Below are 261693 nucleotides of genomic sequence, written 5' to 3'. Positions count from 1 at the left end.
TGAAGAATATGGTATCTGAAGAAGCGAGCTGTGACTCACTAAAGCCTATGCACCACCACAACTTTTCTTAGTCTTATAGGTGCTGTTGGGCTCTTGCATAGATAGATGGATGGATGGATGGATGGATGGATGATAGATGGATGGATGGATGGATGGATGGATGGATGAATAGATAGATGATAGATAGGTAGGTAGGTAGGTAGGTAGATGGATGGATGGATGGATGGATGGATGGATGGATGGATGGATGGATGGATGGATGGATGGATGGATGGATAGATAGATAGATAGATAGATAGATAGATAGATAGATAGATAGATAGATAGATAGATAGATAGATAGATAGATAGATAGATAGATAGATAGATAGGGCTGTGTCATGAGAAACAGAGAAATGAGCACCTACAGGAGTAGCACAATTTGTGGTAGGTATGAGCTTTCATAAGTGACAGCTGGCTTCTTCAGATACCATATGCTTCAGCTGTGACTCACAAAGTCTCATACCCTACCACCAAGCTTGTTAGTCTTATAGGTGCTACTGCACTCTTGCTCTTTTCTGCTGCTACAGCAGACTAACACAGCTACCCATCTTGATCTAGCTCAGGGAGATGCCTTGCATACGGCTTGCTAGTGATCAGTGGATCAGCGCCACTGATCCCCCACTGGCTTCAGAAGAGGGACAGGCACCTCTCTGACCGTGTGCTAGACGAGAGGCATCCATGCTCAGAGGAACATGAGAATGAAGCAACTGTTCCCCATACGGGTTGAGCTGACGGGGCAGCGGGAGAGCATCTGTCCCACAAACTCCTGGTGAAACAGGGAAGGTCTTCTTCCAGGGGACATTCAACATACTTGTCACTGCTGGGTGCTGACAATCTCTTTTGTATGGTAGATTCTTGGTCAGTATTTCAAGACAGCTGGTTAATGTTTCATCGGTGGAATAGTTAGGTGGGTAGCTGTGTTGGTCTGCAGTAGGAACAGCAGGATTTGAGCCCAGTGGCACCTTAGAGACCAGCAAGATTTTCAGAGTATAAACTTTCAAGAGTTGGAGCTCCCTTCTCCAGACGTGAGTAGGAATGGCGATCCCTGAGCCTTTATATCCCAGACAAAGATGGATGGGGTGTTTCAAGGCATCAGGACATAAAGATACAATGTAGTTTGATTAGAACAGAAATTAGCATCTATAGTGAGATAAGAATGTTATGTTTTTATTTAGCTCTGGGGGTTCCATTGTTGTGAACTTATGGGTGAACTCTTGATTCAGCAATCTCATGTTGTAATCTGTCCTTGAAGCTTCTTTGTTTGAGGACAGCCACTTTTAGGTCAGCAATGGAATGTCCTGGAACATTAAAATGTTCTCCCACTGGTTTTTGAGTGTTGTGATTCTTATGTCTGTTTATTCTTTTGCGTAGGGCCTGTTTGTCCAATGGTGAGAGTGGAAGGGCGTTGCTGACACTTGATAGCATATATAACATTGGAAGATGGACAAGAGAATGAACCTGAGACGGTATAATTGGTGTTGTTAGGTCCAGTGATTGTGTTGTCAGAGTAAATAGGGGGCAGAGTTGGCATCTTGGTTTATTGCAGGCTCTCTAGTCCTGAAGTCCGTGTCTGTGCTGGGAAGTACATTATTTTGAGTGAGAAGGTGTTTAAGGTTGGGGTTCTGTATGTCGGCAAGAAAAAGGTTTGCCTCCCAATGCTTCTGAGAGAAGATTGGGAGTTAATGGATAAGAGAGAGGCTCCTTCTGCCTGGGGCAATCTGTTTTTGAATAAGCTTGAAGACTCCCACAACTGAAGAAAGGAGGCAGAGATGCAACAGAAAAACCTTTTTGGAGTTTTGACTTTGGAGATGAGTGAGTGACTTGTGAGTTGGCTGGAAAAAGGGTTGCCAGGTTCAGGCTGGGAAATTCCTGGAGATTTGGGGGGACAGAGCCTGAAGAGGATGGGGTTTGGGAGGGGAAGGGCCTCAGTGGGGGTATAATTCCATAGAGTTCACCCTTCAAAGCAGCCATTTTTTCCAGGGGGACAGATCTCAGTTGCCTGGAGATCAGTTGTAATTGTGATCTCCAGCTATCACCTGGAGGCTGGCAAGCTTAGGAAGTGAAAACCCTGAAGTGCAAAATCAGCTCCTCCAAGGATTGGATTAGGCGTAGCAGATGCGCTGCCTTGCAGGATTTGCCTCCCAGTAAGCTCTGCTTCAATACAAATAAATAAAGCAAATATTATAAACAAAAAGGTCTCTCATGCAAAGGAAAGTAAAACTTACCACCACTTGGGGAAATGGAGAGCAGCTAACAAATGAATATCTTGGCATGCAAGGCTGTGTGTGCCTCAGAATGTTCCCCCTTTCTGAAACTCCCCCTGCCCAGTTACTACATGTTCCACTCAAGTCTACCCTCAGCCCAGTTCAAGAATATTTGCTTTAAAACAACTTGCCCAATCTTATCATCCTCACTCAAGGAATTCTGTTGTAGCTTTAGCACCGCACTCTCAAGTAAGTGTGCCCCGGACTGCAGCCTTTGGCATGGGAGCACAAGGCCCACAGAAACCAAAGTTTTCTTCCACCTAAACATATAGACAGGGATTCCTTCTGGAATGCAGCATTTGTGGATGTTGTTAATGCTGGAGCCAAAAAGGAAGGAAGCTGTTGTTGAATAGAGTGGCTGTTCTAGTCAACGTAGCCTTTTGGGATGTGGGAAAATGCAAAGTGAATCGAGCATCCCTTGCAAAAACAGACTCTGTGTGTCACAAGCTAATCCATTTTCGTAACCTAAATGAACCACCTTCCCCTGTATACAGGCAAGACCCAATCTAAAAATCATTGAATTGCACGGTTGAGCAAATAACACAAATAGGTCAATGTGTTTCCTTTTGATACCATCTATCTCTTTTAAGATTAAAAAAAATAATCTCTGGAGTCTACCCAGCTGATTTGTGCAGTTTTATTCACTTAACTTTTCACAGGTGGATTCCTTTGCACATCTCAGTTGCACATGAAAGCCAGTTTGGTGTAGTGGTTAAGAGTGTGGGACTCTCATCTGGAGAACCAGGTTTGATTCCCCACTCCTCCACTTGAAGCCAGCAGGGTGACTTTAGGTCAGTTACAGCTCTTCCAGAGCTCTCTCAGCCCCACCCATTGCACAGGTTGATTATTGTGGGGATAACAATAGCGTACTTTGTAAACTGCTCTGAGTGGGAGTTAAGTCATCCTGAAGGGTGGCATATAAATCAAATATTATTATTATTATACATTTATGTATTTGCTAGCCTTGTACACTGCTAGCAATGAACCCAAAAAACAAGCAATATAAAAAAGCCATTGTGTATCATTTAAAGCAGAGCAGTAAAATCGCTGCAGCTCAAAAACGCCAGCATTTTAGAAATGAAATAACATGGGGGTTGGGGGGGATCATTGTATTTGTAGCCCAGGTTCTTTCAGATACTTTATTTCATTTATTTCATTATCTTTTCAAAACATACTGCCTTTAAGAATCTTTGCAATAACAGATGGAGAGGGAGAACTTTGAATTCAAACCCCCTTCATGTGTCTGCTTTGGAGTTGAGCATTCTAACTACTAGACCAAAAGGAGACACAATTCCTCTATTATTGGCTGTTATCTGTGGAACTCTGAATGTACAAAGTGCCTTAGAGTCTTGAACTTTTTTACAACTCCACGGGTTTATATGCAGTCTGAGATTCGAATACCTCATATGGCACTTGTGCAAGCATAGCTGGACCTGACACTCTGCATGAACATCAAACCTTCCCACCTATTTTATTTCTTTATTTATGCCCTCCTTTTCTCTCCAGTGGGGAACCCAAATTAGCTCACATTGTTCTCCTCTCCCCCATTTTATCCTCTTGACAATCTTGTGAGGTAAGTAAAGCTGAAAGTGTGTGACTGGCCCAAAGCCACCCAGCAAGTTTCCATGGCAGAGTGGGATTCAAACCAGGCTCTTCCAAATCTTAGTCCAATGCTCTAACCACTACACAACACTGCCTGACGGCTGGTTGTCAATGTGGCTTGAAGGACTGCAGTTCTAGGAACACAAGCTCAAAGCCTTGCTGAGCAAACTTAAGCAGATGTGCTGCTTTTTGCATCCAAATCTGAATCTCTCCAACAATCACATTTTTATCTTGCCCCTGCTCCAAGGAAACCCCAGGGCTGCATGATTCTCCCTGTCTCCATTTTATCTTGCAACAATCCTACGAGGTAGGTTGGGCTGATCCAGTATGCTTGCCAGCTGATCAAGGATTTGAACCTGGACCTTGGACTGGGCAACACTTGTGCACTAGACCATGTGGAGACTGAACCTGCATAGAGTACAAGCAGCAACATGGTGTTCAAGTGTCCCCAAAGTGGCTTGCATCCATCAAGAGATACAGGCTTCTATGCTCTGGTTTTTAAAAAGGTAAAGGTAGTCCCCTGTGCAAGCACCGAGTCATTACTGACCCATGGGGGAATGTCACATCACGATGTTTTCTTGGCAGACTTTTTACGGGGTGGTTTGCCATTGCCTCCCCCATTTTAAAAAGAGAGTAGAAGGAAAACGCAGAAGATAGTCTGACAAGGACAGCCAGTTTGGTGTAGTGGTTAAGAGTGCAGGACTCTCATCTGGAGAATCAGGTCTGATTCCCCACTCCTCCACATGAAGGCAGCTGGGTGACCTTGGGTCCCTCACGGCTTCTAGGAGCTCTCTCAGCCCCATCCACCTCACAGGGTGTTTGTTTGTTGTGGGGATAATAATAACATACTTTGTAAACCTTTCTGAGTGGGTGTTTAGTTGTCCCGAAGGGCAGTATATACATTGAATGTTACTATATTATTATTATCAATGTCAACATTTATAACCAGTTGGGTGTAAGCTGATTGTCCCCTCCTGGTGTTCTTCCTGGGAGCGAGGGAGGGAGAGAAGTCTCCTTATGGCCCTTGTTCCAGAATGTCTTTCCATTAATTCCAGAGAGCTTTCTCATTAAATGGACTTGCATCCACGCAAACTTGAACAGGCTGTTAGTGTTCCATGTTTAGTAACAAGGAGAAAAATAGGAAACCAACTTATGACCACCATCTTCCTCTGCTGTGACCTGCTGCAAATCTTCCCTCCCCCACAGCAGCTTTTCCACCTGTTATCCGGAGGGATCTATAATTGTACTATGAACACATAAAGCTGTTTTAAACACAGGCAGAGCACTGAGTCATTGTCTGTCTTGACTGGTTGTGAGCCTCTAAGCTCTAAGCAGAGAGGGAGGATTTTCCTAACACTTAACTAGAGATGCCTGAGATTGAACTTCTGCATGCAAAGCAGAAGATCTACTACTAAGATACAGCCCTTCCTTTACATTCAGTACCAGGGATGTAATATCACCACCATCGCCACAACTTGGAGCAATGGTGGTAAATTGTTCTGGAATCTATATGTTGTTAAATATATACATGCTACAAGGCTCCTGTTTATTTTGTGCTGCAAACTCCTCTGAGATTATTTTCTCACTACTGATGATGTATACAAAGCTTTAGTGGTGTATTAAACTGGTACCATGTCCAAGAATACTATATATAACAATTGTGTTAAAAATTATGCTGCGTTACTTATCACATCAGGTTAGGGTTCCCAGCTCCAAGTTGGGAAATTCCTGGAGATCGGGGAGGTGAAACCTGGAGAAAGTGGGGTTTGGGGAGAGAAAGGACCTTGGCATGGCATAATTCCATAGAGTCCACCCCCAAAAGTAGCCATTTTCTCCAGGTGAACTGATCTCTGTGGCCTGGAGACCAGTTGTAATGCCAGGAGATCTCCAGCCACTACCTGGAGGCTGACAACCCTACATCAGGTTATGAGGATTTGTTAACTTTTGCATACAACACCTTGTTTATTTTCTGTACTGCTATCGGAAATAGTGTATGTTACTTCCCCCCCCACACACACTAGTTTTTTAAAGCTTGTACATTAATAAAATTTTATAATTGAAAAGTTATTGAAAACAAGTGGTGGTTCTCTCTCCGTTCTTTTATCCTCACAGTGGCCCTGAGAGATAGATGATGCTGAGCGAGAATAACTTGCCCAAGATCACCAAGTGAACAGTGCAGTCCTAAACAGATTTACACTCTTCTAAATTCCATTGAAATCAATGGCCTTAGAAGACGGCAACTCTGCTGGCTGGGGATACTTTAGCCTCGCAACAAACCTGCAAAGTAGGGTATGCCAAGAGAGGATAATTAGTGGAAATCAAACTGTGAGCTTAATAACTATGTGGGGATTTGAACCGAAGCCTCCAATTCCCTACCCAGTGCTTAGGGTTGCCAAGAGGACTGGAGAAAAATGTCTGGTCCCTTTAATAGAGGCTTAATGGAAATAGGTGTTGAGTATTGCTAGAGCTTGTCTGAACAAGGCTCCTGTCCTGAGGCCTGCATGGCTATTTGGTGTTTTTGCACTGGTAACAGCCAATCATAACTCTTGCCTTATAATCCAATCACCGTGCTGTAAATAGTTACTTTGTATATAGTTCATGCAAACAAAGTATTCTAACTACTTGCTTTGTATCGGTTGTTACTAAAAAGGGTTGTGGTTTTCTTAAGTATAAATTGGTTCCTGTTCAGCCTGGTTTTGTCTGTTTCCAGTCTTCAATAAAGTTGTTTTTATGAGCTGTTAATCACAATACTTAATAATATGTATTCAATGTTTTCCATCACGGCATGGACGTAAATAACATCATCTAGTAGGGTTGCCAACTCCAGGCTGGGACATAGCTGGAGATTTTGGGGGTGAAGCATAGGACGACAGGGTTTGGAGCAGCCGGAGATCAGCACGTCACAACACCACAGGGTCTACCCTCCAAAGCAGCTGCCTTCTCCAAGGGAACTGATCTGTGTTATATTTCTTATAACCTGAGTTGATCATGGTGCCAGTTTTATACTTTTTATGTTTTTTAGATATGTATATAATTTTAATTGTATAATGTATGAGATTAGCCGCCCTGAGCACGTTGGTGGGGAGGGCGAGGTATAAACGTGATTAAATGATTAAATAAAATAAACTGCCATCCCAGGAGATATGCAGGCGCCACCTGGAGGCTAGCAAACCTATCACCTAATAAATAACAGCACATTAAACCTCTGACAAATGCGCAGGGCATTTTTTTCTCTCTCCAGGCAGTTGGCACCTATAATCATGACACCATGCCAGTACATAAAGGCAGCAGCTCTCATGGTACCAGGCAGAGAAAGCCTTTTCCTGCTCATAGAGCCAGAGGAGTTAGCAGCGGTAGTCTGTACTTGCAAAATAGCAAAAAGTCCAGCAGCACCTTTAAGACTAACCAACTTTATTGTAGCATAAGCTTTCGAGAGCCACAGCTCTCTTCGTTAGATGCTTTTCCTACTTATTCACATTTTTTACCTCACTGGAGTCCATGGAGACTATCCAGCGCATGCGCACTGAAGACGCTCCAAAAGACTTGCCCAGCTGCCAAAAGCCCAACTGTCGCCCGCGCGCTTAACCGATGCGCGGATTGATCTTCTAGGCCACCGTCCTCCTCGATATTTCCCCCCCCGCCTCCTTTTATCTCGCGCCCAATGGGCGCGCGCCTCGCAGCTCGACCGCTCCTCTCCCTTCACCAGCAGTTTTCCCTCGTCGGCCGCCATTGCGCTGAGTTTGGTCTGTACGTGGCAACGAGCCTGGTCCTGGCCAATGAGAGCGAGCCCCGTGCCCCGGAAGGGGCGTGGCGTGGGCCGGAAGCCGCCCGTCCGCTGAAGTCTATTCGCCCGCCTGTCCCCCGCTCGCGCGGCTCGCTCGCCCTCCTGCGCCGCGCTCTCCCTCCCCTCCCTCCGCCTCCCCGCGCGGCTCTTCTCGCTCCTCCCGCCCTTCCCTCCTGGCCGCCATGTCGCCGCTGCGGGCAGTGCTGGCGCTGCTGGCCGCGCTCTGGGCCCCGGCGGCCGGCTACTTCGTCAGCATCGACGCGCACGCGGAGGAGTGCTTCCTCGAGCGCGTCCCCTCGGGCACCAAGATGGGCCTCATCTTCGAGGTGGCCGAGGGGGGCTTCCTCGACATCGACGTGGAGGCGAGTCTAGGGGGAGAGGGAAGCGGGGACGGGGGTTTGAGGGGGCATGTGTGGAAGAGAGAGGGCTTCGGAGCGGCTCTGCGGCCTGCGCTCCGTTTCCGCCGGGGCTCAGCCTCGCTGGCATCCCTTCTCGACTTGTGTCGAGAGTGCTCCTGGCGCAGGGCAGAGGGCTTTTTTCTTGTTGTTAAGGACCGGCAGGGAATTCTCCCCACACAAAGGGATGGTTCAAGCTTGTGGGGGCGAGTGAGGTTGCCAGCCTCCAGGGGTGCCTGGAGATCTACTGGAATTACAACTGATCACCAGGGTACAGAGAGCAGTTCCCCTGGAGGAGCTGGCTGCCTGGGAGGGTGGTATCTAAGGCATTATACCCTGCTGAGGTCCCCAGGCTCCATCCCCAAAATCCTCAGGAATTTTCCCACCTGGAGCTGGCAACCCTAGATGGAGGGTGTGGTGCTGATCTATGAGAGGAAAGGAAGGGACTGTTATTCTGTAGGAATAGAAAAAAGCAAGAGACCTGTAGCACCTATAAGACTAACAAAATTTGTGATAGGGTATGAGTCACAGCTCACTTCTTCAGATATGGAAAAGAACAAGAATCCAGCACCTATAAGATTAACAACATTTGTGGTAGGGTATGAGCTTTTGCAAGTCACCACTCACTTTTTCTCATACCAATAGGAATAGAGGGAGAGAAAGTGCAGGAGAAGGGGCTGTGACTGAGAAGGTCTCCGTGTCTCCTCTTTATCTTGCAGGATTGGAGTCCAGTGGCATCTCGGAGAACAAGAAGATTTCCCAGGTGTAAGCTTTTGAGAGTCAGAACTTCTTTCTTGTAATGCAACTTCAGATACATTTTCACAGTGTACACCCTGAAAATCTTGTTGTTCTCTTAAGGTGTCACTGGACTCCAATCCTGTTGTTCTGTTGCAGACTACCCACCTAAAACTATTGTTTTGGATCTGGATTCTGTGGGTCACCTTGAACAAGCTATATTCTCAGTGCACTGCTAGTCTCTATATACAATACAATGTCTATGATTTAAGTGTCGTTGGGGTTTGGCCTTCAACACCTGTTTTCAACATGGGAAAAGCCGGTTGATTTGTTTAAGTATATTTTATCACATACATTTTCCAAGGTGTTCAGGATGGTGTAAACTTTAACAGCAGCTGTGTGAATTAGGTTAGGCTTAGGGAAGGTGATAGGCTCAAAGTCACCCAGTCACCTTTGTGGCAGAGTGAGCACTTGAGCTTGGGGCTCCCAGGGACTAACCTCTGCATCACGCTAGATCTCAGTGGAAAGTCTTGAGCCAAGTGTAAAGTGAATTTTTCTCTGTTAACCATAGAGGGTTCCTTACATACATGCAATAGAGACATCTAGATCAGATGCTTCCCATTTTGGGGTCTGGTGCCCCCCTTGGAAATCACGTAGTGGCTGGAGGAGAGGGGGGAACCACAGTAGGAGATGGAGAAAGAGCATCTTGACCTTTAGACTTCTAAATTTCTTTCCAGCAAAAAAGCTCAAGGCAATGGCTGGAGAAGAGATAAGACAGTGGGAAAGATAGTGGTGAATTCAATTGTGCCAATGATAATAACTTCATGGCAACCAACAAGATGTTATGGATGGGGGGAGAAGGAAGATTTTCACTTGAAAGCAGCTGGCAAGGAGGGAGAATGGACAGCAGAGGGCAAAAAAGGTTGGGCTGCCACTTGGAAGGCAGGGCCCTGATATCTGCATGAATAGTGTGGAAGAAAGAGATGTGGCTTGGCCGAGTAGAAGAGGGTTCGTTTGGGAAGGTCTTTGGTAATCTGATGTGCTTTTCCTGTTGTTAGAAAAGGCTCTTGAAACTTTATGAATACCAGTTTGCCTTTTTTGTTTTAGGAGCAGCTTAGCCTTATATGACATTAACACTGAAAAGAATGTAGAATAAAAGGTCAGGCATGTTTTGTGATGATTGGCTTAGGTGCCCAGAGGATCCACAAGTATTCTTGGAGTCTCTTCTCCCCCCACCCGCAAGCTGTTTTTGGCTTGGGCCGTTGGGCAGGCTCGAAGAAGACAGGAGGGGCTGAGTTGTGAAAGCAGGGAAGTAAGGTTATGAAACAGCTGCGAGTGAAAAGAGATTACCTTCCGCCAGGTGGCAATTTACCATGCTGCCATGTTGTGATAACCTGGCTAGTGTTTACCTGCACATGTTATGGTAGATTTGCCTCTTAATAAAAGAGTCTCTGTTCACTCTTGTGTGTAATCATAGGAAGACAAGAGGTGCAGGTTGTTCAGGGTAGGTGTTGGTGGTAGGGCTTGGGATAGAACGTTAATTTTTGTTAGAAGAGGCCAGGTGTTTGGCTTTAGGTGGCTGTAGTTTCCTAACATATTAATATCTTTCTTGTTGGGAACACTTGAATTCTTTTTACCATTGGGTTTATTTGTCAGCATTTGTTTCAAAAATGTCTTCTGCAGTAGATCCAGAGGAGTTAGCCGTGTTAGTCTGTAGTAGCAAAATCAAAAAGAGTCCAGTAGCACCTTTAAGACTAACCAATTTTATTGTAGCATAAGCTTTCGAGAATCACAGTTCTCTTCGTCAGATGCATGGAGGGCAAAAAGAAACTGGTCAGATATAGAGGAGGAGCGGGGAGGGCGGAGTAGATGCAAACAGCTCCTTCTGAAACCTTCTGCAATAGGTTTCTGCTGTTAATAACACTGAAACAGCTGCATTTTTCTGAACAAGGCTCGAGATAGTCCCCTCAGATCAAGTTTCACAACGCAATCTGTGCTCATATTGTAGAAAGAGTCATGGGGAGGCTCTCCGACCGTTGGTTGCGTTGCTTTGGAAGCCTTCTCAAGATGGTCATGCTTTAACTCAGGCATGTAGATAATTGTTCATGTGTGTGGAGGGGATGGCAGCTGCCTTCACATTGTATTAATTTTTTAAAAAATTGTACCAGATTTATAGCAAGTTGGCTGTCCTAAATACTTTTTCACATTCTGTAAAACATTTGATTCCAAGCTTGCAGAAATGTGTGTACGTGGTCCTGGTGTGAAGCAAAATAAGGCGGTAGGATCCTGAAGTGGCACAATGGAGTAGGTTGTTGGGGGTATAGGAATTGCCAGTCCCGGTGCTTGCTTATACTTAAAAGCAAACACCGATGAAAGTAGAAAATCATCTCAGCAGGAAATGGGTTAATTTGATTTTTTGCTCTCTGATGTGCTACTTTTTTACTTACAGAAAATGTTTTTACTTAGAAGTACATTCCTGAATGGTACTTTCCACCTTCCAGTCCGAAGTGGTTTATTCCTTTCTACCGTTTGTGTAGATCAGTTCTGTTGTTTCTGCATCAAAGACTATTAAGGCATGGAGTGTGTTGCAATGTTCGGGTCACAGGGGGCCCAAGGCAATACTTTCCCCCCTTCTGCTGCAGGACTCTGGAGGCAGCATGTGGTGACTGAATGTGCTTAAGGCCCTTCACTTCAATGCTACTGGTTCTGAGACAGCTGCAGGCAGGATTTAGAGCAACTGCAATTAGACAACAGATTGGTTGGAAATAGAATTCTGAAGATTGCTTGCTGAGGCCGTTCCAAATGCTTGTTTTGATCTCTGAGATGGCTTGGTTGGTATTCATTTTTGGTGCAGTTGTGTGCTGCCAATTAATCTGTTGAACTCAACATGATAGGATTTCTTTGTACCCAGATATGTTTCCTGCACATTTTTCTGCCTTCCTGTATACAACTTGTTCTTTTGGCTCCCTTTTGCAAATAAGGGCCTAACAAGCAGAGCTGTATACCTGGCACCTCGGTGTTAAACATGCTTATTTGAGAGTATTAGCCTCTAGGATTAAGCACACAAGAGCGGCCGTACTGGAGCAGGCTAGCGGCCCATTTAGTCTGACATCCTGCTTCACGTAACGGTCAACCAGATATCCCTGAAAGGCTTACAAGGAGGACATGGAAGCCAAAGCTTCTCCTGCTTTTCCCTTCATGGCTGATCCTCAAAAAAATACTGCACCTGAATAAGGAGGTTCTGTTTAGTCCGCATGTCTAACAGGCATTGATGGATGTGTCCTTCATGACTTTGTCTGGTCCCTTTTTAAAGTCAACTAAACTAGTGACCATATCCCAAGAGAGTGAATTCCACAAGTCACTTGCTCTTTGCAGAGAAATACTTCTTGTGGTCTGTCCTGAATTGGTTATGCAGGAGTTCTGGTATTATGGAGAGAGAAAGAGAAGTTTCCCCTATCCATTTTCTTTACCTTCTGTATAATCTTATGAACCTTTATTAAGTTCCACTTTGATTGCCTTTTCTCTTAAAAGAGGAGGGGGGAAACACATGACAGAGGTTCATTTTTAAAAATCCAGTTTCACCCCAAATCTTACAGCATCAGTTGTACACTCCTGGGAGGGGGGGAAGCAGTCAGTGAGGAGTTGCTACAACTTTGGAAGAGAAGGTTCAAGAATTTCTGTTAATTAGTTTTCTTGGAAGGTCACTGTGTCAGCAGAGTAAGACTGGAAAGCCAAGGCTACAAACCACCCCCCCTTTGAAAAAAAAGTGCCCTGGCAACTTTACTTACCACAATAACTGTTCCTTTTGAGTCTCACTCTTGTCTTTGCATTGGCAAGTCTGGGGCAAGGTGGGTGCTCCTCAGTGCCTGAACTTCCCTGGGTTTCCAATGCCAATTCCTTTCCTACATAATCAAATTCTAGGGGTGAAAAGCTAGTGCAAGTTGGACAGGGATCTGAGCAACTGAAGTCCCGCCTCTTCCCTTGGCTCATTGCATTGCTTCGGGTGAGTCATGTCGCAGGCACTGGGGCTGTGAAAAGAGAATAATAGAGATTTCTTTCACTGAAGTTGTGTGGGAAGCTTTGGAGACTGTCGAGCGCTGTGGGAAAGGGGCAGCCCCGTGATGTAGAAGGTGAGAGTGACAGCTCCCTTTTTCTTTCAGATAACAGGTCCTGATAACAAGGGAATCTACAAAGGAGACCGAGAGTCCAGTGGGAAATACACCTTTGCTGCTCACATGGACGGGACGTACAAGTTTTGCTTCAGCAACAGGATGTCCACCATGACTCCAAAGATAGTAATGTTCACTATCGACATTGGTGAAGCTCCAAAAGGACAAGATATGGAGACAGAAGGTGAGGCCGTGCATCTTAATTGGCTCTTTTTTGTGTATCTGACACAGAGCAAGGCAGTACAAATTGATGGAGAAGTTATGTTTCCTTTCAGATATGGCTCTGGCCTTCAGTTATCCTTTCTGCATCTGCAGTATGTGAAATACTAGACTAACAAAACCCTAAATTCCAGAGAAAGGTATTCCTTTCAGTGGCTATAATTTTGTGCAAGCTTCTCGGAGTTGGCTGTAGAATTTTTCAAATCCCTGTAAGTTGGCTTCTGAACGTTGATGGATCTGTCTTTTAAACCAGGTAGCTGGATGCTTTCTTCTGAAAGTGTGGGTTTCCCCCATACCTGTTTCTATAGCTGTGCCTGGCATTCCCCACATGCCTCCCATCTGTCTTTGCATGTTTTCCAGCAAGCCCTGAACTTGGGAAGGTTCACCTGCTTGCAACTTATTGAATTTGCCAGCCCCTTTTGTCAGCCTGTTTCATGGCTTCTTCTTGCATCTTGGAGCATAGGTCCCCTTTGCTGCTCTGCTGTTAATGATGATGCACTTGATAATAACTGCACTTCTATACCGCTCTTCTAGACAGATTAGTGACCCACCCAGAGCAGTGAACAAGTTAGTGTTATTATTATCCCCACAATATAGCTGGAGAGCTGGGGCTGAGAGGAGTGTCTTACCCAAGACCACCTACTGAGCTCAGAGCAGTAGTGGGATTCAAACCAGTAGCGTGCTGATTTGCAGCCGAACCACTTAACTACTGTGCTACAGTAGCGCTCTTTTGTTGCAAGCTCCTGATCTGGAAAAAGCACCTTTCATTGTAACAGTTGTGGGTCGTAGAGATGATATTGGGGGACAGGACATCCCAGTCTTCACTGCAGCAATCCATTTGCCCACCCGCCATCTTCTGTAGCCGAGGGCTCCTGTTTTGCTCCACAGCAGATCGCAGTGTGGGAGACGCCTCTCTCAGTCAACGTCTTGGTTCCTAGGCACCTTTTCCTGCAATTTACAGCTAAGCTTGTTTTCTGCCTGCCGCTCTGGCAAAGGAAATGCCCCTGGCAGCTCCCAAGTGGAAAGATTGCCCCTGCTTGAGAGACGCCTTTTGCTTGTTGCCCTGTATTCCTTGTTGATCTCTTGTGCTTTTCTCTAGGTGGTGGAGATACCTGGGATGGTATGTGCAATGCTCTACAGGAGCTTGTTGGTCATGATTTTGCTTGTGTGTGTGTGTGTGTGTGTTTTACTAACTTAATTTAATTAGCATGGCAGTATCCTACCAGACGCAAATACCTGAGCGAGAACAGCTCCTTTCAGCTTCAAGTTCCTAAAATGTCAGCAACCAGAACTGCTTGGGTGGAATTTTAAGGGTTTTGAATTTTTCCTGGCTCACATTGTGTATCACACTGATCTGAAAATATCTCTTGTCTTTTTCATAAATGGTTTTCCATTTAGCATTGGGGAGTCTATGTGAAAAGTGCAGGTCCAAAGGCCTCTTAATGGGGAGGGAACAAGTTGCATGTCCCTAATCCATCTAGTCAGTACATTTTTAGCTTTCCCTTCTTCCCTGGAGGCTAGGCCAGCTTGTAGGGTCCCCCCTTCCTCTGTTATCCTCACAGCAACCCTGTGAGGTAGGTTATGCTGAGAGTGAGTGACTGGACAAAGTCATCCAGTAAACTTCTGTGGCAGAGTGGAGACTCAAACTTGGGTCTCCCAGATCCTACTCTCAGCTCTACACCCCACTGGCTCTCCTGGGTCCTGCTTGTGGTTGCTCCGGTTGGAAGCTAGCTGCTGGCTGCCTTAAGGAGGTGTGGCTTTTTGTCAGGAGAAATGCAAGAACCTCCCATACCCTCAACCTTTTCTGGAGTCTTCATCAACAGAAGAAAAAATTCTAGGCACATGCCCTTGGAGATACACATGGCCTGATACTGGCTGGCAATTGAAATTCAGATTCCTAAGCTGCTCTTTTCCCCTCTGCCTTCCTTGCTATCCCTTTGTGATTTAGCTATAGGCTGAATATCCATCAACCAAACTCTGGCGTTCTGAAATCACTGTTTGGAAATCACGCTTTTAAGATGGGCATTTGACTGTGCGCGCGCATATTTGAAGTGTATGTAAGGCTTTTCTTACTAATGTGCACTTGTATTCGGTTACTCAAACCATTATGCTGATGGCCTTGATGCAAGGATGAAGGCTTTCTTATTTAGCGTTGGTTCTTAACTTACATTTGATACAAGTTTCTTCCTCTAAAAAGAACTTTGCTTTGGTGTGCTAACTGAACATGTGGATGGTGAAGCAATTTGTGCCTGTGTTTTCCTGAGGGTGGGTACCTCAGGTGGTGGGTGTGCATTTTCATTCCCTAACATGATTCAGCTTGAATAGGATATTACACAAAGGAATCGAAGCGGATATTTCTAATCTCCATTGTCGGCTTGCTTATTGAAACCTCAGCAGCTCTCTCGTTTTGAATCTTGGCATTAAGTTTGCATTTTTTTTTTGAAAGACTGTTTTGGTAGCCTTGGATAAAAAGTCTGCGCTTGTGTTCCTTTGTCAGAGCTTCATGTGGATTTTCTTGTTTGTGTTGGTCAAGGAATTGATTACCTTAATATTCAGATGATTGGTTTGCTTCTTAAAATCAACACACCAAACGAGGAAGAACAAAATTAGATCAGAGGACTCCAGGGTCAGGGAAAGAGAGCATGTTACACATGTTTAAATTAATATGTTGCCTGCTGCTTTAGAAATGTTGGTTACATACATTTTAAAATGCATAACTGCTGCATAAATCAGTTAATCCAGCCAACTTCTTAGGGAAAAGGGTATCATGGACATTTTTATTTGAGACCCCGAACATTAGGGCAGGGGTCCCCAATGTAGTTGAGCCTGGGAGCACTTTTAGAACTTGGAGAACAATTAGTGGGCATTTATAGCATATTGGCTGCCACAGGGGGTGAGAACGGTCACAGAGTGATTGACATGGGAGCTCATTCCAATAACAAAAAACTAGGAGGTTCCCCCCGCCCAAAGTAGGGAGGATACAGGCAGATGTTTCTAAATGGGTGCTTCCTGTAGACACAAAGATGGTGCCACCTGGGCCCTCTTCCAAAGCACCTCCTGCAGGGTATGCAAATGGGTACAGATACCCAAGCAAGGAAGTTCTTGTCTACATGAAAACCTTTTTCACTCACTCACTCGCTCACTCACTCACTCACTCCACTCTCTCTCTCTCTCTCTCTCTCTCTCTCTCTCTCTCTCTCTCAGACAGACAGACAGACAGACAGACAGACAGTGAGTTGTATCTCTTTGTAGAACACATGCTTTGCAAGCATAACATATTAGATTCAATCCCTGGAATCTCCAGGGGAAAGAATCTCTTGTGGCAACTCTTGGGTCAGACCCAGGGAAGCTGCCACCAGTCACAGTGGAAGGAGCATAGTTCAGTGGCAGGGCACGTACTTGCATGCCAAGCATCTTCAGGCTCAATCCTTGGTGTTTTAAGAAAGGATACTGAGTGATCTGTACTAGGAAAGATTTCACCAGAGAGCTGCTGTCAAAGTTATACTTGACAAGATGGATTGACTTGGTCTATAGAGCTTGATGTTTTCGTGTACGTTCAGATTTGCGCAGAGCTGTAGTTGACTTTTTTGTTTGCCCTACGTAATAATAATAATAATAATAACAATAACCTTGTGCTTATATACCGCTCTTCTGGACAGATTAGTGCTACACTGATGATGTCTTCTGATCAAATCTGCAGCTCATCAGAATAAACTAGAAGAGATGATTAACGAATTAGCCGTGGCCATGACAGCCGTCAAGCATGAACAGGAGTACATGGAAGTTCGTGAAAGGATACACAGAGCAAGTAGGTGGCTTGGTTTAGTGCCTTCTGTTCAGATGCTGCTTGCAAATGCTCAGCAGATTTTAGCAAAGAAGAGAGGGAAAGCCCCTTCAGTTTGAGGGTTTAATGTACTCCCTCCTTCCCCAGAACTGACAGTTACCCACTTAATGTTGGGATATACATAGCTTAGAATAGCTCCCTTCCCATGCAGTGCCTGCTCTCTCTTGTCTTGCCCCATGTTATTGGCAAGGAAAGAACTTATTGCCGCTCAAACAGTAGCATTTACCAGCTTGGGACAGTAGTCCTCTGACTGTGTTTACTTGCACTAAAAAAAAACCCTTTGGAATTCTGCACCACTGATAGCTCTATTCTGCAACCTGCAGAAATTATCTAAATCTACATAGTCTTATTCATAATTGTCTGAATCTACATAGTCTGTTTTTCCTCATCATTGGGAGAAGTGGTGCAGGACCCCAGAGTCCTGTTCACCCCCAAGTGTAAGCCATCCTTCTGGTATCTTAAGACATCAGCATATTTTGGAGCATAGCTTCATGGTTTTATAGCCTAGAAACTTGATGTTTGCAAAATAATAATAAAAAAATGGGAAGCTGAACTCTGTGGCTAGTGACCTGTACTGAACTTCTGTGGCACCGTAGATGGTGCACGGCCCCAGCAGTGCACCGCTGCACTGCCTCTGTTCCTTGTCCCCTCTGGCAGCAGCTTTTCTCCCCTAAGCAGTGCAGTGGAGGCATCTCTGCCCATTCGTGCATCCCAGGGTTGAGGGGGGCCCAGGCTTTTCTCTTTCCTCTGACTGGGAAGGGTTGGGTGCTGTTGATTGGTCCTTCCCTCTGTTGCAAGTACTGGGGAGAGGGCAGGCAGAATAGTCAAGATGAGTTCTTGCTCTCGAGTTAAGCAGGCTGTCAGAGTGTGTTTAGAACTTGGGCTTCACAGCTGATAGTTGCCTGCCTTGTTCCTTAGGGCTCATCTTGGTATCTTTTGATGGGAGGGTAATTTCAGTCCAGAAGACAGCATTTATTGGAGACTCCTTGCCTGCCCCCATAACTGATTGGTTCCCAATGCAAACAATCCGTCTTAAAATCTAAAACAACAACAACAGTAAAACATGATGTATGCAACGGGCTGGATCTGTGGGGCCTTCCTCCTGTGTGAGGTGTACTCATCCACTGGAAGAAGGAAGGTCTACCCTGAGACTTAACAGAGCTGGGCCAGTGAAAACAACGCTTCAACTGAAATCCATAAAAACAGCCTCAACCCTCCCATGAAACTTTTATTAAAGGGCAACATTGAAACAGCAATATAATTGCAGTGAAACAGTTTAAAACAGGTGTTTAGAAGATCAGAAATAAATAGCTATCGTGCACATTAAAACAGTGACAAGCATAGACTTAAAAAAGAAAAGCTTGCTAGCATATTATTACTGCGTGTACTAAGTGATTTCTTCCCCCTCCCTATTTTCCTCCAACAGTTAACGACAACACAAACAGCCGAGTGGTGCTTTGGTCATTCTTCGAAGCCCTCGTATTAGTTGCCATGACACTGGGACAGATCTACTACCTGAAGAGGTTTTTTGAAGTCCGGAGAGTTGTTTAATCAAACATTTGATTTTTTTTTTCCTCCTCTCCCTCTCCAGTGATCCCAGATTCTCCATTCACTGTCTACCAAACAACTTGGTCGCAAAACTCGCTTAGTTTTATCCCTGCTTTCTGAACTATAAAAGTTTCTTCTTAGTTTAAATTTTTTTATATAGATAGATAGATATTCTCCTGGGCGATATGCGCTGAGAGCCTTTCACTGGAATTGGCAGTCGTGTTTCTCACTGAGCCAGAGTGAGTGCCGCCAAATTGCATTAGTTTTTAAAAGCCGCACTGTGGGTTGTCTTTAAGCTCTTCCTTGATTCTTTTTATTTTTGTAATGAAATGCCGTTTTTGTCTAGGGGCAATGGTAGGTCCCGGAAGAGTTGCTTTCTAAACCTGTGGTAGACTCTTGACTCCATTTAAGGATTTCCTCTGTACGTGACGTGGGGCTGCCAAGAAAGCAAAGCAAAGAAAACCACGCTTCAGTGTACAGGATCCAGCCGATGGCTTTTTGTTTGGGACATACGGAGTAGGTTTTTGTAAAACCTCCAGCCCTCTTACTGTAACTACACTGTTTTGTTCACCACACTTCTTTTTCATTAGAGATGAAGATGCAGCACTGCTCCCATCAGTTCACTGGTACGGTCTTGAGTGGGCAAATTGGTGAAGAGGCAGCCTTTTGTGGGAAGTTGATGGAAGCATAATCTTCCCCCCATCCTTGTCATTCACAGCTCCAAAGTTCCTCCTGTTTTTAGCGCTACTGTAGAGCATAGGGTTCAGGAGCCCAATTCCTGATGCCAAAGGGTTAACAATTTGGGTAGGGAGGAGGGAAAAGGAGTTATGATTATGCTACGCAGCCCATAAGTTAAAGGGTAACATCCTGTTGCTGCCTGGTTATAGGATTGCAAACCTCTTTCCTGGTAGAGGCCCCTGTGCCTTTTATGTGGCTGGGAAAAACACAATGGGGCTGCAGTTCTTCCCTGATGAGTCATCTTCCCAAGAGCCTTTTGTGTGTTGAATAGCCGCACAACAGAGAGATGATCAGCAGGTGCAGTTTTTCCCTTGAAGGTAACTTCAAGATCTTATTTTCCCACCAGTTGAATTTCTCCCTGTTGTGGGACTATCAAAAAGTACAGGAGCCTCCTTCAAGAGAAGGGTTGGCAAACCCGATTAGGCTATCTTGAAATACCGGTATATTTTGTGCTTTCTCTCTTTTCAGACACATGCTGGCTTTAGGTTTTGTACAAACTATTTTTCTTGCTTCTTTTGATGATGGGTTTAAAAATCACAGCATCTGTTGACAGGAGCGGGTGCTGATCCCAAGATTATATTGTGGCTAATGTATATTGGACTGATGTATATTGGTTGTAATTTGGGGTGGGGTGGGATTCTTTTCAAGATTTCGGCGAAGGGACATTCTATTGGTTACGCCTAAAGAGTTTTGTACCAAATTTAATTTAATTAAAATTTGTTACAAGTTTTCACGGTTCAAGTAATCTTTTTCAGCCTTAAGACAATTTTAACAGCAGTTCTTCAAATTGGAAGGGAGGGGGAGTTCTCCCCACCCTTACCATGACTGTTGTATGCCAACTCTGTGTGTTGAGACACTTTGAAATTAAGCCAGAAGATGTACATTTAAAAGTGTTTGCAAGTTGAAATATGGCCAGATTCGATAAATAAATACCTTCTTTAAAAAGAATGAAATCCATCAGAGCCTGGTGCTTGTCTTGAATTTTTAAACAGGAGTCTCTACATTCTTGCACTTCCTTCTCTCAACCATTTTATTAAAGGAACTGAGTTTCAGGAGTCAGACTCTCTAGATTTTGTTGAATAATTTTTAAAAAGCTTTATGTACTTCATCCGTTTCCTAATCAGTTGATATTTCATCCTTGAAAAGTATACGAAGTTGGATCCAAATTGCACAGGATGTTGGGAGTTCTGTGACTTGCACTCCGGAGGTCGTGTGGACCTAAAAGCTCCTGTGATGGGCCCAATACTGACTGGAGCTCTAATGCACGTGTTAACTCTTAGCCCCTGTTCATTTCCCTGATTGGTGACGCATCTCCCCCCTCCCTTTAAACTCAGTGTCTTTTCCGCTTACTGTTGCTTAAGGGGGAAGAAAGTATTCTGGTTGGGAAATCCCTTCTCCCTAACAGTAAAGAGTCCAGTAGCACCTTTAAGACCAACCAACTTTATTGTAGCATAAGCTTTCGAGAACCACAACTCTTTTCGTCAAATGCATCATCAACTTTCGAGAACCGCAGCTCTCTTCGTCAGATGCGTCGTCAGATTGGTTGCCTTGGACAGTTAAGCATTCTCTTCCCCTGAATGTCCTCTTCTGTGATACTTGGACCAGGGAGACTGTATGTAGTTTTAATGTCTACTGCATATTCCCCCTCCCATATGAACATCCATTCTTAAAGGGAATCAAGATGCACAGACCTTCCCTTGTGCAGCAGACTCCATGGAGAGGGAGTGACCAAGCAGAGTATATTCCCATCCCCAGGTGTGCAAAGGGGGGAGGTGGCGTCATTAACTGGGCCATGCTTTTGCTGCAAGGTGGATGTCCATGGATTTGGGGGATCAAGGAAATCCTTGAGTGTCTCCAATTTTAATCCAGGAATGAACTTTGCTCTAGCTGGGTGCCAAATCTGAGGAAAACTAGCTACCTGCTGAATTAAAGGAGCTTGTAAATCACACTTTAGGGGATCGTGGAGGACTCCGTGTGGCAAAATGGGCCCTGCCTGTGTGTTGTTGCATCAAATCCCAAGACCCTGCTGAGGAAATGTCTGCAGTTTTATTCCATCCTCCCCCAACACAGGATTTCTTAACACAGGATTTCTTTTCACTGTCACCACCAGGTACTAATTCTAGAGATGTTTGCCTCGTTCCATTTAACAAATAGTTATTAATAGACCTATAATTTCTACATTTTTTGTAACTAAGAGTTTTTAGGAAATGAATCAGTTAATAGGTTTTTAATCTGGTGGGCTGAGTAAGAAGCATGCCTTTCTAACCAGATACCCCGCACAGTTGCTGTAAATAATAATGCCCACAGCACGTTGATAAATCCTGAGAGCAACACGTTTGCGGGAATGCAGCAGTGAGAGCCAGCATGGTGTAGTGGTTAGAGTCAGACCAGGATGAGGGAGATTCTGGCCCAAATTCCCACTCTGCCATGGAAGTGTGCTTGGTTACCTTGGCCCAGTAACTCACAGCCTAACCTAAGTGGTGGTGTGAGGAGAAAATGGAGGTGGGGGGGGAGAACAAAAGAATTGAAAGTTGCCTCTGTGAGAGGAATTCAGATTTCTCTAATAGTATAACAGCAAGATATGAGTCCATTTGCACCATACAGACCAATATTTTTAGAGTAAGATTTCAAGAGTTGGAACTCCTTCAGACATGGCCAGTACGATGATGGAGTAAGAATTTTGTATTGGGACCTGGGAGAAATGCCTGCTCAGTCATGAAGTTGACTCCAGGATTTTGAGCCAGGCATCCGGGAAGAAAATTGACTCACCTGAAATGTGCTGCCGGAGGAGAGTTTTGCAGATACCATGGAAAGCCAAAAAGACAAAAAATGGGTTCTAAATCAAATCAAGCCTGCTGAATTCTTCCTAGAAGCTAAAATGACAAAACTGAGGCTATTGTACTTTGGTCACATCATCGCATCATGAAAAGACAAGACTCTCTGGAAAAGTCAATAATGCTAGGAAAAGTGGAAGGCACTAGAAAAGAGGAAACCTTAAAGTGAGATGGCTGGACTCAATAAAGAAAGCCACGTCCTCCAGTTTGCAAGATGTGAGCAAGGCTGTTCATGAGAGGAGGTTCTGGAGATCTTTCATTCATAGGGGTTGCCATAGGTCAGAGGCCGTACACATATATCTAGCTTAGGGTTGTCATGAGGATGTGTGGTAGACACTTGTGTGCTCCACTGAGCTTTTGGAGGAAGGGTGGAATAAAAATGAATAGAAATTAGCGCAGAGAAGGATGCGGGTTGGGGAGGGCTGTCTTGTGCCATCAGAGCCCTAAACAGGCGTTCTGGTACGGAACCAATGTTTCATAGCTTTCGTTTCCTGGCCGGTCGCTTGAAGGGACGGACTAATACCATGTGGGGGACTTGGGAGTGGGTGGACCCAATCCCTCTCCGCATGCGAGGCGCCTGGGCAAGATGGAGCCGGTGGCCGAGGACTCGTGGGAGTCCCTGCCGGTCCAGTTGAGCCCGGGCGTCCTGCGAGCCTTGCAGGAGCTGCGCTTTTCCCAGATGACGCCGGTACAGGTAGGACTCGTAGCGTTGCCACCTCCATGTGGGGAAATTCCTGGGGATTTGGGGTGGTGGGGAGACTTGGAGAGGGAAGGAACCTCAATAGTTCATGATGCCATGGAGTGGAGTCCACCCTCCAAAGCAGCCATTTTCTCCAGGGGAACTCATCTCTATGGCCTGGCATTCCGGGAGGTCTCCACCTACCACCTGGAGGCTGGCAATCATGGGTGGAAGGTGAGAGGGAAGCAAATCTGGGGCACTTTCAGAGAGGAAACTTCTCCAGCCTTTCCCGTAGATGCCTTCCCCTTTTAAGAGAAATTCCAGCCCGTATTCCAAGTACTGGCCTTAAAAGTTCAGAGGATACGATAACAGGATTGGAGTCCAGTGGCACCTTAGAGACCAACAAGATTTTCAGGGTATGAGGTCTGGAGAGTCAAAGTTCCTTTCTTCATATACAGGGAGGAGTGGAGATCCCTGAGCCTTTATATCCCAGTCTATACGCCTCCTTGTATCTGATGGAGTGTTGACTCTGGAAAGCTTATACCCTTGGGGGGAAAATTCTTGTTGGTCTTGAAGGTGCCACTGGACTCAAATCCCAGCAAAGCATCAAGAGTGCTGTAGTACTGAGAGTTCCTGACAATTCAATGCTTTTAGAGAAGATCTATAGCAGCATCCCTTGGACATTTTCTGCCTTTCTTGAAGTGTTCTCCCTATATTGCCTTCTTTAGAATGGTGCAGTGCACCAATGTGGTGTAGTGGTTAAAGTGCTGGTCTAAAATCTTAAGACACCCAGGATCGAATCTCTTCTTTGGCATGGAAGTGCACTGGGTGACCTTGGGCCAGTCACACACACTCATCCTAACCTACCTCACAGGGTTGCTATTGGGATAAAAAAGGGAGGAGAAAATTATGTAAGGCACCTTGGGTCCCCAGTGGGGAGAAGAGCGGGGTATAAATAAAGTAAATAAAATAAATAAATGTATCTCTCTTTTAGTCTGCAACGATTCCTTTGTTTATGACAAATAAGGATGTTGCTGCTGAAGCAGTGAGTATTTTGTTATTCATTGTATTCATTCATTTACTCTCTTCATATAGAACTAAAGAAACTTTTTTCTAGTGCCTCCTTTTCCTTTCCCCCCCAGGTAACCGGCAGTGGGAAAACGTTAGCTTTTGTTATTCCTATTATAGAAATTCTTCTCCGACGGGAAGAAAAGCTCAAGAAAATGCAGGTAAAAAGTTGTTTTTCTTTATTACTGTTTTTTCTTTACTGTTTGCAGGAGCTAGAATGTGGCTTGAAGTAATTGGTTAGACAAATACTAATGGTTTTACTTACAATATTCATATGCAATTTTTTTTGGTTGACTTTTCTGGAGTACCACCATCTTCAGCAGTCTGCATTGTTGCTACTGAATGGACTTAATGTAACATTTTGGCATTTAGCTAGTATCTTTCAAATATGGAGAGTCATTTTGGTGTAATGGTTAAGAGCGCAGGACTCTAATCTGGAGAGCTGGGTTTGATTCCCCACTCCTGCGCTTGAAGCCAGATGGGTGACCTTGGGTCAGTCACAGCTTCTTTGAGCTCTCTCAGCCCCATCCACTTACAGGGTGTTTGTTGTTTTGAGGATAATAATAACATACTTTGTAAACTGCTCTGAGTGGGTGCTAAGTCATCCCGAAGGGCGGTATATGAATCGAATGTTGTTGTTGTTGTTGTTATAATATTCAGGGTTTCTTTACTTGCAGCTGAGGCGACGGTGGCCTTCTATGAGTTCTTGGGCAAGCTCAGAGTTTTGCCCTCTTTTCCATTCTCTACTATGCCAGTTTTTGTGTGTTCTACTAAAATATACAGGAAAATGCATTTGTTGAGTATGCATGTATCAGTGGCCTCAAATGAAAGCCCCCTTGAAAAGTTTCTCTCTTCTTCTGTATGCTTTGTCAGGTGGGTGCAATTATCATCACTCCCACGAGAGAACTCGCGATGCAGATAAATGAGGTGATCTCCCACTTCACAAAGTATTTTCCACAGTTTAGGTAGGTGCAGCCTGTTTGGTAAGACATTGAGTGTGACTATTTGTTGGGCTTCAAGGTCATGTGTGTCTTTTTCGTTTCAGCCAGTGCCTTTTAATTGGTGGGAAGAATCCCATGGAAGATATCGAAAAATTCAAAGAATGTGGGTAAGTTACTAATGATGAATTTGCTTTGAGGTCCGACAACTTCCAGCATGCTTTGGAATGCTGTGTACATCTTTTCCTCACTATTGTCAGTTTTTGCTAACCTTGCATGTTTATAGACTTTGGAAGGGTTGAGAAGACACGAGGTTTGGAATTGCCACTAAGAAGAGGCAGCAGAATTTGGGATTTGAGAGCAGGGAGGGAGGAGGGTGGTAGGGAAGTTTGCAGGAAGGAGTTGATAGAATGTTTCTGAGTTGATAGAGTGTTCTGTACTTTTAAAAAACAGCCCATCTTTTCCTCTTGTCATTGACCTCCCTTTCAAATTTGAGAAGATGAAAGTATTTGGGTTTTTTTTTTCTTAGCTTGGTCTGAAGTCAGGCTCTCCCACGAAACCGTCCTGAGATGTTTCTTTTTCTATACCCAAAAGCGGAAACATCGTTGTAGCCACGCCTGGGCGTTTGGTGGACATGTTCCGAAGGCAATCAGATGGACTGGATTTGGCCAGATCCGTGAAATCCCTTGATGTGCTGGTCTTAGATGAAGCAGATCGGCTTCTGGATATGGGCTTTGAAGCCAGGTATTTGTTTGGTGAGCAGGGCACACCTTCCATTGTTCAGACCTTGACTTGTCTGCAGTCTTTCCCATCTCTCTGTCCACAAAGGAACACAGACCGGCAGTGTCCTGTTTGGAACAAACAAACAAACAAGCACATCTCCAGAAGCTCCCTGGGAACAGAGACGAAATGCCATCTCATTCTGAAACTGTGTTTACTTGCAGTTTAAATACCATTCTGGACTTTTTGCCCAAGCAGAGACGGACTGGCCTCTTCTCAGCAACACAAACCCAAGAAGTGGAGAACCTGGTGAGGGCGGGCCTCCGGAACCCGGTCCGTATCTCGGTGAAGGAGAAGGGAGTGTTGGCAAGCAATGCCCAGAAGACCCCAACGAGGCTTCAGAACTATTACATGGTGAGGAGGGCTATGCTTCCCACACCTGTGTGTCGTGTCTTCCACAGTGATGCCTGGAACCATGAACACATGGCCTTACACTGTGGGTCAAACCGTTTGTCTTTCTAGCCTAGCCTAATCTCCTCTTAGCTGCAGCAGCTGTCCATAGTCTTAAGCAAAGGATGGTCTTTCCCATCACCTGCTGCTCTTAAAATTTTTCCATTGGAGATGCTAGAAACTGCAGAAGGTCCCAGGTTCATCTCATCCCTCCCCCCACTCTGTTTTACACAGGATCTTGATCTTGTTGGAGGATGAGAGATATGGGAGATTCAAGAGCCGTTTGATCTCTTACTCCTTTGGGTGTGTACATGGTGGTTTTTCTAGAACCATCCACGCAGTTGAGGTTCTACAGTGTGACAGCAGTCGAAGATAGTTCTCTGCTCTGAGGAGGTTTCATGGGTGAGGGGAGGGAGAGGCAAGGGGAGATCAAGAGAGAAACGCTAACAAGGCCTGAGGCTGCAGGTGTAGGGCTGAAGCCAGAAGCAGGTGGAGAGGCATTCTGAATGACAGCAATGTCCCTGGGGTGACAGCTGGAGCTTCAGGCTTCAGAGAAAAAGGGGTCCGGTTCAGTACCTCCCATGTCCTTTCTCCCCAAAGCTCCCACACCTTCAGCATCTCTGCTTGTCTATCCTTAAGTACCATCTCTGTCAAAGTAAGAGCACCATGCACACTTCTAGAAATGGCTGCCATGTGCAGAATCTCACAGGTAGCAGCATAGTGTTGAGCAATGGCAGTTTTAAAAACCTGTTTCATGTTCATTGTATCCCTGAAAAAGTTCCATAGCAGTTAGTCCTCTTATGTCAAGTGGGACTTTATTTGTTAACTGTTTCCGTCTTCAGCCCCCCAGCATGCTGCCAAAATGTTGCATGGGCAGCTTCCGTTGTTCACAAAGCCTGGCTCAATATGACCTGCAATGTTTCGTGCTCCTGTTTATGCCTCTGCTGTCTTTTCTTTTTCTCTTTTTGAAGATCTGCAAAGCAGATGAGAAATTTAACCAGCTCGTCCATTTCCTTCGTCTCCACAAGGCAGAAAAACACCTTGTCTTTTTCAGGTATTGCCTTTTACTGGTACAGGGGTTGGGTGTTGTGTGCAATCGACTAAGGCCCAGTTAATGCATTCCCTCTATAGCATAGTTAAATGCATGCGTAAGCCCTACTGAGCATGTTGGGTGGAGGCTAGATACAGTCCCTGGGCCAGATCTCTCCTAAAGTACAGAAGAGGTTAACCAACAGGATTAAGGAATTGGAGCATCTTTCCTATGAAGGAAAGCTGAAGAGCCTGGGACATCTCAGTTGAAAAAAAAGATGCTAGAGTCTTATCAAATATGTGTGGCGTGGAAAAAGTAGATTGGTGGATGGAAGTGTCTTTCAGCAGTCCTGGCCGCTGTTTCTTTAGACCTGCATATTAATGCACATATGTGTGTTTATGCTGTTGCTGCTGGTGGTCCTGTGGAATAGGTGAGGGGTGGGGGACAAATTCTGTCCCACCTCCAATATTTTATATCCCACATTGCATCTGTTGAGAATTAAGCCTCTCTCTATTATGTGCGCCCTGACTTGGATAGCTCAGGTGAGCCTGATCTCGTCAGATCCCAGAACCTAAGCAGGGTCGGCCTTGGTTAGTAATTGGATGGGAGACCTCCAAGGAAGACCAGGGTTGCAGAGGCAGGCAATGGCAAAAGCACCTCTGTTAGTCTCTTGCTATGAAAACCCCACCAGGGGTCACCATAAATCAGCTATGATTTGAGGGCTCTCTTCGCCACCTGTTATATGCAGGATCCTGACCCAATGACATTTTTATCTCTGAGCTTCAGACTGTCCCCCCCCCCCAAATAGCAGCCCCTGTGACTCTGATTCAGATCAGGGTTAGAGTGCAGGAGGGGAGGGTTCCCCCTAACTGCACAAATAACAGTAAAATCCTAAGCAGAGTTACTCCAGTCTAAGCCTATTGAAATAAGTGGGCTTAGACTGGGATATCTTTGCTTAGGATTTCACTGTAAGAGTTCCAGAAGGCTGCTTTAGCTGAGAAAGTTGTGTGTGTGTGTGGGGGGGGGGATTTTAAAAGTCACTCCCCCCAGAACTGTATCCTGGGGTCTTCCAGCAGCTGGTGACTTCATCCATCGAATACTGGCCTGTTGATTACATAACAACTGAGAATTGCTACGGGTAATATTTTGCAGTGTATCTTATGCTTACAGTACTTGTGCTTGCGTGGAGTATTATGGGAAGGCTTTGGAATCTTTGATTAAAAATGCGAAAATAATGTGCATCCATGGGAAAATGAAACACAAGCGGAACAGGATATTCACAGAATTCCGGATGCTCCCAAGGTGAGGAGGGGTTTTGTAAGGGCGAAATCAGCCAATAGTGGGAAATCATTGTGCCGTACTGGACTGTCTGTCTCCACCCCGCCCCCTAGTAATGCGAGACCCTGAAGGGCTGTGGTCTGTGGAGCGCTTTCTTTTTGTGTGGGAGCAATGAAGAGATGACTGTATGAACCCTTACTGCTTTTTGACCATCTGCACAACCAATCAGATGCCATGCTGGGGAAAAGCCCCACTTTTCCCCACCCACTTTCTAGAAACACTTGGTGGGCACCAGGAAAGGTGTTGGCAGGTACCATAGTGCCCACACATGCCATGTTGGGGATTCTTGTCTTGGTGAACTCCTTCAAATCCTCAGTAATTTGGTGGAGGAGATAGAAGGCAGCTGTGGTGTGATGGTGGGAGAAGATTTATGGCTGACCATTGATGTGGGAGGGATTCCCTTGGAGGTCATGAAGTTTGAAAAGCCATGTGTGTTATGTAACTGCCTCTATCCTTGCTTAAAATATGCAAATCCTGTTCTTTGATCAAAATTTTGTGAAATATTTAAACTTATGACAGTTCATGAAACATAGTGTAAAGAGTTACATTGCATCTGTCGGTCATCTTTAGAAAACTCCCTATGGTATGCAACTTGTTCCTCTTCTTCTGTACTACTATTTGTTTTTGTACCTGATATTTTGTACAAGGATTATTGCCGAAAATTTATTTGTAGATTAGCTTATGTATTTCATGTAAATAGTTGTTTTGATACCAATAATTTTTTTTAAAAAAAAATATGCAAATCCCACCTTTCCCCGTGGCTTAAGGCGGTTCCTTAATGTTACAATCTTTTCTGACTTTCCTAGTGGCATTCTGGTGTGTACCGATGTGATGGCCCGTGGCATAGACATTCCAGAAGTGAACTGGGTTTTGCAGTACGATCCTCCAAGCAATGCAAGGTACACTTAATTTCTTTTTAAGATTGGATTTAATAGTTCATTTCCTGAGAACTGTAAGAATTAAAATTGCAGAGAGATGAAGGCTTTCTAAATTGCCATGTTTTGGGCACGCTCAGTGCTCCAGAAAGTGGTTTTGCAGGTGGGAAGTCCAAGTCCCAGCATCTCCAGTATTAGGAAAAAGACTTTTCTCTCCTTGTTTACCTTGGAGAGCTGCTGCCATCACACAGCGTAGAGCTGGGTGCTGTATGCTCTGCATACAGCAGCTTAGTATACTCATCATCAGTAGCAGGCTCTGTTGCACGAAAACTTTTGCTCTTGCTAAGTTGTATTTTCCCCATATTTCAGCGCTTTTGTGCATCGCTGCGGCCGCACCGCACGCATTGGCCACATGGGCAGTGCACTTGTATTTTTGCTTCCCATGGAAGAAGCATACGTCAGTTTCCTGTCAATTAACCAAAAGGTGAGTCGAACATTTGCTATCAAAAGGTACATGGTTGAGTTACCATGTTCTGTCTGGAACACAACTCTTGTGCCGTGCAAAATATTTTTGCACATTAAAATGAATTCATGTGTAACATTTCAGGTTAGCTGCACAAAGATGAATGTTTTCCAGGGTTTCTTTTAAAAAAGTTGCACTTTTATCTCGTTTGATAGTGTCCCATGCAGGAAATGCAACTGCAGAGTAACGTGGGAGATGTTCTGCCTAAACTGAAATCTCTCAGTTTGGCTGACAGAGCTATGTACGAGAAAGGGATGAGGGCGTTTGTATCATGCGTGCAGGCCTATGCCAAACATGAATGCAGTCTCATCTTCCGGATCAAAGGTAATTTACACCTGCAGCCTGTATATTTGCGTGTGTGTTTTAAATGTATCCCCAAATAAGTGCCGAAGTTCAAGAGCAGCTGGAAGGTTGCGCTGCCTCCCTTCTGGCATGGGAAAGACTAGCCTAGCTTGTCTCCCTAGGCCAGAAGATTGACAGCTGCTGGCAGCGCCCTCCTTCCTTCACTGAAGCACCTCCACTGTATGTTAAGTGTCTGTTTAAAAACTCTGCTCTTTCCTGGAAGTGTTAAATTCGTTTCCCTCTCCTCCCCTTTTGTTGCATCTGTTCTAAGATTCTAAGGAAAGCCCTCTTACTTCAGTAGGCATCACTGCATCTTATTTACTTATACCCTGCTTTTGTCTCTAGTGGGGAACCCAAAGTGATGTACAATATCATTCTCTCCTCCTTTGCATTATCCTCAAAACAACCACCTTGTGAGGTAGGTTAGGCTTAGAGAGAATGACTGGCTGAAGATCTCCTGGCAAACATCCATGGTGGGCAGGAATTCAAACCTTTGTTTCAAGTCCAACACTCTAACCTCTGCCCCATGCTTATGGCAGCGAGCTCCGTACATCAGTTTCACATTTGGCGGAGATGTTCTTTTGTCCCTTATGAATGCTTATTATCAGGTGATCCTGAGTTTTGGTGTTACAGGAGGAATAATCTTCTTCCCTCTATACCATTCGTATTTTATAAGTGTTCCAACCCCTGCAGAATCGCATTTTCTGAATAAAATACGCTTTAGCCGTTTAATTTATTGAATATTTATATTCCATTTTCCTATTTAAAATAAATGCTCAAATGAAAGGGCTTTCCTGGAGCGCCCCCCCCCCCCCGCCAGTTCTTGGAGGCTGTCTCAAAATACAGGAATTCAGGAGATATCTTTACTGGAAGTGCTATTTGACAAGTTGAGAAACTTTCTGCAGTTTGCAACTGGCTTTTCTTAAGTTAATAAACTCTCCAACACTAAATGTTGAAAGTCTCACATTATTACTACAATGAGATTTATTTTCTGACTAATGATGCCACACAGCTCATCAGCACACACTTCCATATATGGTTGTTACTTAAGAGCTTTACAAGAAATCTGATTATATATCATTTGACTCCAGAGATGTCATGCACACTTTTTTGTGAGGAACTTTAAAATAACATTTTATTAGAAACCGATCTCTGACTGTGAATCAGATCTAGTAGACTGACGCTAGATATTTGATGTATGATTTATGCTATTTTTTTCTCTTTTTGAAGATCTGCAAAGCAGATGAGAAATTTACACTACCTTGTAAGATATGTTGTAATTCTGGGAGACCTTCTGGCCCCACCTGGACATCAGTAGTCCTGCTTTAGCCTTTTCCAGGGCTTTTTTTCAGGGGGAACGCGGTGGAACGGAGTTCCGGCACTTCTTGAAAATGGTCACATGGCTGGTGGCCCCGCCCCCTGATCTCCAGACAGAGGGGAGTTTAGATGGCCCTCCACGCTGCTGAGCGGTGTGGAGGTCAATCTGTACTCGCCTCTTTCTGGAGATCAGGGGGCGGGGCCACCAGCCATGTGACCATTTTCTCCGAGGGCAACCCACTGAGTTCCACCACATCTTTTCCTGGCAAAAAAGCCCTGGTCTTTTCCAACTCACTAAAGAGTCTAGATAGGGCAAAAAACTGGATCTAACAGTGTACAGTATGGTTGCCCTATCACGGTGGGGCCTGGATTTTGATGTCCATAGAACATTTCATAGACACTACCGAATCGCATCGATGCTTTTGCCCTGTTCCACTCTCTCATATTCCATTTGGACAGATCTAGACTTCGCCAGCCTGGCCCGAGGTTTTGCCTTGCTGAAGATGCCAAGGATGCCGGAGTTGAAAGGCAAGACTTTCCCGGACTTTGAGCCCGTTGATATCGACACGGACTCGATTGTGTTCAAAGACAAGAACCGAGAGAAGCAAAGGCAGAAGCTGCTCGCTGAGCCGAGGAAGGGGAGGCAGGAGCAGGAAGGGAGGAGGAAAGGACCCAGGAACCAGGCCTGGTCCAAGCAGAAAGCGAAAAAGGAAAAGAGGAGGAAACTGAGAGCCAAGCGGCAAAGAGAAGAGGTGAGCAGCCCGCCTCTTGGCTGGGCTTTGCATGGATCCCAGCAGGGTGTTGGGTCAGCTCTTTGGAGGCTGGTAGGGAGCACAGGCTGGGATTGGCTTTACTACTTTTGGGATTCTGCTCTTCTTTGAAAGAGCTCAGGGTGGCAAGTGCAGTCAGTACACACACAAACACCCGTCCTTCCAACAACCCTGTGATTTTAGCCTCCTTTATGATTGACTCAGACTTACTTTCATGGCTGAATGGAAGAAACATACACCCAGCCTTCACTCTTTAAAGTCTAGCATTTGAGTCCCAATACCAAAGCTGGCTTTTGAGGTGGATGTAGTCTGGGATTTTCACAGGTAGAAAAGCAGAGTGTCGCCCTCTTGTGTGCTCTGGAAATGCTTCTGTTTCAAAAGCCAGGTAGTGTTAAAAATTCCAATATGAGAAGAAATGATTTTATGCAGGTGGCACAAGCAAGCAGAAATCTTTTTAAAAAAAAGTTTTTATTTAATTATGCACATTAATAGGTACAATATTGAGAGAAAGTCATTAAACATTGATAACTAAGAAATCATAGAATCATGGAGTTGGAAGGGGCCATACAGACCATCTAGTCCAACCTCCTGCCCAGTGCAGGATCAGCCTATAGCATCTCTGACAAGTATTCAGCCTCTTCTTGAAAACTGTCAGAGAAGGGGAGCGTACCACCTCCCTAGGCAGCTGATTCCACTTTTGAACTACTTTGACAGTGAAAAATCTTCTGTTGAAAGCAGAAATCTTTGATGCTGGGCGGCTGCCTTCAGAACTGATTCAAGTCCTGTAGCGCCTTAAAGACTGAAGATTTCCAAGCTTCGAAGCTTTCAAGAGTCAACATTCCTGTCAGAGCTTTGACTCTCAAAAGTTGATACCCTGCAAATCTTGTTGGTCTTTAAGGTGCTACTGGACTCAGACCAACACAGCTACTCACCTGAAACTATCTTCAGAACTGAGGTTTGGAGTGGAAACCTTCCAAAAGGGGAAAGGACTAGGGCCCTTCGAGAAGCAAGCTCCATGTATGCAGTCTTCCTAAATTGTGTCACTTGCCCCGTACCTAAAATGGGGTTTTCTTTTTGGAGACGTGTGTACAGCCCACCTGGACACAGTGCAGTTGTCTGTCCTAGGTCCAGCAAAAGGCTAATGGAGTGGTGTGTGCGTGCAAAAGGGGTAGGCTGGACTGAAACCATGGGATTAAATGGGTGGCTGTATTGAAGTCTCCCCCCCCCCCTTTCCTGCAGGGCTCTGATGTGGAAGACAAGGACATGGAGGAGCTCTTGAACGACACCCGCCTCCTGAAGAGGCTCAAGAAGGGCAAAATTAGTGAGGAAGAGTTCGAGAAGAAACTGCTGCAGAGTGAGAAGGCGGCTCAGGCTGACTCAGAGTCTGAAGGATGATGAAAGTCTGTGATAGAGCCCCTAAGACACCCTGAAGCCCCTCACTTTGACGGGAGGTCCTTATGGCCCACCCTGGATTTCTGGTTCCCCCCCCCCCCCGTTGCCCAGCTCATGCACAATGAAGACGACATTCCCCTGTTGAGAGGTTTTGTTAAACCACTCTAGTTGTAGCATTGAAAGGATTTCCTCGCTTTTCCATTTGCCTAGGTTGGGATGGCCACCTGTTTTTGTCTTACTGGCCTTTTGAATCCATGCCTCTATGCTTCACCATCATCAGCTCCCCCCCCCCCCCATTTATTCCTGCTGCTGACCCTCTTTGGAAAGCCAGCACCAAAATTCAGCTGCAGCCACTCACCACAGGAGACAAGAGTTTACAGATAGAGTTTAATGAGTTCATCGCTCACACCAGACGGGGTCAAGACCCCAAGATCTGTGAACAAAAGGGTGATCAGAGATGGGGAGGTATAATCAACGCAGGGATGCTCCGTTGTTAGATCCTTGCTCTTCTTTAGCGTGTCTGCTTTGTACTGGGGAAAGGGAAAAAAATCTTTTTTAAAGAAGGGCTGGCATTTTAATCAGTTGTGCAACTTACATAGGACAATGGCAGCTGCTAAACAGGACAAAGGAAAGACACTTGCTGTCAACTTAAGGCTTACAATATTTACATGTTGCAGCACGCCAATTATTTTTGTACTTTTAGAGGTGATCACATAATTTAAATTTCTGGCAGCAATTTATGTATGTGCATTTTTAATGGTTTTGGATAAATGTACAAGAAATAACTCAGTTTGGGGATATTAGATCTTCCTCACTGAAAATATGCTAAAACACAATGAAGAAGCACTCTCATTTTCATCCTCTTCTGCCTTCATGGAGCTCGGGGTATCATAAATGGTTCTCCCCTTCCCCGTTTTATCCTCACACCAACCCCTGTGGGTGCCTCATAGATCAGTGGGGATTTGAACTCGGGGATCCCCGGTCCCCCATTAACACTTTGGTCTGCTCCACCACTTTAGCTCTCTCCATTCCACTCTTTCCCCTGTGATACAGCAATGAATAGTTACTGCTTCAAAATGCAGAGGGCTACAGGACACCATGGCTTGGCAAGATAAGGGGGGGGGCAGTCTGTACTCTGCCACCTCCCCCTGGCGCGGGCAGCTCATCTAGTGACACAAATGGTGTCTGCAACACTGGAGTGCATATGGAACTGGGAAATCCCTTTTTGTCTCGCTGGCAAGAACGCACCACCAAGGAGCAAAAAAGAAGAAAAATTACCAGCCAGCCCCAGGGCTTCCTAGCGGACAGGAAACCTGCCTCCTTCCCACACCTGCTCTCTGCAGTAAGCTTGTGGTCAAAAGCAAGGATTGGCCACTAAACTGCTTTAGGTTGTCTACTTGAGTTCAAATAACTAAGAACTATCCCGGTTTTCTTCCTCACTTACTTTAAACTTATTGGGGACATCCTGTTGGTTCAGAGGGAAAAGTCTTACGAACTTAAAACTTTCAGCAACCACGTAGAAGGGTTTGTTCTGGGCCTTGGCGCATACAGCCATTTGATTTGTACCAATCTGCAGAGGGAAAGAAATCAACATTTAAGGTGCTATTTTCTGTGATTTTTAAAAGGGCCAACAAGAAAGGTCAAGCTAAGCTTCCCATATGTTAATCCGGTGAATTTCAGTTGCGGAGATGGAAGCTTGTGCACTTTCCCCTTGCCCCCAGATAACTTTTTCAGAGGTCACTCAAGTCTAATCACTTCATCATTTTGTTTTGAATCGGGAGTATTTCCATTTTATTTTTTTAAAAAGGCTGCAGTCTTAAATTTTGCAAATAGAAATGTGTGCTTGTTTTAAAGGAGAAGGAAGTAAACATGGCTTACACTGTGTGCATGCTACATGGCTTACACTGTGTGCATGCTAGAGAATGTGGTACTGGGCACACACAGTCCAGCTTCTTGAGAATCTTTGTTTTCATTAGAAAGAATCAAGTGACTGACTCTGGCTATAAAGGTATGCTCAAAAGGGCTCGTTATATTTAAGAAGCCAGTGGCAGCCAAACAGGATTTTGGGTGATGGGTCCAGAGCATTCCTTCTTCCCATGCCAAGCAAAACCTAAATGAATTATGCAAAATAGTAAGAATAGCTAGATGTACTTAATTTGCATAATTATGCAGGTTGCTTTTTCAAAGCACCCACCTGACCCCGTAAAGTTTCTAGAAATGCAAGTTGATCGGGCATTTTGTTGTTGCAGAAGCTAGAAAAATATTGTGTTAGTGTTCTGTTCCATCATGGCTGTTTCTCGATTGGGAGCTTCATGAAGGCATCTGTGTAGTGGCTGGTGGCTCTTACAAATGGCATTTTCTAAGACCAGGAAAATTCAATGTGCAGAGAGCTGCTACAATAAATACTGTACCACACTTTACCTTGTTAATGATCCCTCCATTTTCTACAACTCCTTCTGCTCCAACTATTACCACGTTGACCTTTTCCATGATGTAGCTATTGAGGGAAGATAAAGGGGGAAAAAATAAGTCTTACGTAACCAGGGGTCATTTCATAGAAAGAGCTGGAGGAACTCATTAGCATATGCCACACCCCCTGACCGCCTATCGTGGCTGCTTTGGGCCCAATCCTGGCCATTCAGGGCCCAAAATGGCAAAAAGGGCTGAAAATGGCCGAAAAGGGGCCCAAAATGGTCAGGATTGGGCTGCTGCTGAGTGGGAGAGTGATTCACCACCTGTCAGAGACCCAATCCAGGCTGTTTCGGCCCCAATCCAGGCCAAAACAGGCCCAAAATGGCAGAGTCAGGTGGGTGGGGTCACCTGACATGACCTCTTTGGGGAACTGCCGGAACGGCATTCCTGCACGTCCCCCCTTGAAATGAGCCCTGTATGTAACATGAGGAGGGGGAAGTCACAGATCCTTTTCCTCAGTGGAAGTGCTTTCCCCTTCGGCTAAAGGAGCCCCTTCCTTGACGTGCCACTCAGAGGGCTCATTTGGCTGGAGGAAAGTGCCTGCCTCCACCGAGTGGAACAGATCTGTAACAGCCAACCAATTAAGTAGTTTTTGTGGGGTCTTGTAATCCCCAATACTGTGCTACACACACACAGACCACCTCTTGTTTGACAACTGCAAGGGAATCCAGAGCTAGTCGTCGGTAACCAAACAGGAGGGATAACGGAATCTTTTCAGACAGCATTGGGGTCTCGCTGGTTCTCCAGGAGGTTTTGGGCTTTGCGTTGAACTACAGAACACCCCCCCCCCCATTCTCTCTCTGTTTTGGGTCTCTTGCAAGTTTTGCAGTAATGAATGCGCACACATACCCGACAGCAGCATCCAGAATGACAATCACAGGAATACCAAGTTTAGTGAGGGCTTTGGCCATCTTTTGCCTGTGTTTAAGAAAGGGGGGAGAAATCAGATGTTTTATACAATTTGCTACCTTGATGCTATAAATGTTCCGGAGTAAGTGTGGTGTAGTGGCTACTAGACTGTTGGACTAGGATCTGGGAGAATCCGGTTCAATTCCCTACTCTGTTTTGGAAGTTTGCTGGGCAAGTCACACCCGCCCAACCTACCTCATCGGATTTTGGGGGGAGTGAAATGGAGGAAAGGAAAATGATGTGAAGCACTTTGAGTACCCTGCACTGGGGAGAAAAGGTACAAATGAAGCAAAGAAATAAAAACAAAGGTAAAAATTATATATTTTGTGGCATGGTGGAGCTGTTGGCATCGGGTTGGAGGAGAAGCTAAGATACTGCTTGTTTGAATTTAAGATACTTATATTTTCCTTTTTTCTAAAGCTAATGCTCATTCATAAAAACATATCGTATTATACTGTTTATTGAAATTCCCTTGAAACTGACACACTATGTAATCCACCTTGAGTCTCAATGAGAAAAGTGGAGTACAGATAACATAAATAAATGGCATACTTATTTACTCTTGGATTAATGGAAACTTATCATTGATTTTTTTAAAAAACTGCAAATCTCATTCCATTCCCAGGCTCACTTGGCCTTAGGCAAGCCAATCTCTTCACTTCAGCCAAATGCAATAAGGGGCTAATACTGACCAACTTTACAGGGTTGTTATAAAAACTGTAGCAAGATAAAGTATGTGAAGTGATGTGAACACTAAATACACTGCACAAATATTAAATATTAAACAATAAATTTATTTGATGAGGTGGAGAATCAAAAACAACCATAAATCTACATACCAGGCTGGCGATGTTAAAATCCCCCCAGCAGCCAGCCCTCACTAAATTCTCTCTGAACTGTAACGAAAGTGTGGGGAGGGGAGGGCCAGTCTCTGATTTTGCTGAAGCCAACAAACAAGCCATGCTTTTATCAAAAGCCCCCCTGTAGAGTGAATCAAGACTTAGCACCAGCTGCCGCCAGTACAAGGACTTCAGAGAAGGCCCAAGTTCTCTCCCATTTCAGGTTCTTGTTGCACCTTTCCATGGAAGGAGACAGAAGGCTCTGGTTTCCCTTTGAGTCTCTTGCTGAACAATAAGGAATCAGGCTTGCAAAGAGTTTGGAGATTAAATTTATGGACTCTGATTTAATTTTTTTACTATAAATTTATTAAAATACTGATTTCAAATGCAAAAGGTAACAGATGAATATTAAAAAGTTACAATCCAAAAACCCAGAAAATAACTCATAGCTACCCTAGCACAAATGGTATAGCCCTATACATCTTGTTTTAACTCCTAAAGGGAAAGCCAGATTAAACAATGACAAAGGTACAATAACTAACTGACCTAATATAACTTGCCCTCTTAACTCCTAACTCTGCTTAGTACTATTATTCTTCAAACCCCTATAAATATGATTTTCTTCATTTAAAATAAAAACATATCTCTATACCATGGCTCAGACGGTAAAACATATTTTTGTGACAAAAGTTGAAGTATAGGAGCCCAGATGTTAACAATTTTATGATACTTTGATTTAAAAAATAAATCAGCAAAAACAAAACCAATCCAGTGGTTTACTAGTGAAAAAAAAGCAAACTTTATACTTGCCCTGCTTGATCTGGCTGTGATTCGGTGATGTAGACGTTGAAACGTTTCTTTGCTTTGGCAGCATCTTCTAACACTTTCAGGACCACTTTTGAGTAAGCATGTGTTAATATTCTCTGTGGAGGGAAGTCATATCATTCCTCAGTTTACAGTCTGTTGTGTTTTCATTCAACTTGAATTTTTAAAAAATGAACCAAATACACTACTAGCCTCAATTTTTTTAAGTGCTATTTTTTTTAACTTGAAGCTTTGCCAGAATGCATAGGTTCTCTTTTCTAGACCAGCCTCCTATTAAAGCTTTCTTTCCCCCACCTTTTCAAACCTCTAATGGTTTTGGAATCTTCTTTGCATATTGACTTAGAATGTTAAATATGGCATCCAGTACCAATTTCTGTATTACGCAGTATGTCTGGGGGACTCACAAAAGCACTATATTTCTTGACCCTATAAAATGCAGGTATACTTACTCCACCATCTTTGATAAAGGTATGACAAAGTTGTGCAATTTTGTTTCTGGAAAGAGAGATTCTCCGGAGAAAAAGTTCTCCTCGTTCAATCATGATCTCTTTACATTTGGAATAGTCCTGGAAAAAATGGTAAAAACAAGATTTGAAAAATGAAGATGGTTTTTTAAATGACAGAAATGAGACACGATGTGCACTGCACATGCTTAGTGTCTAAAAAGGTACTGGGATCAAGGTGGTGAAGAGTGCCCTCAAGTCATAGCTGACTTACGGCGACCCCTGGTGGGGTTTTCATGGCAAGAGACCAACAAGTGGTTTGCCATTGCCTCTGCAACCCTGGTCCTCTTTGGAGGTCTCCCATACAAATATTAACCAAGGCCGATCCTGCTTAGCTTCTGAGATCTGACGAGATTAGGCTCACATGGGCACTGCCATGAAGCTCCCTGGGTTACCCCGCACTGGTCACTGTCCCTATGAGCCCTCCCTACTGTACCACATGGGGTAAAGGAGAACTATGTGTGCTGCCCTGAACTTGGAGGAAGGGTTGGATAAAAAAGATTTGTGGAAATAAAAATTATGCCAAAGCTAAGTATATAGAGCAAAAGAGATTAGCAACATTAAGTTTTAGAATTTTCCTCAGCCTCTTCAACATTTCTAAACCAGCAGCCCTACTCTGCTTTACAAATAGCTGATTAAACTCACTGGGTTCTCCAAGGAGGTGAGGCTGATGAATCTTAAAAAGAGTTCCCCTCCAGAAGAGACAGCCACTGAAGAATCCACACCAGAGAGAGTTTCTATTGCATTTCTGAGATTTGCCCTCAGCCCCTGAATTGTCTCACCTGACAGAGGCAGTAAGAGAAAGAGCCAGTTAGAAAAGATGAGAAGACCATCCACTTTCCCACTGAATTTACCCTCATCTGCCCATCCCTCCCTCCACAATTAGATCCACATAATCCAGAATTTCCGACTTGCCTTTGTCTCTCTTTAAGAACTCTAGCAAGACACGGATGGCAGCCACTGCAGAGGCAACCTCAGGATCAGTCCTCATCTGGGTTTTAAATGCTTCAACCAGCTCTGGAAAGGGGGAGTTGGAGGAGAAAGGACATAGAGGGTCCATGAGGATTCTCATAATTGTTTTCTTGCTATTCTTCCAAGGATTTTGCTTTTGATCCCTGACATCTAAAGCTTGGTATAATTCATTCTATATTATTAACTCATATACGCTATAATTAAAGTCTTATAAACTGGCTATTTTACAAGATCTAGGGACGAACACTAATTCTGAAAACATTCAAGAACGCAACATAGAAACATTTAAAAAGCTCTCTTTCTTCCTCCTCCAGTTCTCAAAATAAATCTGGGAAACTATCCTAACCTTCCAGAGCAAAGCAACCTTCCTCCACTATGTGGAATGAAGCATCTCATCGAGGTTATCTGCAGCCTCGCCCATTTTGTTTGTTAAAATGAAACTGCAGCAAGATCATACACTAGTGGGATCATTTATTTCTCTTATTTAAAAATATTAAAAAATACAACTCCCCCAAGTTCCATTGGAATTGAAATCTATGAGCTAACGTTTGCAATCTATTCAAAGAGTTGCAAGAAATACACCAGCACTTATCGATTATGTAAACAATATGTATGTACAGACTCTGTACTACAGAGATAGAGAGAATAAAATAAGAGCTGGCCTCAGCCGCCCTCCCAACAGCTGACATGACAGGCATTCGGGCCAAAAAGGTGGAACTTGGGAGGTGGAACCTGAGCAGAAATTCAGTCCTATATGAGAAGCAAGCTGGGGCCGCTAGACCCAGAACAGAGGTTTAAACCGCCTTCCCAGGCAGGGAGCCCCGCTGGTCGCCTCACCGTTTTCGTTCATGGTGGAAAGATGGAGCCGGAACCCTCGCGCGGCCAGCCTGCCTCCCTCGGAACCTTTGGCACACCACCGCGCGACCGGGGGAGAGCACTTTCTGGAACGCCAGGGGTAGAAAGACAGAGATGGATGTGATCTGAACTTCCGGTAAGGATCGAAAATGGTCCGTCTAGGCATTGTCATCTCTATGGTGAAAACCTCTGAGAGGAGAGGCTTGCAGTCTTTTTCTAGCTCTATGGGGGAGCTTAGTGGTGACGTCAATTGGACGTGCCGGTGTTGTCGGTGACCTCAGTGGCGGGCGACCGCGCTCTCGGCTCCTGGGAGCAGCTGGGCACCATGAGCGGGGGTGAGTGCGGGGCGCGAGGGGCGAGCTTCGGCCGAGCGTTTCTCCTCCATGGCGGGGCTTCGCAGAACGGAGGAGACGGTGCGGCTCTCGTGCGTGTTTGCACGGGGCGTCCTCCTCCTTCCTCAGGGGGCAGCCCCTCAGTCTCTGGCAGCCAGAATAGGAGAAGCCCAGAGGGGGACGTTTATTGTGGCAGGAGCTTCTGAGAGGGAGAATTCACTTTGTGGGATGCATGAAGTGTTTTTCCTCAGTTGGCGTGTTGTGTGTGTAAATACACAGCTGAGATATATACTGAGGAGGGTATATATGGTATATGAAAGATACACACACACTCTCACATATATGTAACGAGATATATTTATGTTATTATTAGTCTACTTTTGAGTGAGACTCAAGACAGATTACACATTGTGGGTCAGTACAGTTAATTTCAAAGACATTTCATACATTTTATATATGCTACAAAGTGTTTATCCTCAGTTGACGTGTTTTGTGTGTGTATACATCCATGTTGTACATGGGTATGTGTACATACACAGCTGAGATATATGCTATGAAAGGTATGTATGATATAAGGAAGATACACACACGCACACAAATCTGACCTTTCTTGATAAACTGTAAACGTTGATCTACCCGTATGTTGACCCATGTTTTCTCATGCGCAAGTTCTTGTTTTTGTAGATGATGACCTGAATCTCTTAGTCATCATAATTGACACAAACCCTATCTGGTGGGGAAAGCAGGCAATAGGGGGATCCGAGGTAAGACCGCACAATATGTGACATCTTGTACAGTTGTTTGTTTGCCATGCTGTGTTTCTTCATAACTGAATTTAAATGTTACCATCTTCGTTGAACTTGAAATTTACTTTAAAATAGCCACTGCTGCTTTCAGAGGAACTTCCAAGTAAGAACACGATCCTAAGCATACTTACTTGGAAATATGTCTTGTTTTGCTGGTGGAACTGACTTCTGAGTAAGCCTGGTTACAGTTGAACTGTTAATGTGGTTAGGAATGGAGGGAGGTATGTTTGCTACTATTAATCAATTTTTTTTTCTTTCCTTGGAGTTTACGTTGTCAAAATGCCTTGATGCAGCCATGGTGTTGGGAAACTCTCACTTATTTATGAACCGTAACAACAAGCTTGCTGTGATAGCCAGTCATGTGCAAGAAAGGTATTGTAGCATTTTGCATTCCAGTAGAGTGGCATCTGAGACATAGCATGGTGGGGGAGAGCAGATGCAGTTAAGAGGGAGGGATACCTCTGAATGCCAGATTCCAGGGAATGTAGTGTCCATTGTACCCTTCTTAAGGAGGAGCCCTTTTTGGAAACAGAATGTGGAGCTGGGTGGCTCTTTGTCCATTCCAGAATGCCAGTTCCTGTAGTTTGACAGCTTACCTATGGACTTGTTGGTGTTCTCCCCAAATGAGCCTGCAAAATGCACAGGTGGCCTATCCCATCTCACAGGGATATCAAGGTTATTTATTTCCTGTATATATAGTCTGCCTTTCTCACTGAGACTTGGAGCAGATTCCATAGTGTAAGTCTGTGCAGTCGATAGGATGAGACATCTAATAAGAAATGTAAGTTGGTGCAGTTGATAGGATGAGACATCTAATAAGAAATGTAAGTTGGTGCAGTCGATAGGATGAGACATCTAATAAGAAATGTAAGTTGGTGCAGTTGATAGGATGAGACATCTAATAAGAAATGTACTGGTACTAGGATAACAGATATCTGAACAAGCATAGAAAGTTAGACATATTTAGAATGCAAAAAAATCATACTACGTCATTAGATGCAATATAGAAAATTGGTATTACAACAGTAGAAAACAGTGCAATGACAGCGGGATAATACATACAGCAAACAGATGAGTATACAGTAGAAGTGAATGGGAATGAAGGGTGCACTTTCTGCCTTTCTCCTTGAAACACTGTCCAAAATCTGGTTTTTAGATTAATGTATATGGTAAAGTTCTTTATTACGCAACATAACACGCTTTTGTTCTTCTGTTTCTTGCAGTCGCTTCCTGTTCCCTGGAAAGCACTGGGCAGCTGCTGATCTCTTTGGGGAGGGTGGGGGGAACCCTCTCGAATCCAATATTTCTGGCAGCAAAGATGGGAAGTACGAGTTATTGACTACCATAAATGAAACCATTGCAGAGGAGATAAAGGACCTCATGACCACAAGTGAGATGATTTTCCGATTCAGTTCAGTTTGTTCTGTTCTTCTGCATCTCTTTCTTGCTTTTTCCTAAACTTTTTAGGGTTTTCTAGATGGCTCTTTGAGTATGCTCCCCTAAGTGTCCAGTCAACTTCCCTATGGACATACACTGAAGATAGATCCAGAGGAGTTAGCCTTGTTAGTCTGTAGTAGGAAAAAAGTAGAGTCCAGTAACACCTTTAAGACTAACCAACTTTATTGTAGCATAAGCTTTTGAGAGCCACAGCTCTCTTTTTCAGATGCATAGCTGATCTTCTCATTCTGGAAACACTGAAGATACTTTGGTTTTCTTCCCTTGTCCCCAAACAGGGCAGGCTGAAAAATGAAAATGGCCCCTGAGCAAGGCACACGGTGGCCCCTGTGATGCTACAAATTAACACTGCAGGGGCTGCTCCACTCTGATCTGATTTCAAGTTTTCTGCGAACAGCGGCACGTTCCCCCCAAGTCCTCCCGTTATGAGCAATAGGAGAAGGCTCAGTAGCCTGGGAGGAAGCACTGCTATTAGCAAGTGCGGTGTGTTCAAACCAAGAAATTAATTTACAATCTCTCTCTTTTTTTTTCTTTCATTGCAGCTGAAATAAAAGGCCAGCAGACTGAGACGTTACTGGCAGGATCCCTTGCCAAAGCACTCTGCTGTATCCTTTTGATTTTCCCGATGTTTTCATTTTCAGACCAAAGCACAGAGCGATTCTCTGCAATTTGTCCCAGCTGTAGGGTGTGTATCTGATATTTATTTGTGAATTATACAGGACCACCCACCAATTGTCTGGAATTTCATAAGCAAAAATAATAGTATGAGAGAAACCGGCTCCTACCCGCAAGGAGCTTACAGTCTAAATTTCCATTGTGGAGGAGAAAACCTTACCAAGTTGTCTTACAACGGGATTAACAAGGCCCAGGTTCAGTTTTTAGCATCTTCACGTTTAAAAAATCAAGGCTGTCTAAAGTTCTGGAGAACTGCAGCCAGTCAAGGTAGACAATCCCGAGCTAGGAAGACCAACTGGGTATAAGGCAACTCTTTGCATTCATATGAGGATGGTAAGAGTTGCAGAGGCAGAGGGGCTATGAAAGGGACTCAAGAGAAGAAAGGCAAGGTGAGTTGATGCCCTGAGGAATGGAGGACAAAGAGTTTGCCTGTTGTATTGTCGAAGGCTTTCACGGCCGGAGAACGATGGTTGTTGTGGGTTTTCCGGGCTGTATTGCCGTGGTCTTGGCATTGTAGTTCCTGACGTTTCATTCCACACCCTGGGAAACTCTTACAGGATGACTCAGCTCAACCCCACCCCTCCTGAGTAGATACAAATGACCTACATCTTTTCCACACTGTGACACTGAGAGATCTCTGTCTTTTGGTGCTACACCTCTGAAGATGCCAGCCACAGCTGCTGGCGAAACGTCAGGAACTACAATGCCCAGACCACGGCAATACAGCCCGGAAAACCCACAACAACCATAGTTTGCCTGTTTATTGTTTAAAAATTATATTCATTCATATCAGTAACATTGACCACAGGGATAGTTTCAGGTAGTTAACCATATTGGTCTGCAATAGACCAGCAGCGTTTGATTCCAGTGGCACTTAGAAAGCAGCAAGATTTTCAGATCTAAGCTTTCAAGAGTCACAGCTCCCTTCTTCAGGTATCTGAAGAAGGGAGTTTTGATTGTTGAAAGCTTACACCCTGAAAATCTTGTTGCTCACTAAGGAGTACTGGACTCAAATCCTATTGATCCCTGGGGAAGAAAAGAAAAACAATTGCATCATTTTTATTACACGTTATCTGTTTGGAAATACAACTGATTTCTTTCTGCAATAATATTACAAGTTTAGGAGGTTGTGCAATTGTGTTTTCTGATCTTTTTAAAAGTATCACAGAAAATTGATTCCTGAATATTGTATACGTTAGATATTCACAGGATGACCAAGGAGGGGAAAGGTACTGTGACTCTTGAATTGTTCTGCTCTCAAAAGTATTGTTTGGTCTTTGGGTGGATTTTGTGTGAGTGATTCTGGGTGCCTGGGCGAAGCTCAGAGATGAGGCCTCTGAATCATTGACTGCAGGGGGTAGGGGGGAATGGACTCAACTGCATTATCCTCCCACTGCAGGTCGATGCAGGTGGATGGGCCCTATGCCCTCCTTTGAGCCAGTTTTCTTCCATTTTACCTCCTGATTAGGCGAAGCGGGGCCACTTCAGAAGTGACACTGGTGGCAGCTGGAAATTCTATTGATTTTCATTTTCACCTGTCATGGAGTCAGTGTGCCCCACTTGAAGCTGAAGGACCCACACAAAGCTTTCGGCCCACCCACTCTCCCTCTGTTCATCGGGGGTGGGGGGGATGGGGCTGTTGTGTATCCAGAGCTGGTTATGGATGGAAGTTCCATTCCTTGCCATCTTTGCTGTGGAGTTATGGAGCTGGTGCACCCTGCTTGGAGCTAGTGGGTTACTGCAAAGCTTTCTGCTTGCTTTCCCCTCTCCCCATTGGGTAGGGGTGGAAGAACTGCCACCCAGCAGTTTAGGTAATTGTCCAAGGAGTCTCCCTCATTCTACTGAGAGAAGTAGGGCAGGGTGGGGAGGGATCATGAGGCAGCCTGGGAGGGCAATTGACTTGGCGGTAGCCACTAGGCCTTCCCTCCGCTCCACAGTACAGGGCTTGGGGGAGCTGCCCCATGGTTAAGACCACCTCTATTTTCTATTTAACTATTAAATACCCATACCTAAATTAACCATGGTTCGTTCCAAGCATGGCTTGCTTAAGGTCCTAAGCCATAGTTTAGTGTGCCAAGCTGAGCCTTGGAGGGCATGTGAGGGTGTCATCTTTGCAAGCAGAGCAGCCAGGGAGAGTCTGAAGTTGATGTAACCATCATTGGTTGGATGCAACTGTTGACAATCTGGTTAATGCTAACCATGGTTCCTAAATGCGCTTATTTCACATCTTGGCTTGCTGCCTCTTCTGATCTTGGTGTTTAGTTGTAACCATTAACTAGGGAAACAAGCCATGGTCACATCTGTGTAAGGCTTTCATGGACAGAATGATTCCAGAGGATACTTTGTGAAATGGCTTAAGATCCCTTACATTTCTCTTTTTTCCCTTCTCAACTCTTTAGCAAGCCAAGAAATTAAGTCAAGGATTTTGGTAAGATTTTTTTTCTGGTTTCCATAGCAAATATTGGCAACTTGTGGGTTTGACTGAGTAGAGTGTGTGGACTAACAGCTACTGCATCTCTTTGCCAGGTCATAAAAGCTGCTGAGGACAGCGCCTTGCAATACATGAACTTCATGAACGTCATCTTTGCAGCCCAGAAACAGGTGATCCCTGGAGTTTATTATGACCACTGCTTGTAAAGACAATCTCTCATCCCGAATCATAGAATCAAAGGGCTGGAAGGTACCTCTGCGGTCATCTAGTCTAACCCCCTGCACAATGCAGGAAATTCACAACTACCCCCAGGGCTTTTTTTCAGCCGGAACGTGGTGGAACGGAGTTCCGGCACCTCTTGAAAATGGTCACATGGCCGGTGTCCCCACCCCCTGATCTCCAGACAGGGGGGAGTTTAGAGTGTGGCGCGGAGGGCAATCTAAACTCCCCTCTGGAGATCAGGGGGTGGGGCCACCGGCCATGTGACCATTTTCACCGAGGTTCGATTTAAACTTTTAAAAACTCCCCCCTTGTTCCAATTGACCCAAAGTGACGTCATTGTGCGGTCCTGAGTTCCACCACCTCTTTTCCCAGAAAAAAAGCCCTGACTGCCCCAGTGACTCCTACTCCATGCCGAGAAGATGGCAAAAACACCATTGAACCTCATCCTAGTGTACTGGGTTGAGTTCTTTAAAAATTATGTTGGTATCAGAGAGTCCGGAGAGGCAGGGGGTCTTGGAAACAAGCCTGACAAGGAAAGGTTGAAGAAACTGGGTGAGCCTCAAGATGGCTGAGGGGGCCACGGCTGTATTCATCAAATCCCCAAAGGGCTGCCACGTAGATGAGGGGCAGGGCTTGTTCTCTGCTGCCGCACAGGGGACAAGTCCTTAGTGGGCTTATTACAGGGGCGTAGATTTCGATTGGCCATTAGGGAAAACCCCTTAATGCAGCTTGAGAATGGAGTTTGAGAACAGGCAGTTATCTAGGTGGATTATCCCTTCCTAGAAGTCTTCGAGTGGAGGCCGGGCAGCCATCTGTCAGGGATGCTGTAGCTCTGTGTTTCCTACAGTGATGGATTAGCTGGCACAGAAGGCCTCTTCCTGCTCTAGGGCTCTGTGAGGTACTTTATTTCTTAAGAATAATTACAAATGTTTTTTCCACACAGAGAACTTTCTCTCTTTGAACTCAGAGCTCCCCAGAGACAGCGGCCTGTATCCTACGCTCAGGAAAATGTGAATCCTTCCTCCCAGCCTAAGAACCTTCCTCCAATCTAAAGTGGCTTTTCTGCTGGAGAAAGAGCCACTGAAGCTGGAGGAATGCTCTTTAGGCTGGAGGAAGGCTTCAAACATTGCTGAGCGGAGTGGTAAAATACCGGCTGTTGTAACCAGCACTGTTAAGAGCCCGGGCCTAGTGAGGCTTAGTGGCTCTGGGGAAGCCTGCACTAAAGTGACTGCAGGGCCTATATTTTACAGGTTCCCTTTGTGATTGGGTATGAGGGGATTCTGAGGGGAAATTGCACCAATAGGAAAGTGGGGGGTGGTGCCTGAGAGAAGGTATAAAAGGCCTTGCCTGCAGTGTGAGAGTGTTCACTCCTCAGGAGCAGGGCTGAGAAGAGGTTGCTGCAGACAGAGGGATCCCTCATTGAGAAGGGGTGAAGACAGTTGGAAGCCCATCTCCAGGAGACAGTAAAGAACAGTCTAGTTAGACATGTTAAGAGTGTGTTTGTTTATTCACCAGCCGTTACTATTCTCTTTAATCTACACCAGTTATTAATAAACTTCTAAAATAAAGTTCTTTATTATTCTGCTTGGGTCCTCATGCCTCATTCAGTCACATAATAAATCAAACCTACTGGGAAAGAGTAAACAGGAGCGGTCGGTTGGGTGCTCTGGGCCCTTCCGAGAAAACCAGTACCAGAGTGGTGGCAGCCTACAGACAGCTTCCCTGGCTCCAGCCAGCTGTGACAAGCACTGAACCAGACGTTTGGTCTATCTAGTGTTGCGATGTTAGCTCTGAGAGTGGCTATCCAACTGTTTTTCTAAGTGGAGATGTCTGGGACGGGACCTAATGGGCACATGCACGGGAAGAAATCTACCCTTGAGTTATGGAAATCCTGAGTATATAAGTGAGGAGGAATCTCTTACCACTGTGTTCCAATTGTCCCATCTCCTGTCTGCATTTTCCTCTGGGTGCAAGCAAGGGAAGGAATTTTCTTCTTCCAGAGAAACAGGTCACAAATCAAGGTGTATCCCAGGTTGTACCAAACAGAGAGGGGATCTGTTGTATTAATGTAATTGTATGACCCCCCCTCCCCCGCCCTTCATTTACATGGACTTCATTTTGTTTTTGTTTTTTTTGTTTGGCTTTTTAGAATATTTTGATTGATGCCTGCGTTTTGGACTCCGATTCAGGGCTTTTGCAGCAGGTATGATCTATGTTTTATTGCTTGAACATCTTATTTCCAAGCCTCGCAGAAAGTGTTTTGAGGAAATGTGGTGAGATGACATATGAAGCTAACAACAACAACAACAAAAGCACAGCAGTTAGTAAAAGCAGCATCAAACAATGAAACCCAAACACTAAGCAGCAGGCACAGATGACACAAGCGGTGATAAAAATCCAAGCCAATAAAAGCAAGCCATCCAGAGTGTGGAAGCAGTAGATTTAAAAATCAGGGGAACAGGCAGCAGTCAAAGAGCAGCAGGGAACTGAATCAGCCTCCATTGAAGGCTCTGTTTCACCCACCCCTGAAAACCCAGGAGCAAAGAGAACCAGGTGGCTTTCCTGAGGCAGGGAGTTTGCAAGTGCATGCGGAGCAGCACAGATGGTGTCTTATTTTGCAAGCATCAAAGGCGACATCAGGAACTGGGGAGAGGCTCCTAATGTGAATACAATTTGAGCCTGGGAGAGGCTAATTCTTATTCAGGAATCTTTAGCTTTGCATAATTTTAGTGAGCCCTGCGAAAAGCTTAAAATAAGCTTCTAGACGTGAAAACATTTCCTGAGAGCTGAACCTTTTGTACTTGCCGGCCTTGCATTTTCAATTCTTGTTCACAGTCATGAAGTTTAGAAGTTTGGAGCCTTGCATATTGTGCGCTCCTTGCCTTACTGGTGCGGTGCCGCTGTGTTTTTTAAAGGCTGGCAACATGTTTTCCAGGCTTGTGATATTACTGGCGGTATCTACTTGAGAGTGCCCCACGTGCCGTCTCTTCTGCAGTATTTGCTGGTGAGTGTGTCTTTTTAAACCCATTGCTATGCAAAAGCTTGAAGAAATGTTACTGAGTCAACAGGTACCACTTTGCTGGAAACCATCAAAATATGTTGAAAACTCTGAGTGGGTGGGGTGGGTGGGGGTTGCTTCTTGATAGATGGGGCACAAAAATAATTTTCATCCGTGGAGGGATTTTTGACTTTCTGATGATTATTAAAGTAATTTCTGTCCCACCTTTCTAGCCAAATGTTCAAGATGATTTACATTTTATCACAATGCCATTATGAAAAAATGCAATCAGTGATACACACACACCCCAAAGTAAAAAAGAACTGACTGGCTTTGCATGCAGAAGATGCTGGCTTTGCTCTCCAGCTTGACACAGTCTCAAGAGGCAGATGCTGGGAAGTGCATTTCTCCGCCTGAGACCCCAGAGAGTTGTTGCCAGTCAGAACTGAAGGTGCTGAATGAGATGGGCCAAGGATCTGGCTTTGTATACAATAGTTTTGTACGTTCAGATCCAAGCAAATACAGCCACGACTTAATAGTTTTCAGGCGAGGTGCATGGACAACTTTTATTTCGTTCTGATATTTTGGGTCACTGAGCTTCATTTGAGCACCCATCTGTCCATGGCTGTTACCGTGGTAACTAAGTGGAACCTTCATGTTCAGCAGCAGCATATCAACTGCCAGGGGCAAGCAACAGATGAGACGGCAGACTTCCAACAGCATCTCGTTGGCCTCTGTTGAAGACAGAGTGCTAGACTTGGCTGGATCCTTTGACCCATTCCAGTAAGGCAGCCCTAACATGTCCTCTAATCCAGCAGTGTTCTTCCAAATCCTAAAAGAGAGCCATTTTCCAATTGCAGTGGGTATACCTGCCAGACCACGAGCAAAGGTCCCAGCTGATTCTTCCGCCTCCTGTCCATGTGGACTACCGGGCTGCTTGCTTCTGTCACAGAAACCTCATAGAAATCGGCTATGTCTGCTCCGTGTGCCTGTCAAGTGAGTTACTGCAGTTGCCTTTACCAGGCTTTGCCTGACCCACGATCTTAAAAGTGACCAACCTGAACAAAATCTCCTTTGTTCTTTTTCCCAGTATTCTGCAGCTTCAGCCCCATTTGCACCACATGCGAGTAAGTGTCCTGAAGAGATTTGTTTTAAAACGTCACAACCTGGGCAGTGTCTCTTGTGTGCCGGGCTTCACTGACCATCTCCATTTTATAAAAGCAAAGCAGGTTTTTGGTCCTCAGTGTTACGGAAAGAGGTATAGGAGTGCATAGATACTGCCTAGGTCCACAGACTTTTTCCATGTCTGTTTGCTCCGTCAAGCAGTCTTAACTGCTCTCTCCATACCCTCTTTGCCATTCCCTTTGCAGACCTTATCAAAAATTCTAACCACCTAGAGATGACTGGGGAAGGCAATGGCAAACCACCCTGTACAAAGTCTGCCAAAAAAAGTCGTGATGCGACATCTCCCTATGGGTCAATAATGACTTGGTGCTTGCACGGGGGACTACCTTTACCTTAAGAGCCCAGCAAAATGAGATTTGGGAAATCTGGTTAGCTCATCCAATATTAAAAAAAACAACATTAGCCACAGGTTTATTATCAAAGCCTTTTGCTTGCTCCCCCACACGTCCCTTACAGGCCCCATTGAAATTCCCTCCCCCAAACTACATTTTAACCTTTACAAACATCAGGAAATTCAGTCTCATGGTCTCTTGTGTCTTCTTCATGTGCATCTTTAGAAGCAGAATTATAAATCGCACAAAACACGCAGAGTTTTCTTAGGTGGAGAATTTTGGTGGATGTGGAATACCTGCATGTCCAAGCAAATCAGTAGCCTATCTGTCATTCTGCTTTCTTATTCCAGGACTGCCTTCAAGATTTCGCTGCCAGCTGTCATGAAGTCGAAGAAAAAGAAACCGAAATTAGCCCTTTGACAGCCTTATTGTTCCTGTCTATTGCTTCCTGCTACAGTGCAGGTTGTGGTGGCAAAGCTATGAGTGCCGTTTGCAAGATGCTGGGAAAGAGTAAGCCCTGAATTAAAATGGACTGACAGAGAGCTATAGCTTTCAGAAGAGTTTTGTAAGTTGGGTGTAACTGCTCAATGCCCAGTGGGTCGGAATCTGCACATCTAAGCCGTTAATGGTGGTGCATTCCCCCAGCACAAGGAGCCTTTCCCAATACGAAGAGGATTGGATCCTTCCAGATCTCTTCCATGAATGGTGATGTCCTCCCCACCGCCTGCATAAGGAGCCTGCAGCTGTTGCAAGAGCCTCTTGTGACATGGAAAGGTTCCTTGTGCTGAGAAAATCACTCCTAAGGCATCAGATTGATGGGATCCAGCCTATGTGCTCGTTTTATAACTTGAATTTAAAGTCTTACGGTTGAATCCTACAGAAGTTCTGATACAAGGAGAGACGATCTCTTCTGACTCTTCCTGCTGAGCCCCTTGACCTGTGTGATCTATTGCCTGTGAAGGGGACTCTTAACAATCCGCTGTGTTTTTTCAGGGGGCTGCTGGGGGAAGGGAAGGTGGGGAAAGGTCCGCTTCTGCCAGCAGAACACCCGCCGGATCCAACCCGTAATGCTGACTGTGCAACGAGCTGAAGTTCTGCTTCAGCTCGTTGAGATGGAAAGGCAGTGTGTATAAAGCCAAGGATTTGGGCTGGAGCTCCTCTAATGTAACATCCTTGGGCCAATTCTGTTTAAACAATTCAAGCCTTGACACCCTTGTTCCTTCCAACCCTCCATATATTTAAGGAGAACTCTTAATATTTTTAGGGACTAGGATTCAGGCTCTTGGCTGGTCCTGCTGAGCTCCTGTTTGAATTTACTGCCCGCTTCCAAAACTGCAGAAGATTTGGCTTCTGGGCCACTCTGAGCTGAGCTCACCGAGTGTTAGCAATCTGATAGTTCCATCCAGGTCTTTTGCTGGCCCAAGTCAGTGAGCCAAACTTATTCTAGCTTAATAGCCTGAGATTTTCCTAAGTGAACCACCTGAATCTATTATCATATAAAGCACCCTAATAATAATAGCTTGAGAGTTTGGGTAGCCAAGAGGCTTCTATGCATCTCCCTTCATGGGTACAGTGAAAGACTTTTGTTTTCTGCTCGGCCAGGAAAAGGCAGCTGGTCTGGGGCTCATCAGTTTTTAAGGCTGTATTTTGAAAATTAGGGAGATTTCAGTCTTACTTGATTTACATGCAAGCAAAGTTTTTTGATATCATGTGACTAGCCTTGTCTCCTGTCTGGCTGATCATCACAAGGTGTTGGCTTCGTGTGTAAAACTTTTTTTGGTATGTTGTGCGTACCTCCAAAAACCAACTGTGACTTTAGTCCTTCCGACATTGGCTTGGCTTCAACAGAGCCAAAGTGCTTGTCCTTTCTTCCTTCTAGAGATTGTCGCCGTGTGGTTTGCTCCCTGAATCTGAAACCAGCAAGGTGTGTTCTGTTTGGCGGTCCCATGGAACTGTTGCTCCCTAGAGACTGTATATTATTAACAGGATGCAACGTGTTTTTTCAGGCCTGTACATTCTACCAAATCCTTTACTGTTTTCTAGCTAAATGCCGTTTTGTTTTCACTCCGTTTTCAAAAAAAACTTCCCTTAATAAACTGTTCTTAAGAAAATTGGTCAGTGAGTTTGAAAAGGAAAAAAAAATCTCTTCTAAGGACTTTGTGAGTAATTACTGCTCTTGAAAAGGGCCACTCTAGGCATCTTTATCAATGACTGAGAAGACTTCATTTCATATTTATTGGACCTGGTGGGAACACTAATGAGATGGAACAGTCTGTTGTGAGAGGTAACAGCAGGGAGATTGCCCGGTGCTTTTCACATCACTTTCCATTTGATTTGCAGACAATTAAGAGAATTATATACACCAGATAACACCCTCCACACATAAACTACCTGCATCAAATGTTACCTTGGCAATCAAAGCCAAATGCATGCAGTTACCTTTAGATTTCAAGCCATCAGTTCCCTCGGCTGATGGGTCTGCTAAGATGAGTGCAGTGATCCAGTCTGTCTGAGAAAAGGCAAGTAATTTTTCCTTCTGGTCAGCTGCTGCTTGCTGTGTAAGTACGTGGGCATGTTGGCTAGCCCAGCGCTTGGGGAAGAAAGGTCCGATACCTGTGGTTTAAAAACATACAGGGCTGGGTTCAGATACTTGCCCTGGTGGATTAGGCCCCAGAACTGAGGTCACCTCTCCTGCCTAGATGGGACTTGAATAGAAAAAAACTAGTGGTTTTCACATAAACCCACAAGAACTTCTACAATCCTCTTGCTAAGAACATGCATGTGTATTTATTTCAGTGCACAGGGATTGTCAGCATGTTCCATAAGAAAAGTCGCAGCCCAGAGTCTTTTACTTACAGTGCTCACATTCCTTAACTAGAAAGTTTAATAAGTTAACCTTTAGATATTTTAAACGCCTTGCTATCCTTTCCCTCTCTCTGGTTACTTAAGGAGGATAAGAATGACTGTGAATATTCTACCTAAGCCAGGGGAATCATAGGCAGGCTGGGAGAAAGGGAGTTTGGAGCAATTCCCCTTTTACGAGGTGCTTGCTCTCATGGATATTTTTTCTTAGAAGTTGTTCTATTACACTATAATAAGCCTGGTTTCTGGAAAAATTTGTGTGTAGGTCAGTGTTCTGTCTTGCCTTGGGATATGCATACTTGCCACTGGACAAACACTTCTGCCCGATTTTGCTGTCATCTTTCCCACAAGTGCTTAATACGACATAATCATTTGAAAGACCCCTAGATGCCGAGTAGTTTGGGTGGCACAGTGGCTTTTGAGGAGGGGCTGTTGCTTTCCCTAGCATTCTAAGTGCTAAAGCTACAACTTTTGAGGGGCACAAGACTTACTTTGCCAAACGTTGACGTCTTGCTTGCACAGAGATCTTGGGTGACGGTTGCAGGGAAGCCAGCCGCTGCTTTGGAACCAGATTTCGCTTTGAAGCTGTTCCAGTTGCTCTTACTAGAAGCGAGGGAAGAGAATTTTGCACCGGAGGAAATCTTTTGGGAGCCTCTTTCCATGGCCAGGGACGACCCTGTTCTGGCAGTGGCTGTGGGGGCCAGCTTCTTTTTCATCAGGAGGCTAAATTGCCTTTTCTCTTCGTTGAGTTGCCTCAACCGGGTCAGCTTTTGGTGTTCCAATTTCTTTATTGTCTGGGGAAACATAATACCTAGTTAGCATGCTTTTCAAAAGTTTCAGGCCACAAAGATACAGAAATTCTTGTGGCATAATGTCATTTAAAAAAAAAAAATCACTGGATACTTATTCCCCATTGAGAGTGTTACTAGATATGGTCTTAACAACTTCTTTCTCTTTTCTGGAGTATATTGAATATTTGAATGAGACTACTTAAAAAAGACCAAGTAGACTCAGCGAACTTCCTCCACCCTGCTTTGTCAGCTGTGATTTTTGTGTCTGTATACTGTTAAAATCCTTTCCTAATGAAGTGTCTTCTCCCTTAGAAAACAAGCCTTAGGTATTAGTTCTTTTTCCAGTTCTAACCATATTGTTGGGCCATATTTTATACTAAGTGTCTGTCGGCTGGCAGAGTGTGTGCTGGTTGTTAACTGGGGTAGCTTTGTAATTTTTGTTGATTCACTTAATGCAATAGGGAGCCCCCTTCTGTCTTGCTATAAGGAAAAAAGAGACACCAATATTGAACCTAAATAATTCAGACGATTCCTTAAACATCCTTGATTATCTGCTTGGTTAACTAGCCTGTTGCAGTCCCGATCGGTAACCCTAGACAAGTGGTTAAAAGCACATTTCGGAATGCCAGAGCAGTCAGTCAAGTAGAATGAATAGTTTGCTAGCCTTTCTCCTGCTGCCACTGATGGACCTTCGCGCTGTGCTGCGTCAGGCCACCTCTGATTCTGCTGCAGGGTTATTCCGCCGGACGATAAAACGGGTCATCTTACCATTGTGAAGTTCTTCTGCTCCTTAAGAAACTTATTCTGAGTCTGTTGTGGTGCTGTCATCAAGTCACAAAGGCAGAGGGAATAGAAAGGGTCATTCTTGTATAAGAACGACAAACATGTCCTTGGATCAGCATCCATGGTGGTCCCTCTGTCAGGGGTTTCTTTCTTTGTGTGTCTGTGAAAGTGACATAAAACTTCACAAGACTAGCAATGCCAGCACATTCCTAGTCCGGGAACAGGATGAAAAGACTGCTGATTTCCGTCCTTTGGAACCATTGAATGGACTCGATGTAATAGCTTGGCAGATGAGCTGAACAATCCTCTTTTAGAGGGATGGTATGCAGTTTCACTGGTTTAAACCAGCTGCGTGGATCACCTTCAGCCGGCACGACATCAGCTAAACATTGACTTGGTCTGTTCAAAGGGAAGGTCAAGCAAGTGACCCGTAATCTCTCAGAACAAAATGCTGATTACTGGCCTATTAAGGATGCGAGGTGCAGAAAACAATTTGAACTTTTCAGTGCTTGTGAATTTCTGTTCTGTTTCTAAATTGCTTCTGTATTCAGCCAAGGAAGAAGCAAATCAAATCGGATTGAATTTTCCACTTTTAGTAGTTCCTTGGCAATGTCCTGGTGTCTGCAGATACTCAGAAGGTGAAGATTAACCATTAAAACCAGCTGCAAGGTGGTCTAACCTTATATGTACAGAATAGCAGCTGGGAAGAAAAATGTGTATTTCCTAGATATATTTATATATATTTATTTAGATATATATATATATATATATTTAACTAAGTTGTGTGTACAAATTTTTTACCTAGGTAGGCATTTGTATTAGGTCTGTGGCCCTGATGAAATACTTGTATTAATGACCCGTACTGCGGTTTACTCTTCAGGGGGTAATAACGCTATATGTGGTGGTTGAACAGCTACAGTCACATAACCGTAAGAAGCGAGGAATGTTCAAGTGAATTCTCTAGACTGTCTTTTCCTTCCAAATGGCATTGAAAATTTTCACGCTTTGTTCCAGGATCTTTTTAGGGTGACAGTTTAACTTTTTTTTTTGATCTTAGGTCAATGAGGTCTAGAAACATTCCCAGCATGAGCAAAAACATTGGTTTATTTTATTTTGGGGTTGAATAATAAAGGTTTGATGAACCTGTCCTCCATGGATTTACCTAAGTCCTTTTAAAAAGACTGATTGCTATAAAAACATCTACAAGAATCAGTCCTGATTTTCTGATGCCCACCCAGGTAAATCACTGTCCCTCTTTTTGTCTCTCTCTCTCTTTTTGTGCTTTGTAAATTCTGTATTTAAAAATTTGGCCAGAACTGCCATTCTGTTGATATATTTACTTCACATATAGACCTTCTTTCTCACAGAGATTCAAGGTCTCTGTGGGGTGGTTCAGTTCTGCTATAGCAACAAATACAGCCTCTTGTCAGATTTTGCCTTTGAATGCCTGTAAACACAGCCCTTCAGTGAGCAATTTTTACAGGTAGGTACAGTCTGATTGAGAAGCTATATAGCCATATTGTACTCCAGATCTAGAGTTCAGTACTTCAGGTTTTGAGTTAGTGGTAATGGTGGATGCATCTTGCCTCTAGTGAACATACATTTAAATGTCCAGTAAAGCACAGCAAGCATCTTTTAAATGTTAAAGTGTTAGTACTGGCACCTGAAGAGCTCCAAGCCATGGAATGTGAGAGACTGTAAGAAAATAATGTATTATGCATGTTGTAACATAAACCATATCTTTTTAGACTATACGGCCATGTATAGTCCCACAACAGTCCTGGAGAAAAACACGACAGTCCTGGGGAAAAACACACGTTGCCTGCAGTATTTATACTTCAAGCAAAATTCCACTGTATCTTGCAGTATAGAAGTGCCCACAAAACAAAAATGTTTATGATGGCAGAAGTCATTGTGTTTCACGACGTCCGGAGCCTGAAAACACAGGCGCTGTGGAATGTTTCTTTTGAGTAGATTCATCTCTCTCCTTGTGCATACTGAATAACTCAAGTACTGTTTCCTTTATAAATCTATTCTTTTTACTTGACAAAAACGTGTTTTTGCCTCAATACAGTATATGGTCTGAAAGTAAAAAGCGTTCCAATGACAAAACCAGTAGATTTCTGGCATTGTTCTGTATTCCAGGGGCTTTGTTTATGGCAAGCACCGTAAATGGTATGTAGCTATACTTTGGCGACAAGTGTTACCCGCACATTTGTAAACAACTTACTAGGAGGAAAAAGTTACAGGAGTACTTCTCTATGCATTCTGCCCCCAGAAGTGTGTGCGTGTACGCACACATACATGCGTGCACACACACAGATTATCTGTATGCTTAACTTTATTTCACCTCTTCCTTCAAGGAGTGTACGTGGTTCTCCCTGCGTCCATTGTATTCTCACAACAGCCTTGTATAGTTGGTTAGGCCAAGAGAATGGCTAGACCGAAGTCACCCGAAATGTTTCATGGCAAGTGGGGATTTTAACTTGTCTTCCTTTGAAATCTAAATAAGTAACACTTTTTAAAAAGGTGTAGGTGACAAGCCAAACTGGAAGGCTTCTTTTCACTGGGCTAATCTCACATCTGGTTCACCCATGTGGCAAAATGAGGTAGAATGAGCTAGTTCTGAGACACCTGCTTGGGGTCAGGAGACCTCCCCACTCTCCTAGCTTTCTGCAAATGATGCAAAACTGAATTGCCCCTGGGAGCTTCTAGAATACAAAGCAGATTGTCTACCACTACCCTATTGTACAAACATATTTTGGAATACTCCCCTTTGTGTAAAGTTTCAGGTGCATAGCTGTATTGGTCTGCAGTAGAACAGCAGGATTTGAGTCCAGTGGCACCTTAGAGCCCAACAAGATTTTCAGGGTGTGAGCATTCAAGAGTCAGAGCTTACTTTGTCAGATACAAGGAGGAGTAGGAAATCCCTGAGCTTTTATTCACTGGTCCGTAATCCTCCCCGTATCTGAAGGAGCTCTGACTCGGAAGCTTAAACACTAAAAATCTTGCTGCTCTCTATGGTGCTACTGGACTCAAATCCTGCTGCTCCCCTTTGTGGAAAGCTCCCTGCAGCTAGAAAAGTAGCCCAGCAAGAACATTTTGTCCCTGATTTGCTAGTTTTCTACCTTTTATATAAAGAGAACAATCAAAGCTGGAATCTAACCCTCGAAGGAAGTAGCCTTTACCAGCTCTTTCTCCTGCATGTGTCAACTACGCCTAAACGCCAGCAATTAACTACCAAGCCGTCCAATCCTCCCCAAATGACTATAGCCCATTGATGCAAAGTGTGGAGTGTTTCTGTGTTGTGATTGGTGAGTAGAAACTACACACCTTCCGACGAACGCAGCGACCAGCCAACCCTAAGGAGCTTTTCACTCGAGCTGACCAATTGCATTTCGTTAACTCCTCTCGGGCCAGCCCTGGAGCTAGGTATTATGGGAGTTGTAGGAGAACGAGTAGCATTAACTACGTGGCGCGTACCACTCACACAGCTGGGTGGGGGAAGATGTTAAATTTGCAGCCTTTTACAACAGCCTTTCCCAACATATATAAAACCACTTGGCCTTAAACGTGGTTATCAATGAAGCAGCGCCCATCGGACTTCTTTTTGAAGCTTATCCTTTCCCCTTTAGCAAACTTGCCCGCTTCCTCCCCGCCTCACTCGTTTCCATAGCGATCGAGAGAGGCTGTTGCCAAGATGGCGGCGGCTATGGCTGTGGCCAGCCTTTTCCCGCCCTAGAGCGCTGTGTGGAGGTGATGCTGCCTGCGATGGTCATCGGAAGTCTCCTTTGGGGGCTGCTGTTGCTCTCCGGGGCTCGGACCCAGGATGGGGATCCCGGTGGGTGACGGCGGCCTAGGAGCAGCCCCCTTCTTGCCTCCTGTGCCCTTCCTAGGTGTAGGGCAGGCAGAAATCAACAGGCGCAGCTGCCGCAAGCAGCGTTGCACGTCTACGCCTGGAAGACTTGGATCCGTGGGTGAAACTGGGAGCAGCCTCCGTTTTATGGGATTTAGGATTATTCTTCGCCTCGTGCCTTTAACAGCAGTGGGACAGGCAGAAGTCCAATAGGTGCAGTTTCCCCGGTGTTACATCTTCGCACTAGGAAGAAGCTTCACAGGGCTCAAGAACCCTGCCAGAGACGGGGAAAGTGACAATGCTATGCCTGTTCCAACCAAGAGTGTCTTTTTTTGGTACTGGCAGTGATCCTGGGCACAGAAACAGTGTGGAGATGCAAAGCAGGGAACTGCACCTATTGGATTTCTGCCTGTCCCTCTGCTGTTAAAGGCATGAAGAGAAGAATAATCCTAGATATCTGCCCCATGATGCGAAGCTGCTACCAGTTTCCTCCAGGGATCCAAGAATTTGGAGGGGTGTCTTTTTTTCTTCTACTTTAGTTGCTAGCAACATATAACGGTGACTTATGATTTGAGTATCTTTGGACAGCTTTTTGTTAAGGTAGGATGGTAGTGATCCAATGACCCATCTGTTCAAATCCAATATATTATGCCAGGAGTTCTGCCCAATTTCTCATTTCTATGTGTGTGGGTGGGATGCCCTTTCAGTTGCACCTTCAGTCTTCTGCCTGCCTTGAGGGCTGCTGTTACATGTTGAGCTTTGTGGGCACATGGAACTAGGCATGTTCTGGTTTGTTGCCCATAGCTCCGAGTTGAGTTGTCATGCAGAACATAAAATAAATGCCCCATCTTCCCACATAATTTCTACGCCAGGCAATCACTAAGTCTGAAAGCAAAAAAGGAACTGGAGAGCTGCTGCCAGTTAGAGTAGACTTTATTCCTAGCAAGGTCTGAAATGAAAATTTACAAGGAGAGAAATATGCTTGGTATAGTGATGTAAGTTTGAATCCTGATACCGGTTTGTTCTTTTAGGTTTTCAACCTTCCTTTATCTACATGTCTGGATCCAGAGTCACTGCCTCTTTGGCTGGCACCTCTGCAGATGTTTTTTCTCTCTCTGTAGCAGACAATGAAACAGGTAAGATTGCTTAGAAACCATTTTTTAGATTTCATGCTATTAAGTTCAAACAGACCCGGACCTGGATTGGATAGCCCAGGTGAGCCTGATCTTGTTATATCTCAGAAACTGAGCAGGGTCAGCCTTGGTTAGTAATTGGATGGGAGACCTCCAATGAAGACCAGGGTTGCAGAGGCAGGCAATGGCAAACCACCTTTGTTGTTCTCTTGCCTTGAAAACCTCAGCAGGGGGTCACCTTCAGTCAACTATGACTTGAGGGCACTCTCCGCCACCACCAAGTCCAGGTGGAAGCAGTTCAATTTAGGGGTTTAAAGACAAGAGCCAGCACTTGAATTGGCCCAGAAATAAATGGGCAGCCAGGGCAGATCTTTCAGCACTGGTGTGATACAATCCCTGAACCCTGCTTTCAACAACAGCCTGACTGCTGCATTTTGGATGAGCTGAAGTTTGCAATCTGTTTTCAAAGGCACCCCCCCACCCCCACATAAAGTATATTACAGTAATCTAACCTAAGCATGGATCACCGTGGGCACATCACACTTGTCAAGGAATGAGTGTAGTTGGCGTATCAGCTGAAGCTGATGAAAGGCATTGTGTGCCACAGAGGAGATCTGGCCCTCCAGTTGTATGCCAGGTTCCTGCAGCAACCCCAGGCTATGAGCCTGTTCCTTTTGGGGAAGTGCAACCTCCTCAAGGACAGGCCGAGACCTCAGTCCTTGAGCAGCCTTGTTGCTGACCAGCAGCACCTCAGTCTTATCTGGATTGAGCTTCAGTTTATTGGCCTTCATCCATCCCATTACCGTCTCCAGGCACCTGACTCAACTGTTCAGGAGAAGTACAGTGAGTGTTATCCAATAGTAATGATATGGCCCTTCTCCGTTGGTAATATCTTTTAGATACTACTCAGGTGAAGGCTTGAGAGAAAAGAATGCATTTAAAAGCATTCATCATTTGATTTTTCTTCTCTTTTAGGAATGTTTCCTCTTGAAGACTGTAGAGAAAGAAACAGGACTGGAGATTGGAGTTTATATGTCACATTTCAAGGGGTTAGTAAAAACAAGTCTCGCTGTGCACATTGTATATGTTGTGTGTGTTTCTTAAGTGCCCTCTTGCCCAAACTTCAGAATGCTGTTGTTGTGGTGTAGGAAGCTAAGTGAAGCTGTCTTCACAAGCAAACTCCTATACTCTTGATGGCGGAAGAGATATTTGTGCTGAAGGTTTTAACAAATGGAGCTGAAATCCTTTGATACTTAGAAAGTGCCTACCCAACAGCTGCACTGTTTTGTTTCAGAATGTTTCCAGAGTGACTGTGCTCTTGACCAGACATCTACAAATATGCACTTCTAACCACACTGGCTGTTGCGTGGAGGCACTCTGCTTGGTCACTGCTCTGCGGGTTACCGCTTGTCAGGACTCTATGGCGGTGGCCCGCCTGTCGATCCAAGCGGAGATCTATGCCAATGCATCCTCTGGGAATGAGATGGGAAATTCAGAAACATCTGGTATTTGGATTGCTTTGTCTTGACTTTTTTATGTTTGGGCTGGTTTATGTTCTTGGCACAGTGGCTGTGTGCCAGAGAAGTGTACAGGAGTGGAGGTTTCAGACCCAATGTTTTTCCTTAGGCTTGGGCATTGGAAAGGACATAGACATGCACCAAGAGGCAAGTCCAGCCCTCCCATCTCCTTTGCTCCCCTTTCTGCAATGTGAGCTCCCCTACACTACCTATCCCCCCCACATCCCTGTGCCCTAGTTGGCAGCCCTTCCATGTTGTTTCATAGATTAACTTGGATGAACTCCAGGATTAGAGTGTTTGAGTCTCTAAGTTCTTTTATCTTTAAAGCAGACAATGTAACAGTTATCCCCAATCAAGTGTTTCAGCCACTGGGCTCTTGTCCTTGCAATCTGACTGCCGGCGCCTGTGATATCCGTTGCTGCTGTGACCAGGTATTAATTCTACACTTATTTTGAAGCTCGGTTCAGTATAAACCATAAAAAAATTAAATTATCCTTAGAGCAAGTCTATTAAAAATGCTTATAATATAATTTATTAAAAAACTGCCACTGCCTTTTCCACCCCAGTCTTTGGGAAGGGAATGAAGCACTTTAGTACAGATGAAGGCATGGCAACAATAATACTGGAACCTGTCTCTGGAAATATGTAAAGTTATCAATGATGGAAGGGGCAAAGAGAGTCATCTCCCAAATGTTACTCCCCCCCCCCCCCCCCGGTTCAGTCTTTATTAAGAAGCATTTGTCAGCGTTGTTCCTAATGCTCCTCATTCTTCTGAGATTGGCAACAGGTTGTGTTCAGCTCTTTTGTGTAATTCTTTTGTGGTTTCCCTCCCCGCTTTTCAAGGAATGTACACCAGAGGTGAAGCAACTGTTCAGCGGATCGTGTTTTAGCGGAGTATTTGGTGGGGATGTCAATCCACCTTTTGACCAGCTGTGCTCTGTCCAGACTGGGATCAACACTCCTGATTGGTTTCCCTTCTTATGCGTGCAGTCTTCCCTGAACAATACGCCTTTCCTAGGTTACTTTTACCAGGGTTCTGTGTAAGTATGGAAGCTTGTCTGGGACAAGGGTGCCTGTGAATTGGTTACAAACTCTTTATTTTGAGTGACCTTTTCTGGTGTGCAGGCATGTGGTTTTTTAATCTTAGTTGATCAGCAACAGTGTGATTTCCATTTCTCACTCCAGAGCTGGAGTTCTACTCATTCATGAACATATATTTTTTAAAATTATTAAGGTATGGTTCGTTCTTTCCAGTTCCCCTTGCTTTGTTCTTGATATTCTTATATCTTGCTCTTACATGGGGCTCCCAGGAATCTTCTCCCCAAGTTTATGCAACTCGGCAGCATCCGATGCTCCCGAATGATCTACAAGGGTCTCATCCTTCATTTTAATTTTTTCATTAGATGCTGTGTACTGACCCTGTATTTTGTGTGACAGAATATCCAAATAGGATTTATTTTTTTTAAAAAAGGCTTGGATGGGGGTGGGGGGGGGGGGATGAGATCCACATCGTAGCCATCTTCTAATTTGTTTGGAAAATGTATTTGCAGTACATCCTCCAAAGCGTCTTCATTTATGGTTCCATTTCAAACCATCCCAGGGAGGCTTTTTAGTGGTTACAAACAAGGAGATCCAATCATGACACTAGACAACGAGTATTTTGCCGTTCCTCAGGTAATAGTGGCCACTTTGCATGAATAATTTCTCTGTCTTTTGAGGGGATGGGGGTAGGAGTTGCTTTTAATTTCTACAATGGAGGGAAAAACTGCAAAAAATAAATCACAAAAATTAATCCCGCGGCAGCCATTCCTAGCTGGGCAGTGTGCAAGAGATGCCCCTGTTGCGTTCCTTCGGAATTTTGCCGTCGAATGCCTGACTACTTGCATGGAGGGGAAGAGCATGCTTCCTGATGTGACTATAAACAGTGGCACTGGAGGTATGTTGCTTTTGATGGGAAAGGCTGCAGGGTTACTTGAGCAGTCGGTGCTTGGACTTTCTGAAGGATTCTGTGGTTTTTCAAAGGGCACATATGGGGCATGTCCCCTTGATGTCAGGCAGCTGTTGTCATTTATTTATACGGTGCTATCAGCACACCAAATGCTTTACACACTTTCATGAGCAAAAATATAATGAACATATGGAACTCTCTGCCATCGTATGTAGTGATGATGGCTGCTAGCTTAGATGGCTTTTGAAAAAGGATTAGACAAAGTTGTTGAGAGGCCTGTCCATGTCTGATAGCCATAATGGCTAACTGGAACTTCCATGTTCAGGAGTAGTATATCTCAATACCAGTTTCAGGAGAGCAACAATAAGAAAAGGCATTGGCCTCTGGACTCCTCCTTGTGGGGCCTTCAGGGATATCTCATCAGCCACTGTGGGAAAGGGGATGATGGATTTGGTGGAGTGTTGGGCTTCTCCAGCAGGACCTCTTCTGATGTTATAATGATGGGTTCCCACACCAAAGGAGTCTGTCATCTGAAATAGACACTGGGGACAACCACAGAAGGGGTGGAGGGAGGCACGAATGGGAATAAATACAGTTTAAAGTTACTTACAACATGGCATAGTAAAGAATCCATTAGCACCTTTAAGACTAACCAACTTTATTGTAGCATAAGCTTTCGAGATCCACAGTTCTCTTCGTTAGATGCATGGGATGAAGAGCCATGCATATCTGACAAAGAGAGCTGTGGGTCTCAACAGCTTACGCTACAATAAAGTTGGTTAGTCTTAAAGGTGCTCTTTACTATTTTGCGACTACAGACTAACACAGCTAACTCCTCTGGATTTACAACATGGGATGAAGATTGAGGGGATCAACCAAAAGCTTTATGGAAAAGGAAAATCAAGAGAAGGGATTTGAAGGAAAGGAGAGAGGTGGCACGATTATACATCTTTTGGGAGGGAGTTCTGCTCCCAGGGCCCTCTTGCAGGAGAATGGGTGGAATCATGGCATAGAGCCTCCAGGCAGGAGGTGGCCACACCATAGACTAGGGGACAGCCAAGAGGACCAAGATTCTCAGAGAGGAACAGTGCAAGAGAATAGAAGGCCAAATGCTGTATTTCAGCTTTTTGTTAGATTTAGGTTTGGTTTAGGCTAAGAGCTTGTGCACACGCACAGCTGTCAGCTTTATTGACAGCACCCAATAATGTACTTTGGACTACATGGATCTGCATGTCCTATCTTTTCTCTTCTGCCCCCCTCTTCCCCTGATTGGGTATATGATGAAAAAAATCCATGGGAACTACAGCTCCACAAATTTTTGCATGAAGTTCCTAATGCAGAAGAATCTTACCATACGTGGGGACCCCCTTTAGTCTTAACCTTTTTGTTGAAGCATGTTTGTTTTAACCTACTGCATTCACATTTTTTTTCTTGTCAGTTCCCATCAAGCTACATGTGACTTATGAGAAGAAAACAACTGACTTAGGCAGTTGCACCAGCAGTGGTAAATACGAACTTGATGTAACAATATATATATATATATATATAAAAAATATATGCACAGATGCATGAAGCGGCAGATTCCATATGAACTGTTCCTTGTTTTCAGAATGCAGAAATGTGACCTTTGCAGCAAATTATACAATCATATGGGAAGGCAAGAGAATAATAGAAATGAAGGTCTCTATCCTTTCTGGGGACATCTGCTCAGAAGGTATCTTTGTACATCTTGTGCATTTCTTAGACATAGTTCCTTTTTCTAACATGTACATTTTATTGAAACGGTGTGATTGGGAACAAGATTTTTCAGTTAAAGAGCATATTTAGAAACTAAAGATCCTCAACATGCAAAACGGCTTTGGGCTTGTGTTTCTTGTACAGCAACCCCCTCCCCAATCCCATGGCAGTTAATTTCAAACTGTCTGCTTAAAACCATAGGCCACCACAAAACAGCGTAGATCCATGGTAAGCTACTTCTGAATCTGAAGTGAGTTAAGTTAGTGCTATGACGCAGGTGTATGCAATTCAAAGGGATATAATGTAAAAAAAAAATCACTGGGTGTTCTCAAGTAAATGGCATTGCCAAGGGAGGAGGTCAATCTTTGGGGAGCTTTGGTCCCCCTAGGGGCCCATGGAGCTGAACGAGTCAGGTGATTTGTTCTTGTGTGATGTTTGGGTTGGGGGTGGTGCCTAAAGAGTCTCTTTGTTCGAAGCCTGTAGTGGCAAACCAGGGAGGTGGCTAAAAGCATCTTTTGATCCCAGTCTATACTTCTGGTTGTACCACAATCCATGGATTTAATGTAGCTACAAACGCTTATAGTTGGATTCGAGGCATCTGTTTGTACTGTTGATCCAGAAAAGTACACAGCTGGGTCCCCTATATTGCTTAGAAAATCACAGGGAAAAACCTTCCACCCCACTTTGAAATTATCAGTTGAATTGTTCAGTCAGTGGGCTTTAAGGATGAATTAATACTGTAGAGTAGGCTGTTGAGCAAACTGTAGCGACTGCATGTGCAACGGTAGCAGGATTACAAAGGCAACAGAAAGGATGCCTTTCCTTTTATTAAACATCGATACAATCTTTTTCTTCACCCAGACACCCTGAGACAGAGGTTCACTGTAAACTTTGTGAGCATAAATGCTACCAGCACAGAAGAATGGTCTGGGAATCCAGGTGAAATTTCTTGTTGGTTTCTCGAACAAAATATCACATTGATGGTCAGCAGTTAGGGATATCTCACCCTTTCCCCTCCCCACCTTTTTTGTAATATCAGCTTATGTTGCTTCTAGTGTTTTTCAGTTATTTCCTGCTATCTTTTGCTTTTTAATATATGAATAATTCTTTTTAGTTTTTGACTGGAATCCAAAACACCCTTAGAGTGTCTGTGTGAGAACCCCAATACAATGGTTTGGTCAGAATTGATGACCATCTATGAAAGCCAGTTTGGTGTAGTGGTTAAGAGCGGCAGGACTCTAATCTGGAGAACCGGATCTGATTCCCCACTCCTCCACTTGAAGCCAGCTGGGTGACCTTGGGCCAGTCACAGCTCTCTCAGAGCTCCCTCAGCCTCACCTGCCTTGTCATGAGGACAATAATACACTTTGTAAACTGCTCTGAGTGGATGTTGAAGGGCGGTATATAAATCAAATATTGTTGTTATTAAAATCCCACACAATCTCTTCTTTGTTTTATCAGGTTATCAAGTTGGAAAACCAATCAGAGCAGCAAGCCTGGATTCTTCTGTTGCAATTACCACTTTAAATCTCTGGAAGCCTGGTAATGTGCTTTTCACATGAAATTTTAGAGTATTGCTGTTTAATTGACGTATGCTTCAGGATAAGGTCGACTGCCGTCCCAGTAATTTTAGTCTTCTGTATTGTCTGGATAAGGCAATGGAATGTGGCTGGCAGCACAGTACGTTTTATTAATTGCAACTTCAAAATCGGCAGCCAAACGGAACGTTGATTTTTATCCCTATGAACTATGAAGAGTCCTGGGGTGATCAGAACAGATGGCTGTTCTAAATCTTCTTCAGGCATTGATCTTATGCCTTCATAATACTCAGAAAAGCTGCGTATTTAAAACTTTTCCCACTCTTCGGAGAGCTGCCTCGTGACTGCTCGCTGACCTCAAGTGGAACAGCAAAAGCTGAATTAAACTCCTCTAAGCAGAGTGGCTCTGTTGGCTTAATGAAATGCAGTCCTACTTATGTATCGTTGTCGTTCATTTTAGGGTTTTCATTAAATGTTTTGTAAAACTGCAACCTAGAAAGGAACAAGTTGATAAGAAGATTTCTTAAACAGATGTCTTTACGTAGATGGCCTGGGTCTGTGCACATCGGCAAGTCCCACTCCTATTTTATTTGGATTGAATGCGGTTTCTGGATGTGTTTTAGAAGTTGATCTCAAGGAAAACTGCAGTCAGTTAAGGTGAGCTGTGCTGGCTTCTGTTTGTGGCATATTTGAAGTAGGGTGGAGCTTTGGTCCCTAGCATTGCAGGTGAGAAATCTGCCTCCTTAATTAGTAAGAGTCAAACAGCTCCTTCCTGTCCTTCTGTATTTTACTTAGGGCCAAACTAGACGAGACATTGGATATTGGATCACCCTTCTCTTTATTCTTCTTTAATAATAGCCCGTAACAAAAGTCTGCCAAGAAAACGTCGTGATGCGACGTCCCCCCATGGGTCAGTAATGACACGGTGCTTGCACAGGGGACTACCTTTACCTTTAATAATAGCCCAACTGGGGCAAATAATACCTCCAGTGGTTGCTGGAGAGGAGCTGATTTAAATGTGATGCTAGGAAGGCAAAGGACCTCACCCTTGGGACTTTGCACTCACATTGGGTCTTGTTTAAACTGGGCAGCTGAAAAAATAAGCGTGAGGGGAAGGGTTAACTCCCCTCTTGCCTAGCACTGTGGCCCTAATCCAGTTTGGGGCTCCCCATGATTGCAACTCAGAGAAATTTCAAGAGATCTCCAATGTAGTACAGTGCAGCCAAGGTCAAGCTTGTTTCAGTCCTGCTGATTCAAATAGGAGAGGTCGATGTGTTTGCATAACTGGGCCTTTGAAATAAATAAGGTTTCTTATTCAAATGGTTAAAGTTGGCCGTGCTGTGTCCAAAGGAGTCTCTCTTTGACTTCAATGGGCTTAGACTGGAGTAACTGTGCTTAGGATTTCGCTGTTTGCGTCTTTCCTGCTCTCATCTTTTAAGAATTTGGGTGGGAGAAGCTCTGATTCCCCCTCCCCCGTAAAATTCTTAATTTAGGGGTTTCTACAGTAGAGACATCACCCCTGCAAGTGGTACATTTTCAAAGAAATTATTTTCTTCATTGTGTTCCTTCGAGTTCAGTTGTAAGTTACATACTGACACATTGCAGGGAGAACGTTACTGACAAACTGAATTCCTTGGTGCAAGTGAACCATGTTGGGAAAAGAGGCAATTCCAATTCCAGCATTCCAGATGACTGGGTGGAAATCATACGTGAGTAGCAGTACTTTTTAGCATCATTTGCTAGAACTGAATTGAATCATGCCATGATTTCCTTCATAAAAGCCACAATATTAAATGTGTGGAAATAAACATATCAGAAAGTTTCAGTACTCTTCCAGTTGCATTGTTCACTGGATGTCTTATTCTATATGGTTGCATTATTTTTTAATTCTGTAATCCACCTTGCGTCTCAGCAAGAAAGGTAGGCTTTAAATAAAGTAAATAAGTATTTGGAATGGAGCCAAGGATAAACATCTTCTGTCTCGTTTAAAATAACTTTGATATTTGTAGTTGAACTTTGATATTTTAGATAATGAGAATAAAAAGCGTGCTTAAAAGCACCTATATTTAAGATGGCTACAAGTAAACATGCAAGTACAAATTTACTGTAAGTAAATCACCAAAATAACGTTTACCATAACATACATTCAAATATTAAAACTCCACAAAAAGTACATCATCAAACCTATGTCCAAACCTATCTTACTAACCCAGAAAGCCACTTAAGGCCTGGTTCACACATGCTGGAGGGAATGAGGTGGCAGGTACCTAAAGTAGTAGAATGAATTACACCATTTTTGACTGCAGGTAAAAGATCCCTTTTTGGAGTCCTCTGCTATTTTAACTGCTCCCTGAAAATAGAAAGCCAGCACCTTAAAGCAAAATAAGGAGTTACAAAATTTCTCCCAACTCTGCTAACTTTCTGTTTGCATAGAGTTTTTTGGGTTTTTTAAATACAAATAGACCTAGAACACTGGAATACCCAGCTTACACTCTGAAGAGGTTCAGTTCATTCTAGTACCTCCAACATTCTGCCCCCTCATTCTGCTGCATGTGAAAACCAGGCCAAAGACAAGAACATTCATGAATTTTGGTTCCATCTTCAAAAGTGGCATCACCAAAATAGCTGTTGCCTTTTGAGCAAACGTGGGGTCCTTAGGGGTGTTCACCCAAAAGAGATTTGGGTTTCCTGCTTCGGGTTTACAATCCGGAATATCCCAAAGCAGCAAGCCGTTTCGGATTCGGGTATTTAAACCACTTTGGAATGCTTAGTAAAGATTCTGAAGATCAAAGCAGCACTTTTCTTGCTGTTTGCAAATAGCAAGAATAGTGCTGCTTTCAAAGCTTCCTGCTGCCTTCTTTCAGCCGATGGGAGAGGGGAGCAGGGAAGCTTTGAAAGCAGCGCTTTTCTTGCCGTGCAAACAGCAAGAAAGGCACTGCTTTGAGCTTCCCCTTTTGCCTTCTTTCACCAGATGGGAGAGGGGAGGAGGGAACCCCCTCCTCCCCTCTCCCTTCGAGTGAAAGAAGGTGGTTTGGAAGCTTTGAAAACAGCACTTTTCTTGCTGTTTGTAAACGGCAAGAAAAGTTCTGCGACTGCTGCCACTCTACACAAAGCTTTCCGAAGTGTTAAGAAAAGCTTTGCTTCAGTATTTCCAAATCAGCTCAGCAATGCTGGGGCTGATTCGGGAATACACGAATCGGAAACCCGAAGCGCACACCCCTAGCCCTTATTAGCAAATAAAAGGTTCACTTTTTCATATCAGACCAGCTCTGTGGAAGGGAGCTCTGTGCTCCCTTAGGCAGCATACTGGAGTAGATTTTCACTGTTACCAAAAAGAAACGGATCAGCTACTGATGTTAACTTCGGATTCGACCGTTTCTCAAAGTAACATTCCCCCCTTTCTCCCTCTGACAGGTTTAGATACATTTGGACCGAGTTCAAATGCAAGTGTTGGGGTCTTAAAAGGCATGTGTCCAGGTGTTCCTGCTCACTTGAATATTCAGATTCTCACAGCTGACGTGGGTGCAGTAGAAGGAGTTCCACAACAGGAAATACTTGGGGTGCAAATCAGGTATGGCAGCTTTGCATCAGGTTGTAACTATGGTAGGTGGCTCTGCTCTCATAACTTGCCTGACCCTCAGACACTTGTAGCTTTCAGAGTCGGTAGTCCACAAATGCTTATGCCAAAATAAAAACTTGTTAGCCTTAAAATGCCCCAGGATTCCTGTTTACATCTTCTTTGTATTTTTCTGCATTGCAAATGTGATCACTGCTCTCCATCCCCTACCAATGTAGTTCATAGACACAATCATCAATTGAAAAGCCGTTTCCATTAGCTACTACGTTGTTTGTCATATTGCAGCCAGGATTGTGTGCGCGCATTGGGAAAGGTCTGCCAAAAAAAAAGCTAACTTCTCATTGATGCTTTGGCTAGTCACAGGGAGGGGGTAAGGAGCTGTGGAGAGCATTGATGCCTTCCCTCCCCAAAACTGGAAATCCTACTCAAACCACCCATCCCCCCCATTTCTAAGATTTAATTAGGGTTTCTCTACATCACATGATATTATAACAATACGGCAATCATTTTGTTGCTGCTTCAGATTTCCCTTTCAGGATAATACATTTTTTTCCACCCACCTTCAGTTTTTCTACAATAACGTGGCAAGTTCAGTGTCCCATTACCTGTGAGGATAAAGCCGGCTCTCTTCTTATCTCTGCTGCTGTCCAGTTTATCAAAATACCAGCTCAGCCCCCTGTTCCAAAGACAAGGTAACTCTTGGATGCAAGGACGATGATTCTGTTATAAAGAAGAGTCTGTTATAAAGATTACACTTGTACTGCGTAATCCACCTTGAGTCCCAGTGAGAAAAATGAACTATAAATAATGTCAGTAAATAAAATGTGGTGTTAATGGCATAAATGGAAGGATGGATTTGGTTGGCTTAGAAGAACAAGAAAGACATGAGTAGACTGGGACAATGAAGGCATTACTGGAGTAAGAGGCAGCGCCGTGCAGTGGTTAGTGTTGGGACTAGGCTCCAGGAGACCTGGGTTTGAATTTGCAGTCTGCCATAGAAGCTTGCTTGGGCCAGTCACTGTGTCTTTGAAGGGGAGAATGTACTAAGCTACTTCGGGTTCCCGTTGAAAGTAAATAAAATTACCAGCCTTTTGCCAGGAGGTGACTCCTTCCCCTCTTAGTTACTCTGTTGCAGATACTTCGGTCTGTCCTTAAGACTTGGTTTGAAACTGTTTTTCAGATTTCAGATTAACTATACAGAATATGACTGCAAGAGAAATGATGTTTGCTGGCCGGAACTCTTTTACCCCTTGACACGCTTCTACGCAGGTGAAAAGCTGTAATGGGAGGAAGCTCTTGATAGACAATCAAATGGCTTGAACAGATTGAACAGAAGAATGCGTAGGAGGTTTACAGGGTTTTTTTGGCCCAGGAATCCTACTGAAGTGTATGGACAGTAGATTCAGATCAGGCGAAAGAAAGTACTTCTTCATGCAATACACAATTAACTTATGCAGTGAGTTGCTGTGGGATGTGGTGACAACCACTAGCTTAGATAGAGAAGTTCATGGAGGAGAGATCCATCGGGCTGTTAGCAAAGAGGGCTAAATTCAGGGATGGATGGTGGGGGACCACCCTGGCCCTACCCCACCGAGGGAGGGAGGGAGAGCCCGTCTGGCCGGCTCCAAGCAAGAGTGCCCAGCCAAAATGTGTGGCTGGGTGGGGAGATGCCAAGCTGCATGTGCCTTCAGCGCTCTCCTTTTTGCAGGAAGCTGGGCCAGGCACGGTGAAGAATGGGCCAGGCACCTTGTTTGCTGCCCTGGGGTTTGGTATGGCTGGCTGGGCACCTCCCTTGCGCCTCCGGTTGTGGTGGTGTAGCCCTGGCCAGGGGTGGGGTTTGCTGCAGGGCTAGGGTGGCCAGTGGGGCAGGTAGTCTCCCATTGGCCCACTAAGACTTTTCCTGGTGGCCTTAATGGCCAGTCCTCCCCTAGCTTAATGAGACCTCTATATATGAATGCCTGTGAATGCCAGTTCCTAGATGGCACATCCTCCCCCTACTGTGAGGCTTTCTGGGGCATTTGGTTGGCCACCGTAGGAAACAAGATGCAGGACTATATGACCTGTTATTCGCCTGATGCTATATGGCTGCTCTTATGGTCTTAAGCAGAGGTCTTTCATATCACCTACTATTTGATCATTTAACTGGAGGTGCTGGGGATTGAACCTGGTACGTTCTGCATGAAAAGCAGATGCTTTACCACTGAGCCACAGCCCTTCTAAATCACCTAAAGAAATCTAAGTGTCACGCTGTTAATCTCTTTTTCAAACTCTTCCAGGTGAACCCTACTCGCGCTCTCTTGCCAAAGGCTTGGTGCTGGCGTTTCTCATATTGCTTGCCGTCATGCTGAGTGATCCTGTGAGAAGAATCTATGAAGCATGGAATAAAACATAAGCCGTCTGTTTACCCATATAAAGAGAACAGTTTTGACACTGGGTTTCCCCCTCCTTTAAATAAGCAGTTCTCATTTTGATGGAAAGAGACTATGTATAGTTTTTATGTATTTTTTTATAACTGGGAATAATTGTAACATAAACCATAATATGTATTTAATATGATGCCACAAGACTCTTTTTTTACTATTCAAGAAGATCCAGGAAATGGGAGGAGGCAATTCAGGCAACTGTATAGCCTTAAAATTGTTTTTAGGCGTTTCAGATGGCTGCTAAGCATCTTTTATGGAACTGTTGCACTACTTATTTTATTCTTCGCTGCTTTTACTTGTGATTTATGGATTATTTTTAGTCTATAGCTTTTAAGCTTTTACTGTCTTATACCTACAGTTCTTACATTTTAATATGTTTCTGCCTGGGATGGCCAGGTTAGCCTGATTTTTGTCAGATCTTGGAAGCTAAGCAGGGCTGGCCCAGGCTAGTACTTGGATGGGAGACCACTAAGGAAGTTGAGGGTCACTATGCAGAGACAGGCAATGGCAAACCACCTCTGCTCTTCTGGAAAATCCTGTGGAATCAGCTGCAACTTGACGACACTTTACACACAGACTTTGTTTGATTACTGTTTTTTTCTTTCAGGTAGATAACCATGTTGTTCTACAGCAAGATTTTTAGGGTATAAGCTTTCGAGAGTCAAAGCTCCCTAAGGTGCCACTGGACTCAAATCCTGCTGATTTATTTCCGTTATTTTTCTTATTTTTTATTTACTTGTACCATAAGCTGCCAGGTTGTTCCTTGAGTAGAAAGCTGGGGTATAATGATCTAAAATAAAAATAAACACTATTTGATATGTTGAAGGACACACAACATAGTCCATGTGGCTCTTGAACTGGGATTTTTGCCATGCAGATTCCAGATCACTTCTCATCACAAGTTTTGTTCACACATGCAGGAGAATGAGAAGGTAGGCAGGCTGCTAGCATGGACTGCCCCACTTCAGAGGGTCAGTAAAGGATTCCATATTGGAATCCTCCCATATGTTAAAATCCCAGCAGAAAGAAAAACAACACAGCAAGCAAAGGAGATGGGGGGTAGAAGCTTTTCTTCCTTCCTGCTGTTGCTAGCTTCCTAGTTGCAAGTCGTTTGCTGTTGAAACGGAACATTCCAAGCTGCAGTGCTGCAGCCTTCTCTACCCTGTGCCACCTTGTTCTGCAGCATGCAGAAGCCAGCCAGGCAGCATGGCCCCATCTTGCTTCTGCTGCTTACCCTTCTTGGCTACTCTCATGCAGTTTTATGCAATAATTAAAAACCGAACGGGAGGCGGATGGAGATTCCAGTGCCTAAGTGCGACATGAAATGTCTAATTACACAGAACAGATTTGGGCATCGCTGCTAATGTAATGGAGACTATTTTATTCGCAAGGTGGACTTTCCATTATAGAAAGTTAAATAAATCTGTAAAAAATCAAAGCCCTGCATTAATATATAAAACGAGCAGAGGGAGAAAGTTAGGACCTCTCCTTGAGTCTCTGCTCTATTTTCAAGTTCCAGGGTTGCCAGCTCTGGGTTGGGAAATTCCTGGAGATTTTGAGAGTGGAGCCTGGGGAGGGTGGGGTTTGGGAAAGGGAGGGGCCTCATCTGGGCATAATGCCATAGAGTCCACCCTCCAAAGCAGCTGTTTTTCCCTAGGTTGGCAGCCACCCCGCTCGAGCGGTTGTACCGTGGGAGAGGAGGAAATATGACTTCCGGGAGAGTGGAAAGCCGCCATTGGCCACAATCCTCCAGTAGGCCCGCCTTGCCCTTCGTCGTCGTCTCCATGGCGACAGCCCAACAATTTGTATAGGGGATCGTGGGAGGCCAGAAGTGCCCCAAGGCCTGGGCGGCACTCCAGTCTAGGGCACTTCCGGCTTCGGTCTTTGTGGTCCGTCGTGGCGGCCGCTTCCTTCCGGCTCGCTGAGTTCTGAGGGAAACCCAGAAGCGGTTGGCAGCGGAGCTGTCGGCGGCCGGCTCAGCCCATGGCCCCAGGCAGGGAAGGCCGCGCCAGGCCCCGGCACGAGAGGAGGAGGAGGCCGGCGACGAGGCGGCCCGAGGACCGGTGAAGCCGCCGCCGCCCGCTCTCCATCGGCTGTCATCGGCCATGGGCTCCCTCTTTCGCAGCGAGTCGATGTGTCTGGCCCAGCTCTTCCTCCAGGCGGGCTCGGCCTACGAGTGCCTCAGCGCCCTGGGCGAGCGCGGCTTGGCCCACTTCAGAGACGTGAGTGGCGGGGCGGTTCTGTCAGCCGGGTTCTGGGTTTCATTCAGACGTGACGCGGAGGCTAAACCTGAGTGAGCGCCGTGTGGCTTATGCTTTATCTGTTGACTGTTTATAGGACGCCGTCCCGGGCCGTCAAAGTACTTGTATGGATGGGGAAGGAATCTGGTCCCCTGCCCCCGAGGACCTTACAGTGTAAAACAAACAGTGGCCCGAGCAGCAGAGGGGCAGTGTGGATGATCCTGCGCCTTCACGTGCCTAACCTTATAATTCTTACACTAACCTGTTTGCTTACTTGCTTGATGGCATTTTACATTTAGTATTTATTTGATGGCGTCTTCTTTTCTCTACAAGACTTGAGACTCTTTAAGAGCAAGGTTCGGGTCTAGCAGCACCTTAAAGACCCTCTAGATTCCCAGGGTATGAGCTTTCGAGAGTCAGAGCTTCATCTAAGGGCATCTGAAACATACCCTGGAAATCCAGTCGGGCTTTTAAAGTGCTACTGGACCCAAACCTTGCTCTTCTACTACAGTCTAATGAGACTTTTTCAAGTCATTATTCTCATAATTTGGGAGTAAGGGTGGGTTAGAGCCTGAGAGAAGGTAGTTCACACAAAACTCCCTGATGAATTTGTTACATAAGGGGTATTTGAACTGTGGATTTCCTGAGTTGTAGCCCCACCATCACATCTTCTTAATGTGGGCTGATACATAGAGATTAAGAAGGTAAACCAGAGGAGAGGTAGTATGGTGTTAAGATTGTTGGACTAGGATCCTGGAGATGTTAGTCTAGATCAGTACTCTTTTTCAGTCTAACCAGTCTCATAGGATGGTTGTGCTGATAAAATGGAGAGGATAGCTACGTATGTCACCGTGAACTCCTTGAATGCACTAGACTGATAGCTGGCTAGAAGGAAAAGGTTGAATTTCAAGACAAGATTGGGAAGAGGGGTGGCATAATGCTGATGTTCTGCCACTGTAATCCAGGAAGAACAAGAAAGAACGGGTGGAGTCATTTCAGAGAGCGAGAGACCTTTGGCTGCTGAGAATGTGGGTTAGAGGAGCGGAAGTCACAGGTGGGGCAGGGATGTTCATATGTACGCATTGCTTAATTTCTGTGACCTGGATGGCTGGCAGCTGAATGTGTGAGCTGATGAAAAGCGTTACAACTCAGAGCGTATAGAGCTATTCTTCTGCCTCATCTGGAATAAGATGTACAATTCTGGGCACTGCATCTCAAAAGCAGTACTGGGAAATAAGTTCAAGACAAACAAAAGAAAATACTTCTTTCCCTGACGAGTAATTAAACTGTTGAACTTGATGCCAGTGGAGGAAGTGATGACCATAAGCATCAATGGCCTTGAAAGGGAGTTAGATTCCTGGAGAATAGGTCCATTGAGGGCTAATAGCCTTGGTGGCTGAAGGGAATTTCCCTCTACAGAAGCAGGAAACCTCTGAATATCAGTGCTTGGAGTGAGCATCAGGGGAAGGCCTCTGTGCTGTTTTTTCAGTTGTCCAGAGCTGCTGGTTTTCTGCTGTGTGAGACAGGATGCTGGCCTAGATCTAATTCAGCAGGTGCTACTTATATTTTTATGTTCAAATATTGACTGCTGCTGCTTTAGCTAAATTTTTAGTTCAGGCCATGAGAATTTGGGCAACTTATGGGAAGTACGCTTTTTGTAGCTTATGATTTGACCTCCTCTGGCCTGAACTCTCCCTTTCTTCCTCATATTCCCAGTTAAGTTTGATAAATACTACTTAAGACCTAAAGGTCAGAGGAGTAGAGAAAAGGGGGGGGGAAGAGACTGTTGCTTCTTCCCAGAGTACTTTCTGCCTTACCTGGGTTAAGTGGCAATTTCTTTCCCAGTACCTGCATATCTGCAGATACGAGTTAACTCCTACCATTCTTTGAGGGTGTCACACAGTGGTAGATGGGCTATAAGATGATTTTTGGAGACACTTTGGGAATAATGCTATGCTCACTTTGGAGTACACTCAATTGAACACAGTTATTTCAAGCCTGAATTCTCCTTAGAAGCTAAAATGACAAAACAGGCTATTGTACTCTAGTCACATCATGAGAAGACAAGATTTTCTGGAAAATAATGCTAGGAAAAGTGGAAGGCAGTAGGAAAAGAGGAAGACCTAAAATAAGATGTCTTGACTCAATAAAAGAAGCTACATCTCCAGTTTGCAGGATCTGAGCAAGTCTGTTAATGATAGGACGTTTTGGAGGTCTTTCATTCATAGGGTCACCATAGGTCAGAGATGACTTGACAGCACATAACACACATTTGCTTCACATATAGACCTCCTTTCTCACAAAGATTTGAGGTTCACAGGGTCACCATATGTTAGAGGTGACTTGACAGCACATAACACACACATTTCTGAGTAAACATGCATGGGATTGTACCATTGATCCTTTTGAGAATTTTTAGTTATTCGTTTCTCTTACTATTTGCCTTTCTCATTGAGACCGAAAGCAGATTACAGAATTATAAAACACTTCAGTATAGACCAGCACAATGTATACAGTAAACGATGAACTAGACCTGAACTTCAGAGCTGAAGAACAATGATACAAACACAGTATAAACAGTATAATACATCCAATAAACTGGGCTTCACAATTAGAGAACAATGAAATAAAGACAGCATAATGCGTCCAATAAGTAATGCACAACAAAGGGTAAGGGAGGAGAAAAATACTACGTATAATTTTCATAGGTAATGAACAGTACAATCTTATTGCCTTTATAAAAAGTGCCTTCCTGCACCATTGGGTTATACCTCATCCCTATTTCCTTTATAAAAATGCTCTCCTAAACAGTTTCATTTCACACATTCTGTTATCAAGAAGCCTGTTTCCCTAGCTGAGAGCCACAACAGAGAAGCTTAGGTTTGGACAGCTGTTGTTCTCACCTCTTTGCAAGTGGCACCTTCAGATGGCTTTGCTCAAATGAGCAAAGCTGTCTTACAGGAGCATATTGAGAGAGCCGGTCCTGTGGATGCGTAGTTTCTAGACTTTGTAGTAACTATCTCCAGGAACTGATTCTGGAAACTTTTCAATTATGTGAAATGGGAAACGAAAAGCCTTTTTAGCAATGATAGCTTTGAAAATGATCTGGAATGTGATCATTCTGTGTGCTTTAGACGTTCACGTACTAGAAGGCAGCTTTTAAAAAATCCATAAAGTGCAGTTGTAACTTGTAACCCCTGATCAGTATGCTGTCATTTAGACCTTTGTGACTACTAGTAGTAATGGCTTTAATGACATTTTCTGAGCAAACAAGGTTGGCCACGTCTCCCTACTCCCACATCTTCTGCTCAGAGGCAAGTCTTGAGGCTGCAGCCTCTGTTCACACAAATGAATAAATAATTGCGGTTTCAAATGTCTGTTGTATTTTAAGTCTGCGCTTCTAAGCACCCTTTGACAGCGAGCCCTCTTGGGATCAGTGGGAATGAATCCTGATCAGATCAGAATATAGGTGTACAGACTGATATTTAGGAATTGGTTGGGATCCGAAGTACCTACCAGCTAGCTTTATGCACCTGTGAATCCAACCAAGCATCTTAAATATATCTTTTTTTGTTTTAATAAAGGAGGTAGCCCTTAAAATGTAGAACTATGGGAGATAAACTGTTTCCTTTTAAGTGCTCTTATGTTAAATCACACAGCAAATAATAAAAACCTTTTCCTCGCATGCGTGTCTTGACTTTTCTGCCTTAGTCGGACTCTTGCCACAGTACAAAGAGCCCTGCATCTTGTTCCGTGTGGTCACAGAGACTGGGCTTGCTCCATGAATAACCCCACCACCACCAATGCCACATGACAAGCTAGTTATAAAACAGAGCCATTTCCAGAGTGGTTTCTAACGTAGCGGAGATGAGGGCTTGCTGTTCACTGGGGGAAAAACAGCATTTATGCCAGGTGTGCTTCTGCCCTTGAGCACCTCCGTCCAGAGTCACTCTTACATTTATCAGTCCCTAAATGCAGGACGAAGCGTTTCCCTTGGCAGAAGAAGTGAGGGGCTGATATCAGAACCTGGACGCATCACTTGTACTTATGGACCACTCAGTTCTGCATCTAACAAAGTGGGTTTTCCCCCTCAAAATAGAATAAAAACTGGTCAGTCTCCAAGGTATCACAAGGTTCTCATTCATTGTTCTAGTTTCAGTTGGTACAGAATTTTTGCCTCTAGAATAACTCTTGCTAAGTTTAACGGAGAGGAGCTTGAGCTAGCATGGATAACACACGTGTCCTTCTTTTCAGCTCAATCCAAGCACCAGTGTGTTTCAGAGGAAGTATGTGGGTGAGGTGAAGAAGTGTGAAGAAATGGAAAGGATATTAGGTATGTGTATCTGACCCATTTCCTAATGTGCTCAACCTGCTGCGAGGCAATGGGTGGGGGCTTATCTGCCTTGGAGGCACTTCTTTGTGCTCTTTTGCATATGACATTTTCCCCACATTGAGAATTTCCATGGAGGAGAAAAAGTGTGTCTGTTGTTACCTTCTAGCAGACCATGTGTGGTTCATGTTCTGTGTTACTTCTATGTAGCTTTCCACCCTTCAAGAAATCTGACCTCAGTTCACTTTATTTAGTTAAAAACAAATCACATCCTGCCATCTCTTAACTTTAGCTAGTGAGATGGATTTATCCTCTTGCTCTATGGAATAGTACCCCCTAGGAAACGAGACACGTCTTCTGACACGCTACATGATTGGAAGCTGGTGTACTCTATAGTACAGCAAAAAATATTGTGGTGCGTTGATTGCCCCAGCCTTTTTCCATGACAAACTGTTACTGCAATAAGAGTAAGTAAGCAAGACCTTCAGTTTGGGGAAGTGGAGTGATAAAGGGCAATACATTGTAGATAAATATGTCTTTAGCTTCTTATGGCTGAAATAGTCCTGCAAAGCTTTGGAGATAAAATGCTGCAGCAGCCAAGCATATTTGTTTAACCATATGCTTGTTTAATTTAAGGATGTGGCAGGTGAGGGAAGCTGAACCCTCCCATGACTTACCTGTCCAATCCCTTGCCTGAAATTCTTTCAGCCCAGCTGTGATGATTGAGGGTGAGCTGGTTGAAAGAGAAGTGCCTGCGATGATGGGCTGATGAGGTGGAAGAGGATTTAGTTCCCCTTTCCCATGTACCCTTTTGATGATAATAAAATAATCCTCAGTGTGCTACACATGGGTGACGAAGGTTCCATCTATCAGTCTGTCAGAGTTTTGTCCTGCCTTTCCAGTAATGAGATCAGGGAGGTGTGCATGGTTCTCCCTGCCTCCATTTTGCCCCCACAACAGCTCTGGGAGGTAGATTAGGCTGAGAGAAACTGGCTCAAGATCTACTAATGTCCTTTTTGGCTGAATGGGGATTTGAACATGGGACTCCCAGTGACCTCTGGCCACTGCGTGAAGCAGCATGCAAGATTAAATGGACCCTCCCCCTTTTATGTTCATTTCATAGAAATACATCCTTTGAGTTAGAATTCTTTTTTAAAAGTTCCTTTCAATGCTTTCTCCAAGGATACCTGGTGCAAGAAATTAAGAAGGCAGACATTCCTCTTCCAGAAAGAGACGCTACCCCTGCTGCCCCTCTGCTTAAGCAGATGTTGGAGATCCAGGTAACTTTGGGGAATAGTTTGGAAATCACAGCAGGGTATTTCTTTTCTTGTATTTGAAGTCAGTCCAGAGAACTCGCAAGTTTCATGATTGCATTCCTTCTCTCTCTTCCGGAAGTTCAAAGAGTAGTGTGTTAAGTCCACAGCAATTCTTGTGAAGCATATTAGACTGAAAAACTTCAGTTTGCTCAGGGCTACCTTCTGCTGGCCTCCATAGTTGAGCTGGGGCTTCCTGGTTGACCAGTGAGCAAATAGATCTTTAGCTTTGTGCACAATTTACAATTACTCCATTATATTTCTGAAGTGTACAGAAGTGTTTCCATTACCTTTGTTATCAAAGAAATTTGTACAGTGCTTATTATTTTGTTGGCAAATAACAGTTCGAGTTCAAGATTAGCTATTGAACATTATCTTGCAGTTGCTTTTAGGTAACGAACTTGGCAAAGTAGCGCAGCAGATTAGAAATCGTGACCATGAGACCATGCTGTCTTCCTGTGCCATAGGAGCAACTGCAGAAGCTGGAGGCAGAGTTGAGAGAAGTGACAAAAAACAAAGAGAAGCTGCGGAAGAATCTGTTTGAGCTGACGGAATACACCCACATGCTCCGTGTGACGCGGTCTTTTGTCAGAAGAACTGTCGAGGTACTACATATCCTGTGAGCAGAATTCTGTCCTGTGTGTAACTCTGAATTGGGGTGGGCAGAATGTAGGCTGTAGGCCACTGGCCAGCTTCTAGTGACCCCCCTTGTCTCTTGGAAAGAGTGTTGTGCTACAGAGACCTTGGACTGATCCTGCCAAGCGTTTCTGATATTTGTCAGCGAGTGTGCAGACGCAGAGTTGCTGCGCAGTAGCTTTATTTATTTAAGCAATTATGTACTACTTTTCCACTTAAAGGCTCCGAAGTGTGCAAAACAAGAAGAAAACCAAAAAAGTTACAATGACCAAATTAAAATAATGAAGATACAAAACAAATATGCAACAACAGGTGAAACGGGAAAAGGGGCAGACACTGAGGCAGCAGCTGGAAATCAAAGTATCGGAACTTTTTTTGCTGTGAGAACTATGACGACGCAGTTCTGAAAGAAAGAGTGGAGGTTCGCCGATTCAGTTTGCTGTTGTGTGTTGGCTCCATTAATTGATTTTTATGTTCTGCATTTTAACCATAAGGTCCTTTGGGCTAGTTGTAATTTGTCTCCCGTTAGTAAGAGATTTATAAATTCTCAGCTAATTGTGGGTATCCATTAATAGCCTATATATCCTGGCAATGATGTTTTTGCTTGGACTGGCATGATGTAGCCTGTACACTTGTGAATATGGTATTTTATTAAATTCCAAAAACATTGGGCTTTGATGTGTGGCTACTATGGCTCAGTTGCAAAGCATTATTCCCAAACTGAGTTGCATGTTTCTAAATGGAAACAGCAAAAGCAGAGAGTAGAAGAGCCCAGTGATCTTCCACTTCCGGTGCAGTACTGTTTGTCAGTACAGAATGGTGTGGATGGAACTCTCTCTGTTCACTTCCTTTCCGGGCTAGAGATGTCCCAGGTGCTAAGGCAAGGAGGAGCCAGGTGCTTTTCTGCTTCAGGAATTATCTTGGGTTGTATCTACTGCTCTGATGTGAGCCCTACGGGAAATGAATGGGAGGTTATACAACTCTAATTCATTTCAACAAGCAAGGTACAGGAGAAGATGCCTGTCAGTTGTGGTTGGTGTGTCTGAATGCGGGCAGATGTAATAATGTTAGATTTTATTTGCTCCCAGCATTCTGTTTTGATCACAGCTTCCTGATAGTGCTGTTTCTTTTCATTTGAACTTTAGTTTGAGTCCTGTGTACAGACCAGTTATGAAGAGTTCCCATCTTTAGAAAATGATCCTTTGGTGGACTACAACTGCATGCACCGGCTTGGTGCTAAATTGGGGTAGGTAATGATTGAGCATGAAGCCGAGTAGTGCTATTTGGGCACAGCTGGAAAACAACATCTTGAAATGCACAGGTCCATTTATTAGTGTATTTTTAGTAGTTTCCTTCTGATGAGGAAAGGAATCTGTATGAATCCTATTTTATTGAGAAACTACGCACATGTACATATGCATGTATTTTGTGTGGATGTAGCATATTTTGCTGGAATGTTTTGAGGCTTCAAATTAAAAGCATCGCAATACAAACAAGTAATACAAGAACTGTTTAAATTCAGTTCTACATGTTTTTGCTGCTTGATTATTAACTGGAAAGGCTTTTGCCTTGTAATTGTTATTGAATGAAAGGGAGGGAATAGTCTTTTTAAAAACCTTCTATAAATGCTGGGATTATTTAGTCCACTGGGAATACTTTTGTGTGATCTTGAATGGCTTTGGTAGAGTAGCACTGACGCATAGCAGCAGCTCTAAAATACTTTAGCTTGCAAATATTCTTGTGAATATCGGGCCTCCCTCACCAACTTCACACAGTTTCAGTTTAATTTATAAAGTATATAAATAATTATAAACTTGAATTGCGTGAACTTGCTGAGGGGGTTCCTTGTCTGGTAAAAATCCAACTACTCACCTAATCACATCTGAGATTTACACCTGTAGTACATTTTATCTTTTTTTAAAAAATGCAGATTTATATCAGGCTTAATTCACCGAACAAAAATCGAAGCCTTTGAAAAAATGCTGTGGAGAGTCTGCAAAGGATACACGATTCTTTCTTACTCTGAACTGGAAGAGTCTCTTGAAGATCCAGATACGGTGAGTAACCACGATAGTTAAATAACACAGAATGATTCTGAGAGGTGCTCAGCCCTCCGTTTTTTAAATAACAACTGCAGGTAAACTCTGATGGCTGCACAAGTGTCCCTGTGTGGATCTAATGGTTAACCATGACTGATCTGCTTTCATTCTGCTTTCGTTATGGTAAAGCCTTACATTGAAGTACCTAGGGCACCTGTCCGGAAGGCCACCTTCCTTCCTCCGAATTCGGAGCGCTGATCACAACCAGTTCAGTGATCAGGCAGGTGGCACGCGTTCCCTTTTCGTTTGTGAGATTGAAAGCTCTTGACTTTCTGATCTCCATGTTCGTTCTGGGGTGTACCCACGCCCAAGTCATAAATTGCAGACTCAGCTTAAATAAAAGTTAAGTTTATTATCTTAAGGAGTGTTTGCAAACAGCGTAAAGCACTCTTACATAGGTAACAGACATTGCAATAAGAAAACCTTACTGTTGCTATGTAATAAAATCTGCTTATCTAAAAATTAGAGAGCAAGCTATATAGGCATCTTTGTTTAACATCTATTTGTTGCTTATCTCACCTGTTCCTTAGAATATGAGCCCTCTCCCATGCCTAACTGGTTTGGCACAGGGACATGCTGAGGTGATAGCATGCAGCTTTCAACTTCTCTCTGGCATAATAGCATCATGGTTTGAGCTTGGTTGAAGAAAGCTAACTTAGAGAGGAAAGGAACGGAGATGAGTGAGCTGAGAGGCCATCTTTTTCAGGACCCAGTGCGTCACCCGACAACTCAAGAGCCAATCATGGCTGCACTGTTAATCAGCATTTCAGCTGTGTGAAAATCTAGGGAATGAACATGGAGCCTCTGGTCTCCCAAGGTAGATTCACTGGGGAATGCAGAGACTGCTCCTCAGGTGTTACTGATCAGCCCAGCCACCACATATCTGAGCTTAGGCCACAGCCTGACAACACTTACAGTTCTGAACCCAAGTTCAGCCATTTTTACCAGCAACCTGGTTTGGGGCTGACAGTTTCCTGATGCTACCCCTAAATATTAACTGGAACCATGATGCAAGGGTTTGCAGATTTAACTATTAGTCTTAAATCTGCAAAGACCAAATCACAGTTAAGGCATGTCCCCTGCCTCTCTAGCTTACATGCTGATCATAAGCATTTTTTTTGTTGCCAGTGTAGGCATTGAGAGGGCCAGTTAAACAAATTCTACATATAAACTATTTGTGTGTTTGTGTGTGTGCGTGTATGTGTATGCAAGTAACTTGTCTCTGAAATGTATATAAGATCTCCCCCTTTTTTCTATTCATCAAAACCTGTTTTAAGAAAACCCTTTATAACAAGATCCAGAGGAGTTAGCCGTGTTAGCCTGTAATAGCAAAATAGTAGAGCCCAGTAGCACCTTTAAGACTAACCAACTTATTTGTAGCATAAGCTTTTGAGAACCACAGCTCTCCTCATCAGATGCATCTGTTCACTTTTTCAGGGAGAACCGACCAAGTGGTTTTGTTTCTTAATCTCTTACTGGGGTGAACAGATAGGCCAAAAAGTTAAGAAGATATGCGACTGGTAAGGATTAACATGTATTTATTTGCAGATTCCATCCTTATTAATGTTCTGTGGCTTTTGCTTTATAATTTTTGTTTTAAAAGATGAGCCTTAAAGATAATTAAAAAAAAATCAGTGTAGTCTTGTAATTATGCTAGCCATGTTTCTGCTGTGCAGCCTCCATCCATCCTGTCAGTGGGTCTTGTGTGAGACTCCCTGTATCCTGCTGAGAGCCAATTCCCATGCTACATTTTTAGGTACACACTCAAAAATATTAGCTATGCACTCCACCAGTGTAATGGGTGGATGATGCAAAATAATTTTTTTGGAATTATGTGTTTCATACTGATACATTAATGAGACTGCTGACTTGGCTTTGGTCTCTGTCAAGGGTACTTACAACCTCAAACCTGTGCTCGCTGCCCCATGTGCGGAAAAGCCTCAACATGCAGCTGAATGCTGTCATTCTTCGCTGAAATACTGAGAAAATGTCTTGGGGGGTTCCTTTTTATAAACTTGATTAAAAATGCCCCAGAGAATGATCTGTACACATGGTTTTAGGTTCTCTGCAGGCACCAGCTGAGTTGCCAGACTTCCCAGGAGTCAGAGGCCGGCCTCTCTTTGCTCTTTAAAGGAAACGCATGTCAGAGCTTTGTATAGTGTGAATGGTGTGGCCATTCTGTTCTGTGCTTCAGAGAGCAAGAGGAAGGGAGCCATTGGTGTTGGGGGTTGGATGTGCCGCTGATCAAACTGTCAGGGTGTCTTGGTTAAAATGCAGATCCTCCCCTGGTTTTCAAACATCTTTTTTGTATATGAAAGAATTTTTTTTTTGCCAGCTACCATTGTCATATCTACCCTTATCCTAATACACCTGAGGATCGCCGAACAGTTATGGAAGGACTCCAAGTTCGTATTCAGGATCTTCACATTGTGAGTAGGAAGTTTGTAAATGCTCTCTATTTTTCAGTTGGAGAAGCCCTTGAAAGTGCATTCTCATGGAAGAATGTTACCGTAAATTGAGTGTCCGTTTGTAAGAGGGAAAGGGCTTCTCCTGATTGTGGTAGGAAGAGTTTTCATCAAAATGGGCTTCCATCTTAGCCAAGGATGTCTGTGCTCTATATTCGTGGGTTAGAAGTTGTCATATTTTCGCAGCTTATGGGCCACGTCTGTTCGAACAAGGCATTACAAACATATATGTTTATGTATTAAATGAGATGTAACACTGAATAATGGAATGGCTATTTCTTGCCTTGTGGAACCATTTTTCGGAGTCTAGGTGATACTGCTTTAGAGGCAATCGTCTGTCCCTGATATAACATTGCAAGATCTACTTAGAATACAGATAATGCAAGAATGTCACATGGTTAGCTTCTGTAAATTTGCCCTTTGTTGAAAGAATGCCTTTTTGCTGTGTGTATTTTATTTATTTATCCCACCTTTCCACAATGTTCAAGGCAGCTTATAAAATATCAACATATACAGTTAACCGCATAGATAAATCAAGGTAAAACTGCAGCTCCTAAAAACACACCCACACCCCACAAGCTGCTAACTGGAGCCATTCATTAGTTACTTCTGCCAAAGGTTGCATTGAAACAAATCCGGTTTTGCACCTTTTACGGAATTGAGTGTGTGGGAGCTTTCCGTACTGTATCTGGCAGGCTGTTCCAAAGTGTGAGCGTGGCAACACTTCAAATCTTTTAAAATCTTTCAATTTTTGTATGTTTTTAAACCAAAAAACAAAGGTGCTGCATAAAACTGAAGATTACTTACGGCAAGTTTTATATAAAGCGTCTGAATCTATCTACACCTGGGATGTGCAGGTGAAGAAGATGAAAGCCATTTATCACGTGCTTAACCTCTGCAGCTTTGATGTCACCAACAAATGCCTCATTGCTGAGGTTTGGTGCCCAGTTGCTGATCTGCCAAATATGCGCCGAGCCCTTGAAGAAGGATCTGTAAGTGAATTAATTAGTTTGTAGGGTGGTTGCATGGACGAGTAGCGTTCCAGGTTTTACTATTGTGTTAATGTGGGTATATTTGAAAAAAAAAAAAGAAGAAAGTGCTATGTGGCACTTAGCTGGAACCTGTACAGTGCAGAGTCAAGGTGTATAGATAGTGATTTTCAGGCCTATGCGTGTTGGCCTCTATACAGATAGACTTCTATGCAAATGTGAAAGTTAATATGAGAGTGTCATGAGGCGGCCTGATGGGGACTGCGGTGGTCCATTCCTGGTTTTCTCAGATGTGTATGTAGCCAGCACCTGCACAGGATTAATGCCTGGATGACAGAACGTGAGAAGCAATGGTTTCCCCAGTTTGCAGAGAGTAATAACTGTTGTCACTGTTAATTCTGAAATCAGAGAGAAAGCGGAGCGTCGGTTCCATCATTTGTCAATACGATCCCAACAACGGAGACTCCTCCAACTTTGATACGCACCAATAAATTTACTTTGGGATTCCAAAACATTGTTGATGCTTATGGAATTGGGAACTACAGGGAAGTTAATCCAGGTATGTACTGTTGCATGTGGACAAATGTTTATTGAGAAGCAGGTTTTACCTGGAACCCCTTACTTGCCCCACCTTTTGAAATGCCTGAAATAGCCTTTCCCAGAAACTTACATACATTGCAAAAGTATCTATTTAATGGTTATTCAGCATTGCGGTTGCGTATTTTATTACCTTTTTATATATTACTCTTTCTCCAGAGAGCTCAAGGCAGCTTACATGGTTCTTCCCCACTCTCTTCTGTTGTATCCTCACAATCAAGTTCTGGAGGCCTCACTTAAAAAAAGATGTGGACAAAATCGAGAGGGTGCAGAGGAGAGCGACAAGAATGATCAGGGGTCTGGAGACTGAGCCCTATTAGGAAAGGCTGAGGGCCTTGGGAATGTTTAGTTTGGAGAAGAGGAGGTTGAGGGGGGACATGATTGCTCTCTTTAAATATTTGAAAGGCTGTCATTTGGAGGAGGGCAGGGAGCTGTTCCAGTTGGCAGCAGAGGGTAGGACGCGAAGCAATGGGCTTAAATTACAGGCACAAAGGTACCGGCTGGATATTAGGAAAAACTTTTTCACGGTCAGAGTAGTTCAAAAGTGGAATCAGCTGCCTAGGGAGGTGGTGAGCTCCCCTTCACTGGCAGTTTTCAAGAAGAGGCTGGATGAATATTTGTCAGAGATGCTTTAGGCTGATCCTGCACTGGGCAGGGGGTTGGACTAGATGGTCTGTATGGCCCCTTCCAACTCTATGATTCTAAGCCTGTGAGATAACTAGGCTGAGAGAGTGACTGGTCCAGGGTCAGCCAGTGAGCTTTGCGGCCCATTGGGGACTTGAGCTGGTGTCTCCCTAATCTGTCTAGCACCCTTTCCACCCTGATGTACCTAGAAGCAAAAATTACGTCTGGCACCAAAGCCTTAAAGCGTTTGCATTATACAAACAAGTCTCTGGTCTGCCAAATTAAGAGTGAAGAATGAAGTTGGGGAGAGCCAGATTGTACCAAAGATTGTAGGTGTAAGGTGAAGCTGTTCAGGAAATGGTCTTGCTTCAGAGACAAACTTGGAGTAGCAGGGATGCGTTGGGCTCAAATCTTTAAGCATATGTGATGTTGAGCATGCTTGTACCCTGTGCTGCAGCTAACGGCAGTAAAACATTTTTATGGGTGGGAGGAGGTGGCATTGCCACTTCAAATCTGAGCTGGAAATAAAATTTCTAGCTTGGCTTTCGTGAAGAGCACACTCCTGTACTGATTCCCTACGACATGTTTCATATGTACACGCATCAGTGTGCATTTCCCATCTCTGTCTCTTTTTACCAACTGCTTCCTCAGCAGTCGTGTGGCTGAATCTTGTTTGAGCAACTGCAAAGGAAGTTTCTATGAGGAGGCGAAGGGAGGCTGCAGTTACCTGCTGTGGGAAATCTCCTTGCCCCAAAGCCTGCTTGTGTCTCTTAAAAACGTGGCTGCGTTCAGCTAAAAACCGAAGGGCTTTGTCACTGGCTTACATAACAATGGTAGCCAATTTCTGTAAAATTTCTATAGTCACCCTGATTTCTCTCTCTCTCTTTCTCTGTTTCTCTCTTTGTAGCTCTGTTCACCATAATCACCTTCCCCTTTATATTTGCCATTATGTTTGGAGACTGTGGGCATGGCTTCCTAATGTTCCTATTTGCTCTGTTAATGGTGGTGTTCGAAAAACACCCACGACTGTTGCGATCACAGGATGAGGTAAGGAAGATTTAGTCTTGATTCACAATTAACATTTCTGTTCCTGGTCCTCCCGTAAATGTTCCTCTTGCTCTCCCCTCCCACCAGTAGAATCTCTTTGTGCAACTATGGAATATAGAAAGGGAAGTGCATTGGTAAATATACCTTGACCCATGTGGGAAAAAATATTTCATTGTTGCTGCGAGGATGTGGGAACTGTATGGAAAAAATGGGGTGGTGGTATTTCTCTCAATACTTATACCTCAGGCTCATCCACAGAAATTGATTGGTAGAATATGGGGCAGATGGAAGTAATTAAAGAAAATTCAGTACCACGCAGAGACAGACATGTGTACACACGCATACACTCTCTTTCTAAATACTGGGGTCAGAAAACCACAGAATACATGAGCTTACCTTTAATGCATCTGGTTTACAATAACTGAGTTCTGCACATAGAACGGAGGATGCTTTTTTTGCAGTTGTCGCCTTCACGCCCTTCCTATGAGCTTCTGAGAAGCAAAAGGAAGTTTGAGGTCATCTCGTTCAAACCCCATCCTTTGTGCAGAAAATCTAAAACAAGAGCATCCTTGACTGATGGCTGCCGGACTTTTTCCAGATAACCCCCTGCATGAGGGAGAGCACCCCTCCGTCCAGTAATTGGCTCCATTGTCAAATTTCCTTTGCTGTGTGACAAAGAAGAGGGCAAGGGCTTGTTCTCTACTGCTCCAGAGACATCGAGTTGACTAATGCCACTAGAAGGACTTCAGTCTGATCCAGCAAACCCGCTCTAGTATTTTCAGGCCCCAGGCATACCTTATCATCAAGTGTGGGTTGTCCCTGCTCAGAATTCTTATAGCATAATGGACCGCCATGGAGCCTCAAGCCATGACACAACACATTCTGCCCACTAAACTTCAGTTTGTTGTTAACTGGAAATGTACTCAAAGCTTATGGATTGAGTTTGTAATCAAGTTTCTTGTCTGTAAAGTTCATCTGGCCCTGACTCGTCCTGTGCTTCAATGTTTGCAGATCATGAAAATGTTCTTTGACGGAAGGTACATTATCTTACTGATGGGCCTGTTTTCAGTATACACTGGCTTGATCTACAATGACTGTTTTTCAAAGTCTTTGAATATATTTGGCTCCCACTGGAATGTTTCACAAATGTTTGAACAGAATGTGTGGAAGTAAGTGGCTCTTGCTTAATCTAAAGTGATATTGAAGCAGCCTGCTGCCTTTAGATAGGAAGCTGTTGACTGTATCTCCATGCAGAGTTACGTACTCTTTGCCCTGGTGCACATTTTTTCACTTATTACATCTCCTGATCTAACAGTTTATTATTTCAGTCCCTTTGCAAGACATCTTCTGAATGAGTACAAAATCACAACTGAAAAATAAACCTTAACTGCCATTATAAAGCACAATTAATGGAATAATGTACTTCCAGAATACAGCTGCAATTTTATCAGAACAAAATAGTAAATAGTGACGGTAGAGATCAGTGATCAGGGCTTTTGCTTAACCTGGTCACCTTCAGTGGGGGAGCAAAATGTGAACTTAGGGTTACTTTTTTGTTTTTTTAATGTCCCTTCTGTATATATTCTATTGCATTACCTTCTTAACCTCTTAAACCAGCTAGAGTAGCCTTACTCCAGAATCTCCCATTTACAGAAGTGAGATCTATGATGCCCCTAGAGCTAGGTCCTTCTCTGTGCTGGCGCTCACCCCATGGAATACACCATCCAGTGAGTTCTGCCAAGCGTTAGTTTCTGCTGAGAGGTGAAAACTCCCTGTTTTCAAGAGTCATCTTTCTGAATATAGATGATGGACTATTTTTAAAAGCTTCACCTCTTTATAATGTTTTTGTTTGTTGATTATCATATTGGATCTTATTCTGTGTTTTTAATATTGTTAGTTAAGTAGCCTTGAATGTTTTTGGTAGAAAAACAACAACTAATTTATAAATATTAACATTAAACGAGATGAAAGTTCTGCTGAAGTGCTAGAATACCTCTCAAGTCCTCTTTGTGGCTTTTATTTGTAGAGCTGAGGATTTGAAGAATCAGCATTTGATGCTGAACTCAACTGTGGCTGGGGTGTTCAGGGGAGCATACCCTTTTGGAATAGACCCAGTGAGTATTCTTTCCTGGAAGTTCCATTGTTGATAATGACACACCTGTAAAGGAGTCTGTGGGTTGGCTCCAAAGTTCCAATGAACTGAATGAGTTTGCGGAAGTGGGTTTTCCCACCTTTCTGCAGCCTTCTGTCACCAAAATGCTGCAGAAGGACTGAGAACAATAGGTCCATGGTGTGTGTGGGGGGGCATCTTTAGCCAATTCACCCTTCTTGATGCAGCCCTCTGTTATCTGACATGTTGCTATGGAGGGTCCGCCAATCGTCACATGATGGGTTTGGAGGAAGGTGGGTAAGCGGTGTTTCTGCAGTTTCCTCCCCCCTGCCATAGGAGCTTTGATACACATCATTATTTTTTTATAACTGTCTCTTAAGTTTTTAAAGAAGTTGTAGCACATAAGAAAAAAAGGAAGATTAGAACCAGAATGGAGAGAAAACATGCCGCAAAAATAGATTTGGCCTTTTATGGCACCTAATTGTAGACTGAAGACATGGCAGTCTTTCAGCTTGTGAACGTATACCTATTTGGCTGCTGTTCTGGATTTCCTTCCTTTAAGATCTAGATAAAGTTGCTATACAATATTAGTGACAGCCTTTGCTCAGATCTCTTTTGTCTACTTTCTGCCAGAGCAAGAAGTAAGACACTTAAAAACTGATGTGTCCTCCTTGCTCATTTGGTGTAGTGGTTTGGTGTCGTGGTTAAGAGTGGCAGGACTCTAATCTGGAGAATCGGGTTTGATTCCCCACTCCTCCACTGGAAGCTAGTTGGGCGACCTTAAGTCAGTCACAGCTTCTAGGATCTCTTTCAGCCCCACCCACCCACCTCACAGGGTGATTGTTGTGGGGATAATAATGACATGCTTTGTAAACCGCTCTGAGTGGGTGTTAAGTTGTCCTGAAGGGTGGTATATAAATCAAATGTCATTCATTCATTCCCCTAGGGAGACTCCACATTAGACTGTCATCTTGCTCCCTTTAGTCTAGGAAGGTTTGCTTTCCTGTGACTTCAGGGGTATTGCTGAGGTTGCCAAATGCTTCTCATCTACAGCAGAGGCCCTCGAGCAATGATCCCCACTGTGGTGCCCAATAATGTGTGTTCTGGCACCCACTTGCTTCTTTCCCACGGCTGCTTTCCCCCAAAGCAAGGAATTAATCTTTGCTTTCCTTTACTTCTTGGAATCAGAAGGTGCTTCAGAAGTCTCCAGGAGGCATCACCTTTGTGTTTGCAGGGAACGCCCATTCAGAAGTAGCTGCCCCATCATTGTAGGATGGAACCTTCATTTTGTGATATCACTCTCTCGCTCTCTCTCTCTCTCTCACACACACACACACACACACCCGAGGCCCACTACCCTTTCTTAAAAGTTTGAGAAGTTCCTGCAGGCTCAATGGGGTTGAGTATCCCTGTTCTAGAGTATTTGTGAAAACACTGCACGAAGTTCCTTGCTTGCTCCAGACTGGAGGAGCTGCTGCCATCTTCACATCCTTGCTTATAGATAAAATTTGAACAAAGAACTCCTTCTGGATCGTTTCCCGAGGCAAGATTGAACCTTGACTGTGTGTGTGTGTTTTCTCTCCAGATTTGGAGTCTGGCAAGCAATCGCCTCAGTTTCTTAAATTCCTTCAAAATGAAAATGTCTATAATTCTTGGAGTGGTCCACATGACTTTTGGAGTTGTCTTGGGGGGATTTAACCATTTGTAAGTATGGAATTTGCCGTAGAATTGTAGCAATGATTCGTATGCCTTCTCTTTTTGTTTGAGGTGGGGAATGGCTTGAAATAGCTGTATGAACTATTAGCAAAGACTGCAGCTTTCACTTCAGGAGAATGTTTAAAGGTTTGTGGCATGTTCATGGCTTCCTGCCCCCTAGTAAGAGAAATTGGGATCTATCTGCTTGTCAAGCCTGGTCTTTCTAATCTTAATCTTTTATGAACAAGAGCAGGGGTCTCCAACCTTTTGAAGCCCGTGAATGGCTTTGGAATTCTGACATAGGGTGGGGGGCACTACTGCAGTAAGGCCATTACAGGGGGCAGAGCCAGCCACAAAATGTCAGGGATTGAGGTTACGCATAACTCCAATAGTAATTCTTCATTCCAGGCAGAAGCTTTGTTTAACAGGATGCCTTTTAAAATGAGCATACTATTTTAAAATATATTCTTGCATATACATAAAGCTTTCCTTCAGTCATTCAGTGAAGATCCTTGTGCAACTTTTAAAAAAAAATATGTTCAGCCAATTATAAGCCCCATCCGACTCCGGCCACTTTCTAAACTCACTTGGCAGGCACCGGGAAGTATGCCAGCAGGGCCATGGTGCCCATGATCACCACGTTGAGGACCCCTGAACTAGAGCTTATTTTGTCAGATGCATGTAGTTGGTTCTCACTAGAAATTTAGGAAGCAGTGGATTTTTTAAATTTATATATTTTAATTTCTTTGTGCAAAAACAACAACAACAACAATGCTGGGAAATCTATACATAAGTTTATGCAAAAGCTCTCCAAGTATCTAAAAATAAGTCCATATGCAATTGGCGGCTGTATGTGACATGTTCAAACATTGATAAGATTATAAGGTCCTCAATCCAGTGAGTTATGGAAAGTCAGTTTTTGTCTTTCCAAAATTATAGTATAAGTCTTTTAGTGACTGTAAAGGCATAGAGGGTCCATTTCCAATTGACCTTCAGTTAGGTTCCAAGAGACAGGCGAATAGTTTAAAAGTACATAAACATCCTAAAAAATAAATGAGTATTCCAAGACAAAATTTAATATGAGTAATGACATCCTCTCAAAAGGGTTAGTGTTAGGGAATAAGTGAATCTGTCCAAAGCATGTGTTTAACAGATGCATCTTGTAAGTTCTTATCTGTTTAATGAGACAATATTAAGAACACAAATAGACACAGAAGGCTCTAGTTCATGAAAGCTTATACTGGAATAAAATCTTAGTCTGTTGCAACAACAAAAAATGAACAGGAGTCTTGCGGCCCCTTAATGACTAGCATGGCTGCTACTCTGGAATTATGAGCTGCAGGTCTCCCTGATTTATGCTGAAGTTAATTGTCTTAGCAACTGAAGGAGTTGGGATTTGGGGTACATTTTTTTCACCAGCTTGCTGTTTCTGATTAGATTTGACCTGTCTTAACCACCATTCAAAGCCTGGCCTAGCTCTGGGCTCTCCCCCCGCCCCCCCGCCCATTTTCTTCATTAGGCATCTGCTTTGTGCTAGGAATTCAGGGCAGGGAGATTCTTCCCAGCATAGAATTAGTAGCACTGCCAGGGGAGACAGCAGCCATTGGAAAGAATGTCTGTACGTACTCTGATGGACACCCATTCATCTAGTTACTAGTGTCAGAGTCTGTTATACTAGTGAAATGTAAGCTAAGTAACGCCATACTTATTTTTGTAGTTGTTTAGTCTTCCTCTCTCTTTAGGCCCGTGGGATGCCAGGAGCCGTTTCCATGAGAGAGGATTCTGCATCTTATCTGTTCTCTTCTCAGCCGACCTTGGCTGGCCAGCATTCCCACCGAGGAGTTTTCTGCTGTGTGTGGACTCTGGGGGGAGGCTGGGCTCTGAGGGTTTGATGTGTAACAACTTTCATTCTATATCTCATTCCTAACAAGGCTTTGCGTTTGCTCAGCCAGGATCTACTTGGTCCTGGAATGTGGACACCTGGACCTGAATGCTGTCTTTCAAATAAAACCTTTTGAAATCAAAAGACCTTGTCTTCTTGCAGAAGGGAGGAAGGCAGACTCTGGACAAATGGAATGCCATAGTCTGACAACTAGGCTGGCCTTGCTTCCACCAAAATGTGCAATATATTTCTGCTTTGGTTAAAAAAAAACAAAAACCTTCATATTCTTCCTTTGTTTCCCCATCAGGTTTTTCAAGCAGAAATACAATATTTACTTGGTTTTTATACCTCAACTTCTGTTCTTGCTGTCCATCTTTGGATACCTTGTATTTCTGATCATCTTTAAATGGCTGGCCTGTACTGCCAGCGACCCAGAGCCTGCTCCCAGCATTCTGATTCACTTCATTAACATGTTCTTGTTTCCTACTTCGGAAGAAAAGCACCTCTTTTTCCAAGGACAGGTTGGTAATCCGAATCTGAACGACATTATTCTAATTCAGCATTCTTTTCCTTTGCCTATCTCTGTTCTTCTGTCAGGTGGGTAGCCATGTTGGTCTGCAGTAGAAGAATTAGGTTCAAGTGCAGGAGCACATTCAAGACTAGGATTTAAGCTTTTGAGAGTCCAGCTTCCAAAGGTCTTTAAGGTGCTACGGGCCTTGAACCTTGCTCAGTTCTTGTATTTCAAGATTTCCCAGAGAGGACAGTCAGAGGAAAGTACAATGCTCTAGCAGCTAAGCATTCTGTCTGCTTAAATGAAGCTAGAGTCTAGCTTCATTTAAGCAGAGAGAATTAGGTGCTTGAATCTCTCCCCTTGAAAAGATATAATTTTGGCTGGATTGTACTCCAAGGTCTGGTTTTATTTCATAGTATTAGGCTAGATAGTTGAGAGATTGGGAGAGACATGGATATATGTGTTTAAAATGACCAGTGGTTGTTGAATTCTGCTGTGTGTATTAATCTGGTGCTAGGAATAGATAGAAAATGGTCATAGCAGGATTAAAGATGCAACCCAGCTGTTTGGCATGTCAGGGAAAGAACTGAATGCCTGGGTCCAAACAGTAGCATTAGTTGCACAAAGGCAGGCACTGTGTGAATGGAAAACAAAGACCAAGCCAGACATGAGTTTGTGGAAGTTAGAGGTGGCAGGACTTCTGGTCAAAGAAGAAGCAACCTTGGAAGGGGGAGACATAAGGAAATTCAGGTGTCAGGCTCTGCCAATTAGATCCCCAGTTACTTCGCTGCAGACACTTCAAGAGTCTGGTTAAAGTTTCTTTATTAGAGATCCATCAGTATCAGTGCACTCATACGACAGCATTGGCAGAAGTGACGTAAAGGGGGAAAGCAATGCTAGTTATAGGGCAGGGTTCCCGCCTTGGGATAAGGACTGTTAGAATTTAGGTGCGCAGGGCCTAGAAGGTTGAAGGGGGTAGGGGAGGGGAAGACAAGGATGAGCTCATTTCATGTCTCAGGGAGATACGGCTCCCACCGGCACTTCAAGGACACTTTCCCATGCCAGTCAAGAAATTGAAAGTAGCCACCTGCAAGATAAGCGATTCCCAGCTACACAGTTAGACAGCTACACAGATAGTTCTTTACACATTCTCAGAGGCTCAGAATACAATACGGCGTATAATAGGCACACATGGCAGATAAGCAGGGCACATCTGACAGCAGGAAAATTTTGTGGAGAGGCAAAGTCAAAAGAAGGCAAATGCCTTGTGGGTGTGTAAACACGCCCCCCTCCCCCGGCTCTCTAGCCTGCTGTTCTGCTCTTTCTCTTTTCTGTGTGTGTGTGTGTGTGTGTGTAGTTTAACAAGTAAAACATTTACAATGACATCCATAGTCTAATAGGAAGACACATTTCCACAATGTTTGCTGTTTGTCTTTGGGGAGGGGGTGGTGGTGGAGTGCGTGGAATTAAGGGGGTAGTGCTCCAAACACCTTCACATTATTCCTTCTATTAAAACAACCACCACCAAAGTGCAGCTAAATCAAGTCAATACATAAGCCACTTGTTACATAAGATTCACGTTGTGAAAAGAATCCATACACATCTGATTTCTTCTGTGTAACTGGAGACTGCTATCTGCTGATGTATTTTGCATTGCATTAGTTGGGTCTAAGGAGGAAAAGCAGAGTGCGGCGCCTCCTTGATCCCTGAGTGTTTGTGGGGGTGGGGGGGGGGGGTCAGGTTGTATTGTTAACAGGAAACTGTAAGAGTTTTTCTTACGTTTTCCCTTTTTCCCATTCTGAAACAGATGATCATACAGAGACTTTTATTCGCTGTTGCTGTGCTTTCAGTTCCTGTGCTGCTTTTTGGAAAACCACTTTATTTATACTGGCTGAACAATGGACAAAGAGGCTTTGGGCCATACAGAGTACGTATTGGAAAGAAATGAGTGGTTGCGTTTGTGAACTGAGTTGGCCAAAGCTTTACAAACAGTGCTTATGTTGTTTCACCAAATTTCACAGTCATCAACTGCAAATAAAAACAGATAACATTTAAAAGGTTTAAGCCTCTGTAGCCTTAGAGCATGGTTTTGTAAGCCAGAAAGCAGATATCATTGCTTAATAATACATTCTTTTTGCAGCAGTCATTGAGGCAGGTGCAGTGTGTCTGTAAACGTTCTTAGAGGATGGTACTTGTTAGATGTTCGCAGACACTGTTTTAGACAGATACAATCTTCCAAAATGAGCTGAGTCTGAGAGCAGTTGCTTCTTCCTGTTTACAAAAGAAATGTAGTCCGCAGAGTGGCATTTAGCTGGCATCTGTGAAGGTCAAGATACAGCACAAAGAAGCACTTTCCCCTCTAGCTGTGTGCTCTGCCTGTCCATTGAGGCAACCATCTTAGTGTTTTAAGCTTTATTTTTCAGAACTGCCTTGGATGTACTGTGTAGAGAAAAGCAGTTGATAAGTATTTTGGTAAATCACAAATTACTGTGCTTTTGTCCCAGGATTAAAAAAAAAAAGTTTGTGTAAGTCTTGTCTTAAAGGTGTTTTTTAGAAGATACCTGGTGACTCGTGCAGAACCTCCTCGGTGGGTGGGTAATCCCTGGTAGTAGTGAGTGCTGTCAAGTCATAGCTGATTTATGGCGACCCCTGGTGGGGATTTCATGGCAAGAGTCTAACAGAGGTGGATTGCCATTGCCTGCCTCTGCAGCTGTGGTCTTCGTTGGAGGTCTCCCATCCAATTACCAACCAAGCCTGACCCTACTTAGCTTCTGAGAGCTGACAAGATCAGGCTCACCTGGGTTATCCAAGACAGGGTGGGCAATCCCTACTGTTGCCTATTTCCTTTTGAAGTATGAGAGGAGCGATGTATATTTCTTGAACCAAAACACAGTCCACGTAGGAGACACCAAATTTAGCACACAGATGTGTCAGAGACGGGAATTTTAGACAAACTGTATTTTGCATATTGCATATTTTTCATGTAATAACTTTCCTTGGGATGTAAATCACGTACTGCATTTTATCCTGTCCTTTCTCCAAGGACACTGCGCTAGATTTTTTTCATGTCACCTCCCAATGGCCTTGTCTGAATACCTGGTTGAGCATTACCCCGATGAGTTTTGTGACTGAGTGGGATTTGAGTTTAAATCTGTCATCCCTAATCCAACATAAACTACTGTACCATCTTGTATCATGAGCGCATCGAAGTCGTGGGCATTTCTGGGAAGGATTGATTTGTGCCTTTGCACTTGTGAACCCACCTTCAGCCTCGCAAATAGAATGAGCTCTACAGTGCAAACCAAAATCGACAGAGCAAGGGGTTGACTGCTGCTTACAAATTGTTGAAGCCTTGCTTCTTAACCCTTTCTCACCCAGAGAGGCTACCGATTAGTTCGAAAAGAAAGTGAAGAAGAGCTTGCTCTGTTGAGGACTCACGATATAGAAGAGGGAACCAGCTCTACGGACAACAAACTCAAGGATGTGGAGAAGAAAGAGGTAATGGCTGGGAAGGAGCGTGTTTTTCCACCTGCCACTTGCAATTTGGGTGGATGTTAAAGGAGCCTTATTGTAAGCGTGTGACTTTTTAAGCTCTTTAAGGTATGGTTTTGTTGCTCTTTGGGTATCTTCCCTGCTTCCTTGTTGGTGGCCATATGCCTATGTTAGCAAAGCAGGATTTTGGTACCCTGCATCCATCCTCAGAATCCAGTGTAATGCCAGGGCTTTTTTTCAGCAGGAACGCGGTGGAACGGAGTTCCGGAACCTCTTGAAAATGGTCACGTGGCTGGTGGCCCCGCCCCCTGATCTCCAGACAGAAGGGAGTTGAGATTGCTACGGACGGCGATTTCAACTCCCCTCTGTCTGGAGATCAGGGGGTGGGGCCACCAGCCACATGACCATTTTCTCCGAGGGTAACCCACTGAGTTCCACCACCTCTTTTCCCAGAAAAAAAGCGTTGTGTAATGCTATCTCTTTCTTGAAATCTCTCCTTAAACCTCATATCTTCTTGAAATCTTCAGCTTAGCAGGTGGCCTTGGATAAGTCACTCCTCACAGCCCCAGCTCCCCAGCTCCATTGTGGGGATATGATAACTTTGTTCACCACTCTGAGTGGGGCACTAATCTCAGTTGTGTTGGATTTTTACTAAGTCTTTGAACTTGTATCTATTTATCTTATGGCAATGTTTATGGAACTGTTCCTGATATTAACTGTACTAATCTCACACTGTGCAATCCCCCTTGAGTCTCAGTGAGAAAGGCGGACTATAAATGAAACAAACGAAATAGAGGTATATAAAAAGGTAAAGGTAGTCCCCTGTGCAAGCACCGAGTCATCACTGACCCATGGGGGGGATGTTGCATCGTGACATTTTCTTGGCAGACTTTTTATGGGGTGGTTTGCCATTGCCTTCCCCAGTCATCTACACTTTACCCCCAGGAAACTGGGGACTCATTTTACCGACCTCGGAAGGATGGAAGGCTGAGTCAACCTTGAGCCGGCTACCTGAACCCAGCTTCCGCTGGGATTGAACTCAGGTCGTGAGCAGAGCTTGGACTGCAGTACTGCAGCTTAGCACTCTGCACCATGGGGCTCAGTAGAGGTATATAAGCACACTGTTATTACTCCCGGCCTCCCACTGAAATGAAGCCTAACTATGTTACCTTAGCATCTTTATAAGTGCACAGGTTTCTAAATGAACTATAATGCATTTGTGACTCTTCTGTTTTGGAAGAAAAGATAATGGGGGAACAGGGATACACATTTGGTCTGTGAAACATTCATCAATGTGTATAGAGAGCATGCCTCCCTCTTCCGTGATAATAGAACTGGGGGGGCGGGTGAGGGGGCTGTCATTTTGAAGTGCAGCAAATTCAGGACAGAAGAAACAAAGTACTTCTTGATAATTAACTTGTGAAATTCACTGCAGCAACAGGTAGCGGTGGCCACTAGCTTAGATAGCTTGAAGAGGTTAGACAGATTAATGGAGAGGAAGTCCATGTTTAGAGGCTGTTTACCTCTGGATACAAGCTACAGAGGACAACATTTGGGGAGTGCTTTGGCTTCCATGCTGTGTTCACTGGTCTAAATGGATCACTGGTCTGATCCAGCAGGACAGCTCTTACATTCCCAGTTGAACTGAATTCAGACTGCTCCCCTCTGTATCCTCTCGCTCTTGTCTTCCCGGCCTCTCCCTGTTTCCGGTTTTGGAGTATAAGCTGCCTGGGGCTGGGACTTGTTTTGTTCCTGTATAAATGCCATGCACGTTCAGGTCTCTTTGTAAATCTCCTTCCTTCAGAGCTCAAAAAGTCTATCCTTAATGGCACGTAGTGGTAGTCTTCAAGCTTTCTGCCTTCAGGGAAATGCTTTTCATGTTGGACTTGCCTGCTAGAGAAGATTCTGAGTAGTGTTTTGAGGTTCACACAGGATGCTGTTCAGTCTTATAAAGTGGCTTCCTGTGTAAAACCCACTGCTGCCCTAACACCTGCCTATGGTTGCATGTCACACAGTGAGACTGGTAATAGTGGTGAGCACAGTTTGAACAGCAGTGGCCTTGTAGTACGTTCAGGTGGCTGGCTGTGGTGTGGCAGTGCACCGCTGAGGTACTGAAGAAGGCGAGGGAGCCAGGCCTGACTGAGCTGCATTTGAAACCCAGACAGTCATTCTTGGTTTGAGGCTGCTTCTCGAAGGCCTGTGCCCATTTTGAAGCAAATCAGTTCTTTAGGTAGGGTGCCTTGAAGTTTATACGACAAGGCCTTCATATGACTCTTGCGAGGTGCAGGGTAAAATGTCCCCCCCCCCCTGCTCTTTTATATTTCTCAAGCAGTCCATATGTGTGAAGCCATGAATATTATTTTTCCCCTTGGAGTTTAAAACCTGTAATCCTTGTTGATACATTATTTTGTTTTAGTTTATCTTTATAGATGTGTTCATGGATCAAGCTATTCATACTATTGAGTACTGTCTAGGATGCATCTCCAACACTGCTTCGTACCTGAGGCTGTGGGCTCTCAGTTTGGCCCATGCCCGTAAGTATTCGCCATCACACCTTGGATTTTGTTTGGGGCTGGGGAAGTCTTTTAAGGAGCATTCTCTGATGATCGATGAATGGTTTCATCCGGAAGCATGAGCCTCTTTTAACACATGCTGCGCAAATAAGTAGACAACTTATGTGCATGTAGTTAACCTCCTTTCCCCCTTAATATTCTTTATCCACTAAAATGCCGTGTGCCCACGTAACATAAAAACGAATGGCAAAGTAGGTGGACTACTTAGGATCGACTAAAATGAATGTTCTAATTCCTCCCCCACTCCCAGAGTTATCCGAAGTGCTGTGGGCCATGCTGATGCGCATGGGACTTCGTGTGGACGCCTCTTACGGGATCCTGCTTCTGATTCCAGTGTCAGCCTTATTTATGATTTTAACAATATTCATCCTTTTAGTCATGGAGGGTCTTTCAGCTTTTCTACACGCTATTCGACTTCATTGGTATGTATTTCTTTCTGGTGGCCCACTGCAAAATGTTTTGGGTCTTTAGTTCAATATTTAGTTCTGAAAGAAAAACTAGTATTTTTTTTGCATGTTCAGTAACGAAAAAATCTTTCCGCAAACATGGTTGTTTGAAACTTTCTATTTTATTTAGGTTCAGTTTATTTATTTACTTCATTTATACCCAGCCTTTCTTCCCAGTAGGGACCCAAAGTGGCTTACACCATTCTCTCCTCCAGTTTATCTTGCATATTGCAGAACTGCTTGTGCATAAGATTTAGGGCTGTGGTGGAACAGCCCCGCTGACCCATGAGCACTGCCCCTCCTTGCTCTCTAGGGTGCCCAGGGGTAACCAGTAACAGTCCAAGACTCCACCTAGCATGTGCCACCCATGTGGTGTCCCTCTAACTCTCAGAGGGGCTTTCACTCCCTCTGTCTTGCACCCACCACCATCACTTGGCCTTTGAGAGAATTGCCTATGGAGAGGGCCATGACTCCCGACTCCCCTGGGCTGGCTCACCACTCCGAGCCATGCCTTGTGCCCGGTCTCCTGTTACCCAGCACTTGGCTGCTGCAGAGACCGCCCTTGTGCAGCCTCCATACCATTTATGGTTCAGGCCTCCAGCCTCCACATAGTCAACAGCCACCTCCTGCAAGGGGCCAGCTCAAATCAGCCAAAGAGACCTTCCTTCCTGTGCCAGGGGGCTTTATTCTCTCCCTTTGCCCACCCCCTGGGCAGGTTAAAGGTGCAAGCCAGAGAGGCTTTACCTGGAGCTTCCAGGAAGAAACTTTTCTGGCATTTTAATCCTCCAGGTCTCTGTCTCCCCCCGCCCCCCCCCCCCCGAACGTAAGCATTTAACAGAAACTCTGGCCACATCTGCCTGATTAGAGCCCCAGGCTAAGTGTGGCTTGGAAAGCATCTGGCTTTCTTTCTCCCCTCCTACTTGTTCTCAGCGAAGGGACCCTTTTTAAAACCAGGGGTAAATGTTTCAACACGCTCCAAATGCACAAATAGAAAGCATTTCTCCACAAGGACATTTCTGCATGGCAGTTTTGGTAAGGAAAAGAACGTACATGTGTGATTCCCCTTATCTTTAATGTATCTTCTTCTTTTGCTTTTTTACAGGGTAGAGTTTCAGAACAAGTTCTATAAAGGCGAAGGTTACAAGTTCACACCTTTCTCTTTTCAAGGCATTTCTTTACATTTTAATAAAGAAATTACATAGTTTGCCTGATGAAGGCATTAAGTCTCTGAAGTTGTTGTCTGTAAAAACGATCATGTCCCTCAATGTCATTCTTGTACTGCTCACAATAGGAAAGAGCATTTTTCTCATGGATTGCCTTACAATGCAACCAAATACCTTTTGTAATATGAAAATACCTCTTTCACTTGAGATTTTCAAGTTGGGATCTTTTGTTAGCAGACACAAAATTTTAACTTCTCCCCCCCCCTCCTATGAACATGCACAAATTAAATTTAAAACCTAACAATCTAATTGCTGCTGTTAAAAGTACTCTAGGTATTTTAAAGAGTGGCCTGTTTTCCTTAACAAACCCTTACTCTCCCTTGTCATTACCACTAACATTATGGCACCTTTGTGAACAAATGTAGCTAAGCAAATCTGGAAACAATTCAGAATGAAGTAGCATATGTTTTCAGTATTTTTCTAAGGAATTGCTAACTTTCTGTAATAACATCTTAAACATGGGTAACATTTTTCTGTTCAGTTTTCCCTCTGGTTTGGACAAGAGTTCTGTTCGTTTTTGACACTGTACATCCTGGATCTTGAACAGGAAGATAGGAACGCTGCCCTGTGTTTTACATTCCTTGAAGAACTTGAAATTTTGCCCCTGCTTCTTTTTAGGAGATGTCTGTTAGCCAGCATGTAGCAAAATATGTTTTAGGACCACTGCCTGGATTCTCTTAAAAGGTGTTAAATATTTTAGTCAAGGTCCTGGTAGTAATTTCAGACACCTGCATATGCTTAAGTATTTCCTCCCCAGTATTGCAGCTTGGATATTTGGCACCTTGTTTGCTCAATCCAAAAGGCAGACTAGAGTTAGAATAGGCTTTGTTAGACACCAGTTACTACTCCTTTTGCACACATTCCACTGATGGAAGTTAATATTTGCAAAATCAGGTCGAGTTTTTAATTTGACACAGCAGCCAGTTTTGTTGTGTATGAAACTTGTCTATGCTCAGTGAAGATAAATACCTTTCAAGGGATTTTTTTTAAAGTATCGACTAAAATAGAGGTATTTTGCCATACAGAATTTTATGTAAGTGCCAACAGAATAACTTTAATCTTGTTTCTTTTGTACTCATCTTAAATAAAAGCTAATTCCTTACTTGAGAACAAATATCCTGGCATGTTTAATTAAATCTCAAAATGAGGTCTTATTTGTTTTCTTATGGTGGTGATGTAAACCTCAGAGGAATGATTATGGAAGAGAGCTGAAGGGAAAGAAAGGACTGTGTGTGAATGGAGGAAGGAGAATCGGTCGCAAGAGCTTTTGGGGAGGATAGGATTAGGACAGGAGCAACAATGGAGCAATTTGAAAAAAAATGTGGTGTTAGAGACATACAACAAGAGGCTGGTACATCCTTGTGCTGTGTTTAATACCACTTGGAAGTACTACCTCTTGCTTTAACACACCGACATGTATGGCAAATTCTGCTTCCCTGAAACAATGTTTTAAAATAATGGAGATGAATGCGTCCTTTCCCACTCATTCCCAAACTACTTATTTATAAGTAGAATTTTAATGTGAGAGCATAAGTGTGAGGGACAGACAGACAGTACTCAGGATAAACAGCCATTTTAGTTAGAAAATTTGGGGGAGGTAGGGAGAGAAGCAGAAGGCCAAGACTTAATTTGCGCAAAAACCTCAACATCTCTTCAGAATGCAAGAGCTTGCTGTGCTATAGGAGTATCCCTTAGCAGTGCCTTTCATTCACCACTGAGTAACTGAGGAGGGGCTGTGACTCGATGGCACAGCATCTGCTTTGCATGCAGAAGATCTTAGGTTCGGTCCCTTGCATCTTCACTGAGAAAGGTCAGGTAGTTGGTGGCCTGAAAGACTTCTGCCTGAGACTCTGGAGAGCTGCGGCCAGTCAGAGTAAACAAGATTGACCCTGATAGACCCAAAGGTCTGACTCAGCTGTGTTTTACAGGAGTTTCAAAAAACACATTTCACACATTCTATAGCAGAACCAAGTCTCAGCTGTGGCGTTTATGGCAGAGGGGTGAAGAGGACACGTGTGCATTTAGGGTAGCTGCTGAAAGGCCCGCCTACTGTGGCATGATAGGCCCAAGGAAGGGGGAAAAGTTGCAAACAGCAGTATTGGCCTACGTGAAATCCAAAAAGTAAACCCAGGTAATACCTTTTTATAAGGGCCAACCAAAATGCCACAAAATACTGTGCATGGAAGGAAAAACAGCCCATCCCCAGTTCATTCTAAGAGTACATTTGAGCATATACAAAATTTGTGTCTTTCCTCCCATAGGAAGACAACAGGAAAAGTGTAATATTTGCAGATCTGTGCGGGACCCACCCGTTGTAAAAGGGTGTTGTTGTTTTTTAATGTGGTTGCAGTTTGTCCTGCTAACTACAAGTCTCAGGTTAGCAGTAAACGTTTCCAAATGGGAGACCTGTTTGACTTTCAGGCTTTCATTTCCATTCATCTACTTGCTTTTACATTCCTTAAACGGTAGATCTTGAGATCTACCTCCTTTTCTCCACTCGTGTTTTAATCTGTAGGGTCTCTCACAAACTGTGATGAGCCTCCTCAAGTCGGTTTGAACCCATTGCAACTCACGAGAGATGAGAGTTGTCATGGGTGAGTCTGTTTCTCGCTGAAGAAAAGTCAGGGGGACGTGGGTCGCAATCCTATGCATGTTTATGGGAGGAAAGGCCCACTGGGATGTGAGTTAGAGACCTAGTTATCAATCCCCGCTGCACCATGAAGCTCTCTAGGTGACCTTGGGTCAGTCCTTTCCTCTCAGCCTAGCGTCTCTCCCTTATAGGGGAGTTGTAGAAAAGAGCAAGAGTCCAGTAACACCAATAAGACTAAAAAAAAATGAGATAGGGTAGGAGCTTTTGTGAGTCACAGCTCACTTCTTCAGAGTTTTAGGGGAGAATAAAACACAGGTGAGATCCACATACACTACTCTGAGGTCCTTGGATGAAAGGTAGGATAAAAATGAACTCGAATCCATTACCGGGCTTAGTTCAAAGTATTGCTTATCACATACAAAGCTTTTCAGTCTTGGTCCATCTTATCTACAGGACCACTTCTCTCCCTATGTTCCACCGTGACAGCTTTGCTCACCTGAACAGGGCCTTCTGCAGGTGCCACCAAGCACAACAGCTGCCTGTATATGCATTCTTTGTGGTGGCCCCCACCTTATGGAACTGCCTTCCTGAAGAGGTCAGGAAATTGCCCCCTTGTCAGGCAGGCCAGCTGCTCTGTCATGCTAAAAAATACCCGATGTTCATATGTCAGGAATTTTAACCACTTTCCCCCCAGACAGCCCAATTAAAAAAACAAACTGCCCCAGAGAAAACCGGAACCTGGTAACCCTATGTGTAAGGATGATCCTACTGGGTAGTTTCTGTGTTGTTTAATATGCAGGCTTAGAATAGCTTGTGCTCTCTCAGTATTTCTTCATACTGGTTTTTTGCTGGTTTTAAATCTTTGCCAATTTTATTTTTTAAAATTATGATTTTATTTTTAAAACAGATAAAGGGGTACAGAAAGAAAAGGGGGATGAAAAGGAGGGAAAAGTTTAGAAAGAAAAAAGTATGCATTACAAGGACTGTCAAAATACAATGACCGTATAACATTTAAGATACAGTTCTAGAGTATAGGACACAAACAAAACTCAGGCATATTTCCTCTCAACAAATTTGCATTTCTGTATGCTATTACATGTTTATTGAATTATGTTTGAAATTGGCTGTACTGACAACACTGTGGAATCTGCCTTGAGTCTCAGTGAGAAAAGCAGACGTTAAAAAGTAAACTTCAGTTTCAGAAAGATTTCATCTGTCCTGGGGCTTTATGTTTGTTTCGAATTTTCTGCTGCCATTCCCTAATGTCCTGTTGTTCATTATTCTATAAAGTTATTCATCTATAATCAAACAGCAATGACAACCTAGCTGTTTGTTTATACTGTATTCCACTTGCACGGTATAATCCGCCTTGGGTCTTAGTGAGAACAGTGGACTAAAATAAAGTCCACCTTTCTCACTCAGACACAGGATTATCACGATCATCTTGGGTAACCTGTTTTCACTTGATAATGTGACTGTTTTTACTTCTATGTACTGTATTTCAAAATGTTTTATTCAGGGCTCAATTCGAGGGGGAACGCACTGGAACGGTGTTCCGGCAGTTCCCCCAAGTCAGGTGCCCCCGCCCACCTGACTTTAGGGCCGTTTAGGCCTCGACTGTGGCCAAAATGGCCTGGATCTGGTCGGTGTCGGGCAGGGGAACTCTTCCCCGCCCGGCACCGACCTGACCCCCGCTGTTTCGTCCCCGATCCAGGCCGAAATGGGCCCAAAATGGCAATTTTTGGCTCGTTTCGGCCCGGATTGGGTTATCGAAGGCTTATACTACATAGGAATTGGATGGTCTAGCTGTTTTACTGCTGCAAACTAACAGGGCAAACTCCCTTGAAGCCTCACCCAAGCCAACTGACCCCAAAAGGACACCAAAAGGAGATGTTTACATTTACTAGCGAAGGAATGTTTTGGTTGCACCCTCCCTCCCCCCCCCCAACTGCATCTTCTCTCTCCTCCCCTCCTCTTCTATATTTGACCAGTTTCTGTACTATGCATCTGACGAAGAGAACTTGATTCTCGAAAGCTTATGCTACAATAAAATTGGTTAGTCTTAAAGGTGCTACTGGACTCTTTTTGATTTTGCTACCACAGACTAAGATGGCTAACTCCTCTGGATCTACTCCCCCGTCTGGCAGCAGCCAAATCCCGGTCATTTCAGGGGAACAAGGGGGTGTGGCATATGCTAATGAGTTATGCTAATAGTTCCTGCCGCTCTTTTTCTGTGAAATGACCCCTGGTTTTATTTGCAGAGAAGTTAGCCGTGTTAGTCTGTGGTAGCAAAATCAAAAAGAGTCCAGTAGCACCTTTAAGACTAACCAATTTTATTTTAGCATGCTCGGGGGTCGCATAACTAGTTATCATGCCAGAGTCTCGTTCGTTATCGGAATTAACCAGACAAATCGCTCCACCAACTAAGAACGGCCATGCACTTATTATTGTTACTATATTTATATTTATATTATTGTTACTATAATTGGCTGATTCCACACACATTAGATAATGCACTTTCATGGCACTTTATCAATCGTTTGAGGTAGATTTTTTGTTCCGCACACACAAAAATCCGTTCCAAATGATCTATAAAGAGGATTGGAAGTGCATTATCCAATGTGTGCGGAATCAGCCAGTGTGGTAACCAGCCCTGAGCCCGCTTGTGGGGGAAGGGTGGGTAAAAAAAAATCAGATACATAAAATTTTGAGAAGGGCGCACTCTAATACTGTGAGGGGAAGCCAGCCTAGGCGCTCCTTTAAGGAAGGGCGGGATAAAAATATAAGTAAAGGCCAAGCTCTTTTGTTCGTTACGATCCACACGGCCTCGCGACCCCCACCTGCCCCCTCACGCGACCCGCGCGCTTTTCGCCCAGCGCGAGGCGCTCGCGGCCGGGCCGGGCCTCTGGTCGCCATGGCGACGGGCGAGCGTCGGTTGGGCCGGGCCTGGTCCGTCGGGGCGCCCGAGGAGGCGAGATGGACGACGTGCGGGTGCAATGGCTGGGCGAGCGGGTGCACAGCGCGCTGAACGTGCCGGAGCCGGCGGCTTTCGAGGAGCTGCTGAGCCGCAACGACGGCGAGGAGGCCGACACCGTCCTGCGCTTCCTCAACCAACGCGCCAGCGCCGACGAAGGCGGGGAGGCGGCCGCGCTCCTCCTCCGCCAGGAGCAGCGCCTGGACGAGGTCGAAGTCGAAGTCGGTGCGCAGCCCCCAACCCCCTCGCGCCCGCTTTTCCTTTCTCCTCACAGGAGGGGCGGGGACGGAGCATGTGCAGAGTGCCCCCCTTTCTTCCTCCTCAGGAGCAGCGCGGGGGAGGGTGCCTCTGAGCATGGGCAGAGTGCTTTAGCGCCCCGCCGTGCTGTGCATTTAGCCCCTTTCCTCGGCTACCGTACCTAGTGCGCGTTGTGGAGCAGCGAGGGAACCCTTTAGCATGTGCAGAGTATCTCCTAGTCACCACAGCTGTGTGCCCTAGCATGGTCTGACACCTGCCTGGAATTACAGGGAGCAACCAGTAGAGTGCCTTCTCACTAAAGCCTTGGCTCCTGCCTTCCTTATTTGAGTTGCATGAAGAAACAAGCGTGCCCCTATCCTGCCTTCCCTTATGCCTTCCAAGTAACTAGTTAAGGTTGCCAACCTCCTGGAATTACAGCTCATCTCCCAATAAAACAAGGTTGTACTTACCTGTAACTCTTGTTCGTCGAGTATCTTCTGTGCAAGCACATATTTGGCCTCTGCATGTGCAGTCCCAATGTGGGACTTAGCAGAAGAACCACGATGAACAGACCCATTCCCATGGAGAAAATGGCTAATTTGGAGGGTGGACTGTATGGCATTATACCCTGCCCCTCCCCAAACCCTGCCCCACCCAGGCTGCTCCCCCAAATCTCCAGAAATTTCCCTTCCCAGAGTTGGCAACCCAAATCTGTAGAGTTCTAATTCCTTGGCTCCTCTCTTTTTGTCTGAGCTATATGGCAAAACGAGAGTGCATCTGAGCATATTAGATCTTTCCCTTATGCCCTCCAAGTAATCAGTCTTGCATCTTCTCTTTTCTTCTGCCCCTATACTTTCCTGGAATTGTGGGGCAGTGATAAAGAAGGTGCCTCTGAGGATGTGCAGACTTTCTCCCCAGTCATCACAGCCATGTATCTTCTCCCCAAAAATCCTGGAGATTTAGAGGTGGCTTCTGAGGAGGATGTGGTTTGGGGAGGGGTGGGTATAATGCCATAGAGACCACCTTCTGAAGCAGCCATTTTTCTCCAGGGGAACCAATTTCTGAAGTTTAGTTATAGTTCTGAGAGATGTCTAGGCCCCACCTGGAAGTTGGTAACTCTTCTTCTCCCCATGTTCCCTTAATGCCTGTCCTGAGTTATGGAGTAATGAAAGAGAGAGTACATTTGAGAATGTGAAGAGTACTTGGCCTTTCCCTAAGTAACTACTGTTTTGCCTCTTCTCTTTCCAAGAACTGCTTGGCATTACGGTGAGAAGGAAGAGAGTACCTCTGGAAGTATGCAGGCTTCGAGTGATTAAATCAGTGATCTGGGTTTTCAGGGAGAAGTCTGAATTGGAAAATTCAAATTTAAATAATTGCAGTATATATTCAATATATAAATCACGTTAGCAAAATTTTGTTAGGACAAGAAGGCAAATATAACCATATACAAGCCTGGACCATGTGGAAGCACTGGAGTTTGTCTATCCTTCATATCCCACATTTAGCCCATCTAACATGATTGATTTGTAGCACAACATCCCTGAAAACTATAGATAAACAGACTGTAGTTACCGAGAAAATTTCTACCCCACATTATTGCCGTGGAATAAATGCACACTTGCACCTCCTCACTCTGTACTGCACAGAGCAAAAGTTGCTGCAGTTTCTTCCTGACAGAATCTAGCCCAAAAACCTCAGTTTTGAAGACCAGGGCTGAAGCCAGCCAAAAGTTCTTACTTGAACTTGAGGAGTTAGCCGTGTTAGTCTGTAGAGTCCAGTAACACCTTTAAGATTAACCAACTTTATTGTAGCATAAGCTTTCGAGAATCACAGTTCTCTTCGTCAGATGCATGGAGGGCAAGAAGAAACTGGTCAGATATGTAGGTGGAGAGGGGAGGGAGGAGCAGATGCAAACAGTAGCTTCTGATAGGGAGATCAGTTTGCTTCTGTTAAGGAAGTCAGTTACTTCTGACAATGAGATAACCATTCATAGTCTCTATTCAATCCCAGCCTGACTGAGTCAAATTTACATATGAATTCCAATTCAGCAGCTTCCCGTTGGATTTTGTTTTTGAAAGGTTTCTGTTGAACTACAGTGACCTTTAAGTCCTTGATGGAATGTCCTGGTAGATTGAAGTGTTCTCCCACTGTTTTCTGGATGTTGCCATTTTTAATGTCAGATTTGTGTCCATTTATTCTTTTGCGCAGAGGTTGGCTGGTTTGTCCAATGTACAGAGCAGATGGACATTGTTGGCACATGAGGGCATATATCACGTTGGAGGATGAGCAGTTGTAAGAGCCAGAGACAGTGTAGTTGACGCCATTGGGTTCTTGAACTTGCTATTTTGTCACCCTGACACCCATCCCCTCCAGGGCACACACTATCCTCCTGGGCTCTAGGGGAACATGAACCCAGGAGGGTATGCCCATTGCCCTCCTTGTTGGGCTGCCCCAGTGGTCACTAGGGTGGCTTGGGCAGAGATCAAGCCCTTGGTGAGGATAAGGCACTCTGCATGTACACCACTCTACTTGTTTTTATGCTGTTTCACATATTCCAGGTCTGAGTGCCTGTCTTTTCTGGGGCTAAGCCCTGGGTCATCTTATGCCTTTGGTGGGGCTTTTCTTTCTGTATCCCATTTGTTTCAGTTGAGGGAACAACTCCATGTGTGCCAAAGAATACTCCCCACAGAGCTTCAGCTGTGATCATTCTAAAAAGATTTTACTAAAACAGCAAATCAGGGGAAAACAGAAAGTGGATGTTTAGGAGATGCTCTGGGGAAAAACCTGCTCTAATTCAGAGCAAATCCTCCATTTGGAAGCAGCCCAAGCGAAAAGAAAAGAGGTTACAAAGGATATAATAAGATGTTAGAGAGAACATTACATTAATACGGTGAGGTGAAAGAAATTTGGTTGTTTTTTTAATATAAATTTAAATCTTGTTCCAAGTATAGTACAAAAGACTGTCATTTCTTAAGGAAGCGGCTTTTACTCTATTCTCAAGTTACTTTATCAACTCTTAGATGATCCCCTACTGTTTCCATCCATTTTGTATTGATGAGAAATGCTTACTTTTTCATAGTGCTGCAATGTAACTCAGGTCTGATGTTGCTCTCTATGCCTTTTCAAAACAGAAGTACCATTCGAGGACGAAGGTGATGAGGAAGAGGAGCGGCTTGGTGCAACCTCTTCCTTCTCCATGGAAGATGAGAGTAAGTATGGGAGTCCAATAAGCCTTGCTAGGAGCTGGAGATGTGTCAGTTTGTACATGCATCTGTAAACACTTGTTCACATGGGCAGGTTTCTCGCTTTCAGTCATACATCACTGCTGGCAGCATCCTCTTTGCTCTCTCCTCTATTTCTGCTCACACTTAGGACCAGAGATTGGCGGGGGGTGGGGGGGAGGGACACTGACTTTTAAAGTATAACCTGGTTAAATGGGTGCTGTTGCACTGATGGCTGCTATTGATTCCTTATTTTGAATTTTCTTTTGTTAGAGAAAGAGTGGAAAAGCAAATCATCTCTGTCTGAACCTGTGGGGAAAGGTACACCTGCCCATTCTTCGACAGTCTCTGTTACACGGGGCATGGCTAACATTGAGCGTGAGCTGGGCATGAGAAGTTCGTTAGTTCGGACATACAAGGTAAGTCAGTTTCTGCTCAGCACCACACAGGCAGTAGGCTAGATCCAGCAAATCTGTTCCACTAAGGGTGGTGCTCTCCTACATTCCCATGTGGCTTTTTCAGAAAAAACGGAAGAAACCTCCCTCCTGGGCTATTTTGACATGGGAAATGGTTTGAGGGGGAGGGAGGAGCCCCTCCTCCCCCTGCAGAGGCATTCTGAGGCTGTCTGGGCTCTCCTTTTTTAACAGTTACTCCTCAAAGCTGCTGTGTAGCTGCTGGGAACTTGAGCTGGACCCAGGCCCAGCTCTTTAAAAACTTGCATGTTTTGTTTAACTGTGAGACGTATGTTTTTGCTTTGTGACGTTGTTCTCCTTTGGAATATGTTAAATTGGGCTGAACTAGACACTTGTTCTTTCATCACCTGAACCTCGATTCAGCTCAGGAACCAGTAACAATGTCACAGGGGGAGAAGGGGTTTTAGCCTCCCCCCTTGCCTTTTCCTGACCTGAAATGTTCCTTGGAGGTTGTTATCTGCTTTGTTGGAAGTTGCTTGCGTACTGATGGGCTACATGCACAGCCTACCAGTAAGGCAGATTACGCCCGCTAGGGTTGCTTTGAGTAAAATACAGCATGAGGTGAAAGGCTGAAGCACCTTCTCAGTCAGTGCCAGTCACTGTTCTCCTGCTCTCCAGGAGGCTCTTATTGGTTTGTTGGCTGAGGGTGCCATTTGCAGAGTTTCTACTGATTCTCTGCTTCAGTGTTCTTGGGAGAAAGGACAGATCAAAGTTTTCAGGTCCGCCTTAATCTGAATACGTTTGGTAAAGTTTTCTTGCAAGATACTTCTGCATCTCTATATACCCCAGTCGCATATTGTCATTCTAAATGTGGAGATGAATGTTTTAATACACATATACCTCCCTTCAGCCTGGCTTCTGCACCTTGTGTATTTACCAAGTGTAAGACACTGGGAGTTGCACCCTTCTTGTCCAAGGGCAGAAATCTGCATCACTATTTGATGACCATGTTCATTTTGTCCGTAATACCATCTCTAACTGGGAACTGTTGGTTAATTGGGAACAGTCTATCCTTACTCCAGTAAAACTATTCACTTCATTGGGGCTAAACTTGATTCCCCCATATGGCGGGCCTTCCTTCCTAATGTTTAGATATGAAGGCTGCAGGTATTGGCTTCTCTGCTTTCTTAATTCAGACGCTATTGGTATCATGGCCTCTACTACCTCTGAATGAGGTGGTTGCAAAATTGGGTTTTTCTTAGGTCACTATAATCCTATGACTACTCATCTACATATGAAATTGTCTATATTCAGATCTGTAAGATCGTTATTATAATGAGCCTCACTCTAAGGACGCCCATTGGGAAGGCCTGCACCAGCATTTCTATAGCCACTGATGCTTCACTGTTGGGCTGTGGTGCTCAGTGTGAGCCTTCTTTGATTCAGGGTACCTGATCACCCATGGGATCACTATGTATCAAAACTCAAAGTGATCTTTTTTTCCTTGCATCTTTTGCAGGTCTATTGAGCAATGTCAGGGTTAAGATTCAAACAGACAACATCACAGTTCTATATTACCTGATCTCTCTGTACCGAGACTACAGCTCTGTGGGAATGGGTTAGACGAATCCATATTCTGCCACAGGCCAAGCATTTACTGGGTGTGAAGTACAATAAAGCAGACACACCCAACATGGTTTTCACACTCGCCACGACTGGACAATCAATTGCCAAGTACCTCCTGTCTATTTCTTTTCAACTGTGAGGATTCCCTACCGTGACCCTTCGTACAACATGGTTCAGCACAAGGCTAGATGCTGTTGCTCCCTGACCCTTTTCACTAGAGGCTGTCTCCCAAATGCCTTGAACCAAAGCATTCTCTTATGTTTTTTTCAGCTCCACTCCTCATAACAGGGCACTTTGCAGATCTCGGTATTTCTGTGATTGCTGCATCCTTCGAACCCCTTTTGGCCAGGCCAGAAATGTTTTTTTTTCTATTCTGAGTACTGTGTCCCAGGATTAATGCCTCTACTTCTGCTAGTGCCGTACCCTCCACACAAGGGTCAAATATCGTTCTAAAATATGGCAACCCTGAAACCAACCATGTGGTTGCTGAACCTGCCAGATCCTCTTTTTTTCCAAAGAGATGACCCAGATTATTCCAAATGCCCACAATTGCTCCACACATGCCTCTTATAGTCACAAGTGGAATCGTTTCATGACATGGTTAGAATCCAAAGGGTTCTGACCCTTCTCTTGCCCGTTGGCATTTATTTCTGAATATTGTTATTACTTCAAATGAGCAAAACAAACAAACAGTCTTCCTTTTAGGTGCACTTAACTGCTATATTAAACTGTTGTTAAACCGCCCTGAGCCCGTCTGACGGGGAGGGCGGTCTAGAAATGTGATTAAATAATAATAATAAAAAAATATATTGGCTTTTCATGTGGGGGTTGACGACTACACAGTCTTTTCTCCTTCCACATTTCTAAACACTTTTTTTTGTGGGTGTCAGATGATTACAAATTTTCAGATGATTTTTTGTGGGTGTCAGGCTGGATTACTAGGTGGACACATCTTAGTTCTGAGACCATGCGGTGTGGATGTGCTCTACCTTGCAGGTACCAGTTGCTGCAAATAGCTGCTGTAACATAGTGGTTAAGCGGCTGGGCTCTGAGCTAGCACTCTGCTGGTTCGACTCCTGCTAGTGCCATAAACTCTGCAGGTAGCTTTGGGTGTCACTCCGCTCAGTCCCAGTTCTCCAGCTGTATTGTGGGGATACTAATAACACTGACTTGGTTAATCTCTCTGAGTGTGGCACTATCCGGAAGAGTGATATATAAGCACAATGTTGTTATTATTAGCCACACCTCCGTTTTTTTTCTGAGATTGGGAATTTTTTCTTGTCTGTTTCAGCAAATGGTAAAACAGGAGGTATATAACCTGTATTATCATGTGGCTTTGGATGACGTTCCAGAAGAATTTGTGGACAATGAAGCTGTGTTCTTTCTCCGGGACACCACAGGTATATTGCGTGGCAGTTTTTGATGGAATATTTCGACTGAAAAGAGCGGTGAGCTGAGAGGGGGCTGGCTGTTGCAAGACAGTCCCACAGATTCCCACTGTGGCCTTGACCAGTCCTTGAAGTCTGTCCCATGCCGTGACGGTCAGTCTGTGGAATTCAAGATTTGAACTGCTAGTTCAAAAGAAAGGGACATATTTGCAGAGGTGGAAATTTCATGACATAGTGTACTTTCCTCCTGTCCTGCAATCCTATTTCTATTTTCAACATCCCAGTCCTAGCTGGTGGCCTTGTCTTCTCATGTACAAGGGCACCCAGCATCATATAATCCACCTTGAGACTCAGCAAGAAATGGTGGACTGTGAATAAATAAATTCCTCACTTCCTTTTCCTTTCTTATTTTCTCAGTCCTTACTCAATAAACACACGCAATCTAGTATCACCATCATCATCATCATAATTATTAGCCAGTGTGGTTTAGAGGTTAGAGGATCAGACCCAGGTTCATGTCTCCACATTGCCATGGAAGCTTGCTGGGTAACTTTGAGTAAGTCACTCACATTCAGCCCAACTTACCTCACAGGGTTGTTGTGAGAATAAAATGAAAAGAAAAGGATGTCAGCCACTTTAGGTCTCCATTGGGGAGCAAGACAGGGTAGAAATGAAGTAAATTATTAAATTAAAAAACTTCCTGTCAGTTGAGAGCTAGCATGTTAGGTAGGTAAAGGTAGTCCCCTGTGCAAGCACCAAGTCATTACTGACCCATGGGGGATGTCGCATCACAACTTTTTTGGGCAGACTTTTTACGAGGTGGTTTGCCATTGCCTTCCCCAGTCATCTACACTTTACCCCCAGGAAACTTGGTACTCCTTTTACCGACCTCGGAAGGATGGAAGGCTGAGTCAACCTTGAGCCGGCTACCTGAACCCAGCTTCCACCAGGATCGAACTCAGGTCATGAGCAGAGCTTGGGCTGCAGTACTGCAGCTTACCACTCTGCACCACAGGGCATGTTAGGTAAAAGGCTCTATTTATTTTAGTTTATAAAAATCATACTTTTCAGCTTAAAATCATCTCCCAAGTCAGCTCATGTGAGTCAAAATCCAATTCATATGACAATTCAATATAAAATGTTCTTTGGGGTGGGGATTCTCAGCTGAACTGTGTCCCAGCCTGGTGGATGGGGCCTGGATGCTTCCTGCCCTCCCCCTTTTAAGCCTCATTAGATGGAGGGACTGGGTACCCAGCTGGATCTGATGGGCTAGCTTTCTGATTTCAGAGAGGGGTCATTTATTTTATTTATTACATCTCCCCTTTCTTCCTTTATGGAACCCAAGGCCACATAGAGTTTCCTGGGGAGCCTTCCATCCAGGCAGCAGCCAGATGCAGAGCTGCTGCATTATAACAACAACGACAACTCCGCTTATATACCACTCTGCTAGACAGAATAGTGTCTCACCCAGAGCAGTGAACAAGTTAGTGTTGTTATTATCCCCACAATACAGCTGGGGAGCTGGGGCTGAGTGGCGTACCCAAGGCCACCTACTGAGCTCATGGCAGTAGTGGGATTCGAACCAGTAGAGTGCTGATTCGCAGCTGAACCACTTAACCACTGTGCTACAGCGGCTCTGTGCCTTAAGAACATACTGCACACAGTGCACCCATTTAAACAGGCATTCACCCCCTTCCCATGGTTGTTGAATCCCAGGAGGCTTTTAGTCCACAGTTTTCCCCCCAAAACCTCTAGATTAGCTCCTGATCAGAAATGTTGGGCTAGATTATTTCTTTAAGCAAACTATTAACTTTTTTTACTGCTTAGAAACTGTTAGTGAACCTAATGATGTGGCTGAAGCTAATGATGTCCTGCCTGAATTACTGGAATATGGCATGCTGAATGGTAACACCCTGGTCATGCTCAAGCAAATCTTCTCGCTGGTGAGAGCTTTCCCCCCCTTTAAATCACATCTCAGGCGTGGTTTCTTCATAGCTCTAGACACTGCAGATTCAGAGTCACAGAGACATAGTTATTCTGACAGTAAATGCCTGTAGTCATGGAAATCCCACTGAGCTGGGACTCAGGAGATACCATTAGCAGGAGATTTAAGAGAAGTACTACCTCTCTTAAAGCTTAAATTAATTAATTATAGTATGTTGTGGTCTGCCAGTGGTGTTGTGCTCCTTCCTTTAACCAGGAACACGAGGAATCCGTAGAGCAATCAGCTGCAAAGGAGGAGAGAACTCCTTCCCTCTTTTCATTCCCTATGGAAGAGGGCATTTGGACAGGTGAAGCTATTCTTGCAGGAATGAGGAAACCTGCTCCGTCTGTAAAAAGACCATTTCCTTTGTATCTAGCAATCCAGGGCCGATTCCAGATGACTAACCTTAAGGCGCTTCATGCCGCCCTCTTCCGGATCGCGACGGGGAAAATGCGAAATATCGCGTTTCCTCGCGCGAGTTTTGCGCTTCGTCGCGCAAAAACTTGTGCGAGGAAATGCGATATTTCGCATTTTCCCCGTCGCGATCCGGAAGAGGGCAGCATGAAGCGACTTAAGGTTAGTCATCTGGAATCGGCCCAGGCTGTTCAGGGAAGAAATTCATGTTGCCTTAAGAGCCACTTTCCCTGAAACAAGGAAAATCCAACCAACATAAGGATTTCCTAGAAATCTTTCTTCAAAGCTGTAGTGTATATCAGAAGAGTTCTTTTTTGTTTTTTTTAAACCATTCTTTTGTCATTTGCTGGAAAGAGTCCTAGTATGCACTATGCTTGTTGAATTCCAGAGCCTCTGAACTGACTGTGTTTGCAGCTTCTGTTGCATCCCTTTTGATCTTTTTCACCAAGAACATAGTCTAAGGCTGATATTCTCTGGGTGCACTGAGTACATTGGGACTCTCTTCTGAATTAACCTGCATAGGATTGGACAGTAAATGGCCAGTGCCTTCTTTATCTAGGGCCAAATGGGCCTGCATTGAAATGCCCTTCACCTGAGGCAGAAAGAGCAAAAGATTGTCCTTACACCCAAATTTAGTGTCAGTTACAACTGGGGGCGATTCTGCACATCCTGGCATAGCGCTATACTCACACAACAAGAGCGTCCTCCTGGCACGATTTCTGACATCGTGCCTTGAGAGCTTCATCGTGGCACGATGACGTCAGAAATTGCACCAGGAAGATGTCCTTGTTGCGTGAGTATAGTGCTATGCCGGGACGTGTGGAATCGCCCTGGATATAATATTGAAGAGTGCCATTTTTTAAAACTTGAGGGATGCTCTGCTTTCAGTAGCTGCACAACTGTAAGACAATATTTAAAGTTTTGAGTACGTTTAGCAATCATATCTGAAATGGAAGAAAATGGCTAGGAAGTTATTTATCTTTCAGGTTTATTTGCCTGCCATGTCCTATAACCAATACAAGGCAGAGTCTGTTTCATACTTAGAAATTGAAAAGGCAGCAGGTGATGATTCTGCCCTTGTTGTGAAAAAGAAAGAGATGCCAGTGGAATTAGGAAGCTTCCAAATACTGAGGAATGAGTTCCTGATGAATATGCAGAAATTCCTGAACCACATTCAGAGAACCATTCAGCAGATTGAAGGCAAGTTGACAGAGTTAGTGCCAAAGGTCATTTTTTAGTGTTTTCATCAGTAAAATATATGGCAAAATAAATAACTTAAGCAAAGTGCTTTTTCTTCCGACAGGGGAGATAAAGTTAGAAATGCCAACTCTGCTCCTCGATGGCGATGAGAATGAACTTGCTGCTGATCGGGAAACAGTTGAAGTACTGGAGCAACTTGCAACAAACTGGCTCCTTGTAATATCTTCAGCAGATGAGGAACTATTGAGAAAAGCCCCACAGGTAATACTGCTATTGTGAGTTGCTTAGTTCTCTGTCTTCCCCAGTTAGGAAAAGCCAGGACTGTCTACAGAGTAGTTTGCTTTAAAAGAAGAGACTACTGGAGTCTTCTTTTGTAAGAGTCTATGTATTTGCAAATGTAGCTATAGAACAGTTGTTATGGGAGAGTAGAAGCAAACATTGGCAGTGCTGGTCTGGAAACAAAATCATTTACCAAATCCTGGCAACTTTTCAGTTAGCCAAAAACCTTTTTAAAAAACAAACAAACCTGCTTCTTGGTTTTCTTGTCCCCACTCAAGCCTACCCCTCTTTTCCCCAGTTGACACTGTAAATAAAATAGAATCTCTCTGTCTCAAACAATTACAATATCAGGCAAAGACATGCTTACATATGAAAGTTAACAAATTAAAAAAGTTAAAAATTAAAAAAGAAGCAAGCAATTGGATTAAAGTATTGATTGATATTTTTGACAGTGCAGAGGATATAAAAGAAGACTACCAGTGAAATCCTAAACAGAGTTACTGCAGTCTAAGCCCATTGAAATCAATGGGATTAGACTGGAGTAACTCTGCTTAGGACTCCACTGTACATCTGTTAATGCCAATTAAAGAAAAAGTTATAATCCCAGGATTCAGTATAAAGATTTAAAGAGGAGACTAGAGTAAACCAAATTTACTGCCTTCAATACTAGCATATGTGGGACTCCAAAAGTACTTAAATCTTTTTTAATTGCTTTAAAATTTATTGGCTCTTATCTATCCCACTTTTGCCCAGAGATACCAAGAAATTGTCTATCTATCTAGTACATTTGTATCCCGCTTACATGGTTCCCCCTCCTTCCATTTTATCCTAATTTTTGTTGTCCTTTGCCAAACCCCATTCTGTTAACGTGTTCTTCAGACTAGACGTTTTCTTAATTTTCCAATATCTGACAAAGAGAATTCAAGATGCAATATTCATGTGAAAATACTGTGGTTTCTTTTGATACGTATTTTTTAAATAAGTTCATTATAATTGGCTCTAAATGTACCTTTTCTTCCAAATTACTTGTGATCATGTTCAAAATCTGTCTGCAAAAACTCGTTACCGAAGGGTAATACTGTCAGCCACAAGTAAAATCTCTATTAAGTCTCTATACAGATTGCTGGATAAAGGAGTGTTGGCCTTCATTCTACGGGCCTGATGTCTCATGCTTTCTCTCACCTGCAGGGGAATGGTCCACTGGCAGAGATTGACCTGTGGCGTGAGAGAAATGCCACTCTGAGTGCCCTCACTGAACAGATCAAACTTCCCATAGTCAAAAAAGTCTTGAAAGTGCTTGACGTTGCCAACAGCGGGATTGTTGAAAGCTTGCAGATAGTAATAAATGAGCTCTGTAAGCACCACGTGGAGGCCAACGACAACGTGAGGTTCCTTTCCACTCTCGAGAGACATTTAAAGGTATGTTTTCTTTTGCTGCTTTCGAGGGATATTTAAAGGTATGTTTTCTTTTACTGCCTTTTGGAAGAGGGAGGACAGGATCCAGCAAGGTCCTAACGGCCCACTCTTGGACACAGATTGCTCGGCCACTAAAAAAAACTATGCTTCCAACGACAACTAGCAGTCACATATTCCTTACACAGCTCAACCCTGCAATAAATCAGGAGCATATGTAAAATGTCATGATAAAAATTCTAATGGGGGCAAACTCAGTAATTAGAGGGCTAAACAACCACCAGTTTGGGTGCAATCCAACATCTATACAACTGAGTGATGGGGGCAGTGTGGAGAAACAAAAAAAACCTGAGAAAGACACAAGACAAGAGAAATAGTCATTGCCCATCTTTATGCAGGTACACATTGCCCTTGGCATACATCCCTAGTCCATTAATTGTTTATAATAACCAACCATAGCTGAATTGCTTAGGAGGTCACACTGGTAAGAGAATAGGGTTGTAATCTGTTGTAGTGTTTATTGTAGGCATCACATTCCTTCTACTGCATTGTCTTCTACTTCGGCAACCCACTTTCTGCATTACAGCATTGTCAGGCCTTAGGGGTTTGTGGGGGGGGGGGGTGGAGTTTTCGTTTTTGATGTTGTATGAGTCCCACTGCATGGTTCCTTGAAGGCCCTTGCTGTCTGATTGCCTTTTTTGTTACCTGCTACGATGCTCCCCTTCATCAAGGCCACATTGCCGTGTTCCCCTGTGACCTTCCCTGCAGTGGAAGATGCACAAGGCCTCATAGTGCAAAAGAGAGGGGTTGCATCACTTGATTCCTCCTCCTTCCTACACCCTCTGCTCTTACATGCTGCCTGAGCGGGATGCTTCATCTTCCCTGGCCTGCTGCAGATCCCCTCCCAAGTCTGGCTACTCCTCTCCACCCTTTCATCCCACCAGGAAAAGTCCCGGACCCCCATCTCAGCTGCAGCTGCCTCCCGTTCCTTCCCCTGGGTGGAGCTTGATGATGTGCTTGGCTCCACCTGGCTGTCAAACTCAATTACCTAAGCCAGAGTCTGCTGCCCCATCCTGCCTGTTTTGTGTGTATCTTGGCCAGGCTGGTGTGGCTACCGACTGCATATGGCTTGCCTCAGCCAAGGTGAATTGTGCCTTCAAATTCCATGTGGGTCCTGTTTCAAGGCATCTGGAAGGCTATAAATGAAATAAAATAAAATAAAATGTCCTGAGGGTGGGCCAGGAGACCTTCCCAATGGACTCTGACCCTCTGGCTGTTTGGGGGGCAGTACCTCTTTTTGTGGTCAGTATCACACATATCCTGCTTCTTCCTAGTAACCTTATTTGTCATCCATTCAACAGAATTTGGCACATGGTACTAGCTTCAACATAGTCTTGGATACAATTCCTTCATTGATGAATGCCTTGAGAATGGTGTGGATCATCTCACGGCATTACAATAAGGACGAGAGGATGATCCCCCTCATGGAGCGGATTGCCTGGGAAATTTCAGCAAGAGTTTGCAAAGCTGTGGATCTGCGAACTTTGTTCAAGTATGTGACATTTCCTGACTGAAATTAGGACACAGTAGAGACATTCTGTCTTCTTCCTGGGGCTTAGCACTAGTGGCATTAGCACTGTACTCAGGCAACTAGAGCCCTGTGCAGAGGTAAAACTGCTTCCCTGCACACTCTGGTTTGCAAATTGGGAGCCAGCCTCAAGAATGTGCACTCCCCTATCCCTCCCCTATCTGGCATGAATTCCCCATTCCTTCCCTTGTCCACCTTAACCACGATCCACATCATGGGAATTCATAAGTATGCTCCTACTTCACCATTTCTGAATTGTTTAACATGTCGTGTTTAAATGTTTATGATTTGTTTCTCCATTGTTTTAGCTCTGTTTCAGACTTCTGCTAGTTTTCAGATTTGTGTAATCCAGACCCTCTGGCATTGTTTATTGGATGCCCCATCCTTTTGATCTTATTGATTTATACTGTGTAATCTGCCTTGAGTCTTAGTGAGAAAGGCAGGCTCTAAGTAACATAAATAATAAAAACAAAAAGATAAAAATAATGTGGAGCACAATATACTGTCTTGTTCTAAAGGCTGAACCTTCTAAAATATATGCAGTTCTTCTGACAAAATGCCATATGTGGCCCAAAATACTTTGGGTTTGCGTGTTAGGTGTCTTTTTTGTTTGTTTTTCACATTTTGAGTAAATTGTCTCCATGCTCTTTCATGGACTCAAAGAGAAGACAGGCAAATGGCAAAAGCCAAAATGATAGATGCCAAACGGACCCTTGAGATTTGGAAAATATCGTATTTTGACATCCGTGCCAAAATCGAAGCTTCAGGAAGAGATGCACGATGGGAATTTGACAGGAAGCGTTTGTTTGAAAAAACAGACTATATGGCCTCAATCTGCCAAGACCTCTACGATGTGTTACAGGTGACAACATGCAGAGATTTTCGAAGAATGCTTGGGGTCTTTGCCTAGTTTCTAGAGATTGGCAGCACAGAGCTTCTTATGTGTAAAGGCTTTCCAATTTTCTTCAGCATGCATCAGAGCAACTCTGTACTTGTCTTCTCCAAGTGGAACCTGTTGATTCTGACACTGAAATAAGCAGGGGAGCCCTTTTACATGGGAAGTCAGTTTGTACTTCTTTGAATTGGAGCCTGCAACATTGTACATGGTTTTGTATGTCTATTTGAGATGTTATTATTAAGGTTTATATTATTGTTTTGTAAGGACTTCCTCTCTCTGTGAGCAGAGAGGACGGTGAGTTCAATAGGCCCATAGTGGTGGGGGGGGAGAAGCACTTCCTATTCAAACTGCTTCTAAACCTGCTTTCTGTTCAAAAAGTGCAAAGCAAACGTTGCACTTTTCCATCATTTGGTGAGATGAAGGTCTCTTCCCATTCCTTTTGGGACCCTTCCGTGGGCAAGACACCCTCTCATTTTCTTTTCCCTCCTCCACTGAGGTAGCAGGATGGCCACTGCTCTGGAAGGCAATTTGATAGAAATGTTCTCTTTCCCTTCCCTATTTGCATCAGTCTAAATTAGGTGTGTGTGGAGGGGAGGTTTCTTTGATTCATTCTTAAACTGACTTTAAAAGAATCTAGCTCAAGTGAAGCTCCAAAAAGAAGTGACCAAAGTCCTGTCACGCTTCATTCTGAGAGGCTACAATCAGCATCTGTGCCCAAGGCCATTGGGTGTTAAAGGGCAATTCGTATTCTCAACCAAAACAACTTCCAAGTAGTGGTTTAACAGGACTGAGATTGCTTTCCTCAGCTGCTTTATTCCTTTTCCTCGATCCCATACTCACTAGACATCTTGTCTGCCTTCAGGTACTGCCTTTGGTATTCCTTTTCAGTCTGCCTGCCTGTCAAAAATAAAGCAGAAGTTAAAAGCCATTAAAAACAGCATATGCTTGTATGTGAACTGTGTTTTCTGGCCCTGACAGGTTATACAGGAATTTTACAACATCTTTGGTCCTGAACTGAAAGCCGTCACCGGAGATCCAAAGCGCATTGATGAAGTCTTGTACAGAGTTGACAGCCTGGTCAGCCCCATGGAGGTTCTGATTTTTGAACCTTTCAACATGAGATGTTCGACTCAGTGGAGACTCGTTATGGACGCCTTTAAAGCAGAAGTTCTGGTAAGGGAGATAGATTCATGAAAGCTAGCCATGGTGACTAAAGGGAACCTCCACATTCAGAGGCAGCAAACCTCTGAATACCAGTACTTGGGAGGCAGCAAAGGCCTCAGCCTCTATGCCCTGTTTATTGGTCCTCCAGGGAAACCAGTTGACCACTATTTGAATCAGTATGCTGGACTAGAAGATCCAGCAGGGTTCTTCTTATGTTCTTAAGCACCAGCGGTTTCATTTCTTCTCTAGTTCTGACCAGACTCATGTTTCTCCTTTTCTACTTAAATCTCTGAACTTGCCTACAATCCTCATCTGTCCCCATCTCAAATGGCTTGTGAAAAGGCAGATGTGTTTGCCGTGGTGTTGTGGAGAAGTGAACAGTTATGTGTTAGGGTTGCCTTCCCGTGCTAGTGAATCTTGAAAATGAGTGTGCCTTAATAACTTCCCTATCTCCCGCCTCCCTCATTTGTTTTACTTAATTTCTAGGATATAGAAAAAGAAGCAAAGAACTTCATCGATGAGTCTTTTAAAACTCTTCGTTCTGCAGAAGCTGCATTTGACATGCTCTTAAACTTTAAGCACATCCGCTCTCGAGAGGCTATTAATAAGCAGATGATGATGAAATTCAATGACATTCTGACACAGTATTGCAAAGAGGTATTTTCCAGGCAGTAGACATTTGGGGGCTTTGCATGGAAAATAGGAGCCTGCATCTCAGTTTCCCCAGAGCTCCTGATCTGGTGGCTCCTTATTCATCACCCTGTCTTGCTTGTTGAGGCTTTCCTCTTTCCCATAGTTTCACTGGTCAGCTGAATTCTGTTTGCTGCTGCCCCCAGTGGTGAACTTGTCCTTGCTTCCATAATTAACAACTGGAGTAACCTTCCCGTTGTGTTGGACTCACAGAGAAGTTGCTCATGCTTCAGAAGGCTAACCCACCTACCCCCCAAATGACATTAAAACATCTTTAAAACCTAGTAATTGAAGTCTGTGAGTCTGGCAGGTGCTGACTCTTATTTTAACGGACGTCACGGGCACCATTAGAGAGAGCTGTGTTACAAATCCTCCATCACAGTAGCCTTGTGATATGAGCTGGGTGTGGGGGTGGGGAAGTCCTTGCAGAATAAAAAAAATCAGCTTGAATTCTGAGAAAAGGCAATTATCTTACAATAATGGCACACCCTGGAGGGGAAATAGCAAGCCTGAATCTCACACACCATCAAAGTGTCAGGAGATTTCCTTCCACAAATCTATTTTGGCAAGCTCTTAATCATACCAGTTTGCATCCATCTTGGTGCTTAATCTACCAGTGGTAAAAGCAGGCCTTTTATATGGAAAGTGTGTGACCCATGGGCAATTCTATGAATGTTTCTGCAATCTCAGAAGATCCCAGGACCTAGGTTTATGGTCCAAATGTTGATTCTGAATGTAATATTTCTAGTAAGATTATGCAAAGGTATTTTGGTATACCAGAGCCAGTTTGGTGTAGTGGTTAAGAGCACCGGACTCTAATCTGGAGAGCTGGGTTTGATTCCCCACTCCTCCACGAAGCCAGCTGGGTGACCTTGGGCAAGTCACAGTTCTCTGGAGCTCTCTCAGCCCCACCCACTTCACAGGGTGATTGTTGTGGGGTAATAATAACACTTTGTAAACCGCTCTGAGTGGGCATTAAGTTGTCCTGAAGGGCGGTATATAAATCGAATGTTGTTGTTTTTGTTGTTGTTATTATTATTATATTTGTTTGCTTTTTGTTCATAGCTTGAGCTGGTTAACAGCATCTTTGTCAATAACCTTGCCAACCCTCCTTTGTGCAAGAATCACCCTCCGGTGGCTGGAGCAATTTACTGGGCACGGTCCCTTTTCTTCCGCATCAAACACACCATTGTTCGTTTCCAAGAAGTAGAGGAGCTGCTGGCTAGTGACCGTGGAAAAGAGGTGGCTTGGAGTTTCATTGCTTGTTAATAATAAGCATTAGAATATCAGTAACTGGGTGTTTCAGCATAGCCAGAGGCTCTTGGAGACAATTTCCCATTAATTTATGTGAGAAGCCCCAGTCAAAAAATCCAGGGATTTTGAAGGATCTGGAATGTTGTTTTAGGATGGGAAGCTACTAAATGCTTTTCCTGCATTTGAAGAGCAAAAAACTGAGGGGGACATAGAATAGGTTCTTGTCTGAATGTTCTAGCAAGTTTTTTGTTTTGTATTTTCACCTTTTGTCAGTTTCATCTCCTTCTGAGCTGGATGGTTCCATAGATCCTTTTTACTAGTAGAGGCCGTTTCTTCGGGCAGAAGGAGCCCTCCCATGACACAAGATGTTGGAACAGTGTCTCGCATTAGGGAAAAGTTCTTCCCATTGAAGGAAAGCACTTCTGCTAGCAGAACGGATGTGCTGGAGCATTTCTTCTCTAATCCTTTCCAGACAGGAATTGGAAATAAAAAGCTGCGTTCTTATTTTTTAGTATCAAACTGGCATCTTCTTGTCTGTCTCTGATAGACGGCACATTAGCTATCCCTGCTCTGAGTGACTTCCGGGTCTGTTCCCGTGGCCCTGTTGCTTTATCAGAATCTTTTCTGGAAGTTACCTTCTCTTTAGCCGTTGTCAAAATGTCACAATCCTAGTTTTGTTGTGGGGGCAGAAAGCTGGGAGAAGCCACATCCTGCCAGCCTTCTTTTAAATTATATAAGCAATGCCGGTGCATCACCAGCTTTTATACAGCTGACCTGATTCCACAACGATGCCTTCTTAGGTATCTCCTACTCAAAATCTTCAGGGCAACATGCTGCTCCTGTGATTTCTAGAAGGATTGCTCCAGTGTTCCCTCTTTCTGCTGTGTTAGGCAGTCTCCACACCTGGATAGAGAGGAGCACCAAGTATAAATGGAACCTGCTTCCTCTCTTCCAAGGAAAAGACAATGCCAAGTCTATGCACCACAGCAGGTAGATAGAAGGGGAGGGGAGTTTCACCAACAAGTATCAGACCTCTTGTTTGACCATTCACATCAACTGGGCTTTATGTTGAAGTCAAGAATCATCAGTGCGCTCTTGTAGACGTTTTCCAGCTTGAATTAATTTATTTCAGGTGAAACAGAGATATCTTGAGGTGGCAAAGAGGATGAAAGAATATGAGGATCAGAAATATGACCAATGGAGAGATGCAACAGAAGAGGTCCTCCCTATCCTATTGAAAAAAACCCTTCTTGCTAGAGTTCATGCTTCTGGAGCTGTTATTCAGTCTAACCCAGAGGCCCATGATCAGGTGATTATGAACTTATCTCATCCCACACCTTTATTTGTCCTTGGGAACATATGCATGTTGTAGAACAGTTTCAAGTTTCATGAATCTCCGTCCCTTGATGACATCCTTTTCTTTGTTTTGTCGGTTTGACATGTTACTCTCCTTTCCATTGTGGTTGATTTTATGACATATAGATCCCACGTTCTGACGATGTGGCCACTGCAGAGAAAACTGCACACTACGTAGTGAACTTTTCTCCCAAACTTCGAGAGATCATCAATGAAACAAAATATATGGAACAGCTGGGGTTTCCAGTACCTGAAATAGCAAGGAATGTGGCACTACAAGAGGACAAATTCCTCAGGTGAATCTACTCTGGCCTGAAAAAATATTGTGTGACGCTATTGGTTTTTAAAGCAGCTTTCTGGCACATGAGCCATTCTGCCAGTGCTAAGAAGGAGGGGTAAGCCATTCTGAGAGCCTCCTGGTCCAGCCAGACTTTGACCTCACACAGTGGCGAACACGGTCTCGAGAATACTGACCTATGGTCAAAGCCCAGCAGTTAGATGCAGATCTCAAAGAGGAACCAAAGCTGAATCAAGCTATGCAGGACCCGGACAGCTCCCAGTGCAAACATCCAGGGAAGACAGAAGTGGCCTCCTTTAACAACTGAGCATCTAAATAGTGCAGGCTACTGACACCGCACTCCTGTGAAGAGTTACTAAACTCTGAGCCCATTAGACTGGAGTAACTCTGCATAGAAATGCACTATGAATGCCCAAGCCTGAGAACTACCTAGAACTGAGTGGCAGAGTCCTGGTTTGGAGCGTGGCAAACTGGCATTGCTGTGGGTGGCCTTCAGATATGCACTCTGCTGAAAATTTGAAGAGAGCTTGGGAGGAGTGATAGAGCTGTGGAGTCTATTCCTCACTTTATTTTGAGAACAGAGTCAGATGTTGAAGTCTCTTCCTTTGAGAGGCCTGTTGAGTGCTCTTCAGACTGGGCCATGAATGGACCTTAGGGTCTGCAGAATTAGAGGCAGACGTCTAAGGACCTACATCTATATCTGGGTTATGATACTAGTGCTTTTTGGATTGCTAAATGTAGATGGTTGATCAAATAACACACACACATACGTTAAATCAACCCCTTTTGCCTTAATTAAGAAGTTAATGGCTATCAGAGTAGTAAAGTAAAATAAAACAAAAGCATTTAAAAAGACAAATATAAAACATTTATGAGGATATGTTGTGTAAATCAAAGTTCACTAATTGCATTTCAAAAAGCAAAGTTAATCCAAATACCATTGACTGTAAGTCCAACAATTCAAATTAAGTTGTATAAATCCATTCAATTTGATAAGAAATGTCATATGGTCATAAATCATTATACTTTCCCAAATGTAGTTATGGAAGTCTTTGGCAGTTCAGTTCTTTGCAATGTTACTCTAGTCTAAGGCCCTTGGTTTCAATAGATTGCACTGTTAATCATCTCATAGATAGCCTTGTTGGATCCAACTGAGTTTTCACAGTTCAGTGTTCACATTTTAACCCTTTTGATTAATTTTGTTTTATTATTCTGATAAGTATTTATTACTTTCGGTTACATTGAATATTACATTTTATATCCGTCATGCTTTTGTTCCACTCTTCCTCCTTTTGGTTCTTCCATACTCCATTTTATTCTCACAGCAACCTTGAGAGGTAGGTTAGGCTGAGAGTGGCCCAAGATAATCCAGTGAACTATATGCCTAACTGGAGATTTGAACCTAGGTCACTGACTGGAGTCCTTCTCCTGTGGTCCTGGAGTGGGGCAGTCCGTCCTGACACTTGGGTAGCTCCTCCTCCTCCTCTTGTCAGGACGGACTGCCCCACTCCCGGACCACCGAGAAAGGAAGCTTCACGGTAAGTGAATAAAATCTTCCATTCTCCAACACTTTAGCTACAGTGCTGCACTGTAATTGATTGATGGACTGATTAGATTTAATTTGTGTGTATTTGGTCAACTTTTTCATTTGCTATTCAGTTTTGTGTTATACTTTATATGACTGTGTATTTGTTGGGTTTTTAAATTTTGGGGTTGCATTAAAGCTGCTTTTTCAGATGTTACTTTTCAGTTACAAGAAATGTTACTGTCAGTGTTATTTTGAATAGTTAGATTCATGTCAGTTTTATAAGGGTTCCCTGCTCAGTAACTAACTGGTAAAGCAGTATCTTGAAACTAATACCGCTCCAACTGTTTAGAAGAAACTTTGACAAGGTTAAGATGGGGTGATGTCTGAATGGATGAAGCAGCTCTTAGAGGCATCCTTGTGCTGCTCTCTTGCCTTAGATATACTGATGGCATAAATCAGATGTTGGATCACTATTACAAATTGATAGCAACGCTGAATGAAGCGGAGGCCCAGCTTCTGGATGAACAGATACAAGATCTTTGGCGAGTCTTCAGATCTGGCTACAAGAGGCTCAACTGGAATTCATTAGGTAAGACAGCTGATATTGTAAAGCCTTTTTCAAGTAGTCATTGTGAAGGGAAACTTTTCCAAATATGTCACACCATCCTCTTTTATTATTTTGTCCCATGAAAGAGTGCAGTTATTCCTGCTCAGACCAGAATTTGTGTTGCATTTTTCCCAGTGTTCTTTAGTTTCCTATCACTAATCTTTGTGTATTTTTAGTTTTATACTCCTTTTGTTCCCAGTAGTGTGCACCCTGCTTTATGAGGTTTTTTTTCTCACCCTTTAAATAATACTGAATTTGCTTGACTGTACATATAAATCCATACACTTCTGCCCACTTAAAAATTGATATCCAGCATGTAGAAAAAAGGTGTAACCTTGAGATGAGACTGTGAAATACACATGGTCTTGGGTTGTAAGAAAAAACAGGTTTGGCATCTCCTGAAGGAATTTGAGCGAGTGTGTGCAATGCCACAGTGTAGATGTTTAAAAGAAAAGAGAGGGGAGAGACAATGTTGAAGCTTGTCAGGTTTTGTGGTACTGCTCTAACTTATCTCAGTCCAAGCAGACCATTCCCTATTTTACTGCAAAAAAATTGCCTTACAATATATCCAAAATGTCCAAGCCAATCCACAAAGATACAGCCCATGAATATATTTGAAGCATATGAAAGCCATTGGGCTGTTATACTCTTTGCCTTTAAACTTTTGTCAGCTAATTTCTCACAATCTGAGACCAAATTTTAGATACACTTTGCAAAATAATGCAACTTTGGATGCATTTAAGGATAAGCTTCTGTAATATTTTATAGGAGAAGAATGTTTCTTTGAGCAGAAGTGTTGTGGGTATGCTTGCTTCATGTTTTTATGTGATTACAACATCAGGTGTGGAACATCCCTCAGTTTAAATTATTTAAGTCGATCTGATGCTCAGCCAAAGCCCAGTAAAGAGGCTGTGGGGGACCTTTCTTCGGTAGTTTTTGGATTTAATTCGAGAGTTGTATTAAGGAGATTGTGTGCAAACCAGTTCACTTGATCAATGAACAAAGGTAAAGTAAAGAAGAAATAGTCACCCGGGCTCCTTTATTTCAAAGGTATTGGCGACTATATTATCCGATGTACTCAAGCCATTAGCAAGTTTGAATCACTTGTTCATCAGATTCACAAGAATGCGGACGATATGACCAATAAACTTACATTAATAGAATCGACCAATCTGTTCAAAAGCCCGCCTTCCACGGGTGAAGATACACTTCCTGGTATGTCTGGTCATTTTTTTCTGAGCCCAACAGAATCATTATTGATGTGCACAAGGGTTAAGTTCTGAAAGCTGTTGAAGATTGCTTCATAGATCATTCTTTTTCCTACAAGGAAGTCATTCTCCATATGCATTTTAGAATCAGGATTGCTGACCGGCTGAAGGAAAAACCATCCTGTCCCTTTAATAGAGGCTTAATGCGTGGGAATGAGCAGCTGAAATTTTCATGACATGCAGATAAATAACATCTGGTAGATAGCACCCAGTTATGCCTCTGTTAAAGAGACAGGACATTTTTTCCCCTCCAGGCTAACAGGCAACCTTATTTTATGGACATTGCTTGGGCACTTGCCTAGAGGTAACCATAAGTATGAAGACACATAATTCCATGTCCTCATCCAGACTATATTTGCTCACATAGCTAGTATGAAGAAGCTCTTAGTTAATTCATGTTAGTTAATTTATTAAGTTACGTATAAAATGCATGCCCTGTTTTTACTTAAAAAAAGACCTCTGGTTGATTTACAGCAGAGCAATAATTAAAGCAATAAAATATATAAGTAATAAGAAAAGTTAACAGCACTCACAAAGGTGTCAGAAAGCATCAGAGACTAAGAAAGTAGAATTCCAACAAAAACGTATTATTTCTGCAGTTTTTTAGATATGAAGGTCCCAGTTCTATTCAGATAACTTAAAAACTAAATAGCCAGAGCTAGTAAAATCATAAAATAAAACCTGTCTTAAACATTTAGGGATGTAAAGGGAGGTTCAGTGCAAAAGATGTGTTTCCTTGGAGCTAGTCACAGCGAACGGTTTGGGAGGTCTGTTGATGCCTATCAGGTTTTCATACAACCCTTTTCCAAATAACTCTGTCAATGCTCTGAGAAAAGCTTTTACTGCTTCATGATGTCAGAGAATGGCTTCAGTGCATTTAGAAGGGAGAGATGCTCAAGGTCTCCGGAGTCACATAGTGTGACTCCGTGTTGCTTTACTTATTTGGGAGAAATGGAGGACTTTGCATGTGAGATGCTTTCAGAGTTGCCAGGTCCTGCTCTTCCCACCACCTCTTGGAGGAAAACCCAGAAGTGATGCCAGTCCTCTCTAGGAATCTCCTGTGATTTTGTCAGAGAGTTCCCAGTGATTCTTAGAGAGCCGTGTTTTTATGTTACGTACATTACATGTATACGAAAACATTTTCATCCCATACGTGTGAGGACTTCTTTTTGTTGCAAATTGCACTTACCTTGATATAAATAGCATCTTAATCTTGCTGCCTACCTTGACAGGAGTGAAGGAATACTTTGAGTATGTCAAGCATGAAAGATCCAGAGATGTCGAACACATAGTCCGCAAGTACATTGCCATTGGCCCACTGCTAACAAAAATGGAAGGACTTATTATGAACAGTAACACGGGCAGATCCCCAAGGCTGGCTCAATATTATGCCTTTTGGGAAAACAAAGTTTATCAGAGCTTGACCAACCTAGTTCTCAAGTAAGTCTGTTTCAGCACCATTCTTTTCATTTTTGGTTATTTTTCTGATTTTTGGTATACTTTTTAAATTGCAGTTTATTATTTCCTGTTTCCTTATTTATTGTATTTGCATTTATATTTTGGGTTCCCTATTGGGTAGAAAAGCAGGATAAGAAAAAAATAAATATAATAAACAAACATATGGTCTGGTTTTTGCTGTCAGAAAACAAATCTGATGGTCTCTTTACTTTCTGTAGAAATTTGCAGTCTTTCAATGCAGCGGTGTTGGGAAATACCCCACTGTTTCAAGCTGAAACAATTTTATCTGCTCCCGAAATCATTCTGCAGCCAAATTCAAGTGAAATTGAAAAACTGTGTGTCCTTAGCATCCGAGATTGTGTGGAAGTTACTAAGGTGAGAATTCTGGGCTTGCCCCTTAGCAGATCTGCAGGGAATGTTTGCTGCCTCAGTTTATGCACAGATAAATAAGGTCTACTCATTCATTGTACAGTGAACTAGGAATGTTACCAGAATATGGGCCATCTCTGCAAGCTTGCATTCTGTGCATGTATAAGGCAACTGGAGTTCATAATGCTGTTGATTTCCAGATCAGAAGAAATCGTACAAACATGTGACGGTGCCTTGTACCACTGGTCCATCAGTGTGGGAGCTGGAAGGCCACAGCCTGACTGCCCAGTGCCCCAGCTCCCCTGGAATCCTCAGATAGGGAGAGGAGAAGGCAGTTTCCTTCACCTGGCACCTCTCCTCCATGTCATTCTCATGCCCCTCTGCTCTCTCTCTTTTGCTCTGGAGGAGAGTTAGCCTGATACCTTCTCCTCAACCCTCTGTCTGGGAGGGATTAAGTAGCTCTCAGCAAACTCTACAAGCCTTGCCCCTAATACCCAGCCCTAGGAGACTTCTAGGTCTTCTGAGGATTTCCATAACAATGGCTCTGAGGTATCCTGTCCTGCCACCTGGTGGTCCTTTGAATGGAGTGACAGATTGGCCTCTGATCTAGGTGGAATGTCTTTGTCCAGCCTCAGGAGGCAGAGCCCTGTTGCTCAGCTGCCTTGCGACGACTGGAGGTTGGTGGAGGAGCAGGCTGTGGACACTTGATATTATTTGCTCAGTCTCCATGTTCTCCGAACAAGATGTTGGCAAGAGAGTTGGTAAAAAAGGAGGCTGCAAGAGTATAAGGGGGTTGGGGCTGCAGTAAGGCAGCAGAGAGGGAGAAATGAGAGCCTCAATTTAGGGGTGTCTGCAGAGAAAGCCTAGAGAGATGGTTGTGGAGAGCAGAAGAGGGGAAAGGGGCAAACCAGGCAGTGAGGACTTAGGAGCCTTGCCTGGAACTTCCCTTCCTCATCTTGTTGTTGTTGCTTATCGATGCACTCTTCTTAATGCACTGTTCCCCTCTCCCAGTCTCCTCTCCTGGTAGCTTCTGCGAAACTCGAGGTCCAACAGTGCCTACTAATGTTCTTTTGTCTGTAACATAGCAATTTGTTCGCTGGATGCACGGCACCTGCATCGACTGCCCGCCGCAGCATGCAGAGGATGACGAGCCCATCATTTTGAGCTTCTTCAGTGACATTTCCCAGAACACTCAAATAATCGAACAGGCCATTCTCATCACTCAAAACATGCACAAGCTGCTGGGCTCTCTCTCCAAATATCTCAACCGGTGGAAGAGGTATCGCCCACTGTGGAAGCTCGACAAGGCCATCGTCATGGAAAAGTTTGCTGCCAAGAAACCAGCCTGTGTTGTCTTTGATGACAAGTTGCAGTTCTATATTAAAATAGCTCGGGAAGTGATGCAGCAGCCGCTGATCAAGGATGAGCAGTGTATCCGGCTTCTGCTGGGGCCATTGGCCTGCACTGTGCAGGAGAATGCCAAAGGCTGGGTGATGTCACTTGGGAGGCTGCTCAATGATTCGGCCAAAGAGGCGCTTTACAGCCTCCAAGAGGAAATTGAGGTAGGACAGTTGGTAACACCTCTGGGGGGAAAAACCTTGCCTGTGTTCTATTGATTACTTAAATCTTCAAAATGGAGTGGGGTGGTGATGGAGAAAGTTCTGGAATCGATCTGTATTGTATTGGCTGCTACAGTCAGGCCTTTTGCAGGGGGCGGGAGCAGCAGCAGCGTCCTCATTTGATGGTCAATTTCCTATCAGGAGAGTGGCAAAATGGGATTAAACCACAAAGTACAGGTTTCTGAATGCATGGGGGAGCCACCTAGTTATGCAGGAAAATGTTACTTTATATATATTAAAGTATATATTAGTATATAAAGTATATATTATATATATTAAATCATACCCCCTGACATGGTCTGGTGAGGTCTGAGCATGCTCACTGAGCTTTGGGTGGCACAGGACGTTGAGGATAGTTCAACATCAACCAATTTATTTACTTACGGTATTTATTTAACTTCATTTACGCCTTTCCTATCTCCCCAATGGGGACCTAAAGCAACTTCTGTTGTTCTTATCTCCTCCATTTCACCCTCCAAACAACCCTGTGCGGTAGGTTAGGCTGACAGGCCCAAGGTCACCCAGCTAGCTTCCTTGGCGGAGTGGGGGATTTGAATGTGACACTCGACCATTACGCCACAACTGAGGCAGGGGAGGAAAAATAGGCCTGCTCAAGCACCAGCTGTGAAGGGTGAGAGCTGCATCTACCCCAGTCGTAATCTCCACCCATCCTACTACTCTTCTGTACAGTAGAGTGGTGGGGAAATAGAAATCCCAGAGGAGCTTCCTGCTCTTACAGCCTCAGCTTCAGACCTCTCAATCAGTGCCTTAGGTCATCTGTGACAGACCTGAGATTCAGGGCTTAGATGAGTAGAAAGCAATTCATCTTGCCCTGGAGGTCAGCTGCCCTGCCTTACCGTGCTTGGGGCGGGGCGGGGGGGGGGGCGCAACCTCCCAGTTACTGACTCCTCCATATTCCTTGTGAGTTTTGTTATTTTGAAAACTTGCTTTAAAACGTTCCACCATATACCAACTATCAAACAGCTTATTGTTGTAAGGATATATATTGTCAGTGCTAGTGTTGTATAAAAAGAATGCAGAATTATTAAGAAAAATGAGGGGAATGTGGCCGTGCTTGCATTTTACGCCATGATAGTACTGGTGACATCGGGGTGCCTATATGGGCATACTGTCTCTTCCAACACTTGTGTTTCATACCATGTCTGAGCATCCTTCAGAAATGTGTACATTTACGGAGCACATAGTGTGACTGGTTAGATGTCTCCCCTCCTCCCATCTCTGAACTGATGCTCTTATCAGTGGTTAGTGTACAAGTACAAAGTTTATTAATGTAGCCCTAGGCCATAACTTCAAAACAACCATACAGAATTAATACATACCCTCACAAGAGACATAATAAATACATATACATACCTAAAACATTACATAAAATAAACCTCATATGATGTATAAAATCATTATTATAATTTAGCTAAAATTCTATTAGAAACAACCAAGGCTGATTTCTTCCTTAAGTTAATTGATAAAAGGATAAAACTAGCCACCTTAAAGGTAACCTCTGCATTGGCAGCAGCCAAAAGAAAGTATATACAATCCTCCTCTGTACCAGAAAACTTAGTAAAGAATGGGTGCAAGAATTTGTTACAGATAGCCTCATAATGAGGGCAATGTAAGATACAGTGAACAATATCGTCTACCTGTTTCAAATTGCAGGAGCAAAGGTGCTGTTCCAGGGGTAGTTTTGAGAATCTATCCTGGAGATAAGCAGACAGCATGGTTTGAAATGAGCTTGCATAAATGCCTTTCTCAAGGAGGCATCAGAGAGATCAGCCAGATAGCGGGGGGAAATTTTATTTTTCTTGAACTCAGGGCACCAAGGCGAACATTTGGATTGCCCAGCAAGGCTGGTATCTCCAAGGGCATCCTGGGCAAAGATCCACTCACACATATCCCCCAAATCCACTTAACTACATGCAGCGAGGGCAGAGAATACAATTGGGAAATAGCGGAGAATAATTTAGGCCACATATTTGTAATACTGGAAACAGTAGCTTACCAGGTGATCATCAGAAATACAGACAAACCTCTTCTAATATTTCAGTAACTTCAAATGCACTCTAGATGTGATAGAGGGTAAATCAACTTCAAGTCTTAGGTAAGATGCGGGAGTTCCCTGAGGGAGGCCAAGGGTTTTCATTAAAAAGGAATTCTGAATGGTTTCTAACTGGGGTAATATTTTTGCATTCCACCCCCGTAGAGGAGCTTAGCAATACCTTGGAAAACTTTCAAGGCCAGTGGGATTAACTGCCTACCCTTCAAAATAGTGGTTAGTGTGGAATGGAAGTATTCCTCTTAAGAACAAATCCTCCTTTCTAGAGATTGTCACAGAACCTCAAGACAACTCCCAGCACACTAGAGGACCTCAAATATGTCCTGGGCACAATTGCAGAGATCAGAGCTATGTCTCTGGAAGTGGAACTCAAGTACTTGGATATTCAGGAGCGATACCGTACCCTTGCAACATACAACATTCCTGTAAGTAAAATTTCTTAAGAATGGTGTTGCAATGTTTGAGGTACAACCGAATCTCAAGAAATTCCTCTCTGTTCGTTCGCTTGTTTAAAACGTATATACCCACCTCTCCAGTTAACTATTCAGGATGTCTGACAAAGAGAATTAAAACAATAAATAGGACACATTTAAAAATGCAATTTAAAAATATTTCAGTATGGCTTGTTATGTCAGGTGTTTTGTGCTATTTGAAAGGTAGATACATACTCAAGGGGGTGGTCTTCTTAGGACTTGATCTGGGTTAGACATGGGCTTAATCCTGGCTGCCAGGTTCCGCCATGGCAGCAGCGGAGCTCTGGGCGTGAGTATCCGCTGGAGGGGCCTTGGGCACAAGCAGGCTTGGGATTGTCCCCTGGATAGTGGAAGGAGAGGGGGTATACATCACCCTCGCAGCCTCTCAGCCACCTACGGACCTATCCTTCTGGAGCCTCTGCTCTACCCTCCACTCCTGCACCATCCCTTGCCAAGTGAGCTCCTTCTCCACACGCACGCACATATGCTCGCTCGCTCACTTTCTCTCTTTCTCTCTCTCTTCCCCCCCCAACCACTCCTACACAACCCACCAGGACCTCTCTACTGAGCCTGCCTTTATAGGGCTTCTTTCAGCTTCCCCCTCCCAGGCTCCCTCCTATCCCTGGGCAGCCTCCCAGCCCTGGGCAGATTCCTCGTGATGCCATCCAGATGGGGATGCTCTTAGGTGTTCCTCCTCTCCTTCCAGTTCCTCCTTGCTCTACTATCCTTTCTTGCACAATGGGGCTAGTGAGGCCTCTCCAGGTGACACGGCTTGGCCGCCTCCGCCTCTGTTTGGGAGGCACCAGACTGGCATCCATGGTTCTGGCCAGTCCCCTGGGGTGGACATCGGGCCCACTGGCCCCACCTGGGGTGCGTGCAGGGGCTTCTAGCCCGTCTAGCCGGATATCAGCATCCCAGGCTTCTTACCCTTTGAAGCTTGGTTTGGCAGCGCGCCCACCTGGCCGACTGCCCAGGCTAGCTCCATTTTCCCTACACTCCCCGTCGGCTGGGGCTGAGTCGCCTCCCCTGGACTCTCTGTGCCTGCAGCCAGGGTGCCGTCAGTTCTCAGGCAGCGGATCTGTGGCAAGTCCGGGGGGGCTTGGGGTGTTCGACCCCAGACACTGGCTCAAAACTTGGCCATTTTGGGGTCAGTCTTGTTGAAACATTTGCTGGCTGAGATGTCAGCCAGGTCTTATGAGAGGAAGATTGAGAGAGTCCTGCAGATGTGAGCAGAGGAATGAGTTGAGGAGAGAAGAGGAATAGGCTGCTTAAAAGCTTTCCTCTGCTAATTTTTCTTTGTCCCCCTATTGGTTTTCCATTCTACGTTCTCACCAGTCCTCTGCTTTTAATCAGAGACTCCCATCACAGTTTTTGTTTTTAAAAAAGCTAGAAGTTTGTTAGATGTATCCATACCATTTTATGAATAGTTCTCATGATTTAACTGTAGACAACAGCAGAAGAACAGAAGCTGGTGGAGAAGATAAAGGAAATGTGGGACGCGCTTTTCACTGAAGCCTCAACAGTTGATCACAGCCTCGGAAGTATTAAAAAAACATTTACTGAGGTATCAGCATTTTTACTTACACTGTGGGAAAATGCATTGCAGAAGGAAAAGCCAATCTAATTTGGATCATGTTCCCTTTAGATTACAAAGGATCAAATTGGAAACTACAGTAAGGAAATTGCAGATTTCTACCACAGGTTTATTACCAAAGGCCCAGGTTCTGTTGGTGAGAATCTTGATAAAGGTAAGGAGATGTATACTCGGCACTCATTTCATTACACACTTTGTGAAGAAACAGTGGAAGGTGTTTCCCAAATGGGTCTAGAAACCACGTGGCCTTTCAGACTCTCTCTTTTGAGAATGCAAATGTAATTTGGATCAGCTGCGATGACATTCATTGTTCTAGTCTGGCTTTTTGTCTCCTACTTCTCTCTGTTCTGCTTATTTTTCTAAGACAATTCCAGGCCTGTTTCCCATACTGAGAATTGTGTTCTGTAGACTGTAGCACTTGATTTAATTGTTCTTATTCATTTCTCTCTTGATAATAAGCATTCTTTACTGCCATCTGCAGGAGTAGAGCTTATGGTCACTTTTGAAAAAGAACTAGAGAAACACGAGAAAAATCGCCAGGAGCTGGCAAATGCTGAAAAGCTGTTTGACCTTCCAATCACAATGTATCCTGATTTAATGAAAATCCAGCAGGAGATGAAAGGTCTGAGGCAGATCTATGACATTTATAAGCTGCAAAGAGTAAGTCCATTGTGATAAGATATATTCTGGTTCTTCTAGTCTTGGTTACATTCAAGTAGTCTTGACTACGACCAAGTAAGATTTTAGGGATCATGGTTCTCAGAGTCTTGTTTGAAATGCAGACTTGTTCCCATTTTCCACCTGTTGTGTACTTTCATTGATTGGAGTGTATGGAGTGGATAAGCCAGAAAGTAGAAGAGGAAAGCGGGGTAGCTAATAAACTGTTAATCCATTGCAGGAAATTAACTTTTATATTTGCACCATCAAGGTCAAAGATATGGGGTTCTGTTTCTATGTCTGTTGCTGCTTGTTAGGTTGTTTGTTGTTGTTAGTACTTATTTTTATTTTATTTATTTATTATTGGACTTATAGTTTACTCTCCCTGGCAAGCAGATCACATCAATTTAAAAGGCATAAAAACAGGTAAAAACTGGTAGAATAAAAGGAGCAAATACTATTTCCCGAGTCCACCTTCAGCAGCACACATTGCACAATCCCATGTATGGCCTTTTTGGGTCCGTGAGGGTTGGTGACAGTCAACAAATGAAAAAAGCAAAGACCAGGAGGCTGAATAGGAGACCTGCTTGCCTCAGCCATGAAAGAGGTGGCCATGATCAGCCACGTGTCACCTGTAAGCTTTTTGTTCGGGTGAAAAAAGGGGATGCTTTGGTGTTGTGTAATATTCACTTAGTCTGGAGTGCTTGATACTGGCTGGCGTTTTTCCTCGGTCATTTTATCTTGCTTTCCAGTCTGTTTGCAAATCTGAAAGAGATGTTTCTCACAGTCTATTTCCTGGTTCCAGGCTGCTAAAGAAGAATGGTCTCAGACTCTGTGGGTGAACCTAAATGTACAAGTACTGCAGGAAGGGATTGAGGGATTCCTAAAATCCCTCCGGAAACTGCCCAAACTGGTCCGCAGCAGTCCTGTAGCTTATCACCTGGAAATGAAGATGAAGGCGTTTAAGGACTCCATTCCTTTGCTGCTGGATTTGAAAAATGAGGCATTAAGAGAGAGGTTTGATTCTTGTTTTTGTGGGGATATAGCAAGTGTTTTCGTTTTAGTCATGAAAGAGTTAAACTATTTGTGTTACTTACTTAATTAGTAAACTTAATTGCATGTAACCACTTAGGCCTCGAAGTTGGATTCCCGCCATAGAGATGGGAGTCACTAAGCATAATGAAGTAGAATTACGATTTTCTATTGGGCAACTTGTTTATTGGGGAGGGCAATTAACAATGCAATCCTATGCAGAGTTACTCCAGTCTAAACCAATTGAAGTCAATGGCCTTAGACTGGAGTAACTATAGGATTGCACTGTTAGTGATCCTATATATGGAAGTTTTATTGCTCTTTGTCCATTCTCTCTACTACTTTCTCTCTGTCTTCTCTCAGTTACTTTTTTATGCAAGACGTAGTCAGCTTAGCAATTTACTATTTTGTCCAAATGTTTTTTTAAAAGGTTTTATCCTTTAGTAAAATAATTTTACAGAGCTACACTGGAGTCCATGTGAATCTGTTCTCATTACTTGCAATGCACAATCTTTGCGCCAACTCTGCTATATTTTCCTAATTTTCTCATTTTTTTTTTTACTAAAGCCAAAAATTTTAGTAATATGAACCTCCATAAGACCATGTATCCTGTTGTTTTTCTATTATATTATATTTATGAAGAAGTAGGTAAAGCTGCCCAAATGCTAAGCACATTCTAGTTTATGATGATTCTCGTGTGAAAAAAATATTCTTCATATAAAAAACTTCCATGGTGGCCTAGACTTAATGGTGATTATCACTTGAGCTCCATGGGAAGGGGATTTGCCTACCGCATCCCTGATGAAGAAAAGCTATGAGTATCACATCAGTACACATGGAGCCCCCTGTGGAGCAAGTAGCACCTCCTCCAGTTCATTTCAGGTCAGGAAACTGTACAGGGGAAGGCTTAAGCACCCTTTTCCCACAGTAGCCTTTCCCACCAGTTCTGTTCTACAAATGTCCCCTTTGCTCCTGTGTCTGCATGACACACTTGGTTTTGGGACCATGCCATTGCCAAGGTAACTTAAAGCAGTGAACCTTGAACCCAGGGGTAATTTCGTAGAAAAAGAGCTGGAGGAACTCATTAGCATAACTCATTGCATATGCTATGCCCCTTGACATCACTGGAAGTGTGTCATTAGCATAACTGATTTGCATATGCCACACCCCCTGATATCACCTATCCTGGCTGTTTTGGACCCAATCCTGGCCATTCAGGGCCGAAATTAGGCCCAAAATGGCAAAAAGGGGCTGAAAATGGCAAAAGGGGCCCAAAATGGTCAGGATCCGGCTGCTGCTGAGCGGGAGGGTGATCCACCACCCATCAAAGGCCCAATCCTGTCCGTTTTGGACCAATCCTGGCTGTTTTGGGACCAATCCTAGCCATATTGGGCCCATAATGGCTGAAAGGGGTCCAAAATGGCCAGGATCAGACCCAAAATGGCTGGGATTCAGCTGCTGCCAGTTGGGGAAGTGTCCCCCCACCTGGCAGTGGCCTGATTGGGGCCATTTTGGTCCCAATTCTGGTGAAACCACCCGAGTCAGGCCGAAATGGGCCCGAAATGGCTCAAAATGGCCATTTTGAGCATGTTTTGGCCTGGATTGGGCCCCAAACGGCCCAGATCGGGTCGGTACCAGGCAGGGGAGGTGTCCTCTGCCGGGCACCAACCCAATCCAGGCAGTTTTGGCCCCGATCCCAGTGGAAACAGGCCCAAAATGGCCAAAAGTCAGGTGGGCAGGGCCACCGAACATGTGACCTCTTTTGAGAACTGCCAGAACTGCGTTCCTGCACGTTTCCCCGCAAAATGAGCCCTGCTTGAACCAAACCACCTTATTGTTGACCTGTAAATTCATTTCAGGCACTGGAAGGAACTGATGGATCGAACTGGTACCCATTTTCAAATGACAACAGAAACGTTCACTCTTGAGAATATGTTTGCTATGGAACTGCACAAATATTCTGATGTTATCAATGAGATTGTGGGCTCTGCTGTGAAAGAGCTTGGTATTGAGAAGGTAAATTCAGCTACTGCTCTTAAAGCACTGACAGCAAGAACTAGAATAATTAATTAGAATAGCCCATAGGGATGTTGAGCCTTATTTTTGCCTTTTTGTTCTCTCATAGGGTGTGAAGGAAATAGTAGAAACCTGGGAGAATATGAAATTTACAGTGCAAAGGTACTTCAAAGGCACTCAAGAACGAGGCTTCATTTTGGGATCGGTTGATGACATCGTTCAGATCTTGGATGACAATGCAGTTAATCTCCAAAGTATTTCTGGCAGCAGATTTGTAGGACCATTTTTGGCAACTGTTCACAACTGGGAAAAAACCCTCTCCTTGATTGGTGAAGTGATTGAGGTACAGAAGTGACAGGTCCATTTAACTGGTCATTTTGTACCCTGTTTTAGTTTAGATTACCTGCTCTTTTCCTTTCTTAATTATGTTTGACTTCCTTAGATCTGGATGATAGTTCAACGGAAGTGGATGTATCTGGAAAGCATCTTTATTGGAGGAGACATAAGATCTCAACTGCCTGATGAAGCTAAAAAATTTGACAACATCGACAGGATATTTAAAAGGGCAAGTAGCTAGCCTGAGTTTTAACGAGGGTTTTGAAGCACAAAGTGTTGATTGCACACACTTCTTTATTTACCCTATTTGTATGCCACTTTCAGTATTTCAGTCTACAAAATGGCTTACATCATAAAAACATGGGTTGTTCAATGAAATAAAAACCCCAGTGAAACTACAAAGCGAGTAAAACAGCTGGGTTCTCAAAAAGCCTTGTATAAGAGAAATTTTTTTTCTGCGTTTGAAAGACTGCAAATGATGTAGCAGCCTGGTAGGAAGGCAATCCATGATATTGGGGCAACTATCAAAAAACGCCCTGCCACCAGTGTGGCATCCTCTAAAGGTGGTACTTCAGCAGGTTCATGTTGGCAGATCCTAAAACATGCATGATTTAGAATGCACCATCCTGCAGTTAGCAGGATAATTCACAATCAGTACTTGCTTCATTCTGTTTCCTTTATACCTGCAGATAATGGGTGAAACTGTCAAAGAACCTCTGATAAAGAAGTGCTGCGAAGCTCCAAATCGTCTTGCAGACCTCCAGAATATAAGCGATGGCCTGGAGAAATGCCAGAAAAGCTTGAATGACTATCTGGATTCGAAGAGAAATGCTTTCCCCAGATTCTTCTTCATATCAGATGATGAACTGCTCAGCATTCTTGGCAGCAGTGACCCACTATGCGTGCAGGAACACATGATAAAGGTGGACAATGGATCCTTCTGTAAACAAATTTAGGATGTTCTGTTTTTTGCTTTTCTGTGTCACTGGATAGTCTCTGCAACTGGGTTATTTGCCTTACTTTGAGACACAGCACAGCTGGTGCCTTCTGATATCCAAGGGAGCCAGCAAATTACTGGCCAGCTTTAGATCTTCAGAAGGGCTGTGGGTCAGTAGCAGAGCATTGGTTTTGAGCGCAGAAGGTCACAGGTTCAATTCCTGGCATCTCCAGTTAAAAGCATCAGGTGATGTGAAAGCCCTCTACCTGAGACCTCAGACAGTCACTACCAGTCACAGTAAATAAAAATGACCTTAATAGAGCAATAAGTCTAAGACTGAGTAAGACTAAGGCAGCTTCCTATGTTAATTTGTCCTCCTTTAAGCAAAGAATCAGATGGATGTACATTTAAGTGAGTTTTAATTAATTATATATTTTGCCCAAGTCTAGGACTAGACCAAAGTTTGTGCAAGAAATGGTGACATAAATGAGAATCTAATTCCTGTTAGCGTTGCTCTGGGCGCTTGTGTTTGGCTTGTGCCTGTCTCGTTTGCAGACTAGGGAATTTCACTTTCTCCACTGGTGCAGTGAGACCTACCCACTCACTCACTGTGCAGGCAGGGCTGTGCTAAATTTAGCATAAATGTAGGGGGAGGGCCTGTGGCTCAGCGGAGGAGCATCTGCTTGGTAGAAGGTTGCAGGTTCAATGGCTGGCATGTTCAGGTAAGGATCAGGTAGTATGTAATGAGAAATACCTCTGCCTGAGACCCTGGACAACCACTGCCAGTCTGAGTAGACCATACTGACTTGGATGGACCAAGAGTCAGATTCAGTATTAAGGCAGCTTCATGTGTGACCATGTGCAGTAGATGCTTTCCATTTCTGGTGGGAAGCAAGTGCCCGGACTGTGTCTTGCCTGCTGTGCAGAAACAGCATGCCTTATAAGCCGTGCTCCTCTTGAATTTCAAAACTGGTGATCTAAGAGTCCCCAATGGCTAAGATCATGCTTAAGTGTTCTCACTTCCCAACATGTCTCAGATGTATGACAACATTGCTGCCCTGAGGTTTTATGAAGATGACAATGGTACAAAGATTGCCTCAGCCATGATTTCTGCGGAACGTGAAGTGATGGAGTTCCGCAAGGTTATACCAGCTGAAGGCCGAGTGGAGAACTGGATGACTGCTGTGCTTGTTGAAATGAGGAGGACCAACAGACTTATAACAAAAGAAGCCATCTTTCGATACTGCGAGGACAGAAGCAGGTGAGGTAGTCAAATGCAGAATGTCAGGTGGGCAATGTGTTGGACCAAGCATTGCTTAAAGAAACATTTTCTTGCCACCTCTTTGTGCTAGTTCGCCACCTGTCTGCATTTGTGAGTGGAGTCAGCTTGGGACATTTGGTCTGGGTTGTTGTACAATGTCATATCATAAATGTCTCATTCCACACCCTTCCCTTTTTTAGTTTAGTGCTATTTTACTAAACGAGGAGCAAACAAATATCTTCTGCAGATGCCTCCTCCTGTTTAATTTGTTACTTTCTGTGGCTCATTTGTTCTCTGCAAGGTCTCAGCAAACATGAGTGCTCCCTTTTTCTGAATATATCCTGTGTATAAACTAATATAGACACAACGTTAATAGTTTGCAAGCTTTTCAGTATTGACTCACTTGACAACTCTGTGAGACAAACCATTTTTCCCTGGTCCGTAGGTTTGGTAACTTGGCAAAAACAACCCAGTTAATCTGTAACTAAACTGGGATTTCAACCCAAATTTAACAGCAGCCCTCTCCCTTCGAAGCACCCCAGTCTTGAGAAAGCAGACAGGTCCTTCTGCTGCCTTCCACATATGTCGGACCTACTAGGCAGTCCTACACCAATATAGCTCCAGATATTAGAATACAGCAACTGTCGTTCATATCAAAGTCTTCAAACATGAGATGTCCTACCACTTTTAGTTCTCCCTCAATGAGACACTACTTTTTCCGTAGAGTTGACTGGATGCTGATGTACCAAGGCATGATGGTGCTGGCTGCCAATCAGGTGTGGTGGACTTGGGAAGTGGAGGACGTCTTTCGGAAAGTGAAGAGGGGAGAAAAACAGGCCATGAAAAATTATGCCAAGAAAATGCACCAACAGATTGACGAACTAGTAACTCGAATCACCAAGCCACTAAGCAAGAATGACAGGAGAAAATACAACACTGTTCTCATCATCGACGTCCACGCGAGAGATATAGTTGACACATTTGTAAGAGACAGGTAAGTGCATTAAAAATTAAGAATCAAACGTGCTGTATAGCTGAGAGTCAGTGACACTGTTGTAGAATCTGGTGGGATGCACAGGTGATTGGGGCTCAGATAAGGTCCAGTCGGTACTGATGGTCCTACATTCCTTGCCTCTCTTCTGTTTGCCTTTACCTCGGTGTTCTCTGCTTGTGCTGTCTCCCTTGATAACAGTGGTAGCCTGCTCTGTTGGCATGAGCTTCATCGAAGTCTGCAGACTTTGCGTGTGGACTCGACACCAGAGCAAGTAGCCTGTTCCTGGGAGCCTCTGCAACCTTCTTTCTCTTTTTTTAGCATCATGGATGCCCGTGAATTTGAATGGGAAAGCCAACTGCGTTTTTATTGGGACCGAGAGCCCGACGAACTCAACGTGCGCCAATGCACTGGCACCTTTTCTTACGGCTACGAGTACATGGGCTTGAATGGGCGGCTAGTTATCACACCACTCACAGATCGTATCTATCTAACACTCACACAGGTAAACTGTGAAAAGAGCTTTTACATTAATGAAGTGTCCTTGAATAAGCAAGCAGAGTGAGAGTTTGGAAGGCCTGAAGCAAAGCCCTTTCTCCTGCTTCCATCAGTGAGTGCCTTAGCACCAAACTCAGAATCTGGTCATGCCATAATATATAGGTTTTATATGCTGTTTTATGTAGCCTTTATACTTAAACTTGAATTTTACTTGTTTTTGCTTGTATCTCTCACAATCTGAAATCTAAAAAAAAAATTATTCTTGCATTTAAACCTTCACACTGTTTGCAGTATTTAAGTATTAATTAATTAAATATTAATCTGTGTGCTGTTTTTCTGGAACTGTTTTTTATTCCTTTCTAGTGAGTGGCCCTGGGTATTCTTTGAAGCAGGAGGGTGTAAGACAGAAATCGCGGAATAAATGTAGCATTTTTTCTCCTAAACCAGTGGCATGAGCGAAGGGATACACTTCTGGTAGCAACAAAGGGAGCTGCACTGTTGTGCTACTCATTCTAAGCAGAACCGGTATCAAAAATCCAAGCTTAAGTCTGGCATTGTTAAGGCTGATGACAGATAACGGCGCTTTCATAGAACCCAAAGCAGTCTGAAAAAGGGGATGGCAACTCCTGATGTGTTCACACATCCCACCTTCACTTTTTGGCAGGTTTCAAAAGCTGCCAAGCCAGTTTGATCAGAGGTAACATAGGGATAAAAAAAGTGTCATAAGAAGACAAACCTTCCTCGAACCAGTTTCAGATCTCCTAAAAGTTTGCCTCTCTCCAGCCTTAGTTACTGGAGAATCAGCAGAGCAGATCCTTCTTTTCTGAACATCATTTCTGAATTATTTTCCTCCAAAGGCTTTGTCCATGTACTTGGGCGGAGCTCCTGCAGGCCCAGCAGGAACAGGGAAGACAGAGACAACCAAAGATCTTGCCAAAGCCCTGGGCTTACTCTGTGTCGTCACCAACTGTGGAGAAGGCATGGATTTCAAGGTAAGCATGTCAGCTCTGACTTTTCTCCTGCTCCCAAAAGCCCAACTCTAGCTATCTGGACATTCACCAGACACAGTGTAGTTTTGATCATTCTGGGACTGTTGACTACTTCCATAAAAGTAGCATAAGAACAATATGGCACCAATATTCAGAAATGACCCCTGTGCAATGTTTTGAATTCTCCTTTGTCTTTTAGGCAGTGGGTAAAATTTTCTCTGGCCTTGCCCAGTGTGGTGCTTGGGGTTGCTTTGATGAATTTAATCGGATCGATGCCTCCGTGCTTTCAGTCATTTCCTCGCAGATCCAGACCATTCGGAATGCTTTGATGAACCAACTGAAAACATTTCAGGTATGCAAGCACAAAGGTGGTTTTGCTTATGAAGAGTTAGTTGTGGGCTATGTTTACACATGGATGTGTAGATGTGCATCAGGGGGGTCCTGCGGTAGGCCTGTTCTTTGTGGCATGCGTCTGTGTGACATTGACTTGTTTCAGTTTGAAGGGCAAGAAATTTCTCTGGATTCGCGAATGGGCATTTTTATCACAATGAACCCTGGCTATGCTGGCCGTACTGAGCTCCCTGAATCGGTAAAGGCTCTGTTCAGACCTGTGGTTGTGATTGTGCCCGATCTCCAGCAAATCTGTGAAATCATGCTGTTTTCTGAGGGGTTTCTTATGGCAAAGGTAGGCATCCCAAAGGGCTTATTTGCACATGCATATACATCTCTTAACTATTCTGTACTTGATGGCTGGCAGGTGAAATTTGTAAGCTAATTACATTGGAAAATACTTTGCTCAAGGTGATGTAAAATTCAATGGAAGTGCTGAGATGAGTTTAAAAGTTTTCTAAAGTGTTGGGACTTGCTTTGTACACTCACCACTGCTCATACCGCATGGATTTCAAAGTGTTTTGTTCATACATGCAAGTCATCTTGCGGCACTATCCTTGTCATACACACGTGTAAATTAACACAGATCATCTTCAAGAACCACTGTGGAAATGTTTCCTTCTGTGCTTCATTTTGTCCACCAGACCCTGGCCAAAAAGATGACAGTGCTGTACAAATTAGCAAGAGAGCAGCTTTCCAAACAGCACCACTATGATTTTGGGCTTCGGGCTTTGAAATCAGTTCTGGTGATGGCTGGAGAGTTGAAGAGAGGGTCACCAGATCTCAATGAGGTAAGCCTATTCTACTCCGTTATCCTGGAATATCAAAAAACCGTGAGGCTGGGGACCCATTCCCACTGATGTGATCCAGAATCAGCCCAGATCCCGTAGTGGATTTGGTGCGCATGGCAGCTAGCCACACAGTCAGCAGGTTACTCCGCTATAGAATGGCATCACTGGTGTTTAGCCCACAGCAAAGTGCCTTGTATAACATTGCAATGTAATTATGGTGTGAGGCATGAGATGATGTTATCTCGTGTCCAAAGCAGACATAAGCTGGAAGATCTGTGATCAGGATCCTTCCATGTTGGCTGTTTTTTTTTTAATCTTCAGAGCCCCCGTATTGAGCTGCTAATTTCATCAGGGAAGCAGCACTGGAGAAGACAGTGCTTTTTAAAAAACATTTCATTGTCCATTTTTTTTTTACACAGAGAAAGGAGTCAGGAGGATGCCGCAAGTTTCTCGGTGAACTCCAGATAGGTTTGGATTGCACTGAGCAACCTGAGCAGCTGCTGAACAAGTTTGCAGCTCCCTTTTGGTTAGAAGCTGATTCACAGCCAAATGGGGGATCAGCCAGGAGTTTTTTGATCCACCCCCGCCCCTCAGCAAAACAGACACTCAGTGGAGCTGCAAAAGAAACAGGAGACAGAGTTTGTTTCTCTTCCTTCCCCTCCAAACTGGCCAGGAAGAGAGGCAATGCTTCTGACCTCCTAATTACAAAAGGGGCTGGAGTCAGAGATGCTTTCTGCCCTTTGCTTTGCATCTCAAGCTTACGTCGGCGAGAAGGGAATGAAAATCCTATGGCTTCTGCTGAGAGGCAGCAAAGTTTCCTGGATGGGAAATCAGAATACTTTGTCATTCGCTTCTGATTGACTGAATAGTTCTTGCCATGTTTGTAATCCTCTTTGAGTCCTGGTGAGAAAGGCGCACAATAAATGAATGTAACAACAACAACTTCCAGTTGATTAGCTGGGAGCTAGCTCTTGATTCCTCCCTTAGAAAAGTTTTCTTTAGGAGGAGACCAGAAGCCGACTCCCAGTCAATCCTTAACCGGCTTCTGAGGATCGCAAATAGCTTTTCCCTGCAAATACGCTTGAACAGGTTGTGAGCAGCTGAATCACCTGCCTAATTGGCTGCCTGATCAACACTGACGAATGGGGGAAGTGAGCCAAATTGGCAGGTGTTAAGCATTCTTAGAAATAAGTACAAAATGAACAGTAATTCAGAAATCACAACCGTCACAACAGACTTGCTCAGGGGTGTTCAAGTAACCAGTTTGTTTTGTTTTACAATAAGATACAGTAAGCTAACAAAAACATATTGACTACTGATAAAATTTTAAGTGTAATTTTGACATTTTCTCTCATTGTGAAAAAATCTTATATAGAATGAAAGGGTCACGTATTTTTTCATATGATTTTTTTAAACAGAAGATGTATTGGGCTTTTTCTAAGCAGCTACTGAGAACTTTGCTGTAACAACAATAACAAAATCAATTCCACTTTTAGGGTAGGAAGATTCTCCATATCAGACTTCATTAACAAAACCATTAAGGGGTCTGAAAAAACCTTAAACTGTTTGTTTAATTATGGAGAAAGCAGTATGTAACCCTTTCCTCTGTATTTTTTCCTGATCATAATCACCCCAGTACCCATCTTTTTCCCCTGAGGAGCTAATAGTTGGGGGTGTGTTGATTTAGATCAATTAAAGAGCAAAAGAGAAAGGGGTAAAAAAATCCTCCTCTGCCTGTTCCCTAGTCAAACATGGTTGCTTTGGAATGAAAAAAAACAAGAAAACCTGATCATGGATTTTCCATGTCACGTGGAAAAGTAGCCTGGAGCAATTCAAGAGTCACTCAACCGTGATCCATTGCTTGCTATCCTTTGCCATAGGAGGAAGCCTGTCCCAGTTGACAGTCCTGCCTGCTCCAAGAGTAGAATAGAGGTGCTTTATATAATGTTCTAAGTAATTTCTATAAATGTGAATCTCTTCTTTTTACCCCTGACAGTCTCAAAGAAGTAGATCTTTGTCCTTGGAAGTTTGACGGTAGAGCTGTAAAATATAACTGATGTGCAATATAAGGCTCAACCAGTGGGGTATTTCCTAGAATCATAGGGTTGGAAGGGACCTCTGGGTCATCTAGTCGAAACCCCTGCACAATGCAGGAAATTCACAACTCTCTCTCTCCCCCGCACACACCCAGTGACCTGTACTCCATGCCCAGAAGATGGCAAAACACCATCAGGATCCCTAGCCAAATTAGCCTGGGGAGAATTGCTTCCTGACCGCAAGGTGGCAATTGGCCTTACCCTGGGAATGTAAGAAAGGCCATGAGAACTAAGCAGAGCCATGAAGAAGAAGGGCCATGAGAACTAAGCCCTTCCTACCTGCCCTCTCATGATCTTCCTAGGTTCACAGAATAAGCAATGCTGTCAAATGGCCATCTAGCCTCTGCTTAAAAACCTCCAAAGAAGGAGAGCCCACCACCTCCCAAGGAAGCCTGTTCTACTGAGGGACCGTTCTAACTGTCAGGAAGTTCTTCCTAATGTTTAGCCAAAAAGTCTTTTGATTTAATTTCACCCCATTGGTTCTAGTCCAACCTTTGGAGCAGTGGAAAACAACTCCGCACATCCTCTATATGACAGCCCTTCAAGTACCTGAAGATGGTTTTCATATCACCTCTCAGTTGCCTCCTCTCCAGGCTAAACATATGAGCTCCTTTAACCTTTCCTGATAAGATTTTGTCTCCAGACCCCTCATCATCTTTATTTCCCTCCTCTGGACACATTCCAGCTTATCTATATCCTTTTTAAATTGTGATGCCCAAAACTGAACACAATACTCTAGGTAAGGTCTCCCGAAAGTATATTTTTTCATGAAAAAAAATATTAACTCATGTTTGTTTGTTTGAAAAACTAGGATGTGGTCCTGATGAGAGCCCTGAGAGACATGAACCTCCCTAAATTTGTTTTTGAAGATGTCCCTCTTTTCCTTGGTTTGATTTCTGACCTGTTTCCTGGACTAGATTGCCCTCGTGTACGTTACCCTAAATTTAATGATGCTGTTGAGCAGGTGCTGGCTGAAGGAGGCTACATTGTTCTGCCAATCCAGGTACCTAAAAAGGAAGAAAGTATCCTGCACAAACAGCCAGAGCTTCTTGGGACGAGGTAGAATTGCATCTTAAAAGTCAGGCTGTAGTTCAGTAATTCATTCTATACAACTCACAGACAGCAAGCCTCAAGTGAGCATCACATTAGATGACATTCTTACAGTAGGGATCCTGTTTCACTTGGGTTTGTTCTTTTGTTTCCCTCAGTATGGGGCTTGGCTCAAATATCTGAGTTGCGACTGTCTCTCACCAACCACACTGCATGCAACTTTTCTATACCTTCGACTTCCTTGTTTGTGCCCTGGTTTATACTACACCTAGTTTGCTGTTGGGAGCGCTTGAGCTTGAAATTGCAACCTCAGAGCTTGAGGACTAGTGAGTTACTTGGGACATTGTGTTCTCAAAACCCAGAACCCTTTTCAGGCACAGAAAGGAACAGAAGTGTGCAACTGTATTCCCTGGAGTTGGCAGGCATTATGAAGTCTTTGTACTGGCCCAGCCTGCTACATATACTAAATAGAAGTCTGGCTTGGTCAACAGAGCAGTACATTCTACCTGCTGCCCTTCACAACTCCAGCAACTGGCCATGAAAATTATGAGTGGGACATTCATCCCAAGTCTGGATTATTAAGCAGTCACCAACAAGCTCTGGTTTGGACCCCAACAACTACTTTAATGCAACTTAAGAGCTAGGGTTTTCCATAGGAAAGGTACTACAGATGTGTTTACTGACATTTTCTGACACGTGGAATATTTTGCATCCCATAAATTCTATCCAAGCCCAAGTTTCTGAAACATTCAGACATTAAATGTACATTTTTTTAAGTTAATGAAGGGTCTCAGTCTTTATGCTCCACTCAGCTATCCCCTCCATCCTTCCTCAGGAGAGACAGGGCTGAGGTATCTGGGCTTTGGGGGGATGCACACACACAGCAGTGCAGTGGCAGCTATGGAAGTAAGAATTGGCTCTTGCTTACCACCCACGCTGCCCTCTAGGCCCGTGATCTTTTCAGACCTCAGCGCATGCTGAAAAAATGTGTCGTTTTCCTGTAGCTAGAAAATCAGCAGGGCCACCTCTGGTCTTAAATTCCATGAAGTGGAGCTTTGATTCCTGGTGGGGAAATTTGCTGCCAGTAAGTTTAGCAAATGGACGTCAACATGTATATTTTCATGGCAGGTGGATAAAGTTGTCCAAATGTATGAAACTATGTTGACACGTCACACCACCATGGTGGTAGGACCAACTGGAGGAGGAAAGTCTGTGGTCATCAATACTCTATGCCATGCGCAGACGAAGTGAGTAAAGAATACGAATGTAGGTCATAAATACTTGGCATATACTGCTATTCTTTGCTATGCCAGAGTCTCTCCAAAACAACAGGGGAATGAGAAGGCACCGGTCCACTTTGGTGATCCTCCTTTTTAACTGATTCAGCATGAGAACCAGCACAGTGTAGCATGTTAGAGCGTTGAACTAGAATCTGGGAGATCTAGATTCAAACTCCCGCTCCATCAGTGGGTGATCTTGGGCCAGTCAACTACTCTCAGAGCCAAGCTACAAGTGACAAATTACACTTGCCTGGCAAGTGAACAGACTCACGTGTATTCCTCCCTGATCAAGTGGAGGGCAAGTGGAGGGCAAGTGAACAGGGAGGAATACACGTGAGTCTGTTCACTTGCCAGGCAAGTGTAATTTGTCACTTGTAGCTTGGCTCTCAGTCTAACAGGGTTGTAGTGAGGATAAAAAGGAGGTGAAGAGGAGGATGCTGTAAGCCATGTTGGGTTCCCAGTGGGAAGAAAAGCAAGATAAAAATGAAACAAACAACAAAACAAGTAAACGTCGTGGGTGCGCATGCAGCATATCTGGCTGTACTGCATAAATCACCTCGATGAGTTCTGTCGCAGTGCATTCTGTTACTGTTGTCCTTCCTAACTGCATCTCTGATGTTCAATTAGACTTGGATTACTGACCAAGCTTTACACACTGAACCCCAAAGCCATGAGTGTCATTGAACTGTACGGTATCTTGGACCCTACCACAAGAGATTGGACAGATGGCGTTCTATCCAACATTTTCAGAGAAATTAACAAACCTACTGACAAAAAAGAGAGGAGGTAATTAAATAAGGCGCAGCCATTACATTCACAGATGTTTGATGGTCCCCCCCCCCATTTTATTTCATGTTTCCTACGAACATCTGATCCAGTGGATTAGGAATGCTTTGGGTAAGAGGCGGTTATGCTTATCTTTGTGCACAGGTACATTTTATTTGATGGTGATGTGGATGCTCTTTGGGTGGAAAATATGAATTCGGTGATGGATGATAACAAGCTGCTGACTTTGGCAAATGGAGAGCGAATCAGACTTCAGACTCACTGTGCCCTTTTATTTGAGGTAAGGAAATCCTGTGGCCAGTGTTGGAGCAATACCAGAAAATGTACTAGTCCAGAGGGACCTCCCTCCATTTTTTGTCTTGGAGGGTGTTGTTCCACTTAGATATTTATTTTATTTGTTACCCTTACATCCTGCTGTTCTTATGAAAAGCTCAGAGCCTTATAAAGGGGCCCTGGAAGATAGTTTCAAGTGGGTAGCTGTGTTGGTCTGCAGCAGAGCAGCAAGATTTGAGTCCAGTAGTACCTTAAAAGACCAACACGATTTTTCAGGGTATAACCTTTCATGAGTCAAAGCTCCTTTCATCAGACCCTGAAAATCCTCTTGAGCTTTAAGGTGCTACTGGACTTGAATACGGGCCCAGGTAGTCTTATGACAGAGCCTTACGTTTACGGCCAGACCTGCTTAGTTTGAACAATGCTATGCGCTTTCACGTTCATTTTCTTCAGTGGTGAAGGCTATCCTGGAGCAGGTTGCTCATCCGATGATTTCCTTTTTAGTTCATTCCAATATAGCCCAGGCAAACCAGATCTCATCAGATCTCGGAAGCCAAGCAGGGTCAGCCTTGGTTAGTAATTGAATGGGAGACCTCCAACGAAGACCAAGGTTGCAGAGGCAGGCAATGGCAAAAGCCACCTCTGTTAGTCTCGTGCCATGAAAACTCCTCCAGGGTTGCCATTAAGTCAGCTGTGACTTGACAGCACTCTCTACCACCAATAGGAAACCACCACTTTCTGGTCTTTCCTACTTGGGAGCAATAGAGAGCTCCTGGAAACCCGTCGTTAGGAGATTGTGATGTAACCCACCTGGAAGATTTGATGACCTACCTCAGGGACAAGTGCTGATATTACAGTGCCTGTCGATCCTTCAAATGCAAAGCATACCGGCAGAGGTGGGGCGGCATGTCAGCAAAGGCAGAGAGGACAGGTTGTAAGCTGCAGGGATCAGATCAATATCTGGGACGACTATTTAATAGCATAGGATTTCTTGTAAATGAGCAGATTTCCTTTTTAGGTTGGAGATTTACAGTATGCATCACCTGCAACAGTATCGCGCTGTGGGATGGTCTTTGTGGATCCAAAGAATTTGAAATATAAGCCTTACTGGCAGAAGTGGACAAGTCAAAGGAACAACAAGGTAGGGAAACAGTTGCTTATGCTGATCTTGAACATTGCCTGAAATTAGTGCAGCTGTCTGATTTTTATGTGAACTATACTGCATCGTGTGGCTTATCTCCACTAGCATTCCAACTCATGGGTTTTGGTATAAAAAGAGGTCTTAGTACTCTCTTGCGATTAATACCTCCTGCAGTACTCAGCAGAAATGGTATGCTTTTGTAGGGAACTGAGCTTGGGTAAACTGGCCTGTTCTCCAAGATACTCACAGTTAATTTATTCTGCGCCCTGTTCTGAATTTGGAAGGTCACAAGGCACCTACCACTCATGCAATGACTTCCCCTGCCCTTGCCAGCAGCAGCCAGTGATGTAAGGCTACGGAAGGAAAACTCTAAGTGTGATAATACTGGAAGATGTGGTGATACTGGTTTTGGTGGCATCTCAGAGGTTTTTAGTGATGTCTAGATCAGCCCTCATTTCTGACTGTTATTTTGTTCCTACTTCACTGTTGCAACTTATTCAATGTGTACACCTGGCTAATTTCTTTTGCTAACTTCTTTCTAAAGGGGTTGTTTCTCAGCTTGCTCAAGGCTGGTTTCTTGGCATTGCCTGAGAGATATCCCATTATTAGGATGTGTGTACGTTACACAGCTACCTGTGTATGTATTTCTCATCTATTAAGTGAATCAATATAAGCCATTTATTCCAAGAACTGGAGAGGACAGGGAGGGATAAATCAAAACAGTACTTTGGGATTAATTCTGTCGTGTTTTTCAGCAAGAACAGCTTCTGTTAGATCGGCTGTTTGAAAAATATGTACCCTACCTGATTGACATGATCGTAGAAGGAATTGTTGATGGCCGTCAAGGGAAGAAAATGAAGACCATTGTTCCACAGACAGACTTAAATATGGTAATAGAACCTGATTTCGCAGATTAGCAAAACATTTATGGCAAGATCTTTGGTCTGTTTAGTAAGGACTTTTTTTAAAAAAAAAAAAGCTTAAGAATTTCTACAAGTGAAATAGGCTTTGGGGATATTTATATAGAGGTCGGATTTGAGAGGTGATTCGAAGACATGGCTCAGTAGAGAAAATTTTACAGGAAAAGTTGGAATTTGAGCAGCAAGCGGAACCGGCCAAGTTACCCTGGGGAGTGTGCCTCAGCTTGTGGTGGTGTATGTGGTTCTCCCTTCCGCCACTTTGTCTTCACAACAACCCTGTGAGTTAGGCTGGGCTCTGGTCTTAGGGGGCCACAAAGGAGCCTTTCCTCACAAAATTTCTCCATTTGCTTGAGACTTGAAAGAAGGTTCTTCCTGGGTGATGAAATGCAGTGTCCCTATGGAAACTTGGTTTCTCACCCTCTCCGCCACAATACACTCACAGTATATTGGCATTGGGAGAGGGGAATGCACTTTCCTGCACAGGAGAAGAATTCAGGGAATAAGTCTGGTGACAGTGAAACAGCTTGCAGGCTCTTTTTCATCACCCTTCTTTAGACCCATCAAAGTATTCAGTGCTGCTCTCAGCCAGATACTTATTTTACCAACTAACAGACTTCATAGCACCGTGTCTGGAAAATAGTATATTTGCACTAGTGGGGTTATAATTGCTCTGTGATTTCAAACAACAGGTGACACAGTTAAGTATGATGCTGGAAGCCCTCCTAGAGCAAGAAAATGACGACCCTGATGTGCTTGAGTGCTACTTCTTGGAAGCTTTATATTCCTCCTTAGGAGCCTGCCTCCTTGAAGCAGGAAGATCAAAATTTGATGATTTTGTGAAACGTCTCTCCTCTATGTCGACCATGAATGACGAGACAACTCTAGCTAGACCAGGAGAGCTGCCAGGTGGGGTATTGCCAACGCTGTCCGGCAAAGTTTATTTTTGGAGGGGACCCTTGAGTTTCACCCACAGAAGCACTCCATGATGGTCTAGCAGACCCTACTGCATTGAGCAGTCTCCTTCAGTCAAATTCTGTCCCCTCCTGGAAACAGGAGTGTGAGATGCAGTTTGATTGGCGCTTCTTTGGGAAGGAAGTAGATCCTCCTCAATCCCAAAGCATTCAGTCACTAACAAGGAAGGGAGCTTCTCAGCAGTTCTCAAATTAGTCTCAAGATGACATGTCTACATAAAAGATGCTCTCAGAGCATCATCAGGGACTAAATCCAATGTCTATATGGATTTTGCCCCATGATTCAAATAATACGCAAAACGCTTTGCTTCTGGCCATCCTGTGTTCAATATTGGTGAACTCATCTCTCCTGTGGCTGATCTTCCACCCTTAATTTATTTCTCATTTATCTTTCAGGACAGCTTCCAACTTTGTATGACTTTCATTTTGAAGGAAAGATAAAGAAATGGGTGCCTTGGAGCAAACTGGTCCCTGAATATGTTCATTCACCTGAAGTGAAATTTGTTGATATCCTGGGTAAGCGTGAATTAAACTGGCATAATTTGGGTGGGGTAATCAATTAAAGCTTGTAAGCCTACATGTCTTTCCAAATCAGTATGTCAGGAAACCTTGCTGCATGGTTTTACCAGCCAAAAACCAGGTAATGGACAGGTGACTTCTGGGTCAAAGGGTGACCAGGGCAAAATAACAGCTGCTGTTAAGACTGAGGTCCCATTTCTGTATCCTTCACTTTCACATTTTGCATCCCTGCAAATACCTCAGCATTAAGTAATATGTATTCACTCTTTCTGTTGCATTGCAAATTAATATTTTGTCCCCTTTTAGTTCCTACAGTGGATACAATCCGCACAAACTGGCTGTTGGGACAGATGGTCAAAATCAAACACCCTGTTGTTCTGGTTGGAGAATCGGGTACTTCAAAAACAGCAACAACACAAAACTTCCTCAGAAACCTAAACGCAGACACAAATGTAAGGCTCCAGATTTTGGACATAGGCAAGCTATATGCAAGCTTTTACTCAGAACATTGATCCACCTTACCCTGAAAATCTTGTTGGTTTTTAAGGTACTACTGGACTCAAATCTTGCTGTTCAACTGCAGACAAACATGGCTACCCACCGGAAACTCTCTGAATTCCAAATAATAGTCCTTTACACTGATCAAATTTAATCTGTTTAGAAGGGCGGAATATAAGCACACTGTTTTTGTTAAGATTTCCCAAGTGTTCACTGTTTTGTGTTTGTTTGTTTGACTTGAGCGGCTTCTACATAGGGGCACCCTTGCCGTGGCAGGAGCCACAAGTGGAGCAGAAACTACTTCTGCACATGTAATTCCCCTTCTCTGTGTCATGCCTGTGCAGAAGAACAGGGCCAGTGCAAGTTGGTCATTCTCCCGTGGCTCATCTCCACTTTCTCCCTTTCCCAACTGAACCCCCCTGCAACACTTCACCCACTTCCACTCCCATATCAGCTGCTCTGCCTGCAGCCACTCCCTGGTTTCCGCAATGAATCTGTTTAAAGAATGTTCTTCTTTAATCTGTGTAATTGGGGGGGGGGGGGGGGGAATATGGGAACTCCATAAATTGTGCCCGAGTTTGGCATGATGTTGCGTGGATGCTGCAAGGCTTTCTGGTTCACCTGGGGCGAACTCCTTGTGTGGAAGCACCCTTGCTGTTCGTGCCATTTTCAGTGAATATTCTAAATGAAGTCTGGTCTTTTGAAATAACTCCTGGTTTTCCTTCTCTCCTCAAATAGTTTTGATTTGAAAAGCTTTCTCTTGGTCATAATCTGCTGTATCTTGGTTACCCAACTTGTAAGCTGCTGCATCTGCTCCCAGGGCTGCTACAGGAAAGGCCCTGTTAAGCTACCATGTGTCAACAACTTTTCACATCCACGCTGTTGTACTGTTAGGCCTTCCTATCAAAGATCACCTTTCCTTTTCAGGTACTGCTGACTATTAACTTCTCCTCTCGCACAACTTCAATGGACATTCAAAGAAACCTGGAAGCAAATGTGGAGAAGCGGACGAAAGAAACCTATGGGCCCCCAATGGGAAAGCGCCTCCTTGTCTTTATGGATGATATGAACATGCCCAGGGTAAAGCTTCAATCAGTTTACACATTGGAGTGTATTTTTATGGTGCACAAGAGGGGATGGCTGGAAAAAGGGAATGCCACGTGCATGCCAGGAACATAGGGATATAAGAATGATTTTCTGGAACAGAGCAAGGGTTCCGCTAAGTCCACACTGTTTCTAACAGTGTCATGGGAAGCTCACAGGCATGGCATGATGCCCCATTGCTTGCCTCCAGCAGTCAGAGTTTTGTGCCTTGGCAGGGGCTAAATCCATTGATGGAGCTGTCTTCCATGATCCCAGTTGGGATCTTTAGCATTGTTTCTATGTGATGATGATGATGATGATCACTAATAGTAGAGTATACATTTATTGTTTATTGCTTTTGTGATAGTTTGGCAAGCCATCTTCAGTCCCCCTTTGTGGAGTGTGGGAGAAGGCTGATTTAAATATTCAGATAAATAAATAATACTGGGTTGGAGCTAGTGGAAAAGTTCAGAATGGGATGCTGCAGCGAGGAGACGGAATTGGTAACTTACCTTGTCCCTCCTCTGTGGATTCAAGCCACTAGCAGAAGAGAGAGAAGGACATGATTTTACCTGCTTCTCCTGTGTTGCTGCAATGCCCTGTACGGTTATGCTTTTTGTTGGCGAGTTTCTCCTGCCCTTCCAAGAGAACTTTCAGAGCAAGCAGTGGGCTGCTTTGGAAAGGGGGAGGTGGGGAAAGAACTGCTCCACCAACTCCTTGCTTGATGTTTTCTGCTGGAATCAACTATGTTATTAATAAAAGAAATCCATGGTTTGTGAGTTCATCGTTGGCAATTCAGTCTAGGGAATCTGCATGTTTACTTCCTTGTTGTCCAAAGGTTGACGAATATGGCACCCAGCAGCCTATTGCATTGTTGAAGCTTCTCTTAGAGAAAGGCGCTCTCTACGACCGGGGCAAGGAGATGACCTGCAAATACCTTCGTGACCTTGGCTTCATGGCTGCCATGGGCAAGGCTGGGGGAGGTCGCAATGAAGTGGACCCAAGATTTATATCGCTCTTCAGCGTTTTCAACGTTCCTTTTCCTTCTGTGGCGTCTCTGAATTTGATTTACGCCTCCATTCTAAGAGGTCATACTTCGGTAATCTGAATTATTGATCTTACTTCCAAGGTAAGGTGCCCAGTTCATATGTGGCACAGAGAGTTGGGTCAGGCACCCGTGTCCCAACTTGTGTCACAGGTAACATCTAGTTCAGTTCTTTGGTGCAATATCATTTTTCAGGCTGAGAAAGAAATGACTAGGAAGTCCATTGTGTCTCAGTTCATATGTGAGAGAAAGAGACCATTAAAAGTAGGACCACTTCTTGTTAAATTCAAAGTATTGTCCCCAATATAAATTTGTTGCTAGGCAAAAGAAATATTGATCATAACTCCAATTAATTATTCTGGCATCCATTACCAACCACTGATTAATTCTGCAAGATTAGAGGCCAGAAGCACCTTAAAGACCAACAAGATTTTTTGGGGTATAAGCTTTTGAGAGTCAAAGCTCCTTTCTTCAGGTATGGGGAGGTGTGGAGATCTCTGAGCCTTTCTATCCCACTCAGGAGGAGGGAGGGGTGTTGCCAAGAAGGGATTCAGGATGCAAAGGTACAATAGTACAAAGCAGTTTGACTAGAGCAGAAATTAGTATCTGTAGTGAGATAAGAATCCTACGTTTCTATGCAGCCCCAGGTGATGTCCATTGTTCTGAATTTGTGAATGAACTCAAGATTGTATCTGATAAAGGAAGTTGACTGTTGAAAGCTTATACCCTGAAAATCTTAATGGTCTTTAAGGTGCTACTGGCCTTGAAACTTGCTGTTCTACTCCAGATCAACATGACGGCCCAACTGAAACATTCTGCTGAGCAGTGATTCCCCCCCCCCCCCAGAAATCCTTGTAGAGAAGATGGGAGAAGTCCTTGCTTCAGAAGAAAGCTTTTAGTCATGTATAAGAGCCAACAGTGAAATGACGTGCCTCTCTGCGTATGCAGGGAAAGTGCTTCCTCCATAAAATGTGTGAATATCTTGTGCTGGCTTATTTGTGATGAAAAATGTTTTAGGCAAGCATCTTCTCATGGTAGTCTCTTGAAAGATCCTTGTTGTCTTGTTTTTGTAGTCTTTTAACGAATCAATTGCTGCAATTGCTGACAAGATAACAACCTGTACTTTGGCACTGTACGACATGATAGTCCGTGATCTCCCTCCAACTCCTTCAAAATTCCATTATATTTTCAACTTGAGGGATCTCTCCAGAGTTTACAATGGACTCGTTCAGACAATCCCAGAACGGTGAGTGTGTTTCGATGTAGCTTGTTGCTGGGCTTGCTACTATGCTCCAGTTGTTTTATCTCTTTAGAGGATACTAACTTGGAAGTTGTTCTCAGATGGATTAACGGAGGCAAATAGGTTACAAATTCTGGCCTGCATGTCCCACTTAAACTTATATGTTGCTTTTGCTGTTTTGATTCTAGTTTTGTTTTGACCTAGGTTCCAGACAGTGACACAGATGGTGAGAGTCTGGAGGAATGAATGTCTGCGGGTTTTCCATGACAGACTGGTCAATGAAGTAGACAAAAATCTGGTTAGTCCATTTCCTCTGTATTACTTACAGCATCTCCAGTAACAGATTTTTGGTACCAGGACAGCAGAAAGTTTCTGCTAGAACTGAAATTACTGGGAGAACTGGACCAGTGGTTTGACTCCATATGTGCAAGCTTTTTATGCTTTTATGTTGTGAGGGTGAAGACAGTAGATGTTTGTTTGTGTGAGTAAGCATGTTGGTGCAAGAGCTCTTGTCAAGCCTGAATGGACAGGATCAATTCTAAATATGGAACTGAAAATGGCATGAGTTTATCATTCCATTCTTTTTTATCTCAAAAGGTCCAAGGCCATATAAAGGACTTAGTTGAAGAGCATTTCAAAGATGATGTAGAGCAGGTTATGAGAGATCCTATTCTTTTTGGAGACTTTAGAATGGCCCTGAATGAAAGTGAGCCTCGTGTGTATGAAGACATCCAGGACTATGATGCAGCTAAAGCTCTCTTCCAGGTATCACAGGGAAGAGGGTTCTTTCTGTGCATAACAGGAGGCTTGAATGGACTTGGGGCCAGCCCACGTGCAAGTTTTCTTGTAACTGGGAGGACTAGAAACCTTTACTGTAGGTAATACTGATTTTTTTTTAGTTATTTGGTTTTTTGTTTTTATTGTTATGATTATTTTAAAATTTGTGGTAAATGATCTCAAGAAGAACTCTTGACAGTTAGCTCATACGCTTAATACATCTTGGGATTATAGCAGAAGCTCATATAGCCACACAGGACAGCTTCCAGGAACTTCAGCTGCTACGGTGCTGGTTATCTTTAGCCTAACCCAAAGATGAAGTTGAAAGCTCTCCCCAATCCTTTAATATCAGTAGCAGATCAGACGGTATTCACTACTTTAAGTCCATTATATTCTGAATATAGTGCAAGCCAAAAATAACCATTCTGTAGGTATTAATAAAACCATTAAGAGAACAACACACGTTTTCTTTTCACAGTCTAAAAAATGTACTTTTTACATTTCTTTTGTTTATCCTCCTCAATGCTTTTTAAAACAACGAAGGAAAGTATGCACCAAATTTGTCATCTCTCCTTGCCTTTTCTCGCAGGAGATTCTTGAAGAGTATAATGAAATGAACACCAAAATGAACCTCGTGCTGTTTGATGATGCCCTGGAGCACTTGACCCGCATTCATCGTATCATAAGAATGGACCGGGGTCACGCTTTGCTTGTAGGGGGCTCAGGAAAGCAATCCCTATCGAGATTGGCTGCTTACACAGCAGGATGTGAGGTCAGTGACTTTTTTTTAATCCAGTCATCCTTCTTTCCATCTATACATCAGATTTCCATCCAGCCTTCTTCCTAATGGTGTGTACAACTGCATTAAGAAAAGTAATTAAAAAGGAATATGAATAATGACCCACTAGAGGAATCCCTGCTTATTTCTAGCCTCAGATAATTTGCCTGAACAAAATAGTCTTGTGTTGCTCCTGGGAGATAGTCAGGCTTGGACTTTGGTAGACTCCTGAAGGAAGGGAATTCCAAGTCTAGGGAAACAAGAAAACCAGTGCACCATATTAAAATGACACAAATAATTTAATATTTTACCTTTAGATCTTTGAAATAGTTCTGAGCCGAGGATACGGAGAAAACAATTTCCGAGAAGATCTGAAGTCTTTGTATACGAAACTTGGGATTGAGAATAAGATGATGATATTCCTGTTTACAGATGCTCATGTAGCTGAAGAGGGATTTTTAGAGCTCATCAACAATATGCTAACATCCGGTAACTTAAGCAGGGATTGTGCTTCGGTTCACTACTCCTTGAACTGTAGATAATTAAAGCCCACTTTGAAGGCAACTTCTGAGGAATAGAGAGGAAATAAGGGATACGGGAAACTCTACATTTGTCCCAAGTGACGTACCAAATGATGACAAACAGCATAATATATAGTAATATGAAGTAAGATCTGTAAAGTATTTTATAAAAGGAGAAACATGAAAGAGTCTTTAGAATCCTTTCTCCCCTGTTGCTGTCCCCACTGCTGCTGCTCTTCTAGGCTAATGATGACGTCAAGGGCTCTTGGAGCTCTCCGTGGTGCTGGCTGTCAAGGTACCAGGAAAGTAGTGAAGGATACTCTGCAGCCCTCTTATTGACGATGGTGTCTCATTGGGTCTGCAGCAGTGACTGCGGCAAAAGTAATTTTAATGCTTTTTAGCATACATCGTTTGTAGTGAATTGTAGCAGGTGATAGTGTATGCTGTATACCCACCCAGCTCCTGACTGGGAAATAAGGGCTCAGCATTCCTGCACCCTTCCATGTATCTGCAGAAGAGAGCTTTGACCAAATTTGGAGTCTTCAGCATTGACAGTTCCTCTGCAGCCAGTGTTTTTTCGATCATGGGCAGTGACCCCAAAGTCTGAGCTGGAGCTGTTGATGTAGTAAGGTATGAGGACTTTGGACATGTTTGCGTCTACAATTGTGCCAGGGAGAACTGAGTATATTATCAAATACAGAATCCTAAAAGTCTCCTTTGTCATTTTTAAAATTTCTACCCCTGGCTGAAGAAGCTTTAAACACTCATGATGCTGCTGCCTCTGCTGATATTAAGGGGAAAGATGCCTTTTTGAAACCAGCCTCTGCCCTAATTATAACCAAAAGAATAAATAAAGTTGTAGCATGGAAGAAGATGGCTGTTAATTCCTCTTTTCTCATCTGCCATTGAACTCAGCTGTAGAAATGGGCACGAATAAAAATACGAATCAAATTTCGTGACAATCGGGCCAATTCGCATATCACAAAAACACATTTCGTGGGGCTGTGTTTTTCACGAAATCCACAACTTTTGTGGCCGATTCATTCAATTTGTGATTGCTTCATGATGCCAGACAGGCTGGCACCGATCAATTGTTTCCCTAAGCAACATAGGCTCAGAATGTCTGCAGACTTTTTGTTGCCATGGAAACCCCAATCCTAGCTTACATAATCTTGATAGGCAGTTTTCCCTGCCAACCTGAGAGCTGAGCAATACGGGTCTGTTTCTGTCTTTCCTGTCATATCTTCTAAAGGAGGATAGGATCTATCTCCTTATCCAGGGACTTTCATCCTAGGGTACATCCTTCACCTCCACTCTCTAGGACTGGCACACTCATCTCTTAGGGTTGATGTGGCTGCCAACTCTGCTTCTCAGCCTCTAATACATGGACATTCATTATTCACTCAATCTTCAGTGTAACCATTCTTCCAGGGCCTTGTTTGAATTTATCACCCTGTTCACTCACCCAACCCCTGTACAGGACCTACAGCTTGTCCTCAACCAACTCATAGACAAGCCTCTGACTTGTGCCTCCATTAAAGTAGCATTTATGGTGGCCATCTTTTCAACAAGGAGGACTAGTGAACTTCGTGCCTAATGATCTTACGTGTCCAGTTTCACAGAAAGTGACCCTCCACCCAGACATTCCCTTCCTCCCAAAGGTGGTATCATGTTTCTATCTCAGTCAGGATCTCATTCCCCTACTTTCTTTCCCTGCTGTTCCTCAGGGGCACAGTGGGCTTTGCATTCCTTGGACATTAGGAGGGTCCTGTCCTTTTATATGAATTGGGATGGCTGCCTTCAGTCGATATACTGGACTGTTCCTGTGCGATGCAAGCACTCAAAAGAGGCATCGTGCCTCCAAATGCAGATTCAGCTACTGGATTTCTCACACTTACCAAGTTGGCTCACGCTTTGAGTTGGCTCATAAGCCACTCAGTGTGATGTACAGAGCTCATGAAAAAGAAAAAGCAGGTTGCTTACTTGTAACTTTCAGTCATTGAGTGCTCATTTGTACATTCACTTGACAAATCCACCTTCCTTGCACCAGGTACCTTTAACTTGTTGCCTTATATTATATTTGGAAGGGACTGAGCAGGCAAGTGTCACTCCTCCTCTCCAGGCATGTGTGATTTGAAGCTGCTTCTCTGAGAGGGAGAGGTTTTCTGCTCCTAAATGCTAGTTCTAGAAACCTCCAAACTGAGGCTTTGCATAGGTGGAAGGGCTATCAGTGCAGACACATTAATGACCACTTGAAGAACAACAGTTCTGGGAGAGCAAACTGTGTTTATGAGACTTTCCAATATGTAGAATAGAAATTTAACAGTAAATTTTGGTCTCTTCCTTCTTATAACACCTCCATTGTTGTTTTAAAAAAACAGGAATGGTTCCAGCCCTTTTCCCAGATGATGAAAGAGAAAGCATTTTAGGTATGATTACAGCTGAAGCAATGAAAGCTGGAGCTGCCCCAGCCAAAGAAAGCATCTGGCAGTACTTTGTAAACAAGAGCGCCAACAACCTTCACATTGTCCTTGGGATGTCCCCAGTTGGAGATACACTGAGGACACGCTGCCGAAATTTTCCAGGTACCCACGGGTAGATCCTCTCTGCTTCTGCTTAGTGGAAACATGACTATGCAAGAAACGGTTCATTGGCTTAGTTTTTTAAAATGTAGTTTAAATTATGTTCTGAAGAATTCCAGGGTTCTTTAGAAGCTTCCACATGTTGCCTCAGTATTCACAGTTTATGCACCTATTCCAAAAACGATAGGATCTCCAAAAATATAGGAAGATCATTAGATCATCTCATTCTGTCCAAGTAGATCTTCTAAAGAGGTGGCAGTATTATATAGAATATTAGGGAAGATGGAAATTGTGACACTGAATTCGAACCTGCAGAAAAGATACATGGAGATACCTGGAACTTTGGGGGAACAATCCTAAGGAGGTCTTCTCAGAAGTCCCATGCAGTGGGACTAAGTCCCAGGAAATTGTCCTTAGTATTGCAGCCTCTATTGTTCAAATCTTTGTCAACCAGTACCAAAAAGTTATAACATTTTTTCCCATGTGGTATCTGTTACTAACCAGACTTCATCATATTGGGCATAGTAATGGACGTTAAGTTAGAAAAAATGTGGGAAATTAAGGGCCTAGGTATTCAGTTGTTGGCCTTGTACAAAGTAACAGAAATGTTGAGACATCATAATTCCACTAATGTCAAAGCATCACTGGCTACTGTATCTATTCATTCTGCTATTAGATCACCTAAACATGGACTCCATATGCAGTTGATAATAGCAATGTTTCTAAAAAGCATCCTGATGGAAACATAAAGTACTTACAATCAAACATTGAAAGGAGTGTGAGATCCTTTCACTAAGATAAAGTGGCACCAGAAGTGAAAGTATTGAACAACTACACCTAGTCCACCAGTGTCATGCTCAGATGGCTGCCTTTTGTGGAAAACCTTGAAAATTTGATTGAGAAAGCTTATAAAAGAACAAGAAGACTCAGCTCTGTTCTTATTGTAATGTTTGTATATGTATGCTGCTGAAATCCTTTACTAACAACAGCTTCTGCTTCCATAGAGTGGTTAGGCTGCAAATCAGTGCTCTACTGGTTTGAATCCCACTACGGCCATGAGTTTGGTAGGTAGCCTTGGGGAAGCCACTCCTCTTAGCCCCAGCTTCAGCTGTATTGTGAGGATAATAACAACACTAACATTGTTCACTGCTTTGAGTGGGGCACTCATCTGTCTAGAACAGTATATATGCTCAGTTATTAGTATTATTATACGACCCATAGTCGTCGTTCCTTTTAGGTTTTTAAATAAGGTATTGTGCTATATTTTATACCAGCTATACAAACAAACTGTCATACGATCTTTACATACCATTTGTTAATTGAGATCTTTCATTGTGCCTGTTGATTGCTTTAATGCAACAGGGAACTTCTGTTATTAATGTTGTGTATAAAAGAAAAATGAAGCCTAAATGAATGAGGAGGGATAGTTATAGCGGACAAATTTCCCTGCAGGACAGCCCATTGCTACTGATAGTCCTTTGCAATTGACTGCTGTGGGGGAGCACTAGGTCTGTTGTAGGGTGTGAGCTCTCATTTTGACTAGGGCATTAGAGAAATCTTATGGGTCTGGCCCATGCTTTTTGTGAACTGTATGCCCCAGAATTCTCTGCCGTGCACAACTTTCTGTGTCAGGCATGCTGCAGGAGTTCCTTGGAAAACGAGATAACAAGGAAAGGATTGCTGTTGTGGGTTTTCCGGGCTGTATTGCCGTGGTCTTGGCATTGTAGTTCCTGACGTTTCGCCAGCAGCTGTGGCTGGCATCTTCAGAGGTGTAGCACCAAAAGACAGAGATCTCTCAGTGTCACACCTCTGAAGATGCCAGCCACAGCTGCTGGCGAAACGTCAGGAACTACAATGCCAAGACCACGGCAATACAGCCCGGAAAACCCACAACAGCCATCGTTCTCTGGCCGTGAAAGCCTTCGACAATACAAGGAAAGGATTCCCTGAAAACTAAAACCAGCCAGTGTAGGGAGACAGAAGCTTACAAGTTACACAGAAATCCTTTGCAATGAGATGATGCCAACACATTTAGCATGCAGAATCCTGTTAGCAGTCAACATTGTACACACTGCCAACTTTTAAGTATATAGGGAACATCTGTGCAAATTTGGTGTCAGGGCAGTCAGAGGGCTGAACGTATGCCATCATAGGGTTGTGGAGAGGGAAGAGGAATGACTGGAGAAGGAGAGTTACACTAGCTGCTTCCCACCAGTGCTCAGTCACAGAGACACCCTTAACTTTTCCTTAATATTTACCTTTCAAGGTCTTGTCAACAACACTGGGATTGACTGGTTCTTGCCCTGGCCAGCTCAGGCTCTGTATGCAGTTGCTAAGTTCTTTTTAGGTAAGTAACGTTTTTGATGTTTCACGGGAGGGAGTCTGTGACATGCACAAAAATGCTGCGAGGGAGGGTATATAAGGCTTCCAGGAGAGTAGATGTCTGAGTTAGATGCCCTGTCGAACTATCATAGGCTAGCATTTCTTGATTTCTTAGAGTCAGTTTGCACATTATAGCAGGCATCTCTGCTTTAAATCAGAGCCTCTCTTTCCTTAATTTGTGCACACTGGGATTTTGATCTCTAGCCCCTGCTCAATGGCTCTTCGTACTTCTTTTCCAGGAGGAAATCCTCTGATACCACCAGAAAACATAGATGCTGTCATTGAACACACGGTCATGGCCCATGACTCTGTAGGGGACTTCAGCAAAAAATTTCTGCAGAAGCTCAGACGCTGCAATTATGTTACCCCCAAAAATTTCCTTGATTTCATTAACACATATGCCAAGCTGCTGGAAGAGAAGAATCAGTTCATTTTGGGTAACATCTGTGCTTTTATTACATTTTGCAAATCTCAGATCAGTTCAAATACTATGTAAAGACAAGAGATAATCCATTTTAGGATATAAACAAGCCTGTAAGTAAAATGTTATTTTACAGATGCTCAGAAGAGACACAGAATATGATAATTGACTATACAACTCAAAATCTGAACAACATTTCTAAGCTTGTGAAGATAGATAGGATTAAATATTTTCAGATTCTGTTCCGTGGTTGGCCTGAATTATGTCAATTGTATGCTTCGGCTGATACGAAATTTTGAGCTAGAGCCGTCCTCAAGGCCAGCCTGCTGCAGCTTGATTTGAGCGCTTATTATGGTTGTTGTGTCTATTTGGGGGGATTAGGAAATTTTATCTTTGTTTTTCTTAATAAATTTTTATCTAACTTATTTTATTGTTATTTCCTATCAGCCCCTGCGGAATTTTATGTATGATTGTAATGACCTTTGGACGTTTGTAGTTAATTACTACTTCCTCTTGTCTCCCAAAGCTCAGTGCAAACGTCTGGAGGGCGGGTTAGACAAACTCAAAGAAGCTTCAATTCAGCTGGATGAGCTCAACCTGAAGCTGGCTGAGCAAAAGATTGTGCTGGCCGAGAAATCTGCTGCGTGTGAAGCCCTGCTTGCGGAGATCGCGTCCAACACAGCCATTGGTAAGCCCTGGTCCTGCCCTGCCCTGGACTTCAGCCTTCCTGCCCCATAGAATGAGTAGGACTTTTGGGGGTCAGCACCAGAGGTGGGATAGAAGATTTCCCAAGAGCTTTGAAGTTAATGATTTTAAGCTGCTGGACCCTCTTTTCCGCTAATTCATGTCTTGTCAGTTCTTATATCCCAGGCAAATTACGAGGTTCTTTTTCACACAAGTGTGTTCTAAATCCGAAAGTTCCTCAATGTTGTTTTGACAAAGGAATATCAGATCCAAAACAGTTTCCTGCTCTTCGTAGTTATCCGAATTTACTTCTGAATTTTGCTTCTTTCGTACCAGAAATCCAGCATGTTACTGAGTTATTTTATTGTATTTCTGAACATTGTGAGCCGTTTCAAGACCCTGCAGAGTTTGTAATGTGCCATATACATGTAGTAAATGTCTCCAGTTTGTTTGGGGGAGCAACAGATTGTTACGATTAGTAATCTAGAAGTAGAGAAGGGGCTGAAATCAGTTGTGGCCTTTTCAGATTTTTACATTAACACCTTGTGCACTTCTTAGCTGAGGAGAAAAAGAAACTTGCTGAAGAAAAAGCTATAGAAATAGAAGAGCAGAACAAAATTATTGCTGTGGAGAAGAGGGATGCGGAGACTGCCCTGGCAGAGGCCATGCCTATCTTGGAAGCAGCAAAACTGGAACTGCAGAAGCTCGACAAGTCGGATGTCACCGAGATCAGGTACTAGATGGGGAGCTGTCATGGTACATGCAGGAGGTGGTTTCAGAAAGCCTTTTAATACAAGGGAATTACAAGCTGGCTGGTTGTTTCATAGCGATATTTTGATGGGGCTCCTCTTCAGGGCCCACAACCAGCTTTAATGCCAATTTTTGCTCACATCTATCTCGTCTATGTTAGTTTGCTATATTTCTTCTCTTTGTGTTGTGATGGACAGTGGAGCTATGTCACCTCTTGGGAAGAAATGCAACTGGAGTTTTCCTTTCAGGAGCCCAGGAAGGAGCACATTACTTTGAGTTTTCAGCTGTCTGTCCTTTTTTTAATTCCCCCTCTGAGTCACTTTTGGAGTCCCATACAAAACTCGTTAATACGGTAACACGAGAACAAAGAAGAAAAAGGGGGGCCTGTTCTGTGTTGGCAACATCCATTCCAGCTTTCTTCTGGGTCTGTTTAATTCTGTGGTTCTCAGAGTCAGACCTGTTCCTCCTTGAGCAATCCCAGCCAAGCCAAATGCTGTTTCTTCTAGGGAAGCTGAGACTTGGTATTTCAGGGGTTTTCAGCTGATAACATTACTAAGCAGCTCCCAAAAAAATTAGCATCTTGGATTCTGATTTGTGGGAGGAGCACAGTTCAATCAGAATAAAAGTCGAGAGCAGAAATGAAACAGAGTGATTTCAGTTCCAAGATGTTTCCTTTGATTCAATTATTGCATGATCAAGAGCTGCTGAGAATAAGTCTGGTTTTTTTGTGCCTTTCAGGTCCTTTGCCAAGCCCCCAAAGCAGGTGCAGACAGTTTGTGAGTGCATCCTCATCATGAGAGGCTACAAAGAACTCAACTGGAAGACAGCCAAAGGGATGATGTCTGAGGCTAACTTCCTGCGGTCCCTCATGGAAATTGACTTTGATGGAATTACTCAGACCCAAGTGAAATCAGTTCGAGGTAGATTGCTCGGTGGGATGACTCCTATGCTTGGAATTGAGCCTTGGGGACTGCGAGTGCAAATGCCAGGGCATCCTTTGTGAGGGAGTCAGATATTTAGGGAATGATTGCTCAGTTTTGCTGAGCCCAGCTGGGGCTGGCTCAGGTCCATACTAGATTAGATTAGAGAAGTATTGTTCCCGAGCACGTTGGGACCCAATTCACCAGGGGAGCTCAGTGCTAGAGAAACTGGGGCTTCAGCTTTCCCTCCTGTGCTGTTTTTCCAAAATGAAAGAGCCATGGGAAGTCCCTATTTGCCCCGCAGGGGTCTGGTGTAACATCTAATTTGGACTTCAGTGCTTGGATGGGAGATCTCCTGGGAATTCTATGTAAGTCACTTGGAGTTCCATAAGAGAAAAAGTGTGTGTGTGGGGTGTGTGTGTGTGGGGTGTGGGGTGTGGGGTGTGTGTGTGTAAAAGCAAAGATTAAGTATTGTTTGCAAATATACTGTCAACTCTGCCAGTCAGTGGCTCTTGAGGGTCCCAGGTAAAGAGCCTTTCTTCAGGATTTTGGTTGGAAATCCTAGAGGTTGGACCTGCAACTTCCTGTATGCAACGCAGGCGCTCCTCTGTGAGGCTATGGCCCAGATATTTATATCAATTGTTTATGAATAAAATAGAAAGTTTCAACCAATTGAAGAATGTTTTGTTGGTTAATTATCTAAAAGGCAAGGGATTAATCTCCATTTTCCAGACAGGAAAGGAGAAGTAACATATCTTAGATCTTTTTTGCATTCCTTGTGAAACATTCCCTTTTTAACAATTTAGTTTATTCTGCTGCCTCTGGTGTTTTTATTGTTTTTACTGTTGCTTCTATTACTGTTTTGATTTTAGTGTGATGTTACCGAAAGGGCAGGGTAGACATCTTTGAAATATACACTCTATCCAAAATGGGTTAAAAAAACCAGGATACCCTCTTGACTCACAGACCCACTTATATCAATTAAGTCACTCATTAATTAAAGCTGGCTTTCATCTATTAGTCAAGTGAAACTTTAATGGATGAATCTACTGATCAAGCCAATTAAAACATCCATCCCTAAAATTAAACATCAGTTTTGGTTGGTGCTGTTGTAAGAGCTTCATTTGTTTTATCTTGTCTCTCTGAAATTAACTTTTATGTTTCAAATTAGATGGTCTGTTTTAATTTCAGGCTTGCTAAAAAACTTGAATACTACTTTTGAAGAAATGGAAGTTGTCAGCAGAGCCGGCTTGGGAATGCTGAAATTTGTTGAGGCTGTAATGAGCTATTGTGACGTTGCCAAGGAAGTCAAGCCTAAGAGAGAAAAGGTACAAGCCCACCGAAACTTCCAAAACAAGTTTCTGGGAATCCCAAGTGGTATTTGGAAACAAACAGACTACCATAACGAAAAGGAAAAGCAGTGTGGGGTTTTTTTTCAGTTGCAGAAGACTTATATTGGTTTTATACCAGTTTGATTTTCATAGTTTTTCCCAAAGAATATTAAGGATTGAAATTTGGTGAGAGTATTGAGTGTTTTCCCCCCCAGATGTCTCACACGCCCATCACAGAACTATAGCTACCAAGGTCCCCTGCGCTGAGGAAATGAATATTTTGTCTGTAAACCCTGCTTTTATGGGATTGTGGAATTAAAATTTTGAAGGGTGGATTATGTGCCTATTGTACATTGTATTGTAATGTTGTACTCCTATAATGTTACAGTTTAGCTTGTGATAAAGCATCCACCTGCTGCCACCACCATTTTGTAATGGAAGTCCATATAGAAGTTTGAGGACAAAAGATTCCCGTGGCTTAGATTTATAAAATTAAGTTTATAAAATAATGCATGGGTTGGAGAAAGTGGATAGAGGGAGCTTTTTCTGACTTTACCATAATACTAGAACTAAGAGGCACCCAATAGGTGCCAAGAGGCAATAGGTAGGTACAGAGCAGACAAAAGGAAATAAGAGTAATTAAATTGTGAGATTCACTGTCAGTGGACATAGTGATTGCCACGAGCACAGATGTCTTTAAAAGGGAGTTAGACAGCTTATGGAGGAGTAAAGGAAGCCTCTCTATTCAGAGGCAGCAAATGCCTGAACCCAAGCCTAGGAGGCAACATCAGGGAAAGGCCTTTATGCCGTTTGTTGGCCCTCCAGGGCAACTGGTTGGCTACTGTGTAAAATAGGATTCCAGATTAGATGAACCGCTGGACTGATCCAACAGTGCTGATTCAGCAAGTATCCTTTTCCTGCTGTTTTAGTGGTACTGAGGCAGAGACAGGCACACAGCAGTGCCCTTGCATCACTAAGTTTACCGTGTGCACTGCCAATCACAGCTGAACCCATCCAGCCTGGTGTGCTATATTTATTTATTTATTTATTTATGCTGTTGAGAGCACAACCAAGAGACATGTCTTTCTCTAGTATTCCTAGCTACATGCTTGTTCTCACACTGCCTGCAGACCCTGTCCTGAACCCCCAAACGGTCTCTCATTTCTGGTAGCTAAGGCAGTAGGCGTGGGCGCTGGCGCCTTCCTCGAAGGCACTGGACTCCCACAGTGCAGCAGAACATGGGCCAGGCGTCCAGCAAGTTGGACAGACTTGTTGCGGGAGCGGGCTTATGGTTCCCTGTGGAAGCCAATGTTTGGGTGGGCTTTTAATGTAACTTCTACAAAGCTTCTGGGTGTTGACTGGTAATAGCATGCCAAATCTGCACTGACTTCCACTTACTTCTGTGAGCTGCTTTTTCTCTACGCAGGTGGCGAGGCTGGAACGGAATTTCTTCTTAAGTAAACGTGAGCTAGAGAAGATCCAGGCCGAGTTGCTGGCCATTCAGAATGAGCTGAAAGCGCTGGGCGATAAATACGAGGCGGCAATCAGGGAAAAGCAGCAGCTCCAGGAAGAAGCAGAGATCATGGAACGGCGACTCATCGCAGCTGACAAACTCATCTCAGGCTTGGGATCTGAAAACATCAGGCACGTGGAGTTCCGCTGGAGGGGCCGGATGCATTTCACTAGAAGGGCCAGCATTTTTCTTGAGTGGGGTTTAAATGGGCCTGGAATTTAGCTCCCCAAAAGATGTCTGTCCAGCGTGTTCTCAAACATGAGGAGGCACTGAGTGCAGCTCCAAAGGCTCAGGGTAAGGGGGGGGGGTTTGGTCAGGCACCCCCCCACATTGTTCTTTAAACTTTCCCAACTTTTATGCAGTTTTTTAAAACACTGTTTATTAGCAATATTTATGGATAATAGTAATAACAATAATAGCAATAAAACATTATAAAGAACATGAATAAAACAGTTAATTAACAATGAAGGAAGGACTAATAAAACAATAATAGTAACAAAGTAACTGGAAAAAGTGTACACAATCCGAGGCAGTTTCCCTGTTGACTCGTCTCATACCACACACACACACCCACCTTTCCCCACATACCTTTCTCCAAGCACGGGTGAGTCTTTTTTCCTCCCTGCCTTGAGAAGGTCACCTTTGTAGAATGGCTGAGTACATCTGGGTGGAAAATCAGTTGTCTGCCATCTTGCTTTCTACTGGGGAAGTCCTGTTTTCATTCATTGTTTTGCCCAGGTGGACAAACGACTTGGAGGAATTAAAAAAACGGAAGGTGAAGCTGTTGGGGGACTGCCTGCTGTGCGCTGCCTTCCTGAGCTACGAGGGCGCCTTCACGTGGGAATTCCGTGACGAGATGATCAAGGGGGTGTGGCAAGCAGACATTCAAACCCGAGACATCCCTCTCAGCCAGCCGTTCCGATTAGAAAACCTGTTGACTGATGATGTTGAAATTAGCAGGTGGGTCAAAGCATTTCCCTCTTATTTAGCCCCTGTGTGGTTTCATAGTTTACCTTATTCCCATTGACTTCAGGGGTAATACTTGGCCTCCTATCAGTTGTTTGTCCATAAGGATTTTGTGTGTTATGTGTATTGCAGAGGTGGAGGAATTATGGCTTGTGGGGCTTTTCATCTGGCCCTCAAGTAGGTTAACCATTTGTGGGGAGCATCAGCCCTTTAGAGTGCAGCATTGGTTAGTGGGCTGAGACTCCTGAAAAATGGTTAAACAGCTCACGGGCCCTGAAGAGCCACAGATTGAGACAGAGGGCCACATCTGAGCCTCTGCTCTCTCTTGAGGGCTTAGATGCCCTTCCTGTTTCCAGTGCCAGCAATCTGCCAGACCTGAAAACAGGAAGTGCCAGAGTCCAAATGAAGAGAGACCCAGATGTCTCCCTTAGGCTGAAGAATTCACCCACCCCTAATGTAACGGGGTCATTAGTCTAGTCTCTGGTCACTTCATTAGTCTAGTCTCTGGTCGCCCACGTCCCATTAAAAGTGCCCCATATCTGTGGCTCAAACACAAATAAATTTGTGCTTGGTTTTGGGTGGATAGCCTGCCTTCGGGCTCCAAAGGCCTCTAAGAAGGAAGACGAGTCCCCTGGCATCACAGAGCATTCCCTTCTCTTTTGTCGCTTATGTTCCAGGTGGGGGTCTCAAGGTCTGCCTCCCGATGAACTCTCAGTCCAAAACGGCATCCTCACTATGCGTGCCAGCCGCTTCCCTCTGTGTATCGACCCACAGCAGCAAGCACTGAATTGGATCAAGAGGAAAGAAGAAAAAAACAACCTCAGGGTGAGACTAACTGTTCAGGTTGCTCTTTTTAACAGCGTTGAGAATTATGTATGCATGTGCAATGGTCAACGGTCCAGGAAGCTGGCCACAATAAAGGTGTGAAGTGCCTTCAGGGTTAAAGGACTGGTTGCTTAAGCCCCTGAATGGGATTTTCCCAGGTAGACGTAGGGACGTCTATCCGGGTGTCTAATTTTCATCTTGTCCTTCTACAGAGCTCAAGGCCTCATAAAAGGTTCTCTCCATTTTATCCTCACAAATGACCTGTGAGGTAGAGTAGGCAGAGAGAGAGTTACTGGCCCAAAGTCACTCAGAGAGCTCCATGGCTGGGTGGGCCATTGGGCAGCAAAGCCTCCAATCTGAGCTAGGCTGGAAACTCTCAGCATTTCCTGCCTGTGGGCTGTCAGTAAGCTCTAGTGCATGTGGGAGTGAGAGTGGCAGGTGCTTGTATTATACTTCAGATGGCTGGCAGTGGCCCACCTTTGATTCTTCTTTCAAAGGCAAGTAAAGGCAGAGGTACAGTTGATGAGAGCAATCTTTATTATTAATGTTAGGAAAATTCAAGAAAATGGTGTGTGGTCTTTTGACTAAGATAGTTATTTTTAGACCACGATGGAGAACTGAGTAGATAAAGAGCTTGGTTTAGAAGTACAGATACGGTTTTCATCCCTATGTCTCATTCTCTCCACCAGATGGCTTCTTTCAATGACCCTGATTTCCTTAAGCAATTGGAAATGGCTATAAAATATGGGAACCCTTTCTTGTTCCATGATGTGGATGAATACATTGACCCTGTGATCGATAACGTGTTAGAAAAAAATATCAAGTGTGCTCAGGGCCGAATATTCATCATACTTGGGGACAAGGAGGTTGACTATGATGCCAATTTTAAGCTGTACCTGAACACCAAACTGGCTAATCCTAGATATTCTCCTGCAGTGTTTGGGAAAGCAATGGTTATTAATTACACGGGTAAGCAAATACACGGCTGGAAAATTGCCATGGGTTTTGGTGAGGGTTTGGGGGGGGGGTTTCAGTGGTTTAAAAACTGTTTTCAGTTCTGCTGCTTCGCTGCTAGACTGCACCGTGCTTTACTGAATTTTCAGGGGGAAATCATTTGGGTGCAAAAAGAACTTAGGGAAGACCTTCCCCTCAAACTTCACCTTTTTTTTCCCACTGATTAAATCTGGTTCGCTATCTCACTTAGCTGCTGTTATGGTATACTTTTTCCTAAAAAAGAGGGTTCTTAATGGCTTATTGGCTACATGATGCAGCTGATCATCATCAACCATGTGATGTTGTCACAGCTTCTTACAGCCAACCAGGTTTGTCTACATGACATGATAAAGCCAAACCAGAATGAGGGCGTAGCTTCTTGTCCTCACTTTGAGCAGGTGAACATTTTCACCCTGTTTTGAAAGCCTACTTAACTACTTCTAAAACAGGAGAGGGAAATATTTCACATAACATGCTTCCCTCCTGCTGCAGTACATCTCTAACTGTGGGTTCACCTCAGAGGTCCCATTCCCCCAGTTGGGGTGGGGGGTGCCTGTTTGTCATTCCTTTTGCCTTCTGCTGCTCACAGTGGCAGTGAGAGAATTATTTTTAAAACTCTTTAGTGTCGCATGGAGTATCAGATCATTTCCAAATAAAAAAAATGGAACTGACATAGGATAGCTCTAGGTTTCCAAGAGCTACCTATCTCAGGTCTAGATTTTTTACTGGAAGTGATGTGATGCCACAGCTGGTGTCATGGCTTCCCGTATTCCTGCCCACAGCCCTCTGGAAGAGCATAGGCTGGCAACCTTAGTTCAGCTAGGAAACAATCCTGCTAGTAGAGTTTGAAGAACGGTGAACTCATGTACTCAGATCTCCAAATTCAAAGGCTGGACCCCACAGATCTGTTCTTTGCTCCGGCTCAAGGAGTCTGCAAGAGGCTCTTCAGGTTCCTTTCACCAGGGAAAAGCACAGAACAGATCTATGGAATCGAGAAGCAGTTGATCACTGAAGTAATAGAAAAATGTTACTTGTATTTTTGAATGGTAGGTGTTATTTATCCCTGAAGTCTTTTAACTCTAAAATTGTAAAAATTTAGCCCTTTGAAGCCATGCTGCTAGACCAACCTGTTCTGGCCAATGATCAATGAGTTTTGCAGAGTTTTACAGAGGTCTGTTAGTAGCTGGTGTTTCACAGCTTCATCTCAGTCTGTAAAGCCAGAGTGGCCCCTTCCAAGAAGCAGGCATAGGGCTTGTTGAACGGCATTCAAAGCTTCTCTAATCGCAGGGAGGCGTGTTCTTTGTGAGGCTTCCATTTGCTCATGCATGGCTTGCAGTTCAGATTGAGCTGACCTATGTCCCCTCCTGCTGAAGTAAAATCCTCCCAGCTATCCTCCCTTCCTGCTCTGCAGGGGAAGATATAATTGCCATTTTATGGTTGCATGAAAGCATTTCTGGAGAACTAACCTTCTAAGGGTCCTGTTGTTAAACCGCCCCCCAGTTACTCTGAAAGGTTTAGAAGACCAGCTGCTCAGTGTTATTGTGGGGTCTGAAAGACGTGAACTAGAAGAGCAGAGAGAGCATCTCATCCAGGAAACATTTGAAAACAAGAACTTGTTGAAAGATCTGGAAGATTCCCTCCTCCGTGAACTGGCAACTTCCACTGGTAACATGCTGGACAACGTAGACCTGGTGCACACTCTGGAGGAAACAAAAGCCAAAGCTGGTGAGGTATGAGCAGTATGCCTGATCCCTGAAACCGTCCCATCATCCAGCTGCATTCCTTCCTCAGGGACCCCTGTCAATATGAGCCTTCTAAATAAGGGGTGAATTAAATTTTTACTTTTTTATGAGAAAATGAGTGCACACATTAAGGAGTAGATCTGCCATGCACACCGAGGGAAAAGGCTTCACCCTCTCACAAGACAGCTTTCCCACTGCCGCAGAGTCCATGACTAAATGGTAGAGCACTGTGTTGGTATACAGAAGAACCCGTGGCATGTCTGGTGAAAGGATCCTAGATGGCGGAGCCGCGAAGGTCCTTGGAGAGCTACTGCCGGTCAAAGCGAACGGTATTGGTCTACAAGGACCACTGCTGTAGCATGTTATGAGGCCTGTTCATTTGTGCACATAAGCCAGAGGTGTGTTACATTCTTGTATGATCTTTGGGGCAATTTCACACCTTTGGTTTTTCCTGTATGGAAATAAATATCCATGCAGGAAAACATGATTTTTTCTTTAAGTCTGACACACACTATTTATACTCTACTTTCTGTTTTTAAACAGAAAAACTCCAAGCAGCTAACAGCAGTGGGTCAGAGCAGGCCAATGGACCAGGCCTTCCTGTCTCTCCATATTCTGTAGACCACTGATAAGGTGACCACTTAGGCTCTCTGATGGAGGCTTTCTCACTGAGGGAGGAGACCTCTCTCCTACCCTTGTAGAGTGGCTGGCCATTGGCCAAAGGCAGGCGGAGTGGCACGAGCCAGGCACTGCAAGTTTTTCCCCGCCACAAGTACATGAGTAGATGTGTTGTATTTCCACTTAGCTCAGATGCGATTGTTTAGATTTCCTCATGCTGCTGTGACTGCCACAGCATCTGTAAAGTAATCCCCCTCTCCTTTGCAACCAGGTATCAGAGAAGCTCAAGCTGGCTGAAAAAACCGCAGCAGACATTGACAAACTGCGAGACGGCTACCGTCCCGCTGCCAAGAGAGGTGCCATTTTGTTCTTTGTGCTGTCTGAGATGGCCCTTGTCAATACCATGTATCAGTACTCCTTGACTGCCTTCTTGGATGTCTTTAGTCTCTCTCTTCGGAAATCCATACCTGACACCATTCTCGCCAAAAGGTTGCGAAACATCATGGACACATTGACATTCAACATATACAACTACGGCTGCACAGGTTTGTGTGACCAGAAGCTCCCTCCATAAAAATAGGGCGGATGCATCTTCTGTCTGATGTCCAAAACTGAATTAGAGGGTCCATCTGGAGGAGACAAGTGCCAAAGGTAGAGAGTCTGGGACTTACGGAGCTGTGGGCAGGAAACCAAGTCCAGAGCTTGAGAAGTAGGCGACAAAGTAACTGGTCGGTATAGACCTTATGACTGGGCAGTCGGGACTCATCTTAAGGAGGGTAAATCAATCTGACAATGGGCTGAGTTCCTTATTACTTAGGTTTTTTAAAATCTAGAAACTGAGGATATTATGGTTTCATTCACAGGTTTGTTTGAGAAACACAAGTTACTCTTCTCCTTTAACATGACAATCAAGATTGAACAGGCTGATCACAAAGTCCCTCAGGAGGAACTGGATTTCTTTTTAAAAGGTAGTTTAAAATACTATCTAGTACTCGAAACTGCTTATGGGAAGATGTTAAAAGATACTGTGTTAACTTGGACCTTTTGTCCTCTTGTATGACAGCTGGAAGGTGAACAATTCCTTCTAGATATTAATGGCAGATATTTTCTGTTCTAATTAGTGAATTTGTAAATTTTGCCTCCTTTCTAATGAACTGTGGTACTCACTCAATTTTCCATCTTGTTCCTAGGCAATCTTTCTCTGGAGAAGAGTGCCAGAAAAAAGCCATGTGCTTGGCTTTCTGATCAAGGCTGGGAAGATATAATCCGTGTCGCTGAACTGTTCCCTGAAAAATTTGGGTCTCTTCCAGATGATGTGGAGGATAATCCAAATGAGTGGAAAGATGTGAGCAAGATTCTGCATCTTGAATATTCCCTCTTGAATGTTTCTCTGGGAGGCCACTGCCTTTTCCTTGGTGCAGACATCAATGGCCTGACCAACTGTGGTGTTTCTGACTGAAATATGAAATCCGTACTATTCACAAGGAGTCGAAAGCTCCAATGAGAGATCAGGCCACTATTCCCAGAGCTTTATTCTCATTTATTTTTGAAATTATTTCCCACCAGCTAGCAGAAAGGCGTTATAGCATATAAAAACCTCTCTTCAGTTGTATACCATAATCTCTAGCATTTGGCCACTTTTATGTGGGTTTACCTGCTCAGCTTGGATGCTATTGGTAAGTGGGGTGGTGGTGTGTGTCCGTGTCCGTGTCCTTTTCTCACAGTAGTGTGGTACTTCTTTGTACCTCTTTGCAAAATTCCCAAACATGCTTTCTTCTGTGTGTTGAGAAAGATTGTGCCACAGCCAGAGTGGCACTCATGTGGGTAAGAAAGTCCTGATCTTCCCAGTCCTGCCCACCTCCGTTCAGAACCATTTCCCTGACCCGCTCCTCCAAAGCAGCCATTTCTCCTCTGTTGTCAGCTGAGATATTGTTATAACATTATAGCTAATCTGTCCATCAGATTAGCTATAATTCTCATCTTTTATGACCTTTTTAAAAGTAAGTCTCTAGCCCCTTCTGTTTCTGATATAGTGGGGATGGGGATGGCTTCCACAGGGTTGGGAAAATGTGGGCGACCTGCCATACAGAGCCCTGTTGCTGCTGCAGTGGGACATCCACAAGAGCCTGTCCCCATTTCAAAAACACTCTTCTCGCTGCTCTTAGAAGCAACATCAAGTGAGCATTTAGCACTGAGGCATGCTCTCTCACATTTCTTCCTCAGTGGTATGATCTGGATGCCTTGGAACAAACCCCGTTTCCCATGCACTATGGGAGCAGCCTCACCAACTTCCAAAAGCTGCTGCTTTTGCGTTGCTTCCGGGTTGACCGCGTCTATCGTGCTGTGACTGACTATGTCACTCTCACAATGGGAGTGAAGTAAGTGGTTCTCCTTCCATTTCTTCTTAAATATGAGGATGTTTTCTGTAGAAAATTGGAGATTTGTGACATGATTAAATATTGTCTCCCCTCCCCTCTCCCGTTGCCATCTACTCGCCAGGTATGTCCAGCCTCCAGTGATCAGCTTTGAAGCCATCTTTGAGCAGAGCACCCCGAATTCACCCATTGTTTTTATCCTGAGTCCTGGCTCTGATCCTGCTAGTGACCTTATGAAGCTAGCAGATCGGACAGGCTTTGGAGGGAATCGGCTCAAATTCCTGGCCATGGGTCAAGGGCAGGAGAAGGTAAGTTTGGACTGTACATTCAGGTTCATGGGACTACCCCCTTGGTGTGCATATCATTACTCTTCTGGGCACAGAAGCTTTACGAGGTTCTCATACTTGCTCTGGCCTGACAGTCATTGTAGAACTTCTTGTGTACTTAAGGCTGAAACAAAAAGGGTTGAAAAATGTGTTGTACTGGGAAAATGTTCAGTGCCACTTCCTTCTAAGTGGACGGTGTCACTTGCACAGGCAGTGTGGGGATTGACACAGTGGTGGTGTAGACTTGCATTGTCCCATTTTTATGCACTCACTCAGTGTGCTGCAGTAAGCTTCATACACTTTATATGTACATCAAATGAACAACTGTACTGCTGTATCCTCTCACTCACTTTTCCATGTTCCAAAATGTCAGTAGATAAATAAAGGTGGATCTCTTATTTATCCTGCGGGTGTCTGTCACCCGTTCTGTCAGGAATTCCAGCTTCCTTTGAGATGCAACTATGAGATTCCCACGTTCCTTTCTAACATCACTGCAGGTGGCCCTGCAGTTGCTGGAGAATGCAGTAGCACGGGGACAGTGGCTAATGCTACAGAACTGCCATCTTCTGGTGAAGTGGCTGATTGACTTGGAGAAGGCCCTAGAAAAGATAGTTAAGCCACACCCAGATCTCCGCTTGTGGTTGACGACGGACCCTACGAAGGGATTTCCAATTGGGATACTCCAGAAATCTCTCAAGGTACAATAACACGAGTGTAACATCTGGGACGGAGCTTTCTGAAGTTGCTTCCTGCAGGGCTTTGGCCTGGACAAGAGTCTGAGCATATCCTCATGTACCTGACATAGTCAGATAAAAAAATCTTACCAGCTGGGCTCCCACACATGTTTTTGCATGGTTTTCTGGTTCGAGGGCAAAGGAGTTTGGTGACCGAGCAGTGTAAAATATACTTATCTCTGTGCTGTTTTTTCCATATATGTAAACATTAAGCCTATGTCTCTGCTGAGCTGGGCCTCTGTGTCAGTGGAGCAGACAATTGGAAAGGAGAACCGCATCCAGCTGTTCCTTGTCGGAGGCTTTAATTCCATCCAAGCTGATGTGATTATTTTTTTGAATCACAGACTGGGGCAGCTCTGCTAATGATCTTCCAGCTTTGCTTCTCCTTCTGTAAACCTCCCTGTGAATTTAATCACATCATCGGCCAGATGGTGAAGCCACTACTCTAGAGGCTCTCATTAGGCCAGACTTTTCCTCTCCAGTGGTGTCCTGCCGACAGCTTGCTCTCAAGAAGCCCTGGCAAAGTCAGTGGAACTTCAGCAGAGAATGTACGTCGTGGAGGACTCATTCTTTGCTGAAACACTTGCCTATGAGAACTTAGTAGGTTTTCCGAAGTGTCATTGTGCTGTTTCTCTTTAACAACAGCAACAACATTGTCATTATTGCATTGTTCATTTGGATTGTGTATTGTGTATCTTACACTGTTATGATCACATGGTTGCTTTTTTGTTCAGTTTTGTACTCCTATTGACTCCTATTGTGTTATTCACTTAATGTCCTATATTGTATGATTACTTTCTCTTTCTCTGTACTCTGTAATCCACATTGAGTCTCCATGAGAAAAGCAGGCTATAAATAAGCTAAATAAATAGCTCAGTGGGAGAGCACGTGCTTTGCGTGCAGGAGGGCCCACATGCTTAAGCCTGAATTCTTCAATAGAAAGGACTTCTGCAGAAGAGCTTGAGAAGATGGCTGCCCAAGCGAGACCCTGGAGGATCTGAGTAGGCAATCTGGGCTCAGTGGACCTGCAGTGGACTGGCTCAATATCTGGCTTGTGACCCATACTTATATGGGTTGTTGTGATTCTTTTGCTAGCAGAAGTGGGTGAGGGGAAGAATTCTAAGAAAACAAAAACTGCAGCTAATTCTGAAGTGGAAGGAAAATGGCAAGGCCAAATATGCAGACAATAGCTTACTTAATGATTAGATTTTAATTTTTAATTGTTTTTGACAGAGACGGGGGCGGGGGTCAAGATTAGGGCCCAATACAAACACTAAAAGAGAAACTCATGATCTAAAAGTACCTGCAGAACTGGAGTAGCTCAAGTAACTTCAATCAGCTGCCCAGTAATACGCACAGATCGTCTTCAATTTCTCCCAGGTTGTCACAGAGCCCCCAAATGGGCTGAAGCTGAACATGAGAGCCACCTACTTCAAAATTTCTCATGACTCTCTCGACCAGTGCCCACACCCAGCCTTCAAGTCCTTGGTCTATGTCCTTGCCTTTTTCCATGCCGTAGTTCAGGAGAGGAGGAAATTTGGGAAGATTGGCTGGAATGTGCCTTACGATTTCAATGAATCTGATTTCCAGGTAGGTGGCCAAACCCTCACTTCCAGGGGCATCTTTCTTGGGAAAGGGGCAGTTCCCAGCTCTGCTTTCTTGGTTCCTTAAAAGTTTGGGTTGTGTCACTAAGGCTTTTGCTTTTACTGTCCATCACTTAAGCAGGCTACATGTCTGCAAACATGTCCTGCAAGAGGAGGTCATGGTCCTCCCCCCCCCCAATATTTAACTTCATATGCAACCTTGCCATTTGCGTGCTCGTCATATCCCTGAATGCATCCCCTAGTCTGTGATTTAAAAGTTTTTTCCCCATTTGTGTTAAGAAGGTGCTGTTAATTTCATAAGCAAATTATGCAAAGGGGAAACAGGTTGATAGTCAGGAGTAACTAACTTTCTTGACTTGCTCGCTTTAACAACTGTCTAGGTCTGCATGGAAATTCTCAATACTTATTTGACAAAAGCATTCCAGCAAAACGATGACAGAATTCCATGGGGGAGCCTCAAGTATCTCATTGGAGAGGTAAGCAAGCATTTGGTGGCCAAATAGTGAAGAAGTGCAAAAGAAGAGTCCGATATGCTGAATATTAATGGCAAGGCTGTGCGTATTCCACCTGCCAAGGAATCAAAAGCCTGCTGCTGCCTTTTAAAAGTCTTCCCCCTTTCATCCTTTCTGAAACAAAGGCTCTTATTGCAGCAGAGGAAAGCTTGACATTCTGCAACTGCCCACCAGTCCCATCATATTAATTTTTAAAATGCCATTTTGAAACACAGTAAATGTGAAGTTTTTGCCTCCCTCCCCTGCCTGACTTCTTAGCTTTCATGAGATATGGTGTTGTGTAATCAGACTTTTCCTCAGGACCATGAGGGCTAGAAACCCGTCTTGTGAAACGACGCAGTGGCACACGTGCCTTAATGTTCTCTAAAGGCTCACTTTTAACTTCATCTTCGTTCTTCTGTGCCTCCACACATGGGGACTGCGCAGGCGCAGGCCAGCCGCCGGAGAATTTTCTAGAGCTTCCAAGGCTCCGAAGGGGCCGTTTGTCGCGCGCCTCAGCGACCGTCTTCCCGCCCAAACGGTCACGTGATCCTACAGCGACCAACGGCCCCTTCCCTCAGTTCTCTTCTTGCCGCCGCTTGGAGAGAACGTGAGCTTCGTTGCTCTGTGCTTTTGTGCTTCGTGCTTACTCTAACTGATTGCTTGGCTTTTGACTTCGGACTTCGTGACCTCGACTATTCTTTGGATCTCGCTTTGGACTTTGACGTGGACTCGGTAATTTGACTCGGACTGTTTTTGACCCTTCTTTCGCGTGCCCCTGAAGATGGCCTCTACGGCTCTCTTCAAGCATTGCCTAAAATGCCACACTAAAATGGCCAAATCCGATGGCCATGATTTGTGCCTTTTTTGCTTGGGGGAGACCCACAATGTCTCGGCCTGTAGGATCTGCCAGGGTTTCACCAGCAAGGCCCGGTAGGATCGCAAGGCCCGGCTAAATTCCTCGCTGTGGCAGAAGGTCATGTCGGAGGGAACCCCGTTACGTCCGTCCAAGGCCGGCCCTAGCCCCTCTGCCGAACGGCAATCAAGAGCTGGCTCAGTGGCCTCCGCGAGGTCGGGGTCGAAACCGCTGCCCCCGAGTGCCTCGGCGTCGAGAGCGGCCTCTCCAGCGCAGGGACCGGTGCGGCCGCCCCGTAGCGCGTCATCTACCAGGTCGGATCCGAGACCGACGTCGGAACCGAGGGTCCTGGTACCGAGTCCCCGGTCGGAACCGACGACCGGTTCGATCCCGATCAAGGCGAAGAGGTCGAAGCCGAGGTCCCCTTCGAAGGCGAGGAGCGCGTCGGTTCCGAGGTCTTCTTCGGAACCAGCGAAGAAGAAGAAGAAGACCAAGCATCACCGGTCGCCGCGTCCCGCTCCTCAGGAGGAGGTCATCGTGCTGCCTCACACGCCTTCCCCTCATCTGGGCTCCCCGGAGCCAGAAGACATCTCCGTGCCGGTGCCGGATCCGATGGCCTTCGAGACGGTGCCCGCAGAATTCTCTTCGGGACCGGAGCCGAGTCCGCGCCGTCGGAGCCGACCATCGCTTCCCCTTCGGTCGCCGAGGCTGGAACCGAGCCCGTCCCCTCGTCGGAGCCGTCCGTCGCCTGCCCGTCCGTCTCCACCTCCGGTCGGTCGTGAGCGGCATGGTTCCGGGGACAGTGTCCGATCTGTCCGGTCCGCTGCGTCCCGGCATCTACAGGCTTCCTACCTCCCCTCGCCATACCGTTGCCAATGGGAGGGGGCACCTGCGGGCTTCTCCGTGTCGGAACCGAGGCCTTCGACATCGAGGTCGGCGTGGGCTCCCCCTCCGCTCCAGGTTCCGGAATCCCAGCTCGGTTCCGATGAGGAGGAGGTGGGGAGCTTTGGCGGCTACCAGTCGGAGTCCTGGTCCGAACCATCGCCGGCTGAGGAGCTAGTGCCATCGGCGGACTCGCCATTCGAGGACCTCCGCATCTACGCCGACCAGATGGCTAGGATGGCCAAGGCTCTCGAGATGGACATCTCTTCGGCAGTCCCCCAGACCAAGGACAAGCTCCTCAAACGGATTTACGGGGACAATCCGGCGTACGTTGGCTTCCCCATGCTCGAGGGTATTGAGGAGATTGTGGAGAAGGTGTGGCAGGTGCCCTGTGATCAACCTCCAACGTCCAAGCGCATCGAGCAGCTTTACAAGATCAAGCAGGGCACCTGGCCGGCGTTGGTGAAGCACCCTCCACCTTCCTCCTTGGTCACAGAGGAGTTCAACCCCCGGCGATCGGGTCACTCCTCGGTGCCTGCCGATAAGGAGGGCAAGAAGCTGGATGCCATGGGCAGGCGCCAGTACATTGTTTCTTCACTGGGTCTGAGGATTGCCAACTACCAGACCATCATGGCAGGGTACCAGCTGTACCTCTGGGAGAAGTTGGCATCCTATACACGAGACCTCCCTCCTGAGCAGAAGGCTGTGGTGTCCCTGCTGCAGACGGAGGCTGTGAGGCTGTCTAAGCAGCAGATGAACGCTGGGAGCCACGCTGCTGACACTGCTGCTAGAGGGATGGCGTCGGCGGTGGTCCTCAGGCGCCACTCCTGGTTGCGGTCTACGGCCCTGTCCCAAGAGGTGCGTTCCAGGGTGGAGAGCATGCCATTTGAAGGGGACTCGCTGTTCTCCAAATCGACCGACGAGACCCTGAAAAAGAAAAAGGAGGACAGACAGACGGCGCGGTCTTTGGGTCTGGCTCCAGCGGACAAGCCCTCCTCCAGGTCACGGTACGCTCCCCGGTCTGGCCCTTACCACTACCAGGGCAGATACCAACAGCAGCGGCCGGGCTACCATCAGTATCCTGCCTACCAGCAGCGGCCTTACCCTCCCGCACAACAGCAGAGGAGGCGTCGGCCCTTCAAGCCTCGTCAGGCACAGCAACCGGCCCAGCAGAAAGACCAGCAGGGCGCCGGGAGGCAGTACTGACGGGTCGCGCCAGCCGTATCCCCGAACTTTTCGGACAGACTTAGTCCACTCCTCTCTGAGTGGGAGTCAATAACATCTGACTCATGGGTCTTAACTATTGTTGAACTGGGATACGGGCTGGAGTTTGTTGAGCTGCCTAGATGCAGTTCACCCCTGACAGCTGTCAATAACACTATGGCCGAGCTGGATGCGGAGATCGTGTCGCTCTTGGCCAAGGGTGCTGTGGAGGAATTGCCCTATGAGGACTCTGTAAAGGGTTTCTTCTCTAGGTTCTTCCTGGTCCCTAAGAAGGATGGGGGCTTACGTCCCATTTTAGATCTGAGGGGCCTTAATGCCTTCCTCAAGGTGACCAAATTCAAAATGGTTACGTTGGCGGCTGTGATCGCCTTGCTGAAACAGGGAGATTGGTTTGCGGTTCTTGACTTAAAAGACGCATACTTTCACGTGGGCATACGGAAGGAGCACAGGAAGTACCTGAGCTTTGTTTACCGGCAAAGGGTTTTCCGGTATAAGGTGCTCCCCTTTGGCCTGTCCACTGCCCCACGAGTGTTCACTAAATGTGTGGCCCCTGTGGTTTCCTTCCTACGGGAAGAAGGCTGTACCATCTTTCCGTACCTCGATGACTGGCTCATCGTGGCTGAATCGGAGTCTAGGCTGGTGCAGGACATTGGCTTGGTACTTAGCACTTGCCAACGCCTGGGGCTCCTGGTGAACTTGGAGAAATCCAAGCTGGTGCCCAGCTGCAAGGTGTGTCCTACATTGGTGCACTTTTAGACTCTGTGGAGGGTAAGGCCCTGCTCCCCTTGGAGAGGGCTCGGTCCCTAAGGGGTCTAGTGTCCATGTTTAAAAGGAACCGGTTCCAGTCTGTGCGCACTATCCAGTGCTTACTAGGGCATATGGCAGCGGCCACCTCTGTGGTGCCTTTCGCTAGGCTGCGTATGCGCCCTCTCCAGAACTGGTTTGTGCGGAGGTATGATGCTCTGCTGCACCCTCCGTCCCTCAAATTCTCTATCCCGAGGGTCATCCTCTCCTCCTTGGACTGGTGGCTGTCTGATGACAACTTGTTTAGAGGGACCCCTTTTGGGTATCAACACCATGACATCACGGTTACCACTGATGCCTCTCTGTTGGGATGGGGGGCTTACTGTGGTGATGTGTCTGTGCAAGATGTCTGGTCTGACAGGGAAAAGACCCTCCATATCAATGTGCTTGAACTAAGGGCCATTCGTTTCGCACTTGTGTCTCTTACAGCACTGCTGAGAAATCGTCAGGTCTTGGTGCAGACGGACAACACGACTGCCATGTACTACGTGAATCAGCAGGGGGGCACAGTGTCCATGGCCCTGTGCCGGGAAGCCACACTCACTTGGCAGTGGGCTATCAAGAACGGCGTGTCGCTCCGTGCTATACACGTGGCTGGGTCAGACAATGCCCGGGCAGATGCCCTCAGCAGGGCCCCTTTACTAGACCACGAGTGGGAAATGAACGGAGAGTGCGTTGGGCCGATCTTCCGGATGTGGGGTCATCCAGTGATAGACATGTTCGCCACTGCGGCAACCACCAAGGCCCACACGTTCTGTTCCAGGGCAGGGAGCGACCCCCTCTCTATTGGGGATGCCTTCCAGTTTAGGTGGACGCAGGGCTTGCACTACATGTTTCCTCCGTTCCCCTTGATTCCCAGGGTCCTGTGCAAGATAGAGGAGGACGGGACGGACTGCATCCTGGTGGCCCCCTTCTGGCCACGGCAGGTTTGGTTCCCGAAGCTCCTGCGAATGTCCCAACGGACATATGTGAGTCTGCCCCCTCGGCAAGACCTTCTCCTAAACGGGAGCCTAGTCCACCACGATCCCAGGAAGCTGCACCTAACGGCGTGGCGGATCATTCCTCCCCGGTAGGCTTTACTGACGAGGTGCAGAGAGTCCTCCTGAACGCCCGTCGGCCATCCACTAGGCGCGCTTATGCGGCCAAGTGGCGCAGGTTTGAACTTTGGGCACTTGCTAAAGGAGTGGTGCCTGACAGCAGTCCCTTGGGGGTTGTATTCGAGTATTTGTGCCACTTGCGTGGCCTGGGCTTGAAGGTGTCCTCCCTCAAGGTCCACCTGGCAGCGATATCAGCTGCTCACACCCGAGTTGAGGGTGCTACGGTGTTTTCTCACCCACAATCCCGCCAGTTCCTTAAAGGCATGTACAATCTTTACCCACCTGTGTCGGCGCCAGTGCCTCAGTGGTCACTGTCTTTGGTGCTCTCACGTCTCATGTTGCCTCCGTTTGAACCTATGGCTACATGCCCCTTGGATATGCTATCCTACAAGGTAGCATTCTTGGTGGCCGTCACGTCGGCCAGGAGGGTCAGTGAGCTGTCTGCACTGCGGTCTGACCCCCCTTTTCTTGTGTTTCATCCCAACAAGGTGGTCCTGCGTCCCTGCCTCGGGTTCCTGCCCAAGGTGGTGTCCGCCTTCCACCTCTCGCAGGATATCTCACTGCCTGCATTTTTTCCTCAACCTTCCTCTAAGGGGGAAAAGGCCCTTCATTCCCTAGACTTGAAGAGGGCCCTAGCCTATTACCTGGATAGGACGAAGGAATTCCGCTCCTGTCCTCACCTGTTTGTATGTTTTGGGGCCAAGGACAAGGGTAACAGGGCTTCCTCACAGACCCTGTCTAGGTGGATTGTGACGGCCATTAGCAAGGCCTATTCCCTGGCAGGGGTGGCTTGCCCGCTCCATGTCAGAGCCCACTCCACGCGGTCCCAAGCATCCTCTTTGGCACTCCTCAGGGGGGTGCCCCTGGTTAACATTTGTAAAGCAGCCACATGGTCCTCTGCAGACACCTTTGTCAGGCATTACGCCGTTGATGTCAATGCGGAGCAGGATGTATCTGTGGCCAAGGCTGTCTTACACTCCCTTTTTTCCTGAGGGAGTTTTGGAATGACTTTCTTGGCGTACCTGCTGGGTACCCCTGAGTGAAAGTGTGTATATATGTACCTGGGGGTGTGTATATATGTAAATATTGAATATTTATGTGTCCTTACACAGTTTTTTACATAGATGTATATATGCATATCTATTTATTGTTGTTCTTGTTTGTTCAATAAAATTGTGTTGGACTTCACCCCCGCCTTCCTTATTGTGTGAAGCTTGGTACACTCCCATGTGTGGAGGCACAGAAGAACGAAGATGAAAACAGGGTTAACATACCTGTAACTTATGTTCATCGAGTTCTTCTGTGCTGACACACAACCCTCCCTCCTACCCCGCTGTGAACTCCAATGCACAATACTGTGATGGCTGTAACGGATATTGGTGTTTTTAAGGTGTTATGGCTGAAGTGTGTTGGTCAAGCGGCGGCAAAGGAGAACTGAGGGAAGGGGCCGTTGGTCGCTGTAGGATCACGTGACCGTTTGGGCGGGAAGACGGTCGCTGAGGCGCGCGACAAACGGCCCCTTCGGAGCCTTGGAAGCTCTAGAAAATTCTCCGGCGGCTGGCCTGCGCCTGCGCAGTCCCCATGTGTGTCAGCACAGAAGAACTCGATGAACATAAGTTACAGGTATGTTAACCCTGTTTTTCAGGTGATGTATGGTGGACGTGCCATTGATAGCTTTGATCGGCGCATTCTTACCATCTACATGGATGAGTATTTGGGGGATTTCATATTTGACACCTTCCAGCCCTTTCATTTCTTCCATGATGATGATGTTGACTATAAAATCCCTGAAGGAACTACGAAGGATGAGTTTGTTGGTAAGCAAAGTGTTATGCGTTCTTTGTCTGTCTTCTGTCCTGAACTCGATGCACTGACCAGGCTTGGACCTTCAGCAAGTTGGCTGCCCTCCAGTCACAACCGGGTATCATTCACCTTGGTTTCGAAGTCCACTTGACTAACATGGCCCCAAGATACCTTTTGTCTCCTCTTCAGCAGCCTTCAGCATATCACCGTGAATCTAGTGAACTACAAATATAGAAGAGCACCTGGGAGAGCTCTTTGCCACCTGACTTCCCAGGGTCTCGGGAGCGGCATTTCAGGGGACTGCAATGGGAAAGAGGTGGCAAAGATCCCCTCGGCGAAATAACTCTGTTTGCAAGCCATTGTTTCCCATAATTGTGAATGTATTTGGGGCTCCTGCTCTGAATTTTGCTCTTCTACTACGGGTCAACACAGCTACCCACCTGAAACTAGAAAGTCCCACTAGAAAGGTGTACACAAGAAACAACGGCTTGGTAGATTGTAGCCCTAGTGACTTAACCTGTTGTGTCTTGGCAGCTAGATCAGGTGCTTCTGGTCAGTTCTTGATACTTTAGAGCTTCTATTTATTTATGTCATTTATAATAATAATAATAATAATAATAACAACATTCAATTTATATACCGCCCTTCAGGACAACTTAACACCCACTCAGAGCTGTTTGCAAAGTATGTTGTTATTATCCCCACAACAATCACCCTGTGAGGTGGGTGGGGCTGAGAGAGCTCCAGGAAGCTGTGACTGTCCACCTTTCTCACTGAGACTCAAAGCAGATTACATAGTGTAAGATTAGTACAGTCAATGTCAAGGACATTTCAATAAACCAATGCTGTAGGGAATATAAATGCGAAGTTGCAAAGACATAACATCAGCAAAAATCCAACACAGACATGCTGAAACAGAGTATAAGCAATTCTAAGACTGATGTATTAAACAACATAGAACTACCCAGCGGGATCATACTTAAAGCAACAGATAACACACAAGATAACAGAGAGTACATAGCAGAGGTTTATGGTCTCTGTCTCTTTAAAGAAACATCTCTTTGAGACCACCTTCTTACAGTACGGCCCTCCTATCTGAGTAAAAAGCACTGTTCAGTAATTCAGTTTTGCATCATTTGCAGAAAGCCAGGAGAATGGGAGCGTCCTGACTTCTTCAGGTATATCTGAACTGTATGCCCTGTAGATTACGCACATCGTGGCTATTTCACATGTAGCAATTTAAGGTGTGACATTTGCAGGCTGGAGAGATTTGAAGGGCACTTCTTTGCATTGCTCAAGAAGCAGCATTAAAAGCATCTCTTTTGCCGCTTTACCCCCCTCCCCTCTTTATGACTCTATCCCTATTTTTAATTGTTTATTGGTTACCTAAAATAAGGAAAAAAATGTGATACAGAAGGCAGAAATTGTGAGATTTCTGCAGGGTATTGAAGCTGCTTAAAAACCAAATATGACATGTTTTAAATGAAGAAAAAAATGATAATTTATATTAACACAGTAGCATTTCTCAAGTTCACCTCTAATGTTTAGCGCTGATACAGAATACATTTTAAAAGCAAATCATATATTTTATACATTCTCAAAACAACACTGCAGCACAGGTTGGACTTAGCAGGGGCTGAATTTGACTGCTTTTGTTTAATCAGAACAGGGCTTTCTCCTCCTTTCTAAAGAACTGGAACACGTTAAGCTGTCTTCTACTAAGTCAAACCATTATCTGTCAAGGTTAGTATTGTCTACCTTGACCGGCAGTGGCTCTTCTAGGTGTCAGAAACGGAGGTCTAACAAATCACTTAGTAATTGATCCCTGTCACTGTTCACTTGGGACCGAACCCAAGATTTTCTTGAATGCAAAGCAAAGGCTCTGCCAAGGAGCCACTGCCTCACACTCTTTTATCTGTCTGGTGTTCAGATTTTTGATGCATATGCCTGTGTACCTACCCACACACCTTCGTTTCATGTTCTTATTATACAGAAGAGATAGAGTCCCTTCCTCTTGCTAACACGCCGGAGGTATTTGGTCTTCATTCGAATGCTGAAATTGGATACTACACACAGGCAGCTCGAGATATGTGGTCACACCTTTTGGAGTTGCAGCCTCAGACAGGTATGACTTTCAATCACTGTTTGAGGACCAAACCTTAAAACTCTATTGAAAGCTTCCACTCCTCTCCTTTTTGGCCCAGAATGTAACACTGAAATCCTAGCAATATATATCAAAATAATTACTCACACACATTAGTGGGAGTTTTTAAATGTGTTTCCAGCAACATATCCTCTCTTCAAAAAAAAATCCCTTTTTTGAATTAGTCTTCCGAAGTGCACTTAGAGTATGCTTTTAATTAAGTGATATGTTCTGGGTAAATCTTAAAAGGGGAGGGAGGCTTTCCCACTGTCATATTCCGGGAATTGAAGTTTTGTCAGACAATTCATCTTCCAAATATATTCAGATGATTGAAGTAGAGCAACTTATTAAATTTGGATAATATAATCCTTAAATGGTATTGTGAATATACCTTTAAAACAGAATTGATTTTGATAAGTGATAGTGCACTCCTAAGCTTGTCAACTTCAGTGGACTTAGAACTCTGCTTTGGATTGCACTGTGAGTAAACTGAACTAGAAGCTCTTTATTAAGGAGAAATTGGCCCAGTAATCAAACATTTGCCATATTGGATTTGGCCTTTGTGCAAACTATTGGTGTCCAATGTGGCTAGTTTTGATCTCTAAACTTATCACATTTTAGGTGAATCTGGTACTGGGATAAGTCGAGATGAATACATTGGGCAAGTAGCCAAGGACATAGAAAACAAAATGCCAGCTATTTTTGACCTTGATCAAATACGGAAGACTTTTGGGAGTGACATTTCACCTACCACCGTGGTGCTCCTACAGGAACTGGAGCGTTTTAACAAGCTCATGATTCGTATGTCCAAGTCACTGGTTGAGCTGCAAAGGGTAAGACAATCTCCCTCTCTCTCTCTGTGTGTTTGTATTTCTTGGGCAACAAAATGTAACAAGACTTTTCCTGCTTCTCTCTCATCAGGCCTTGGCTGGAGAGGTTGGAATGAGCAACGAACTGGATGAGGTGGCTCGAGCACTTTTTAATGGGCAGATTCCAAATATCTGGAGAAAATTGGCCCCTGATACGCTGAAAACACTGGCAAACTGGATGATTTTTTTTAAGAATAGGCATAACCAGTATACCACATGGGTGAGTGCAAGATGAGGCTTTTCTTTTGAATATTCTCTCCACGTATGACATATGAACACTTATCTCTTGAACAGTAACAGTGCAGAAAGGCCACCCTCCATCTTAAGCTCATGGAAATGTGATGTGCTTAAATGCATCCATGGTCGCATGCACGATTCTCTGCGTCCTCCATTTTATTCTCACAGCGACTCTAAGTAGGTTATGCTGAGCTCCGTGGCAGGATGGAAATTGCTCCACAATGGCTGTATTGGGTTACACCCATTTTATGCCATAAATATACAAGTTTGCATTTTCAGGTTGAAGAGGGTGAACCCAGCGTCATGTGGTTGTCAGGACTGCACATCCCCGAGTCTTACCTGACAGCACTTGTTCAAGCAACCTGCAGGAAGAACGGCTGGCCTCTAGATCGCTCCACCTTGTATACCCAAGTGACCAAATTCAGGACAGTAGACGAAGTCACTGAGCGCCCTGGCCAAGGTAGGACTCTGGTTAAGCCTTTGTAAGTTTCCCTTCACATAAAGGATGTTGGGTATATTGCAATTTGAGCTTGCTACTAAGATACATTTCTCTCCATGTGTTGTGCTCATTCATTAAAAGCAACCAGCTAGAGTTGACATTGCTGACTAATTGAATGTTCAAATATTGCCTGTAGTCAAGAGTGCAGCTGCATAGACAGCAGCTTTACTATTTTATTTCACATCATTTCTTAGCAATGGCGAGAAATGCGGGTTGCTCCCCCACTCCAGCCCTGTCGCTGTCAGGGGTAACATGGCAGCACAGCAAAGCTTCTCCTGCTGGACACCTGCTGACATCACTGGGCATTTCCAAACACACTTTTGTTTTTAATAATTCTGCTGGTTTAGTTATTTAAATTTTTGTACCTGCAACATGTCCTTAGTATTCCAGCACAAAAGCCATGAGAAACTGTTCTGTGAATCATTCACATTTAGAAACTTTAGCTAAAAGTTACAGGAATACATTAGACTTTTAAAAAATTTAATTTCATTGTTTCACCCTAATGGTTAAACTGTATGTGTTTGCACTTAGTGTAACCATCAAACCAGTTAATGATCAGGCGGTTTTGTGTGCAGTTGTTATAAGCAGTACTTGGCCATTATTTGACAGATCGACTGAACCACCCTTAAACAAAGTGTCATAAACTTCCGCATAGAATTTTTATGTGGCAGGTACTTGATTCTTCTATTACTGAATACATCACAAACATCTCAAAGCTTCGAGAAGCCATAGTGTATTCATTACCGAAGAATGGCTTTCCCCACCCCTGCCATCTTGTCATTCTGGTCTCCTCCCCTCTCAGGGTGTTTTGTTTCCGGCTTGTATCTGGAAGGAGCTGACTGGGATCTGGAGAGCAGCTGCCTTATCAAGAGTAAGCCCAAACTGCTGGTTGTTGACTTGCCTATTCTGAAGATCATCCCCATTGAGGCGCATCGACTCAAGCTACAGGTACACGCTGCCAAGAATAAGGTGTAGGTCTTTCTTGAGACAGCAAGGGACCTGGGCCCAGTGAATTTGGGGACCTTGTTTTCCCTGCAACCAAACATGTAGAGCTGCTTTTCATGTCCAGACTGTCCCATAATTGCAGGCAGGTCTGTAGGTGCAGTTACTACCCTCACCCCAGGAATCAAGATGACTTTCAGCACTCCTGCTGAGACGATCATTTCCCTAACGCTCATCTTTTGTAATTCATACACGCGCGGGAACATAATAATTGTGAGCAAACTAAACTAACACTGTGAAAAAATTCGTTTTGATGGAATGACTTTCCCTTTCTAGTCTCAACTGTAAATATAAAAGTGCTCAGTTTCTAGTGCAACCATGTATATTTAGAGTATCATCATGAGCTCTTCACTGATTTCTGCTCTGCAGAGCAAAGAATCAGCCCTTCATAATGGTTAACAAACTCAGCTTGATAACCTGTGTGCCTTTACAAGCCCGAACAGTCCCAGATAGTCAAAACTTTGGATCTCTTTGACGATGCTTAGTAACACCCCGACTCTGTTGTTTGCTCCCTTTAGAACACCTTTCGGACACCAGTGTACACAACGTCCATGAGGAGGAATGCCATGGGTGTGGGCTTGGTTTTTGAAGCTGATCTTTTTACCACAAGACACATTTCTCACTGGGTACTGCAGGGGGTCTGCCTCACACTGAATGCTGATTAGCAGTGGGCCGTAAAAGCACGGCAATTCTGCTGCCTCTTCCATTGGAAAGACCAATACAGGCAGGCCTCATCATGCCCTAAGAATCTTCTTGTTTTGAGATTTTGAACTCCTGTGTCACGGAAGAGTTGTATTACAGTCATTTGTTTGGAAATAAAGTTTTTTAAAAAACGGACAGAATTTTTTTTGGTTTTGTTTTGCCAGCAGATGTAAATAATTTGATTCCTTTGAACAGTTTACCTTAGGTTGGTGCCAAGCAGGGTTCCCAATGAAATCAGACACAGACTACCATATATTTGGCCTCACATGAATGTAAGAAAGGTTTAGAGCATTTTTAATTTTACAATACAGTTCTCCCAGCATCTTAGGTTGCTTTTCATCACTGGACATGGGAATAAATAGAAGATATAGAGAAGTGATCAAAACCAGTGGTGGTTAATGCAATACATTTAAAAACAGTGTCTGGTTAAACGTAAAACTTTCTCTTCAGCGGTCTCTGAGAGAGACTTCAATGCTTACTTAAGAAGAAAAATCCCAACATTTAGGGACAAATTCATAAACCAAATGAATGGCTAAAGACCCCCCCACCCCACCCAAATGCACAAAGATAGTGCAGAAAATGGGGCTGGCCAATGTTAGGAGGCTTTCAGTCGTGTTGTTTACTTAGGAGTAAACTTAAAGGGACCTCTGCTACTCCAAGGTGCACATGCAGCATTCTGTGAAAATAAGGGTCCCTTTTTTGCACTGCTGTGGCAGGAGACTTACTGAACAAGACTATATACAGCTACTAGCAGGATTCCCATTGCAAAGAATGGTGTCTTCCATTAGCTGTTAGTACCTTTCTAGCACACATCCATGACAATTTAAAGATGTGCCAATAGAAGAGAGGGAAAAAACTGGCTTTGTGAAATGGCTCCATGTCCCAAAAAACAGCCACTGAGCCAAACACTATCCGGATTTAACCACGTAACCTGCTGTGATAAGTCCTAGAGTAAAGCACACTGCTCTTTCCTGTAGGCTAGGTTAAGAGCTGAGCTTGAAGGCACGTTTTAAGCTAGCAACATTTTCATCCCAATGAAGACAGAAGTTGCTTTCCATCTCTACCAGGCAATGGGGTCATTTCTACGTTTATCTGAGTGACTTGGGTGACTGAAGTGACTTGGGTACTTTGTCAGCGACTCACATGGCCAGTATTTGGGTTCTGCTCTCTGCCTTGACTCTGCCTCAGAGGAGAAGAACCTCTTCATGAAAAGTCACAGTGCAAAACCACTGTGGGCTGCATGGCCTTTAACCATCACAGATTATAAAGTGTACAGCTATGTAATTTAGAAATTTTAAAATGGAGGGCTTCCTTGGGCAGTCAAAAGGTACAGTCAGGTTTAAAAACGAGCTTCTTGTGGTATGTCTGCACCGCAGCTACCTGCACTTCTGGCTGGAGTCAACCAAAAGCGGAAGCATCCCTCCTCAAAAGGGCAGATTCCCCCCTCCCCCATTTACACTGGATCTCACAAGATTGCCATCAGTCAAACAGAGCGACAAGATCAACCTGGACTGAAGGAGTTATTTTGAACTCTCCAAAATCACTGAGGCACATCAGTCTACCTTTAGGGTCCAATGGAAGCCATGGAAGCCCACTTTGTGTTTCAGAGATTTCCCCCTTCTGGCCTATTATCCACTGTTCCCCCTCTCTTTCCTCCAAGGGAAGAGCCAGTTGTGAACAAAAGGACACAAAACAAGATTGGCAAGGGTTAATAAAATAGAGTTTGTTGGGATTTAGCAGCTCTAGATAAAAACATAACAGAAAATATGAACACTGTGATCAGGACCGCGTGAGGCATGTGGGGTGGGCTTGCTCAGCTGGTCTTGTTCTTCACACGCAAGCATCTGCATTGTGGTCCACTTGCTCCCCTCCCCCGCTCCCTCCCCTGCAAAGGATTTGTCATGACCACGTACAAAGCGATACATACAGGAGAGGCTTGAGCCATCAGCAGCCAATGCACAGCGCTGCAAGGCTAGCAGGAGGAGGCTGGTTCTGTCATTACTATGGATTAATAATGCAGACTGTTGCCTGGGCACTTGCCCACAAGTGCGCTTAGGATAAATGAAGGAGCATCAGAAGCAAGCAGTCAGGCAGACACCTGAGTTTGGCCACAGCGTTTCATTAAGCAGAGACTGTGCAATAGGGACACAGTCATAGCGGGGTTCCGCTGAAGGAGGTTATTCTAGTGATGGAAAAAATTTGGCATGCAGGGGGGCATTCGAGAGGGAGAAACAAAATTTACTGCAGATGCAATTAACCCTATTTGTGACCACAGTGCCTAAGAGAGTCACTTCCAAACAGTTTGCTTAAACAGTTCTGTCTGTCCCCGAATGCTTACGGACCACTTTGCTCCCGTTCACCTGATCCACTGCCAGCGTCTCAACCTCTGGTGGAGCCTGGGGAGGCGTGACATGATGGATACGGTGAGCCACGCCCACATGAGCCTTGTGGTGCTTCTCCCGTGCCGGGCTGTGGGGCTCTGCACAGAGGCGCTCCGAAGGAATAGGTGGGATGACTGAAGGCCTCTCTTTGAGCAGGTGGATGTCGGCAGTTTCCCTGGCCAGCAGAAAGGGAGTGGGATCAGGCATAGCATCGAGAGGCTCCCGCAGCAGCAGCTTCCGGCTATCCAATCCTAACCTGTAGGCCTCTTCAAATTCAGGATTCAGTGGAGTGGACAGACTCTTCTTCATTCTGCGCCTTGGAGTCTCCGGGAGCTTATCTTTGGGAGGGGCTGGCTTATAGCTGGACAGCACTGGGCTTCCAGAGGGGGAACTGTCAGAAGTCCCACTTGAGCTCATAAGCTTTTTCTTGGTTGCGTGCAGCTGCGAGGTGAGGTATGCGATGGTGCTTGCTCGCTGCTCCAGTTCACTCGACAGCATGTTCAGCTTATGGCTTTTCATTTTTAACTCTTCTAGATACTTCTTCTCTCTCTCCTTGATGGTGTTCTCCAGCACCATTATCATTGCATTCTTTTGCTCCAGTTCTTTAAGCAACTCATTGTTTTCAGCCTCTTTTGCTCTGAGCTGAGCCTCAAGCTCTTCACACTTTCTCTTCAGTTCTTCACTCCTTGAACTCCCATTTTCTAAAAGCACACAGAGAGGAAGAGTTTCACACCAGGCACAGTCTGCACCATCAAGCATCACAACCCCATTTCTGAAAAGCGGTGTTAAAAATAAGAGCTGATCAAGAGGGGTGGGGAAATGCTCTCCTTTTTGCTTACTTCAAAGAGCAACAAGTGCTCCCTTCGGCCCTTTTGGAACAGAAGAGTGATGTGGTTCACTGATGGCCATGGGAAGAAAACAGCAGAAGTACACTCCGTGTTCCTAAGGCGTAAGTTCTCAGAATGATAGAGTGTCAGAATTTCTCAAACTGGGAAGCATGAAAACACCCCAAATCTGCATGTCTTATTGGTAACTGGTGAACAGAGAGCCAGTTGCAATCCCACCAGGACTCCAGTGGGAGAAGAGTGAGACTACCAGCCCCTGCTGCAGACCCAGGCTCTCAGGCTGGAGTTCAAGGGAAGCACAGAAAGAGTCAGGAAAGGGAGGTGTGGCTCTGACAGCTGTAAAGTGTTTTTGCTTGTATTTGAGGGGGGGGGAGAGAGAGAGAGAGAGAGAGAGAGAGAGAGAGAGAGAAACAGCCCGATGTGGAACATGTAGGAAGCAGCAGGGGGTGGAGGGAATGGAAAAGTTTACAATGCTACAAAGTTTAAGTTGACACAAAGGGGTCAAGTAGGCAGTTAAGGGGCTAACACAAGAATGGTTCAGGTCTCTGCAACTTTCACTATGTCTGATAAGCACATTTCCCCATCCACACGCAGCAAGCAGACCAAAGCCCTAAATGATTTTAACAACTATCCAATCTGTGCAGAGAAAAAACAACAATTAATAAATAAATTAATCAGATTGCAATTTAAGATTATATAGCCCGATTCCCAAAATGTATACTTACAAAAAGAGTGAGCTGAAAACTGAGCCAAACGAGTGTTTGAGAGTTCATGGGGCACTTTACTTGTTATAGTGACTGTTACATTGTCCTAACAGAATTAGCACATCCTTAGCAGATGACATCAGCAGCACCGAGGATGAGTGGGAATAACAGCAGGCACCATCAGCCCCAAAAGCCTCTCTTTTTTTCAGTCTTTTCAACCTACAAATTTGTCTTCCTTGATGTTGAAAGGTTCACTATACCAAAAGTTTACAGATTTCCTGTGTACTTTTCCCCCCTGAGCATTTTCCGTTCAGAACCTAGGCTAGAATATGCCAAACTTTATGCTGCCACCCCACCCTTCCCCAAGAAGACCCCTGAACATCCAGTTCCTTTACCTGTCAAGTCTGAACTTTTGAGAGTCAACTCGTATGTCAGATCTGAAAAACAAACAGTAGTTTAGGAAACTGCAGAAACATACATGAATAAACAGAACAGCTCCACAAAATGTATTTGAAAGAGACTTTACGGTCTTCTGGGTGTCCCTTACGCTACCTGGCCATTATCCTACTTTGAAGTTTATTGTAAGGATAAAAGAGATCACATACATAAAGCACGTCTAACTAAAAGACAAATACCGGAAAAGGCAAGTATCTTTGCACTCTACTAGCAGACTCTGGCTGACCACTGGTGGGAGACAGAATGAACTAAAAGACCCTCAAGTCAGAGCCAACAAGACTGTTCATTTGATCCACTGTGCTCAAACCTTTACGGCAGTGATCCCCTAGAGGTCCTGCACAGGAAATCTCTGCCAACAGGACACTAATGACCAGATGATAGTTTGACATGACAATGCTCCATTGCGACATACTGTTGTGGGACAACCCGGAAGCATCAATTAGGGCATAACGTGGCTGCCTATCTTCTGACTGGGGCTAGTTGCTCCGCACATATCATGCCAATGTTAAAAGAGCTACGTTGGCAACAATTGTGCTTCCAGGGTCTATTTAACGGAAAGTCCTTCACATCCTCAGGTCCCCATATCTGAAGGTCCAGCCATTCCTGGGCCAGGTCCAATCCTCTCACCAGTTTCTGCTTGCACTGGGGCAACTTCCAGTACTCAAACCACTACTGTCCTTTCTCAGATGTTTTCTACTGTTGTGCCAATACTCTGAAATGGGCTTCTTGAATCAGCATGCAAAATTCAATCTTTATTAGACTTCTGGAAGATTTACACAATCATACTGTTCAAAAGGGCTCTTCAGGCCTGCCCTGGTGGTCAGATATGGTTCTACTTCTGATTGGTTTTAATGGTGGTTCATTGTGCTTTTTGAAAAAAGCTATTCTGAACTATTTGGAAGGGCAGAGTAAAGGTTTTAAACTAAAGAGTCATATCTGCCCAGGTACTATCTGCCTGTCTCAATATCTCCAGCACAGAGTGACTAAATTACTGAGAGGTGAAGGCTACCCAGCTGTGCAACACATCCATGCTGGGTCAAACCTCAAGCTCACACAGATTGTACAACCTACCGGGAGAACTGGTTCCAAAGAAACTAAGCCCTGGGGAGAGGTGAAGCAAAATGACTTCATCAAGATGAAAGAGCTGAAGCTCTCTGCCTGACCAACATTGCCAGGGGAACGGAGGCCAGATCCTGGCCCATTACCTGTGCAGTGCTGCTGTAGCCGTCGGATTTCAGCATGCAGCCCCTTGAGCGTATTAGCGTGCTCCCGTTGGAGAAAAAGAAGATTCTTCTGGGCACTGTGCAGCTGATTCTCCAAGTTCGACGCTGCCATCCTGACATCCAAGGAACCTGCTTTCAAAGCGGGGAGGGAGTGATACAGCACCATGAATCACTTTGAGACTAAATCCTGTTTCTTTTTCTTGCACTGAGCAAGCCCAAATGAACCAACGGCCTTTGGACCATTTGGGCTTGGAGGCACGGCTAACTGGAAGAATATGCCAGGTAAAATCTCCAGGTAAAAAAAAGGCTCTGCCAGAGGCTGTGGAAAGTTGCTGCCAGTCTTGGCAGGACATAATTTGAACAGGGGCCACAACACAGTGATAAAGCAAGTGAAGATCCCAGATTCAATCCTTGAACTCCAGATAAAAGATCTCAGGAAGCAGGTATTAGGAAAGACCCTTCTCTGGCTGTCAGATTAAACAATACTTTATTACATGAATCAATGGTCTGATTTGGTACAAGGCAGCTTCATATGACTTCATAGGATCACAGAGAAGGCTCAAGAGCACTCATTAAAGTTGATAGGCAACAGAGTCAGACAAAAGGAAAACAGTAAAGAGTACAGTTGCACCTTTAAGACTAACCAACTTTATTGTAGCATAAGCTTTCGAGAACCACGGCTCTTTGTCAGATGCATCTGGTTCTAAGTCAAAAGGAAGGGCATCTTCACTAAATGAGTAAATACACTTTGGAATTCAATGCCAGTGAATGTAGTGATAGCCACAACCACAGACGGCTATAAAAAGGGATTGATTCACGGAGGATAGGTCCATCATTGGTTATTAACTATGGTGACTAAAGGAAACTTCCACACCCAGAGATAGTTAACCTCTGAGCACTAGTATTAGGAGAGTACCTCAAGGGCAGGCCTTGGCCTCTGTCTTGTTTGCTAGCCCACTGGAATCTTCCGGGGCAACTGAAAGGGGATGCTGGATTAAATGGACCACTGGTCTGATCCAACAGGGTGCTTTTTATGTTCTAAAGCCTACAGCAGCCCTACTAATGCAAGAATGTGTGATGACAGGCCCATTCTCAGTACTATAAAGGTTTAGAGAATGACAAAAGTCCCAGGTACCTGAATGGTATCTGCTGGTGATTTAAGAATCCAAAATATTGTGCATCTGTTGACCTCTTCAACTAGGGCTCAGATACTGGCAACTGCAGAAATCCCAGAACCCTGTGGTCGTGTGTGGGAATGGAGCAAAGGTGGAAATATCACCAGGTGCTCATTTGTTTGTAGTTAAGACATTTAAAAGATCAGCACCAGACAGACTTTAAGACACTAATCCCCTTAGGAGATAAATGTACAATTTGAGAAAACGCCAGTGCAAGTCTCCTCCTTGGTTTGAACTTCCCTGAGCTATATTTAGAGAGATGCCCTAATCTTGCCCCCAGACAAGGAAGCCCACCAGATAAGCCAATCTTTAAGAAACCCATAGTAAACAAAGATGTGTAGGGCTAGCAAAAGCTATCACTGATTGTTCCGAATAGTATAGGACTCCTCTGAAATTATTGCTGTTTTTTTTTCTTTTGTTGCACCATCATCCCACAGAGACAGAAAGTAGGGCAGCTTCCTGTCACAATCAGGGCTCATTTCGAGGGGGAACACACAGGAACGCAGTTCCGGTAGTTCCCCAAAGAGGTCACATGGCAGGTGGCCCCGCCCACCTGACTCTCGGCCATTTTGGGCCTGTTTCGACTTAGATTGGGGCTGAAACGGTCTGGATCAGGCCTCTGACGGGTGGTGGATCATTCTCCTGCTCATCAGCGGCCCGCTCCTGACCATTTTGGGCCCCTTTTCAGCCCCTTTTTGCCATTTTGGGCCCAATTTCGGCCCTGAATGGCCAGGATTGGGTCCAAAACAGCCGAAATAGGTGATGTCAGGGGGTGTGGCATATGCAAATCAGTTATACCAATGACACACTTCTGTTGATGGCAAGAGGCGTGGCATATGCTAATGAGGTATGCTAATGAATTCCTCCAGCTCTTTTTCTACAAAATGACCCCTGGTCACAATATATAAAGTTCTCGCTTCCAGTGGCATTTCACTCCTTGCTTTGCTGCTTCCCAAAAGAGAAGATAATCTCCGGTGGAGAGAATTTTAAAGACCGTGGGCTAAGTTACTGAGACAGATTCACAGGGATGCACAGTGGAAAATCTATTCCAAAGGATACCTGTTTTCCACTGATTTGGCAAACCTACACACGAGCTGAATAGATTTTGTTTATTTACATCCTACCTTTGCTTCCAAATCAGAACCCAAAGCAGCTTACATCATTCTTCCCTCTTTTTTTTATCCTCACAACAACCCTGTGAGGCAGGTTAGGCTGAGACTGTGACTGGCCCAAGGGCACTCAGTGAGTTTCCATGAGAGAGGAGGGATTTGAACCTGGGTCTCCCAGATCCTGGTCCAACACTCTAACCACTATGCCTCATTGGCTCTTTTAATGACTGAACTAGGTGATCTCTTTGTGGAACAGGCAGTTGAGAACTGGTGGCCAGGGCTTAGCCTGAGACTGCTAGACAGAAGTCACCAGTATGAAGAGCTTCCACTGATACTCTGCTCCTTTGACGGGAAGGTGGGCGGGCACAGGGAATGGGGACTTCAGATTTCTGCAGTTACCCATGAGACTATGGTCCAAACCAGCAGAGTCCCAATCAAATGATTAAGTGAAAGAGTATTGCTGTCATCACATTTAGATAAAGGACGGAGGCTTAGCAGAGACCGCAGACACCCTTGCTGCTTTCAAGCTCTGAGCCATCTGCCAATCTGAAAGCATAAAGCTCAGCAAAAGCACAAAACCAAACCCGTTAAAGTGGTCTCCCTCAAGGGACAGGCGCAGTTTCTTGCATCAAAGCCAAAATGCATTCACTATTGAAAGAAAGAAGCGCTGCAGTCTTTGTCTCAAATGCGGCATGCACATCTCTGGCCTTACGAAGCAGCGTCTCCTCCGCAAAAGCCTAGTAATCCCCAGGCCCGAAAGCCCCTTTCAAGCAGATTGTTCTGTTCCATCTGTGGCCTTGAGGCACCATCCTCTGCCAGAGCAGTCAATATTCTCTGCTACATTATGTCTCCTGAACGAGCCAGTCCTGGCCACAAAGCTAAAAGCTTTACTGCATCATCTGACTCTTTAAGTGCTCCCTGAATCCCCACTGAGTGGGTATCAGACGGGAATGCATTGCCCCTTTCCTAGGCATGGTATGATCCGCCCAGCCAATCAGAGCCCTTTGCACTCCAAAGAGAGAATTCCTAACTGCCAGGGGAGGGGCCTCTTTCCACGCAAGTCACACAGAATTCGTTTTGAATTGAGTCCCGCTGAAATGTGTCAGGGTGGTGGGGCCAGACTGCCCTATCCATCACCCTAGTAGCATTTCTTGCACATGCCAGCATTTGTTGCTTCTACAAACAAAGAAATTTGTTCATTAATCTTGTTTACTGAGTGTACACTGCTTGTTCTCCTAGCTTAGCCTTTGGGCTGATGTCACCTATGGGGTGGGGTGGGGGATCATTTGGAAGTCTGAAGCTATTTACTGGGCAGAGTGTAGAGGATGGAGACAAGGGGTGCCCTTCAAGTTTGCAGAGAATTGCCAAGGACTCGCTTCTATTGTCAGGGGAAAGCTCAAGGATCCCACTGCAGAGAAGACCCCCCACTCAAACACGCAGTGCCAGGACCTTTGGACAGGACAGAAAGCAGGTTTCTTGCATCCAGCAATGGAAAACAAAGTGTCTTTTCCCTTGGGGTATTATCATGCCCACACCCAATGCAGCACTTGTGCACACAGCAACAGCCACTCTGGTCCTATGCCAACATTACTACTATCAGGCTTGCCCACTGTGACCAAGCCAGGAGAGAGACGTCCATGAAGATTCTGCAATGCCTGGAGAAGCAGCCCGGGTTCAGTACAGGAAAGTGGACAGAAACTCACAGTGTGATCCTAAGCAGAGTTACACCCTTCGGTGGACCTAGCAGGGCTTGTTTAGAATTGCACTGTCTGAGCAGTACCGCCACACATCACTTTCAGGCTAGCAGAGATGCATGGAACTGGGAATAAATAGTAAGTGCTGGTTTTGTGAAATAAAAAAAGTTTCCCCCCCATATATGGCGGGTATGTAAAATGGACAGCAGATGACTGGAAACAAGTGGTGGAAATTATAGCAGATAGTTTGGAGAGGCAGATTCCCTATAAGCTAGGTATCTGACTGTTAAATGGGTTGTTGTTATGCCTAACAATCTTCAAGCAGTAGCTTTACTCATGATTACCATACCCAAATTGGTCTTTGCTAAGAACTGGAAGCAAGAAAAAATAGGACCCAAATTCATGACTGGCTGATGCAAGTAAGAGAGACCTGCCCATTGGTGAAACTAACGGCCTACCCACAAAATATAGTTCCAGATTAGACTAACTGAAGTCAAAAGTTGTGCAAAGAATGGATCTGGCAGCAAAGTGTGTGAGAGAGTTCTTAATTCAATATGTTTTTTATCGTTCGGGTAGACATGCTGGTTTTGTATCTATTATATATATATTTATTTATTGAATAAATATTTAATGTTGTTAAAAAGATCAGAACCACCACATAGGATGTACATGGCATCAAGGTCTTAAAGGCCAGGGTGGCTGAATTGGGGAAATGCACTCCATATATCTTTGGAAAACCAAACACACACACAACAAACGAGAGTCTAATACAGTAGTGAAGAACAGCTCTCAGCTCCACCACTAAGGCTTTGTCCTTGAAGTCAACTCAGAGACTCCAGTTGGTACAGACTGTCGCAGCTCAGTTCTTATCAGGAACTAGGCAGAGCATGCATATTACACCCATTTTGTAGTCACCCCATCGGCTGCCCATCAGTTACTGGATTCACTTCAAAGTAATGGCTATCGCATACAAAGCCCTTCATGGCATCGGGCCTACATATCTGCAGGACCTCCTCTCTCCCTATGCTACACCATGGCCGCTTCGGTCATCTGAGCAGGGCCTTCTGCAGGTACCACCTTGTAAATGGCCAAGGTCAACAACTGCCCCTGTGTGTGCGTGTTCTCTGTTGTGGCCCCCATTTGTCTTGAATATCAGTGAGAAAGACGGGCTATAAATAAAGCAGAAATACAGAAAGGTGTCATTTCTAAACACAGGAAAAGGCTGCTCTGTTAGTTCAGATTTAACAGCGCAGACCAAAAAGATTCCCGTGTGAGATTTCTCTTAACTGATGTAGATCAATATTCTGGAGACAGACAAAAGTATTTGTTCCAATCCAGAATGTATCAAAAGTATGTGTTCCAATCCAGAGTATCAGCTTTGGGTAACAAAGATAAGAGCAAGGAATTGAGGATCTGGGGTTGAAGAATGTCTTTGCCAGTCAAATAAATGGTGGAATGAAACTCACCCAGATGAGGGCCCAGCGCTCTCTGAAGGTGCAGACTACCCAAATACATCAGCCTTTGGCTGGTGGTCTTCACATTCGGTATGCAGTGTTTGAACGATTCCTAAATCTGAAACAGGCCGTGGCCGTATGTCAACCGTGGCCGTATGCCATGATAGCCAGGTGCCAGCTCCATGATCAGAGACAATGCATCACTGAATCACAGAGGCCATGCAGCCCTGCTTGTGGGTTTCCTAGAAGCATCTGGTTGAGTGCTGCAAGAAAAAGGATGCTGAAGGGCTAGAAGGACCTGTGGTCTGATCCAGCAAAGCCTTTTTATTGTACGTATGAAGCTGCCATACACTAGTCAGAATCTTGGTCTACCTGTTTCAGAACGGTCCATGGTAGTGGCTTTCCCTGCCCAAGACCAGTCTTTTCAGGAGCAACAGCCCTTCCCCATAATGGCAACAAACAGTGAAAAACCTCTATTTGCAGTAAAGCCAGCCTCTCGCAGCACAGTCACAGTTGAGGCAGGGAACTAGATACCTCCCAGCTGACAGAGCCTGTCTTCCCTCCCCAGTGTGGATCAATGCATCCCAGAAGCTGCCAAATGCTTCTTAAGCAAAACAGCAAATCCAGTTTCAGGGAACCGTCTGCCAAGATTTCCTTTTGAAGAGCTTCCAAAATGTATCAAATATGAACATGGCCAAAATTCTCTGGGTACTCAACCATATATCCCTCCACACTAAAAACAAAGAAGACCACCAAGATAATCTATGGAAGGTATTAGAACTCTTGCGTTATGAATCTGAAGGCTGCAGTGTCTCTTGACAGCAAACAAAATTTCTTCCCTATCAGGTGCCTATAAATACACCAGGTGCTTAGGAAATCATTAAGTAGCTACCTGCACAGCTGTAGCTCCACTGAGGTCAATAGGGACTGCACAAAAACCAGTACAACCTTGATATTTAACTCAGTATTAAAGAAACAGAGAGCTGAAGTAGATAGAAAGTTGTATGTGAGCACACAAGATAGGGATTCTTTCAAAGCACTGCTCACCTCGCAGTGATGTTCACTAAGCATTTTCATCTTGCCTTTCCGCACAAGATCCCAATGGCTATACGTCAAGTCTAGCCCATCCCACAAAGGTATTATGCAGGATAAAATAAATGAGGGTTTGATACTCAGCATTTTAAAAACTAATCCCTGAAGGAGAAGGTGGAATTACGGGAGTTCTGGCTGCTGTGGGATACATTTTTTAAAAACAAAGGAATATCCTGAGCTTGGATAGAGAATAATTAACAAGTACATTCTTCAGTCTCCCAGAAACCTGTAATGTAAACACCCATGCTATATGCATTAGTAATTCTCTTTCACAGCAGCTCTCTCCAAATCAACCCCATGTCCACATCCTTCCTCTTCTTAAAACAAACTAATTGAAATTGCTTCATAGACAAAAATCAACAAATGTGAATGGAAAAAAATACAACTTGACAAATTCAGATCCAAACTGCTGGACCTTGTACCAATATATACCCAGCATTCGATGCAGTTAAGAAAATGAGACAGGGAGAAAAGGATGGCCAACAAATTTAAAAATTGCTATTGAGAATACAGTATATAAATATTTCAAATACATTTGGAAAAGGGTCTATTCTTGTAGTTTTCCATCTTATCAAGCCAAGCCCCAACCTGCACCAAGGAACACACTTCTAATTTTCTTCTCTCTCCACTCTTCCCTCTTCTTTTGTATTGAGTAATCCACTTTAGAAAAGTGGATGCTAGGATGCAGTTTTGTTTCACAACCCATCACCTAAAGACCAATGGGCATGTTAACATGGGCAGTTCCAGGCAAGTACAGGATCAACAGTTTATAAGGGAAGGAGTCATTTTGCCCGTGTTTACTACAGGGCTCGACAAATCCCAAGCACCAGAGTGCCATGGCGCCTGGAAATTTCATCGTCGTACCTAGCATTTTTAGCAAAGATTTGGCATTTAAAGAAACATCACTGAAAGTTTCTTTAGATTTAAAAACGCAGAAGGGCTTGAAAAATTCCAGGCAGCTGGTAGCTTTGACACTTAAAAATTAGGTGCTGATGTCTAGGCACTGATACTATTTATCTTTCTACCAGCACTGAAACATAACATAGCCTGTCAAGTTCTGGGCCTTTTTGCAAGACATATTTTACCAGTAAAGTGCACGGGTAGCTACCAAAAAGAGAAAGCCAGCCTTTTAAGAAGCTTGTTTCTCCAGAAGACTATAAAACCAGATGTTTTCATCTATTTTTAAAACACAGCTGAAGTGCGCATGGTCTCCCCCTATCTTTCCCAGCCAGACTGCTCCAGTCTCCCTTCAGCCGACCTCTGAACGTCTAAGGTCTTAATACTGCTGCAAAGTTATTTTTAGTTACTCTGACAAGTCACCAATATAGAAGCAAGGAAGAACAATTAAGAGGAGGTAGTCTCACCAGGAGCTGAGACAAATGCTCAGAAAACTAGCAGAGAAAACCAGGCCCTTTCTCTCTGTGGTCTCGGTCCAAATGGGGGCCCATATTCCTGGGAATTAAGTCCCTCTGCACAGAACTCATAACTCATGTCTGATCATGTACAGACCTGGAGAAAAACATAATGGGTAGTTAGGCCTTCTCTTGTAGCATGAATACCAGGAGGGACCATTCTATCCTATCAGGATATGACTACCTAATTCTGCTGCATTCATATATAAATAAATAAATATGTGAGGACTCGCATACCGGCAACAACCACAACCTCCGCAGAAAGAGTGTTGTGTGTTTTTAAAAAAAATCTGCATGTGAATTCTCCAAATCAGCCATTCTAAAATGTTATTCAACAAATATGAAGGGTTTTTTAAAAATTTGCACATCAGAGAGAAAAATATAGCCATCTCCCCAACATATTACTTTCCTACATGCAAGGAGATTTTTTTGTTGCAACTTAACTTATTTATTTCTACCCTTCCTGTCTCCCCAATGGGAACCCAAAGTGGCTTTTATATCATTCTCTTCTCCTCCATTTGATCCTCACGTCAACGCTATGAGGTAGGTTAGGCTGACTGTGTGAGTGGCCCTGGGTGGCCCAGCAAGCTTCCATGGCAGAGTGGGGACTCGAACCTGGGTCTCCAGTCCAACAACTGGGCAGCATTCAAATACATACCCTCTGCACCTGCATCCAAAAGCAGTACAACCCACAATTCTGCCAACTAGTTCTGTGTAATCACGTATCAAACAATTCTAAATGTTATTGTGAAGCTGGAAATGGGAAGGGAAGAGACGAAAAAGGCTTTGTGTTGCTCTGCTTCCCCCTCCTCACTTTGGTGTGGTGAAGAAAGTGTTTGACTAGGATCCGGGGAGGCCTGAGTTTTAATCCCCACTTCTAACACAGAAGCTTGCTGGGTGACCTGGTTAAGGCCCCTCATAAACTCTCAGCCTGGACTACTTCACAGGGTCGTTGTTGTGGGAGAATGGAGGAGGGAAGAACAATGTTCTAAACTGCTCTGAGTCCCAACTGGGGAGAAAAGTGGAATATAGACAAATAAATGCATTATTGCAAATAAATGCATTATTGCAAATCGGGAACTTCTTTTTGAAAATGCTCCTCGGAGCCTTTGGATTCATTACAGTAATCTCTCTCGTAGTTTGCCTCCTTAAATTTTCAGATTTTTTAAAAAATGCTTTGGATTGAAATAAATTCATTTCCAACAGCCATCCTAAATTCAGTTCTCTTCTGAACAGTTCCAAGGTTGACCCAAGAAGTTAAAAAACACAACATGTGCAAATCCTGAAACGTAACAGGAGTCTTCTTCACCAAAAACTGCATCCTGAAAGGAGCTGTCCAGCCTGTATTCAGCAACCCAAACACTTCTGGAAATTTAATCAGCGATGGTTTCAGTCTGCTGGAGTCAGAGTCGCAGCAACAGTGCCCAACCCTCTCTGAATGCTTTACAAGCCGCCCTGAGTGGCTGAATTGTTAAAAGTGTCTATTTATAGCCCACTTCTGACATCCCCTCCAGTGCAAGTTACTTTAAGTGAGTGTTTTGCAGGAAGAAAATAAAAAGAGAGGGAGGGAGGAGGAGAGCCATTTTCAGATGCATTCTTTGAACCGTATCTCGAGTTTAAAGAATAAGGTCACCTTCTTTTTACACTCGATAAAGGCGTGGCTTGCAAGGCTGCTTCTGAAAGCAAAACGTGTCTATTGTGCTCTGCATCTGATCTTACAAACTTGTCTCAAGAGGGGAATGATGCTCTTCTGGGTACACTTCGGTAATGTTTCTTTAAAACACTTCATGGAGCACAAAAGAGAAGCAAACAACTTCCCAAGGATATTTTTTTTTGTCAAAAGGCACAAAGCATCCATGAATTGTAATTTAGATGCAAAGATTGGGAGGGGGGATATCGACTGGTGCCGCTGTGCTGAGTAAGAGGACTGGACCCCCTATGTTTTAAGCACTGAAAGTCGGGGTGGGTGAGAATGGAAAGTTCTTGTAATTTCTAATTAGGAAACTGGGGAAAGTAAAAGAAGAGACAATATCTCCCTCCTTATACCACAGCCACAGTTCCCACTGGGTTCCCCTGAGGCTGCTTTCAGAAGCTGTTACCCTCCCAAGGAACCCCCTAGAACACATTCTGTTCTCATACTGAAGTCGGCCTGGAGGCTGCAAACGTTCACATAGGCATAGGGCATGATCTGCTCTGTTCATGCACAGCTCCTTTGCTTCATGGGGCTTGTGCAAGAGAACCTCCTAGGCAACTGGTCCAAAACTGAACTGCTCCTGTCATGTGTACCTCCCTAAGGAAAGCTGCAGCTGTGGGGACCACTAACAGGATATTGTAAAACTTGCTCTTCATACGAATGTTGAGATTCAAAATTCAAATTTCAAAATTTTTCAGCCACAACAACTTCCTCTTTGATTTGGACTGCAGTCTCACTCACGGAAATCAGTGGACTGACTGCCAAGGAAACATGGTTAGTTGAGGCTGGAGACAGACAGGAATTTTTAAAAGGGAGTTGGAAGTGGTCTGATAGAGGCATAATTGCCTGCAGTGATCCCACCCTTCCCATCTTGGCAGTTCACAAGGTTTTGTAGCTTAAGCCTGTTTGTCCAGTTGGACAAAAGAAACACGTATGTACACCATGAATAGAGAGAAGCACCTGTCCATACCACCCTGAAATCTTAAGAGGTATCTAACTTCAGCTTAGGTCTTCCTCTGCTCTTCACACAAAGTCACCGTGGTTTGCCATAGGGATACATGGACAGTCAGAAGCCACTCGCTTCACTGCACCTCTTGCTGCTTGGATGCAAGCGTTACGCCTACTGTACAGTGCCTTCAAAACAGGCAGACATTCTGCTACCAACGTGGTATGGCAACCTGCCACTCACTTGCAGCACAGTGTGGACAAGACCTTGACAAATACCAAGGTCAACTACAGAGCAGACAGAAACTCAACAACCTGCTAGGATACATCATCCTGTCCAGAGCCTGACTCTTAAAAAAAAAAAGAAGGAATAGAATCAAATGCTCATGCTCCTGGGAATCTAAGAGAAGCATGCCACAGAAAAGTGTCTTTTGGATGACTGGTTATCCCTCTTGCCTTATCATACTCCCATACAGCTGGCGTAGCTTAGTGGCCTCTGCCAGAGCTTCACCTTTAAGCAAGCCGCTCTCCCTTTCAACCTCAGCCATCCCGTCTGCAATACAAGGACAGCACCACTGATCTATTTTACTGGGCTACTGTAAGAATTATAGCAATGCAATCTATGTGAAGTGCTTTGAGCAACAAAAGTGCTCTATATATGTTTTTTCCTTCATTCATATCCCATCTTTCTCCCCAATGGAGATACAAAGCGCCTTACATCATTCCCCTCTCCTCCATTTTCCCCCCACACAACACTGTGAGGTAGGGTAGGCTACGTTAAGCGTTATTAGTAATACAAAAGTTTTGTTTGTACTTTTTTGGGAACATTACAGATAACTAGAGAATAGAGTATCTTTAAATGTTGTCAGTTCATTCCTCCACTGGAGAAACAACAAGTTCTGGTTATACAATAATGTGGCAGCGAGGGAGAGATCTTCTCTTGACTAACAAAGGGCAGCCTGTCCTGCTTAGCCCCACCCGAGTCCCTGTCCTGTATCATCTAGCACTATCATTTATGCCAATGCAACAGAAGGGGCTGGAGGAAGAAGTCAACTGTAAAATATTCCACTCTTCCACAGTCCAGTTCTGAAAAGGATGCACATGCTTGTGGGACACAGCAGGGGTGTTGCTGCAATGTGATGGTTTTAAAATGTACACTGCAGCAAGCAGGGAGAGAAACCCCTGCAGAAGAAACAAACATACCAAAGTAGAGCCTCTTGCTATCCCCAAAATATTTACCTATTCTTTAAATTATTGAAAGGAGTTCAAAGATACCAGGAAAACATTGCAGTGGATTTACATCAACAGTAACAGATTCCATTCTAATCAATATGATCCAAGTATTACCCTAGGGCCTCAGTTTACTGAACAAGCCATTTCAGACCCCAGTCTTCTAGAGCCAACACCAGACGTCTCATGCACAAATTACATCTGTTAATCGCCAACTTCAATCTATAAACTGCAAGCAACCAAGACCTGCCCTCCAGCACTGCAAGCATAATACTGCTATCCCATGCTAAGTTAACCACTACAAACAGCTAACATTTACTCAGATACTCAGCTGCAATACTATAAGAAATATTTTCCCTTAACTTGATTTGTTTGATTGTTCAACACCACTCAGCAATTCCAATACCTAGTAAAAAGGAGATGGCAGACTAAATATGTCATGTGGAGCATACTCTGAAAATAATTTTATTCCATTTATTTTGTGTTTTAACTTTTCAGAGGCAGCAGATTCCCATTCTGACCACAGGACTAGAATAAAGCCTGGGAGACCGTTGTTTCTTCCCATCCATCAAAAGGGACTGTATGCTATTCAGTACTTCTTAATAGCAATAAACTCTTCTCCACCCCTATCTATACAATAATAGTTCGACTGAACCAATTATAAATTGCATTTGTTCTTTCAGATAAGTTACCCTGACATTTGTATTTTTAAAAGCTGGATAGTAATCATAAAAATTATCAGGAAGATACCCCAACGCAAAAGCTAATGCCCAATTCTGTCCATTCTTGTGTGCTTATAACCCCTCCCTAGACATGGCTGCCCCACCTTTCAAGTTAACAATACTAAATGAAAGGATGACAACATCCAAGCCGCAACAGTTTTTCACATTCCACAAAACAAAGAGAAAGTGAAGTTTAATTTGTCAAACCTAACTTATTGTCAATAAACAAAGAGATCTGAATACATCAAATCGGTTTGATGCTCAAAGATATATAAAACTACATGGCGGGGGGGGGGGGAGAAAGACAGCAGAGAAAAGGACAGAATTTCTGACAGCCAACGATTCTCTTACAAATTCAGCCTCACACAATAATCCTCAAAGTCATCACAATTGGTTTAGAGTCAAACAAACAAACCTCAAAGAGAGGAGTGACACAGGCTGCAAGCCCCATTCAAAAGCCCAGCCCAGCAGTTTTAAGAGGAATCAATCCTGCTGCATAAGACCCGACAGAAGTCCCTTCTGCTCAAGCACCGCACACCCCGAAAGACAGGCAAATCTCTTGGATCTTCCATGCACCTGCAATGCGGACCACAACCGTCCTGTCCACCCTCAGGGCTGCCAGAGCCCTTTTTAACTCCTTCCTTATGCTACCTTTGCAATCACACAGATGTGACTGAACAGCATATAATAATACAGCCGTCAGCAGCTCTGGAGATGCAACACAAACCAAAAATCCACCCATACTTATTTCCCACCTTAGGTTTAAGCCAAGGAAGGGTGCGGAGCATAGCTACTTGCTGGGAGAAACTCCATTTCCATAGAGAAACCTGGCTTGACTTGTTACCATTTCCACGAGTGAGAGGAAAATTGGGAGGGCTGGCGCCCTCTTCCCCAGGCACACAACAACCTTTCCATCCTCCCTCTTCATTCGTCTGTGCTATGTGACTTGCTGCAACAGGAGATGACGGCGGCAATAAGGTCACCTCCCCACCCCACCCCCTGCTAAATGAGGCACTGCCCGTTGGAAGCCCTCCTCTTGTTAAGCTGAAAGGGAAACCAGTTCTAATGCCAACTCTCCTGTGAGCACCGACAGCACTGGGATAGCAAAATTATACTTTCTGTCTATGGCATAAGTGGGATACTGGGATTGCAGCAAGGGCGAGGGGGCTTTATACATTTGGAGGAGTTAAATATTTTGCTGACAGGTTCATGCATTGTCTGAGGGGAAAAATAGGAGGCAGCAGCAGGACAGAAACTCACTCAGACCTTTCCTTCTGCCCTCCACCCTGCAATTCCAGAAGGGAATCAAACACCCATGCAGCAGAAGGAGGGGAGGCAACAGCAATAGTTACTGCAGAGACAAGGCATAAAGAGAAATGCCTGCTTTCATTCCTAATGGAAGAGAGCTCAAGTTAGTCCTTATCGATGGGAAGACATCCCAGCAAGGAGGACAGGAGGGAACCTGCGACCTTGAGATAGGAAAGACACCCAAGAGGTTAACTGAGGGCCCCTCTGGCCTTGGGGAAGGGGGGAGGGAGCATCTGTCACCTGGATGGAAAGCTGTCCTTTGGTCCCTCCTCTTCTTTTTATGGGAAGGGGAGTGCCTTGCTCTTTTTGTATCCTGTACAGGATGGGGGGGGGGGCTGCCCTGTCCCATCAAGATGTCTTCCAACTTACTGGTGCAAACGGATTGCCTTACTCCTCTCCTCCACCCCACCAGTCACCTTTCCAAGTTTCATATTCAGAAGTGGCTGTACCTCGCACACCCCCAATATTCCTTTTGGCAGAAGGTGATAAACAACAGAAACTATATTATTTAACAAAAATTAAAGACTGTTCAATCTCCCCATAAGCTTGAGTGTTTTTGTGAGTGAGCGTCCAAATTCATTATTAGTAGAAAAAAGCAAGGGTCAAGTAGCACCTTTAAGACTAACAAAATTTGTGCTAGGGTAGGAGCTTTCCTGAGCCACAGCTCACTTCTTCAGATACAGCTAGCTGTACAGGCTAACAAATTTTGTAACGTGCTACTGGTCTCTTGCTTCTTTTCTGTTGCTACATACAGACTAACAGGGCTACCCACCTTGACCAAATTCATTATTATTATTGCTGCTGTTGTTGTTATCCCACTCCCTAAGGAAGGAAATAAATAAAACGTCCCACACGCCCCTTCACTGGGGGCAAACCCAGCTCCTTATTATGGTTTTCCAAATGAGTTAACCAGCTATGCCTTTTAGTCCCTTCTGGGTGGGTTTGTGACAGGAGGAAAAGCAACGCCCCTCATTGGGAGGGGTCCCTTTGCCCCCCCCACAAAAGGGGGCTCCCCTTTTTAATCCCCCTCAGCTGCCTCTCAGTTACCTCAGGAAGCGGGTGGGGGCTGCCACTAACCTGCCCCCTCGCCCCCTCCCACTGGGGGGGGAGCCAGCCTGGACCGCAGGCGCCCCCCTTCTCCGCGCGCGGGGCATGCCGGGAGGAACGCGAGGGGCCGTTGCTGGGGGAGGGCGCGGGGCGGGGGGGGCTTCTCCTCGTACTCACCCGCCGCGGGGGGGGGCCGCCGCCGCTCCCCCCGCCCCGCTCCAGGCTCGAGGGGGGGCGGGAGGGGGGAGGGGAGAGGGAGGCGCTGCTCCCCTCTGGGAGCGAGGAGGAGGGGGGCAAGGGTGACGTCGAGGGCACTGCGCAGGCGCGGAGGCTCAGGTGCAGCCGCAGCAAACAGCAGCCCCGTTGCCAAGGCAACCGCCCGGCGCTTCTACCAGCGGCGGTTGGCGGGGTTCCTCTTTTCCCACCCCCTGCCTTGAAACCCCGCCCACCTGGTGGGGAGGGGGAGGAAAGGGGCGGGGCCTTCGCAACATTCCAGAGTCTATAGGTATGGCAGGGAGAAAATTTTCGGGGTTACCAACCTCCCGGTGGGGCCTGCCTATCTCCCGAAATCACAACTGATCTCCAGGCCACAGAGATCAGCACCCCTGGAGAAAATAGCTGCTTTGCAGGGTGGGCACTATGGCACTATACCCCGCTGGGGTTCTTTGTCGAATCTTGCATTCCCTAGGCTCCATCCTAGGGTTGCCAGCCCTGGCTTGGGAAATTCCTGGAGCTTTGGGGGCAGGACTCGGGGAGAGACTTCTATTTCTCCTAGAATCTCTGTTATACCTTAGAGTCCACCCTCCAAGGCTGCTATACCTCTCAAACTGCGATTTTCTCAATCTCTGTCTGAAGATCAGTGATAATTCCAGTAGCACTTCAGTCGTCAACTGGAGGTTGGCAAACGTTCTCCATCCCCAAATCTCCAGGAATTTCCCAGTCTAGAGTCGGCAACCCTAAGATGCCCACGTAACCCCCACCCACCCACAAACACGCTGGAAGGAAACTTGCTTAGGATGGCAGCACCGGAAGTGCTCTGCTGGATATATTATTACTGTTCTTATTGCTGAATAAAGTGTTTCAAAAGCGAGGCGCTGCACGATTGATTGCGGTGGGGCCCAGGCTTCCCAGATGGATAGTAGGAATTGCCCTGCTGGATACTACTGCTATTACTAATTATTACCAGTACTATTGCTATTAGCGGTTAAAGCAGCTCAAAATCTTGGCACTGGTCCATGTGCTGATCACATCCAAGTTTGGTTACTGTAATGCACTCTACATGCCTTTGAAAATGATCTTGTTGGAAAGTTGTTCCAAAACGCAGCAGCCAGGCTATTTTGTCAGGGGCTGTCTACAGAGATTGTATCATCCCTACTGTGAGAGGTTTGCATCTGTTTCCAGACCTAATTCAAAGTACTAATTGTTACCTTGACAGCTTTAAAGTGCTTGGGGCCAGAGTATCTGATCATCTATACATCCAGCCCACCAGTTAAGATCTGTCTCATCAACCCTGTTCTCTGTGCCCCCACCTTCAAAGATAAGGAGGGTGGCAACTAGAGACGGGACATTTTTCTGTGATGATGATGATGATGCTATTCGATTTATACACTGCCCTTCAGGACAACTTAATGCCCACTCAGAGTGGTTTACAAAGTATGTTATTATTATCCCCACAACAAAACATCCTGTGAGGTGGGTGGGGCTGAGAGAGCTCCTAAAAGCTGTGACTTACCTAAGGTCACCCAGCTGGCTTCAAGTGGAGGAGTGGGGAATCAAACCCAGTTCTTCAGATTAGAGTCTCACACTCTTAACCACTATACTAAACTGGCTCTCACCTTGCCTCTGGAACACCCTCCCCCGTTACACTTGCCGGGCACCTGCTTTACTGTTTTTCAGGCTCCAGGCCAAAACACATCTTGTTATCCAGACTTTTGATTAGGGAGTTTATCTTTTCAGCTTTTTAAAATGGTCTGATTCTGGTCTGAAGTCTGTTTTATGGATAATTTTATGTAGTTAAGATTTTATAATCTTAAAATCTTGATAGAAGTCTGGTGGCACCTTAAAGACTCAGAGGAGTTAGCCATGTTAGTCTGTAGTAGCAAAATAGTAAAAAGTCCAGTAGCACCTTTAAGACTAACCAACTTTATTGTAGCATAAGCTTTCGAGAATCACAGCTCTCTCTGTCCGATGCATGGAGGGTAAGAGAAACTGGCCGGATATATATAGTTGGTGAGGGGAGGGGGGAATGGATGTAAATCAGTTTACTTCAGATAATGAGGTCAGTTTGCTTCTGTTAATGAAATCAGTTACTTCTGATAATGAGATAACCATTCATGGTCTCTATTCAATCCAAGTCTGAGTCAAATTTACATACGAATTCCAATTCAGCAGCTTCCTGTTGGATTTTGTTTTTGAAAGGTTTCTGTTGAACTGTGGTGATCTTTAAGTCCTTCATGGAATGCCCCGGTAGATTGAAGTGTTCTCCCACTGGTTTCTGGATGTTGCCATTTTTAATGTCAGATTTGTGTCTATTCTTTTGTGCAGAGGTTGTCTGGTTTGTCCAATGTACAGAGCAGATGGACATTATTGGCACATGAGGCATATATCACATTGGAGGAAGAGCAGCTGTAAGAGCCAGAGATAGTGTAGTTGACACCACAAACCTAAAGGAACTAACAACAGAATACCACTGGTTGTTACCTATAGTTCCCAGCTCAAACCCATCCAACGTATCATCAGCACATCCTGGAAAATGATGTTTGTGATTATTTTGCTTAGTCCCAATAAAAAAAGAGTATGCTTTTTGTTTATGGAATTTTTCTGTGGATTAGCTCAGCCACCTACAATCTGAAAATACCTCAGTTCCTTACCCAAACAATCATTGATCCAGAAGAGCTAGCCATGCTAGTCTGTAGCAGCAAAATAGTAAAGAGTCCAGTAGCACCTTTAAGACTAACCAGCATAACCTTTGAGAACCACCGCGCACTTCGTCAGATGGTTCTCGAAAGCTTATGCTACAATAAAGTTGGTTAGTCTTAAAGATGCTATTGGACTATTTTGCCCAAACAAATTCATATAAAATATTTTGCCAATTGTGACAAGTTTTAAGAGGAAGGCAAAGAGGAATATTTTCACTGAAATAGCAATGTAGAGAACACCAACATTTTAATCACAATAGCAGAATGATGCAGTTCTTCTGTTATGGCCACTAGTCGGGTTGGGGGATACAATCACTACTAAAATCCATTGTTTTTGCAGAACACGATCAATATACCGGCATTGTGTGTCTGCTAGAATAGCAGGATATTGGGAACTGCCTATCTGCCAGTCAGCTGCAATGAGGTTAATATGCCCCTATGGTTGAAGATCTTTTCTAACAGGTAATAAACCTTAAATATTCAAAGCCCAAAGCCATGTCATACCTTTTATGAGGACCAACAACACTAACACAAAACAGTAAGCAAGCTTCTGTCTCTCCTGAACTCTTAATCAGGCTAGATGCTAAAAAACAAAACAAAAAAATGGGGGAGGCTAGGGTTGCCAGCCTCCAGGTAATGGCTGGAGATCTCCCGGAATTACAACTGGTCCCCAGGCCACAGAGATCAGTTCACCTGGAGGAAATGGTTTTTTTGGGGGGGGGACTCTATGGAATTACACCATGCCAAGGTCCTTTCCCTCCCCAAATCCCACTTTTCCCAGGTTTCTTCAGGTTTCACCCCCCAGATCTCCAGGAATTTCTCAACTTGAAGCTGGCAACCCTAGGAGGGGCAGATACTTCAGACCCAGATCTTTACTGTGTAGCTGCCAGGCGAATCTGAATGAAGAGAGCTAAGATCTGATTACACAGCAACTTCTGTGAACTGGAGAACTCAAATGCCTACACCATGTTTTGTGTTATTTTTACTGTTCCAAATACAAAACATTACATGGGCCGTTTCCAGACGGCCCCCCGCCTCGCGAAACGTCGCGCGTCGTCGCGCGTCGTTGCGCAGAAAACGCGAAATATCGCGTTTTCTCGCGCGAGTTTTGCGCGACGTCGCGCAAAACTCGCGCGAGAAAACGCGATATTTCGCGTTTTCTGCGCAACGACGCGCGACGACGCGCGACGTTTCGCGAGGCGGGGGGCCGTCTGGAAACGGCCCTGGTTTTTGTTTTCTGATCTTGCTTTGGACCACTGCAGCTATTTGCAACCTCTAGATGTTCAACATTTAAAATTAGAAAGGGTTCAGTGTTGTGTAGGCTTCTAGAGTTATGTAGGCTTCTAGCGTTAGAGATCTATTTATAATTAAATTGGTAAGAATGCTTACAATGGGTGGTTCCTTCCTCATAACAAGTGAGCGGTGACCCACAAAAGCTCGCAGTGGAATAAATGTTGTTAGTCTTTCAGATGCCACTGGACTTCCGTTTTATTTTGCTACAATGGTTGGATAAAGAAATTAGATATTTTCGAACAGCTGAACTTTACTGGAGCAGGAAGTCCTCTGATATATAATATTACTAGCCTTTCCCTGAGCTCTTGTTTTTTTACAGAGTTTTGATACTCGGAGGAAGCTCAGGCCACATTTTATAAGTTTTAGCGGTTTAGAAGATTTAGTGCGATCGAATGGTTTAGAAGATTACGTTTAGAAGATCAGTGCGATCGAAGGCTTTTTCTGCATTTAAGCAAAAGAATGAAGAGTAAAATACTTTGTGTATTTACAATAATCAATAACGCTTAAAGTTTCATCGATATTATAAGCTGTTTGTTGACCTGAAATAAATCCATACTGTGTGGTTAATGTAATGCAACTAAAATTCTTTAATCGGGTGAGAACATCAGAACAGAAGAAGAGCCCTGTTGGATCTGACTGGGGGTCTATCAAGTCCAGCATCCTGTGTCAAACAGAGGAGGTTTGTCACCATGGTTACTAGCCACTTATAGACCTCTCCTGCATGAATTTGTCTAATCTTCTTTAAAAGCCTGCGGCCATCTCTACATCCTCTGGCAGTAGGGTTGCCAGATCCAGGCTGGGAAATTCCAGAAGATTTGGGGGTGCAGCCTGCAGAGGGTGGGGTGGAGAAAGGAGAACAAGACACAGTTTATAATGTAGACAAAATTACAAGCTATGGTAGTGTTTAATGGATAGGAAACACGGTTTGTTCCTATGATGATATGTGGTGGCAGAGAGTGCCCTCAAGTCATATCTGACTTATGGCGACCCCTGGTGGGGTTTTCATGGCAAGAGACTAACAGAGGTGGTTTGCCATTGCCTGCCTCTGCACCCCTGGTCTGTCATTGGAGATCTCCTATTCAATTATTAAGCTTGGCCAATCTTGCTCAGCTTCTGAGATGGGCTAACCATGTCAGGGCATAATGATATGTAGAGCTTTGGAAATGTAGGCTGTTGGGTGGAGCAAAGCAAGGACTTAATTTGCACACTGGAAGGACTATGTATATATGTAGGTACTTTGTTTGCTGTAACCTTGGTGGGCTGTCGAGCGTGAGGGGCTGTTTGTTTTGAACAGGAAAAGGAGAGCAGGGGAAGTATTTGGAAGCTCTGGTGCTTGCTGTAAGCAACTGTGATATCACCGAAAAGCCTCAGCTGAAGAAGCTGCAGGCAGGAAATTCTGGCAAGGGCAAATTCTGCTGGATTCTCCTTCAGAACTTTGCTGTGGAGCTCATTGATTCTGGTGCAGGCCTTTCCTCCAGGCCTCACTTTGCTGAACTCATTTCCTAGACAGAAGGTCGGCCCCCAGACTGTCCTTTTGGACTGGAGCTGATTGCTTCTGATGTGGGCCCTCCGACTCTGCTGTGTGAACCCACAATCTGGGAAGAAACTGGCCCTAAAATCTGCTCTTCACATTGGTGGCCTGGCACTCAGGAACTTGGGTTACCAGGTCCCCTTACCCTCCTTGCAGGAGTGGGGGGACTGGTGCTTACCTTTTGCACATTCCTGGCATGCTCCTTGCGCGCACGTGCAGTCCTGCACTGGCGTGATGACTAGGGTTCCCATTCCCCCAGGGGATCCCCCAATCCCACCCTTTCCCCCTCTGTGCCCACTTACTTGGCCGGTGGGGGCTGCACTCCCTGGGGCAGCCCCTCTCTGGGCAGTACAGCACGCCCCCTGGTGGGGGCGCACTCTCATGCCGTGAGAGTGGGCCATGGCGGCGGCGGAGGAGGGCCGTGGTGGTGGGAGCACAAGAGAGGGCCGCAGCAGTGGCGACAAGAGTGGGCTGCAGCTGCAGAGAGAGCAGCCCACAACGGCAAGGACAAGGGCCCCCTTTGACTGCAGGGCACCCTTTGACCCCCGTGTGATGATGTCACTCCTGGAAGTGACATCATCACATGAGCCAGGAGCACACGTGAAGGAGGAAGCCAGAGTAAGTGCTGGCTCCCAATCCCCCACTGGGAGAGTCCAGGGACCTGGGCATCTCCCATCGAGGGACTCCAGGTCCTGGCCAACCCTAGTGATGACATCACTTCTGGGAAGTGACATCACTTTGCAAAGTGGGGATTGTGCACACACTTTGCAACAGACCAGTTTGGGCCCCAAATCAGCCCGCTGTGAAGTGCCAGGAGCACTCTTGGGGTGGTACAATGACATCAGTGAAGTCACGTTGGCCCCAGGAGCACGCCCGGGAGGCCCATTCCCCGTCTTTCCTTATCAGGAACTGCAGTGCACTTCGGATTCTACAAGAAGACAGCTTTTCCTGAACAGTGGCTACAGGACATCTATGGACATTATTCAAAAATACCTACAAACGTAGGGGACTGTGAGTAGGACCCTGGCCTGGTAGGTCATCTTTCATCCTGGGACCCTGGGCCTGGGTGGGGGGCGGAACAATTTCATATCCAACATTACAAGTTCTGTTTATCTCTGTCATAATAAATACAGTTGTGTGTGAGCACAAAGCAGAGCATTTTAAGAAAGGAGACCCTAGATCTTGAACTCGTCCTTGATTATAACAACTGGGTTACAGATAAATAATGTCATTTTCTGCTATGTTTGAACCATGAAGTGGGAAACTGCAGCAATCCGTGTGATGATCTACATGCATTTCCTGAACAGAAATAAATCAGGAATAGAATGAATGAATGAATGAATGAATGAGTCAGTCAGTCAGTCAGTCAGTCAGTCCATCAGTCATCAGTCCGTCAGTCCTTGGTTCAAATCTCACACCAAGGACTAACTCATAGTTGATCTTACATAAGCAACTATCTTTCAGTCTCCCATCTGCAATATGAAAATGATACTATCAACCTACCTTACAGGGCTGTTGTAAAAACTCACAATATAAGCAGAACCTTCAAGCTCTCTTTAGAGTGTTCGAAATTCTGTACAAATGCTATTACAGTTCCATGCCGGAAATTTCATCTTGTGTGAAGCGGACTTTCGACAAACGGACTCATACAATACGACCCAGTCCATGTTTACTCAAAAGTAAATGCTGCTGATTTGAGTGGGACTGACTTTGAAATAAGTGCGCATAAGGATGGCAGCCTCAAATCAAGTGATTTCCTTTTCTTATAGTTCACATCATTTTTAGAGCTCAGACATTTTAAAACAGCTTGCTGTAAATAGCAGCATGCAACTCTGACACAGCACATTGAATTCTTAATGCAGGATCCATTTAGGGGTCAGAGGAACAGGCAAAAAAGCCTATTCTCAAGGAATCCTTGCCAGAAGATAATTTCTTTTCCTGGCAGCAGTCGGGGCAGCATTAAGTTGGCTATTACTTCTTAGCAACAGAGCACAGGAAGAAAAGCCAGCTATGTAGCTGGAAAGATCAGCTTGAAAAGGGGAGTTGCCATTGGGTTATCTAGTTTTCCTTCCAACAAAAGGGAGAGAGAGAAACAAACAAACAAAAACAGAGAGAAAGAGAAAGAGCGAGAGAAGAAAAATAAAAGGCACACAATGAAAAGAGAGAGAAAAAGACACAGAGAACAAGAAGAAGAAGAAGAAGAAGAAGAAAGAAAGGAAGGAAGGAAGGAAGGAAGGAAGGAAGGAAGAAAGAAAGAAAGAAAGAAAGAAAGAAAGAAAGAAAGAAAGAAAGAAAGAAAGAAAGAAAGAAAGAAAGAAAGAAAGAAAGAAAGAAAGGAGATTCTGTAATGCCAACAAATCGATTGGTATTTTTAAAGTAAACAGCAGGGGGCAGAAAAGTTCCACATTCAAAGCATTTAATTTTTTTTGTAAAGTTTAGTCATAAGAATTGATTGTTGAAACTTGAACCTTCATCAAGTAGAATTTCAGGATACGGCTTGCCATTTGAAGCAGACATCTCAAACCAGAAATACGTTGAAGTAATATGTCACGGAGGGAGGGAAGGCAATATGTTATAGCCCGAACTCGGTCAGATCTCAGAAGCTAAGCAGGGTCGATACTTGGATAACAGACCAGCCAGGCAGTCTCAGCAGAGGAAGGCAATGGCGAATCACCTCTGGTTCTCACTGGCCTTGAAAAACCCCTTGCTGTGGCTGCCATAAGTAGGTTGTGACTTGAGGGCACTTTAACTCACACGCAATATGTCCCTGAAGGTCTGTGAAGACTGGATTTGGGTGTGTCACACTCAAGAGAGAGTGGCAGAGATCACTGTAAAGCTAATTGCAAAGGGGCTTTGGAAAGTATAGCAGCTGCAGCTGTCTGGGCTGACACAGGCGTAGGAGGGCTGATCTTTTAGCCAGGACATGCTTACGATGCATGAAATTTGTGAGCCGTTTCCCAATGTACTGTTAAAAAGTCCCCCCTCCCCCCTGAGCATGGGGCCAGTGATGACGCATTGGGTCAAGAAATTGGAAGTGATCCGGGTGGGGGGGTCACACGTTCCCTCCCTCTTGTCCTTCCTTTCCAGCTAATATCAGACTATTAAGATTAGAACAGCAGCAGAGAAGACAGGACAGGAAACCAAGAAGCATCAAAAGCCCAAAGTAGACGGGAAGGTTTTCACACACACAACCCTTCTTGATCTTAAAAATCACGGGGAAACACAATAGAACCTCACTCGGGAGTAGATGTTATTTGAGCTACACAAGGAGGGCTTTGTAAGCTAATTCAATCGTCCTGAACTTGGCCCAGAAACATAGGAAACCTTTGCTATTGCTCTAGTATTAGCATAACACGTCTTCCACCTGCTAACAGCAGACAAAATCTGGCTGTGGCATTTTGCCCTAGTTGGAGTATTTGAACTGTATTCAAGGGCAATCTTGGAGAGCACATGGCAGTAGTCTAGAGGTCTTGAATGACAACGGCAAGATCTCCGTATTTCAGTAGAGGCTGCCACTGGCAGATAGGCAGAAGCTGGGAAAATGCACAATAGAGTTTTCAAGGTCCTGGGATGAAGGCTGAAACATGGATCTAGTAATTAATTAACCAAACACATTTTCCATTTGGGAGTGAATCATTTTATATAAACCCTGATGCAGATTCAACGTTGACCTTACTGGAAACATGGCTTTAAAAACCATTTTGTTTTGTATCCATTAAGGGGGGGAAAAACCCTCTGATGATTGTTTTGAAACGTCGGCATCTGATTTCAGTACAATACCTTATATTCAATACAGTAACATCTAGGCGCTGCTCAGAAATGGCATGGGCCGTTGAGTCAGGAATCTCAAAGCATCCACTAATGACATCATGCCCTGCCTGGGAAGCGAGATGACTGCACGGTGTGCCTGTCCCATCCATTAAATGACTTCACTGCCTGGGCATACAGCCCCCTCTCTCTTGCTTGTTCCTACCAATGGCCTTGATTATCTACCTCTCTATGAGAAAGTGAAATGGTTCCATTGGATTAGGCCCCATGAGACAATCGGTATCCCATGGAGACGGGGGGGGGAAATGAACAATTTTTTAAAAAAAAATCTAACAAATTCTTGTTAAAGAGCAGGCGGAACTATTGAAGAACTCTGCATGTTTTGGACACTAAGAAGGGCTCGATATTTAAAAGGACCAAGAGAGCATGTAGCATTCCTGCATATGAAAATTTGGTGGTGGGGGAGAATAAAAACAAAGGGAAAAGGGGTTTAAAAACTCAACCCAAAATGAAGAATAAACTAAGAGGGTTAAGCTAACATATAAAAATGTTTTAAAAATTCAATTATTATAAGTTGTGCACACAAACACCATTAAAAATCGAAAGGGATAAAAGTTTAAATATCAGAACGCCTAATAAATATGCACAAGGTTAAAAATCCCATACAAATTGATGGAGAATCCAATGACCATATACATCCATCCAAATAAATACTAGATTGTGAATACTATAGTATCTAAAAATAAACTGACCAGACGTGTTTCGGCCTGTATTGGCCTTCCCCAGTGGTCATTAAAATCCTATGTAAAGCCACACACATCCAGGAATTAATTGTTCCAATAATAATTAAAATTAAATTAGAAATGAATTAAAAACCTGGTGTTGGTGTTAAAATAGCTAAAAAAGAAAGACTAAAACCAGAATTATTTGTGGTTTTACATAGGATTTTAATGACCACTGAGGAAGGCCAGTATGGGCCAAAACGCATCTGGACAGTTTATTTTTAGATACTATAGTATTCATGATATAGTATTTATTTGGATGTATGTATATGGTCATTGGATTCTTCATCAATTTGTATGGAATTTTTAACCTTGTGTATAATTATTAGGAGTTCTGATATTTAAATTTGTATCCCTTTAGATTTTTAATGGTGGGGGAAGAATGCCATCAAGTCATGGTGACCCCTGGTGGGTTTTTCATGGCAAGAGACTAACAGAGGTGGTTTGCCATTGCCTGCCTCTGCAACCCTGGTCTTCGTTGGAGGTCTCCCATCCAATTACTAACCAAGGCTGACCCTGCTTAGCTTCTGAGATCTGATGAGATCAGAATCACCTGGGCTATCCAGGGCCATTTTCACACTACTAACCTGCTTCCGTAATGTTGTGAAACATCGCACAAAAAACGCGAAAGATAGCGTCTTCTCGCAAGAGTTTTGCACGACGTAGTGCAAAACTCTCATGATGTCGCGCAAAACTCTCACGAGAAGACGCTATCTTCCGCGTTTTTTGCATGACGTTTCGCAACGTTATGCAAGCAGGTTAGTAGTGTGAAAACGGCCCGAGTCAGGGCATATGAAAAGTTAGCAAGGCATAAAAAAGATTCCTGGTTCTGTTTCTTCTCTGGGAGGCTACAGTTTTCTACATGGAAGGAGAGTTCCTTAAACTGGGAGAGTATTCAGATAGGTGATTCCCCCTACTACCATCTACTTTCTGAAATGACACAGTCCCAGAAAAACTGTACTAGGAGGGGTCTCCAATTCTAAGATGAAGCATTGGGGTATGAGACGGTTTTTATAGATCCAATCAGAGACTTTGAACTGAGATCCTGTCGTAAAAACCTACAGCAAACGTAGAGGAGCAGGCAGCTGCAGCAGTGTGCCTTTGACGGGTCAATGTGTTGGGAATATATTCATGCATTTCCTCCTTTTCTCCAGCAGAAGGCACATTCTATCCAAGGAACACCAAGCCCAACCAAGGCTCAACGAAAGATACCATCAAAGCAAATCCACATGTAGGCAGCTAGCTGCAAACAGTTCCTATAGGAAACTCCTCAGGATAAAACAGTGTGTTGCTTAAATGTTTTATAAAATATATATATAGTTTGTATGTGTACTTTGGTCACATCATGAGAAGACAAGATTCTCTGGAAAAGTCAATAATGCTAGGAAAAGTGGAAGGCAGAAGGAAAAGAGGAAGACCTAAAACGAGATGGCTTGACTCAATAAAAAAAGCGACGTCCTCCAGTTTGTAAGATTTGAGCAAGTCTGTCAATGATAGGATGTTTTGGAGGTCTTTCATTCATAGGGTCGCCATAGGTCAGAGGCGACTTGATGGCACATAACACACACATATTGCACACAAAAACATGCAAATTAGGTGTGCATTACAAATAAATTTTCTATAAAACTAACACAAACACACAAAACCGTTGGGAAAAGTCTAACTAATGTAAAAAGAGAATGGAACAACTGCTTGCCCGTCTGTCCTGGTAGAGCCAAGGCAGGGTCCCTAGAACTCTAGCTAGTTAGCCTATCGAATGTATCCCTCTGTTGTCCAGATGAGGAATGCGACCCCATAAAGAACAGGGTTTCATTTTCTTTGAAGCCTCTACTTTTGCTACTGGAATGCGCCGTCGAGGCCCATTTGAGAAGAAAGGCAGAAGAGCCTCCATCTATGCCTTCTGTGTGTTTGATTGGCGGGTGGGGTTTGGCTTCTCAAGCCTTCTGCTGTATGGCTCATATAACACCCATGTTTTCTTTGTGGGCCACAAGTACAAACATCCATCAATGCCCAGTTACAGAGAGCAAAGCCAATGGGAAACACAGTCTGCCCCAATGTCCTTTGGGTCCTACAAGATCTCGTTCAACACCTCATTATCTTCAAGGCCACTTATTAACGGTTATACTAATTCTGCCTCTTTCTGGACAAGCAGCCTGAAGCATTGATTTATGTCTTCGAAGCTGTTTACATATAATTCTTTCTGGCTACATTTAGTGTAAATTCCTCTAAATTGGCCGGAGTTGATAGGCTAGACTTGCTTTTTCTGAATGTGAAATCTGTCAGCCAGCATGGCATACTGATTTATTATTATTTTAATATGTTATCCTGTTATTTTTTGCCAAAATTTACCTCTATTGACAATTAAAACCAAATACAAATGATTCCAGGATGCAGGGTGAGGAGCCCCCTCCTCAACCCTCATTGACGGCAATTGCAAGCTGGAGGAAAACTTTATACATTATTGTCTTTTAAAAGTTGTGGCCACCCATCCATTCAGATCAGTGAAGTGGCTGCTTAAGATGCCCCCTAGTGGACAGCTTCAATTAGTACAGCTTGTAGAAGGAAGAAGGGCTGTCAAATCTCAAGCCGGAGATGGTATTTACAGATGTTACCAGGGCTCATTTTGAGGGGAAACGCACAGGAACGCAGTTCCAGCAGTTCCCCAAAGAGGTCACATGTCAGGTAGCCCTGCCCACCTGGTTCTTGGCCATTTGGGCCCGTTTCGGCCTGAATTGGGCCAAAACGGCCTGGATCGGGCCTCTGAAGGGTGGTAAATCACTCTCCCGCTCAGCAGCGGCCTGATCTTCACCATTTTGGGCCCCCTTTCGGCCATTTTTAGCCCCCTTTTGCCATTTTGGGCCCAATTTCAGCCCTGAATGGCCAGGATTGGGTCCAAAACAGCCAGGATAGATGATGTCAGGGGTGTGGCATATGCAAATCAGTTGTGCTAATGACACATTTCTGGTGATGTCAGGGGCATGGCATATGCTAATTAGTTATGCTAATGAGTCCCTCCAGCTCTTTTTCTACGAAATGACCCCTGAATGTTACACAAGAGATAATGCTGGGGCGAGGGGTGAGCATTTCTGAAATCACAAGATGGCAGCCTTTAGCATCAATGAGTGGCAAGAGCAGCGTCCAAGAAAAGGCAAGTATGCTAACAATGCAATCCTAAGAAGAATTACTCTTCTTAGATAGCCCTTCTTAGATAAATGTTATAAATGCAAAGCAATAGCTGCTTTGACTGTCATTAACCTCTCTCCAGAGGAGTTAGCCGTGTTAGTCTGTAGTTGCAAAATAGTAAAAAGTCCAGTAGCATCTTTAAGACCAACCAACTTCATTGAGGCATAAGCTTTCGAGAACCACAGCTCTCTTTGTCACATGCATGGTGCATCTAACAAAGAGAGCTGTGGTTCTCGAAAGCTTATGCCTCAATAAAGTTGATTAGCCTCTGTGTTTCAACTGGCAGCATTGCTATTTTGCAAGTTAGACTTGGAGCAATTTGTTCTAAATTCCAAGCTGAAGTCAATTGAAACAAAGCAATTAAAAAGAGAGAGAGAGAGAGAGAGAGAGAGAGAGAGAGAGAGAGAACATATATGGACTAAGAAGCAGGCATTTGACAGTTGTCAGAACAACATAAGAATAGGCCAATATTTGTTGGTGATGTACCCCCCAAAAACAAATTGACTATTGGGCCTTGTCAGCTGTTTGATGAATCAGGGAACAACTTCGAACTAGCAGTAGGCGTCAGGGAAAGAGAACCACATTTGTTGTCTAAACCAAGTCAACACTGTACTGGCATCGCCATCCCAAGGTTCGGTTGGAAACCCTTATTTCAGAAAATGCTGTAATTTCTACCTATTACAATACCATAATAAGAAATAGTATAATTTGTATGGCATTCGGTACTATTCGGTTGTGAGGTTTTATATGCCTTGAATATTTCAACATGGATGGGGAGTTTATTTCTTTTTTACAAAACAAAAAGGGGAGAGATATTGGAGTAGATGTTCTTTCAATCTCTTCTAGCTACATGGTTCTAAAACCGAGCCCTAGTTCACAAACTTCTGTACAAGACGTCATATTACGAGAAGCCTCTGGATGAACGAAGCAACTAATCGTTCCAGAAGCTGCTCCAGGCACCTGCGCCCACTGCCCAGTCCAGCTCTCTTGTCAATGACGCTTCGTACAGTGAGTGATTCCGCACATGCTGGATAATGCACTTCCAATCCTCTTTGTAGATCATTTGGAATGGATTTTTTTGTGTGCGGAACAAAAAATCCACCTCAAACCATTGATAAAGTGCATTGAAAGTGCATTATCCAACGTGTGCGGAAGCAGCCAGTGAGAAGATGCCAGATCACTGCAGCAGCTGGCAGTTCCGGGAGCTTCTGAAAACACCTGTAGATTCTATCGGTGCTGCTGACTGCTGAGTTACTCTTCCTCCGGCAGCACCTGGTTTCTTTTTGGAGCAGCAGAGTTTTCAAAAAGAGCAACCAACGTCACCCCAAGATGTCCACAGTGACCTTAATTTACCTCTCAGCCTTTGTGCTCCATTGGTAAAATGGGAATTATAATAATGCTGTACAAATACTAAAGATTTGCTAATTAGTTCATCAGCTCTAGTCAATTGCTAGTATTACACAGACATCGAGATGCCTTAAAATGAACCCCTCCGTTAAAATAAAAGCCTTATAAATGACACCTCCTAATTTCTTTTTACTAACCTTTATTTGTGGAGTAGCCTGATCCTATGTGGTTCAATGGGACTTACTCCCAAGTAAGTGTGCCTTGGATAGCAGTGCAACTTTAATCATTAGTGGCTTGAAAGAAAAGAAGAGCCGGCTTTTATAAACATCCCTAGTTAGAGGGTTATTCCTAGTCACCAAAAGAGAGCAGGCAAGGGGTTATTTGCAAGTCTGCCCCTGATTTTTTTTTAAAAAAGCATTTTATGTGACTATACTGCATGTTCTTCCATAAGCAAGAACAGGCTTGCGCTTTCTGTGGTTGAACTTAAATATCAGGAAGGTTTGGGGGTAAAAGTTTACTAAAACCAGATGAAATCTAAATTGTGTACTGAACGCTGATTAACTTTGATCTCTGTGACCATCTGTCACTGTGTTTCCATTGCAAGTAATTAAATGAAATCCTGGAGGGAGAACAAAAAAAGGTTTATCTTAAAAGAAGATAAAGGAATTGGAAAAAGGCCCCTAGTTATATCAGTGCTGTAGCACTAGGCTGCCCTTCTCTCTCTCTCTCTCTCTCATTCACACACACACACACACACACACACACACACACACACACACACACACAAACCCACAACTCTGATTTAAGGAAGTGACATTTTGCAAATATGTAGTCGAAACATATAATTGATTTAGATTTCACTTTATTTCTATATTAGGTTCCTATCATCAAATATATAAGCATGGGACCTTCAAGTTAGAGGACATGAGAAGTAAGAATGTTTGAATTAAGCGCCAATGTGAAAATGTCACCTGACCAGAAGGCGGGACGCTCAAGTAGTTACTTGTGCAGAGATGCAACAGACAGACTCCTAGGAGGGCAGGCAGTTCTGCCACATCTCTGCATCAGGAGTTATTGTATCGCAGCCGATACAGAGAGTTGGCAGACTGACGCATCCCCAGGTGGAGACTGATGGAAAGAGGCAGGAATTGACAGAACAGTACATCCTGCAGAGGGACAGGTGACAGCCTCAACAGAACCAAATCAAAAGACACTGGAACCTCATTCACAATTTACAGTGCATGCATGCACCATTTCTGTGCAATGTACATTTGATTGTTCTTTGTATGTGCATTGAGTAATGCTCACATTACAGTCAATGCATGTCCAGCTGCATTGACCCCGCTTTATCCACGTATTGGTCCCTGGCTGAATTTGTAAAGTGAATGTGCGTCGGCTCTTTCTTATAAACAAGTGCCTGCACACACACAGACAGGACGCATGTGTGTTCGCTGTAACACGTAAACAGGGCTTGTGACTTCTATATTTAAACGCAATTTTCAAATGCATAAATTTAATCCTCCACTCTTTACCATTTTCCTCTTCTAAACTGACCCCAGGGGGCCACTCAGAGCAGAACCACAAGTGACAAAAGGCACAGGTTGGACACTTGTCAGCTTCCCTCAAGTTTTGGCGGGAAATGTAGGCAGCTTGGCGGAATGCTGGACAAGTGACAGTTGAAAAGTCCATTGGACAGCAGTCAGAGAGCGAAGCTGCGAGACCAGGATGCCTACATTTCCCATAAAAACTTGAGGGAAGCTGACAAGTGTCCAATCTGTGCCTTTTGTCACTTGTGGTTCTGCTCTCAGTTTTCCCCATTGGGGCAAACATATATGGTATACACAACAAACGTGCATGTTCCTCTAAATGAACTAACAAGGGGCTGACTATTTTAGATCAGGAAAATGGTGCAGGGAAGAGAGAAGGTTTAAACCTCCTGCCCCTTCCCTCATGTCACATTCTGGTCCCAAGCCAACTCAGACCTCCTCATGCCAAATAAAACGCTGGATGCTCCAGACATGAAACTCGCAGTGTTTTGTGGGGTGTGGCCCTCAGGGTTGATAGTCTGAGCACAAAAGAATCTCCCTCCCTGCAAATGGGCTTGGAAGCTGCGGCCTCACTGAAGAAGGCAGGCCGCAGGGTGTGTGTTTTGAGGGGCGAGAGCAAGTCCTCAGCGCCTCGAAATCCTGACATGTTTCTTACAGCGACCAAGCCTGTGAGACGGCCTTCTATGGCAGCTGCACCAGCAAGGGCAGGAATCATTTCGGCGACACACCCCATGCCAAGCAAGCAGGGATTCTGGCTAGCACAGCGGCCAGCAATTCCAGACCTCATTCCACGTCCCCTTTTATTGCGTTGACATATGGAATTTGCTACCCCGGCCCACAAGCTAGTCAAAAACCTGTCAGGCAAACGATCGTATTTAACGCTACTCATTGTCAACAATTGTTCTCCAAATAAAACAGGCCCCGTGGCCAAGCAAAATGTGTTAGGGAGATATTATTCCACTGGACGGGCATCCAAAACAAACAGTCTCTCTCCCCCTTGTACTCACACACAAATATCCCCTCCTCTGTTAGAAGCAACCACTTGGACTTGAGGCTTTGAAATCAGATCGGTTAGAAAACCTCAGATAGGCACCAAAGGCTGAGAGGCTGCTGAAAACCCATCTCAAACAATGGCTTGCCATTACCACCCCCAATTTTTCTTTGACACCTGCAGCGAGTTTGGGAAAGAGACGTGTGCAAGGATTGAGAAGGTGAGCTTTTCCTTATTTATTTATGTCATTTATAGTCCGCCTTTCTCATTGAGACTCTAGGCGGATTATACAGTGCGAGATTACAGTCAGTATCAGGAACATTTCCATAAATAATGCCATAGGGTAAATAGATACAAGTTCACAAAGAGATAGCATTAGCAGGACTCCAGTTCAACACAGCCGCGAAGTCTATGGTTCCTAATCCTAACTCATTAGCAGATCACCTGAGATCCCCTCCCTACAATACAGCCCTCCTATCGGAGTAAAAAGCCTTTTTGAACAATTTGGTTTTGCATCGTTTGCAGAAAGCCAGGAGAGTGGGGGCTCTCCTGACCTCTTCAGGCAGGCCATTCCACAGGGTGGGGGCCACCACAGAGAAAGCCCCGCGTATGGGTTGCTGTCGATTTCGCCCATGTGCAGGCTGGCACCTGCAGGAGACCCTGTCCTTATCAGCATCCACAGTATATAGGGTTGCTAACTTCCTGGGGATCTCCCGGAATTACAACCGATCCCCAGATGATGGAGATCAGTTCCCTTGGAGAAAATGGTGGCTGTGGAGGGTGAACCTTATGGCATTGTACCCTGCTGACATTCTTCCCTTTCCGAAACTCTGCCCTCTTCACTCCTAGACTTGCCTTCTACTTCTCCTGGCTGTTTCTCCCTAGTCATCAGGGGCAAGGCTTTAAATAGGTCCTCTCATCTCCCATAGCCTTTGGGTTCATGACCAGAGGTCATTTCGTAGAAAAAGAGCTGCAGGAACTCATTAGCACAACTTATTTGCATATGTCACACCCCTTGATATCACCTATCCTGGCTGTTTTGGACCCAATCCTGGCCATTCAGTGCCAAAATTGAGCCCAAAATGGCAAAAAGGGGCTGAAAATGGCCAAAAAGGGGCCCAAAATGGTCAGGATTGGGCTGCTGCTGAGTGAGAAAGTGATCCACCACCCATCAGAGGCCCAATCCTGGCCATTTTGGGCCCGAATCCAGGCAGAAACAGGCCCAAAATGGCCGAAAATCAGGTGGGCAGGGCCACCTGACATGTGACCTCTTTGGAGAACAGCCAGAACTGTGTTCCTGCGCATTCCCCCTCGAAATGAGCCCTGTTTGACAAACGCTCATGACATACCTGGATCCTTGAGGCATGGCTTTGCTGCTGCTACTATAGGAGGCCTACCCAAAGAGGCTGGCTATTGCTACGGCAATCCAGGCTCTTCTTGCTGTGGAGGCCGTGATGATGTTTTGGAGACAGCTAACAACAACAACAACAACAGCAACAGCAACAATATTCGGTTTATATACTGCCCTTCAGGATGACTTAACACCCACTCAAAGTGGTTTACAAAGTATGTTATTATTATCCCCACAACAAAACACCCTGTGAGGTGGGTGGGGCTGAGAGAGCTGGCATACCATAGCTGGGAGACGGGCAAGCCCCATACTCCTTCCCATCACTTCTCAAGGCCTGAAATGGGTCTGATGCACTCACAAAAATAAATTAACCAGAATACACGGCCAGCTCTTCCAGAGTGGTTTTTTCAAACCGTGCTGTGTCACCCTGGGGTCAATCAAGGGTTCTTGTCGGGATTTTTACAAGTGCCATTCTCTTCAGTCATGAAAGAGTTAATTTGTTTGTGTTTGCTTAGAGACAACTAGTTTGCATGAGACCAGTTAGAGGTCAAGTTGTTCTTCCCACTAGGGTAAAAAAGGGAGTTGCACGCTTAATGAACAGATCTAGGACTGATTATTGACTGACCGGCTTTATTGGGGGGCAATTAATGTTCTTTCCTTGTCTCAAGACGCCATTGCTCTCCAGTTGGTTAGACCGTTACCTTTAGATTATCAGGACGTAAGGATGTAGGAGCTTAGTTAGGTATTCTTTATTTTATATCCAATGTACCCTATTTTTCCCTATATGTAGTAAACTTTATTTTAGAAGCTGAACACACGTGTCTGTGATTCTTATCTTGATCTGCTGTGCAAATAATTTCTACTCTGCAACAATACTTATCAAACAGTTCTTCAATGAGGAGATCAATAATGGCAGATAGGGCTTCTCTGAAAGACAGCCTGGCTCCCATTACCAATGTCATAAACTCAGTGATATAGAGGTTGCCAACTCCAGGTTGGGAAATCCATGGAGATTTGGGAATAAAGCCCAGGGAGGGTAGGGTTTGAGGAGGGGAAAGAGATATAATGCCATACAGCTCACCCTCCAAACAGCCGTTTTCTCCAGGGGAACTAATTTCTGTCACTTGGAGATCAGTTGCAATTCCAGGAGATCTCCGGATCCCACCTGGAGGTGGGCAACCCTACAGTGATGAGACGACCATGCACACCAGAGGAAACAGAGCCTTCATCATACAGTTGTCAGAGGAAACAGTTATCTGCCTTTAAGCTGTTTCACGCAGAGAGAAAATGGGCCCGAGTCACATGGGGCCTGGAGAGCTCCCAGAACTACCGCTAATCTCCCAGCTAGAGAGAGAAATTCTCCTGGAAAAATTCACTCCTTTGGAGAGTGGACCCTAGGGTGTTATGAAACTCCCCTTGCTGCTTTGGCTCCAGACCTCCAAACAAATCCAGAATCCCCCATGGCTGCTTTTCAACTGAGAGCAGACCCCATCGAAACAGGGAATTTGGCCCCAAGAAAGACTGAAATTAGGCGGGCAGCAGCAAAAAGCCAGGGCTGTGCCCGAGAAATATCTTCCAAGTCTCAGCAAATATTGTTTTGTTTGCCAGGCTCCAGCGAGAGCAGAAGGTGCCGCAGCTACGGAGTTGAAAGGAGCCTGTTCAAAAAAAGGAAAGGAAACCAGGTCTGTTGAGGGAGGCTGCTCTTAATGGTCTGAAAATAAACCCAATATTTATCTTGGCTGGTGGAGCAGAATGGTTACCTTGATTGAAACTGGGCTTTTAATACAAGTTTCAGACGGTGCAGCAGACCGCAGCTAGCAACCATTCGGAGGAAGCCAATGTGTGGAATTTCTCTCTCGCCCCTCCACAGCTCAGATGTGCGTCCCTTGCTGTGACAAGTTAAACGAAGCCATGCGTTAGGGCTGAAACGAATCAGTTTGGGGCGAACATTTTCTTCAGTGTCAAAAAAACGCCCCCCTCCTTTCCCCCCAAAGAGTTATTAGTGGTCACTTGCAGTATGTAATCCACCTTGGATCTCAGTGAGGAAGGTGGACAATAAACAAACAACAACAACAAAAATTAGTGTTCTTTACAAAGAAATGACTTCTTTGCTTACACTTTCCGCTGCTTGAAGCTAGCCAGGTGATCTTGGGTCAGTCACAGCTATCTCCAAGCTCTTTCAGTCCCACCCACCTCGCAAGGTGATTGTTATGAGGATAACAATAACACACTTTGTAAACCATTCTGAGTGTAGCATTAAGTTGTACTGAAGGGCAGTATATAAATCTATCATCATCATCATCATCATCATCATTAATTACCAGCACATAGCAAAATCTGTTTATTTAAAGTGGTTAAATGGTTCGGCTGCAAATCAGCACTCTACTAGTTCAAATCCCACTACTGCCATGAACGCAATAGGTGGCCTTGGGTCAGCCATTCCTCTCAGCCCCAGCTCCCCAGTTGTATTGTGGGTATAATAATAACACTAATTTGTTCACCGCTCAGGGTGAGGCACCAATCTGTCTAGGAGAGTGGTATAGAAGCACATTCATTCATTCATTCATTCATTCATTCATTTATACCCTGTCTTTCTCCCCAGTAGGGACCCAAAGCAGCTTACATCATTTTTCTCTCTTCCATTTTTCCTCACAACAACCCTGTGAGGTGCGTTAGGCTGACAGTGTGTGATTGGCCCAAGGTCACCCAGCAAACTTCCATGACAAAGTGGGGAATTGAGCCTGTGTCACTCAAATCCTAGTCCATCACTCGAGCCACTACACCATACTGGCTCTCAACAACCTAACATTTAACTACCTAGCCTAAACACATGTTATTATCTATATGATCCTTGATTATTTCACCCCTGATTGGCTGTGTGGGTAGGAAGACGGGTCCCTGGCCCTAGGGAGGTTCACCTTGCCTTAAACAGGGCCAGCGCTTTCTCGGTCCTGGCCCCAACCTGGTGGAACGCTTTATGTGTGGAAAGCTGGGCCCAGACGGATTTATTATCTTTCCACCAGGCCTGCAAGACAGAGATGTTCCACCAGGTGTATGGGGGTTGAGGCAGGTGGGCCAAAAAACCAGCTTTCTACAGGGGGGAGTGTTGCCCCCCCCAATTGTTACCATCTGGTAATAACATGAATAATAATAACATTCAATTTATATACCACCCTTCAGGACAACTTAACACCCATTCAGAGTGGTTTACAAAGTGTGTTATTATTATCCCCACAACAATCACCCTGTGAGGTGGGTGGGGCTGAGAGAGCGCTGAGAGAGCTGTGACTCAGCCAAGGTCACCCAGCTGGCTTTAAGCAGAGGATCAAACCTGGTTCTCCAGATTAGAGTTCCGCTGCTCTTAACCACTACACCAAACTGGTAGCTGGTCAGCCTGCCCCACGGATGTTTCTTAATGCTTGTTGATGCATAATACGGGCACGACTGTCCATTTTAGACTTTACTATATTAACTGATATGTTCTAATCTAATTTATGCTATCTGTTTTAATTGGATATATTACCGCAGGGATCTGCTCTGAGCCCGCTTGCGAGGAGAGCGGAATATAAATAGAATAAAATAAAAAGTGCTGTTGAAGCAACTGCAGACACAAGAAGGAATAGAACCAAACAAGATTTCCAAAAGGCAACACTGCAGTTACAGAGAGTATATAGAGCGCAGTGCCCCCTTACAAATGTGTCAAGACCCCTCTCTGAATTCCCAGCTTTATTTTTTTTAAAAAACTCCTTTAATCATTTCTTTCAGAGATGTATGAGAAAGCTCCAAGCAGTTTTTCTCCAGTTTGCCTAGGAGGTAATGGTGGAAAGGAAGCTACAAGCTGAGAGTGAGTCAACTAAACCCCTGCGGACAAATTCATTCCTGTCTATGGCCCCCCAAGGCCTTTTTCTTCTTTCTTGTTTGTTTCTCTCCTTTTTTAATGTCTGAGAGCCAAGCTACAAGAGACGAATTACACAAGGAGGAGCACTGAAGGAAGTCACAATGTTAGCCCGGAAGCTGAGTTTAAAAAGAGATTGGAAAGCTTTGTCAATTTCCGAGATTGCAGCTGAGAGGGTTTGTTAATTACCTCTTTGCCTCCTGAAGACGATGTCAGTTTCACCTCCCCTTCTAGGAGGCGAAGAGGAAATTAACAACCCCTCTGAGCAGCCCTATCCCTGGCTCTGTAGAGAGGGGAAATTGACAAAGCCTTCCGATCTCTTTTAAAACTCAGCTTCCCGGCTAACATTGCAACTTCGTTCACGTGCTCCTCCTCGTGTAATTTGTCTCTTGTAGCTTGGCTCTGAGACCTTGATGTCAAGTGAGAAAATCTGGATGAGATGCCTGCTTTTTTTTTGAGGGGAGGGGTTGCTTCTTAGCAGTAGGGAATTTGCCTCAGGAGCAGGTGAGACCTTGGATTTAGGCCAGAAGTTTTACTCAGCCCTGGTATTGGCTTTCAATCATTAACTGCAAACCACCTTTCTCAATGTAACCCTGTGAAAGAATGCCTTTTAGTCACCAGTGAATAACCCCTGTTAAGTACCTATCCTTTCCTCCCCTCAAAATATGGGATTAAACTCTAAAGCATGTTGGTACAGAAAAAGAAGGGCTTTCCCCCCTCTGTCTGGAGATCAGGGGGCGGGGCCACCGGCCATGTGACCGTTTTTGCCGAGGGTGATTTAAACTTTTAAAAACTCCCCCCTTGTTCCAGCTGACCCAAAGTGGCGCCATTGTGCGGTCCTGAGTTCCACCACTGAGTTCCACCACCTCTTTTCTCAGAAAAAAAGCCCTGGGTAAATCCAATATGATTAAAGTTTACTTTATCAATTTGAAATTGAACTGGATTTTAAGTCCTAGGTGTCAAAGTATTCATGCCCAATATTCTTGGGTGACCAGTGGCAATGGCTGTTCTATTCATAGCAAGGTCCAATGTAGTTTTATTTGCCTAAGTAAAAGTTTGTACTTAGCAAACATAAAGCCAGAACCTCTTTAGCAGCAGTGATAATGTTTCATCCAAGACTCTTGAATTCTTTCTCAAAAGTAGCTATCCCAAAAGGTTTCAGTTCAGGTTTCAGTTAAAGGAATGGGGAGCGGTGGTGTCAGGGCCAGAGATCTGGATGGTACTATAGATTTAATGTAATCCAGCGATACTTAATTCAGAATGTAAAATATTGTATGCTTTTCCGGGAACTTTATTTCATGTTATGCCAGTGATTTCTTCATTTTTATCATTCTTAAAAATGGTTTGCAGTTGTACAGAAGTGTAGAGCTATGAAGCCAAAGCCAGTACAAAGAAACTCCCCTCTGTCTGGAGATCAGGGGGCGGGGCCACCAGCCATGTGACTGTTTTCAAGAGGTGCCAGAACTCCGTTCCACGATGTTCCTGCTGAAAAAAAGCCCTGGGTTTTTGCTATTTCAGTTTGTCTTATGATACCCACCCCTCACATACACTTACAGGTTTGCCAGGATCCAGTCTTTGTCTCTGAGATAGAGGTCTGGGGGCTAATTTTCAAAGCCTCAAGACAGCAAGGTAAATCTCAGGCCTGTCAACAAATTCAGACTTGTGCTGGTTTCTTCTGAAACATCTGTCTATGCCTGCTTGCGGTAACTACTACACATATAAACGTGACGGGCAGCAGTAATACAGCACTAACAGCTCAGTTACATTTGACACTTAGCACATAGTTAATTTCCACTTTTTAAATTTTTGTGCACGATGAGCGTACATTCTCTTCAAAACCACATGCGTGTGAATACACACATTTGGTGGCATGGGGAAGTCCTGCCTACCATTACTGCTATTCAGTGTGACGTCAATAGGTCCCACGAATGACATCGTAAGAACCCCAAACATGACATCATCGGGTCTCGTCCAATAATTTTCAGCATTTGAGATGCTTGGGAACCTGGCAACACCCCCCCCCCCCCGTACTCTTATACCCCCGCTCGACATACAAGTTCTGAGAAAAGGTGAGAATTCACTTTTTTGGAACTATTCCTGAATTGTGTGTCCCAAACCAAATTACAGATCCCGCCCCTCCCCCCCCGCCGTGCTTCTATGGGATAACGGGATACTCAAGAGCATGCCTAGACTGTGATACAGCAACAACTTTTCTGCATTGGCTTCCTGCCTGTGGCCACAGCTGCTTATATTTAGAACTGCCCTCAAAATATTGCCAAAAGTTTCACGCCAAGGTATTCCCGGCCTGGCCCCCCTTTTTCCTCCTCCTACGCTAACTGATGCTAAGAGGTCTATTTCAGATGCAAGCCCATCTTCCCTGCATGTAGTTTGGAGAGATGCAGGAATTAATTTCTCCATCTTTTTATCCACCCCACCCCCTTCCACATGCCATAAGAAAGGATTTCCTGCCCCTCAGACAATGCTTCTTTTGTAGGTGGATCTTGTAGGCCTTTTAAAAAACCCATTGGAAGTGAATGCCATAGAAACAATAATCGCCTTTTTATGGCTTGTGCTGGGGTGGTACTTTTGATGTCGGCCGTCTGACACAAGCGACAGCTTTCCAGACTCTCCCCCTTTCCCTGGAGCAGACATAACAGGCATCGCACACGGAGTGTGGGCTTCAGAAGAGACGGAGCGAAAGATTTATTTGCCTGGGAGGGTCTTCAACTGCAAAAGAGAAATTGGAATGGAAGCTCAAGTGACTGAAAAATCTTTTCATTCAGACCTGCTAGGAAGTTTGCGCTGGACTCCAAATCGCCTAAATCCAGAAGTTTTTGAATGGTATTCTGGGGAATCTCATTTATGCATTTCTTATATCCTGCCTTTCTGTTGCAAGAATACCTGGCAGCTTATAAATGAATAACATAAATACTAACTAAATCTTCAAGCCAATAAAATGAATAATGTCTAAAAAGAGGAGTATAAAACCAGTTTTAAATCACAGTCAATTTAAGCCAATGTGTTTAGGGTAATGGTACTCACTCCGTGGCACACAAAGAGCTGTATTTGCAGCCTTCATCAGCCACAAGAACTACATTGACTTCCATCTGTGGCATGAGACCTGCATCTCAAGGAGGCTCGTAGCTTACCTGTTCCTCTGGTGGTATAACTCCAAGATCCCTATTGCAATCTTGACCAAACCTGGATAATGGCTGGAGGAGAGCTTGTTAAACACTCCCCGGGAATATGGGCTCTCGAAGTCCAACGGGGGCCGTTCTGACGCCCACGAACCATGAACCTCGAACCAGTTCGGCAACAGGAAAAGTTTGTTGCGGTTCGCTGGTTGTCGGCACTGAACCACGAACCGCAGGTTTGTTAATTTTTTTTGGTTCGTGCCCATGTCTAACTAGCGGGGAATCCGGGTAGATATTTCTTTATCTTATGGTCCTAGGGTATTATTTGCTGTAGTTGTATTGGCATTTTGTAGTCCTTCGAGTTTATGGAGTCAATATCAACTGTATATTTTATTTGTTAAGTGTAAATTTGCTACAGCCAATGGCTAATTGCAATAAACTTACAACTACTCAAGGTAGGGACCACCTGCCAACCACAAACCCCAAAAGGAAGAGCCTTGCCCACTTTCATGAAACATGGGATAGGTGCCACGTTGGGGAACAGGGCTTGGAAGTGCCACAGGTGGCAAACCAAAGAGCCACATGTAGTTCCTGAGTCATTGAGTATCACTGGTTTGGCACTTCATGGATGTTTACTGGAGGCTCTTGAGCGGGAAGAACTGCATTGAACAAGTCTGGAGGGGCAGCACACACATTTTCTAAATAAATTGGAATAATAACTGTAAAAGACAGCTCGTTCCTCTCCTAGAGCATGAGCCTTTTGTTCTGTTTCTGTCATGGTCTTGGATTCTCCGCTGAGGCTGTGGGTCAATTGGAGCGCTCCTGCCTTGCATGCAGAAGTCTTGGGTTCAAACCCAAGCACCTCAAGTTAAAAGGGTCTCAGGGGGCAAATGTTAGACAAGCCCCTTTCAGTGCCAGGCAGCCCTTGCTAGAGTACACAATACTGAGCTTGATGTGTCAGTGGACTTCATAGATTTGCCGGTATTGTACACACACATTGTATAGTTCTTAGACAACATTTATTGGCATAATGTCATTTATACATATAATGTGTCGTGCCGATTTCTCAGTGCATTGAAAAATTGAAATGTGGACATTTTACAGGAAGACTTTGACATGAAGAAGTAAAAAATGGCATAAAGAATCACAACCCAATCTGCACGAGGGAGAAACAAAATCAAAGCTGGAACATTTGGGTCAAAACAGCAGGGAAGAGATATTTGAAATAATTCCTATTCTGACCATGCTCTGCGCATGCCACCAAGTGTCAGACTCCAGGCAATGGTATCTTGAACTAGGAACTTTTCAGTAGTGGCACCTACCTTTGGAACTTCCCTACCCAGGGAAACCCAGCTGGCTGAATTTCTCCTGGCTTTTAAAGAACTGATCAAAATCTGTTTCTCTTGGTGCCTGTTGGGGAGGGCTTAATTATTCTATGTGCTAGCAATTATTCTAAGTGCTACAGACTAACACGGCTAACTTCTCTGGATCAATGTGCTATTTTGTTGTTGATGATGATGGTTTGGAACTCAGGGCCTTACTACATGTTACATTTTCCCCACCTGGGTCAGGTGGAGAAGTGCTATTTGCTCCTCTGGAGTGCATGTGTACCAAAGAACTGCACAGTCACTACATTTACACAACAGGGCCAAAATAGCTTATCACCTGAGTCCATCCTACCCTCCCCCTCACAACCTGTATTTGTTTTTTCCCTCTTTTGCCTCAGGCCAAATAGGTCTTGCGGGATTTGGAAATCAAAACCTATAGATTTGTTTCTGAGAGGAGAATGCAGAGCTTTTTTTCCAGTGGGAACGCAGTGGAATGGAGTTCCAGCACCTCTTGAAAATGATCACATGGCTGGTGACCCCGCCCCCTGATTGCCAGACAGAGGGGAGTTTAGATTGCCCTCTGCGCTGCTGAGTGGCACGGAGAGCAATCTAAACTCCCCTCTGTCTGGAGAATCGGGGGCAGGGCCACCAGCCATGTGACCATTTTTGCCGAGGGCGAGTCAAACTTTTAAAAGCTCCCCCCTTGTTCAAGCTGACCCAAAGTGACATAATTGTACAGTCCTGGGAGTGCCAGGGGCGCGTAGTGCCAGGGGCACCACCTCCCGCCAGGAGTTGCCCCCTGTGCTGGCAACCCATTGAGTTCCACCACCTCTTTTCCCAGAAAAAAAAGCTCTGGGAGAACGTATGTCAAGTAGTATCCCTTCTTTCAACCCCCTGAAAAACCACCAATTGTCTGATTCTTGGGACACAGCCCATCATATAAAGTGGATGAGTGGAGCCAGGTCACTCTGTATCTCTGAGTCCATCTGCGGCGGCGCAGGCAATGGAGCAGGAGAGCTCGGAGGCCGCCCGCTGCATCGATCGGGCTGGCGGTGGCGCGCGAACTCCCATGATGATGTCACACGTGACGTCATCACGCAGGCCGGCACATGTGTGGGAGGGCGCCTGGCCGGCCAGCCATGAGCACCGCAAACCCTTTAGCCGCCCCTGATCCTATAACAAAGAGACAGCTCAGCCAACAACCTGGTGCCTTTTAGAGCAATGAAATGGCTCCGACAGGTGTGTTCTGCTGGAAAGCCAAGCTTTGCCTTTAAAGAGCAGCTCAGGATTGTCACAGCGCGGATTGTCACAGCTTGTGGCGAAGCCTGGAAAGGCCTTTGAGCATTCACGTGGATGCTTTCAATAAATATACAGAATAATATTGGTTAACTTAATGCTTGAATTCACGGAAGCAGCGGCTCTTGGCAGAGACTGTGCCAGTCAGTGGGAAGGAACCTGTGTGTGTTTTTCCCTCTATGGTATGCAGGAGGGGTTCAGTGGAATTTAGCACCCAACGCAGAAAAGGAGTTTCGACTCAGGAATGGGAAGCTGTGAAATTCCATCCAGACAGTGTGTGTTTTATGCATTGGTTCGCAGTGAACTTACTTGGCATGGAAAAGTTGGCGCTGCTAACTCAGTCATTTCGAAAGATCTCATCTTTCTCTGAGCCCTTTTCCCAGAGATGTACCTTCCACAGAACCCAAGTCCGCAAGCAATGCAAAACTGAATTATTCAAAAAGGCCTTTTACTTAGATAGGATGGCTGTATTGTAGGGAGGGGGTCTCAGATGTTTCACTAAAGAGTTAGGGACCATAGACTTCACTACTATGTTGTTTTACATATTATCTGTTGCTTCAAATATGTACTCCTATACACTCAGGGGTTTTTTTCTGGGAAAAGAGGTGCCAGAACTCTCAAGAGGAAAATGAGGAAGAAACACACGGGATTCTTTGAAATCATATTATTTTCAAGCACTATTGCTGAGTATTTTCAAGAGGTGCCGGAACTCCGTTCCCCCGCATTCCCCCTGAAAAAAAGCCCTGTATATGTTACTTGTGCTTCATGTTGTCTAATGTCAGTCCTTGAATTGATTATGTTCTGTTTCAGCAACTCTTCAACCCCGTATTGGATCCTTGCTAATGCTGTCTTTGTAAACTTGTATTCATTTACCCGATGACATTGTTTATGGAAATGTTCTTGACACTGTATGGAAATACCTGCTCTTGTTCTTGCTACTGATTGCACTAATCTCACACTATGTAATTCGCCTTGAGTCTCAGTGAGGAAGGCGAACTATAAATGACATATTTATAAAAACCCCGCATATGCAAAGGATTCTGGCTAGTGTTCTAAGCTCAGCGCAGGCATTGGCATTCTTGGGCAGTTGTTTAGGCCCTGTGACCGAGGGTGGGTCAACCGCTGTGCCGCAGAGAAACTACCACCACAACCTGCTTATATCTGTGGGTGAGGGCACTGATGGCATTAGCTACACTGGTCCTACTCACCCTTTGTGCCTTCCTTGGCATGCATGCCCCTGCAGCGAGAGGTCAGCTGTCTTCTCCTAATTCCTCTGTCAGACAGAGACTAGATAGCAGTGGCTGCTGTGCGCCATGGCTCATTCACCTGCTGGAGTGAGTAGTGATGGCTGATAACTGGCAGCGGCTAGGGTTGCTAATCTCTGGAATTACAGCTGATCTCCAGACGACAGAGATTTGGCAATAGAAATGCTGGAAAATCTGGCTGCTTTGGAGGGTGGCGTCTGTGACGTTATACCCCCCTGAGATCCCTCCCCTCACCAAACAATATGTTCCTCAGGCTCTACTCCCTAATCTCTAGGAATTTCTCCACCCAGAGTGGGAAACCCTAGGCCGTGCCTGCTGCCATCAACCAGAGGGAGGCAACTAGAGAGTGAGTGGTGGCAGCAACTCCTCCTAGTGATGGATGAATAAGAAGCAGCAACAACCAGGAGTGTAACTGCCCTCTTGATCTGTGTTGCATCTAAAGTTGCCAGCTCCAAGATGGGCAATTCCTGGAGACCTTGGGGTGAAACCTGGAGAAACCGGGGTTTAGTGAGGGAAAGGACCTTGGCATGGCATAATTCCATAGAGTTCATCCTCAAAAGTAACCATTTTCTCCAGGTGCACTGATCTCTGTGGCCTGGAGACCAGTTGTAATTCCGGGAGATCTCCAGCTACTACCTGGAGGCTGGCAACCCTAGTTGCATCAAGATTGCTCATCTCTTCCTCCCTCCCTCCCTCCATTCATTCATTTGTTGCTTTTGTACACTGCCTTTTGGGTAAAAAGGTCCTTGAGGCAGCTAACAATGAAATCAAGCAGTCATTTATTATATGGGCCGAATCCACACGGCTCAAGTTTGCCGCTATTTTCCCACCATTTATGCGCTTCTCAGAGGGTTGTTCACATACTCTTACCTCAATCCCGCCATTCTATCGTATCCGTTGCGCTGTGCCTCTGACGAGGTTGTCATGCTTTCAAATGCTTCTCTTGCGCAGTTCTCACTATGGATGTGAACAAATAGAAGCGGTTCCCGAAGAGACCGCCCCCTCTGAACCACCCCCACTTCCTTGTTTCTTGCCTTTCCCGCACACCGTCCCTCTATGGCAAGCAATTCTTATGGTCCCAACTCTGTTCGAGGCACGCCCGCACCCCTGTCTTGTTCTTTTTTTAAAGGGGGGGCATTCCTAGCACTATTGTGCAATTCCGATCATAAAGATCACCCGCAAGCGGTTTGGAGGCATCAAGGGGGGGAGTTTCTCTTTTTTTTTTAACAGTAAATAATGTTTCACTGCCGAAGGAGAGCCTAGATAATTTCTGATAAGCGGACTGTGCCTGCAAAGGTTCACTCTTCCCGTTTTTTAAAAAAAAAAATTAAAATTATCGGTATAGCGAAAAATCGCTATCCTATAATTATAGTTGAGCGGTAACATTCACCAATCACAAGCATCAATAGGGGTGTGGCCCCACCATTGCAATTGAGCAGAAAATCGCTATAACTGTAATCTGGTATTAAATTTTTTTTTTAAAAGCTACGTGATGTCGTCATCGGCGATGGCGGCTCTAAACCTGCCCCGTATTGCGCGATTCTCCCAGGGATGTGAACAGAGTATAGTGTAACACTGGCGTAGTAAAAGAGGGGATGTGAACACAGACTGGGACATTGCGGGATAGAATCCAGCGCAATTATTATGTATGAAAAGCGGAAGGTAGGGAAGTGTGGATTCGGCCCTGGTCTGCTTGTTTCATCCAGCAATACAGTATAACCATTGAATCAGTTATCAAAATAAATATACATACTGTAAATTAAACAAATTCCACCATCAGCCAGGTTTGGTCTCAATGGCAACTTTTTAAAAGGTAGCCATGAGTTCAGTAATACAACACATTATTCCCCGTAAGAAAAAGGGTAACCAAATCTGGTGACCAACCTAGTATGATATTTCCCTGAAAAGGCTAATAATTTCTTCTCCAAGTCGATTATACCAACGGGAAAACACCCCAAAGTGCTAAATAGATTTTTTAAAAATCAACAATAAATTTATATGCATACCAAAACAAATCAAAATATTTGCCAATAAAAACATTACGGGCTGTTTTCACACTGCTTACCGGCCACGGAACATCACAGCAAGCTCCCGGAATGACAGCGTCTTCCTAGCACGATTTCGCACAAGAACTGCAGTTCTCATGCAAAATTGTGCCAGGAAGACACTGTCATTCCGGAAGCTTGGCACGATGTTCCTTGGCTGGTAAGCTGTGTGAAAACGGCCATGATAATCGAAAACACTTGCAACCCTATAATCAATTAATTCAGCCCAAAGGCCTTCTGGAATGGGAAATGACTTTAGATAAATTTTAAGAGTCTGTAGGAATGGCAACTCATCTCCTCTTTTGCAGTGTTTTATCAATGCACATGTGTGGTTTCGTAATGCAAAGGAAGGAAAAAGACATGAATGAACTGGAGGAAGGGGTATCTTCACCAAGCCACAGGTTCCCAACCCTGTATACAAAATTCAGAAATTAAACCAAAACTGGATCAGTGGTTTCTGCTTTGAATATAGATAGTTTTTCGCTCCAAAATCAGAAGACAAATTTAGACAGGGCATAATTCAGATGCATCTCTACTTCACATGCGATTGCTGATAATACCCAATGAATTTGGTGAGTGTCCAAAAATAGCTTTGTCATCTTCCGTGTTTTGGACACAGACCAGAGAATGCGGACAATTATATTTAAGTGACTGTCAGCATTCACTGGTGAATCTCTTCGGATGTTTACAAAACTTGGCTGGGATCGTCAGCATTTCACACATGAATGCCAGCCTTCTCCAAATGTTGAACATTTATTGCCACATATATAAACAAATGTGTCCAATTTGACCGCTAGCACAACTTTTGGCTCTACTAAATGCTGGTCAGCAGAAGGCTCTATTAAAATAATCTTCTTTCCGTAATAATGACACCATTAACACGCCAGGTTTTGTGCTGTACACCTTTTGCTTGATTGACTCTTGCACAGTTATTTCCGATTGATCATAGGATCAGCGTTATCAACTTTGACAGACGGAATATTGCACTTTAAAAACAAACACAAGTTCACCTTGACACAAGATATCAACCTCATATTTGTTTGTGAACTTCTTGCCATTTGGATTAAAAACAAAATCATTTCGAAACTTCTGTACTGTATACCTTTCCTCATCTCCTACCTGTGCACAAAGAGCAAAGATATATTCTGCATCCGCTTCTTAGGATTATGTTAGGTAGAGGCTTCCGTCCCTTTGTTTATGAGGCCCGATCATCTCCTTCGGCATCTCATTTCTAATAGTGGCCAAGCAGATATTTCCAGGGGATCCTCAAGCAGAGTAAGATGGCAATAGCCTTCTTTGTCATCTCTCCCAAGCACTTGATATCTAGAGGTATACTTCCTTTGTGGTGCTGGAGGAGAGTTTTGTGGGTACCATGGACAGCCAAAAATACGTGGGTACTAGATCAAATCAAGTCTGAGTTCTCCCTAGAAGCTAAAATGACAAAAGCCATTCTACTCTGGCCACATTATGAGAAGACAAGAATCTCTGGAAAAGTCAATAATGCTAGGAAAAGTAGAAGGCAGTAGGAAAAGAGGAAGACCTAAAATGAGATGGCTTGACTCAATAAAAGAAGCCACGTCCTCCAGCTTGCAGGATCTGAGCAAGTCTGTTAACGATGGGACGTTTTGGAGGTCTTTCATTCATAGGGTCAGGGGTCATTTCGTAGAAAAAGAGCGGGAAGAACTCATTAGCATAACTCATTCACATATGCTACGCCCCTTGACAGCACCGGAAGTGTGTCATTAGCATAACTGATTTGCATATGTCACACCCCCTGACATCACCTATCCTGGCTGTTTTGGACCCAATCCTGGCCATTCAGGGCCGAAATTGGGCCCAAAATGGCAAAAAGGGGCTGAAAAGGGCCGAAAAGGGGCCCAAAATGGTCAAGATCGGGCCGCTGCTGAGTGGGTGAGTGATCCACCACCCGTCAGAGGCCCAATCCAGGCTGAAACAGGCCCAAAATGGCTGAGAGTCAGGTGGGCAGGGCCACCTGACATGTGACCTCTTTGGGGAACTGCTGGAACTGCGTTCCCCTGCGTTCCCCCTCAAAATGAGCCCTGCATAGGGTCACCATAGGTCCGAGGCGGCTTGACAGCATATAACACACACTTCCATTGATTTTTCTATCCCCTGCAAATTTGTCTAACCTTCCCACTGTTGGCTTTGTAGACTTTCTTGTATTGAACACACACATTGCATGACTTTTGTGTGCTACCTCTACTGCATTTCTATGTGCAAAATAAGTCATATATATGTATTTTTATCATGGTGATACATGAGTGCATGCAAAGTGCCAACAAGATGATTTATGGCAACCCCGGAGGGTTTTAAAGGCAAGAAGCTTCAGAGGTGGTTTCTGTGTGGTGACCTGGGACTTCCTTTTTTCATCTATAGAAGTTTTTTATTTAAAAGAAAAAATAGGATATGATAATAGAAAGTGCATAATAAAACTTATACAAACAGTAGTTGAAATTAATTTGAAACTTATACTAACTTATACAAATAGTACATTTAAAATTGGGTTAAACTGATAAAAATATAATAAAAAGGAATTTAATAACAGAACTTAGTTGTGTAGTAAATCTCCTTCCCTCTCCTTGGTTACTTATGCAAAATTTAATATCAGCTATTTTAATAACCATTCCCTGTGTTTCATCCTTTTATCTTTATATTGACAGCCCAATCCTAAGCGGGGGGGTGGGGGGTGGGAGTGCATAGGAAGGACTAAGGCTTACGTGGGCACAACTTGCGCTTAGATGGGTGTAACCCTCCCTTCCGCTTGTGGACGGGGAGGCGTGCTACTGAGGGCAGACCACCACCCGTGGCCACGCTGGGCAGTGGGGTTGCTAGCTCCAAGTTGGGAAATTCCTGGAGATCTGGGGAGTGAAACCTGGAGAAAGTGGGGTTTGGGGAGGGAAAGGACCTTGGCATGGCATAATTCCATAAAGTCCACCCCCCAAAGTAGCCATTTTCTCCAGGTGAACTGATCTCTGTGGCCTGGAGACAAGTTGTAATTCCAGGAGATCTCCAGCCACTACCTGGAGGCTGGCAACTCTAAGCTGCCACCATAGCTCTCAACCAATAGACACCTTCCCAGACGTTGCAGATTGGGGTTGGCCTCGGCTGTGCACCAGCCTGGATCACATGCAACACATGTGTCTTTTCCCCTTGTAGGCAGATCGCCACTCATCCGGGAGTCCAAGGAGCATGACTGTTTGAGCCCCCCTGCCCGTAAGCCGCCCCCCCTCCCCGTAAGCCTCCACAAGTGCCATTCAGGTCCTGCTCAGGGAGCAGTTTACCAAGGCAGCCTGCAGCTCGGCCACGTTGGCAGGAAATACTTCCAGAGAACCTCTGCACTTTTTCCAGTTGAACAAAACGTGTCGAAAAACAAGAAACTGCTGTCTGTTTGCTCGCTTCCCTGACATTGACAGTAGCTGTCCCCCCGCCCCCCACAACTCACCGTTGGGGTGTCTTCTCACACATCCCTGCAAATTTTTCCTGGCTTGGGGCTGGGGTCAATGGGGTGGGCTCTGCTGCCAGGAGGAACAGGTGCCGAGTGGTGCCCGGTCCAGCTTCTTTGCCCCCTCCCCTCAATGTAACTTCGGGCAGTGGGGTGGGAATTGAGGTGTGGCCCATGAATGTCTGGCAGGGCAGAGGGGAGGCTCCACCGAGGACGTTCTTTCTCTGACAGACTGAGGTGCTGGCGTCTGATAAGCCAGGTGGAGGGGAAGGTGGAAGTTACTGCCAGGAGGTGGGGGATGTGGGGCGACACCTTAGTTCCTCTCAGATATGATCAATCAAGCCTTCCCCAATTTATTGTTTCACCTCCGGACAAGCCATCAAGTGATTGTTTTAGGAGCAGAAAATATAATTTTGCCCCATGGTATGTTCGACTATAACTGGGCTACTCCAAGCCATAAGCTCTGTGTGTGTCCAGGGCTCCTCCTCTGGGAGGATGGACCACCCTCCATTTTATTGCCCCCACCCTCCATTTTATTGCCCCTGCTGTTTGCAGAAGCAGGGAAGGACTTGGGAAATCTGGCATGGGGAAGGGATGAATGGCGGCCCCTGGAGCAGTTTCTCTGTACCTGCGGGCTGTCAGTCCACTGGACGGGCGTCACCCCTGGACTGGGGCATGGCTCTTGAGGTCCAACCCGCGTTCTTGCATCATTGTGATGCAGTGATGTGTTCAAATGGCGCTGCTGCAAGTCTGTGGGTGGTTTGCACTCCCTTCTGGCCTCTTGCGTGGTTTCCAATTAGGGTTGCCAGCCTCCAGGTAGTGGCTGGAGATCTCCCGGAATTACAACTGGTCTCCAGGCCACAGAGATCAATTCACCTGGAGAAAATGGCTACTTTTGGGGGTGGACTTTATGGAATTATGCCATGCCAAGGTCCTTTCCCTCCCCAAACCCCACTTTCTCCAGGTTTCTCCAGGTTTCACTCCCCAGATCTCCAGGAATTTCCCAAGTTGGAGCTGGCAACCCTATTTCCAATGGACATTCCTGTCACTCATTGAAGAATCCGCACACCCCCCCCCCGCCTCTTTGGATCCTGGGAGCTGCTCCCAAGCGCTGCAGGCTTTCTGGTCCCAATTTTCAGGGAGGGGGAACATGTTTCTTGCAGTATTGGCAGCGACAGAGGGGATTTGCAGGCACACCGAGCTGCAGCCACTGGCCTGGCCCTCATCAGAAATGGGGGCTGGACGTAGGGTTACCAGCCTCCCGGTAGTAGCTGGAGATCCCCCAGAATTACAACTGGTCTCCAGGCCACAAAAATCAGTTCACCTGGATAAAATGGCTACTTTGGGGGATGGACTCTACGGAATTATGCCCTCCCAAGGTCCCTTCCCTCCCCAAACCCCTCTTTCTCCAGGTTTCTCCAGGTTTCACCCCCTAGATCTCCAGGAATTTCCCAACTTGGAGCTGGCAACTCTAGCTGGACGGGCAAGAGGGTGGGTGTTCGATCTGGACCTTCATTGTCACCTCTGCCTCTCTCCCCAGCAGGGATTCCTGCTCCCTGACGGCGGGGTCTGTTGGTGGGCAGTGGGGGATCATGGCATCCCCATTGGCTGTGCCCGAACTTGCCCTTCGCCTGCTTGTCAGGGGAGCAGCGTGGCCATTGGCTGGTGAGAGCGGGGTTGTCAGGGTAATGGCGGGCGGGTGCACTTGTGCGCCAGCGAGAATCTCCTGCACAAGTCCATAGGGAGTGGTGGACTGGCGCCTCATTTATGCACAAGCGGAGGCATTGACTCGGGGTTTAGGATTGAGCTGTAAGTTAACTTAATGTTAGTACTGGCCTAAGTAATCAAAGAAATCCCTCCGTCCCCCCCCCCAATTCAGCCATTGGTCTATTATGTACAGAAGTAGTTATTTTGGCCACTAAGGCATATTCATGACCCTTATCTATCCACTTTGACACTTCTGGAGAGTGACTTGGGACTTCCTTGATGGTCTCTCATCCAAAAACTAACCAGGGCTGATGCTTTTTAGCTTCCCAGATCTGATGAAATCGGGCTAGCCTGGGCCATCTGAGTTATGGCAATGTCTATGTACTGATGCACAAATAACATTGAAAAACATGCCCATTTTATGGGGGAAATTCAATGGAACAAACAGGAAACAGCAAAAAAAGAAAGAACCTGAAGTTAGGCTTGCACCAAGGAGAAAAATAAATGGAAAAAGAGATTTTCAGGCTGAAACAGTAGGGACATTTATTCACTGAAGACACTTTTCTCCTACTTTTCACCCCAAGGGAAACCCAGAGTGGCTTACAAAAATACTAAAAGTGTTTAAACAAACAATTTAAATAAACAAAAGGCAGTTTAAACAAACCAATAAAAAAGAATGCATTAAACAACATTGTAAGCAGGTCTTGATCTACTGGGCTGGCTCACGTTTCTGGCTGCGGCCAGGCTAAATACTTGCAGAAGAAGGAGAAATAAAGGTCAGCCCAGCTGCTGCTAGTGAAATGCCCCCCCCCACCACCAATGTTTTTGACCATGCCCAAGCTAGGGAGAAGAAATCTGAAATCATTTCAGGCAGATCAAGATGGATAGCCGTGTTAGTCTGTCTGCAGTAGTAGAAAAGAGCAAGAGTCCAGTAGCACCTATAAGACTAACAAAATTTGTGGTCGGGTATGAGCTTTTGTGAATCACAGCTCACTTCTTCAGATACAGCTAGAAAGTGAGTCCATCTGTCCTTATATCTTGGAGAGTGGAATGACAATAGCCGGTACATGACAATAGCCGGTAAATGACACTTGTCATTCGGCATCAGATGGACTCACATTCTAGCTGTATCTGAAGAAGTGAGCTGTGACTCACTGTCATGATCTGGCTGTGCCAGAAAGGCCTAGCAAGGCCTCAGAAGCCTATTAGCAGTGGGAGTGGGCCTTACAATTCCCAGGAGCCCCTGGGCCGTTTTGGTGCCCTTTTTGGCCAATCAGAACACAGGGGGCTCCATCCTCACATGCTCCCAGCCATGTGCACTACCCCACATCATCAGGGAATGGCATATGGATGGGGCAGGCGTCTGTGAACTCAGGTGGTGAGAGGGCTTGTGAAGGGGCAGGGAAATGATGTCCAGGCTGGTGGGCTGGTGGGTGGGAAGGGAGATATGAGACGGAGTCTGGTAGTAGGCAGAGAAGCAGAGGAACATTCTCTGCTTTAGGTAAAGGTAAAGGTAGTCCCCTGTGCAAGCACCGAGTCATTACTGACCCATGGGGGAAATACCACATCACATTTTCTTGGCAGACTTTTTGTTCTGGGGTGGTTTGCCATTGCCTTCCTCAGTCATCTACACTTTACCCCCCAGGAAACTGGGTACTCATTTTACTGACCTCAGAAGGATGGAAGGCTGAGTCATCCTTGAGCTGGCTACCTGAACCCGGCTTCTGCCAGGATCGAACTCAGGTCATGAGCAGAGCTTGAGCTGCAGTACTGCTGCTTACTGCTTTGTGCCCCTGAAAATCTGAAACCAGCCATGTCACATCATTCATTTCGTACTTCTAGACATTATATGAGAGACAGGCTGTAGGAAAATGAAACAGGTGGAATTGCTGCTTTTAAATCAAGCCCAAGTTTGCTGTATTGTGTACTTACAGTCTAAGCCTAAACACTCAGTACCCCACACTAGCAAACTTTACTGTATTCCGACATTTTTGCAATAATTTGTTTCAGGAGCTTTGCTTATTTCAGTTCTTGCTGCGTTGTGTGTTTTCTTTCTCTGTTGCCCGTTCTTAGCTCAATCTGGCTGAGAACTTGGGAGCCGTTCAAAACCCTTAAAAGCGCCGACTGATTAAAGCAAGATGCTCTCAGGCTATGTGCCAAACACCCCGGTTGCCAACATGTTTAATTGTTAAGGTGCTGTTCCAAAATGCTCCCAGGGCATCCCAAATATAGTGGGATTAGCAGAACTTAAAAATACAAAACAAACCCCACCCATGCCTCTTAATGTGTACCATATGCCTGCTTTGCGTGAACAGGCACAAAGAGATTTCACCTTGAATTTACAGAAAACAAAGGAGTACTTTTTAAATCACAGCTCCATGAGATGAATTGTAGTGGAATAGATTCTTTGTAAAAAACCAAACAAATGTGATTGTCTTTGGTGCAGTTATGGTGCCAAAAGAGAAGCATTAGTTTGTACATTCTGTAATTCAGGATAGTAACCATTCTGCTGTATCCCGTAATTCGGGATAGTCTACCTTACTATTTATTCCCTTGGGAATCAGTTGGGAAACCATTAACCAATCAGATTGCAGCAGAGGTTGAAATCCTGGTTTTGCACATGCTACAGTACCTTTGTGAGTGATCAACAATAGAATGTGGGGGTGAGAGGCTCTTGATTTGGAGAGGCCAGCAGTTTCCAGATGTGCTCTCATCATAGGCTTATCTAAGCTCAGTATGATAGGAGCAGTTTTATTCTCTGTTCCTTGTCTAATTATGGACAGCAGGGAATTTGCCTTTTTTTTTTTTTTTTTACAGCAGATGCACACATTGGATCGACATTTTCATCAGGCTATCCACTCTCACCCCCAAATCCCTTTCTCGGTTTGTAGCAGCTTGCTCTTAGGTAACATCCCTGTTGCTTTCTGGGACTACCAGTGCAGCTGCGCCGTAGATCAGAGTAACTGGCCCAAAGTTCCTGACAGAGTGGGGAGGATTTGAACCTGGCTCTCCCGCTCCTAGTTCAACATAACTGTGCTTCATCAAACCGGCTCTCCAGTAAAACACAAAGTTATACGTACACTTAAGAGCAGCAGTATGCATTATGCTCATTCGGTGGTGATGGAGAGTGCCCTTATGGCAACCCCTAGTGAGATTTTCATGGCAAGAGACTAACAGAGGTGGCTTGCCATTCTCTGCCTCTGCAACCCTGGTCTTCGTTGGAAGTCTCCCATCCAATTACAAACCAAGGCTGACCCTGCTTAGCTTCTGAGATCTGAAGAGATCAAGCTCATGTTTACTCATAGTAAATTCTGAATTCATGGCCTTGGCGTGCTAGTCACAGCAGCTTCCTGCAGCAGCCTCTTTTTCAAAAAGTCATCTGAAAAGTAGCTGCCTTTTCTCTACAAAGGTGTTACATGGGAAGGCATTAACAGAATTTCAGATTCTCGATGAAGTAATATGAATTTGCTCTGTAGGCAGGGCTCATTTCGAGGGAACGCACAGGAATGCAGTTCCGGCAGTTCCCCAAAGAGGTCACATGTCAGGTGGCTCCGCCCACCTGACACTCGGCCATTTTGGGCCTGTTTCGGCCTGGATTGGGGCCAAAACAGCCCGGATTGGGCCTCTGATGGGTGGTAGATTACTCTCCCATTCAGCAGTGGCCTGATCCTGACCATTTTGGGCCCCTTTTCAGCCATTTTCAGCCCCTTTTTGCCATTTTGGGCCCAATTCTGGTCCTGAATGGTCAGGATTGGGTCCAAAACAGCCAGGATTGGTGATGTCAAGGGGTGTGGCATATGCAAATCAGTTATGCTAATGACACACTTCTGGTGATGTCAAGGGGCGTGACATATGCTAATGAGTTCCTCCAGCTCTTTTTCTACGAAATGACCCCTGTCTGTAGGGCATGCAAAAATGAAACTGTACGTGTGTTCTTGAATTTCTCGCTGAAAAGAAAAGACAGCTGGTATAGTTTGTTAAGTGAATACTGGTGGGGTGGGTTGAATCAAGTTGTTTGTTTCCATAAATTCTCAGACTCTGATTTGCTGCTTCCTGCTTCCCCTCTTCTTTGTCAGATGATAAATCTGCTACGGAAAGGGTCCCCCATCAACTTCAAAAGCGGGCTGAGCTTCATGCAAATTGCTTGTGTTCGCATCAGGTTTATTGTTCGCAAAGTGGATCCATAAGTGAATGCAAAGTCTGTTTTTAATAGGCAGCTTCGATATTTATTTAATATATTCCCATCACCGGCATCAGAATTCTCAGGGCTGTGTCCAAGTGAATAAAACACATCCCACCAATAAAATATAATTGTAAAAAACCCAATATAACCAATAACATTAAAATCAAGCTAAAAAGACCCCAAAAGTGAGAAAAAAGGAAGAGAGAAAAATGCTGTGTAGAGTTACTGCGGTCTGCAATATAAGCCCATTGATTTAAACTGCCTTACACTGAAGCAATTTGACAAAAGATTGCACTGTTAATGGAAAGGGAGAAGGGTATAGATCAGTTGGTAGGAAGAGAACCGTGGTGATCCTCATAGGCCCATAGGTTGCCTATTAAGGAACACGAATAAAGCGCATCATGTGCAGACAAAGCACATCATGAACATGGAGGCATACCCACAGGTAACTCTTTAAAAAGCAACCTGTTCTCATTATCCTGTTAACATTTTTCATTGTAACTTCCTTAGAAGCCGTGCCAAAGAATCTGGTTTTCAGAGCTTTGGAAATGTTCAATGCATAAATCGCATTTCCAAAAGGAAGAGTGTTGGAATTCTCTCTCCAGGGTTCTTTCTCTTATAGTGACAACTTGAATAGCGCACACATACGTACACATACTCACAGAAGGAGAGCTCAGAGCCCACTTCTAAAGGAAAAGTTTAAGCTATTCTCCAGGTGTGGCCCAAATTGATCCCCAGCCACAAAGCCCCTTCCAACAACACGCAAACATATTTGGTATGAAAGAGTCTATATTTGTGCTCCCCCGGTGGAACTGTGGGTAGTCTAGTGACTGAAAAGTCAAGGACCGAACATTCAAGTAGTGGGAGGTGAGACGTCTATGGCAGCCCAATTACTTTACCAGACATCAGTAACTTTTGATAGTACAAAAGATATACGTAGCTAGCCGCTGCAACTATCTGTACTAGGGACTGCAGTGCTTAGGCAGTGTCGGACCAAGAAAATGCTGAACACTGGAATGCTTTTGCAGTGCATAGGGCCAATCAGCAAGGGTGGGCAGGAAGGCCTTTTGAACTGGGACTCAAGCTTAAAGGACTTGGGTTGCCAACATCTAGGCGAGGCCCAGAGATCTCTTGGGATTACAAGTGATCTCCAGATAGGGCTGCCAGATGGGCAAAAATACTGGACAGAGGGCCCTGGAATTTACCCTTCCTTTTTTCCCGTGCGCTATGCTCCCGGACCCAGAATGATAACATCGCTGAAAAGTGACATCTTTGCTGGCATGTAGGAGGCCCACTGGTAACTGCTGGTTCCCCACCCCCACCCCAACAGGGAGGGAAGAGGGACCTGGCAATCCTACTAAGCACACATGTAGTGTTGGGCCTGGAATTAGGGATGTCATTCCCCTGCTGAGGGCGGGGGATCCCCTGTTCCCACCTTCTACCTCCTGCCTCTACTCACCTGGCCGGTGGGGGAGGAAAGCTGGGGGAACACCACTTCTGGCATGCTCCCAAGGTGGCATGATAATGTCACCTCTAGGAGTGATGTCATTGTGTACCCCCACCCCCTGAGAGTGCTCCTGCACTTCTCAGCTGGCCAGTTTGGGCTCTAAATGGGCCAAATTGGGCCCATTTGGGGCCCAAATTGACCCACTGAGAAAAGGTAAGCACCGGGTTCCCCACCCCCCAGCCAGGAGGATAGGGAGAACTGACATCCATACTTAGAATCCAAACTTCCAAGGATTTCAGCCTCCCCTGCAGCATAGCTTGGCCCAAAGCCTGGCAGCAACCCTGGAACCTGAGGGTGGGTAGATTCCTATCCCACCACACACAAAGAAAATTCAAGCTCCAATGCACTCTCTCTATCAAAATGCCAACAGCAGCTGTCTCTCCCTCTCCACTGTCTGCAAAGCCAGAGCTGGGAGCCCCCCCCCTTCCTGGTCTTTGCTCCCTTGTAACAAATTTGGAGCTCCACACTTGAAAGGAAGACCTGCCTATCAAGCTAAATTGGGCTTAGATTGGGTTTTCCCGGGCAACAGCAGGAGTTCAGACAGAGTTCAGACAATCCCTGCCTAAGTTGCTAAGGGAAT

At 44.5% G+C, this 261693-nt stretch overlaps 8 protein-coding genes across 11 annotated transcripts; 6 read left to right on the top strand and 2 right to left on the bottom strand.

The window, feature by feature from the left end:
* The first annotated feature begins 7731 nt into the window (after positions 1-7731).
* TMED2 (transmembrane p24 trafficking protein 2) lies at positions 7732-20297 on the top strand. 2 transcript variants are annotated; one of them, XM_054996511.1, is made up of 5 exons: positions 7732-8054; positions 12983-13175; positions 14310-14330; positions 16911-17018; positions 18481-20297. In XM_054996511.1, the coding sequence occupies exons 1-5, from the start codon at positions 7875-7877 to the stop codon at positions 18603-18605; spliced, it is 627 nt and encodes a 208-aa protein (XP_054852486.1). In that variant the 5' UTR covers positions 7732-7874; the 3' UTR covers positions 18606-20297. The 2 variants fall into 2 exon arrangements, with proteins under 2 accessions (XP_054852486.1, XP_054852484.1); XM_054996509.1 differs by lacking the exon at positions 14310-14330 and having other exon boundaries at positions 7787-8054.
* Positions 20298-22757: 2460 nt separating this feature from the next.
* Positions 22758-33690, top strand: DDX55 (DEAD-box helicase 55). Its single transcript, XM_054996814.1, has 14 exons — positions 22758-22868; positions 23848-23898; positions 23996-24082; positions 24795-24886; positions 24967-25029; positions 25454-25603; positions 25804-25993; positions 27001-27083; positions 28230-28361; positions 29204-29296; positions 29642-29756; positions 29951-30119; positions 31914-32206; positions 33464-33690. Exons 1-14 carry the CDS (start codon positions 22761-22763, stop codon positions 33617-33619), a joined length of 1782 nt encoding a protein of 593 aa, XP_054852789.1. The 5' UTR covers positions 22758-22760; the 3' UTR covers positions 33620-33690.
* Positions 33691-33989: 299 nt separating this feature from the next.
* Positions 33990-41091, bottom strand: EIF2B1 (eukaryotic translation initiation factor 2B subunit alpha). The gene is made up of 9 exons (XM_054996813.1): positions 40974-41091; positions 40080-40181; positions 39810-39946; positions 39111-39227; positions 38647-38759; positions 36938-37006; positions 36038-36113; positions 35061-35186; positions 33990-34146 (listed from the first exon to the last, which is right to left on the bottom strand). Exons 1-9 carry the CDS (start codon positions 40984-40986, stop codon positions 33991-33993), a joined length of 909 nt encoding a protein of 302 aa, XP_054852788.1. The 5' UTR covers positions 40987-41091; the 3' UTR covers position 33990.
* A 166-nt stretch (positions 41092-41257) lies between these two features.
* Positions 41258-53520, top strand: GTF2H3 (general transcription factor IIH subunit 3). Its single transcript, XM_054996910.1, has 13 exons — positions 41258-41326; positions 42008-42087; positions 42395-42501; positions 43353-43519; positions 44127-44189; positions 45459-45488; positions 46659-46687; positions 46786-46860; positions 49062-49115; positions 49848-49916; positions 50771-50906; positions 51001-51037; positions 51778-53520. The coding sequence occupies exons 1-13, from the start codon at positions 41317-41319 to the stop codon at positions 51845-51847; spliced, it is 927 nt and encodes a 308-aa protein (XP_054852885.1). The 5' UTR covers positions 41258-41316; the 3' UTR covers positions 51848-53520.
* A 6038-nt stretch (positions 53521-59558) lies between these two features.
* TCTN2 (tectonic family member 2) lies at positions 59559-73714 on the top strand. The gene is made up of 18 exons (XM_054996446.1): positions 59559-59704; positions 60751-60855; positions 61828-61901; positions 62147-62357; positions 62700-62800; positions 63213-63409; positions 63920-64043; positions 64173-64305; positions 65756-65821; positions 65927-66031; positions 66916-66993; positions 67516-67596; positions 68138-68249; positions 69198-69301; positions 71007-71163; positions 71736-71861; positions 72350-72438; positions 73446-73714. Exons 1-18 carry the CDS (start codon positions 59623-59625, stop codon positions 73559-73561), a joined length of 2061 nt encoding a protein of 686 aa, XP_054852421.1. The 5' UTR covers positions 59559-59622; the 3' UTR covers positions 73562-73714.
* Positions 73715-75502: 1788 nt separating this feature from the next.
* Positions 75503-104971, top strand: ATP6V0A2 (ATPase H+ transporting V0 subunit a2). Of its 3 annotated transcripts, XM_054996199.1 has the most exons (20): positions 75503-75814; positions 80087-80165; positions 81345-81442; positions 81943-82080; positions 83257-83357; positions 84042-84168; positions 85648-85730; positions 86546-86639; positions 87455-87667; positions 88073-88223; positions 89793-89932; positions 90944-91101; positions 91959-92046; positions 93628-93746; positions 95927-96140; positions 97938-98057; positions 99509-99628; positions 102039-102156; positions 102446-102617; positions 103744-104971. In XM_054996199.1, exons 1-20 carry the CDS (start codon positions 75698-75700, stop codon positions 103841-103843), a joined length of 2550 nt encoding a protein of 849 aa, XP_054852174.1. In that variant the 5' UTR covers positions 75503-75697; the 3' UTR covers positions 103844-104971. The 3 variants fall into 3 exon arrangements, with proteins under 3 accessions (XP_054852174.1, XP_054852175.1, XP_054852176.1); XM_054996200.1 differs by lacking the exons at positions 91959-92046; positions 93628-93746; XM_054996201.1 differs by lacking the exons at positions 75503-75814; positions 80087-80165; positions 81345-81442; positions 81943-82080 and adding an exon at positions 82480-82532.
* A 4459-nt stretch (positions 104972-109430) lies between these two features.
* On the top strand, positions 109431-198196 carry DNAH10 (dynein axonemal heavy chain 10). Its single transcript, XM_054995876.1, has 79 exons — positions 109431-109653; positions 112797-112874; positions 113160-113305; positions 116217-116325; positions 118141-118256; positions 119698-119911; positions 120015-120172; positions 121379-121609; positions 122965-123155; positions 123855-124053; positions 125068-125262; positions 125740-125910; positions 127009-127185; positions 128330-128455; positions 128680-128849; positions 130817-130968; positions 132037-132201; positions 133487-133694; positions 133931-134087; positions 135167-135643; positions 138038-138200; positions 139699-139808; positions 139890-139992; positions 140320-140498; positions 141301-141512; positions 143387-143543; positions 143653-143886; positions 143986-144108; positions 144569-144802; positions 145854-146077; positions 146802-147071; positions 147390-147573; positions 148424-148558; positions 148755-148907; positions 149052-149240; positions 149590-149736; positions 152644-152835; positions 154011-154129; positions 154790-154948; positions 155093-155228; positions 156240-156362; positions 157118-157252; positions 157972-158188; positions 158650-158769; positions 159079-159224; positions 160198-160350; positions 161192-161452; positions 162472-162644; positions 162843-162936; positions 163236-163403; positions 164005-164187; positions 164511-164682; positions 167096-167299; positions 169563-169643; positions 169918-170115; positions 170626-170787; positions 171342-171516; positions 172272-172453; positions 173645-173781; positions 175211-175428; positions 176036-176257; positions 176941-177088; positions 177778-178057; positions 179582-179811; positions 180713-180986; positions 181305-181409; positions 181632-181786; positions 182665-182819; positions 182941-183124; positions 183640-183840; positions 185257-185466; positions 185861-185956; positions 192480-192651; positions 194631-194762; positions 195402-195613; positions 195702-195869; positions 196166-196346; positions 197188-197333; positions 197906-198196. Exons 1-79 carry the CDS (start codon positions 109431-109433, stop codon positions 198050-198052), a joined length of 13806 nt encoding a protein of 4601 aa, XP_054851851.1. The 3' UTR covers positions 198053-198196.
* Positions 198197-198342: 146 nt separating this feature from the next.
* Positions 198343-218883, bottom strand: CCDC92 (coiled-coil domain containing 92). The gene is made up of 4 exons (XM_054996484.1): positions 218757-218883; positions 203681-203827; positions 202415-202456; positions 198343-201171 (listed from the first exon to the last, which is right to left on the bottom strand). The coding sequence occupies exons 2-4, from the start codon at positions 203808-203810 to the stop codon at positions 200396-200398; spliced, it is 948 nt and encodes a 315-aa protein (XP_054852459.1). The 5' UTR covers positions 203811-203827; positions 218757-218883; the 3' UTR covers positions 198343-200395.
* Between the last annotated feature and the right edge of the window lie 42810 nt (positions 218884-261693).

Source organism: Eublepharis macularius, chromosome 13 (assembly GCF_028583425.1).
Source record: "Eublepharis macularius isolate TG4126 chromosome 13, MPM_Emac_v1.0, whole genome shotgun sequence".
Taxonomy (NCBI): Eukaryota; Metazoa; Chordata; class Lepidosauria; order Squamata; family Eublepharidae; genus Eublepharis; species Eublepharis macularius.
Note: the sequence above shows the minus strand (reverse complement) of the source record. Positions and strands in the feature narration are given on the sequence as shown.

What these genes read in the sequence shown, in the direction of transcription:
- CCDC92 (XM_054996484.1), bottom strand. Translation starts at nt 203,810, where the DNA reads ATGGCAGCGTCGAACTTGGAGAATCAGCTGCACAGTGCCCAGAAGAAT. An exon ending in GCTACAGCAGCACTGCACAG is followed by an intron (nt 202,457 to 203,680) that starts GTAATGGGCCAG and finishes TTTGTTTTTCAG; the next exon opens with ATCTGACATACGAGTTGACT. An exon ending in CAAAAGTTCAGACTTGACAG is followed by an intron (nt 201,172 to 202,414) that starts GTAAAGGAACTG and finishes GTGTGCTTTTAG; the next exon opens with AAAATGGGAGTTCAAGGAGT.
- EIF2B1 (XM_054996813.1), bottom strand. An exon ending in CCTTTATCAAAGATGGTGGA is followed by an intron (nt 38,760 to 39,110) that starts GTAAGTATACCT and finishes TTCCCTCCACAG; the next exon opens with AGAATATTAACACATGCTTA. An exon ending in ATTCTGGATGCTGCTGTCGG is followed by an intron (nt 36,114 to 36,937) that starts GTATGTGTGCGC and finishes TTCCCTCAATAG; the next exon opens with CTACATCATGGAAAAGGTCA.
- TMED2 (XM_054996511.1), top strand. Translation starts at nt 7,875, where the DNA reads ATGTCGCCGCTGCGGGCAGTGCTGGCGCTGCTGGCCGCGCTCTGGGCC. An exon ending in TGGTGGAGATACCTGGGATG is followed by an intron (nt 14,331 to 16,910) that starts GTATGTGCAATG and finishes TCAAATCTGCAG; the next exon opens with CTCATCAGAATAAACTAGAA. An exon ending in TGAAAGGATACACAGAGCAA is followed by an intron (nt 17,019 to 18,480) that starts GTAGGTGGCTTG and finishes TTCCTCCAACAG; the next exon opens with TTAACGACAACACAAACAGC.
- DNAH10 (XM_054995876.1), top strand. Translation starts at nt 109,431, where the DNA reads ATGGACGACGTGCGGGTGCAATGGCTGGGCGAGCGGGTGCACAGCGCG. An exon ending in ACCAACTGAAAACATTTCAG is followed by an intron (nt 148,908 to 149,051) that starts GTATGCAAGCAC and finishes GACTTGTTTCAG; the next exon opens with TTTGAAGGGCAAGAAATTTC. An exon ending in ATGAAGTAGACAAAAATCTG is followed by an intron (nt 162,937 to 163,235) that starts GTTAGTCCATTT and finishes TTATCTCAAAAG; the next exon opens with GTCCAAGGCCATATAAAGGA.
- TCTN2 (XM_054996446.1), top strand. Translation starts at nt 59,623, where the DNA reads ATGCTGCCTGCGATGGTCATCGGAAGTCTCCTTTGGGGGCTGCTGTTG. An exon ending in TGTAGCAGACAATGAAACAG is followed by an intron (nt 60,856 to 61,827) that starts GTAAGATTGCTT and finishes CTTCTCTTTTAG; the next exon opens with GAATGTTTCCTCTTGAAGAC. An exon ending in AGTATTTTGCCGTTCCTCAG is followed by an intron (nt 64,044 to 64,172) that starts GTAATAGTGGCC and finishes ATCCCGCGGCAG; the next exon opens with CCATTCCTAGCTGGGCAGTG.
- GTF2H3 (XM_054996910.1), top strand. An exon ending in ATTCAGGGCTTTTGCAGCAG is followed by an intron (nt 49,116 to 49,847) that starts GTATGATCTATG and finishes CATGTTTTCCAG; the next exon opens with GCTTGTGATATTACTGGCGG. An exon ending in CTGCTCCGTGTGCCTGTCAA is followed by an intron (nt 50,907 to 51,000) that starts GTGAGTTACTGC and finishes TCTTTTTCCCAG; the next exon opens with TATTCTGCAGCTTCAGCCCC.
- DDX55 (XM_054996814.1), top strand. Translation starts at nt 22,761, where the DNA reads ATGGAGCCGGTGGCCGAGGACTCGTGGGAGTCCCTGCCGGTCCAGTTG. An exon ending in CCCAGATGACGCCGGTACAG is followed by an intron (nt 22,869 to 23,847) that starts GTAGGACTCGTA and finishes TCTCTCTTTTAG; the next exon opens with TCTGCAACGATTCCTTTGTT. An exon ending in GAAAAATTCAAAGAATGTGG is followed by an intron (nt 25,030 to 25,453) that starts GTAAGTTACTAA and finishes TATACCCAAAAG; the next exon opens with CGGAAACATCGTTGTAGCCA.
- ATP6V0A2 (XM_054996199.1), top strand. Translation starts at nt 75,698, where the DNA reads ATGGGCTCCCTCTTTCGCAGCGAGTCGATGTGTCTGGCCCAGCTCTTC. An exon ending in CTCTTGAAGATCCAGATACG is followed by an intron (nt 84,169 to 85,647) that starts GTGAGTAACCAC and finishes TCACTTTTTCAG; the next exon opens with GGAGAACCGACCAAGTGGTT. An exon ending in CACGCTATTCGACTTCATTG is followed by an intron (nt 102,618 to 103,743) that starts GTATGTATTTCT and finishes GCTTTTTTACAG; the next exon opens with GGTAGAGTTTCAGAACAAGT.